Source organism: Salmo salar, chromosome 24, assembly GCF_965601325.2.
Source record: "Salmo salar chromosome 24, fSalSal1, whole genome shotgun sequence".
NCBI lineage: Eukaryota > Metazoa > Chordata > Actinopteri > Salmoniformes > Salmonidae > Salmo > Salmo salar.
In genome coordinates this window covers 18,025,892-18,267,978 of record NC_138314.1, presented here as the reverse complement: position 1 = coordinate 18,267,978, position 242,087 = coordinate 18,025,892, and the positions used below count along the sequence as shown (strand labels likewise).

The following is a 242,087-nucleotide window of genomic DNA, read 5'->3' as shown; positions in this document are numbered from 1 at the left end:
CTGAATTAGTCTTTAATCTCTGTTAGTGAGTGTCTATAAATGCCCATGCTTTATTCTAAGGACATAACACCTAGATGCCAGACACTTTTGCATTGGTTTATATTATCATGCTGTAGATACATGCTCCGTATCGTTCTCAGTGGCATAACGCAGTTTCGCTTAGCGCCCCGCAAGGTCCAAGCAAGGTTGCCATGGGGAAGAGAGAAAAACGAGCAATTTCATAGCTAATCTCATGCTATTTTACACATTTTGCCATTAGGCTGAGAGAAAATGCTGCTGTTGCTCAGGGATTCTTGAAAGACGGGACAATTGCAAACATTTATCTTGATATGAACACAATTTGAAATATATTTAATCAATAAGGCCCGAGGGGGTGTGGTACAGGCCAATATACCAAGGCTAAGGGTTGTTCTTACACATAAAGCAACAAGAGTGCCTGGACACAGCCCTTAGCCGTGGTATATTAGCCATATACAGTTGAAGTCGGAAGTTCACATACACTTAGGTTGGAGTCATAAAAACTCGTTTTTCAACCACTCCACAAATTTCTTGGGTCAGAAGTTTACATACACTAAATTGACAGTGCCTTTAAACAGCTTGGAAAATTCCAGAAAATGATGTCATGGCTTTAGAAGCTTCTGATAGCTAATTGACATCATTTGAGTCAAGGTGTACCTGTGGATGTATTTCAAGGCCTATCTTCAAACTCAGTGCCTCTTTGCTTGACATCATGGGAAAATCAAAAGAAATCAGCCAAGACCTCAGAAAAATAATTGTAGACCTCAACATGTCTGGTTCATCCTTGGGAGCAATTTCCAAACGCCTGAAGGTACCACGTTCATCTGTACAAACAATAGTAAGCAAGTATAAACACCATGGGACCACGCAGCCGTCATACCGCTCAGGAACGAGACGCGTTCTGTCTCCTAGAGATGAACATACTTTGATGCGAAAAGTGCAAACCAATCCCAGAACAACAGCAAAGGACCTTGTGAAGATGCTGGAGGAAACAGGTACAAAAGTATCTATATCCACAGTAAAACGAGTCCTATATCGACATAACCTGAAAGGCCGCTTATCAAGGAAGAAGCCACTGCTCCAAAACCGCCATAAAAATCCAGACTACGGTTTGCAACTGCACATGGGGACAAAGATTGTGCTTTTTGGAGAAATGTTCTCTGGTCTGATGAAACAAAAATAGAACTGTTTGGCCATAATGACCATGGTTATATTTGGAGGAAAAAGGGTGAGGCTTGCAAGCCGAAGAACACCATCCCAACCCTGAAGCACGGGGGTGGCAGCATCATGTTGTGGGGGTGCTTTGCTGCAGGAGGGACTGGTGCACCTCACAAAATAGATGGCATCATGAGGGAGGAAAATTATGTGGATATATTGAAGCAACATCTCAAGACATCAGTCAGGAAGTTAAAGCTTGGTCGCAAATGGGTCTTCCAAATGGACAATGACCCCAAGCATACTTCCAAAGTTGTGGCAAAATGGCTTAAGGACAACAAAATCAAGGTATTGGAGTGGCCATCACAGAGCCCTGACCTCAATCCTATAGAACATTTGTGGGCAGAACTGAAAAATGTGTGCGAGCAAGGATGCCTACAAACCTGACTCAGTTACACAAGCTCTATCAGGAGGAATGGGCCAAAATTCACCCAACTTATTGTGGGAAGCTTGTGGAAGGCTACCCGAAAAGTTTGACCCAAGTTAAACAATTTAAAGGCAATGCTACCAAATACTAATTGAGTGTATGTACATTTCTGACCCACTGGGAATGTGATGAAAGAAATAAAAGCTGAAATAAATCACTCTCTACTATTATTCTGACATTTCACATTCTTAAAATAAATTGGTGATCCTAACTGACCTAAGACAGAATTTTAACTAGGATTAACTATCAGGAATTGTGAAAAACTGAGTTTAAATGTATTCGGCTAAGGTGTATGTAAACTTCCAACTTCAACTGTGTATATATATATATATATATATATATATAATATCCCTTTGAGCAAGGTAAAGTTATGAACTACACTTTGGATGGTGTTTCAATACACCCAGTACAAATATACAGACGTCCTTCTTACCTCAGTTGCCGGAGAGGAAAGACACCGCTCTGAGATTTCACCATGAGGCCAGTGGTGACTTTAAAACAGTTACAGAGCTTAATGGCTGTGATAGGAGAAAACTGAGGATAGATCAACAACATTGTATTTTCTCAAAAAATACAAACCTAAATGACAGCGTGAAAAGAAGGAAGCATGTACATAATAAAACTATTCAAATGCATCCTGTTTGCAATAAGGCACTAAAGTAGAACTGCAAAAAATGTGGCAAAGAAATTAACTTTATGTCCGGAATACAAAGTGTTATGTTTGGGGCAAATCCAACACTTCACTGAGTACCACTCTTCATATTTTCAAGCATAGTGGTGGCTGCATCATGTTATGGGTATGCTTGTCATCGGCAAGGGTTAGGGAGTTTTCTTGGTGGATTAAAATAAACTTAATAGAGCTAAGCATAGGCAAAATCCTAGAGGAAAACCTGGTTCAGTCTTCTTTCCAACAGACACTGGGAGACAAATTCACCTTTTAGCAGGACAATAACCTAAAATACAAGGCCAAATATACACTGGAGTTACTTACCAAGTCAAAATTGACTGTTCCTGAGTGGCTATATTAAATGTTTTACTTAAATCGTCTTGAAATCTATGGCAAGACTTGAAAATAGCTGTCTTGCAATGATCAACAACCAACTTGACAGAGCTTGAAGAATTAAAAAAAGTGATGGAGTGCTGCATCAGATGACCTGGCCTCCACAATCTCCTGACCTCAACCCAAATTAGATGGTTTGGGATGAGTTGAACCGCAGAGTGAAGGAAAGGCAGCCAACAAGTGCTCAGCATATGTGGGAACTCCTTCAAAACTGTTGGAAAAGCATTCCAGGTGAAGCTGGTTAAGAGAATGCCAAGAGTGTGCAAAGCTGTCATCAAGGCAAAGGGTGACTACTTTGAAGAATCTCAAATATAAAATATACTTTTTGGTTACTACATGATTCCATATGTTATTTCATAGTTTTGATGTCTTCACTATTATTCTACAATGTAGAAAATAGTCAAAATAAAGAAAATTTCCTTTAATGAGTTGGTGTCCAAACTTTTGACTGTTTGTAAAATATTTAATAAATTAGCAACATTTCTAAAAACAGGTTTTCACTTTTTCATTATAGGTTATTGTGTGTAAAAAAATAATATATTTAATCCATTTTGAATTCATGCTGTAACACAACAAAATGTGGAATAAGTCAAAGGGTATGAATACTTTTTGAAGGCACTGTAGCTGACCATGCTCATTCCTGATTCATTTAGGATTTTAGACAAATCTGATGTAGTAAACCAAATCTCCGGACAAATATTTTAGGAATCAAAGTTTTGAGAGAAATATTATTTGAAGTCACAGAAGGCTATTGCAAGAAACTACATACGATAGTTTTTCAGTTGATATACATTTTTGCCAGTTTTATTTAAAAATGTAAATACTCTTATGGAGAGTTTTAATTTCGGATCCTTTGCTCCGGACAAGGGCATTTGCAGGCATAGAGCCGACATGAAAATAAATATTGAAAGTATTTTGAAAATCACCCCCAAAAATATTTTCCCTTAGAAAAATTCCCTTGAAATGTACATTTTAAACTCAAATAATGCAAGAAAATATATTTTTTCAACTATAAAAATACAGTTTCTGTGCCGGACAAGGATTGTCCCGACTTTCAAGAATCCTTGAGCTTATTTCCTGCTACTCTACACATTTTGCCATGAGGCTGAGAGAATATTTGGCAGTGTGAAAGCGAATTTCCTGTAATAAAAAAAAAATGGCATGGCTTATGATGCGTTCATATGGTATATGTGGGGCATGTGGTACGCCAGTGATCCTTCTTCCTCCCGTCCCTCCTAATCTTGGTCTTTGTCCAGCCTTAAGCTATGTGGTTGCCGTTTGCATCCCAACTCAGCAGCCTGTGGGCAGACCCCGGTGTTTGGGCAAGGTCCAGGCAGACAGAGCCAGAGAGCAGGGGTGGTGGGCTCTCTGTAACCTCTCTCCCGTGCCCAGTGGAGGTGGGACCTGGAAGGTTTTTGTCCAAACAGCCACTAACCACAGAGCTGTGGGCTGGTTCCAAGCTAAACACCTGGTCCTGCAGCCTGCAGCCTAGTAATCTATATCTGTGGTCAGAGTGACTACACTTCTCAGGTCTCTCAATGGGCAGCACTGTAGGGCTCACCAGCTGCACACAATCATGATGCCGAAGAGGAAGAGAGGCCATCTAAGAGCACGATTCATAACAGCACACAGTTACACCACAACACAGGGCAGACATCTTGGCATCCTGTCCTCCTGAGGCACACTGTATGTTGTGTGGTAGTTTGACTCATATCACTACTGCATTTATGAGATTATTACAGCATTGATGATGACTGCCCCCCCTTACACACATTAACACGTAGGTGGGCAAGCTTCCCTAATGTAGTGGCTTTGCTTGTGGCTGTAACAGGGTTGTCGCAGACTCAGACACCCTTGCACAGATGGGCATTGAGACAGACTGGCGCAGGACTCTCCTCGCAGTGCAGTGGAAGCTTTGATCTACTCTCTAAGGTTCATCTGCTTAGAATCACACCAAACGGAAACTGCTTCAGAAAGCTTGACGGGGGGGATTGTAGTGTCTGCATTTTTTGTTTCAGGGCATCCTTGGCATTTTATGAGGCAGCAGACCGGCGCAGAGTGGAGCCAAGAAGGACCTGGAGGAGTTTAGGGTTAATGTAAATCCCTCCAGTCTCGCGCAGCTGAAAATGATCTTGGCCTCTGAAGGGGGAGGTAGGGGTCATTTGCATTTGATCTTTTCCCATTCTTGTCTTGTTATTTTTTTCTTCTCTCCACCCTGCAATCAAATATAAAGAGTTCCTTTACCTATTGTCTCTATAAGGTCATGTATTCCTTTGACTAATTTGCCGTGCACATACATGAAAAGTAGACCATTCGGACTTTTCTATTCTATAGAGTGGCAACACAGACTTTTTACTGCCTCCCCCCTCCCTGTGTAGGCTCATAAAAGTGTCTCCAGCTCCTCTCCACAGTGCTGTCTGCTTTATGACAGCCATACTAGTGAAACCAGCAGGTGCTATCTGGCCTGCCCCCCTCACCCCTCTAACCATTGCCCCACACTGTCAAGACTGGTCACACTGCTCACTGCTGTGGGATTATACAATACAGAGCTCGAGCTGGGTGACTTAAGTCAGATAATTCCAGGCAGAACTGCTTGTACATGTGCTGTATGTCGACGTCATGGACATGCTTGAGCCCCTCTGTGACCCAGACCGCTATCTCACCTCAGTACCTGAGATTACTCAATATCAGTCTATTTGCTCACTCTGAATAGCTAACCACAATACTTATAGTCAGAGCTCGATCAAATAAATTAAAAGGAAAATAATATTGGAGGTCTAGGATAAGTTTGTGGAGTGTGCACTTTGGTCAATGTTTCACTCAGATACACATTTTCCAGACTCCTGGTTTTCCCAAAGTGACAGCTATAATACATGTTTAGCCTCTGTAGGCAGGAAATATATCTCAAGCTCTTTAAAAATGAACTCGTTTCCTTTTGGATTATGCATGAAAAAAACATGAGATGTTTCAATGAATTAAATTACAAACATATGAAGACAGCACGTACACATCTGACCTGTACGATCAGATCTACATTTAATGTGTGGGGATATACATTTTAAAACGCCTATCTTTAGACTATATCAGAATTGAGGGCCTCCCTTCCCCTATACGCCAGCTCTATGTAGTCAACGAAAAGGGGGGATGAAATATGACCTGGAGAAATAATGTTACGATTTTAATTAAAACTAATACAAAACAGACCTTGTTTTCCCTGTGGATTTATCTCCCCCGTCAGTCGGTCGAGGCAGCCTGAGCACAGATGCTGGGCGTTAGAAATGTCACGAGGAATAAAGCAGAGAGAGGACTTAATAAAAAGATCTGTCTTCAGAGATGAAAAATAGCAGGGGTTGGGGATACAGCCTCTGAGATCCAATGGCACCTCTTCAGAGGACTGATTGGAGACATGAGTTCTGCAGTGGGTCTCTACTCCACTACTCTGAGTGAACACAGGACTGGGGTGGGCTGCCACCTAGTGTTAATTCATGATAAGAACAACTGTGGATTTTTAAAACGTTTTTTATTGAACCAAGTCAGTTAAGAACTAAGAACTAATTCTTATTTACAATGACGGCCTACTCCTGCAAACCTGGACGACGCTGGGCCAATTGTGCGCCGTCCTATGGTACTCCCAATAACAGCCAGATGTGACATAGCCTGGATTCGAACCAGGGAGTGGTGACGCCTCTTGCACTGAGATCCAGTGCCTTAGACCGCTGCGCCACTCGGGAGCCCTATGTTCCAGAGAAACCGATTGATGTAATAGTATGCTAATAAGCATGTCACCAAATGTGATATTTGATAGTTTCCTAAACATTTAAAATAAATTTAGCCTTTAAAATGTGCCTTTAAATGATCTACATAGAAATCTAAAACAAATATAAACATCATCAGTCTGCGTTGAGGCACAGACAGACTCCCTGCAACACCCAGTGGGAGATGTGCTTGGTGGTAAAGAGATCTGCCTCAAACACCAGCCCCACACCCATAGCATTCCTCCTCATGGACGTGGTGTACACTGGAGTCCTCAGAGTATTCTACGAAACAAACACACAGACATTTGGACACAGTTAGAAAGTGGCAAAACAGACATTTTAAAACAATGAAACAATTGCTAGAGAGGCCACTAGCGAAGTCACTAAGCACATGTTCTGAAGGGTCAGTCTGTTATATCTGGTGTAATTCTCCTGTCTTATCTGGCGTCCTGTGTGAATTAAAGTATGCTCCTTCTAATTCTCTCTCTCTCTCCCTCTGCCTCCCGGAGGACCTGAGCCCTAGGACCATGCCTCAGGACTACCTGGCCTGATGACACCTTGCTGTCCCCAGTCCACCTGGTCGTGCAGCTGCTCCAGTTTCAACTGTTCTGCCTGCGGCAATGAAACCCTGACCTATTCACCGGATGTGCTGTTTTTGACTCTCTCTCGACCGCACCTGCTGTCTCAAACTCTGAATGATCGGCTATGAAAATCCAACTGACATTTACTCCTGAGGTGCTGACCTGTTGCACCCTCTACAACCACTGTGATTATTATTTGACACTGCTGGTCATCTTTGAACGTTTGAACATCTTGGCCACTGTTATAATCTCCACCCGGGAACAGCCAGAAGAGGACTGGCCACCCCTCAGAGCCTGGTTCCTCTCTAGGTTTCTTCCTAGGTTCCTGCCTTTCTAGGGAGTTTTTCCTAGCCACCGGGCTTCTACACCTGCATTGCTTGTTGTTTGGGGTTTTAGTCTGGGTTTCTGTATAGCACTTTGTGACATCGGCTGATGTAAAAAGGGCTTTAGAAATACAGTTGATTGAAGGGATAAGGTGGTGAGTGGTGCTGCAAACCTGTAGTTTGAGGCGATGTGCTTCTATGGGGATGACCTTCAGGATGGGCAACTGGACCACCAGTACTTTGGGTTTACTCCTGATCAGACATCCCCTCTCTATGTCCCAGTCTGCTCCCTCCAGATACAAGCCTGACACAAAGCAGCCTGGGAGAACACAACCACAACCCTCAGTATCAAAACATCACTCACTGTCTGTCTGTCTGTCTGTCTGTCTGTCTGTCTGTCTGTCTGTCTGTCTGTCTGTCTGTCTGTCTGTCTGTCTGTCTGTCTGTCTGTCTGTCTGTCTGTCTGTCTGTCTGTCTGTCTGTCTGTCTGTCTGTCTGTCTGTCTGTCTGTCTGTCTGTCTGTCTGTCTGTCTGTCTGTCTGTCTGTCTGTGTTAGTATGTCCGTCTGTGTGTGTGTTAATATGTCTGTCCGTGTCTGTCTGTCTGTCAGAGGACTCTCACCCTGTCCAGGCCTCTCGTTGACCTCCTCCTCAGTGGTGTACTGAGTGACCTGTGTGTAGAGTGTGGAGCGGTCCAGCGGCCAGCCGTTCCTCCTGCAGGTGGCCTGAACCAGAGCAGTCAGGTAGGACTCTGGGATCTGCAGCCCAGACAACCACATCACATTGGGCTCCCCTTCATCCACCTGGAAGAAAGAACCATCCAAATAAAACATAACTACACAACCACTACATACATGTACATACTGTATTTACATTTATATGTACTATACATCATGGATACTTTGATACCAAGAAAATGTGACCTTGAATAACATATCTGCATGAGCAACAGCTAATGGGGATCCTTATAAACTAAACCAATCTTCAGGGAGATGTCTACGATATGTCTCAGCGAATAACTGTATTAGAGCGCAGGATGTTCACCCAGGAGTTGTACTGGTCGTAACGCCTCTTGAAGTGGATCATCCAGTTGCCCAGGGACTTGAGGGTATCAGGTGCCAGCTTCCTCCAGATAGCAGGGATCATGCCATTGAAGAGGGCGCGTGCCACCTCATCCAGCTCACTACTCATGCCCACCTCACCAGCCAGAGCCTACAGGCACAGACACATTTGTTAGTTCACATCCCCATACCAAACTATAGGTACTATAGGTGTCTCACCTGGTTCCTTTAGTAAATATGCAATAGACAACAGCAAACGTTCTAAAGATAATTATACTGTTTTATGTAGATACAAAGGAAGGCCCCATGACAGTCTGTCCCTGTAGTTCTTCCTCTTTCTATACCCCTCACTGTTCCTGCCTGTCTCCTCCCCCTCTCTCACCCTCTGCAACTCAGCCAGAGAGCGTCCAATCCTGACAATGAGCTTGTTGAAGCGCTCCAGCTCCTGCAGCAGCACCACGGAGGTGGGGGAGATCTCCAGGCCAAACTTCTTACGGATCACGTCCAGGTCAAACACCTGAGGCAGCTTGTTCTGGATGTCCCGGGCCACGTTGCTGATGTACTCATCCCTGCTGATGCCTCCACCAGACTCACCTGAGGACCCCGACAGAAAGGTGAGGAGGCCAGATTATGCTCAGTCTGTGTGTATGTGTGTGTGTGAGGTTTCGGTTACCAGTCTGTGGCTGCAGATCTATCAGGTGGGTCCACATGTCGCGGGCTGCCTGTGTGTAGTATCCAATCTCAGCATTGGGGTGCAAACCAAACACCTCTGGAGTGTTGGCCAGGGGCAAGGTCTCAATCTCCCCTGTGATACATAGCAAGTCAATCAGAGAAGATGGATGACAACTACAAGTTAATAACAACAATGGCGGTGCAGCAGAAATCGTATGTAAAAAGCTACATTTGAAGTCTGTATATCAGACCAGTGATGAACTACTACACTGACCAACATAATTTTCCTTGGGCCCGTCAGGAGGGATCTTGTAGTCCACCTCCTTGTTGTGGAAGAAGTGAAAGGGCTGGAAGGTGTCAAAGATGAAGTCTCCCAGGTACTCATCCATGTAGACCGTCAGGATCCTGCGGTCAAAGCTGTCTATACACCTGCCTCCATACATTACCTGAGAGAGGGAGCGTAAACAGGCACACACGCACGCACACACACACGGAAGCCATTAGTGCTAGGCTATTATACTAATAGGATTCTGTATTATCATTGTTAAGTCAATGTGATGTATGAAGAGGTGAGCCTGACCTCTCCTATGAGGTACTTGAGACTTCCCCAGGGGATCTTGGCGTCTCCCTGAGTGTGGGCTTTGGTCAGGTAGGTGTCCAGGATCTCCATGCACACCTGGTCAACACAGGAACATCCACATCAGCACACACAAAGAGCGGAGTTACAGACATGACATTTAAACTGATCAGCAAAAGGAAATGACTCTGAAGTAAATGTAATCAATAGTGTAAGTCCTGTGGATGCTGTTAGAAACAGTCATTTTCCCACTCACCTGGAAGTCAGACTCGTTAAAGTCGTAGGACACGTTCCAGCCGATCTTGCCGTACTTGCGTCTCTCCTGCACCACAGCGTGGAAGAAGGACAGCACGTAGACCAGGCTGCGGTAGGCCGGGTGGGGGCAGCCCATCAGAGTCTCGTGGGCGATCTTAAAGAAGGTTGCCCTCATGTTCAGCTTCAGCCCATTGGGAGGCTCCGTCACCACCTGGACGAACAGAGAAACAGAGATCAGGTCCTAAAGTCAATTCGCCTCAATCCTCAATGGCTCAGTTCTGCTGTGATTAGGTGAACGAATCGGGCTGGGGAGACTGTATGGTGTTGGAAGAGTGAATCAGAGATAGACGGACAGACACTTTATCATAAAACTAAGTCACATTGTATACAGTTAGCTGCAGTAGGCAACAGTCTATGTTAGCTGCAGTAGGTAGCAGGTCTGTTTGACTAAGTTAGAGCTCTTCCTCACCTTGAGAGACTTCTGTAGAATGCCGATGGGAAAGTCTTTGATGGGGTCAGTGGTGAGCCACAGTCTGAAGTCAGGGTGGGCCTTGGTGATCCTCTCCAGGGACTTCTCTAGGTCCTTCAGCCACTTCACCAGCAGGTGGCAGTTCTGCAGCATCAGCCACTGGCCCCGAGATACCGCCGTTTCCAGCAGCTGCAGCGCCACCTACAGCACACAACAACAATACTGTATCATACTAACAACATTCCAATTAGCTTTGTGGTTGAATGTGCACCAAAAGTACATGTGGTATGCAATCTGGTTTCTGCTCAGGTTACAGATGTGTCACTGCAACCCTAAATGTCCTAAATGATGTCTCAATTGCCCTTGATTCTAAGCAATGTTGTGCTGCTATTTTTATTGACTTGGCCAATTCTTGCGGGCCAGCTAAGGAGTATTGGTGTCTCTGAGGGGTCTTTGGCCTGGTTTGCTAACTACCTCTCTCAAAGAGTGCAGTGTATAAAGTCAGAACATCTGCTGTCTCAGCCACTGCCTGTCACCAAGGGAGTACCCCAAGACTCGATCCTAGGCCCCACGCTCTTCTCAATTAACATCAACAACATAGCTCAGGCAGTATGAAGCTCTCTCATCCATTTATATTTTTATTTATTTTACTTTAACCTTTATTTAACTAGGCAAATCAGTTAAGAACAAATTCTTATTTACAATGGCGGCCTACCCCTGCCAAACCCGGACAACGCTGGGCCAATTGTGCACCGCCCTATGGGACTCCCAATCACGGCCAGATGTGATACAGCCTGGATTTGAACCAGGGACTGTAGTGACACCTCTTGCACTGAGATGCAGTGCCTTAGACCACTGCGCCACTCAGGAGCCCCAGTGTGCATATGCAGATGATACAGTCTTATACTCAGCTGCCCCCCCCCCCGGAGTTTGTGTTAAACGCTCTTCAACAAAGCTTTCTTAGTGTCCAATAAGCTTTCTCTGCCCTTAACCTTGTTCTGAACACCTCCAAAACAAAGGTCATGTGGTTTGGTAAGAAGAATGCACCTCTCCCAAACAGTGTGATTACTACCTATCAGGGTTTAGAGCTTGAGGTAGTCACCTCATACAAGTACTTGGGAGTATGGCTAGATGGTACACTGTCCTTCTCTCAGCACATATTAAAAGCTGCAGGCTAAAGTTAAATCTAGACTTGGTTTCCTCTATCGTAATTGCTCCTCTTTCACCCCAGCTGTCAAACTAACCCTGATTCAGATGACAATTCTACCTTCATGCTAGCTTACGGAGATGTAATTTATAGATCGGCAGGTAAGGGTGCTCTCGAGGGGCTAGATGTTCTTTACCATTCAGCCATCAGACTTACCACCAATGCTCCTTATAGGACACATCAATGCACTCTATACTCCTCTGTAAACTGGTCATCTCTGTGTACCGGTCGGAAGACCCACTGGTTGAGATACCTACTGCAGCCTTCATCCTCCACATACAACACCCATCCCCAAAGGACACACATCCCTGGGTCTCTCCTTTTTCAGTTCGCTACAGCTAGCGACTGGAACGAGCTGCAAAAAACACTCAAACTGGACAGTTTTATCTCTATCTCTTCATTCAAAAACTCAATCATGGACACTTTTACTGACAGTTGTGGCTGCTTTGCGTGATGTATTGTTGTCTCTACCTTCTGACTTTGTGCTGTTGTCTGTGCTCAATAATGTTTGTACCATGTTTTGTGCTGCTACCATGTTGTGCTGGTGCCATGTTGTGTTGCTACCATGTTGTTACCGTGTGGTGTTGCTACCATGCTGTGTTGTCATGTGTTGCTGCCATGCTATGTTGTTGTCTTAGGTCTCTTTATGTAGTGTTGTCGTGTCTCTCTTGTCGTGATGTGTGTTTTGTCTTATATATTATTTTTTCATCCCAGCCCCCGCAGGAGGACTTTTGGCTTTTGGTAGGCCGTCATTGTAAATAAGAATTTTTCTTAACTGACTTGCCTAGTTAAATAAAGGTTCAATAAAAAAAAATGTAACATTGGAAGCTCTATTGCTGTGATTAATGAGAGTTGTCTGGTACCTTCTCTTGACCTTGTCCCATGGCCAGAAACTTGAGCCTGCTGCCCCCAAAGCCAGACCTCTCAGCAAGCTTCATGAGGTCACTGGCTGGGTCAGAGCCGGGGCTCAGGATGAACACGATGGGGGAGTTGGGTGAACTCTGCTCATAGATGGCCTCGAAACTGATCACAGGGGGCTGCACATACCTGAGAGGGAGGGGGGCGAGGTAGACAGTAGAAAGTGAATAGGGAGAAACACTAAAGTCTCATCTCCGCAAGTCAAGATATTTTGGATCAAAGCAATAGGAGTTCAAGTTTGTTTACAAGTAGGAGAACGGGCTATTACTTCTCTCCCATGGTGATGGTGACATAGTCAGTGACAGCCCGGTAGACTCTGTCCAGGCGGAAGCAGCGCAGCAACAGCAGCTTCTGGAAGGCAGTCAGGTTGTCTTTATACTTCATGGGGAAGAGAGCCTGCTCCGGCCCATCCAGGTCATACCACTGAGATGACAACAGAAAGGAGGGTTAACAATGAACCATTCTACAGAGGACATAGGAACATATTCAGTGCATCACAAGGTCACAAGATTGGATGGTGTTACTCACAGTCTTCCACTCTGGCAGGTTCTTCTCCACGTCATCTGGTAGGGAGCCAAACTCAGCAGGGAAGAGCTCAGCCAGTCGTATGATGTCCTCCCAGCCCTGGCCTGGAAGCCAGGGACACGGCTTCTTCCTCGTGCTCATCTCCAGGGACAGGTTGCCTGGATTGAGGAGCACAGAGAGAACAGTACGTGAGCACAGTACGTGAGTTATGCGTCTCCAAGTTGGTGTGCTGTGTTTATGTGAGTGTATGGTAGATTACATCATATGTCTCTCACCCTTGAGGAAGAAGTCCAGCTCCTCCTGGGGAGCCCTCCCCTCTGGCTGCCCAATCTTTATTGTCAAATTGAAGGAGAACAGCAGCTTGTGTCTCTCAAACAGACCTGAGTCACACACACACACACACACACACACACACACACACACACACACACACACACACACACACACACACACACACACACACACACACACACACACACACACACACACACACACACACACACACACACACACACACACACACACACACACACGTTTCATATCAATCCCAGCTATCACATAACTGTTCCCACAAAAGTCCAGGTTTGACCATTCCTGAACACCCTGTCACCTCACCTGTGCATCCATAGTTGTAGACATTGTATGTCAAGGTGTCCATGATGTTCTTCAGCCTCTTGGGCAGGATGGAGTCAGGCAGGGACTTGCGCAGGGAGAAGTCAAAAACCTCCAGATAGGAGGCCAGAGAGTACTGGTACATGCTGTTCACCAGGGCCATCTCCGCCAGCACAAAGAACAGGATGGCACCGCGCTTGGCAGCGGGACGGTAGCCATCTCGCAGCTTATCAATGTCTGTTGATGTCTTCTCTGCCAGCTTCAGCTTCTCAAACACCTGGGGAGTTACATCAGAAAACACAGACAAAGCATTAAGAGAGCCCAGGCCTCATGCTCTCTGATGTCTTCCCCTTGAGAGTGAGTGTATCCTGTCTCCAGACAAACCTCGCTAGCCTTGGACTTGGTCTCCTCCAGAGTGTGGACCAGCTCCACGTTATCCAGCATGTTGCCTGTGGAAGTGGCCAGTTCCCTCAGCAGAGAGTCCTCCAGGTCTTTCAGCAGCTTCTTGTTCTCACTGGTCTCCTGGATAAGTCTCTCCCGCTGCTCCTCCAGCTCCTTACGCTCAAAGCCCACGATCACACTCAGCAGCTGGTCCTCCAGACCCTTCAGCGTCACTGAGAGAGACACACACACGCACGCACACAGGCACACGCACACAATCTGTTACCCCACACACTCACACCACATACAGTGTAGACACAGGCGTGCTGACATACAGAGACGTCTCACCAGTGTAGTTGATGACCATGGCCTTCCCGAACACAGAGGGAGAGTACTTAGGGTTGGACAGTTTGGTGTTGAGGTAGAGTTTGAAGTTGGGGTCGTAGTCCACCTCCTTGTCCCCCAGCGTTATAACCTGCCGGCCCTCGGCTCCTTTCACGTTCTTCTCCAGGACGTTGTCGATCACAGGGTCGATGTACTCATCCACGTCTTGGAACAGGAAGGGAAAGCCATACTTGATGGCCATCTCCAGCTGCTTCAAGAAGTCTGGGTCGTTGAACGAAGAGATCTATGGAAGAGGTCAATCACATACAGTATAAGAATAACATCCAGTAAATGACTTCCAGTAATTTGCAAATGTAAAAGAATAATAGTTAGATCCTGTGAAGTCAGCTGATAAAGTTAGCCGTACCTTGAGGTTGAACTTCTCCTCCTTCTTTTTGATCCAGTTGAGGGCTTGCTGTTGGGGGTCGATACACATGGGGAAGCGGCTGGCCCTGGTGGTCAGAATCCCGTTCTGGACTGACAGCTCATCTGGAGGAAGGCCCTCTGACCCCCATCTACAACACAGACACCTTTACTCTCTCTCTTCCTCTCACACAGGGACGGAAACACACGCATAAAAAAAAAACGCACTCACAAATGCATGTACGCACACACACACTTACACACACCAACACACACGTACAGTCTCTGACCTGCTGATCTCCACCTCGTCGGTCAGTAGACTCTCCACTCTGAAGGGCTGGCTGAGAGGGATGCCTCTCTCCAACACATCCTTCTCCCACACGTCAAACACCATCTCATTCCTGAAGTCCCAGCTGAATGCCCCCTCGTAGCTCAGGAACGCAGCACAGATCAGGCAGTCGCCTAGGAGACGCACACGACGCTGCTTCAACTCCTCCAGGTCATCTGTCCATCTGGGAAGAGGAAGAAGGAGAGGAAGACGAGAAGAGGAGGAAGAGACAGATACAGAGACGGTAGGGCACAGACGTCATTTCAACGTCTAGTTTTGGTTTACATTTGGTTGAGTTGTCAACTAATGTGAATTCAACAAAACATTTCACCATGTCATTGGATTTAGGTTAAAAGTTGGGTGAAATGACATGGAAACAACGTTGATTCAAATATGGTCCACAGCCTTCAACTGGCTGTAAGTTATGCTGAGTCTGTGTGTATATGCACTCCACCGTGCTGTCCTCACCGCTCATTCTCCGAGCCCAGGCCTGAAATGAGTTTGTCAGCAGCGATCAGCCTCCTCTCCATGACCTCAGCCTCCTCCTGCAGCAGCTGCTTCTCCCCCATGGCAGCACTGTACTTGTCCCCCAGCGCCCCCAGCTCCCTCTGGATGGTCCCCAGCTCGTTCTGAATACGCTCCAGCTCACGCTTGCTCTGGAAGAAGTTCTTCTCTAGGCGCGCCACCTGCATCAGACAGCCAGGGGGGTTGAAACGCCACTAACACAACACTGCTCATTCTTAAAGGCTGGTGCCATTTAACTGGCATGGGCCATATGCTGGATAGTGTTATGACTATAACATAAACAAAAGAGATCCATGACTATGGCACTTCCCCTGTGCCGATCAAAGTAATTTACACTGTTTATACTATCTTTATCACATTGCCTGGATCACGTTACCTTCTCTCTCTTGGGCTTGATCTCCCTGGCGACATCACAGTAGCCCATGACAGCCTCCACAAACTTGAGCATCCCAGAGCCAGCCTTACTGATGGCCTGCATCTCCTCAAAGCTGGTGTTCAGGTTCTTCAAGAAGCCTGGCCAGGAGAAACACAGGGCAATAGAGTGAACATATACAGGTAACTGCCAAAATAAAGAAAACACTTGAGTAAATGAGGCATACAAAGTATATTGAAATCAGGTGTTTCCACACAGGTGTGGTTCCTGAGTTAACTAAGCAATTAACATCCCATCACGCTTAGGGTCATCTATACATATGCCCAGTTGCCCATGAGTTTGGCTACCATGGCTAGAAAGAGCCAGAGAGGTCTCAAAGGAGCATAGAGGATTTAAAGTGTGTGTGTGTCTCAGTACCACTCACCCGATCTAAACCCAATTGAACACTTATGGGAGATTCTGGAGCCGCGCCTGAGACAGTATTTTCCTCCACCACAAACACCAAATTATTTCTTGTGGAACAATGGTGCACGCATCCTTCCAACAGAGTTCCAGACACTTGTAGAATTTACGCCAAGGAGCATTGAAGCTGTTCTGGCGGCTCATGGTGGCACAACACTCTATTAAGACACTTTATGATGGTGTTTCCTTTATTTTGGCAGTTACATATATCCATGTATTTGCTATTTGAGGGCTCATACTGCATATTCAAGTTGCATTACGGATAAAGTTAGACATATTGTTGTCCTGTTTTGGCGTGAAAACCACAGAACAGAAGTGGCCTACCTACCTCTGACAGTCTTGACCTGGCTGGGGTTGATGGCATCACAGTCCATCTCCATCAATGCGCGCAGGAAGTTGCCCTCTGACATCATGCTCTTGGCTGACTTCCAGCTGATCTCCTTCTGGCCTCGCATCACCAGGATGCACTCACACACCACCTGCACCTGTTTGGGCGGCTTGGCAAATGATCTGTAAGGGTTGACGCGCCAGACGAGCGGACAGAAGCACAACCAAAGAGACAGGCACAGGAAAAAAATTATCAATGGACATGAATGGAGCTCCAGGGCAACAACTTTTGTTAAAGCTGGAATCCGCATAAGGTGGAACAGCGCCACTGTATGACGTAGCGCCTTGGTTATTATTTTCTTTTGTTGATGAAAAAGAGGAGAGGAACATCTGGCATCATGGTAATTTAGAAAAAAATCACACACGTAATGATGTCTGAGGGAAGAAAAACTGTTTTCGTTGTCTGAAATAACTTCTTTGTTGTTGTAATATCACAAATGGACGTGGCAGTTCCACCAAGTATGAATTGCTGCTTTAAAGGAGTCAAGCGGGAAAACAATCTAAACCAGAAAATATTTGTTTCGTTTCTATCCATTGGCAAATCCTACACCTCTCCAAGGGGGAAATATACAGTGTCTCGACACAGCACTGCAAGATCTGTAAAACAGGATTTACAGTGTCTTCAGAAAGTATTAACACGCCTTGACTTTTAACACATTTTGTGGTGTTACAGCCTGAATTAAAAAAATATTTCATTGAGATTTTGTGTCACTGGCCTACACACAAAACCCCATAATGTCAAAGTGGAGTTATGTTTTTAGAAATGTTTACAAATTAATAAAAAATGAAAAGCAGAAATGTCTCGAGTCAATAAGCATTCAACCCCTTTGTTATGGCAAGCCTAAATAAGTTCAGGAGTTCAAATGTGTTTAACATGATTTCTGAATGACTACCTCATCTCTGTACCTCACACATACAATTATCTGTAAGGTCCCTCAGTCAAGCAGTGAATTTCAAACACAGATTCAACCACAAAGACCAGGGAGATTTTCCAGTGCCTCGCAAAGAAGGGCACCTATTGGTAGATGGGTAAATATAAAAAAAGCAGACATTGAATATCCCTTTGAGCACGGTGATGTTTGTAATTACACTTTGGATGGTGTATCAATACACCCAGTCACTACAAAGATACATGCATCCTTCCTAACTCAGTTGCCGGAGAGGAACGAAAACCACTCAGAGATTTCACCATGAGGCAATGGTGACTATAAAACAGTTACAGAGTTTAATGGCTGTGATAGGAGAAAAAAGAGGATGGATCAACAATATTGTAGTTACTCCACAATACTAACCTAAATGACAGTGTGAAAAGAAGGAAGCCTGTACAGAATAAAAGTATTCCAAAACATGCATCCTGTTTGCAATAAGACACTAAAGTAAAACTTCAAAAAATGTGGCAACAAAAATGAACTTTTTGTGCTAAATACAAAGCATTATGTTAGGCGCAAATCCAACACAACACTGAGTACCACTCTTCATATTTTCAAGCATGATGGTGGCTGCATCATGTTATGGGTATGCTTGTCATCGGCAAGGACTAGGACGTTTTTTTAGGATAAAAATAAACAGATTAGAGCTAGCTAAGCAAAATCCGAAAGGAAAACTGGTTCAGTCTACTTTCCAACAGACACTGGGAGACAAATTCACCTTCAGCAGGACAATAACCTAAAACACTAGGAAAAATATACACTGGAGTTGCTTACCAAAACAACATTGAATGCTCCTGAGTGGTCTAGTTACAGTTTTGACCTAAATTTGCTCAAAAATCTATGTTAAGACTAGAAAATAGCTGTCTAGTAAGGATCAACCAACTTGACAGAGCTTGACGAATGTTTTAAATAATAATGTGACAATATTATTGGGTTGTGCCGTGGCGGAGATCTTTGTGGGCTATACTCGGCCTTGACTTAGGACGGTAAGTTGGTGGTTGGAGACATCCCTCTAGTGGTGTGGGGGCTGTGCTTTGGCAAAGTGGGTGGGGTTATATCCTGCCTGTTTGGCCCTGTCCAGGGGTATCATCGGATGGGGCCACAGTGTCTTCTGATCCCTCCTGTCTCAGCCTCCAGTATTTATGCTGCAGTAGTTTATGTGTCGGGGGGCTAGGGCCAGTCTGTTACATCTGGAGTATTTCTCTTGTCTTATCCGGTGTCCTGTGTGAATTTAAATATGCTCTCTCTAATTCTCTCTTTCTTTCTTTCTCTCGGAGGACCTGAGCCCTAGGACCATGCCTCAGGACTACCTGGCATGATGACTCCTTGCTGTTCCCAGTCCACCTGGCCGTGCTGCTGCTCCAGTTTCAACTGTTCTGCCTGCGGCTATGGAACCCTGACCTGTTCACCGGACGTGCTTGTTGCACCCTCGACAACTACTATGATTATTATTATTTGACCATGCTGGTCATTTATGAACATTTTAACATCTTGACCATGTTCTGTTATAATATCCACCCGGCACAGCCAGAAGAGGACTGGCCACCCCTCATAGCCTGGTTCCTCTCTAGGTTTCTTCCTAGGTTTTTGGCCTTTCTAGGGAGTTTTTCCTAGGGAGTTTTTCCTAGCCACCGTGCTTCTTTCACATGCATTGCTTGCTATTTGGGGTTTTAGGCTGGGTTTCTGTACAGCACTTTGAGATATCAGCTGATGTACGAAGGGCTATATAAATACATTTGATTTGATTTGATTTATTGTACAATCCAGGTGTGCAAAGCTCTTTGAGACTTACCCAGAAAGACTCACAGCTGTAATTCCTGCCAAAGGTGATTCTAACATCAAGATACAGTTGAAGTCTGAAGTTTACATACACCTTAGCCAAATACATTCAAACTCAGTTTTTTCACAATTACTGACATTTAATCCTAGTAAATATTCCCTGTTTTAGGTCAGTTAGGATCACCACTTTATTTAAAAAATGTGAAATGTCAGAATAATAGTAGAGAGAAAGATTTATTTCAGCTTTTATTTCTTTCATCACATTCCCAGTGGGTCAGAAATTTACAAACACTCAATTAGTATTTGGTAGCATTGCCTTTAAATTGTTTAACTTGGGTTAAACGCTTCGGGTAGCCTTCCACAAGCTTCCCACAATAAGTTGGGTGAATTTTGGCCCATTCCTCCTGACAGAGCTGGTGTAATTGAGTCAGGTTTGTAGGCTCCCTTGCTCGCACATGTTTTTTTCAGTTCTGCCCACAAATTTTCTACAGGATTGAGGTCAGGGCATTGTGATGGCCACTCCAATTGTCCAATACCTTGATTTTGTTGTCCTTAAGCCATTTTGCCACAACTTTGGAAGTATGCTTGGGGTCATTGTCCATTTGGAAGACCCATTTGCGACCAAGCTTTAACTTCCTGACTGATGTCTTGAGATGTTGCTTCAATATATCCACATAATTTTCCTTCCTCATGATGCCATCTATTTTGTGAAGTGCACCAGTCCCTCCTGCAGCAAAGCACCCCCACAACATGATGCTGCCACCCCCATGCTTCCCGGTTGGGATGGTGTTCTTCAGCTTGCAAGCTTCCCTCTTTTTCCTCCAAACATAATGATGGTCATTATGGCCAAACAGTTCTATTTTTGTGGACATTTCTCCAAAAAGCACAATCTTTGTCCCCATGTGCAGTTGCAAACCGTAGTCTGGATTTTTTATGCCGGTTTTGGAGCAGTGGCTTCTTCCTTGCTGAGCGGCATTTCAGGTTATGTCGATATAGGACTTGTTTTACTGTGGATATAGATACTTTTGTACCTGTTTCCTCCAGCATCTTCACAAGGTCCTTTGCTGTTGTTCTGGGATTGATTTGCACTTTTCGCATCAAAGTACGTTCATCTCTAGGAGACAGAACGCGTCTCGTTCCTGAGCGGTATGACGGCTGCGTGGTCCCATGGTGTTTATACTTGCTTACTATTGTTTGTACAGATGAATGTGGTACCTTCAGGCGTTTGGAAATTGCTCCCAAGGATGAACCAGACTTGTGGAGGTCTACAATTTTCTTTCCGAGGTCTTGGCTGATTTCCCCATGATGTCAAGCAAAGAGGCACTGAGTTTGAAGGTAGGCCTTGAAATACATCCACAGGTACACCTCCAATTGACTTATATGATGTCAATTAGCCTATCAGAAGCTTCTAAAGCCATGACATCATTTTCTGGAATGTTCAAAGCTGTTTAAAGGCACAGTCAACTTAGTGTATGTAAACTTCTGACCCACTGGAATTGTGATACCGTGAATTATAAGTGAAATAATCTGTCTGTAAACAATTGTTGGAAAAATTACTTGTGTCATACACAAAGTAGATGTCCTAACTGACTTGCCAAAACTATAGTTTGTGAACAAGAAATTTATGGAGTATTTGAAAAAAAGAGTTTTAATGACTCCAACCTAAGTGTATGTAAACTGACTTCAACTGTATATTAGTGTCATTAAGATATATTAGTGTTTTATTTTTCCTATTTCATTTTTTTTACAAATCTTATCATATTGACAGTGAGTATTTTGTGTAGATCGTTGACAAAAAATGATAATTAAATCCATTTTAATCCCACCTTGTAATAACAAAATGTGGAAAATGTCAAGGCACTGTATTTTCTTTGGAGTGTTGAAATTGAGTTTTCTATGAATTAGGATAAGGATCACGTAAAAAAGCATAGGTCACACTAGGTTCATACTTACATCCTCCTTCAACAGATGGATTAAAAACTCGAAACCTATTCCCAGTGAATGTTTTTGAAGTGTGGGAATGACGTATTTGATTTGTGTTTTTTGTTATATGTTTTTATTGATTTGTGTCTAACCAAAGCTGCCTTCTCTATCTATGAGGTTAGTGGTTTGGACCAGGTGTGTTCAGTTCAGTCCTGCTCCTGGAGGTCTGCTCTGTGTAAGCTTTAAAGCCACTGAGTAACTTGTTCCATTAATCAACATAAGACATTTCCCAAAATCACCATCTGTAATTTTCCTATGACAACATTTTCCTATTTTCCAGGGAGCCAAGGGCCGGGGAAGGGGCCAGATGACAACGTGACACTCCATCAGAACCAGACTGCTGACTCCTGGCCCAGACTGTCTGATCTGTCTGATGAGTGTAACCACTACATTATGGGTGCCTCCCAAATTACACTCTATTCCCTATATAGTGCAGAGTCAAAAGTAGTGCACTATATAGTGAATAGGGTGCCATTTGTGACACACCTCTGTTTAACTTGTGGGACACAGAACCAACCAGGTGGGTGCAGTGGAGCACAGAGGGGGGAAGGCAGGGAGGGGCACCTGATCTCAGTGACGTCAGACTTGTCCAGGCTCTGCAGGGCGATGCGGGCTGCCTCCAGAGCAGGCAGGGCCTCAGCCAATGAGCTCTCAGCATCCCTCTTCTCCACAGCGATCACCTTGTTCTGCTCCTCAATCTCCTTGGCTTTGTCCTCCGCCAGCTTCTTCTTCTCCTCAGCTACACAAGAAGGAGAGTTATGTTTTCTTGTGCTGCCCTGTGGGCTATGATTAACACGGTATGGGTACAGCGAACGTGTCTTAAGGCTCTTCCCAAATGGCACCAGATTCCCTATATAGTGCATTACGGTATGAGCCCTGGTCATAAGTAATGCACTAAATAGGGAATAGGGTATATGGAAAGGGTTACATTTGGAACTCAGCCTAATGCTGTGTTGACTGCACTGACCCACGGTGGTGTTGGTGGCGATCTCCTGCAGTAGGATCTCACAGGCAGAGGATTTCTCTGCTAGAACCACCTTCTGCTCTGCCAGCTTGATGTTGAGCTCAGCCAGCTGCACACTGGCCTCCTTCAGCTTATCCAGACCACCCTCCAGACGCTTACACTGAGCTGGGACACCACGCGAGGGACAGAGGGAGACAACTTTACTATCTCTCACACGCAGGCACACACACAAAAAAAACACAAATACCAGTGCAATACAGCACAGCAGTAGCAGGGAAACCAAGGCTCTTTCATTAGGCTTGATATTTCTCCCACTCTGTGCTCCCTGTTACCCAGGATGTATTGGTCCTTGTCCTCCAGGAGGTTGGCGTAGGTGCTGATGAAGTCCAGGTAGTTCTTGGGGGTGACGTAGTTGCTGCGTCTGAGCTTCTGCAGGAACATCTTGCTGTAGTCACCCACCGAGCCGTGCACCATACACACGTGAGCAATTACGGCTGCCGAGTGCCTCTCAGGGATCATCGGACTCTCACCTGTGGCATGACATTGATGGGTTCAGTTGCACCACTATAAAGCTTGTATAAACACCCTAATCAGAGTCAGTGATAAATGTATCGATTGTACAATTTTAGTACATTGTAGTGGTGGTGGAAGTGTGAATCTGTGATTCCATACCCAGGAAAGACTGAGCCACAGCATGCAGAGCCTGAGGAGGCCAGGGCAGGAACCAGTCAATACCAGTGTTGTTCACCAGCCCTGTGACATAAATGAGACAAGGAGCAATAACATAAACTCTTCAGACAGTAGACAAAGCCAAGTGAATGGTAGTGAAGGGTTGTGTACCTGGGAAGTTCCTGCAGCGTGTCCTCAGGGTGTCTCCCACAGGGGACATTCCCAGGACAATGTGCAGGTTGTTGGCACTCTTGTTGACAAAGTACTGCCACACGCTCTCCTTGGATGGGCCAGAGCCCATCTTCATGGCCTCATCACGGAGCTGGTTCAGCACCATCTCTTTCTCATCATCTGGGAACAGAGCAGGGACCATGCCTGCACACACAGAGGGTTAGTCTGACTGCAGAATCTGGTCCAAAGTAGTGCATTATCTAGGGAATAGGGTGGCATTTGGGATGGTGTATGCTCAAGTTTTTACCCGAGGTGAGCATATTGTTGATGAGTTCCAGGAAGCCCTCCTCAGCCACGTGGGCATCAGTGAAGAGGAAAACCGTCTTCTTGTCCTCAATGCCCAGCTTCAGATACAGGATCTTCAGGTCCTCACGGAGGTTGGTCTCTGAGTAGCCTCTGCTCAGTGTAATCTCAAACACCTGGAGAGGCAAACAACAGTCCATATAAGAAGGTATCTTTCTGGTGTCTCAAATTAAAGGCCTCCTCCCATATGAGCAGTAGCAGATGATGGATGTGTCTCAACTGGCACTCTATTCCCTATATAGTGCACTACTTTTGTCCAGAGCAAAAGTAGTACACTATATAGGGAATAGGGTGCCAGTTGGGACGCAGAGATGTGTCTGGCTGACCTCGCAGCCTGCGGTGAATGCGGCCAGCTTGGTAAGGGACTGCTTCCCGGAGCCGCCAACCCCCACCAGCAGGGCGTGGCCGCGGTCCATCCTGATGATGCGGTGCACTCTTGTCAGGTGCTCCAGGGCGTCGTCAAACAGAACCAGTTTCATCTTGGTCTTGTTCTCATTGTACTCCTCCAGGATCTCCTACAGAGCATTGACAGGTTAGCAACGAGACAAAGGCTTGAGACTGGGCAAACAGTAAAGTTGTGATATTTTGAACATATTGAAAAAAGGGTGCCGTTCAATTTTGCCTAGTACAGGTGACAAGGGGCAATTATAAATGTAAAAATCAAACACACGTTTGAAAGTCATCATCCCAACTTCTGAGTACCTGGAACAAGGCTTTGGAAGCGTCATAGTCCTGTATGTCCTCATAGACGCGTGGCTCAGACTCGTTGAGGGCAGTTCTGTAGTCACCAAACAGGATGGGGTCCCTCATGGCAGACTCCAAGTCTGACTTAAAGTGCTCATCTATCAGGTTCTTTATATGGCCCTGGACCTGAGAGACAACAAGACAGGGGACAGATGAGAATGGAAAACAAGTACAATATAGTAAGAGGAAGTTACTGTAAAGTCATTAATACATTTTTCATGATTAAGCAGAACAGAACCATGCAGATGAACGTACCAGGGCTTTGTCTATTTCATTGATGAGCCTGTCATGGAACACCCTCAGGCACTCGTTCCTCCACACACGCACAAACTGGGTGACCGTCAGAAACCTACAGAAGAGAAACGCTCAGAGACTAAACATGACAACACTTAACATGAGCTTCTAGGTGTTAGCAACATCTTCTTAACACATGTTATTTAGATTCAACCGAGGGTAATGTTTAAGACCTCTCAGCGTTGGTGAGGACCAGGCCGTTGTAGACTCTGGACAGGTCCCTGAGGTTGAAGATGTAGTGGAACTTGGATGGCGTGGGCGGCAGGTCTTTGATGATGTTCTTGTACAGCTCCAGAGTGCAGATAGTCAGCTTGTCACACATCTTCTGGATGCACTCCTCAAACGGCTACGGTTTAAATGGTTAGAGTTCAATCAAGTCATTTCATACAATAATTCATGTGTGGTAATGCTGTTTTTGGTGGTAACAGCTGCATCTTAAAACGTGTGACAGTGCGTCTCACCATGGTGTGTCCCTTGAGGATGGAGGAGTAGATAAGATGGAGGGAGTCCTCGTCTGGGAAGGGGATGTTGAAGACACTAAAGAGGGAGATGAAGCGGGTGTCCACCTCGTTCCTCCCACCTCCTGCCTTGCCCATGGCTGCGATGAAGCCTAGGTCCTTCAGAACTTTGTAGTTCAGCTCCTTCCCTCTGTCATACATGCCTCCTCGGTCCAACAGCAGCTTCAGCAGGGCAATGGGCTGCTGGGTCCCATAATCATCCACCTGATAGGACACAGGTGTCACGCCCTGACCATAGACAGCCCTTGGTTCTCTATGGTGTTGTAGGTTAGGGCGTGACTAGGGGGTGTTCTAGTCTTTTCATTTCTTTGTTGGTGCTCTTGGTATGGTTCCCAATTAGAGGCAGCAGATGTTCGTTGTCTCTAATTGGGGATCATACTTAAGTTCTCCATTGTTCCCACCTGGGTTGTGGGATATTGTTTTGTTGAGTGCTGATGCGCGCTCTGTTACTTCACGGTCGTTGTTTGTTTATTGTTTTGTTTAAGTTTCACAAATAAAAGATGTGGAACTCGAATCACGCTGCGCCTTGGTCCGTCTATCCCAACAACCGTGACAACAGGTACAATGACATACCAACATACAATCAACGAGACAAACAAACACGCTAACCTACATTAACACAGACACACATGTAAAGGATGAAGGTTGAGGGATGGAAGAGAGGGTGATGGGGAGCTAGAGAAGTGCAGGCAGGTACCTACCCTGGGCATGTTGAGGTCATCCATAAAGACCAGCAGTCTTTTACCCATTGGAGGGCCGTATATCTCCTTTGTCCTCTTCTCCACGCTGGCCTCAAGGTTCCTCTGGAGGTCCATGGAGGTGGTCCGTGATGAGAAGTTAATGGTCAGCATCATCTGGAGACACAAAGAAGCAACATTAAACATAGTTAATACACATGGTGTGTGTCCTAAATGGGCCCTGGTCAAAAGTAGTGCACTATATAGGGAATAGGTTGTCATTTCAGTGTCATGGGCTCTGTCTGTGTCTCTGTGACATCCTGTTGTAAACTCACAGTAGTGTCCATGTTGAGGTTCTTCAGGAAATTCTGAGTAGTGGCTGTCTTGGAGGTGCCAGACTCTCCCACCAGAACTACAGGCCTCTTGATCTTCACCATCTGCTCCAGTAGCCAACTGGCTCGCGTGGTGTCCACAGTAGGGACTGTAAGAGAGAGAGAGATGGAGATAGAGATTGAGAGAAATAGATGGAGAGAGAGGAAGGAGAAAGAGGGGAGGTTGGAAAATGAAAGTGAGGTTGGAAAAAAGGGTACATGTGGTATCTGTAGGAATCTAGTGGATGATTTATTTATTTGTTTTTTGCTGAGCACACATGCATTGATGCTTTACCCAGGATATCGATGAACTTCACATCAGGGCTGTGAACATATTTGGTGACCAGGGAGCTCCAGGTAACCCACTTCTTCTTGGTCCCATCAAAATGGAAATCGTACAGAGTTGGCAGGTAACCTGTGGACGGACATCCCAACCATTCATTTTATGAATAACTTGTAGTTTTGGGTATCTAATAGCTGAATACAGATTGAAGTATGACTATTTGACCCTTGGCTTGGACAGTGCCTCTCTCACCTGGAATCTCTCCAGGTCCAGCAAGAGCCTTCTCATCATGACCAGTGGTCAAGCTGGACAGTTTCTTTACAAAGTCATCAAATTTGGCCCGTCTGTTGTCCAGTAGGCATGCCCCCAGAGAGCAATACAGCGCCTCCAGGAAGAAACACTCCAGAACATCAGCATCATAGACCTCTGTCTCCAGCAGGGCATCTAGCATCATGGACAACTGCATCACCTGGACACGACAGACAGACAGACAGACAGACAGACAGACAGACAGACAGACAGACAGACAGACAGACAGACAGACAGACAGACAGACAGACAGACAGACAGACAGACAGACAGACAGACAGACAGACAGACAGACAGACAGACAGACAGACACATCATGAAAATGGACTATGGAACTAGAAATGTAGAGTAAGAAGTTTGCTGGATCCAATCTTAGGTAGGTGATACAGAAACTGATTTTGTTGCAGGAAATTCTGATTCTGTTCATGAGATTACATTTGGGTAAATATAATTAGGAACATGTTATAACACTCATGTTATAACACACGAGAAGGCCAAGCTGTACCAACCATGTTGAGATCAGTCTGAGGGACGATGGTCTTCAGTTTCTCCACCTGTTTGCCGTCAACAATACCCTCCACTATCATGTCGATAGTGCTGGGCACGTACTTTACAAACAGCTTCTCCAGGTGTGGTTGTTCCTGTCCAGGAAAAGACAAGCAAATGCAAGATGAGACATTTCAACATCAATTTTTATAAAGCTGAAAGGATAAAACCTTTATGCATTTTACTGTGTCATGTTCCTTACCTTTGGAGGTCTGTTGCTGACCCATTTCTGCCAGTAGGGAGTATAGCGAAGATTTTTGGGGTCCACAAACACCATCCCACAGCGAGAAACTGTAGCAGGAGAGGCATACTGCAGATCTCCAACCTACAACACATGATGGACAAATGTATTTACGATTCGCATTGAGAAATTCTTCAAGTGACAGTTCACCCAAATTACAAAATGACACATTGACTTCCTTACCCTGTAAGCAGTCTATGGACAAGGTATGACAAAAATTCATGCTTTTATTTAGTTTCCACATGCTAACATTTTAGAATTCGTGGCACAAATCCCCTTCAAGTCATGGGACCGATATCATTTTTTTTCGCGCATCACGTCCAAATTTTTCACAAGTATCTAAAATTGATTGTGAAGCTCAACAAAGTCACTTATAGATGATTTGAACATGATGTGCGAAAAATGCTAACATGGGTCCCATGACTTGAATGGGATTTGAGCCACAAACGTGTGTAATTTTGTAATTTGGGTACACTATTCCTTTAACAACTGTGCAAGTAAGGTGTGGTCTGAAGAGACTATAGTGATATTAGTGACAAACCTCAAATAGCATAGCACAGTGGTTCTGCAGGCGTATTCTCTCTCCATTGGCCAGGGTGAGCAGCTTGTTATCATCCATTACTGAGTTCATGTTCTCCACCCACAGAGCATCCACATCCCCATCAAACAGGATGTACCTGTAGGGAAGGGTTCATGTGGCAACAAGAGAAATACAGTCAGGTCCCAAATTATTGCCACCCTTGATAAAGATGAGCAAAAAATACTGAAAAAATTAATAATACAAATACTGTGCTTTATTGAACGCAAAAAAAAAGGTAATCATATTATTTTATACTAATACAATTGCTCAGAAAAATGTATTTTGTTTAACAAGTAATATTTTTTTTCTCAAAAAGATGGGGGTCAAAATTATTGGCACCCCTGTTTTCAATACCTTTCCATACCTCACCTTGCAAGGATAACGGCACTGAACCTTTTTCTAACATGTTTTATGAGATTGGAGAACACATTGGAAGGGATCTCAGACCATTCCTCCATAAATAATATTTTCAGACCCTTGATATCCATTGTCTGCGCTTTTGGACTACCCACTTCAATTCAAACCACAGGTTTTCAAAGGGGTTGAAGTCCAGAGACTGAGATGGCCATTGCAAAATGCTGATTTTGTGGTCAATTAATAATTGATTTGTAGATTTTGATGTGTGCTTGGGGTTATTGTCTTGCTGGACGATCCACTTGCGGACAAGTTTCAGCCTACTGGCAGAGGCAACCAGGTTTTTATCTAGGTACTGGGTAAAGTTCATACTGCCATAAACATTAACAAGGGCCCCAGGACCAGTGGTTGCAAAATAGCCCCATAAAATTAAAGATAAACCACTATATTTTACAGTAGGTAATAGTATTCGGTTCTTTTCTGCTTGCGCATCCTTATTTCCTTACTGGTGTGCGTGGCCAAAGAGCTCTATTTTCATGTCCTCCAACAAATGTAAACGCCTGGAGTTTGCTAAATGGCATTGGCACTTGGATTGGAACTGGTGCTATGGTCAGATGACATGAAAATAGAGCAATTGTATTAGTGTAAAATAATATATATTCTGTAGAATAATAGTGAAGACATCAAAACTATGAAATAACTATTTGGAATCATGTAGTAACCCAAAAAACGAATCATAAGACATTATAGATTTTAGATTCTTCAAAGTAGCCACCCTTTGCCTTGATGATAGCTTTGAACACTCTTGGCATTCTCTCAACCAGCTTCATGAGGTAGTCACCTGGAATGCTTATCCAATCATCTTGAAGGAGTTCCCACATATGCTGAGCACTTGTGTCACGACTTCCGCCGAAGTCGGTCCCTCTCCTTGTTCAGGCGGCGTTCGGCGTCACCGGTCTTCTTTCTAGCCATCGCCGCTCCACCTTTCATTTTCCATTTGTTTTGTCTTGTTTTCCCGCACACCTGGTTCACATTCCCTCATCAGACTAAATGTATATTACCCTCTGTTTCCCCCATGTCTGTGTGTGGAATTGTTCTTTGTGTAGGGTGTTACGCCACAGGCTGGCTTGCGCTAGGTTTGTTTCAAACCTAGGTTTGTTTGTTTTGTTTAATCCGGTTCATGCTACCGTGGTTGTGTTTTGTGCTGCCTCGCCTGTGCCTTTGGGCCAGGGTGTATATTAAAGTTCTCCTGTTATCACCCATCTCTGCTCTCCTGCGCCTGACTTCCTGACAACCAGTCACTCACCCCATTACAACTTGTTGGCTGCTTTTCCTTCACTCTGAGGTCCAACTCATCCCAAACCATCTCAATTGGGTTGAGGTTGGTTGATTGGGGAGGCCAGGTCATCTGATGCAGAATTCCATCACTCTCCTTCTTGGTCAAATAGCCCTTACACAGCCTGGAGGTGTGTTTTGGGTCATTGTCCTGTTGAAAAACGAATGATAGTCCCACTAAGCGCAAACCAGATGGCATGGCGTATCGCTGCAGAATGCTGTGGTAGCCATGTTGGTTAAGTGTGCCTCGAATTCTAAATAAATAACAGTGTCACCAGCAAAGCACCCCCACACCATCACACCTACTCCTCCATGCTTCAGTGGGAACTACACATGCAGAGATCATCCGTTCACCTACTCTGCGTCTCACAAAGACACAGGGTTGTAACCAAAAACTCAAATTTGGACACATCAGACCAAAGGACAGATTTCCACCGGTCTAATGTCCATTGCTCGTGGTTTCTTGGTCGAAGCAAGTCTCTTCTTCTTATTGGTGTCCTTTAGTAGTCGTTTCTTTGCAGCAATTCGACCATGAAGGCCTGATTCACGCAGTCTCCTCTGAACAGTTCATAAGTTCATTAGAGTGAAGATATGACTGTTACTTGAACTCTGTGAAGCATCTATTTGGGCTGCAATTTCTGAGGCTGGTAACTCTAATGATAATGCATTCCAGGTGACTACCTCATGAAGCTGGTTGAGAGAATGCCAACCGTGCGCAAAGCTGTCATCAAGGCAAAGGGTGGCTACTTTGAAGAATCTGAGTAGGTGGGACCAAACTTTTGACTGGTACTGTATATACACAGTGCCTTCTGCTTTATTACCACCTAACGGTGGATCGTCGTCGAAGGAACCGGACTGTAGATCATTGCTGGAGGTTCCAGGCTGCGGGCCGCTGCTGGAGGTTCCGGGCTGCGGGCCGCCGCTGGAGGCTCCGGGTTGCGGGCCACCGCTGGAGACTCCGGGCTGCCGCTGGAGACTCCGGGCTGCGGGCCGCCGCTGAAGACTCCGGGCTGCGGACCGCCGCTGGAGACTCCGGGCTGCGGACCGCCGCTGGAGACTCCGGGCTGCGGACCGCCGCTGGAGACTCCGGGCTGCGGACCGCCGCTGGAGACTCCGGGCTGCGGACCGCCGTTGGAGACTCCGGGCTGCGGACCGCCGCTGGAGGCTCGGGACTGGGGAGCGTCATAATAGGTTCCGGACTAGTGACCGTTGCTGCTGGCTCCATGCCATGGATCATCTCTACAGGTTCCGCGCCAAGGATCATCACTGGAGGCTTCTTACCATGGATTATCTGTACAGGTACCGGGCCATGGATTATTCCTACAGGCTTCGTGCCATGGTTTATCCCTACAGGCTCCGGACCATTTATAAGCCCTCCAGGCTTTTTGCTAAGGATTACTTATTCAGGTTCCGGGCCATGGATTACCTCTTCAGGCTTTGTGCCATGGAATATCCCTACAGTCTCCGGACCATGGATCATCACTAGAGGCTTAGTGCCATGGATTATCTCTACAGGCGTTGGACCATCGATTATCACTGGAGGCTTTGTATGAGGAGCAGGAACCGGTCTCACCGGACTGGGGAGACACACTGAGGACCGAGTGCTCAAAGCAGGCACCGGCCGTACTGGGTTATGGATGCGCACTGGAGGGAGAGCGCAAGGAGCAGGCACAGGATGTACTGTGCTATGGATTTGCACTGGAGAGAGAGTGCGAGAGGCAAGCACATGCTCCAAAATGTTTTGGGGGCTGCCTCTTGTTCTTCCCAGGTAGGCTCCGATATCGCTCGATTACCTGGCCCCAAGTCTAGTCTCTCCTCTCAATCCACTCCTGATGTGACTAGGTGTCCATTTCTGCCCGGGCACGGCGCTTGATCCAATCATGGTGGATAGTTCCGTAATGCGGGTCATATAAAGGGGACCAAGGCGCAGCGTGTAGAGTGCTCATATTTACTTTTAATGAATATACTTAAACAAAACAACAAACCGACGGACAACAGTTCCGTCAGGTGACATACACTAAACAGAAAACAACTACCCACAAAACACAGGAAGAAAAACCCCTACTTAAATAGGATCTCTAATCAGGGGCAACGAGGATCAGGTGCCTCCAATTAGAGATCAACCCAAACAATCCCAACATAGAAATAGAAAAACTAGAACTTAAACATAGAAATAGAAAACATAGAACAACCCAAAAACACCCACTGTCACACCCTGACCTACTCTACTATAGAAAATGACATCTTACTAGGGTCAGGACGTGACACCCTGCTGCTGAAAAACATCCCCACAGCATGATGCTGCCACCACCGTGCTTCACTGTAGGGATGGAGCCAGGTTTCCTCCATATGTGATGCTAGGCATTCAGACCAAAGAGTTCAATCTTGGTTTTATCAGACCAGAGAATCTTGTTTCTCATGGTCTGAGAGTTTTTAGGTGTCTTTTGGCAAACTCTAAGCAGGCTGTCATGTGCCTTTTACTAAGGAGTGGCTTCCGTCTGGCCACTACCATAAAGGCCTGATTGGTGGAGTGCTGCAGAGATGGTTGTCCTTCTGGAAGGTTCTCCCATCTCCACAGAGGAACTCTAGAGCTCTGTCAGAGTGACCAGTGGGTTCTCGGTCACCTCCCTGACCAAGGCCCTTTCCCCCCGATTTCTCAGTTTGGCTGGGCGGCCAGCTCTAGGAAGAGTCTTGGTGGTTCCAAACTTCTTCCATTTAAGAATGATGGAGGCCCCTGGGTTCTTGGTGACCTTCAATGCTGCAGACATTTTTTGGTACCCTTCCCCAGATCTGTGCCTCGACATAAACCTGTCTTGGAGCTCAACGGATAATTCCTTCATCCTCATGGCTTGGTTTTTGCTCTGACATGCACTGTCAACTGTGGGAACGTATATAGAAAGGTGTGTGCATTTCCAAATCATATCCAATCAATTGAATTTACCACAGGTGGAGTCCAATCAAGTTGTAGAAACATCTCAAAGATGATCAATGGAAACAGGATGCACCTGAGCTCAATTTCGAGTCTCATAGCAAAGGGTCTCAATAATATGTAAATAAGGTATTTCTGTTTTTAATTATTAATGCATTTGCAAAATGCATAAAAACCTGATTTTGCTTCGTCCATATGGGGTATTGTCACGTCCTGACCAGTATAAGGGTTATTTGTTATTGTAGTTTGGTCAGGATGTGGCAGAGGGTATTTGGTTTATGTGGTTCGGGGTGTGTGTATTATGTAGAGGGTAGTTGATTTATGTATTCCGGGGTTTTTTGGTCACTGCTCTATGTTAGTCTATTTCTATGTTCTTTCTAGTTAGTCTGTGTCTATGTTTAGTTAATTGGGGTGTGGACTCTCAATTGAAGGCAGGTGTTGTCTAGTTGCCTTTGATTGAGAGTCCTATATATTAGGGTGTGTTTGTAATTTGTGGGAGGTTGTTTCTTGTTTAGCTGTCATTTGCCTGACAAGACTGTCTTTTTCGTTGTTCATCATTGTTGTTATTTTTGTATACGTGTTTGTTTGGTTTTCCTTCTTTCACCTATTAAAAGATGATGAGTATACAACCCGCTGCGTTTTGGTCCTTCCCAGACGACAACCGTGACAGAACCTCCCACCAAATCCGGACCAAGCAGCGGAGGAAGGAGCAACAGGTGAACTTTGAGGAGCAAAGGGAATTTAAGTTGGACCAACGGGAGAAATGGACATGGGAGCAGATTCTGGCCGGAGAGGGCCCATGGAGGAAGTCGGGTAAGGACCGGGAACGCTACCGAGGAACACGACTGGCGTTTAAGCCCGAGAGGCAGCCCCAAGATTTTTTTTGGGGGGGGGCATATGGGTAGTTTGGCTGGGCGAGGTTTGAGCCCCAGGCCAAATCCCCGTACCTTTTCTGGGCAACCAGTGAATGGACAGGTCCCGTGCTTCGGGGTAATGGGTACTGTGGCGAGGCCAAGTATTTTTAGGCCGGTACACGCTATACCAGCGCCCCGCATTTGCCAGGGGGTAGTGGGCATCCAGCCAGTAAGAGCGATGCCAGTTCTGCGCTCGAGACCGCCAGTACGCCTCTACGGTCCAGTGCGTCAACCACGTCCGACTCGGCCTGTTCCCGCTCCCCGCACTAGCCCTGAGGTGCGTGTTCCCAGGCTGATACCTCCAGTACCAGCACCACGCATCAGGCTTCCAGTGCGTCAACCCAGTCCGACTCGGCCTGTTCCCGCTCCCCACACTAGCCCTGAGGTGCGTGTTCCCAGGCTGGTACCACCTCTACCAGCCCCACGCACCAGGCTTCCAGTGCGTCGGCCCAGCCTCAAGAGCCCGGCAACAGTGTGCAGTCCAGAGTATCCGGCAACAGTGTGCAGTCCAGAGTATCCGGCAACAGTGTGCAGTCCAGAGTATCCGGCAACAGTGTGCAGTCCAGAGTATCCGGCAACAGTGTGCAGTCCAGAGTATCCGGCAACAGTGTGCAGTCCAGAGTATCCGGCAACAGTGTGCAGTCCAGAGTATCCGGCAACAGTGTGCAGTCTAGAGTATCCGACAACAGTGTCTAGTCCGGAACCGAGGGAGACTGCCTGCGACCTGGAACCAGAGGGGTCTGCCTGCGACCCGGAACCGAGGGAGCCTGCCTGGGACCCGGAACCAAGGGAGTCTGCCTGCGACCCGGAACCGGGGGGAGTCTGCCTGCGACCCGGAACCGGGTGAGTCTGCCTGCGACCCGGAACCGGGTGAGTCTGCCAGCCACCCTCCCTTCCCTCCCTTTAGTTTAGGGGGATTTTTTGTTGTTGTTTTGTTTTTGTTGTTGTTTATTTATGAGGTGCGTCCGGGGTCTGCACCTTTGGGGGGGGGGGGGGGGGGGTACTGTCACGTCCTGACCAGTATAAGGGTTATTTGTTATTGTAGTTTGGTCAGGACATGGCAGAGGGTATTTGGTTTATGTGGTTCGGGGTGTGTGTATTATGTAGAGGGTAGTTGATTTATGTATTCCGGGGTTTTTTGGTCACTGCTCTATGTTAGTCTATTTCTATGTTCTTTCTAGTTAGTCTGTGTCTATGTTTAGTTAATTGGGGTGTGGACTCTCAATTGAAGGCAGGTGTTGTCTAGTTGCCTTTGATTGAGAGTCCTATATATTAGGGTGTGTTTGTAATTTGTGGGAGGTTGTTTCTTGTTTAGCTGTCATTTGCCTGACAAGACTGTCTTTTTCGTCGTTCATCATTGTTGTTATTTTTGTATACGTGTTTGTTTGGTTTTCCTTCTTTCACCTATTAAAAGAAGATGAGTATACAACCTGCTGCGTTTTGGTCCTTCCCAGACGACAACCGTGACAGGTATTGTGTGTAGATTGCTGAGAAATTGTTATTTATTTAATCAATTTTAGAATAAGGTTGTCTGTCACAACAAAATCTGGAAAACGTCAAGGGGTCTGAATTCTTTCCGAAGGCACTGTATATATATATATATATATATATATTTAATTCTATTTCACCTTTATTTAACCAGGTAGACCACTTGAGAACAAGTTCTGATTTACAACTGCGACCTGGCCAAGATAAAGCAAAGCAGTACGACAAAAACAAAAACACAGAGTTACATATAAACAAATGCACAGTCAATAACACAATAGAAAAATCTATGTACAGTGTGTGCAAATGTAGAAGAGTAGGGAGGTAAGGCAATAAATAGGCCATGGAGGAGAAATAATTATAATTTAGCATTAACACTGGAGTAATAGATGTGCAGATGATGATGTGCAAGTAGAGATACTGGGGTGCAAAAGAGCAAGAGGATAAGTAACAATATGGGGATGAGGTAGTCGGCTGTGCTATTTACAGATTCACTGTACCTGTACACAGCCATCGGTAAGCTGCTCTGACAGCTTATGCTTAAAGTTAGAGAGGGAGATATAAGACTCCAGCTTCAGTGATTTTTTTCAATTCATTCCAGTCATTGGCAGCAGAGAACTAGAAGGAAAGGCGGCCAAAGAAAGTGTTGGCTTTGGGGGTGACCAGTGAAATATACCTGCTGGAGCGCGTGCTACGGGTGGGTGTTGCTATGGTGACCAGTGAGCTGAGATAAGGCGGGGCTTTACCTAGCATAGACTTATAGATGACCTGGAGCCAATGGGTTTGGCGATGAATATGTAGCGAGGGCCAGCCAACGAGAGCATACAGGTCGCAGTGGTTGGTACTGGGTAGTATATGGGGCTTTGGTGACAAAACGGATGGCACTGTGATAGACTACATCCAATTTGCTGAGTAGAGTGTTGGAGGCTTTTGTAAATGACATCGCCGAAGTCAAGGATCGGTAGGATAGTCAGTTTTACGAGGGTATGTTTGGCAGCATGAGTGAAGGTGGCTTTGTTGCGAAATAGGAAGCCGATTCTAGATTTAATTTTGGATTGGAGATGCTTAATGTGAGTCTGGAAGGAGAGTTTACAGTCTAACCAGACACCTAGGTATTTGTAGTTGTCCACAGTAGAACCGTCAGTCAGAACCATCCAGAGTAGGGATGCTAGTTGGGCGGGCGGGTGCGGACAGCGATCGGTTGAAGAGCATGCACTTAGTTTTACTTGCATTTAAGAGCAGTTGGAGGCCACTGAAGGAGTGTTGTATGTTGTACCTCGTCTGGAGGTTAGTTAACACAGTGTCCAAAGAAGGGCCAGAAGTATAGAGAATGGTGTCGTCTGCGTAGAGGTGGATCAGAGAGTCACCAGCAGCAAGAGCGACATCATTGATATATACAGAGAAAAGAGTCGGCCCGAGAATTAAACCCTGTGGCACTCCCATAGAAACTGCCAGAGGTCCGGACAACAGGCCCTCCGATTTGACACACTGAACTCTATCTGAGAAGTAGTTGGTGAACCAGGCGAGGCAGTCATTTGAGAAGCCAAGGCTATTGAGTCTGCCGATAAGAATGCGGTGATTGACAGAGTCGAAAGCCTTGACCAGGTAGATGAAGACAGCGGTCTTTTATCGATGGCGGTTATGATATCGTTTAGGACCTTGAGCGTGGTTGATGTCCACCCTTGACCAACTCGGAAACCAGATTGCATAGTGGAGAAGGTACGGTGGGATTCTAAATGGTCTGTGATCTGTTTGTTAACTTGGCTTTCGAAGATTTTAGAAAGGCAGGGCAGGATGGATATAGGTCTATAACAGTTTTGGTCTAGAGTGTCTCCCCCTTTGAAGAGGGGGAGACATTGTTGTAAAGCATTGGATACCACGAAATACCTAGAAACTTCAGGTTGAATGGCAGTGACATGGTCTTTACCTCCTCTCCTTTTTGTCAGTGGGCTTGTTGATGTCTCTGAAGATGTTGGACAGTATCCCATCAGTCCAGTCACGGGTGACAGGGTCCAGAATCCCGTACACCTCAATGACACTCATGGCTTTAGGGTTCAGGCAGTAAAGCTTGGTCACCAAGCCTAACCTGTAGGCATGAAAACAACCACAATTATGAGGGCTACTATTCCTAAAAACACTCTCCGTTGAACACTTTGAGAAGCAAGGCTGTTGTGATACCAGCTGTCACAATGGTCTGAGAGGCACTGACCTGGTCTGGGCCTGGCACAGAGTGCTGATGACCACTGACTTGCCTCCACCTGTGGGGCCCACCACCATAGTGGTGTGTCTGGTCATCATGGTCTCATACATCTGCACCACCTTGTCCACCTGAACACCACAGACACTCAGCATTAGAAACAGGGACTTATCAACATCTTCACTTTCATGTGTCGAAATAAAAATGTGTCATTCAATGCGGATGGACATTTTCACAAAGTTGCCTATGCCCTGAGATTTAAAGTTGAGGGTAGCCAGGGCACCTGGTTAGACAGGATGAGGTATTTGTTCTCCATCAGGGTCTGCTCCACAGCATCATTGAAGCTGGGGTAGCACACACGGGGGCAGTCAAGCCCCGGGAACAGGTCTGAGATCAGCCCCAGGAACAGAGGCACATCCTCAAACACAAACTTAGGCAGGTTCATGTCCCGCAGGGCACGCATCAACACCACATCCTGAGAGAGAAAAAGGGAGAGAGGGTGAGGAGTAGGTGAGGAAGGAGAACAGGAGAGAGAATGAAAAAAGACAGAGGGATAGAGAAAGAGAGTGATTGTCAAAGATGTCTTCAAGGGCAATGAAATAACCCCCCCCAAAACTTTCAGAAAATCATAAATGCTCTCTTTGTTTCCTTACTGTACGTAAAACATATAGGAATAGTATCACAGTGGACTTTGCATAATTTCACAGGTCTTTTACCTCATTGAGGTCTGGTGAGCCTCTCTTCAGTTCTCCAGCCATCACTAACACAGATTTCAGAGCCCGCAGGCCAAAGTCATAGTGGAACTGCTTAGACAGCTGCTCCCTGGCCAGCTTGTACAGCACCGTCATCTTCTTGGCCAGAATCTACATTCAAAGGAAGATGACTAACTGAGTGAGTGTGCGTCTAACAATGTCAGACAACACTTATCTATAATATTGCGTGTGTGTGTGTGTGTGTGTGTGTGTTGATGAGAGGATGTGCTGCTCACCTTAGCCAAGAGGAATCCCTCTGAGAAGAGCATGATCTCACAGATCATCTGCAGGTCAGGGACGATGACCACCACAGGTCTGAACAGGGCTTTGACTGACTCAGGCAGCTCTGTGCGTCCAGCGTACCCAGGGTTCATAGTAATGAAGATGCCCATGCGGTCATCCATGCTGATCTCCTGACCCTCAAACTGACACCCACAACACAGAGGGTACTGAGTTAAAATCGTCCTGCGTCAATGTCACCAACAGTCTTGAGGGAAAACATCCTAAAACTGTAATTACCTTGCTATAATGTTCTGTAGCAATCTTTTGTGATTACCTACTCAAATTGCAAGGTTTTAGTATCACCCTCTCCCAATCCAGAACTGTCCAGGCAGTCTCCAGACATCTAAGAGATGACTGTGTGTCATAATAACTTACATGGAACCTCTTGAGGTGCAGGATGAGAGCGTTGCGTATGGTCTGGATCTGGGAGGAGATGACAGACAACACAGAGGCATCGATGCGGTTGAACTCATCAAAGCAGCCCCAGGCACCACACTGGGCCAGGCCAGACAAGATCTTCCCCACAGCCTGGACACAGAGGGGGAAGACAGAGGAGAGGAGAAGCATGATAAATTAATACATGAGGTAAATAAATAAACTATTCATGTGGACTACAATAGAGGAAATAAAGCTTTCATTTTGGCATGAGGGGCGTCACCATGTAGTCCATGCCCTCTCCACAGTTGGTGACCACACACAGGAGGCCCAGAGCCTTGGCCAGGTCCTTGGTGGACTCTGTCTTCCCCGTTCCAGCCGGCCCCGCGGGGGCTCCACCCAGGTACATGGACAGGGCCTGAGGCAGGCACAAACACAGTGGTAGTTACAGTTAGACAAAATCATTCACCTCCATCATTCAACAGTGTATAAATACAGACTGACAAAGCTTTCTGAGGTTCAGGTATTGTACTTGTGTGAGGGTGAGGTAGATGCGGTCAGTCAGCGGGGTGATGACCAGACGACCATTCAGTCCCATGTACTCATAACCGTAGGAGAAAGCAGCGCTGCACTGGCGCACAAACAGATCATCGGGCTCCCGGTCCCAGTAGAACCTCAGCTGGCTCTCCCACTCAAACTCACGGGCGTCCATTATACTGCATGAGAGAGAAATTAGGAGAAACATCATCTAGTTTTCATCTGAAGTCATATGTCACTACATGCAGTACAGTACCGTAAATTCCGGACTATAAGTCGCAACTTTTTTCCAACGCTTTGAACCTCGCGGCTTAAACAATGATGCGGCTAATATATGGATTTTTCCCGCTTTCAAATTTGTGGGTCCTGACAGCGTGGAGCATTGTCAAGAAATCCACTATCATCAACGGGTTTCGAAAGACTGGACTGCTGTGTGTTGAAGAGGGCTCAGCGGGGGATTTGCCTCCGGATGAAAGTGACGAGAGCGACAATGAAAACGACCCAATATCGGATGAAGCAATTCTGAGGCTATTCAACTCCGACACCGAAGGAGATTACTTCAGTGGTTTCAGTGCACAGGAGGAGGAAGATAGTGACCAATGACTTTCTTGGTAGGCTACTGTCTACTGCTAATTTTTTATTTTTTGTTACAAGCCGTGTTTCGTTAAAGCCTATTTATTTTTGTTACAAGCCGTGTTTCGTTAAAGCCTGTGTAAAGTTAATTTGTTTCAATGTACCGGTAGGCACCTGTGGCTTATAGACATGTGCGGCTTATTTATATTCAAAATAAAAAAAATATATAAATTCAGTGGGTGCGGCTTATATTCAGGTGCGCTCAATAGTCCGGAAATTACGGTAAGTGTAATAACAAAGCACTATGTTGTTCCCTACCTGTCCCGGACAAAGTTGTCCACAATGTCCCTGGCATGGACGTCGATGATGAGGACAGTGTTGATCTTGCTTCGGTCGTTCTTCTTCATGGGCTGAGTGATGCGTGTCACCAGCTCGTCTATTTGCTGGTGCATCTTCTTGGCGTAGTTCTTCAGCGCTTGCTTGTCTCCCTTCTTCACCTTCTGGAAGACGTCCTCCACCTCCCAGGTCCACCACACCTGGTTCCCAGCCAGCACCACCATCCCCTGGTACAGCAACATCCAGTCAATCCTGAGGGAAACACACACTATGGACTGGTGCTGCTGAATATTTCACTGGCATCTTACACACAGACAAAGTTTTACTTTGAAGACAGGAGTAGGTCCGTGTGTTTCTGAAACACACTAACCTGCCCCTGTCTTCACAGTAGCGGAAGATGGCTTCCTTGGTGATGAGTCTGTTGGTCCTCCTCATCTCCAGCAGTACTCCAGTCATCCAGTCCTCCACCCGGCCCTCGGCTGGCACCGGCCGCTTCAGGTCCATCACCTCTCCCTCCGCAGACACCAGGGCCCCAGCCACCGTCTCGCCGTTACCCCCCACGTCAAACCGCAGAGACGCTATGTTGTCATACATCTGGGTGGGAGGAAAAAGGGAGAGTAAAGGCAACATTAACTCCACACACTTTAGGAACCAACTTTTACCAGAGGAAAAGAGCAGGTCTACAAGCACCCGTGCTTAAAATCGTGAGCAAGAAAAGCCACAAAGATGACTGCACCTTGATCACCTGAAGAGAACCATCTCTGGCCTGTAGTGACATACTACAGTACCTTTATTATGTGCTCCTGGACGCAGACAGGGTCGCTGCTACCCAGGATGCTGAGCAGCTCGTCGTCGGAGATGAAGAAGAAGCGAGGGAAGGCGTTACGTTTGGAGTCCAGGTAGTCGTTGAGACTCTTCTGGCAGCGCTCCAAACCATCACTCAGACTCTGCAGGTCAGTCAGCCGGTTGGGCACCAGACAGCACTTCTTAATTCCCGGGTCCTTCACTGTATCTGTCATAATCTAGAGTAGACCATGCAAGCACACAAAACTAGGTAAGACAATCCCGTCTAAAAGCATTACGTGTTGTTTAATTATGTTCTAAAAGAAGTGGGAGTCAAGTCAATCACCTTTTTGAACATTTTGTCAATGTTGTCAAATTTCTTGGCTTCCTCAGGTAACTGAGAGCGGATATCCCCTCCAATGAAGATGCTCTCTAGGTACATCCACTTCCGCTGCACCAACATCCAAACCTTAGGAGATGCCATATAATTTCAGCACAGATCCTGTATGGGTGGTTACCATTATACTCAACGGTGGTTTCAAAGGACAATGAGCTTGTGATGAGTTGTACGCAACATTAGTTTAACTCTTCCATGAACTAGGACCCAAAGGTCACTGGTTGTGTCCCAAAGGGCACCCTATTCTCTACATAGTGCACTATGGGCCCTGGTAAAAAGTAGTGCACAATATAGGGAATAGGGTGCTATTTGGGACATACATTGACTGACCTCTATGACTTCGCTGATGAGGGACAGGCTCTTCTCCCACTGTTGTACGGTGGCCAGGAAGGGCCCTACGAAGCGGCTGCCTGCCATACTCTGAAGGTTCATGGCGTTGTCATCCAGGTTCTGCAGAATCTCGTCCACCACCCCCAGGATAGAGCCACGTTCCTGGGTGCCTTTGAAGTAGCGCTGCACACTAAACTTCATATTCTCCCAGGTCTCCACCACCTCCTTCACTCCCTGTACACACACACACACACACACACACACACACACACACACACACACACACACACACACACACACACCCCCCCCCCCCCCCCCCCCTATACCCATTATCTAAATGTAAATGACATATAAACTCAATGTTTAGTTATTGATACAGACCATACAATGTTGAACACACCGCAAAGAGAATTGTACAATTTCAGCTTTGTGCGATGAAATAAAAGTCCTAAAGGGGTTGCTTGCCTTCTCAATGCTGAGCTCTTTGACAGCTGAGGTGACAATCTCACCGATGACATTGCCATACTTGTTCAGCTCCATGGCGAACATGTTCTCTAGAGTGAAGGTGTCTGGATTCATCTCAAAGCTGGTGTTAGTCCTCTGCATCAGCTCCCTCCAGTGTCTGAGGGGGATCAAGGACAAACAAACATTCACATACTCTATGTATAAATAAATACATTAAAACCACATTCACTTCATTTGTTTCTAGTTTTTTCAGGAGGTATTTTGTTGGCCTTCATTTATGTTCTCTCTGACACCTGGAGTTGCATGGCAAATGGTCCAGGAACACAAGGAAAGCACAAAGGACAATGCTCAAAGACTAGATAGCCCTTCCCCCTCTGAGGGGCCAAAATGTATCTCTCTGTTACAGTATCCAGAGGACTGACTATTGAATGAGTGACAGAATAATACTACATTATCCATGTTTGGTATCAATCTGAAACGTGTTCGCTGAGGATAACTCTGATGCTATCTATATGGATGATGATCTCTGTGGTTACTTGTATCTATCTGTACAGGGTGAACTCTAAATTACTCTACTATGTAAACGTTTTGTCTTCTCAGGAATTCTGTCTTATTTACATTGGTCTCATCCCCCACACGCCTTTAAATGCTGTGACACACTGTGGAGATTGGCCATGGGAGTGTTTACGTTACTGTAAACTGTTATCGTTTGATTGGTCAATGGTGGTTGGTTTTAGGTTGAAATGTACACTTTCAGATGTTATAAATGGAATTAAATGCCTTTGTTCTCGCTCTTCTCCTGTATCCAGTCCATGGAGGAAGGTTGTATGATCAATTCTAATTTCCTAGGCTTGTAGGCCTCTGGCCTAATAGGCATCTCTTTGTTCATGCTTTGTCTTATAAGTTAACCTTAGGCTCTACAGTATATGCCTAGAAGTATGCTTTGTAATGCTTGTTAATGTTTTATAACTTAAGCTTTATGCCTTGTATGTGAATCCATTCATTGTACAATGTTAATTAAATATCTGCCTTTGATATAGACAATTCTCAGACCAATTCTTGCGAGTCAATGTCAACTCATTGCCTAATGCTTGCATGTATATTTTAATTATCTTTATGGAATCAGATAAACATTTAAATTGGCTAATTGCCTAGTCTTATTATGAGTCTGATGTGATGTATATATAATATACTGTATATACACATATCAAATATTACGTCCCACTACAGTCATTGTCACGGCTGTCGTAGGAAGAAGAGGACCAAGGTGCAGCGTGTGTGTCATTCCACATTTTCTTTATACTGTGAAACTATGCAATACATAAATAAACTGAAAGACAAAAACAACAAACCGTGACGCAGAGGTGAAACATACACAACTCAAAATTAATCTCCCACAAAACCCAGGTGGAAAAACCCCTACTTAAGTATGATCTCCAATTAGAGACAACGAGGACCAGCTGCCTCTAATTGGAGATCATCCCAAACAAAACCAACATAGAAATACAAAACTAGAACATGAACATAGAAATACAAAACATAGAAAAACACCCTGACCTACTCTACCATAGAAAATAACATCTTACTATGGTCAGGACGTGACAGTCATGTGATTGTTATAGGGCCTGTGTGTTGATATCAGGTTCTGTCCCCTAAACATCCTACTCTCTAAGTCCACATCCATAGGTGATTAGGCGTACCTGTCTCTGAGGGCCTCGTTCTTCAGGTCCAAAAGGAGAGGCAGGGACTCTTTGAACTCCTTCATGCGTCCCTCTAGGAAGAAGGACACAGGCAGGGCACGCACATCTTTAGGCAGCTTCCTCAGACTCTTAATGAAGCTCTCAACGCCCTCCTGCAGCAGCTGGATGTTCAGGTTCACCCACAGAGTCTGGGACCACTCCGTCTTAGCTGCCTGAAAGACACAGATAAGGCCACACACATAAAGGCAATGCACACAGAACTCTAGAAAACATTGGGTCCATACTTGCAAACATAAGCACGCATTTAAAGTTAAACAGGTTCTTACGCACAAAATGCATATCAGCCAATTAAAATAGTTGATTTATTAGCATATGACCGAACGTTAAATTGTAGCTTGTCCCATCAGACAACATGGTACAAGTTAGCCCTATGCTAACTTCCCCAGGTGGAAGTGATTACATCCTAGCACAACTTCCGCTTCAGCCTATCAAATATCTTAGATTTTCTATCCACCAACCAATGGCATTTATTAAAATAGGTCAACCCTGGCCACTTGAAGGATATGTTAAACCGACAAATTCAAGGTTTACTTGTTCCATTGGTCGGTAACAAAATGTTGTGTGCCAATATTGCACTGATGCATTCTTGACTAAGCTACTAGCTACTACTAACGTTAGACAACATTTTCCTGTTTTCGCATATATGACAATTTCACTCACACCCATGTGTTTTTATGGGGTTAGGTTGTAACTAACAGTGTAAAAACTGACGGACAACTATAAAAAGCTCAAACCAAGTTTATTCACCCAAAGGGTCAGACAGCTGAACAGACAAAGACATGTTCCCACCAGCACAAATATATATACTCCAATTTAGGTGAACTCCTCCTTCCCTCTAAACATGACATCTTTATTGCTAGGCAGGAAGTTAAGTGATGTGGTTAATAAACTGTTCCTTCTCCCTTACTGTGACCTGACCTGACCTCAACCCCCATTCCTCACTAATCCACAGCTCTCCACCCTTATCAGTGACCACAACGATGTGATTGCCTTTCCCTCACACAGTAACATTCCAATCCCCTGGCTCATATCCAACCTTAATCGACTCCACCATATACGTTCCTCCTACAGATAACCATTAACTTCTGGTGTAACAACCATACTGTGGCCCTTCTCCTTGCCATAGGATGGATACCTGATGTTTAACAATATTTTAAGTTTAGAAGTCAGAACCCATCAATGGAAAAAAAGATAAATGAGGTCCTTACAAGAAAGCTTACTATACATCGTAAAAAAACAAAGAGCCTTATAGATTTGTCAAATCGCAGTTCTCATCACTTCTATGTGAAACCCACTACTAAAGTGGTTTACTCGAAATTGATAGTGCTTTTTAGAGCCCACCTCGCATGAAGCTTTTTTGTTGAGGAAAAATCTGTTTAATGTTGGTCCTTGATGCTCGATTCAAAAGGCATGTGATAAAGGGGGTTATTATAATAGTGCATAAACTATAAAACATTGTAGGCCTGCATGTAAGTGTAGCATACATGAGAACATACTAATGACAGCGTGTCAAGTGTGACCAGTGTCTTACTACATTAAGAGTTGATTTAAGATGCAATACTGCCACCTGTAGGATGATAACAAGAGTGCAAACTATTTCTACTGTAGTTCCACTTTGGATCATCCTTCTCTAGTGAAATAACACTTAAGACAAAGCAGATGATTATAAAAATGCATGTAAAATGTTGGCCTACTTTTAGGCGTACACGTCCATGTAAGATATCCTATGCAATCAGATTTTTAGGCAACAGCAGTGTGTTTGTGTGCAAGGCTGAAATTGAATGAATGTCCCTTTTCAACACACTAACCCACAGGTGTCAAACTCATTCCATGGAGTGCCGAGTGTCTGCGAGTTTTCGCTCCACCCTTGTACTTGATTGATGAATTAAGGTCACTAATTAGTAAGGAACAACTGAAAGGATAAACCAAAAACCTGCAGACACTCGGCCCACAGTGGAATGAGTTTGACACCCTTGCACGCACTAACCCAATAGGCTACATATAAATCTATATTTCAAAGGGGCAGGGGGGGACTAACGTGAGATTCGAACTCTTGTCAAAATACGCGACAATTACATGGACTAGGAACTTTACACAGACAGCAATTTGACCAGTCAGTCAAAGACACGTGATAGCCTAGTTGCTTTGATCAGAACGTGCTGTTGGACTGAGGTATGTTAAAGATGCTTCCATGAACAAGTGTTGGAACATGTCCAACTACATCTAGGATTTTAATTGGCTGCAGAAGATATGCCACGATGTAACCATGCCACCTGGTGAGGTTAGAAAAGAACTAACATGTGGCATGTTGCCTGATGGGACCAGCTACTATAGAGTACCACAGTATGAGTCATAATACCCATAAAACCTAGAGGTCAAACAGGGAAATGGTTCCAATCGTTTTTCCACCATACATTTTTCCCATAGGGGATTTTAGAAACACTTAGGGCTGTGTTTTGTGTAGGCTTACCCTGGTGTGACGTTTTGATAATCGTGTAAATCACAAGGTGACTTTTATCAATATATTCGTCTTTATTTCCACTGTGGGCTCTATATGACTTTCTGTCACATGCAAGTAAATCAACCATTTTAACTGGCTGATACACATTTTGTGCATGAGAACCTGTTTAACTTGAAATGCTTGCTTATGTTTGTAAGTTTGGCCCCATTAAGTTTTCTACTACACAAACACACACTGTACTCAACCCACAAACTCTTACCTTCTGAGACTTGTAGATCTCGTAGATCTGTCGCAGGCCCTTCATCTCCTTCTGTACGTTTTGCAGCTCTGTGTACATGGTGATTGGCAGGTCAAAGAGCTTCTCTGCATTGGCCAACTCTTGACGTCCCGCCTCAATTTTGGCTAGTTCTGTCTCATAGGTCCCCATCACTGTCACTCCTACACAGAAAATGGGAAAAGACAGGTCCAGTAGAAAGACATATTAAATCACCCAGTAAGCAGTGATGAGGCAGTTAGGACAGTCTGATGGGAAGGGGGTCAACACTTACCTTTCTCCAGGTTGTCTCCCACAGCTCCAGGTCCATGCATGTTGAAGCTCTCTGCAAAGATGGTCAGCTCCTGCTTATACGTCTCAATCTGCTCCTTAGTAATCTGTGAGACAGGGGAGAGGGGATGTACATTTTGGGATGGGGATCATAATGATATAGGTAAGACTGTGACGGTAAAGTTAGTGTTTGTCGAGGCGTCGTGGCGTCTGTCTCACCTCAGTGAAGGTCTTCTTGACCCGTCCTAGGCTGTGGTCCACCAGTCTGGATTCTTCAAACAGATCACTCCACAGGCGGCCGATACTAGCCGACAACTGCAGCTCCTCCTCCGTGGCCTGCAACACACACAGGGATCCACACTCAAACAGGGGACAGCAACACAATAAACTCAAAAGGGAAAACTATACGGACTTACACTCAACAGACAAATAACGAAGAGACAATATACAGATACTCGAGTAATGTATGTTCCTCACCTCTACTTTGTACATGCCCAGTGTCCTGTATCTCTCCTGGATGTCAGTGAACCTCATCTCCACAGCCAGAGACATGTCCCTGATGTCTGAGATGGTGCCCAGGACAAACTTCAGGTCCTCCAGGGTGTTTGGGCTCCTCTTCAGGTTCTCAGACAGTTGCTATTCAACAATACAATCATACACAAACATGAGGGGTTGCTTAGCAAGGAATAGAGTTGAAGAGTATAGCAGCAATTCATAGTATGATGCATTTCTTTTTTATTTAACCTTTATTTTATCAGGGCGTCATACTGAGACCAAGGTCTCTTTTACCGATGAGCCCTTAATTACAGAAAATATACACATCAAAATGTAAATACAGTGCTGTGAAAAAGTATTTGCCCCCTTTCAGATGTTCTCTATTTTTTCACATTTTTATACTGAATGTTATCAGATCTTCAACCAAAACCTAATATTAGATAAATGGAACCTGAGTTGACATTTTTTTTATTTTTATGGATACTTACTTTATTTATTTAAAAGTTATGTAACTCCCAATTGCCCTGTGTGAAAAAGTAATTGCCCCCTTACACTCAATAACTGGTTGTGCCACCTTTAGTTGCAATGACTGCAACCAAATGCTTCCTGCAGATATTGATCAGTCTCACATTGCTGTGGAGGAATTTTGGCCCACTCTTGCATGCAGAACTGCCTTAACTCAGCAACATTTGTTGGTTTTCAAGCAGGAACTGCTCGTTTCAAGTCCTGCCACAACATCTCAATTGGGATTAGGTCTGGACTTTGACCAGGCCATTCCAAAACGTATTTTTGTTGTTGTTGCTTATTAGACATTTTCATGTGGACTTGATTGTGTGTTTTGGATCATTGTCTTGCTGCATGACCCAGCTGTGCTTCAGCTTCAGCTCACAGACAGATGGCCTGACATTTTCCTGTAGAATTCTCTGATACAGAGCACAATTCATGGTTCCTTCTATTAAGACAAGTTCTCCAGGTCCAGAGGCAGCAAAGCATCCTCAAACCATCACACTACCACCACCACGCTTGACCGTTGGTATAAGGTTCTTACTGTTGAATGCAGTGTTTGGTTTTCGCCAGGAATAATGGGACCCATGTCGTCCAAAAAGTTATACTTTTGACTCATCTGTCCATAGAACATTCTTCCAAGAGTCTTGATGATCATCCAGATGCTTCCAGGCCATCCGTCAGTGAGCTGAAGCGCAGCTGGGTCATGCAGCAAGACAATGATCCAAAACACACAATCAAGTCTACATGAAAATGGTTAAAAAGCAACACATTTGAAGTTTTGGAATGGCCTAGTCAGAGTTCAGACCTAATCCCAATTGGGATGTTGTGGCAGGACTTGAAATGAGCAGTTCATGCATGAAAACCAACAAATGTCGCTGAGTTAAAGCAGTTCTGCATGCAAGAGTGGGCCAAAATTCCTCCACAGCACAATGTGAGACTGGTCAACAACTACAGGCAGGAAGCATCTGGTTGCAGTCATTGCAGCTAAAGGTGGCACAACCAAGGGGGAAATTACCTTTTCACACAGGGGAATTGGGTGTTGCATAACTTTGTTAATTAAATAAATAAAATAAGTATCACGAAAATGTGGTATTTGTAAACTCAGGTTCCCTTTATCTAATTTTAGGTTTTAGTTAAAGATCCGATTAACATTCAGTATAAAAAAAAAATCAAAAAATAGAGAAAGGGGGCAAATACTTTTTCACGGCACCATAGAAAATGCAAGCAGAAAGAAAATCAAAGTCATAAAAAACACATTCATCAGTAATAAGGTCCTCAATCAGCTTTCTGAATGGCCCTAGAGGCACCAAACCATCCAATCTAAGAACATTTTGAAGATTTCTTGCACCTTTTTTGTGGAACAAACTAAAAGCTGATTTACCTAACTCGGTAGAGACCAACATTTTTTTCAGTTAGCCATCCCTGAGATAACTCACAAGTCAAAAGTTTAGTAATGATGTTAAGTACAGTGGGAGTTTTTGTAAAAGGGCTTTATAAATGAAAACATAGCAATGTTTCAACCTACGTGACATCAAAGAGAGATCCAACCAACTTTCTGGTAGTGATGAGTAATACAACTGTCTGCTGTAAAAAAGCGCAGTGCGCAATGATAAACTGCATCTAACAGCTATAATGAAGTGGCAGCTGTGTTCATATACAGTAGATGATGTCGCCATAGTCTAGGACCGATAGGAACGTTGACTGAATAATAAGTATGCAGTACCAGTAGCTCATCCCGCAGGTTGAACAGGTCCTCTCGGGCTGACTCGTTGAGCAGTCTGCCCAAAGAGTTGACCCAGGCCTGGGCGTTCTCCTGCACAGTGCGGGCCAGAGGCTCCAGGTTCAGCCTCATGATGTGCTCATCCTTCACCAGCGGCTGCAGTGCCACCTCCACGCTGACCCGGGCATAGAACTGCAGCTTCTCGTCATACATGACATAGGAGGGCCTCTTTGCGGCAAACTTCTCCATGACAATGGCCTTGTCCAGCTTCCAGAGGGGCCGGTAGCGCTTCCAGCGATTGAGGTAGCGTCCCACGGCGCTGAGGAGGCGTTGGATATTCTGGGAGATGGCCATGGCCCTTTCATTGACCTGGGGGTGCTGACACACCTCGCTGTAGAAACTGAACACCACCGACTCATCCTCTCCATCAACACGCTGAGGAGGACACTCTATACAGGTGCCATGCATCCAGCGCACAAACCGCTAGTGGGGGAAGAGAGTCACACCAGTCATACACTACACAGGGAAGTCTTCTTATACGTTGGTAAACAGGTATGGGGGAAGGGTGTTTTGTCCTACCTTGGTGCTCTCTACAGTGTCTCTGACACACTGCATGATGAGCTTGTACACCTCGCTGTTTTTGGGGTGCAGCACAATCTCAGGGGCAGATAAGATGGTTTCAATTTGGAAAAGTGGGGTGTTGCCCATCATGGCCATGTTAAAAGTCTGGATGTTCCTACAAGAGAGAACAGAGATAATGCACTGTTATGTTCACACCTTTCATCTCAAATCATGAAACATTACCAATTTTTCCATAGCTTACAATACCACAATATGTATTTGCCTGTACTTAAAGCCACCTGGAAAGAGGTATGCTAAATGTCCCACCTGAGCACCATCTTGGTGAGGGAGTCGAAGACCTTGCGTTCCCAGTAGGTGTAGTACTGGCCCATACGCTTGGCTTTGCCACTGTTGGTCTGCATGATCAGACTCTCCATCTTGGTGAGCAGGGGGCCAATGGCTGTGTACTTCCTACTCAACAGATTCAAATCCTTCGCCCTCTCTCGCTCGATCAGCTCACAGAACTCTTTCACACCTAAAACCACAGTTACAGTGAGGGAGGGCTAAAATACGAAAATGCCAGTTTATCAGACTCTCGTTCCCACTTGATGTGATATTTTAGCTTACCCAATATCATTCTAAATAGTATTGACATTCTGTTTACCTGGAAGGTCATCTGATTTGTCTGGGGCTGGAAATTTGAATAAGTTGGCTGTCTCAATGGACTGCAGCTTGGCATCAATGTCCCTCTCATTCTTCTGAATTTGATTGACGAGCGACTCAAACTTAGACGCAGCCTGGGTGCCTCGGTTGATGAACTCAGAGATGCCTTAAACCAGATAGGACAGATACCTCTGAGTATTGTGACATGTACTCACATTGGGGAACGAAAAACAATGAAAACTTCAAATGCACTTTTATTTCATTATATCAGAGCAGAGAGTATGTACCCAGGGCGTTCCAGTTGAGCCTCTTGTATGCTGAGCGCATCACCCTCCTCAGCTCCTGGATCTGCTCAGCCAGTAGGAAGAACTCTGCATCGTTCAGACAGTCCATCAGAGAGTGGTAGCGGTTCACCAGGTTCTTCAACCCATCCACATATCTAGTAGAACAGTGTTAAAGCAGGTTAGGACAACTGTGATGAGTACACCAACGGGTTTAGCTGTTTCCATCTGTTGCCACTCAGTGTTGGTTGTGTGGAAATATCACCTGAGGAATTTGTCCTCCTGCAGAGCCACATTACGGGCCAGCTCAGGCACAGAGTAGCCCAATTGTTCCAAGTACTTGGTCTCTGAAATGATCTCCTTCAGCTCCGGGGCAAAATTCATCATGTAACGCACCCCCCTCTCCATGTCACGCTCAGTTGCTGGGCCAGTCTGAGAAAGAAAGAAAGTATGCAGAGATGAGAAAACATAAGGGACATATGACCCAAGAGACAACGTTAAGGGACTTTTTACAGGATGTTTACAGGATAGACTTGCTCATAAAAGCCTTGCTGGTGAGGAAAGGTGTATTTCATCCTAGGCCCAGCTGCCCAGTGGTGTGTTACTATGTACCATGTCTAGAGGGGGCTGTTCTCCGGTGACGACCCCTGAGCTGTTGACCATGACCAGCAGGGTCCTCTTCATCAGCAGGGGCAGGCTTTGTTCTGTCTCGTCACGCCAGCGCTCATACTTCTTCTGCTCATACTCCTTCATACGGATCCCCACTTCCAGGTACTTGGCCTTGGCCTAAGGAGGAGAAGAAGATGGGGCTATAAAAAACCTGTTTCAGACAAAGGTTTTTATCCCAAATGGCACCCTATTCCCTATGTAGTGCATTACTTTTGACCAGGGAATAGTTTTCCATTTGGGAGACATACATGTGATGTACAACATAGAGCAATTACTCTGATTAGTTAGTTAGTTGCTCAGTGCTCTCACCGCTTTGCCCGGCTCACTCTCCAGCATATCTGTGACCTCCAGGAAGCGGATGATGGTGTGTTTGATGTGGTGGAAGAGAGAACGCTCCCAGTAGATGGCTCCAGCCACCGGGGGTTGGTTCTTATTCAGAGGAGGGTTGTCCTTGCACTTCACAAATATCCCGTTGATTATGTCCACCTATCCCACAACACACGACAGTGACCAAGCTTTCCTAAAGCTCACACCATTACCATGACTCCATCCAGATGCCACATTGTGTATACAAATTATATGATTTGAGTGCGAGTACCTTTTGAACTCTACAAATAATATGAAAAATATACGATTATATATTATGAGCCTGGAGCTTATGTCAAGACCAATCCAATCAACACATTTGTGTTCTTTTCTGTTCTTTTGATGTCCGTTTCCTAAGGTACCTCTTTGCAGTATTGGGCCAGGATATCGTTGAACTTCATCATCATCTGGTTGTTGATGGCCTCTCTGGAGCGGATGTGTTTGAACTTCAGAAGCATGTCGAAGGCTGCCGACGCAGAGCGCAGCGTCTTGAAGGACTGGTCAATGAAGTTGATGGCCTCTCCTTCGATAGCCTGGGTAGACAGACAAGGTGAGAGGAGTCACCTGGCTTGGTGATGAATGAATGAATGAATGAATGAATGAATGAATGAATGTGGATTCCAAAATGTCTACCAGGATGTCCTGCTGCTCCCACCTGAACCTTGTCCTTGAAGTCCTGCATGACCATCTTCCAACTGCCCATCTTGCGGATGTTGAAGGGGTCGAAGCTGAGCTCCTCGATGGGCACCACCAGGCTGTCTACCCAGCGCAGCACATCGTCAATACGCTTAGGATCCCCCGTCACTGCCTTCAGCTCTGGACCAAAGATGTTATAGAACTCCTCCAAGATCTGCAAAAGTATGTTCCTATTGTGTTTAGCCAGAAGTGAATGCCTTACAATTGGTTTTCATAAATTGTTGAGCATTCGTAGAACGCATTGGAAAACAGGGTGTGGGTTAGTCATTGAATCAAAAAAGGATATGCATGTGATCGGTCTGTTTAAGGTTAGATTGAGAGGATGTTGAGGTGTTTGTCACTCAGGCAGGTTGAACTGACCTGCAGGATGTTGTACAGGTCCTGGCAGATGGAGGTCATATAGTCGGTCTTCTCAAACAGCTTTTTGCGGTCAAACTCCCAGCGTGGGTCTCTACCTGATGTTTCAATCCTGGCCCGCACCTCAAAGTAACAAGCCTTCCACTGGTCCAGCACCTGCTTTCCATCCTGAGCTTTGGCCTTCGCTACCTCCCTCTTGTCTCTGTCCATTACAAAGAATATAAGAATCAAGCCAAGACAGCGACATACAGTACATGTCATTGTAAAGAGAGGATGAGAAAACATTACTTTTGTATAAACACTTTTAGGGTTATGGATTACAGTTAGGATTCCAAAACTAAGTGTGGAGTTACAGTTGAAGTCATGAAAAGAGGTAAGAGGGCAGGGTCAACTCACTTGAAGAGCATGCGGACATTGACGACGCGAGCCACACGCTCAGACAGCTCCCAGGCAATGCGCTCCATGAGGGGCACCATGCGTTCGTCCTTGTTGTAGTGGCTGGAGATTATCCACACCATGCGCAGGCCGTTCATCATCAGAGGGATGGTATCCAGGATCACACCAAAGTCTGCCCCCGTGGCCAGGTTCTGGAATACACAAGAAAAATGATAAGTTGGGGCATGGAGAAGAGCTTACAATTTGAAACATAGAATGTTTCTGCCATAATGTGAGGTTTGGGGAGAACAGGGTCTCTTCCTCAGGACTATGAGCCCACCTTGAAGTGTCTCTCCAGTGTGCTGAGGAAGCGTACATTCTCCACAGACTCCACGTGGAGCTTACTGAGCTCGGTCACGGTCAGGTCCAGGTTCTGGACAGTGACCGGGTCAGCTTTGGTCATCACCTCCAGGATCTTCTTCACCACAGGCAGTTTGAGCTGCTCACTCAGAGCACTCAGAATGGCTGTTCGCTCCCGCCAGAAATCTATCTCTGCCATGGGACCTGGCACCTGGGAATAGGAATGAGTGTAAAACAACGAGAAATAGTAGTAACCAGACATTTTTACTTAAAAAAACAACAACAATTATACTCATTTATTTTCATTTTGAATCATAAAAGGTCTGCATACATCAAATGTATGGGCCCAGTAGCCTATTCCCTGTCTCTCACCTGTGGTTTCTTCTTCTGCTGCTCCTCAATGACAATGGTGATCTGAGTCTGCCAGTTCATCACACACTGCTCCAGGTTTTCCACCACCTCTGGAGTGGCCAGCAGCGTTTCCACCTCTGGCTCCAGGTCCAACTCAGGGATGTGCAGCTTAATCTCACCTGAAATGGAGAGGCCACGGCATTATCATTTACCACGTAAACCTTCAGATACAGTTTAAAACACCAGAGAAAACGGCGCACTTGTTACATGACGCATGCATTCACACACACCATGCTTACAGAGAGCATGGTAGCTGCTGAACTAATTCCTGACCCTGTTGATGGTTGGGTCCTGTCTGGGAGGAGGAACTATTTGATGGTATGATATATAAACAGACACACACACACCTTCCAACTGCTGGAGAGTCCTGTCGATGTGACCCAGGAACTTGTGAGTGCTGTTAAGTAACTCATCACGAATCATAAGTACCCCACGAGACTCCACAGGCCTCTCATCCTTGTCCCCCTTCCCATCACCAGTTTCCTCCTTATCCTGGGAGGCAGCTGCCCCCTGCTGGTAGCCTCCATCAGTCAGCTTCAGCTGGTTGACAGACAGCATTGGAATGTACACCTGGAATCACCAAGAAACAGTAGGGTAACGATTGCTTGAGACTTAAAGGGCTCATCTGAAACAACTAAGAACAGAACGCAGTGAGCTTTAATGGGCCACTTGCAAAGAAGAGTGCATATTCTACATGAGTCATAAACATGAATATCCTATCTAACTTGTTCATCAAGTTTGAAGATTTTGTCTCAAGTAGAGTATGAATCCCTTGTCTATTACACACATGGTTGAGCATGTCCTTCAGCATCAGTAGGGAGTGTCCATTCAGCATGCCAATCTCCAACAGTTTGGGCATCAGATTGTTGGCCTCGTTCACGTCAATGGGCTCAATGATGGTTTCTAAAAACAGAAGAAAAAATATACAAATGAAACATTAAAAAGGGTTGTCTTGAATGCTTTCTCTGTGACAAATTAGGGACACACGAATAATAACACCATGAGTAGACCGGTCTTCTTTTGGTTCCCTTCTCTCACCCACCTTTAGTGTTCCTGAGAAAGTAGAGGATGTTGGATTTCATGAACCTCTCTGGGACATGATTTACTGCTACATGAAGCTCCATGTGGTACACGACTCGAATCTCAATCCTCTGTGACAAGAACACAAAATCAGACAGATTTCAATCAACTAATATGACCTTCACTTCATGTCCAATACACAGATCATATTATTGACCAGATTCCAGATTCTTGTTATAGCCTGGACATCAAAAACAATGGACTACTATTAAGTGCTATTTATTTTATAACACCTTGAATCATGTTTGAAAGGGAGGCTGTAGTCCCACACAGAGGGTAAATCTTACAGTGAGGGGAGGCTCATCTTCTGAGTCAGAGGTGCCCTCAGTTTCGTGGGCCTGGGAGTCATCTGCAGGGTGTGTAGACTCTGTCTTTGGGGCTTCTGACATACGTGAGGACTCTGAATCTCTCCCCTTTTTATTTTCTGTGGCCATACAGAAACAAGTGTCAACATATGCAATGACAGTAAAAGTTTGTATCCAATAATAGGAGGACATAGGATAGGTCTACTGTATGTATTATGTGTACCACTACACCACAACCAGTCACATTGTATCTAAGCAGATACTACACTAGTAGTACTGACTATCTCCAGGGGACTTGTCTCTCTCAGAAGCAGGTGTGTCACAGGAGGGTTTGGATGACTCTGCCAGACTGCCTTCATCCTCATTCTCAGGTAGTTCCGAGGGTTCTTCATTCAGAAAACAGAGGTAGAAAGTATTTTAATGTTACACATAATAGTAATTACCAGCTGAACAACTGAAAACATTGTTTGCTGTCACAGTCACTCTTGGTCATGTAGCTAGGTTTAAATCAGAAACCTCTGTTGTTGGTTAGCAAACGTAGCTAACGTAGCTAGCTAGGCTACCTGGGTCTGCTTTGCTAGCAGAAGTATCACAGGCCTTTTCTCATTTGGGCAAAAGTCCATCTTCTCAGAGATTCTGGGTTGGAGCCCAGGCTCTGCCGCAGTTGGCTGCGACCGGGAGGCCCATGGGGCGGCGCACAATTGGCCCAGTGTCGTCCGGGTTAGGGAGGGTTTGGCCTCTGCAGGGATATCCTTGTCTCATCGCGCACTAGCGACTCCTGTGGCGGGCCGGGCGCAGTGCACGCTGACCAGGTCACTCCGAAACATTGGTGCGGCTGGCTTCTGGGTTGGATGTGCGTTGTGTCAAGAAGCAGTGCGGCTTGGTTGGGTTGTGTTTCGGAGGACGCATGGCTCTCGACCATCGCCTCTCCCGAGTCCGTACGGGAGTTGCAGCGATGAGACAAGAAAGTAACTACTACCAATTGGATACCACGAAATTGGGGAGAAAAAGGGGGTAAATAATATAATTAAAAAATATATATATATTTTTTTAAAGTCCATCTTCTAACCTCTCTCCTCAGTGACCCGGAAACCGATAAGTGGCAGTGGAGATGTCAATTAGTTAGTAGGCGAACAGAAGAGTGTATCCTACCAAAGACTTGAAATCTGCCACACCGTATTTGCCATGTCTTTAACCAAAGCCTAAAGGAGAGTGTGCGTCCACAGGCGTGGAAGGAAGCTAAAGTAATTGCACTACCTAAATATAGTTAAGCACCCTTTGCTGGATCTAACAGCTGCCCAATCAGTTTGCTGCCTGTTCTTAGTAAACTGACAGAGAGAATTGTGTTTGAACAAATACAATGCTCTTTTTTAAGAACAAGTTAACTACTGACTTTCAGCATGCATATAGGGAAGGGCACTCGATTTGTACTGCACTAACTCAAATGATTGGCTAAAATAAATGGATAATAAGATGGTAGTTGGAGCTGTATTGTTAGATTTCAGTGCAGCCTCTGATGTTATTGATCATAATTTGTTTTTGAAAAAACGAACTTGTTATGGCTTTACATCACCTGCTATCACATGGTTGGAGAGTTACTTATCCAATATAACTCAGAGAGTAATATTCAATGGAAGCTTCTCTAACATCAGATATGTACCGTTTGGTATCCCTCAGGGCAGTTGCCTTGGGCCGTTACGCTTCTGTATTTTTACAAATGATTTGCCACTTGTCTTACAAGAAGCTAAAATGACTATGTATGCTGATGATTGCACACTACACATCAGCACCTACAGCCGGTGAGCGCACTGAGACTCTTAGCAAGGTGTTACAGTCAGTGTCAGAAGGGTAATTAACAATAAACTGGACTTAAATACATCTAAAACCAAAAGCATTGTATTTGGTTCAAAGCATTCTCTTAGACCTAAACTTCAACTGGATTTGTGCATAAAAACAGAAGCTGAACTCCTAGGAGTAACACTGGATGGTCAGTTACCATGGTCAAGTCATATTGACAAAGTTGTTGTGAAGATGGGGAGAGGTATGTCTGTTATAAAAAGCTATTCTGCGTTTATGACACAAAGATCAACTGTACTAGTTGTTCAGGCTTTGATCTTGTCCCATCTTGATTACTGTCTGGTAATATGGTCAGGTGAAGCAAAGAAAAACCTAGCAAAGCTGCAGCTGGCTCAAAACAAAGCAGCCCGCCTTGCCCTTAACTGCACACACAGAACTAACATCAACAACACACATGATAGTTTTCACTGTTGAGGAGAAATATACTACTTCTCTTCTAGTCTTTTTAAGAAGCTTGCATGTATTAAAAATGCCGAACCACTTGTATAATCTATTTGCATACACTTCAAACAGACATACAGTGGAAAAAAAAGTATGTGAACCATTTGGAATTACCTGGAGTTCTGCATAAATTTTACATAAAATTTGATCTGATCTTCATCTAAGTCACAACAATAGACAAACTCAGTGTGCTTAAACTAATAACACACACATTATTGCATTTTTCTTGTCTATATTGAATACATCATTTAAATGGAAAAAGTATGTGAACCTCTAGGCTAATGACTTCTCCAAAAGCTAATTGGAGTCAGGAGTCAACTAACTTGGAGTCGAATCAATGAGACGAGATTGGAGATTTTGGTTAGAGCTGCCCTGACCCATAAAAAAACTCACAAAATTTTTGTTTGTTATTCACAGAAGCATTACCTGATGTGAACCATGCCTCGAATAAAAGAGAACTCAGATTAAGAATTGTTGCCTTGCATAAAGCTGGAAAGGGTTACAAAAGTATCTCTAAAAATACATTTGAAAATTTCAGCACTGTTGCTACTCTCCCTGTCCTGCAAAGATGACTGCAAGAGCACAGCGCAGAATGCTCAATGAGGTTAAGAAGAATCCTAGAGTGTCAGCTATAGACTTACAGAAATCTCTGGAAGATGCTAACATCTCTGTCGACGAGTCTACAATACGTAAAACACTAAACAAGAATGGTGTTCATGGGAGGACACCACAGAAGAAGACACTGCTGTCCAAAAAAAACCTTGCTGCACGTCTGAAGTTCGCAAAAGAGCACCTGGATGTTCCACAGCGCTTCTGGCAAAATATTCTGTGGACAGATTAAACTAAAATTCAGTTGTTTGCAAGGAACACACAACACTATGTGTGGAGAAAAAAAGGCACAGCACACCAACATCAAAACCTCATCCCAACTGTAAAGTATGGCGGAGGGAGCATCATGATTTGGGGCTGATTTGCTGCCTCAGGGCCTGGACAGCTTGCTATCATCAACGGAAAAATTAATTCCCAAGTTTATCAAGACATTTTGCAGGAGAATTTAAGGCTATCTGTCCGCCAATTGAAGCTCAACAGAAGTTAGGTGATGCAACAGGACGACAACCCAACAGATCAGCACTCCAATTCTGAGATGCTTTGTGAATACAGCCACAGAACTAACCTACTCATAATGGTGTAGAGGTTGAGGCCATCTTTTGTTTACATGCACGAATGCACGCATACATCAGTTGCATAAAAGTTTCATACAGTACCCTACAAAGTGTCATACAAAAGTATTTGCTGGGTGAGCACTGCACACACACTGTAAAAAAAACAAGTAGTTGTTTCTATTTTATTATTATTATTAAGTCACTTCCACAGCCTTTTTTTACTTTACGCAACTTTTCAGGCTTAGTGTTGCCTGAACCCCAAAACATTGTTGGCCCAAACTTAAGCAAAAATTCAGTCAACTTAAAATGAAGTGTTTGATCAACTTGTCTCATATGTTCATTCAACTATAAATTAGTATTTGGGCATCTTAACTAAAAAATGCTGTTCAACTGGTTACACACACACACACACACACACACACACACACACAAACAGTGCTTTTAAAACTTCTTAGGGCTAGGCCCCTATTTTCTCCACTCCCTGTCTGAATGACGTGCCCAAAGTAAACTGCCTGTAGCTCAGGCCCTGAAGCCAGGATATGCATATAACTGGTACCATTTGAAAGAAAACACTTTGAAGTTTGGAGAAATGTTAAAATAATGTAGGAGAATATCACACAATAGATATGGAAGGAGAAAACCAAAGAAAAACCAACCAACTTTTTTTTTTTTGCTCCCTGGATGCAATTCCTATGGCTTCAACAGGATGTCAGCAGTCTATGTTCAAGGTTTCAGGCTTGTAACTTCAAAAACGAATAAGAAATATCAGTTTTAGCAGAAGGACATAGTCTAGGGAAATTTGTGTTTGCGGCGCAATGAAGACATAACACACCTGCTAAAATCGGTTTCATATTGAACACACTTATTTCCGTAAGAAATATGATAGTTCGATTACATTTTAGGGTATCTGAGGAGTAAATAGAAACATATTTTGACTTGTTGAAACAAAGTTTAGGGGTAGATTTTCGGATTCCTTTCTCTGCATGTTGAAAGAGTGGATTACTCAAATCGATGGTGCCAGCTAAACGGACCTTTTGGGATATAAAGAAGGAATTTATCTAACAAAACGACATTACATGTTATAGCTGGGACCCTTTGGATGACAAATCAGAGGAAGATTTTCAGTTAATATTTAAGTTAATATTTAATCGTTATTTGTGAATGTATGAAACCTGTGCCGGTGGAAAAATATTTTGATGTGGGGCGCCGTCCTCAAACAATCGCATGGAAAGTTTTCGCTGTAAAAGCTACTGTAAATCGGACAGTGCAGTTAGATTAACAATAATTTAAGCTTTCAGCTGATATAAGACACTTATATGCACATAAATGTTTAAAATCCATAATATTTATGATTATTTATTTGAATTGCGCGCACTACAGTTTTACCAGAAGTAGTCCCGCTAGCGGGATTCCTATCCATACAATGTTTTCAACTTACATACACTACATGGCCAAAAGTATGTGGACACCTGCTCGTCAAACATCTCATTACAAAATCATGGGCATTAATATGGGGTTGTTCCCCCATTCGCTGCTATAACAGCCTCCACCCTTCTGGGAAGGCTTTCCACTAGATGTTGGAACATTGCTGTGGGACTTGCTTCCATTCAGCCACAAGAGCATTAATGAGGTCTGGCACTGACGTTAGACGATTAGGCCTGGCTCACAGTCTGCATTCCAATTCATCCCAAAGGTGTTCGATGAGGTTGAGGCCAGGGCTCTGTGCAGGCCAGTCAAGTTCTTCCACAGCAATCTCGACAAACCATTTCTGTATGGACCTCGCTATGTGCACAGGGGAATTGTCATGCATAAACAGGAAAGGGTCTTTCCCAAACTGGTGCCACAAAGTTGGAAGCACAGAATCGTCTAGAATGTCATTGTATGATGTAGCATTAAGATTTCAGTTCACTGGGACTAAGGGGCCTAGCCCAAACCATGAAAAACAGCCCCAGACGATTATTCCTCCTCCACCAAACTTTACAGTTGGCACTATGCATTCAGGCAGGTAGCATCCACCAAACCCAGATTCGTCCGTTGGACTGTCAGATGGTGAAGCGTAATTCATCACTCCTGAGAACGCGTTTCAACTGTTCCTGAGTCCAATGGCGGTGAGCTTTACACCACTCCAGCAGACGCTTGGCATTGTGCATGGTGATCTTAGGCTTGTGTGCAGCTACTCGGCCATGGAAACCCATTTCATGAAGCGCTGACTAACAGTTCTTGTGCTGACGTTGCTTCCGGATGCAATTTGGAACTCGGTAGTGTCATGACTCTCCTGGGTGAGGATCAAAGGTGCCAGATCAGCTTGGCAAATGGCTGACAGATAGCTAGACCCCCCTCTCTCCCACAGGAGAGGAGAGAGTTTGGCCGGTTTTGACACCTTAACACCCGGTCATAAATTGTATGCTGCAAAAGGGTCTTTCCTGCAGTATTGGAGAGAAATGTGCTTTGTGTAGAGAGAGACTTTTGCCGCCAAAATGTTTTTGTCCAGAAAGTGAAAATGAGAGCAATATTTATAAGATAGGAATGTTAAGAATGGTCCGTGGGGATCTTAAGAATAATCCTGTCATATTGCTTTTCATTTTGTGATGCCATTAAAAACGGTATAATTTAAATACTGTAACTTAGGAAGGAAATACATTCTATCTGTCAAGTTTACATCTAAATGTTGTATAAAATATATGATTAAGTATGAGAGTATTTTTGAAAAGATAGAAATGTGATTTTAGTCTTCTAATGAGATAATGATTTTTCATGTCTGTTGCACATTAACTAAGCCACGCCCCTAATGAGGTCAGAAGAGCGTGTCAGTGTGATGAAACTGCCTTTCCGACCAGAGTGCTTAAAAGAAAGGACTCTCTAAGACTAAGAATTAACATATCAGACCAGACAGCGTGGAGCAGTGGCTACACGGCTGAAAATGGTGAGACCAAAAGACGTGAGACCGTGGTCCACACGTTGAAATGGTTAGAAATGCTGAAGCTCTCAACCTCAACACTTGATGAGAAGATAACCTCACCTAGGAGACCCAGCAGATAGACGGTGTTTGCCGGATGTTACGAATGGTTAAAGACTAGACCAGAAAGCGTGGAGCGATGGCTATACGTTGAAATGGTTAGAAACTCTGAAACTCTCAACACGAGTGAAGAAGATAAAGACTAGACCAGAACATTTGACAGTCTGCAGCTGTGCATGTAAAGGGATCTAGAACTTGACTATCTACCTGAGAAAGTAAGGAGAGACTCCCATCTCAGACAACCGTTAGTAAATCTGAAGTATCTGTTCTAACACTTCACTACCAGAGAAGCTCTACAAATAAGCACTTTCTGACCTCTGGTGGACAACAAGAGCCTTACATCGAGCCACTCCCCATAGACGGATCGATTGGTTTCAACAGAGATACGACAGAGAAAGACATCTACGAGTAAATATATACATAGCATTTCTTATCCGAATGAGCGGTGGTTCATGTGCAAAGTATTACTATTCCTTTGAGCGTAGGTTCCAAATGTATCCAAGTGTTATCTCCCTTTGTCTCTCCTCTCTTTACCTACCCCTCCCTCTCCATATGTGTAACAAGCCGTCATATCTTGTCAGTCCACTAGGGACTTTTATCTCATGTAAGTGTGTATGTGTATTCTGTGTTATTTAGTTAGTTAGTAAATAAATTATATCAATTTGTGTAGTACTAAATATTCAGAAAGGCTGGGGTTCTTGCGGATCCAAGGATTATGCGACGTTCAGAATGAGACTGATATGAGGTAATGATTAATAAGTGACTGTTATCGATAAATAATTTATATATATATATATATTACCATCTCCCGAATTAAACTCGAAGATATATATATATATATATATTCCACTGGCTGTTACGTAGGTGGGACGAAATCGTCCCACTGGCCCTAGAGAAGTTAACGAGTTACCATCTCCCGAATTAAACTCGAAGATATATATATATATCTTCGAGTTTAATTCGGGAGATGGTAACTCGTTAACTTCTCTAGGGCCAGTGGGACGATTTCGTCCCACCTACGTAACAGCCAGTGGAATCCCGTGGCGCGTTATTCAAATACCTTAGAAATGCTATTACTTCAATTTCTCAAACATATGATTATGTTACACCATTTTAAAGACAAGAATCTCGTTAATCTAACCACACTGTCCGATTTCAAAAAGGCTTTACAACGAAAACAAAACATTAGATTATGTCAGCAGAGTACCCAGCCAGAAATAATCAGACACCCATTTTTCAAGCTAGCATATAATGTCACATAAACCCAAACCACAGCTAAATGCAGCACTAACCTTTGATGATCTTCATCAGATGACAATCTTAGGACATTATGTTATACAATACATGCATGTTTTGTTCAATCAAGTTCATATTTATATCAAAAACCAGCTTTTTACATTAGCATGTGACGTTCAGAACTAGCATACCCCCCGCAAACTTCCGGTGAATTTACTAAATTACTCACGATAAACGTTCACAAAAAACATAACAATTATTTTAAGAATTATAGATACAGAACTCCTCTATGCACTCGCTATGTCCGATTTTAAAATAGCTTTTCGGTGAAAGCACATTTTGCAATATTCTAAGTAGATAGCCCGGCATCACAGGGCTAGCTATTTAGACACCCTCCAAGTTTAGCCCTCACCAAAAGCAGATTTACTATAAGAAAAATGTTATTACCTTTGCTGTTCTTCGTCAGAATGCACTCCCAGGACTTCTACTTCAATAACAAATGTTGGTTTGGTTCAAAATAATCCATAGTTATATCCAAATAGCGGCGTTTTGTTCGTGCGTTCAAGACACTATCCGAAAGGGTAAAGAAGGGTGACGCGCCCGACGCGTTTTGTGACAAAAAAAATCTAAATATTCCATTACCGTACTTCGAAGCATGTCAACCTCTGTTTTAAAATCAATTTTTATGCCATTTTTCTCGTAAAAAAGCGATAATATTCCGACCGGGAATCTGTGTTTTAGTACAAAGAGAGAGAAAATAAAAACATGGGGTCGCCTCGTGCACGCGCCTCAGTCTCATTGTCCTCTGATAAACCACTTACCAAAGGCGCTAATGTTTTTCAGCCAGGGGCTGGAATTACATCATTCAGCTTTTTCCCGGGTTCTGAGAGCCTATGGGAGCCGTAGGAAGTGTCACGTTACAGCAAAGATCCTCAGTTTTCAATAAAGAGAGTCAAGAAGAACAAGAACTTGTCAGACAGGCCACTTCCTGTAAGGAATCTTCTCAGGTTTTTGCCTGCCATATGAGTTCTGTTATACTCACAGACACCATTCAAACAGTTTTAGAAACTTTAGGGTGTTTTCTATCTAAAGCCAATAATTATATGCATATTCTAGTTTCTGGGCAGTAGTAATAACCAGATTAAATCGGGTACGTTTTTTATCCGGCCGTGTAAATACTGCCCCCTAGCCCTAACAGGTTATACAACTTTTTCCGTGGTGCCCCAAATTCACAATTAGTTAATTGTTACATGATTAATTTAATCGGGTAACAATTAAACATAGTTGATTCGATAAATAACAGTAATCAAATGAATGATAGTCACGACAGTAGTGAATGTTGCAACCGAGGACATACGATTTTTACGTGCTACAAGCTTCAGCATTCGCCAGTCTTCCCAGCTGAGTTGTTGTTGCTCCTAGATGTTTCCACTTCATAATAACAGCACTTATAGTTGACCGGGGCAGCTCTGGCAGGGCAGAAATTTGACGAACTGACTTGTTGGAAAGGTGGCATCCTATGACAGTGCCATGTTGAAAGTCACTGAGCTGTCATTCTACTGCCAATGTTTGTCTATGGAGATTTCATGGCTTTTTGCTCGATTTTATACACATTGTGTCTAAAATAGTCTAACGCACTAATTTGAAGCGGTGTCCATACTTTTGTGTATATATAGTGTATTTGACACACATCGACATAAACTACCGCACCACCAGAGGACCAGAGACGACCAGGAAACATATCAAACTCCCTCCCAGGAACCAGTCCCAACACCCAGTGTGGCCCAGGAACCTGTCCCAACACCCACTGTGGCCAAGGAACCTGTCCCAACAGCCACTGTCGCTAAGCAAGAGACCAGGCCTTACTGGAAGTGTGGGATGAATAAGACTAACCAGGTGAGAACCAGAGAGGCACTGATTCAGCCCCCAGCTGTAAGACTGGCTCAGGACCCACCCAGGAACTGCTCCCACCTTTGGTTCAGGAAACTGACCATCCAGGTGGACATCATCCCTGTGCTGGTCCAGGAACCTCTGGAGCAGGAAACTCTGGACCAGGAACCTCTGGCCCATGAACCTCTGGCCTGGGTGGAAGCCTTCTTGGAGTTGCCTACTGAAGGCCTGCCTTCCTGAATTATATTTTTTATTAGGATCCCCATTAGCTGATGCTATGATGTCAAAAGGTCGCTGGTTTGAATCCTTGATCCGACAAGGTGGAAAAATATCATACTAAATGGTGTGTCTCGGATTTATGTACAGAATAATACAAAATGCTCTGAGACCAGGTTGCAGCTCCAGCTGTGAGTTTATCATTGGAAATTCTCTTGCAGAGAGGGGTGCCCTATAACAATCATGGCATTCCTCTCAAATTCCATTCCCAACTCGATGTTCAATTACTTTATATCAATCTATTTGCAACGATTGATTTGGTCTAGTAAATGTAATTTGCCTGATGATGCGCGACTGGAGGAGTTTCGTACAGCGCATTTTTGTCCACATTCCATCTACTCGCCACCTCACCTATATTACCTTTGAACTTTTCAAAAGGAAGCGTGAGAGGATGCAGGAGTTGAACAAATCCAATTGAGAAAAGGCCACAATGTGATGATGAGTGAGTCATGATGCTGCTTTCAAGACAACAGGTTGGAAAGTCGAAGATGTCTGAGTTTTCAAACTTGGAATTTCAAGTTGGATGACCGTTCAAAAAATAAAACCTAGTCTGAGCTTGTTTTTTTCAGAGTTCCCAGTTGTCTTGAACCATATAGATAGCTAAATAGATAGATAGATAGATAGATCGATAGATAGATAGATGACTTATCTTTGTATCTGTGCCATTATAGCGTCTATGACAGCACCATTGAGGCAATCTCTATTTGAAGTAGTCAATTTTCTTCTTCAGGACTGGCTGATCCCTCCTGATGATCCGGTAGGACATAACTCCAACAGGGTCCCCAGGAGGGATAAGCCAATGAAGTTGGAAGTCCCACCCAGTTTACTACATTAAAATGGTGGAAGACCTCAATGGTGCTGCCCATACTAATACAGCCTTTTGGCCACTAGAAACCTCTATCATTCTCTATGTCTTGAACGCACGGAAGTCAGAGATTTCCGAGTTCCCAGTTGTTTTGAACCCAGCAAAGGATGATGTCAGAGTTTCTGATTGGATATTTTATTTCAGAATGTATTAAAATTAGTTATACTTGAAATCCCAGCTGTTGTCTTGAACCCACTGAAGTCGCACTTAATGCGATTTCCGAGTTCTTCAGAGTTCCAAGTTGTCTTGAACGCGACATTGGCAACAAACGTGTGGATACTCCTCACTCACGTACCAATCGGAATTTCAACTTCAATCTCTTCCTCGTTGACTCCTTTGAAAAACAGCAGCGTCGATGCCGACTCTTCCTCGGTGACTTCATTCAGAAATCGGATTATTTTCTGCCCTTCTTCTCCATCTCCGCGGCTCAGCAATTCCTCGAAACAACCTGGCTCCGGCAAATAAAAACAGCAACATACCCGGTTTCGGATCCACTCCACCCGCGGGTCGTCGAGGGACATTTTATCCCTCAATTAAGTTACAACAAAGTACTAATGTTAGCTTTTAGATAGCTAACTTCAAAATGTGTCGTTTGTTGATGTAGCTAGCTACTTGCAACCAACTGACAGCCTCATGTCACTATGGCAACTGGTCAACTTTCTGTTTCTGTGAGCCATGCGCCCCCTTTGTCGCCCTCCAGTCGCAACATCTGATAGTCTCGCGCGTCGCTTGGGCACAGGTGTCTGGCGCAAAAGTAACGCCAATGACATTAACATTTTCAGTCAAATTCAACTTTATTCAGTCAGCTTTATTCACCTGTTACATTGACAACATGTTCACCATTATCTGATATAAAATAATTCAGCAAAGGCAAAACAGAGGAATGTATGCATACCACTAACATAAGTATGGAGTTAATGATGCGAAGAAATCAAATGTTTACATTATTCTTTAAAATAAATAAGATTAAAATAGACTACATTAGAATAGGTAAAGACATTTACAGCAAGCCCTTCAACAAACCACACACATTGTGTAATCAAGGATTAGAAGTTAGAGCCATTGCTAATCAGACTTCACATCTAAGAGTTAGTGGTCATCATAGTTATAGAAAAGTATTTTATAACCCCTATTTTTTACATTACCTAGACATATTCTCAATTGCATACTCCTGGAGTCCACTCTCCTCGCCTCCTCAAAACCCATTGGATGAGAATGCCAGAGGTCCTTCCCCTCTGAACTTCTCCAATGGGTTTTGAGGATGCGAGGAGTATGCAATTGAGATTCTCCCCTAGTCTCAACTTCACAGCAGCATTTCCCATAGGATCCTGCTTTAGGGGCATCTTTAAGCATCACTAAGATACAGCACATTACTGTTTGATAACACAGTAGGTGAGTTTACAATGAAATGGTGCAAGCTCCCCATAATGTTAGAGTTCCATGTTACATGGTAATCACAATTCAAACAATTAGCTCCTCTTCAGAGGATTTAATACCATCATTAGGACATAAAACCAATATTGATCAAAAAAAGCAAAAATTATCTAAATAAAAAATTATAACTCTTTCTTATTTTTCCATCTTGAAGGTACAATTACCCAACAGCATGAACTACATTCTCTTGCTATGGTGCTACAGGATGGGAATATAGCAAAAAGCTTTGGAGAGAATTGATCTCTGCACTGGTCCAGTGCCTGCTTTTCCTGCCTTATTCATAATCAGGGATTGTTGGTGTCATTAAATGGCTCTTGACCAGCAGAACTATCTCTGTGAAAGGATGTCTTGAGCTATACTTTTCATTTCCATCCATGGAATGGGCCGTTTAAGGAGTAGTCTTCCACAAAGCGATGGAGGCATAAGAAATATGTGTTAGAACTATTTTGTCAGCATTCAGCACAACACGGTATGCATACTTTCAAGAGTGATGCACCACTTTTTTAAGCCTGTCGTAGTCATTCAAATGTTAATTTCTCATTCAAACTTTATCACTCTATAAAATAAAATGTACATCTCTCCCACATTCATCCAAAAATACTTTTCATTTACAAACATGACTGAAGGAGGCTTTTCCTTGCACAGTTTTGGTAACCCAGAATATCATTCAATTGAAAATAGAGCATGATACGCTGAGATTTGGTTGTACTTATGTAAGGCAGTCAGTCAGTGCAACAAATAGTAGAAAAAACAACTATGAAATTGGACTGTATGTCGATGAGGCTCAATAGAAGCCCGGGTACCAATCTGTTTGTGCCATCATGCCACTCCTTGTCATGTAGGTGTGCCATGATGGCACAAACCGACTAGTACCCAGGCTAGCTCAATAGCACTGGATCCTGCTGGCACATTGTGGCAGTTTGCCTCTGGGAGGGCAGAAGCATTGTGTGTCCCATTCACAGCAAGCCATCATGCTCAAAGCTGGAGGGCAGGAGGGAGAAGGCAAAGGGAACAAACTTGATTCCAGTCCCAGTGTAGAACTTATTTTGGAACTCCACCCTATGGAGACAGAACAGAGATCACTAAATATAGAGTAAGCATTAATAAAAGCATTATAAAGGCATGATGTGTTGAATTTTTACACATATTTCCTGTCCTTCACTCAATTCTGCAAGTATAGTGAGTAACTAACCAGTGCAGCCTGAGAGCATGGAGGAAGGCAGACAGTCCCTCCATAACCAGGAGGATAGACACAGTGAGCACAGCGAATATCCCAAACACTGGCACCAGAAACATGACGCCCAGGCTGGTGTCCATCCGCAGGCCCAACCGCATCACCATGGACCACAGCACCTCCGACAGCTCTGGGGGTGCAGGGACAAACAAACACCGTCAAATCTCTGATTGATTCATTTTATTTAATCATTTAAAAGAAGAAGGTTGCTCCAGTCAGAGAACATTACATACATAAATAATTATCCTCTCTCAATATAAAATGCACTTTAAATGTTTATCCTTCAAAGATTAATACAAATAATACAAATTTGATGTGGTCTGGTGATGCTCACGGGCATGTGCAAGACTCAGAGCCCAGAGGCGCAGGTAGGAGGCTGTGTTGGAGATGCAGCCCAGGCAGTACTCTATGGTGTGAATAGACTGGTGCAGGAACATGTCCCCAAAGTCAAACTGTAAAACACAACACACAGACAGGAGGACCTGTTACTTTCGGGACCCGTAGTGTACTGATGCCTGAATGAGAGGCTAGTGGGAGGTGGTGATTGTGTTGTCATCAGCTAACCTCCTCTTTCTGCTGCTCTCTGCTGGTGGAGAGGTCACTGGGGACACTGCCCTCCTCCATGTCATTTGCCCTCATCAGGGAGAGCTCCTCCTCGCTGTGCCGCCGCACACGCTCATAACCCTGTTGACACACACACCACACACACTCTGCATGTTAAAACCGGAGCACACTCCTATAAACAGACTACACACACACCACCATAGACTATGTTACAACCAGAACACAGACTCATATATGGACACACTACACACACATGCTTATGACTCGTAGCTCAGCTAGAGTTACAAACTCAAAGCCTCACCCTGTACATTCCAATGCGGTTGGCTCCTCCGTTGTGCAGCCAGTAGAGGTAGACTGGTTTCCCCAGCAGTAAGACAGGCACTGATAGTAGAGCAATGACCACCAGGAACACCTGCAGCCCAACCTACAGTAGGAGAGGGAAAGAACAGACAGGTCTGTTACAGTCTCACTGAAGTAGCTTCAGAGCGGGTTTGTCTTGTATACATGTCTTCACTGAGCGAGTGGTCCTTCACAAGTAAGGGTTTTAGTGAGAAGTCCCAGTTCTATATGCATATTCAGTGGGTGTGTCCCAAATAGCACACTATTCCCTATAGTGCATATAGGGAATAGGATGCCATTTGGGACACAGACACTGTTTGAACACACGTGTACCTGTCCTGGGAAGAGGGATGGCACCCCGTCCCCCTGCATGAGGAACATGTTGATGAAGTGGATGAGGATGCTGGGGGCCATCTGGGAGTCGCGTGCAGAGAAGGCCAGCCACTTGTAGATGATCATGAAGACCAGGTAGCCAAACAGGCACAGCAGGAACAGCATCTCCGGGAGGAATACCAAGTACAGGTTGAACTTTTTCCTAAAATGCCTACACAGATAGACACAGACAACAGAGCTTTAAAGTGCTTTCATAGACACACAAGGGCTGCAAAGTGTGGGTAGAGTGTGTGCTGTAACTCACAGGTGGTTGAAGACACCTAGGATGACCCCGAAGCTCATGTGACTGATACCAACGATCACAGACATCTTCATCTTGTAGGAGTTCAGAAAGGTCAGACGATTTGACGCCAAGTTCCAAATCTACACAGTGGAAGAAACAAGGAAAATAACCCCATCAGGTTGAGGTATGGACAGACTACATCACAGTCAGACTGATGGGATTGTTATTAAAACATTGAAATGACAATGAGTAATGGTCCATGGCTTACTTTATTGGACCTGGTTGGTGAGAGGCAAATGTGCACGGTTATGAAGAGACAGGGAATAACTTGTGTGTGTAGCGAACATAGAGAAAAGACAAAGCAGTTTGTGACCATGGATCATAAAGCCATGTACTTACCGGGTCAATGCCCAAAGGGTAGGGTCCATTGAAAACCCCAGGGACATTGGGATCAAGGGTCAGAAAGGCATTGGTGCGGAGTGTGGAATCCCTTTTAAAGAAAATACAAAAGTGAACAATTAAAAGAGCAAGCTATCAGGTGATGTAATCTTTAATGTCGCATACATCTTTGCAATTGTTATAATTAATGTATAATTTAAAAACCAGTATGGCCAATCAATGATAGGACATCAAAAATCAAAACATATTGGCACTGAGTTGTGATCATGTGGCCTTTCACCCTGACCTAACCATCTCTGTAATCTCAGGAACAGATATTACAGTACAGAACATATTACAGTCAGTACTTACCAAGTCCAATTTCCAGAATTAAACATGGCATTGACTCTCCAGCCCGAGCCAAAGATGTTAAGAGACTTGGAGAAGCAGTCGTTGTAGATGAGTCCGGTATAGACCGAGAACAAGCCCATCATAAGGATGATGTAACGGCCCTCGAAGAATGTGTTCCAGATCTGAGCATACAAATACACCATTGTCAGCGTAGGGGGAAACATCCAGCTAAGCACAACATTTACCGTTTGCTTATTACTCATAGCTCATTTAGACCAGAAACAATTTCCCCACACAACCGGACAGCATCCCAAACGGCACCCCATTCCCTATGTAGTGCACTACTTTTGGCCAAATCCCTATGGCCCCTGGTCAAAACTAGTGCACTACGTAGGGAATAGGGTGCCATTTGGGACGTACACACTGGCAGCCTCTCCTCTGCCCCTCTCACCTCGTTCCTGGTGCGTTTCAGTTTGCGATTGTCCTCATACAGCACCATCCAGAGAGCAAACAGAGCCATGATCACACCATGGCCCAGGTCTCCAAACATCACGGCAAACAGGAAGGGGAAGGTGATGATTGTGTAAGGAGCTGTTAGACACAACAGACAATACATGATACATCATAATTCCTCCATATACACATTCAACTATCAATAAAGTGTAAACCTTTATTGTCCATTCTTGTTAGGAGTGGACATGTGTCTTTGGCTACAGGCATGTGGCTCATACAAATAGCAAACAAACAGAAAACATAAAAAGCAGCAGGCCTAATGATAGAATGTGATATAATCCTAAATGTAGTAATCAGCAGTCATTGGCTGGCGAGGGCGTACTGTACCTGGGTTAACCTCTCTATAGTTTCCCACTCCATAGGCCTCCACTATGTTCTGGAAGCCTGATGTGAACTTGTTGGTCCTTATTAGGGTTGGTGGAGTGTCGTTGCTGGGAATACGGTTGACAAAAGAAGGCACCGTGGCTCCACTTTTCCTCTGTCAAGGTAAGCCAATAATGTCAAGACAGTGGCTTTTCAGACTGGGATTATTGCAATGTTAGCCTATTAAGGTTGCATGGAGGATGTTTGAGTGATGGCAACCCAATTATTTGAGACATCATTTGTTTTCTCCAAATGGAGACAGAATCCTAACATCTCAAACAGTTAGTTAGTTCAAATATTTTAGACCATTCAAGACCGTTCAAATACACATTGACCATTTAAGCCTCGCATTTAGAAGCCTCATTTAAGCCTTTTAAGCGCTAAAACCCCTGGCAGAACCTTGGCATGGACTGCTGTCATTGAACTGAATGTGACCTTATATTATGCAAGTCATTAACCAGTGTAATGTAATAATGGACAGAAGCCCTGGTAGCCTTCAATTGGGGCCCAACAGGACCCATGACTAGACTAGTTTAATAAATAAAAACAGAGCCATATATTTAGAGTTGGGCAATTGAGGTTTCTGCATTATGATGCATTTACATGACACTACAACATTCTATGGCAGCCATGTTAGCGCCTCATTAACATTACAGTACATGGAGAAAAATGTCTAGAATGAGCATTATGATGCATTTACATGACAGTTCAAAATTCTATGGCAGCCATGTTATCGTGTATAAACATTACATGGGAATATTAAAACAATGCTATGTAACTGAAAGTCTAGAATTATAACAATATTCACAATTCAAAAAGTTGGCCCAACTCTCTAAATACCTGGCTCTGTCTAAAATGATCAGAGGTGGTCAAGACGAGAACAATTAGCCTTTTTCTACCACAACCAAAACCCCATTATTAAAGCAGGTCATGCTGACTGGGTGTGTGACTGTTGGTTTAGCCAAATACTGAACAAAGTGTAGTTAGAAGGAGGGGTCACAAACAATGACATTACAATCCAAAACAATAAAAGAGTTAAGCCCAACGATGACATTACACAGGGAGCCATTGTAACAGGGAGCTGACTCACTGAGCCTTCCTCTAATGCCCTCCGCAGGATGGGCAGATCGTTGACAGGGCACCACACCTCGGCTATCAGGCACTTGTTGGTGACGTCAAAGCTACACAGGTTGAGGATGTGGTAGATGGCCTTCATCTTCTTAACCTGGATGACCCAGGTGTAGACGGACTCAGAGGCCTTGTTCAAGACTTGTCTCAGGTAGTCCTCTGTCCTGTGGAGTACCTGGTGGAAGCCGGGTGGGTGGGTGGGGGGGGTGGTATTAGTGTGACATTTTAACTAATGGGAGGGATTTCACATTCACTCAGAATATCAAAAGGGTGTGTAGAGTTGACATAGACTCGTTGAGCACAGCCTCCATTGAGTGCAAGGGCCCATAGCTTGTTTGGGTATTGAAGAAAAGGTATTTTTGGCACGAGATACAGTTGGGTAAATTATGAATGAATGTCTAAGAATGTTGTGTGAGGGCTAGAGAATATGCAATGAACATGCCAGGGAGGGAATTTGAGTCGGTGTGCTTTAAGTTCTGGTACGTGCGTGTTTTCGCACGAGGGGGGAAGGGAGGAGGGAGAGTCAGCCTTCAGCTGAGACCTTATGGAGATCACGTGCTGGGACCAGAGGTTAATTTAGTTGTTTTTTTCTTCAGAGGTAGAACTTCTGATCAGTCTTCCAGACTGCAAGGCACAAGCAGAGTCAAGTGACCCCAGAGTGGTCACGCTCTGGCGCCTGAGTGAGAGCACTCTCCCTATCGCTCCTAAAACTCTACCCCTCACACTCCATTCTGCTTCTTTCCAAGAAGTTATAATCTTCGCCGTAGCCGGAAGCACGAGGCCCATTCTTTAAGGGATACTGTTTTAATGTCACCATTGGCCTGTATCTTTGTAGTGACTGTATATCTTTGTAGATGGGTAAAAAAAAATTAAAAGCAGACATTGAATATTGCTTTGAGCATGGTGAGATTTTGTGTCACTGGCCTACACACAATACCCCATAACGTCAAAGTGGAATTATGTTTTTAGAAAGGTTTACAAATTTATAAAAAATGAAAAGTAGAGTCAGTAAGTATTCAACCGCTTTGTTATGGCAAGCCTAAATAAGTTCAAGAGTAGAAATTTGCTTAACAACTCACATAATAAGTTGCATGGACTCACTCTGTGTTTAATAATAGTGTTTAACATGCTTTCTGTATGACTACCTCATCTCTGTACTCCACACATACAATTACCTGTAAGGTCCCTCAGTCAAGCAGTGAATTTCAAACACAGATTCAACCACAAAGACCGAGGAGAATTTCCAATGCCTCGCAAAGAAGGGCACCTATTGGTAGATAGTAAATATTTTTTTAAAAGCAGAAATTGAATATCCCTTTGTGACGTTATTAATTACATTTTGGATGGTGTATCAATACACCCAGTCACTACAAAGATACAGGGGTCCTTCCTAAATGAGCTGCTGGAGAGAAAGGAAACCGCTCAGGGATTTCACCATGAGGCCAATGGTGACATTAAAACAGTTACAGAGTTTAATGGCTGTGATAGCAGAAAACTGAGGCTGGATCAGGCAAGGATCAACAATCAATTTGACAGAGCTCTAAGAATTTTGAATAACGGGAAGAATAATGGGCAAATATCATACAATCCAGGTGTGAAAAGCTCTCAGAGACTTACGCAGGAAGACTTACAGCTGTAATCGATGCCAAAGGTGATTCTAACATGTATTAACTCAAGGGTGTGAATACTTACAGTACCAGTCAAGTTTAGACACATGTACTCATTCAAGGGTTTTTCTTTATTTGTATTATTTTCTACATTGTAGAATAATAGTGAAGAAATCAAACTATGAAATAACACATATGGAATCATGTAGTAACCAAAAAAGTGTTAAACAAATCAAAATATATTTTATATTTGAGATTCTTCAAATAGCCACCCTTTGCCTTGACAGCTTTGCATACTCCTGGCACTCTCTCAACCAGCTTCATTAGGAATGCTTTTCCAACAGTCTTGAAGTAGTTCCCACATATGCTGAGCACTTGTTTGCTGATTTTCATTTCTCTTTGCTTATTTGCGGCTGTTCTTGCCATAATATGGACTTTGCCTTTCACTAAATAGGGCTATCTTCTAAATACCACCCCTACACAGTCACAATACAACTGATTGGCTCAAACACATTAAGAAGGAAATAATTTCCACAAATTAACAAGGCAAACCTGTTAATTAAAATGCATTCCAAGTGACTACCTCATGAAGCTGGTTGAGAGAATGCCAAGAATGTGCAAAGCTGTCAACAAGGCAAAGGGTGGCTACTTTGAAGCGTCTCAACTATAAAATATATACTGCTAAAAAAAATAAAGGGAACACTTAAACAACACATCCTAGATCTGAATGAAAGAAATAATCTTCTTAAATACTTTTTTCTTTACATAGTTGAATGTGCTGACAACAAAATCACACAAAAATAATCAATGGAAATCCAATTTATCAACCCATGGAGGTCTGGATTTGGAGTCACACTCAAAATTAAAGTGGAAAACAACACTACAGGCTGATCCAACTTTGATGTAATGTCCTTAAAACAAGTCAAAATGAGGCTCAGTAGTGTGTGTGGCCTCCACGTGCCTGTATGACCTCCCTACAATGCCTGGGTATGCTCCTGATGAGGTGACGGATGGTCTCCTGAGGGATCTCTTCCCAGACCTGGACTAAAGCATCCGCCAACTCCTGGACAGTCTGTGGTGCAATGTGGCGTTGGTGGATGGAGCGAGACATGATGTCCCAGATGTGCTCAATTGGATTCAGGTCTGGGGAACGGGCGGGCCAGTCCATAGCATCAATGCCTTCCTCTTGCAGGAACTGCTGACACACTCCAGCCACATGAGGTCTAGCATTGTCTTGCATTAGGAGGAACCCAGGGCCAACCGCACCAGCATATGGTCTCACAAGGGGTCTGAGGATCTCATCTCGGTACCTAATGGCAGTCAGGCTACCTCTGGCGAGCACATGGAGGGCTGTGCGGCCCCCCAAAGAAATGCCACCCTACACCATGACTGACCCACCGCCAAACCGGTCATGCTGGAGGATGTTGCAGGCAGCAGAACGTTCTCCACGGCGTCTCCAGACTCTGTCACGTCTGTCACGTGCTCAATGTGAACCTGCTTTCATCTGTGAAGAGCACAGGGCGCCAGTGGCGAATTTGCCAATCTTGGTGTTCTCTGGCAAATGCCAAACGTCCTGCACGGTGTTGGGCTGTAAGCACAACCCCCACCTGTGGACGTCGGGCCCTCATACCACCCTCATGGAGTCTGTTTCTGACCGTTTGAGCAGACACATGCACATTTGTGGCCTGCTGGAGGTCATTTTGCAGGGCTCTGGCAGTGCTTCTCCTGCTCCTCCTTGCACAAAGGCGGAGGTAGCGGTCCTGCTGCTGGGTTGTTGCCCTCCTACGGCCTCCTCCACGTCTCCTGATGTACTGGCCTGTCTCCTGGTAGCGCCTCCATGCTCTGGACACTAGGCTGACAGACACAGCAAACCTTCTTGCCACAGCTCGCATTGATGTGCCATCCTGGATGAGCTGCACTACCTGAGCCACTTGTGTGGGTTGTAGACTCCGTCTCATGCTACCACTAGAGTGAAAGCACCGCCAGCATTCAAAAGTGACCAAAAAATCTAAACGTCTGTGGTTACCACCTGCAGAACGACTCCTTTATTGGGGGTGTCTTGCTAATTGCCTATAATTTCCACCTGTTGTCTATTCCATTTGCACAACAGCATGTGAAATTTATTGTCAATCAGTGTTGCTTCCTAAGTGGACAGTTTGATTTCACAGAAGTGTGATTGACTTGGAGTTACATTGTGTTGTTTAAGTGTTCCCTTTATTTTTTTGAGCAGTGTATTTTGATTCGTTTAGGTTACTACATGATTCCGTGTGTTATTTCATAGTTTTGATGTCTTATTCTACAATGTAGAAAATAGTAAAAATAAAGAAAAACCATGGAATGAGTAGGTGTGTCCAAACTTTTGACTGGTACTGTATGTAGATGAGATATTTCTGTATTTAATTTTCAATAAATGTGCCAAAATTCTAAAAACATGTTTTTACTTTGTCATTATTGGGTAGTGTGTATAGATGGGTGAGGGTAACACATCTATTTAATCCATTTTGAATTCAGGCTGTAATAAAATGTGTAAGAAGTCAAGAGGTATACAGTCAAAGTCGGAAGTTTACATACATCTTAGCCAAATACATTTAAACTCAGTTTTTCACAATTCCTGACATTTAATCCTAGTAAAAATTCCCTGTCTTAGGTCAGTTAACGTCGGTCCCGGAGCTAACATCAATTATTCCAGAGCTAGCCAGCTGAAGAGTTCCATCAGCCACTCCTGGGCTACAATCACCTATCCGGACCCGTTTTACTGCCGATGCGGAGCCCCATCGGGCCTTCACGACTGGACTACCGACGTTATCTGCCCGAAGGAGTTATCCAACTGGCCCCTCCGTCGTGACGTAACCTAAACGCCCATCTGCGGCCCGCTAAGACTATCTGAATAGGTCTATCGGAACATTTTCTTGGACCACTATAACTATAACTATTTTGCCAATTGGACTGGTCCCCCCTACCACACGGAACCCCACTAATCTACAGACGGAAACGCACGAGGTGGCTAAAAACAGACCTCCCTCCATCTTCTGCCAGCTTGCTACCTATGGCCCGGCTAGCTGTCTGAATCTCACTGGACCCTTATGATCACTCGGCTAAGCATGCCTCTCCTTGATGTCAATATGCCTTGTCCATTGCTGTTCTGGTTAGTGTTTATTGGCTTATTTCACTGTAGAGCCTCTAGCCCTGCTCATTATACCTTATCCAACCTTTCAGTTCCACATACCCCCACACATGCTATGACATCTTCTGGTTTCAATGATGTTTCTAGAGACAATATCTCTCTCATCATCACTCAATGCCTAGGTTTACCTCCACTGTATTCACATCAAACCATACCTTTGTCTGTACATTATACCTTGAAGCTATTTTATCGCCCCCAGAAACCTGCTCCTTTTACTCTCTATTCCGGACGTCATAGACGACCAATTCTCATAGCTTTTAGCCGTACCCTTATCCTACTCTTCCTCTGTTCCTCTGGTGATGTAGAGGTGAATCCAGGCCCTGCAGTGCCTGGCTCCACTCCTATTCCCCAGGTGCTCTCTTTTGATGACTTCTGTAACCGTAATAGCCATGGTTTGTTTCATGCATGTTAACATTAGAAGCCTCCTCACTAAGTTTGTTTTATTCACTGCTTTAGCACACTCTGCCAACCCGGATGTCCTAGCCGTGTCTAAATCCTGGCTTAGGAAGTCCACCAAAAACTCTGAAATCTTCATCCCTAACTACAACATTTTCAGACAAGATAGAACGGCCAAAGGGGGCGGTGTTGCAATCTACTGCAGAGATGGCCTGCAGAGTTCTGTCCTACTATCCAGGTCTGTCCCCAAACAATTTTAACTTCTACTTTTAAAAATCCATCTCTCTAAAAACAAGTCTCTCACGGTTGCCGCCTGCTATAGACCACCCTCTGCCCCCAGCTGTGCTATGGACACCATATGTGAACTGATTGCCCCCCATCTATCTTCAGAGCTCATGCTGCTAGGTGACCTAAACTGGGACATGCTTAACACCCCAGCCATCCTACAATCTAAGCTTGATGCCCTCAATTTCACACAAATTATCAATGAACCTACCAGGTACCACCCAAAAGCCGTAAACATGGGCACCCTCATAGATATCATCCTAACCAACTTGCCCTCTAAATACACCTCTGCTGTTTTCAACCAAGATCTCAGCGATCACTGCCTCATTGCCTGCATCCGTAGTGGGTCAGCGGTCAAACGACCTCCACTCATCACTGTCAAACGCTCCCTGAAACATTTCAGCGAGCAAGCCTTTCTAATCGACCTCGCCCTGGTATCCTGGAAGGATATTGACCTCATCCCGTCAGTAGAGGATGCCTGGTTATTTTCTTTAAATGCCTTCCTCACCATCTTAAATAAGCATGCCCCATTCAAGAAATTTAGAACCAGGAACAGATATAGCCCTTGTTTCTCTCCAGACCTGACTGCCCTTAACCAACACAAAAACATCCTGTGGCGTTCTGCATTAGCATCGAACAGCCCCCATGATATGCAACTTTTCAGGGAAGTTAGAAACCAATATACACAGGCAGTAAGAAAAGCCAAGGCTAGCTTTTTCAAGCAGAAATTTGTTTCCTGCAACACAAACTCAAAAAAGTTCTGGGACACTGTAAAGTCCATGGAGAATAAGAACACCTCCTCCCAGCTGCCCACTTCACTGAGGATAGGAAACTCTGTCACCTCCGATAAATCCACCATAATTGAGAATTTCAATAAGCATTTTTCTACAGCTGGCCATGCTTTCCACCTGGCTACCCCTACCGCGGTCAACAGCACTGCACCCCCCACAGCTACTCGCCAAAGCCTTCCCCATTTCTCCTTCTCCCAAATCCAGTCAGCTGATGTTCTGAAAGAGCTGCAAAATCTGGACCCCTACAAATCATTTGGGCTAGACAATCTGGACCCTTTCTTTCTAAAATGATCTGCTGAAATTGTTGCAACCCCTATTACTAGCCTGTTCAACCTCTCTTTCGTGTCGTCTGAGATTCCCAAAGATTGGAAAGCAGCTGCTGTCATCCCCCTCTTCAAAGGAGGGGACACTCTTGACCCAAACTGCTACAGACCTAAATCTATCCTACCCTGCATTTCTAAGGTCTTCGAAAGCCAAGTTAACAAACAGATTCCCGACCATTTCGAATCCCACCGCACCTTCTCCGCTATGCAATCTGGTTTCAGAGCTGGTCATGGGTGCACCTCAGCCACGCTCAAGGTCCTAAACGATATCGTAACCGCCATCGATAAGAAACAATACTGTGCTGCCGTATTCATTGACCTGGCCAAGGCTTTCGACTCTGTCAATCACCACATCCTCATCGGCAGACTCAATAGCCTTGGTTTCTCAAATGATTGCCTCGCCTGGTTCACCAATTACTTCTCTGATAGAGTTCAATGTGTCAAATCGGAGGGCCTGTTGTCCGGGCCTCTGGTCGTCTCTATGGGGGTGCCACAGGGTTCAATTCTTGGGCCAACTCTTTTCTCTGTATACATCAATGATGTCGCTCTTGCTGCTGGTGAGTCTCTGATCCACCTCTACGCAGACGACACCATTCTGTATACTTCTGGCCCTTCTTTGGATACTGTGTTAACAACCCTCCAGACGAGCTCCAATGCCATACAACTCTCCTTCTGTGGCCTCCAACTGCTCTTAAATACAAGCAAAACTAAATGCATGCTCTTCAACCGATCGCTGCCTGCACCTGCCCGCCTGTCCAGCATCACTACTCTGGACGGTTCTGACTTAGAATATGTGGACAACTACAAATACCTAGGTGTCTGGTTAGACTGTAAGCTCTCCTTCCAGACTCACATCAAACATCTCCAATCCAAAGTTAAATCTAGAATTGGCTTCCTATTTCGCAACAAAGCATCCTTCACTCATGCTGCCAAACATACCCTCGTAAAACTGACCATCCTACCGATCCTCGACTTCGGCGATGCCATTTACAAAATATCCTCCAATACCCTACTCAATAAACTGGATGCAGTCTATCACAGTGCCATCCGTTTTGTCACCAATGCCTCATATACTACCCACCACTGCGACCTGTACGCTCTCGTTGGCTGGCCCTCGCTTCATACTCGTCGCCAACCCCACTGGCTCCAGGTCATCTACAAGACCCTGCTAGGTAAAGTCCCCCCTCATCTCCGCTCACTGGTCACCATAGCAGTACCCACCTGTAGCACGCGCTCCAGCAGGTATATCTCTCTGGTCACCCCCAAAGCCAATTCCTCCTTTGGCCGTCTCGCCTTCCAGTTCTCTGCTGCCAATGACTGGAACAAACTACAAAAATCTCTGAAACTGGAAACACTTATCTCCCTCACTAGCTTTAAGCCCCAGCTGTCAGAGCAGCTCACAGATCACTGCACCTGTACATAGCCCATCTATAATTTAGCCCAAACAACTACCCCTTCCCCTACTGTATTTATTTATTTTGCTCCTTTGCACCCCATTATTTCTATTTCTACTTAGCACTTTCTTCCACTACAAATCTACCATTCCAGTGTTTTACTTGCTATATTGTATTTACTTTGCCACCATGGCCTTTTTTGCCTTTACCTCCCTTATCTCACCTCATTTGCTCACATTGTATATAGACTTATTTTTCTAGCCTTCCCTGTAGCTCAGTTGGTAGAGCATGGTGTTTGCAACGCCAGGGTTGTGGGTTCGATTCCCACGGGGGGCCAGCACAGGAAAAAAAATGTATGAAATGTATGCATTCACTACTGTAAGTCGCTCTGGATAAGAGCGCCTGCTAAATGACTAAAATGTAAAAATGTACTGTATTATTGACTGTATGTTTGTTAGACTCCATGTGTAACTCTGTGTTGTTGTATGTCGAACTGCTTTGCTTTATCTTGGCCAGGTCGCAATTGTAAATGAGAACTTGTTCTCAACTTGCCTACCTGGTTAAATAAAAAAAATTAAAAAAAGTTAGGCTCACCACTTTATTTTAAGAATGTGAAATGTCAGAATAATAGTAGAGAGAATGATTTATTTTAGCGTTTATTTCTTTCATCACATTCCCAGTGGGTCAGAAGTTTACATACACTCAATTAGTATTTGGTAGCATTGCCTTTACATTGTTTAACTTGGGTTAAACGTTTTGGGTAGCCTTCCACAAGCTTCCCACAATAAGTTGGGTGAATTTTGGCCCATTCCTCCTGACAGAGCTGGTGTAACTGAGTCAGGTTTGTAGGCCTCCTTGCTCGCACACGCCTTTTCAGTTCTGCCCACACATTTTCTACAGGATTGTGGTCAGGGCTTTGTGAATACCTTGACTTTGTCTTTAAGCCATTTTGCCACAACTTTGGAAGTATGCTTGGGGTCATTGTCCATTTGGAAGACCCATTTGCAACCAAGCTTCAACTTCCTGACTGATGTCTTGAGATGTTGCTTCAATGTATCTACATAATTTTCACTCCTCATGATGCCATCTATTTTGTGAAGTGCACCAGTCCCTCCTGCAGCAAAGCACCCCCACAACATGATGCTGCCACCCCCGTGCTTCACAGTTGGGATGATGTTCTTCGGCTTGCAAGCCTCCCCCTTTTTCCTCCAAACATAACGATGGTCATTATGACCAAACAGTTATATTTTTGTTTCATCAGACCAGAGGACATTTCTCCAAAAAGTATGATCTTTGTCCCCATGTGCAGTTGCAAACCGTAGTCTGGCATTTTTATGGCGGTTTTAGAGCAGTGGCTTCTTCCTTGCTGAGCGGCATTTCAGGTTATGTCGATATAGGACTCGTTGTACAGTGGATATAGATACTTTTGTACCTGTTTCCTCCAGCCTCTTCACAAGGTCCTTTGCTGTTGTTCTAGGATTGATTTGCACTTTTCGCATCAAAATACGTTCATCTCTTGGAGACAGAACGCGTCTCCTTCCTGAGCGGTATGACGGCTGCGTGGTCCCATGGTGTTTATACTTGCGTACTATTGTTTGTACAGATGAACGTGGTACCTTCAGGCGTTTGGAAATTGCTCCCAAGGATGAACCAGACTTGTTGAGGTCTACAATTTCTTTTCTGAAGTCTTGGTTGATTTCTTTTGATTTTCCCATGTCAGGCAAAGAGGCACTGAGTTTGAAGGTAGGCCTTGAAATACATCCACAGGTATACCTCCAATTGATTCAAATGATGTCAATTAGCCTATCAGAAGCTTCTAAAGCCCTGACATCATTTTCTGTAATTTTCCATACTGTTTAAAGGCACAGTCAACTTCGTGTATGTAAACCTCTGACCCACTGGAATTGTGATACAGTGAATTATAAGTGAAATAATCTGTCTGTAAACAATTGTTGGAACAATTACTTGTGTCATGCACAATGTAGATGTCCTAACCGACTTGCCAAAACTATAGTTTGTTAACAAGAAATTTGTGGAGTGGTTGAAAAAACAAGTTTTAATGACTCCAACCTAAGTGTATGTAAACTTCCAACTTCAACTGTAGGTTAGGACATTTTGTGAAATAGCACAGTTACAAATAGAAATCAAACTGGATGGACATCAGAAATAGAGGAAGGGTTAAAAACAGGACTAAAAAAAGAGGACTAAAATACTTTCTGAAGGGACTGTATTTCAACAGCTAAATTCAGCAGCAAGAACACCTTAATCTGTCGATAGCTTATATTTTAACAAGCCAGTGACGTTAGGGAGAGATCTCTGGAGTTAACCTTTTCTGGTTACAGAATACATGGGTGTAATAATAAAAAGAAAACATCTGTATTTTTAACTGTACAAACTTGATAGTCAAAAAGTTATTTTCATTACTTAAAGTCCTAGTCTTTAAGTAATGAAAAAAAATGAAAAACCATAACCCACTATGTTGTTGCTCACAAGGATTTTAGAGAGCTTACAGTGTGCAGGTCCTGGATGCGAGTCCTGAGTCCCTCCACAACATCATTCCTCTCCTCATTGCTGTTGGGGTATGGATACACGTGACAGTGGTAGCTGAGGGGCAAAAAGATAAACTCCATGATGTTATCACATAGGTTAAAGCCACAGTCTTCAGAGCTTGTTGGGGGCAACATAACAGGCCTAATGGTTTGACAGGGAATCACCTCAGGCTGAAAGTGTAACAGGTCAGTTGGAGAGGTGTTTTAATTACCAGTCACAGATCTTCTTGACTTTCTGACCGATCTGCTCACCCCAGTAGGAGATGAGGAAAACCACACTCTTAGTTGGCTCACCCTGCAATAACCAGAGAACAGGAAGCGGTTTAGAATATAGACACGGTAAGGCTGAGGTGAGATGTTCTACCTCTCACAGGCCCAACAGGGATGCTGTTAAATTTAGCTACGTGGTAAGCAGTACCTTATTATTTTATCTCACACTCAACCATTTAGAAAAGGGCTAAGAATCTCTCTCAGGCAGAACAACATTGACCCACCGTGTCAGGGTCCTCCAAGTACTCGTCAATCTCAGAGTAGCTAAGGATGGTGTAGCCCTTACACACTCTCCACAGCATGCGCTCAAAGGCCTCTATTTTCCTTCTCTGAATCAGCCCTGATATAAACCTGCAGGAGTGAGGGTGAGATAAACAGGGTATTACAGTAAACAGGCACAAATACCCAAGTGTGTACAAATATATATGACTGCTGATAGCCCTTTACCCCAGTTTGGCCCCTAGTCGCTGCATGCTGCTGTAGTCCATCATGGAATCCTTTTCTAGGAAGGGGAACTCCTCATACTGGACCTGCGGGGGCTCACACTGTGAAACATAACCCCAGTGTGAGGACACACACAAAACACATACACCCCCATAACACATTGTTAGAAAAAGGGCAAGAATTTGCCCATGCATGAATGAATAAAAGACAAGCAGCAAGATTTTGGCTAGCCCCAGATGTATCCCCAAAACATCCTCTAGAAAGAAAAAAAAGAGAAAAGAAAGCCTCAATGTTATGCGCTAAGACAAATCATGTGACACTAAGATTTGCTCAGTCTCCTCATGAAGCAAATCAAAGCCAATGCAAGTGCTCTTAAGTCAAACTGAGTGGCAAAGCGTTATACAGTGGTGGGATCCTGCTTTGTGGGGAAGCTGTTGGACCTACCTCTGCGCTGCGGTGCACAAAGTTGCGTGTGATGCGCAGCATGTGTGTATACTCTGTCAGCTCCAGGAGGTTCTTCTGTAGCTTCTCCTTATTCCTGGTCACCTCGCTCAGCTCCACCTCCAACCTCTGCAACTGCTCCTGGAGACAGCCATACATACAGAGAGTCAATAGCAATGGCAATACGGGATGTGTCCCAAATGGCTCCATATGTTCCCTATACAGTGCACTACTTTTGACCAGGGTCCTGGTCAAAAGTAGTGCACTATATAGGGAACATATGGTGCCATTTGGGACGAAGACAATACTTCATTCTTATGATAAAAGGATTTATAACGTTCTAGAGAACGAGACAGGTAGGGTGCACTAACCATTATAACTAGGACATGCTTGGGCAGGGGTGCAACCGGGTTCACTTCTCCCTCTGGAAGTGGGAGGTCTGCCCTCTTGATTTCTCTTAGAAGGTACCCTGTCAAAGATGCAATGAAGTCTTAGTACACAACACACAGAGTCACTGCGTTCCAAACAATCCATTTGTTTCAAATAATACATGTATATCAATAAGCTTAATCTGTTGTAATTTACACTGTGTTTTTCATCAAGCCCACACTAGGCCCAGGGCTAAGAGTCTCTTTAGCCCTGGGCTAAGAGATTTTAGCCCGGGGCTAAGCGAGTGTTCACACTTGCACATTCTAAAGTGGACTAGCACCAACCTTAGCCCAGGGCTAGCTGGCCCTGCTCCGCAGCAGGGTTAGCACCGACTTTTCAGGGGTTAGCCCCAGAAACACGGTGTCAAAATATCCAGTATTTTACGGGGTCAAGAACAACACGTAGAATATTCACTGTCAAATTTTATTTTTAATGGAGCACATTTTCTCCTCTCCTCAGTTCCTGACCGCATATGCTGCCCTAGAAATAGAATGAATGGTACGGGCGTACTCATTCAAGTCAATGATGGCATAATGGTTGGACTGGCGGCCATTGAGAGTATACCCATAGGAGCAAAGCAGGGAGCAGGAAGGCAGGAAGTAAAAGCGGGAAGTAAAAGCAGGAGGAGTACACATCAATATGGGTCATCACTAGTTAACACAGCCACAAAGTCTTAATTATGTCTAAACCCCGCTGGAGATTATGAATATGAGGTTAAAAAGGTAGACTCAGCAATATGACGCAGATGCAGAAAGTAAACAGCATAGTGGGTCAATTTCTTGAACAACATAGCTTTGAAGCGCAAGCCTCAGCTTCTCAGCTGTTTTGGTTCCCTGGCTACCACGCTGTAACAGTGTGAAGCTGCGCAGATACTGTGTGTGACAGAGAGCGAAGTCTTACATGTCAATATCTACAGTACTGCTCGTAGCTTCATTTTGCTGAATCTAACATCATTTGAATGGACATTCTACATTACCATGGAATGTAGAACGTTTGCTACAACACCTTGATTGTTTCAGCAAGGAGCAAAAACGTTTAATAACGTTGTTAAGAGTCCATATTACCGCAGAAACGGACTCAACTGCATGAATGCCCAGCCATCCAATCTTCAGTTTTTTTTTTTTTATGGTTATGGCGGTTATTTTATTTTCATGACGGTCTTCATAACTGTTGGTTTCACGGTTATACGGTAATTGTGCCAGCCCTAGCAAAAACATTGTCAGAGTTGACAGAAAATAATAATGTTCCACACATTTTGTCGGAGTTTAGAGTGATGAAAAGTAGTCAGCCAACCGCTCTCTCACATCTCATCATTGAGCAGCCGAAACACACACTCAGAGTGCAGGGAGCGGGAACAGAGAGACAAGCAGCTTATTGATACTATTAAACTGAGGAAGTTGCTGTATTATCAGGCTCGGATAGGGGAGGGCCTGAACGTCGCAGGCATGGGTAGAGCTCAGGCTTAAATTCAATGCCCGTTCAGGACTAGATAGGACTCTAGAATGTAACATTGGACGGGTGCAGGGGTGGAAAGAGTACTGAAATGTCCTTATAAATTAGAAGTACTGCTACTTTAATGACATTTTACTTAAGTAGAAGTAAAACTACTGTTGGAAAAAAAGTAAAAGTAAAATGTAGGTCATTTAAAACGTGATCAGAGTCAAAGTAATTAAGTTACTTTTAAAATAAAAACATTGACCTTGATAATTAGCTAATTTCTCTAAAGTTACCTGAACGTTGTTACACATGATCTTTTCCATGCAATGACATTCACTCACTCATTCACGCTTTCCCTCAGTCACTAACTTTTCTCCATCTTCCACTCACACACCCCATTGATTCATTCGGTTTAGTATTTCCCAAATTCCATTTTCTCGGTTATATTTTTCATGGTTTATGATTCTTTTCATTTTTTTTTTTTTTCACTATCAAAATTACAATTATTTATAGAATGCAACAAAATTGGATGTTCTGAGTCGATGTTAAACCTCTCTGGGACATGTGGGACGCTAGCAGCCAGTGAAATAGCAGGGTGGTAAATTCAAAACAACAAAAATCTCATAATTTAAATTTCTCAAACATACAACTATTATATCCCATTTTAAAGATAATCTTCTCGTTAATCCAACCACATTGTCCAATTTCAAAAAGGCTCTACGGCGAAAGCATAACATTAGATTATGTTAGGACAGCGCCTAAACAAGAAAAACCCCACAGCCATTTTCCAAGCAAGGAGAGGCGTCACAAAAAACAGAAATACAGCTAAAATGAATCACTAACCTTTGATGATCTTCATCAGATGACACTCCCAGGACTCAATGTTACACAATACATGTATGTTTTGTTCGATAAAGTTTATATTTATATCCATAAACCCCATTTTACATTGGCGCGTGATGTTCAGAAATGTTTTGCATCACAAAACTTCCGGTGAATGAGCACATCAATTTACAAAAATACTCATCATAAACGTTGATAAAATTTACAACAGTTATTGAAAGAATTATAGATATACTTCTCCTTAATGCAACCGCTGTGTCAGATTTCAAAATAGCTTTACGGCGAAAGCACATTGTTCAATACTCTGAGTACAGAGCTCAGCCATCAAAGCAAGCTATACAGTTACCCGCCAAGTTCTGGAGTCAACTAAACTCAGAAATAGTATTATAAATCTTCACTTACCTTTGCTGATCTTCGTTGGGAATGCACTCCCAGGACTCCCACAAGAAATATTAGTTTTGTTCGATAAACTCCATATTTATGTCCAAATACCTCCGTTTTGTTCGCACATTCAGATCACTAATCCAAAGGCATAATGCGTGAGCGCAAAACCCGAGATGAAAAGTCAAATAGTTCCATTACCGTTCGTAGAAACATGTCAAACGATGTTTACAATCAATCCTTAGGGTCTTTTTAACATAAATCTTCGATAATATTCCAACCGGACAATAGTGTATTCATTACAGAGGAAAAAGAAGGAGCGGCGCACCTGCGTGAGCGCACAGTAAACAACTCACTGGTCCCAGGCTTGAGACAGCTCTTATTCTCTGCCCAGTAACAGTAGAAGCATGAAACAAGGTTCTAAAGACTGTTGACATCTAGTGGAAGCCTTAGGAAGTGCAAAATGACCCCACAGACACTGTAGTTTGGAAAGGCAATCAGTTGAAAAAACTACAAACCACTTCCTGGTTGGATTTATTCTCAGGTTTTTGCCTGCCATATGAGTTCTGTTATATTCACAGACATCATTCACACTGTTTTAGAAACTTCAGAGTGTTTTATATCTAAATCTGATAATAATATGCATATCCTACCTTCTGGGCCCGAGTAGCAGGCAGTTTAATTTGGGCACGTCATTCATCTGAATTTCCGAATACTGCCCCGTCACTAAAAAGTTAATGCATAAATCACACCCGAAGAAATGTGGAATAATTTTATGTTGTTGTTGATTGATTGTAATTCCCCTTTAATTGCAAATCTAGAAAGAGAGGAATGTGTTTGGTTAGAGATGTTTCTGCACTACACATGATTGCAGAGTTTGCTATACAAGTGCCCACCTGATTGATACAAATAATCATGATATCATTCTGCCCGGTAAGCCTACTTTGTAGTTAACATTGAATTGAGAAGGTTTTGGGGAAAGCTTTTCCGTTTACCAAAACGATTTTCATTAGCATCGCTAACTGATTACAAAGTTATATTTAATGTGCAAGCATTCCCATGCATGCCGTTGCGTCTTTAGAAACTTGCAGGGAATTAGAATATCTGAACAATGATGAGCAATTTCTTTCCTGACTCCGAGGGGCTGCCACAACCTTTCCGTGTCATCCCTCTACTGTAGCCTACAAAAACTACAAAATCTAGCCTACAAAAATGTACAATGTAACAGATGCTTAAACAAAAGTAGCGAAGTACAATACTTCATTCAAAACCAACTTAAAAGCTGCGCTGCATAACTACTGTATGTGTGTATAAGTGTTTTTGGAGACCCCTCTGGCAAGAATGCAGTATTCTTTTCTAGATTTGAATGCAATTTCCCAGAACCGCCCGCTCTCTGTAGGATCAGATAGGGCTAAAGTAGTGGAATAGTAATGAGGTTTCAATAGATGTAAGGTTATAGTTGGTAGGGCAATTTTTTCACAAAGTGTAACGAATTCATACTACAGAATAGTAAGCTGATACACAGCCAATACAGTAGGTGGTGGCACGCAACTATAACATTTGTTTGCGGACCGCCATAATACCAAAGAAGAAAAAGAACACTGGTCTCATGAGTAGTCGGCTGTGAATTACGTAGTATCATCTTCTCTGAACAGTCTAGGGTGCATGGAATTTGAGACAGAAAGTGGATGCAATAAATGCTACGGACAAGACTGAAATTGAGAACAGGTAAACACATTATACACTGGGTAAAATGATTTGTTTTCAAATTGAAAAAAAAAAGTATTCATATTTGTCAGAAAGGTAGCAATGTTAGGTACATTAACTTGTAATAACGTTGTAGCTACCGTGAGTTTCTCTGCCTGGTAAAATATTATTAGATCGCTATATAAGCTAGCTAATTTAGTAGATACATTAGCTATCACACTGGGAAAAAGTAGTGTAAAACAATGCATTTTGACTATCAGAGTTCTGCATTCACAGAACATTACATTGGCATGCATTGGTAGTCCTTTGTCCTTCTGACAATCCTACTGGGTATGGCCCCTTGGATTCTCGAGAGCTGTATGGTAGCCCTTAGTTAGCTAGCAATTTTCCTTAAATAGAAAAAGTGCATGAAATTACCGGGCATCCTGGTATTCCTGTTCAAATACAACTCTCCTTCCGTGGCCTCCAACTGCTCTTAAACGCAGGTAAACCTAAATGCATGCTATTCAATCGATCACTGCCCGCACCTGCATCACTACTCTGGACGGCTCTGACTTAGAAAACGTGGACAACTACAAATACCTGGGTGTCTGGTTAGACTGTAAACTCTACTTCCAGACTCACATTAAGCATCTCCAATCCAAAATTAAATCTAGAATCAGCTTCCTATATCGCAACAATGCATCCTTCACTCATGTTGCCAAACATACCCTCGTAAAACTGACCATCCTACTGATCCTCGACTTCGGTGATGTCATCTATAAAATAGCCTCCAACACTCTACTCAACAAACTGGATGCAGTGTATCACAGTGCCATCCGTTTTGTCACCAAAGCCCCATACACTACCCACCATTGCAACCTGTACGCTCTCCTTGGTTGGCCCTTGCTTCATACTCGTCGCCAAACCCACTGGCTACAAGTTATCTACAAGTCTCTACAAGTCGGCCCTCCAAGGCCGACTGATGGCTGCACCCCTGTCCAGTCATGTGAAATCAATAGATTATGGCCTAATGAATTTATTTAAATTGACTGATTTCCTTATATGATGAACTGTAACTCAGTAAAATCTTTGAAATTGTTGCATGTTGCGCTTATATTTTGCCCACGAATCCAAACCTGCTGTGAATCATGTGACATTCTAAGGTATGCTATATTTTATATATAACAGCTAAAATTGACTTATTGCATTCGTTATCATTCATTAGCCTGAAAACCAATGGTAGGCCTATTCTAGCAATACATTTAATTATCATCCCAAGGTTTTGTTTTTAAAAAATGTATTTAATCACTGCATACAATAAATGAAATATCAGCCTTCTGGCTACACAAACAAAGACTGCATAATACAATTTAATAAACAAGTCAAGACCCAGCCATTATTCTTTTCCATTATTACTTTTATTCAAGACAGAAAAACAAAACATTTTCTTAAATTCAAATTAAATGTTATGTCACATGCTTCGTAAACAGGTGTACAACAGGTATATAAATGTTCTCACCCATCTACACACAATACCCCATAATGTCAAAGTGAAAACATGTTTTTAGAAATTGCTGCAAATTTACTGAAAATGAAATGCAGAAATATCACATTTACATAAGTATTTACACCACTGAATCACATTTGGCAGCGATTTCAGTTGAGAGTCTTTATGGGTAAATCTAAGAGCTTTGCATACCTGGAATGTACAATATTTGCCCATTATTCTTTTCAAAATACTTCAAGCTCTGCCAAATTGGTTGTTGATTACTCCGAAACAACCATTTTCATGTCTTGCCATAGATTTTCAAGCGGATTTAAGTCAAAACTGTAACTTGGCGACTAAGGAACATTCCCTGTCTTCTTGGTAAGCAACTCCAGTGTAGATTTGGCCTTGTGTTTTAAGTTATTGTCCTGCTGAAAGGTGAATTAATCTCACAGTGTTTGGTGAAAAGCAGACTGAATCAGTTTTTCCCTCCAGGATATTGCCTGTTTTTAACTATTCCATTTCCTTCTTATTCTGAAAAACTCCCCAGTCCTTAAATATTACACGCATACCCAAACATGATGCAGCCACCACTATGATTGAAAATGTGGAGAGTGGTACTCAGTAATGTGTTGTATTGGATTTGCCCCAAACATAACACTGTGTATTCAGGACAAAAAGTGAATTGCTTTGCCACATTTTCAGCAGTATTAATTTAGTGCCTTGTTGCAAACAGGATCCATGTTTTGGAATATTTGTATTCTGTACAGGCTTCCTTCTTTTCACTCTGTCAATTAGGTTAATATTGTGGAGTAACTACAATGTTGTTGATCCATCCTCAGTTCTCCTATCATAGCCATTAAACTCTGTAACTGTTTTAAAGTCACCATTTGCATCATGGTGAAATCCCTGAGCGGTTTCCTTACTCTCCGGCAACTGAGTTAGGAAGGACGGCTGTATCTTTGTAGTGATTTAGGCTTGCCATAACAAAGGGGTTGAATACTTACTGACAAGACGTTTCAGCTTTTTCATTTTGTAATAATATGTACAGTGCCTTGCGAAAGTATTCGGCCCCCTTGAACTTTTCGACCTTTTGCCACATTTCAGGCTTCAAACATAAAGATATAAAACTGTATTTTTTTGTGAAGAATCAACAACAAGTGGGACACAATTATGAAGTGGAACGAAATTTAATGGATATTTCAAACTTTTTTAACAAATAAAAAACGGAAATATTGGCCGTGCAAAATTATTCAGCCCCTTTACTTTCAGTGCAGCAAACTCTCTCCAGAAGTTCAGTGAGGATCTCTGAATGATCCAATGTTGACCTAAATGACTAATGATGATAAATAGAATCCACCTGTGTGTAATCAAGTCTCCGTATAAATGCACCTGCTCTGTGATAGTCTCAGAGGTCCGTTTAAAGCGCAGAGAGCATCATGAAGAACAAGGAACACACCAGGCAGGTCCGAGATACTGTTGTGGAGAAGTTTAAAGCCGGATTTGGATACAAAAAGATTTCCCAAGCTTTAAACATCCCAAGGAGCACTGTGCAAGCGATAATATTGAAATGGAAGGAGTATCAGACCACTGCAAATCTACAAAGACCCGGCCGTCCCTCTAAACTTTCAGCTCATACAAGGAGAAGACTGATCAGAGATGCAGCCAAGAGGCCCATGATCACTGGATGAACTGCAGAGATCTACAGCTGAGGTGGGAGACTCTGTCCATAGGACAACAATCAGTTGTATACTGCACAAATCTGGCCTTTATGGAAGAGTGGCAAGAAGAAAGCCATTTCTTAAAGATATCCATAAAAAGTGTCGTTTAAAGTTTGCCACTAGCCACCTGGGAGACACACCAAACATGTGGAAGAAGGTGCTCTGGTCAGATGAAACCAAAATCGAACTTTTTGGCAACAATGCAAAACGTTATGTTTGGCGTAAAAGCAACACAGCTCATCACCCTGAACACACCATCCCCACTGTCAAACATGGTGGTGGCAGCATCATGGTTTGGGCCTGCTTTTCTTCAGCAGGGGCAGGGAAGATGGTTAAAATTGATGGGAAGATGGATGGAGCCAAATACAGGACCATTCTGGAAGAAAACCTGATGGAGTCTGCAAAAGACCTGAGACTGGGACGGAGATTTGTCTTCCAACAAGACAATGATCCAAAACATAAAGCAAAATCTACAATGGAATGGCTCACAAATAAACATATCCAGGTGTTAGAATGGCCAAGTCAAAGTCCAGACCTGAATCCAATCGAGAATCTGTGGAAAGAACTGAAAACTGCTGTTCACAAACGCTCTCCATCCAACCTCACTGAGCTCGAGCTGTTTTGCAAGGAGGAATGGGCAAAAATGTCAGTCTCTCGATGTGCAAAACTGATAGAGACATACCCCAAGCGACTTACAGCTGTAATCGCAGCAAAAGGTGGCGCTACAAAGTATTAACTTAAGGGGGCTGAATAATTTTGCACGGCCAATTTTACCGTTTTTTATTTGTTAAAAAAGTTTGAAATATCCAATAAATTTCGTTCCACTTCATAATTGTGTCCCACTTGGTGTTGATTCTTCACAAAAAATTACAGTTTTATATCTTTATGTTTGAAGCCTGAAATCTGGCAAAAGGTCGAAAAGTTCAAGGGGGCCGAATACTTTCGCAAGGCACTGTAAATATTTCTAAAAATATAATTCCACTTTGACATTATGGGATATTGCGTCTAGCCCAGTGACAAAATCTCAATTTAATCCATTTTAAATTCAGGCTGTAATACAACAGAAAAAGTCAAGGGGTGTGAATACTTTCTGAAGGAGCTGTCTATACAGAGAGTACCAATACTGAGTCGATATGCAGGGATACGAGGTAATTGAGGTAGCTATGTACATATAGAGGTAAAGTGACTAGGCAAAAGGATAGATAAGACAGTAGCAGCAGCGTGTGGTGAGTGTGAATGTGTGTGTATATATTGGGGTGTCAGTATGTGTGAGTGTGTGGGTAGAGTCATGTGTGCATAGAGCCAGTGCGGGAGAGTTAGTGTAAAAAAGTGAGTGTGTGTGTTGGGGTGTCAGTGTATGTGTGAGTGTGTGGGTAGAAGCCAGCTTGTGTGCATAGAGTCAGTCCAAAAAAGGGTCAATGCAGGTAGTCTGGGGAGCCATTTGATTAGCTATTTAGCAGTCTTGTTTAGCAGTCTTATGGCTTGGGGGTAGAAGCTGTTCAGGGTCCTGTTGGTTCCACACTTGCACTGGTATCGCTTGCCGTGCGGAAGCAGAGAAAATAGTTTATGGCTTGGGTGGCTGGAGTCTTTACAATTTGTTGGGCCTTCCTCTTACGCCACCTGGTATATAGAGCTCATGGTTGGCAGGGAGCTCGACCCCAGTGATGTACTAGGCCGTACTCACCACCCTATGTAGCGCCTTGCGGTCGGATGCCTTGCAGTTGCCATACCAAGCGGTGATGCAGCCAGTCAAGATGCTCTCAATGGTGCAGCTGTAACTTTGAGGATGAGGGCCCATTACAAATCTTGTCTGCCTCCTGAGGGGGGAAAGACGCTGTCGTGCCCTGTTCACAACTGTGTGGGTGTGTGGACAATGTTAATTCCTTAGTGATGTGAACACAGAGGAACTTGAAGCTCTCGACCTGCTCCACTACAGCCCAATCAATGTGGACGGGGGTGTGCTCGCCCTCCAGTTCCTGTAGTCCACGATCAGCTCCTCTGTCTGGCTGATAAGGTCTTGGACTTCCTCCCTATATTCTGCTTTATTGTCAATCAGTCCTACCACCGTTGTGTCGTCAGCAAACTTGGTGTTGGAGTCGTGCGTGGCTACGCAGTCGTGGGTGAACAGGGAGTACAGAAGGGCACAAAGCACACACCCCTGAGGGGCCCCCGTGTTGATGGTCAGTGTGGCAGATGTGTTGTTGCCTACCCTGACCGCCGGGGGGCGGCCCATCAGGATGTCCAAAAACCAGTAGCAGAGGGAGGTGTTCAATCCCAGGGTCCTGAGCTTGGAGGGGACTATGTTGTTGAATGCTGAGCTATAGTCAATGAACAGCATTCTTACATAGGTATTCCTCTTGTCCAGATGGGATAGGGCAGTGTGCAGTGCGATTACATCATCCGTGGATCTATTGGGGCGGTATGCCAATTAGAGTGGGTCTAGGGTGTCGGGTAAGGTGGAGGTGATATGATCCTTGACTAGCCTCTCAAAGAACTTCATGATGACAGAAGTGAGTGCCACGAGCGATAGTCATTTAGTTCAGTGACCTGCATCCATCTGCATTTACCTCATTGGACACAACATCCTGATTGATATTATTAATTAATTATTTTCTATAATGAATATGAATAAAAATGATTTCACTAAAAATTTGACTTTTGTTTTGATTCTATTACAAAGTATTTCATTGCCCTTTTAAGAGGACATTTCCCCTTTATAAGCTCTGTTGTGCCGAAACCATTCTTAAAACTCAGGTTGTAAAACTGCATTTGTAAAACGATGCCACACTCGCAATTGAAGGAGTAGATAAATAAACGTGGTAGCAACGTAAAACTGGGATCCCCAACTTTTATTTCAAACTACATTTGCCAAAACTGCTTTCAGGGAAGTGTTGTGTATTGACTGCTAATCAGAATCAGACATGTTTCCCCTCTCATGGCTCTCGCAACTTGAATGTCCCTTGAGGAATATTTATCTCGCAAGCTGACTAGGTAAATAGGTAAAAACTATTCTACTGTGGGGTTGACTGATTTTGTTTTAATAACAAAATTAGGCCTACATGGCAAAAATAGTAGCACTGGAAAGTTATATCCTGAGTGATAAAGTACAGGCTTTGAATTACTTTGCCAGCAGTTACTGTAGGCTACACACCGCTGTCTGAGTTGAGCGATGCTGTGCTGCGCATTAGGTTACAGTTCCTGAGGAAATCAGTCAATTGAAATAAATGAATTAGCTCCTAATCTATGGATTTCACATGACTGGGAATACAGATATGCATCTGTTGGTCACAGATACAAAGTTGGAAGCACAGAATTGTCTAGAATGTCATTGTATGCTGTAGCGTTAAGATTTTCTTCACTGGAACTAAGGGGCCAAGCCCGAACCATGAAAAACAGCTCCAGACCATTCTTCCTTTACAGTTGGCACTATGCATTCGAGCAGGTATCGTTCTCCAAACCCAGATTCGTCCATCGGACTGCCAGATGGTAAAGCATGATTCATCGAACCAGAGTATGCGTTTCCACTGCTCCTGAGTCCAGTGGTGGTGAGCTTTACACCACTCCAACTTGTGCTGACATTTCTTCCAGAAGCAGTTTGGAACTCGGCAGTGAGTGTTGCAACCGAGGAAAGATAGTTTTTACACGCTTCAGCACTCTGCGGTCCGGTTCCGTGAGCTTGTGTGGCCCACCACTTTGCGGCTGTGCCGTTGTTTCTCCTAGACGTTTCCACTTCACAATAACAGCACTTACAGTTGACCGGGGCAGCTCTAGCAGGGCAGAAATTTGACGAACTGACTTGTTGGAAAGGTGGCATCCTATGACGGTGTCCCGTTGCCAGACACTGGAGATTTTCAGTACGGGATATTCTACTGCCAATGTTTGTTTATGGAGATTGCATGGCTGTGTGGTCGATTTTATACACCTGTTATCAATGGTTCTGGCTGAAAACAGCAGAATTCACTAATTTGAAGGGGTGTCCACATACATAGCGAATATTTCGCAAAACAGACATGCTTCGGTTAGTATTAGGCTATGCCATCTCCAACCCCCACTGGAGATGTTGAATGCACATCTACACTGATCTACACTCAAAAACGACCTCTCAAGAATCAATGACGGAAATCCATTGCAGTAGAGAACTTTAACCCGATTTGAACACTTTCCATGACTACACTGTACTTTATTCTTCACTTGGATCCCAATTTGCACCAAATTGAATATTTTTAAGCAGTTGATGTTATTCTTTAACACAGACCCCAAAGCAAATCAGGGGGAGGAAAATAGCTTTATTCAAACAGGACAAATCTTGGAGGGAGGTAGATGGTGGATGTTCATTCTCCTGGTTCTCAGTGATGCTCCCTCAGTGATCCTCTCCTGTGGTTCTCTCCAGTGAACAAAGGAGCAGGATGTAGTTTATAACCCAGCCCTAGCCTGTGGTTGACTAGCTAGAATTCCTTGCAATAAAACTCTATCCTATTTCAGGTTGGACCAATGAGAACGTGCCGCACCATAAGATCAAGACTGACATTCCTAACAGATGTTGAACTGAAAACCAACCATTTCCATTGATCGTTATTACTCTACTGACTTCTCGTCCTCTGTCTCTGCATCTTCAAAATATTCTTATAGTAAAGATTTTTTTCCCTAGGTCTGGGTGATAGCAGTTCAGTACTTTATCTGAATGTTTTCCCAACAGAGAGAAACAAAATGGTGCAGTTTGAGGTCATGTGGCGGAGGGTGATGCAGGCGCTGGAGATGTGGGTGTGAGCAGGTGTGTCTGGGCAGGGTGATATCATTGATGTTTGTATGTTTTGCATCATTTCAAATATATATTTTAAAAGTATGTTCTCCTTACACTGCGCTTTTGTTATTTTGGAGGTTAGAGACTACGTTGTTTATCTCCCTAATAAACGTTTATTTGACATGATCTGTGTAATCTGACTGACTTGTTTTGTACTGTATTTACATCAGGGTAGTCCATCTTTCTACATTTACATTTAAGTCATTTAGCAGACGCTCTTATCCAGAGCGACTTACAAATTGGTGCATTCACCTTATGATATCCAGTGGAACAACCACTTTACAATAGTGCATCTAAATCTTTTAAGGGGGGGGTTAGAAGGATTACTTTATCCTATCCTAGGTATTCCTTAAAGAGGTGGGGTTTCAGGTGTCTCCGGAAGGTGGTGATTGACTCCGCTGTCCTGGCGTCGTGAGGGAGCTTGTTCCACCATTTCTAGATAGGTGCCCTACTGTAAGTTTTCTAATTTGAAGTGAAAACCATCCAGGGTATAGATAAAGGAAACCAGTTTAGTAAATCATTCTAAAACCATTTCAAAATCACAATAATGATGCCTGTATGCTAGATAAAGAATACACAAATATTGTTTCAGCCACAAGTTTGTTGCCCACACAAACTTTCCTTATTTACATATGATTCATGTTTGGTTGTAGGCCACCCTCTTTCAACAACCTCCAGAGTACTCAGAAATGTTTTCACACATTCCCAGGAACTACTAAGTCTGACATGAGGGAAAGCTCCTTCTCCATTCAAAAGGTGTGCTAACTGCATCCTGTGTTGAGTGATGATATCTCCTTGAAGTTGTAGCAACTCAGCCGTTGTTGGTGGATTGCACATCATGGAGTCTTGGTTCATTTGATATCAGGGTCATTCTTCTTGGTAGCCCCAATTGAGAGCCCAGTCGTCTTAATACTGTTCTCTGAAGTTCTGGGATGTAGGTTTAGTAGACCTCTGAAGTTGTCAATGCTTAGACACTTCACCTTTGAGACGTGTTATTGTAGTCTCCTGTCGCTGAAAGATAAAATGCTCACCAAATATTATTCTGTCTATAGAATTTCATTACTATAACTGCAGAACTGTTGTTGACACTTACATATTGTTGCCATCCGCATTCCATGAGGCTGGACGATAGTTACAAGTTCTACCAGAGGAGGGAAAGTAAACCATGTACATGAGTATGTGGTTCTAGAATGACTCCAGCTCAGATGTAGACCTAGATCAGGGATGGGCAACTCCAGTCCCCGGGGGCTAATTGGTGCCACACTTTCCCCCAGCCCTTTATAAAAACTAAAATATGCTATCACACCTGATTAAAATAATTACATCCTAAACTGAAGACCATTAGTTGATTATTGAAGTCAGGTGTGTCAGCTGGGGCAAAGGTGTCAACAATCAAGCCCTCAAGGACTGGAGTTACCCATCCCTGACCTAGAGATAAAAAATAAAAATAAAAATAACATGCTCCCTCAATCCCAATCTGGAATCCAATTTTACCATTTGACAACTGGGACAGAATTGCCTTTGATGACCATCAATCTTATATTTCCAGGATAAATACATCCAGTTTAGGATTAATGATAATTGGAGGAAGCTACTAGGCAGACATAATTCATGTTTCCAGTCATTTTATATAAATGTCACAGTCCTATACATGTGTAGCTTTCAGGCTAGGACTGTCTACATCTCAGCCAGACAGCTCAAATGAGGAATAACATGGTCATATCTCTGTGCACTAAGCGAATCTATTGGGATAGTATGCCATCATTACTGAAAGAAAATCCTTGGAAGTTAATATTCCTAAACATCTTAGCCACATAGATGCCTACTTCATTTTTAGTACAAATATAATTGTTCTTGGCCAGCTAGGGGGAATACAAAGTTGGAACAGACATGGCCAAAAAGACTTTGCCTGCTTCCCGATCTGATTCAACACTTGACAATGGTGGGGCTGGAAACACACTACACTTGGTAGGTGTTGATGTCAATTGCTGCCTGTTATAACTGAAAAGGCTGCAATATTTTTGCTGAAATATATTTTCTAACTAAGGCTTTGTCGTCAAATGATGATCATGGCTACTCCGTGCCACCATTGTGAAGTGAAGTAGCTGGCTAGCCAATCAGATGCAGTTAAGATCACAGACATTAGAAATATAACACAAGGTAAAGGATACATACAGTTGAAGTCGGAAGTTTACATAAACTTAGTTTAGAGTCATTAAAACTCGTTTTTCCAACCACTCCACAAATTTCTAGTTAACTATAGTTTTGGCAAGTCGGTTTGGACATCTACTTTGTGCATGACAAGTAATTTTCCAACAATTGTTTAGAGATTATTTCACTTAATCACAATTCCAGTGGGTCAGAAGTTTACATACACTAAATTGACTGTGCCTTTAAACAGCTTGGAAAATTCCAGAAAATGACGTCATGGCTTTAGAAGCTTCTGATAGGCTAATTGACATCATTTGAGTCAATTGGAGGTGTACCTGTGGATGTATTTCAAGGCCTACCTTCAAACTCAGTGCCTCTTTGCTTGACATCATGGGAAAATGAAAAGAAATCAGCCAAGACCTCAGAAAATAAATTGTAGACCTCAACAAGTCTGGTTCATCCTTGGGAGCAATTTACAAACGCCTGAAGGTACCACGTTTATCTGTACAAACAATAGTAAGCAAGTATAAACACCATGGGACCACACAGCCGTCATACTGCTCAGGAAGGAGACGCGTTCTGTCTCCTAGAGATGAACGTACTTTGATGCGAAAAGTGCAAATTAATCCCAGAACAGCAAAGGACCTTGTGAAGATGCTGGAGGAAACAGGTACAAAAGTATCTATATCCACAGTAAAACGAGTCCTATATCGACATAACCTGAAATGCCGCTCAGCAAGGAAGAAGCCACTGCTCCAAAACCGGCATGAAAAATCCAGACTACGGTTTGCAACTGCACATGGGACAAATGACCATCGTTATGTTTGGAGGAAAAAGGGGGAGGCTTGCAAGCCGAAGAAGACCATCCAAACCGTGAAGCACGGGGGTGGCAGCATGTTGTGGGGGTGCTTTGCTGCAGGAGGGACTGGTGCACATCACAAATAGATGGCATCATGAGGCAGGAAAATTATGTGGATATATTGAAGCAACAGCAAGACATCAGTCAGGAAGTTGAAGCTTGGTCACAAATGGGTCTTCCAAATGAACAATGACCCCAAGCATACTTCCAAAGTTGTGGCAAAATGGCTTAAGGACAACAATGTCAAGGTATTGGTGTGGCCATCACAAAGCCCTGACCTAAATCCTATAGAAAATTTGTGGGCAGAACTGAAAAAGCCTGTGCGAGCAAGGAGGCCAACAAACCTGACTCAGTTACACCAGCTCTGTCAGGAGGAATGGGCCAAAATTCACCCAACTTATTGTGGGAAGCTTGTGGAAGGCTACCCGAAACGTTTGACGCAAGTTAAACAATTTAAAGGCAATGCTATCAAATACTAATTGAGTGTATGTAAACCTCTGACCCACTGGGAATGTGATGAAAGAAATAAAAGCTGAAATAAATCACTCTACTATTATTCTGACAGTAAGACATTCTTAAAATGAAGTGGTGCTCCTAACTGACCTAAGACAGGGAATTTTTACTAGGATTAAATGTCAGGAATTGTGAAAAACTGACTTTAAATGTAGTTGGCTAAGGTGTATGTAAACTCCCGACTTCAACTGTATAGCTAGCTACAACTAAATAGTGAAGCAATATTCTAAATTAAAATGAAACAAACCAATGCCTGTTGCAGTCAGCTAGCTAACAAGCTAGCTACACTAGCATGGCCTGAAAACAACAAACCAAACAAGTAATCCATAGTAGCTATAACACTCACTTCTATATTTACAACTAAAATGCATATGCGACACATCACTTTATATCTAGCTAGCAAGATAGCTACATTAGCTAACGTATGTCTTACCTTTTCAGCAGATCAGTTTTGAATCCCTTCGCTAGCAAGCTCTCTCCACTTTGAACGCAAATAGGAGGTTCACTCTCGACTCTCGTCTTGGCCCGGGCGCAATCATTTTTCCCTTTTCACCCGTTGGCTCTTAAGTTCCCCGTTTCTTTTAGAGGTTGACCGATTAATCGGAATGGCCGATTAATTAGGGACGATTTCAAGTTTTCATAACAATCGGTAATCGGCATTTTTGGACACTGATTATGGCCGATTACATTGCACTCCATGAGGAGACTGCGTGGCAGGCTGACTACCTGTTATGCGAGTGCAGCAAGGAGCCAAGGTGCTAACTAGCATTAAACTTATAAAAAACAATCTTAACATAATCACTAGTTAACTACACATGGTTGATGATATTAGTTTATCTAGCTTGTCCTGCGTTGCATATAATCAAAGTGGTGCCTGTTAATTTATCATTGAATCACAGCCTACTTCGCCAAACGAGTGATTTAACAAGCGCATTCGCGAAAAAAGCACTGTTGTTGCACCAATGTGTACCTAACCATAAACATCAACGCCTTAAAATCAAGACACAACTATATATTTTTAAACCTGCATATTTATTTAATATTGCCTGCTAACATGAATTTCTTTTAACTAGGGAAATTGTGTCACTTCTGTTGCGTTCTGTGCAACAGAGTCAGGGTAGATGCAGCAGTTTGGGTCGCCTGGCTCGATGCGAACTGTGTGAAGAGCATTTCTTCCTAACAAAGACAGCCAATTTCACCAAACGGGGTATGATTTAACAAAAGCGCATTTGCAAAAAAAGCACAATCTTTGCACAAATGTACCTAACCATAAACATCAATGTCTTTCTTAAAATCAATACACAGAAGAATATTTTTTTTAAACTGCATATTTAGTTAAAAGAAATTCATGTTAGCAGGCAATATTACCTAGGGAAATTGTGTCACTTCTCTTGCGTTCATTGCACGCAGGGTCAGGGTATATGCAACAGTTTGGGCCCCCTGGCTTGTTGGGAACTAATTTGCCAGAATTTTACATAATTATGACATAACATTGAAAGTTGTGCAATGTAACAGCAATATTTAGATTTATGGATGCCACCTGTTAGATAAAATACGGAACGGTTCTGTATTTCAATGAAAGAATAAACGTTTTGTTTTCGAAATGACAGTTTCCGGATTTGACCATATTAATGACCTAAGGCTCGTATTTCTGTGTGTTATTATATTATAATTAAGTCTATGATTTGATAGCGCAGTCTGACTGAGCGGTGGTAGGCAGCAGCAGGCTCGTAAGCATTCATTCAAACAGCACTTTCCTGCGTTTGCCAGCAGCTCTTCGCAATGCTTCAAGCATTGCGCTGTTTATGACTTCAAGCCTATCAACTCCCGAGATTAGGCTGGCAATACTAAAGTGCCTATTAGAACATACAAATTCAAAGGTATATGAAACACAAATGGTAGAGAGAGAAATAGTCCTATAATAACAACAACCTAAAACTTCTTACGTGGGAATATTGAAGACTCATGTTAAAAGGAACCACCAGCTTTTTCATATGTTCTGAGCAAGGAACTTAAACGTTAGCTTTCTTACATGGCACATAATGCCCTTTTACTTTCTTCTCCAACACTTTGTTTTTGCATTATTTAAACCAAATTGAACATGTTTCATTATTTATTTGAGACTAAATTGATTTTAGTGATGTATTATATTAAGTTCAAATAAGTGTTCATTCAGTATTGTTGTAATTGTCATTATTACAAATCGGCATCGGCTTTTTTGGGTCCTCCAATAAATCGGTATCGGCGTTGAACAATCATAAAATCGGTCGACCTCTCGTTTCTTTATGTTAGATGGGGTCCGAACTGCTGGGGACAAGTTGTGGGCTACCCGTATCTGCCATATGGGCATCAAAGTTCCATTCATATCTCAGTCTGATCTGGCACTGCCTCCGGAAACTCGTAATTCATTATATGAAGGCATAAATCTGGCGGGAAAATCCGACCCGACAGGGAAATTGAATACAGCAGTTTTCAGGTAGGCTGGAGGCGCAATATTGTTACTATTGAAATCACATTGGATGATCACTAGCAACCTAAGAGCTTTTGAACATAAAAAAAAAACAAACAAAAAAACAGAGACAAAGTAACATATTGCAGCTTTAAAATACAAGTACTTGGAAAAGCCACTCAATTACAGTAATGAGAATAGTGTTACTTTCCACCTCTGGTCAAGTGTTGCATGTTAGTCCAGGGTTTTGGGATACAAATGTGAATCCTTAGTCCAGGGCTAAAGCTTAACCCAAGGTTAACAAATGCTTGTGTGAACACGGGATAAGCTATCCCAGGGCCAGTCTTAAGGCCCTTTCAGGCAATTTTTGTGAACTCAGAGCGGTTCGCTTAATTTTTTGGGCAGTGTGAACTCAGACCCCTCAAAAGAGCCCCTGAAGCGAACTGAACGGAGACCATCTCGAGAGGTGGTCTGAGTTCGGTTTGCTTGAATTCGGCGGTCCGGTTTCCTTTTTTTTTTAGGACAATGTGAATGCAAAGCTCCCCAGGTTTGCTGGTAATTATTCCCGCACCACACACTAGACTACTGTAACACCGTTTCGCCTGGCATAAACCCTCACATTGGTGCCACAAATGAGAGAAGATGTGCAGGTTCGCAGAAAAAAATTTGTGCCATCTTTGTATATTGATTAGCGATTGTCAATGACGCACAGAAATTCCAAAATTACAGCAGTATTTATTCTGCAGTTATTCTATTGCTATTTATTGTGTTACCAATAAAATGTACATGTTAATAGTATCTTCTGATGACAATATCTCATATTTTAACTAAATGCAATCTATTAGCTTCCAAAATGTAAGTTGGTATACAGTGCAATCGGAAAGTATTCAGAACCCTTTACTTTTTCCACATCTTGTTATGTTACAACCTTATTCTAAAATTGATTACATCGTCGTCGTCCCCATCAATCCATACACAACAATGACAAAGCAAAAACGGGTTATACATTTATGCAAAAAAAAAAAAAAAGTTTACCCCTTTTTTTTCTCCCCAATTTCGTGGTATCCAATTGGTAGTAGTTACTGTCTTGTCTCATCGCTGCAACTCCCGCATGGACTCTGGAGAGGCGAAGGTCGAGAGCCACGCGTCCTCCAAAACACAACCCAACCAAGCCGCACTGCTTCTTCACACAATGCACATCCAACCCGGAAGCCAGCCGCACCAATGTGTCGGAGGAAACACCATACACCTGGCAACCTGGTCAGCGTGCACTGTGCCCGGCCCGACACAGGAGTCGCTAGTGCATGATGAGACAAGGATATCCCTGCCGGCCAAACCCTCCCTAACCCAGACAACGCTGGGCTAATTGTGCACCTCCTGGTTGCGGCCGGCTGCAACAGAGCCTGGGCTCGAACCCAGAATCTCTGGTGGCACAGACCACTGAGCCACCCGGGAGGCCCCCATTTATGCAAATTTAAAGAAAACTGAAAATACTACAAAACTGAAATATCACATTTACATAAGTATTCAGACTGCTTACTCAGTACTTTGTTGAAGCATCTTAGGCAGCGATTACAGCCTCGAGTCTTCTTGAGTATGACGCTACAAGCTTGGCGCACCTGTATTTGGGGAGTTTCTCCCATTCTTCTCTGAAGATGCTCTCAAGCCCTGTCAGGTTGGAAGAGGAGCATCGCTGCACATCTATTTACAGGTCTCTCCAGAGATGTTCGATCGGGTTCAAGTCCAGGCTCTGGCTGGGACACTCAGAGACTTGTCCCGAAGCCACTCCTGCATTGTCTTGGCTGTGTGCTTAGGGTCGTTGTCCTGTTGGAAGGTGAACCTTCGCCCCAGTCTAAGGTCCTGAGCGCTATGGAGCAGGTTTTCATCAAGGATCTCTCTGTACTTTGCTCCGTTTATCTTTCCCTCGATCCTAACTAGTCCCCCAGTCCCTGCCGCTGAAAAACATCCCTACAACAGGATGCTAACACCACCATGCTTCACCTTAGGGATGGTGCCAGGTTTCCTCCAGACGTGACGCTTGGCATTCAGGCCAAAGAGTTCAATCTTGGTTTCATCAGACCAAAGAATCTTGTTTCTCATGGTCTGAAAGTCTTTAGGTGCCTTTTGGCAAACTCCAAGCGGGCTGTCATGTGCCTTTTACTTCTGGCCACTATCATAAAGGCCTGATTGGTAGAGTGCTGTAGAGATGGTTTTCCTTCTGGAAGATTCTCCCATCTCCAGAGGAACTCTAGAGCTCTGTCAGAGTGACCATTGGGTTCTTGGTCACCCCCCTGCCCAAGGCCCTTCTCCCTCGATTGCGCAGTTTGGCCGGGCGGCCAGCTCTAGGAAGAGTCTTGATGGTTCCAAACTTCCATTTAAGAATGATAGAGGCCACTGTGTTTTGGGGACCTTCAATGCTGCAGACATGTTTTGGTACCCTTCCCCAGATCTGTGCCTCAACACAATCCTGTCTCGGAGCAATACGGACAATTCCTTCGACCTCGTGGCTTGGTTTTTTCTCTGACATGGACTTTTTTTTTATATAAACATGTGTGCCGTTCCAAATCATGTCCAATCAATATAATTTTCCACAGGTGGACTGTGGATCAAGTTGTAGAAACATCTCAAAGATGATAAATGGAAACAGGATGCTTCTGAGCTCAATTTCGAGTCTCATAGCAAAGGGTCTGAATATTTATGTAAATAAGGTATTTCCATTTTTAATACATTTGCTAAAATACAAATAAAACTGTTTTTCGCTTTTTCATTATGGGGTATTGTGTGTAGACTGATGAGGAATTTATTTTATCCATTTTAGAATAAGGCTGTAATGTAACAAAATGTGGAAAAAGTCATGGGGTCTGAAACTTTCAGAATGCAGTGTTATCTAGCATGCACTTTGTAAAAACCCAGAGTGCATGTTAGAAAAAGGGTCTTGGTTCCTTTCTAAACATAGCAATGTGAAAGCAAAGAGGACTCTGTCCACAAAATAGGTGAAGTGAACTGGCAAAATAGTTGAGTCCTCATTCAAATGCAAGGGCAGTGTGAATACAAAGTGAACAGTTATTTTGCTTCTCTTTTTCTTTACCCCAGAGTTCACTTTGAAGAGAACTGAGCTTGGTTCTTTTAAAGAGGACTATATGTGAAAACACCCTTTGTCCGGGGCTAAGGACAGCCCGGGGCTAAGGACAGCGCAGTGTTGAAAGTCCTCAAGAGTCAAATGTACTCTGCCTCACACTTATCCTTTCCTCTCAGGAGCTCACATTTCTGAGAAACTCACCCCAACGCTCCTTGTACTTTGCTTTTTGGGGGACCTAAATTTAATCTCCAAGCATTGGCCTCAAATTAAGCCTGAGTTTGGCTGCCTTGGACAAGACTCATTGGCCAGAGCAGTGTATCTCATAACTTTACCGTGGACATGGAGACTGGGATTTACACAGTAACTAGGTGTGAATGAATCACGCCCATCATCACTTTTATTAAAGATTAAACCGACCAGTTTTATCCTTACCTAAAATTCTCTCCATCTCCTCACATCTTTTTAGCTCAGTGACAAACTTCCGCTGGAATAGATTCACGCTGGGGTTGAGCTGAAACAGTAGGAGCAGAGCCACATTGTTACTTTCACCACAAACACACACCTGTCTGAGCAGATTGACTGGATTTTTCAAATTATCACCGACATTCCACATTATACTCTACAGCAGTGGTCACCAACCGGTCGATCGCGATCCACTGATCGTTCTCCAAGGCATTTCTACTCGACCACAAGACATTTGTTAAAAAGACAACGATAACACCATTTGCGTTCCTATTTTTTTGTATTCGTTTCACGCTGTTAGCGGTAGGTACACTTGATTCAGCAGCCCTAGCACCAGGAAGTCAAAGTTCCCATTTTGAACCATTTCATGTGTCTGAAGGTAGAACTCTGCGTACCTGGCAGGCAGAGAGCAAATCAAGTGCACCTATAGTCATACCGCTGTCCAATCAGATAGCTCAGATCACCGTGTCTGCAAAGTTTCCTCGAACCATAGACTGTAAAAAGAAGCCTGGAACGTACAGCAATGTTGATACTGTGAGATTTCAAAGCTTAAAACCATGACTAGAGACTCAACGAATACAGCAAAGAGCTACTGTTTGTAAGTTCATATTTCAATTGTTATTCAGCACTGTCAACACTTTGTTCAACACCTTTATAAGCCACCAGCATTGCAGCTGCAATGAATGAGTATAGCAAAGTGTTCTGATAAGCTTGTGTTATTATTAGCGACTTGTGTATTTTTAAATACCAAGGCATATTTCACTTTCTCTGGTCATAGGAGTAACATCAGCTGGAAGACTGTGTCCCCTTTTCTCAGCTGAGGGAAGGAGGGCGGTGGGACAGTGAGTCGGGTTGGAGAGCCTCACACTGTCCCCTCCCTCCGCTCAGACTGACCATCAGATGCAAGCCATCAGTCCAGTAAAAAAAAGAAAATAACATTATTATGCTTACTTAGCTGTGCCTCACAAATAATACAACAAATTATCTATTACCTGTGTGATCATATACCGCAAATTGTTTCAATAATTTAAAAATGATCTTCAGAGAACAACATCGCCAGTACAATTCTAGCATAGCCAATATGCAGTGATAATGTATTGGGCCTATAGCCTAATGCAAAAACCTCATTACTACAGAACTGTTAATTGGTTATTGTTTAAAAAAAAAAATCAGAGCAGTAGATCTCTGCTTGAATTTTGACTCAGAAAGTGGTCTTGACTCAGGAAAGGTTGGTACCACTGCTCTACAGGGCAAGTTGCAACACTGAGATATCACCATGAAATCAAACTGGTCCAGACTCCTCACAAGAACCTGTTAACATCGGTAAAGCAAGCACAATCTACTGTACTCAGTATGGTTAGACTTTACTTGTTATATAAGCCATCTTGTGTCAGATCTTATGTTAGGGAAACCCATGGGCAACATTCTACATTCCTGCTCATGTCTGACAGTGACAGCTCACAATACAACAGCACCAAAGAGAGAATAACTTTTCAATTTGTTTTAATACAGCTGTTCTAGTTAGATGACAGTTTATTTGGGGATTAATACTTACGTCTCTGAATTCCACGATACCCATTTCTCCCAGTTCGCTGATGCAGTCGTATGCTGATCCAGACTGCAGAAACAGCTGGGTCAAACACATCTCTTCACTTCGGAACAACGAGCCCATCTTGACAGCCTGCTCTTCTCCTCACACAATACAACCGGCTTGCTAGTTTCAGCTACAGCCAATCTTAGTCACGAACCCAAACCACTTCCCTGGGTAGGCTTAGCGGACGAACAATCTCACCGGTGAGCTCCGGCGTCTTAGAAGTAGCTAGCTAGCAGGCAAGCAAGCTAGCAGCTAGCTGGCTGGCTAGCAAACAACCGGTGCATTCACTTCAACACCGTGTCAATCATTGGCCCATCAGTGACACGTCTCCAGTCCAGTGAGTCTCAAGAAGTTCCTGTCGAAGTCATCTTGCTGTAACCATATTAACGTGGCTATCGATTTAGCGAACCAGAAGGTCCACTCTGTCACTAGCTAGCGTTAGATGGTTCCGTAAACTCTCTTCTCAGTCAAGTTGTGGTAACGTTAGCTAGCTTCTGACAGTAGAAACGTTCCGGTAGATAACTATTACTATAAGCACATTTTAAACTTGAAACTTCAATAAATAAAAACTTGCTTTAAATACTCATGCGCCCATTCATATGGAGCTTGTATGCAAGCTATGCCACGTTCAGAACAACTCGGAAATCTCCGACTTCAGTGCGTTCAAGACGACTGGTAACTCGGGGGGAGGGAAGGAGCTCCGACTTGACCCAACCATCATCCAACTCCGCAAGTCTTCTTCTTCTTCTTTGGAGTTTAACGGCGGTTGGCATCCAATATATTGCATTACCGCCTTCAACTGGACTATAATATAAACCCATTATACTTTGTAAAAGGAAAAACTCAAAACAAAACTCAAAAACAATATTATAAAAAAAACACCCTACCAACTAACTCTACAGTCATTGAAAACCCACTACCCCATTCCACTACTTTGACCCTATCTGCTCCTGCACCATGCCAGTGGCCTGGGAGGACTGGACACCACCACTCAACACTAACCATTGGCGAAAATCTGATATCAACTTTGGAGGGGACAATTACATGACATTTTCTCATGAGCAATACCTGAGGGGGACATCAAAAGTAGTGCTGTAACACATAGCCTACATTGTAATATGGTAAATGTATATTGAGGAACCAAAGAAATAAGGTGTTTGCCGTACTCCTAACTACCGGTACCCAAAACTACACAACTAATCACAACAGCAATACCATTGCCTTTAACAAATCTTAGTTCAGTCACCAGTTTAAGTTGAGAGTGGGGGTATCCATGGCATTTTCCAATTATGTTCCTATTTTACAAGTAAAAAAAATTGAGAACCTTTCATAATGTTGCCAAACAAAGACTCAACAAACTTACCTGAGACTCCCTGTCTCTGCCAGTCTGTCCCCAACTCTGCTGTCTGTGTGCCATCTGTTGCCTGCTCTGCCTAATGACATCATTGTGAAACATTTCCATTAGAATTTCATTTCTTTCTTATGAACATTTTATCAACTAGTCTTTGAGATATTAGGCTACTAGGGTTCTTACTATGCGTTTTGGTGTATTGAAAAATACTCTGATGTCCGTCTTTTATTTTTCTGCCATTTTTCTACCTGGCTGGCAGGCTACACACACACACAGTGTGTAGGTTATTTACAGTAGGAAATGGGCTTCTATCATCTTCAATCATTCTATTTGGGCTTCGATCTAAAAGGTAGCTAGCAAATGTGAAACGGATTAAAATGACATGAGTTGACAGCTGTATGAGTTCACCATTTACACAACATATGCTGCAACCTTTTGTAATTTTAATAGTTTGTTTCATATTGGCTGGCTTCCAACAATAGCTGAATTTGCAAAGCTAGCGAGCACCAATTCAGTTTCAGTGGTGTTTGCTATAATCTTTGCTACCCGGGTTAAATAAAGGTGAAATAAAATAAATAAATATAAGTTCACTTGCGACAATTTAGCTTTTGCAACGAGACCATTAAATATATTTAAGACAATGGTAGAAGTTTGGATTTCAGTTTATCGCTAACCTTATCACAGGGACTTTGAAGCACTAACTTACATCATCTGCATGCTGATTCCATCTTTGACGACGCCACATAAATGGAATAGGCACTAGCTAGCTTAATAGTTAATATTTGCGCGCTAGCTCTGCATATTCAGCTAGTGTGTGTGCGCGATTGACTGGATTAACCTCACGTCAGTTACGTGCATTGAGTGCCTTTCAGACAGTAGATACGACCTCTCTGTTACCTAGCAAGCTAAGGAACTGGCAGTTGCAATCTTTTGAAACTTAAAAAAGCGCTATTAAGTGTCTATAATCAGCACAATTGCTTTCATTGCATATTATTAATATTATTTAAATTACATAGTTATGTTTCAGTGATATATTGGGGGGGACAAATCATATTTTTCCCAGGATGGGGGGGTCGTGTCCCCCCCGTCCCCCCCGGGATTTCCGCCCCTGCCTGTAACTCTTCTGAAGTCAAATCTCGTACGCCCAAATACATCTCTGCAGCTGGCACCACAACATATATTTTCTGTGATTTACGTTCCATTTCTGCAGTACAGTTGATAACCATTGCTATGAACGGTAAGAAGCCAACCTTACTGGAGCATACAGTACCAGTCAAAAGTTTGGACACACCTACTCATTCAAGGGTTTTTCTTTATTTATATTATTTTCTACATTGTAGAATAATAGTGAAGACATCAAAACAATGAAATAACACATGGAATCATGTAGTAACCAAAAAAGTGTTAAACAAATCAAAATATATTTTTATATTTGAGATTCTTCAAAGTAGTCACCCTTTGTCTTAGCTCCCGAGTGGCGCAGCGGTCTAAGGCACTGCATCTCAGTGCTAGAGGCGTCACTACAGACCCTGGTTTGATCCTGGGCTGTATCACAACCGGCTGTGATCGGGAGTCCCATAGGGCGGTGCACAATTGGCCCAGCGTCGTCCGGGTAAGGGGAAGGTTTGGTCGGGGGTAGACAGTCATTGTAAAATAAGAATTTGTTCTTAACCGACTTGCCTAGATAAATAAAGGTTAAATACTCTTGACATTCTCTCAACCAGCTTCATGAGGTCGTGACCTGGAATGCATTTCAATTAACAGGTGTGCCTTGTTAAAAGTTAATTTGTGGAAATTCTTTCCTTCTTAATGTGTTTGAGCCAATCAGTTGTGTTGTGACAAGGTAGGGGTGGTATACAGCAGATAGCCCTATTTGGTAAAAGACCAAGTCCATATTATGGCAAGAACAGCTCAAATAAGCAAAGAGAAACGGCAGTCCACCATTACTTTAAGACATGAAGGTCAGTCAATCCGGAAAATCTCAAGCGCTTTGATGAAACTGTCTCTCATGAGGACCGCCACAGGAAAGGAAGACGCGGAGTTCATTAGAGTTACCAGCCTCAGAAATTGCAGCCCAAATAAATGCTTCACAGAGTATACAAGTAACAGACACATCTCAACATCAACTGTTCAGAGGAGACTGTGTCAATCAGGCCTTCATGGTCGAATTGCTGCAAAGAAAACACTACTAACGGACACCAACGGAATCCTCAGTGTGCACATCACTGACAACCTGAAATGGTCCATCCACACAGTGTGGTGAACGCAGCGCCTCTTCAACCTCAGTCTTGGCCCCTAAGAACCTCACAAACTTCTACAGATGCACCATTGAGAGTATCCTGTCGGGCTGTAATACTGCCTGGTATGGCAACTGCACCGTTCGCAACTGCAGGGCTCTCCAGAGAGGGGTGCGGTCAGCCCAATGCATCACCGGGGTCACACTGCCTGCCCTCCAGGACATCTACAGCACCCGATGTCACAGGAAGGCCAGTAAGATCATCAAGGACCTCAGCCACCTGAGCCATGGCCTGTTCACCCCGCTACCATGTAGAAGGTGGAGACATTACAGGTGCATCAAATCTGGGCCAGAGACTGAAAAACAGCTTTTATCTCCAGGCTTTCAGACTTAAATAGTCACCACTTCCTGGCCTCCGCCCAGTACTCTGCATTGAACTTTAGTCAGTAACTAGCCGGCTACCACCCAGTACTCAACCTAGCACCCTTAGAGACTGCTGCCCTATGTACATAGTCTTAATTTATTTATTTTGGGGATTTGCGTGTATTGTTAGGTTACTGTTCTTTTGGAGCTAGGAACATAAGCATTTCACTTCACCCGCGATAACATCTGCAAAATATGTGTACGGGACAAAAACAATTTGAGTGGCCCCTGTGTTGAGGATCAGCGTTGCGGATGTGTTGTTACCTACCCTTACCACCTGGGGGTGGCCCATCGAAGTCCAGGATAGAGTTGCAGAGGGAGGTGTTTAGTCCCAGGGTTGAACGTTGAGCTGTAGTCAATGAATAGCATTCTCACATAGGTGTTCCTTTTGTCCAGGTGGGAAAGGGCAGTGTGGTGTGCAATAGAGATTGCATCATCTGTGGATCTGTTGGGGCGGTATGCAAATTGGAGTGGGTCTAGGGTTTCTAGGATAATGGTGTTAATGTGAGCCATGATCAGCCTTTCAAAGCACTTCATGGCTACAGACGTCAGTGCTACGGGTCGGTAGTCATTTAGGCAGGTTACCTTAATGTTCTTGGGCACGGGGACTATAGTGGTCTGCTTAAAACATGTTGGTATTACAGATTTGGTCAGGGAGAGGTTGAAAATGTCAATGAAGACACTAGTCAGTTGGTCAGCGCATGCTTGCAGTACAAGTCCTGGTAATCCATCTGGCCCTGCGGCCTTGTGAATGCTGACCTGTTTAAAGGTCTTCCGGAACAGCTGGTGCTCTCATGCATGTTTCAGTGTTATTTGCCTCGAAGCGAGCATAGAAGTAGTTTAGCTCATCTGGTAGGCTCGTGTCACTGGGCAGCTCTCGGCTGTGCTTCGCTTTGTAGTGTGTAATGGTTTGCAAGCCCTGCCACATCCGACGAGCGTCAGAGCCGGTGAAGTACGATTCGATCTTAGTCCTGTATTGACGCTTTGCCTGTTTGATGGTTTGTCGGAGGGAATAGCGGGATTTCTTATAAGCTTCAAGGGTTAGAGTCCCGCTCCTTGAAAGCGGCAGCTCTAGCCTTTAGCTCAGTGCGAATGTTGCCTGTAATCCATGGCTTCTGGTTGGTGTATGTACGTACTCTCCCTATGGGGACGACGTCATCGATGCACTTATTGATGAAGGCAATGACTGATGTGGTGTACTCCTCAATGCCATCGAAGGAATCCCGGAACATATTCCAGTCTGTACTAACAGTCCTGTAGCTTAGCATCTTCTTCATCTGACCACTTTTTTATTGATCTAGTCACTGGTGCTTCCTGCTTTAATTTTTGCTTGTAAGCAGGAATCAGCAGGATAGAATTATGGTCAGATTTGCCAAATGGAGGGTGAGGGAGAGCTTTGTATGCGTCTCTGTGTGTGGAGTAAAGGTGGTCTAGAGTTTTTTTCCCTCTGGTTGCACATTTACCATGCTGATAGAAATTTGGTAAAACGGATTTAAGTTTCCCTGCAGTAAAGCCCCCGGCTACTAGGAGCGCAGCCTCTGGGTGAGCGTTTCCTTGTTTTCTTATGGCGGAATACAGCTCATTCAATGCTGTCAACAGCTACGAAAAATACAGATGAAAACTCTCTAGGTAGATAGAGTGGTCTACAGCTTATCATGAGATACTCTACCTCAGGCAAGCAATAGCTCGAGACTTCCTTACAAATCTTGCACCAGCTGTTATTTACAAAAATACATAGTCAGCCGCCCCTTGTCTTACAAGACGCTGCTGTTCTATCCTGCCGGTACAGAGTATAACCAACCAGCTGCATGTTGATAATATCGTCGTTCAGCCACGACTCCGTGAAGCATAAGATATTACAGTTTTGAATGTCCCGTTGGTAGTTTAATCTTCCGCGAAGGTCATCGATTTTATCCTCCGAAGATTGCACGTTTGCTAGCAGAATAGAAGGAAGTGGGGGTTTATTCGATCGCTTACAAATTCTCAGAAGGCAGGCCGCCCTCTGGACCCTTTTTTTCCACCTCCTCTTCACGCAAATCCTAGGGATCTGGGCCTGTTCCCGAGAAAGCAGTATATCGTTCGCGTTGGGCTCGTCAGACTCGTTAAAGGAAAAAAAGGATTCTGCCAGTCCATGGTGAGTAATCGCAGTCCTGATGTCCAGAAGTTATTTTCGGTCATAAGAGAAAATGTACTACTTTAAAATAAAGTAGCCAACTATGTGGGGATTGCTATGAGTAGGGAGCAATCAGCCGATGAAGAAGGAAATGGACTACTACAAAATGGAGATGGCTTCAATGGCACTGTCCATGGCACTGTCCATGCCATCGCAGATGCTAGAAAGCTCAGATACAAAAATGAGTCCTCTATCTATCTCTATGCCTGTTGTTCACACTCGTATCTGCTCTCTCATTGGTTAGAATGGTCCCACCTGATCTCACCTCTTCCATTGTTAGAGCGTTCACTCGAATATCTCATAAATATAATAGACAATCTTTGTCCCAGGCCAGATTCACATTTCAAGTTAATCAAAAATTTGATTTTCCAAAAGGTAAAAAAATATCTTTAAAAATATCAAAATACAATCAACTTGATAATTGACATTGTTATAAACCATGAAAACCTGCTGAAACTGTTCAAGCTTACCACCTGAAAATGACTTCATTACATCAATAACAATGTTCAGACATTATTTTTCAAACAGCAGGATCAAGCAGATTCAAGCCTCAAGAGTTAGTGCATGTTAATTTGTCTGATTATTACTTCACTCTTTCTAAGATACCTGGGTTTAGAGAAAAGCACTTCTCCTTGCCTGTCGGATCTGTTTCCATCGAGTCCCAAGAATGGAGGCAGCGATGAAGACAAACACCAGGATAAGGCCCTTGGCCAGAGACAAAATACAACTCACCTGGAGGTAGAAGGGTGGAGGGAAAGCTTTAATCCTACTGCCATCATCTATTTATAACATTTCACTTGTCACATCTTGGGACAGCAGAGTCTCACCTGTGTAATACCTGGTGAGGGGGAAAGCCAGCTGGGGCCAGCACACATCATTCCTGTCGCAGTCATATTCTGTAAAGTTAATCTGAAACCTGAAGGACACCAGGGCAGAACCATATCAGAGTTTTATTCACAGCACTTTATTTATTTATTTATTTTATTTATTTCACCTTTATTTAACCAGGTAGGCAAGTTGAGAACAAGTTCTCATTTACAATTGCGACCTGGCCAAGATAAAGCAAAGCAGTTCGACAACATACAAAAACACAGAGTTACACATGGAGTAAAACAACATACAATCAATGATGCAGTAGAAAAAGAAAAAAAAGAAAAAAAAAACGTAATCATAAAAACATTATACGGAAGCTGTTGATTCAATTCTGCGGGCTTTAAAATTTCAGGGGTCACCTGGTTTTGGGTGGTCCTGTGTTGATGGGGATATCAGTGAAGGGTGATGGAGGAGGTGACAGGGAAAGACTGAGTCCCAGTCGGGGCAACACTCACATCAGAGACAGTAGTCCTAACAAGGAGAACTTTATTCAATCACACTTTTTTTCTGTCTCAACATAGGGACAGCACAGACAGAAAGGTAACATAGGTGTGATGGCACTGGACAGTGTTATAGGCTTTTGCCACTTATCTGACTTCTGGAAGTCAGATACCGCCACCACCACCACCTCTGTCACAATGACCCTAACGTGGATGTGCCGGTGGGAGGAATCCCAGAACATGTTCCAGTACCACCCCCCACAGGCTGGCTGCAGTTCAGTTTCACAACTGTGAGTTATTCAGTGTGTTGGTCACAGAAGTGGAATGGAGAAGCAACAAAGCCAAAATTAGGAATTAATAGGGTGAATATGTAAGCTAATATTAGGATTTAATAGTTAAAGTTAAAAGTTAAAAGGGTTTGATCAACCAGTCAGCCAGGGTAAGGAAAATAGATTAAAAGGGAAACGAGTAGCTCTCGTCGTCGATAAACTATATATTGATAACCAGTTGTTCAGAGACACAAAGACTACTCCATGGCTATTTTAAAAATTACAAAGTTCTTATAGATGAGGAAAATAATGAAACACACAATTCTAGCTTGGTTATGGATTGTACTAATACAACAAAAAATATAGCTTTTCTATATATCTTCAAATATAACTAATTGGGACACAAAAGCACTAATTCAACATGGTGAAGATAAAAACTCAGTAAACAGAAGGCACAGTATGCGTGGATGGTGTGGTGTGTGTTTTGTTGGTGTTTGGGAAAGTGTGGCGTTGAGTGAGAAAGGAAATGGTTGCATATCCCAGAACCAATGTATTGCTGTGAGCAGTGGTTGTGAGAGAACTTTCAATGTTGTTCAGATGATGGATATACTTTTTTTATAATGAATTATACATCTATTTATTTATTTATTTATTGTCCTATGATGGTGGAACAGTGTTTTAAAATAAATTGTACATTTAATTTATTTATTGTCCTATCATGGGGAACTACATTTTTTTTAATGAATTATACATATCATTTATTTATTTATGATCCTATATTGACGGAACGGTCCACAACTCTATACCCTAGACACCCACCTGAATGACCCAGATACTAAGAAGTCCCTAACTGTTTTATGGGCCTGCTGTAAGCGGTCTGTACGCAGCCAAAATGCGGTCAGAGACCTAGAGCAGCACTGCCCCCTCAAGATTCTGAGCCTGCTTGGCAGGGTTGGTCCTGCAAGCCAAAGCCCCCTAAAGGGAGTGCATACTGTACAAGGAAATTCTCAAAGCTGCTAATGAGAACCTTGACGACCTTGTACCTAGCCGGTGGGGATTCAAGTGGGGTGTCCCCACCCAGGCAGTGGCAGTGCTGGCAAAACTAGCTGCAGTAACCCATGGGGAGGGGGTCACACTTGAACATTCAGAGAGGGGGTATATTATTGTGGCCCTGGTGGCACAAAATCAAAAGTCTGACTGCATGGAGATGCGTGGGAATATGGTCAATACGGGGGGACCGTGTTGTGGGTGTTTCAGGGGAAAGGGGTACATCTGACCTCCATCATCTAGGATGTGACAATGGTTAATAAAAATCTCCCCATTTCTGCCCAATTTTTTGCACAGTTTTGCAGGCCTTCTCATACAGCTGCAACTGTATATGCATTCGTAAATCAAGACCTTTTTGAGTTGGGCTCTGGGATGGTGCAACTGTTGAGAATGTGAGCCTATGGTTGTGTGGGGGAAAGGGGTTGAGTGTGTATGAGTGTGTGGGTGTATGTGTGTATCCCACAACTGTTGAGAGTAAAAGATGTTAGGGACAATATAGGATGATTCACAATAATTGTTTGCTAATATAGTAATTGCTTGCAATAATGTAATTTTGGTAATGGCAAGATTGGTGAAATTGCCTACATTACTGCAAATATTAATAGATAATTATGGAAAATAAGATAAACAGGATTTTTTAAATATATATTTTTTGATGGCTATATATAATACAAATCGAGGTGAGGGCGATGGAAATGCATTTGGAGGTTGATCTACTTCTGTTCTGTGAGTGGCACTCTTTTTGAAGGATGGATCCTCGTCTCTTCAGGGCTATGGGATCCGAGGGGTCGGGGGTGGTCTGCCGGCATTGGGATGACAACCCAACTCGGGATGAGGAGGGGTTTTAGCGGGTGGAATAGTGGGGACCAATTGGAGGTTTACTTAGTAGCAATGCAAATATCATGATACAGCTATATAGACACTCAATCATCATGTAACATTTTAACGGTGCGTTTACAAACATATTTTAATAAATAGAATTGAAACTTGTGTCTCTTTATGGTAAGTGGTAAAATAAGTATTGCCAATTATAATTGTAATGGCTTAGGAGATAATAAGAAAAGACGATCAGTATTTACCTGGCTAAAAGAGAAGGAATATAATATCTATTGTTTACAGGAAACTCATTCAAAAATTTTAGAGGAAGTTTTGTGGAAAAAGGACTGGGGGGACGAAATATATTTCTCCCATGGGCAAAGAAATTCAAAAGGGGTGATGGTATTAATTAACAGTAATTGTCACGAATCCCACCGAAGGTGGCTCCCCTGCCTGCTCGGGCGGCGCTCGGCGGTCGTCGTCACCGACCTACTAGCCGCCGCTGATCCTTTTTTCCTTTTCGTTTGGTTTGTCTTATTGTTTGCACCTGTTCCTCATTTGTCTTTTGATTTTGGTTATTTAAGCCTGGTTGTGCGGGATTATCTTAGCGTCAGGTTGTGTTTTTTTCATTGGATGTGCTGGCGATTTACGACTGTGATATTGTAGGCTGGCTGTGCACCTGTTTTGGGCACTTGGCATTTTTTCCACGCCTTTTGTGTTGGCGTTGTTCGTGTTGTGTTTTTGATTAAAATAAACACACAGTTCCGTACCTCTGCTCTCTGCGCCTGACTCCTACCACCACTCCTAGCAATCGTCTGACAGTAATTTTGATCCAAATGTACAAATTGTCCAAACAGATCCTCAAGGTAGATGGATTATTTTAAATATGTTATTGGACAATAAACAGATATGGCTTATTAACCTATACGGTCCAAATAATGATGATCCAAGCTTCTTTGAAAAAAAAAATATATATAAGAATTTATCAACTCTACAAGCAACACTAGACTCTATTGTTGTGGTGGGAGATTTTAATATGGTCTTAAATACCTCTATGGACACTAAAGGAAATCACACTACAAACTATCAGGCACTTAAGGAAATCATGAATGTCATGGATATATTGGAATTAGTGTATATATGGAGGCTTAAATACCCCGACCTAGTGAGATATACATGGCGGAGGCTTAATCAAGATAGTCGTTTTGATTACTTTCTTATGTCATTCTCTCTGGCACCAAAAGATAAAGTGTTGATAGGGGACAGAATGCAGTCGGATGATCACATAATTGGCATATATATTGCTCTTACAGAATTTCCACGTGGGCGAGGATATTGGAAATGTAATCAAAGCCTACTAGATGATAAATTGTTTATAACTAGGACAGAAGAATTTATAACTGACTTTTTCAGACATAACATAGGTACAGCAGATCCCCTTATTGTATGGGACACTTTTAAATGTGCCTTTAGAGGCCATGCAATTCAGTCCCCCTCTATAAAACAAAAGCAATTCAGATCAAAAGAGTCCATATTAACAAAGGAAATTGAATGACTAACAGTACAGTTGGATCGCAATAAAAACTGTACCATAGAGGCACAGAATAAGTCAGAGGAAAAACAAAAAGAAATGGAGGAACTTATTCAAGAAAGATCCAGTGTAATATATTATAAAAATAGAGCGACCTGGATGGAATATGGGGAAAAATGCACCAAATTCTTTTTCAATCTTCAATATACAAATGCTACCAAAAATTGAAACTTGTTACAAATGATGGAGTCACGCATGATTCACCGAATGATATTTTGAAAGAGGAAGTAAAGTACTTTAAGAATATGTTTTCATTTCAGTCTCCTCCATCTCCACTAATTGTTTCTGTTTTTTTCCTAAAAATAATGTAAAATTAACATCTGTACAGAAAGACTCATGTTAAAGCCAAATTACAGAGGAGGAACTTCTTGATGCAATTAAAGCCTTCAAGGCTGGGAAAACTCCAGGCTGTATGGCATACCAGTGGAAGTATACCAAACCTTTTTTGATATACTCAGAAGACCATTATTGGCATGTTTTAACCCCTCCTATATAAATGGTAGATTATCGGACACGCAACAAGAAGGTCTGATATTACTACTGAAACAGGACCCAAGTGGTATATATAAAGATCCAGTTCATTTAAAAAATTGGAGGCCTCTTACACTTCAGTGTTGTGATGCAAAAATCCTAGATAAATGCTTGGGGCATAGAATTAAAAAAGTATTGTCAGATATTATTCATCCTAATCAGACAGATTTTTTACATGGACGATACATTGGAGATAATATAAGACTGGAAACAATAGAATACATGAAATATCGAGGACACCAGGCCTGGTTTTCATAGCTGATTTTGAAAAGTATTTTGATAAAGTACAACTGGAGTTTAGATATAAATGCCTAGACCATTTCAATTTTGGGGAATCTCTTATAAAATGAGTTAAAGTTATGTATAGTAATCCTAGGTGTAAAATAGTAAATAATGGCTACATCTCAGAAGGTTTTAAACTGTCTAGAGGAGTAAAACAAGGTTGTCCACTATTGGCATATCTATTTATTATTCCCATCAAAATGTTAGCTGTTAAAATTAGATCAAACAATAATATTAAGGGATTAGAAATCCGTGGCTTAAAAACAAAGGTGTCATTGTACGCTGATGATTCATGTTTTCTTTTAAAACCACAATTAGAATCCCTCCACGGCCTCCTAGAGGATCCAGATACTTTTGCTAACCTCTCTGGATTAAAACCAAATTATGATAAGTATTATGTATTGGATCACAAAAAAATGCTAATTTTACATTACCGTGTAGTTTACCAATAAAATGGTCTGACGGGGATGTGGACATACTCGGTATACAAATCCCAAAAGAAAGAAATGATCTCACTCCAATAAATGTTTATAGAAAGTTAGCAAAAATAGATTAGATCTTGCTACCATGGAAAGGAAAACACCTGTCTATTTGTGGAAAAATCACCCTGATTAACTCTTTAGTCATATCAGTTAACCTATTTGCTTATGGTTTTGCCTACACCTAGTGACCTGCTTTTTAAATTATATGAACAAAAAATATTCCATTTTATTTGGAATGGCAAGCCAGACAAAATGAAAAGGGCCTATATAACGAATATGAATTCGGAGGGCAGAAATTATTAAATATCAAAGCATTAGACCTCTCACTATAGGCATCAGTCATACAAAAGTTATACTTAAATCCAAACTGGTTCTCTAGTAAATTGGTAGGAATGTCTCATCCCATGTTCAAGAATGGCCTTTTTCCCTTTATTCAGATTACAACGGCTCACTTTCGGGTTGTTTGAAAAGGAAATAATCTCCAAAATATTGTTATTTTTTAAACAAGCCTCCTTAGAAAGTTGGTTGCAATTCCAGTTTAATCCACCTGAAAAGACAGAACAAATAATACAACAAATATTGTGGTTAAACTCAAATATACTAATTGATTTAAAAAAATGTATTTTTCGATGAAATGTTTAAAAAAGGTATAATTTTAGTGAATGATATCATAAATAGGACTGGTGGAGTTACGTCACACATGCAGCTAACACAGACATATGGAAATGTCTGCTCTGCCCAAAATTGCAACCAACTAATTGCAGCATTACCACAAAAAATGGAAGAGGCAAGTAGAAGGGTAAAAAGTAAGGAACTTGTCTGTCGGCCCTGGATTAAAAAACATAAATGGTTGAAGAAAAGTGTGACAAAGGAAAACATACCAATTTCATCTAAGGACCAAAAAATTGACAGCTGTGCCATATAAATTGCAAAATAGTTGGGAAGAGATTTTCGATGTACCCACTCCATGGCACATGGTTTATGAATTGACACGCAAAACAATGCCGGATCAAAACTTCAAATTTTTCCATTTAAATTACTATACAAAATTCTTGCAACCAATAGAACGTTATATATATGTGGGGGATACAATCATCCCAGCTCTGCAGATTTTGCTGTGAGGAGGCAGAGTCATTAGATCATTTATTTTGATACTGTCCATATGTAGCTCGTTTTTGGAAACAGGTCCAGGAATGACTGAAGAATTGCAACATTTGCCTAGAACTAATGCTGCAGATAGCAATACTGGGTGATTTGAAAAGCCATAGTCAATCAATCAATCAATAATATAATAATTCTTTTAGCAAAAATGTTTCTTTAAATTTACAATCTGTAGAAGCTATGAGAATAGAAAGGTTCAGTACTTTTGTGAAGCATCACAGCACAGTTGAAAAATATATGGCAAATAGAAATCCAAAATGGATGGTGTTAAGAGACAGATGGGAGGGTTGAATGGAGCTGAAGGGTGGGACTAATAACAAGATAACCAGTGTAAAACATACGGGGTCTGTAAAATGTATATACAGTTGAAGTCGGAAGTTTACATACACCTTAGCCAAACACATTTAAAAATTCCTGACATTTAATCCTAGTAAAGATTCCCTGTTTTAGGTCAGTTATGATCACCACTTTATTTTAAGAATGTGTATTGTCAGAATAATAGTAGAGAGAATGATTTATTTCAGCTTTTATTTCTTTCATCACATTCCCAGTGGATCAGAAGTTTACATACACTCAATTAGTATTTGGTAGCATTGCCTATAAATTGTTTAACTTGGGTCAAACGTTTCAGGTAGCCTTCCACAAGCTTCCCACAATAGGTTGGGTGAATTTTGGCCCATTCCTCCTGACAGAGCTGGTGTAACTGAGTCAGGTTTGTAGGCCTCCTTGCTCGCACACACTTTTTCAGTTCTGCCCACAAATCTTCTATAGGATTGAGGTCAGGGCTATGTGATGGCCACTCCAATACCTTGACTTTGTTGTCCTTAAGCCGTTTTGCCACAATTTTGGAAGTATGCTTGGGGTCATTGTCCATTTGGAAGACCCATTTGCGACCAAGCTTTAACTTCCTGACTGATGTCTTGAGATGTTGCTTCAATATATCCACATAATTTTCCTCCCTCATGATGCCATCTATTTTGTGATGTGCACCAGTCCCTCCTGCAGCAAAGCACCCCCACAACATGATGCTGCCACCCGCGTGCTTCATGGTTGGGATGGTGTTCTTCGGTTTGCAAGCCTCCACCTTTTTCCTCCAAACATAACAATGGTCATTATGGCCAAACAGTTCTATTTTTGTTTCATCAGACCAGAGGACATTTCTCCAAAAAGTACGATCTTTGTCCCCATGTGCAGTTGCAAACCGTAGTCCGGCTTTTTGTATGGCGGTTTTGGAGCAGTGGCTTCTTCCTTGCTGAGCGGAATTTCAGGTTATGTCGATATAGGACTTGTTTTACTGTGGATATAGATACTTTTGTACCTGTTTCCTCCAGCATCTTCACGAGGTCCTTTGCTGTTGTTCTGGGATTGATTTGCACTTTTCGCACCAAAGTACGTTCATCTCTAGGAGAAAGAACGCATCTCCTTCCTGAGCGGTATGAGGGCTGCGTGGTCCCATGTTGTTTATACTTGCGTACTATTGTTTGTACAGATGAACGTGGTACCTTCGGGCGTTTGGAAATTGCTCCCTAGGATGAACCAGACTTGTGGAGGTCTATAATTTTTTTCTGAGATCTTGGCTGATTTCTTTTGATTTTCCCATGCTGTCAAGCAAAGTGGCACTGAGTTTGAAGGTAGGCCTTGAAATACATCCACAGGTACACCTCCAATTGACTCAAATGATGTAAATTAGCCTATCAGAAGCTTCTAAAGCCATGACATCATTTTCTGGAATTTTCCAAGCTGTTTAAAGGCACAGTCAACTTAGTGTATGTAAACTTCTGACCCACTGGAATTGTGATAAAGTGAATTATAAGTTAAATATTCTGTCTGTAAACAATTGTTGGAAAAATTACTTGTGTCATGCACAAAGTAGATGTCCTAACCGACTTGCCAAAACTATAGTTTGTTAACAAGAAATTTGTTGAGTGGTTGAAAAACGAGTGTTAATGACTTCAACCTAAGTGTACGTAAACTTCCGACTTCAACTGTAGGTTAAGAAATACTGCACAGTTACAAATAGAAATCAAACTGGATGGACATCAGAAATAGAGGAAGGTAAAAAAAAATAAAAAAATTCAGACGTAAATAACTTTTCTGCCGCAGCCACTATAATGTTGAGTTTCTTGTGCCTATAGTTTAGAACTGTGACAATGAACACCTTTTTTTTAACAAACTGGGTATCTTTTGACTGGAAGCAAACATTTACTACAGGCTGTGGTGCGTCCACTACCATATCTTCACTAGCATCACTTGTTTTCTCAATTATTTTAATCGTCTCCGCGTAGGAGATTCGGTTGACTGCTCTACCTTTTGCCACCTCAATCTCCTTCACCCTTACAGGGCACTCCATGAACTCGGGATCATGATCACCACCACAATTGCAACACCGTCGTTCTTCTACACACGTTCTTCAATACCCTGTTCGTTTGCACACACTTGAAACATGGCCAAATCCTTTACAATTCTAATGATGCGGACATGGGCAGCCTCCCAGGGAGGCATCTTGCCGGGGGCTGCACGAGGAGCACACACAAAAAAAAAAAACCGGAAAGGTGACATTTGTGCGATCTATCACTCATTTGCACGTCAATGATATCCTGTCATCGTGTGGGACTGTGGGTCAATTAACCTTGTCGTAGTGGGCGCCCTGGTTCTAGTCAGTGAGCTAGGCAGGCTACTGCCTGGGAAGGTCTCCCACTCAGAGGTACGAGGGGCGTTGACCTCAGGTCCCCCCACTGGAAGCCTGAGGTAGGGGGAGAGGGAGAATCTATCAAATAGCGCACCTCTACCTTAGTACAGTACTAATGCAATTATTTGTGCAATTTAGTTTGTGTGTTTCTTGATTTACATTTTAGTCATTTAGCAGACTTACAGTAGTGAATACATACATTTCATGCATTTTTTGTTGTTGTTGTACTGGCCCCCATGGGAAACAAACCCACAACCCTGGTGTTGCACACACCATGCTCTACCAACTGAGCCACAGGGAAGGCTTGATTGAAGTGCATTAGTCTAATAATCAGGTTCTCTTCTTTATAAGTGTGTTGTGTATTTGTGTGATATAGAATTTGTGCAATTTAGTTTTTTTGTGTTTTTTGTTAGCAATAGGGTAATAGTGTAATACTTATCTTTTTATTTGTATTTATATACTACAATTTGTTTCTCTGTCACTTTGATATTCATGAGTCTTTTGTATATTTTTTTTTATGTATATAGTTTTAAATGTTATATTTATTTATTTATTTGTGCTGTTCCAAATGTCTGAATAAAAATGAATGCAGAATGGTGCTTTTTGGGGGGTGGGTTCGCCCAGGGAGCCATACAAGCTAGAACCGCCACTGCAATGGTTTGGGGACGACAGTTCTTACAGAGTATTTTACATAACCAAGCTTCACATGAGTAGGAATTTGCTATTTATCAGAAAACAACTGAACCGACAGACTTTCTTCTTTTTCTCCATTCACCCAGCGGGTTAGACGCCGGGCACCAACCACGCCAGGAATCTTCTTCAGGTATTCAACGACTCCTTTGAGAGTGCTCTACTCCGAAGTTCAAAACTTCTGTTGTACGGATTCTTCTGAGGCTCACTGCAATCTTCCTATGTTCTTCAGAAATACGATTAATCAAAATAAAACCAATCTGACAGATTTTTCCCAGCGCATGCTTCACCATTTGACACATCAAACGGGTTTCCCACATATGCATCCCAACAAGAAGCGATTCTTTATGATTCATACACGTATCATCCACTCCAATTTTAGACAATTTCCTTTTTGTTATAGTTTTCGCTACTGCTGTTGTCCATTCAGAACATTCGTCTTCACTAACTTTGCTTCGAACTCAGCCCCGGCTTCCGCCATCTTTTTCTTAAACCGGAAAGAACCGTAGTCCTCCCCGAAATCGAACTGCGAGCCTTCCAAAGATTTGTATAACTAAACCTAAAAAAATATATATACCTTCCCTACAACCTGTAGAGAACGCAACAGTTCCACCTCACCAGGGAGTCACCATTTTGGCAGTGTTGTAGAGAAATGGCAATGACAGATTAACCAATCACAATTTAGAGGATTACTTGCGTTCATGCTCCAGAAATGGGCGAGCTTCTACTGAGATAGCCAACAGCGACCTTCTCGGCTGTTGTGTACTACGGAAACAGACAAAAAAGATTGTATCTGTTATAGCTAACTTCTAGAAGCAAATTTGCAACATGCACGATTATATGGACTCTCTGCATACAACCTAATAAATTAACAACAAAACATGAACACAAAAGCGTAATGTAATGTTACAAAGATGATTTGCTAACCGAACGCATACTCCTATACACTAGATGGCGGTAATTCATAATGCACTGTTCTGTAACGACTCAACTCCAACAGTAGAGTTAGTTTGACAAGAAAAACACGAGGAAGCATGTTCTCTTTCTTTCCAGGGATAATTTTAAGACAAACTTTCGGAATTAACATACAATGGTGCCTGTTCAATCGGTCGAAGATCAGATGAAAGCTGTACTAGACTGTGTGGTTACTGAGGATAAAATACCCACAGATGTCAGCACTACGTTAAAGCTTTTCATTAACAAACTTGATGAGTGCTCAAGGTAAATCTGGCTGACAAGTGCCTAATGTGTTTTATTCATTACACCGATTCTGTTGCAAAACGTTTCTTAAACAGAATGAAACAGGAGGGACCTACCTGCATTTGTCCAATAGAAACTCTCGTTATGCTTCTGTTTGGTGCTAAAACGTTAAACTGTTTCCATAATGAATACACCCCTGATGTTTGTATGACAATGCATGTGTAGCCTCCCTGTGTGGGAATGCATGTATTACTACCTCTGCCAATAAATCTGGGCTTTCATGGCATAGGTGGTAATGCATTCACACCACAATAACCACAGGGTTGTTGATTCAAGCCCTCCAGCGATTGTTCTATCTCCATCACTACATTGGTGGCAGCAGTGGGATAGTCCCTGCGGTGTCTCGGAGTTACTGGTTCCAGCTCCACTCCGACTGTTCCCATATCCAACCAATTACTACACATTCATCGTTCACCGTCGGTGTCACTCATCTTCATGGCATGTTGTCTGTCTCTGAACAGGAGCAACATAAAGCGATGCAAAGAGCGTAGTCTGGAGGAGGCAGGCCAGCTGCTGAGGAAGATCCCAGTGAAGCAGCTTCAGTGTTTAGAGGAGAGGCTCCTCTTGCCACTCATCAGGCTACTCGTCGCCATGCAGATGCAGATGTTTAACATCGCCAGTCGCAAATTAGACCAGGTCCAGAACAAGCTCTGTCCTTTAGAAGTGATGTTTTCAATGCTGAATAACTAAAGTGCTATTCTGAATATGTATTTGATCATGCCATTACAGATGTTGCAACATCTGGCAGAAGTCAATCGCTTGCTGGTTTTTCGAGAAATCCAACACTGTTTGTGCACTATTGTGGGAAAGGATCAGGTATGTGTATTGTTCTAAAAATAATCCACTGTTAGAAGTATTCTTTAGCAATGCGATAATGTTTCAGCATCTTTCCTTTTCAGGCATTATCCATTGGGGACCTCCAGAGAGGTTAGTTGTGGAGTAGAATAATCTTGAATTGTTCTTTGTTTTAGTGTGAGTGGCATTGTCAATATTAACTATTATCTTTTTGGCCTCATTTTAGGTGCCAAGTTATCTCCTGTGTGTGGTTTGTGTTTGCAGCTTGCATGTTCCTGGAGGACAGCTCTATTGGTCGTGAGCTGTGGAGAGAGGCCTGCCCTTCCTTGATAGATAAAGTGGCTGAGTTATTCCCTGTAATACTGGAGCAGGAGGGTTTGAGAAATGGCCCACTGTGTTACCAAGCTGTCAAGGTAAATACTGAATATGGGCTTTATCAACCTTTAACTTCCTGGCTCTTGTCAACAAAATTGTACTTGTCTTTTTTCATTTTTCATTCATTCATTCGAAGCACTGTTCAGACGACGTCTTGTCACTGAACTGACCTGTGAGTTGGCTGTGTTAGTAGGTGTCTTACTGATCTGGGACCTGTCCCTTCAGGTGTGTTTGCAGGTGTTTCAGCTGTTGCCAGGTGAGGTGGCCCCTCTGGTTTGGGAGAAGGAACAGGGGAGTTTGGCAGTGCAGAGCATCCTACAGTCTCTAATGGACATCATCCTGGGACAGGTCTGTGTTTGACATCGATTCAGGTTAAATCCCAAACTATTTTAAATGAATATGATTCAGGTTTGCCAGTCTGTTCTCCCTGATGTCTCTCCATGGTCCAGCTCTTACTCTTACTACATGGTCCTTTGTAGCTCATTTGGTAGAGCATGGCGCGTGTAACACCAGGGTAGTGGGTTCCGTTACCGGGATCACCCATATGTAAAATGTATGCATGCATGACTAAGTCACTTTAGATAAAAGCCTGTGCTGAATAGCATTTTTTAATTGTTATTATATTACTTGTTTCGTCTGTGTGCGGGCAGTGCTCCAACAGGGACACCCGTCTCCTGGCTGGCACCACAGTGGCCATGCTGATTAACACCGTACTGGAGGGACGGGAGGGAGGAGCAGCTGCCTGGAGTCTGCTACAAGTCACTCACTCAGGTACACAATCAGGACTTTCATATTGTTGACATTGTATGTTGACTTTTATTGTTTACATTCTATGTTGTTTACATTCCAAATCATCACAACACAGGATTTGAACCATAAACCTATTCATATAAGGACTGTGGATGATGAAGTGTTTTTTATTTTTAATGCCACTGGTTGATGTGTGTTGCTCAGAGCCCTGGCAGCTGTGTGTGGGTGGTCTCCAGGTACAGTGCAGCCCCCGCTCGCAGGACGGAGTGGACAGACTGGCCGTGAGCAGGGGTCTGCTGACCTGCTGTAGAAGGAGCATCCTAGTCAGTCAGGTGGACACCACAGGGGTATGTCACAGACTGCTCATGCTAACTGATATATCTTCTTCATTCGTTCTTATGGGAATTCTCCTCGGCCAATTTAGAAAATGTGGTTTCTGATTCAAGGTTTTCTCTCTATTGCTTCAGACTTGTCTCCTCCTGGGTGGTTTGTTTCCTTTGGTTTCTGCTTTGTGTGAGGAGAAGCTTGACTGCCACTACTATGTCTTTGAAGGTACTGTAAAACCAAACCAGTGTGTATGCGTGTTTCTGTAAGTGCAAACGTAATGAAAGTAAGAAATACCTGAGTATCAAATCGACGTTTATTAAAGCCTATGTCTGATGGCAGTGTTAACACTGTGGCTGAAGAGTGTTAAGGAGTGTCTATCTGAGATCTGGGAGGTGACCAGCGCTCCCCTGCTGCCAGATGATTCTAGCCTGAGACGACAACTCATCCAGGTCATCTGGGACAATGCTGAGAGTCCAGTGAGTTTCCAATCATCTCATTATTAATACAGAACATGAATAGACAAGAACGGCTCAAGGGCATAGTACAGTAGTAACAATAACATCCCATTTCCCCTAACACATGCCCAGGTCGAGGGTGTGTCTGAGGTTGTGCGCAGTGCGTTCTGCCTGCTGCTGGAGATCTATGAGATGGACTGCCAGCGTTTTGGAGACACACAGAAGAACCTGCACATTTCCTTACTCCACCGCATAACCAAACTGCCCTGGGAGGCCAAAGCCAAATACTTCCCCCTCTGTTCACTGCTCCCTTATGTTGGCACTGACATGGTGAGTGTATGCAATGTCATCTTAACCTTAAAAGTGCGTGTTCAGTTGTGGAAATTGTGATTATAATTCATTTTCCGTTAACCCCTCAGGTGCTGGAGCAGTACTCTGAGCTTCCCAACCATCTCCTGAAGTGCATGTCCACCAATCATCTGTCCCCATGTGCCTCAGAGCTTTACAAGTGTCTGATCCAGAAGCAGAGGTGCGAGCTGTGTGAGGAACTGGCCCAGGATGCTCCTCCCTTGGAGCTGGATCTGGCCAATCAGTGGGCCAGGCGTTGGCGGACCACTCTGCTGGAGGCCTTGACCTCTGACGTGACCCTTCTTCAGAACAACAGCTCCAGCCACTTGCTGCCCTGGACCCTGCGTGTCTTCCCCGCTGCTGTGGAGCCCCTGCTGGCCCCTCTAGACCCTGCCTCTCCAGGGCACCTCCATGCCTGGGCCTGTGTGATGAGTGCCCGCCGTGCCACTTATGGAGGCTCCCCCTGGGCCCTGGAGAGTGGCTCTGCCCTGGAGACCCTCCGTCTTGCCCTGGGATGTGTGGACGATAGAGTCCGCCTGGCCGCCCTCAACCTGCTATGCTGCAGCCCAAAGACCAAAGAGGCCCCGACGCCGGAGGAGCTCTCTACCATGAGGACCTTCATCCCCCAGAACCTCAACAGTGAGTCGTCACCGTTCCGCCAGCACCTTCAGGCAGGGGTGAAGAGGTTTCTGGTCCGGATCCGAGACAGCTGCCTGGCCCACCTCAGAGGACAGAAGGGAAAAAGGGACGGTGGTGTCAGCCTCACAAAGGAGACAGAGATGGCACTTGATCAGGGAGTAGGTGAGCGCTGCGAAAGTTTGAAGCACTAAATAATTGTTTTAAAATGTATTTCCTTGTCCCATCTAGCTGTGCGGTGCAATTTATTAACATCCTATTCATCCTGATCATTGTAGGGTTTGTGGACTGGCTGTCCCAGCTGCCGTTGTCCTATCTGGCACCAGGACACAGCTACCAGAGGAAGAAGACTGTTCTGCTGCTGCTGTCTGCTGTACTAGAGACCTGCACAGACACCTGGAGCCCAGACAAGAAGAAGGGCCAACCCCCAGGTCAGTAAAGGGGGCATGAGATGGTTGACTTCATTCTGGGGCTTTAAAGCCTGTATGAAGCTAAATTCCAAGAGGTTTTTGTTCCCTTTCTGTAGTTAACATGGCCTCTTTGATCAACTGGGCAAGGCTGAGAGGATGGTGGGATTTCTTCTCTAGATCAAAACAGCTGGTCCTTATTGGCTGTTTAGAGGATTCCACCAATGAGGTAGACTTTATACTTGTGTTACAAATTCATTTTTTAATTTTTAATACATTTGTGAGTGACAGAAGGATAAGTGAAATAATGTATTTTCTCTGCTCTATTTTCTTCCTATGTAGATTCGGGAGCTCTCTGCAGGATTACTGGTGAGATTTTTCCCACCTAGTTTTCTGGAGGACATTACTCCTGTGCTGTTCGGCCGTGCAGAACTGCTCCTCTGCAGTCCCCGTGTGCCGGAGGCTCAGATGGGAGCTCTGATCATGAAGGTCCTCCTCCAGAAGTAAGTAGACCTTTCATTTCTACACCACCTGTAGCCAGAGTTCCGGTCCTCGACCTCAGTGTTGCATGACCCCCTCTCCGAAGGTCTGGAGGTCAGTCTCATGTGCCCTGGCTGGACAGCCGTATCAACTACGTCAGTTCTGGGGACTCGAAGGCCTCTACTCTGGTCAGGTATCTACTCAAGGAACTCGAGCAGCATTACCTGATCGCTAAGGATGATATGATGCTTGCTGCAAGAACCAAACCCATACACGGTGAGACCTGTTGCATCATTGCTATTTCACAAAATTACATTTTGCAGCTGTCTAACAGCTTATATATAAACATGTTGAATTCCAAAGCATTTCACATTGCAACCTTATTTGAGTGATGTATTTGTTTCAGGTATTTTGACTGCCCTAGAGAGGTGTATACTAGAGGTACCTAACACCCTGTGTGATGTGGTCGATCACAGAGTGACCATAGAGATCCTGGTTCTCCTGGAGAGGATCACTCTGCTCCTCCTGGGTGTGCTGTATGGAGACCAGGATGCCTGCGGGGATGAGAAAGGTATCGCCAGTAGGGTGTAAAGAGACATCACAAAACAGATCGGAGAAGGGTAAACTTGATATGGAATGGTTGTCTCACCCCCGCCCTTGTCTCTTCCAGATATACCCCCATCTTTCTGTGACATGGGGAATGCCATCACCTCTCTGATAGGCCAGGTGGCAGGAGAGGACCAGGGGGAGGGGGATGAGTGTGTGCTGCTGTCTGAGGAACACAGTCTGGTCCTCACCTGCTGTTGGGTCTCCCTCAAGGTACTCTTCATCTTACCGATCAACACTCGCACTGACCACCCGGCTGCACATTCTAACCCATGTTCAGCACCACTAAGAAACACATTCTGGCCTTCAATCACTATTGTTGTTTTCCTTTTCAGGAAATAGGAATCTTTCTAGGTTCTCTGGTGGAGAGAATCCTTGCTCAGGCCAAACAGACAGAACCCTTTCTAACTTTAGAAGACCTGAAGAGGGCCTCTAAAGTGTTCAAGAACATTCTTCTCAAATGCCGCCACTGGGTAAAAAGGACATAACATCCATCTATGGTTCACAACTCAAAGCCTCCCTGGTTTTCTTGTCTCATCTTCAGTCCTGACATACACGTTTCTATCCCCCAGGGGGCAGTAGAGGGCTGCTGTGTGGGCTTTACCAGGTTCTGTGCCTGTCTCCTGAGCAGCAGTGACCCAGAGCTCAGGGATATCCCAGCACACATGCTGAAGCAGGTAACCTCTGACCCAGACCCTTTTGAGGGGGCTCATCCACACCGCAGACAGGGTTCTCATGGCGTAAAGGGGTTTCTGTAGAGTATGTTTTAGGTCTAGGCCAGTGATGTACCTTATCATTCTCTGCTAATTCATATCTAATTTTACCTGCAACAATGAAGCTATGTTTCATGCATATTTAGCTAGTATGGTTAAACTGTGTGTGCTAACTGATATGGGGTTTTCTCTCCAGGGCCTAGAGGTGCTGCAGTCTCGCTGTACGTCAGTGACCCGGCGGGCGGCAGGGCTTCCCATGCTCATCCTGTGTGTGGTGTCAGCAGAGGAGGCCAGTAAGGCCCGGCCCCTCCTGGCCCACAGCATACACACCCTGCTGGACACAGCCAGGTCCCCTCTGCCCCAGGACTGGGACCAGACACTGGACCTGCCACAGGTAATACACATCATGAATTCACCAAAAGTTAGCCAGATATGCACACTAGTACACTACTTCCCATGAATTATACGCATGTACATTACCTACCACAAACACAGATGAGATGCACAGCCATCGAGATACACACATACCAATAGGATACTCAAGTCCAGGTCAGTTAGCATGCGGTCTAATGTTGGCTTTTCCCCTCCTCTCCCCCAGGTGTGTGCGGTCCACACCCTGCAGGCCCTGGTACGAGGCTCTGGGCTGGGAGTTGCTGTGCTGCAGTTTGCCCCGGCTGTGGCCATCCTGTCCCTGACCCTCCTCAGCTCCCCCTGCTGGGCCATGAGGAATGCTGCACTGCAGCTCTACAGTAAAAATACAATCTCTCCCTCTCACTACTGTAATGCGCACACTGAGGACAGAGCTCAGATTTCAGTGTCATTTGTATTCTCTGAAACTGACCAGCTCAAACATTAGATCATATAGACCGGGAGAGAATCCATTAGGTTCACTTGCGCTGTCTGCTCCAATTTCTTTCATGTAGCGATCAGACATGCATGATAAATTATTCATTTGTTATTGTGCTCCCTCTGACTGAACCCTTTCTCATGAACAGGCTCTCTGTGCTCAAGGTTGCTGGGTCAGCGCTCTGGAGGTGAGGAGGGCTCCACCCAGCATGGCATGTCTCCCCCCGCCTTCTTCACCCACTACCCTGCCCTGCAGCCCTTCCTCCTGGGGGAGTTGAGGGGGGCGGCAGAGGACTTGCAGGGTCCCTCTGGGGAGGCCCGGCTCCGCCTGCACCCCTCCCTCTACCCTGTCCTCACCCTCCTGGCCAAACTCCAGCGAGGGGTCCAAGACCAAACTGGGTGATTACCGTTTTCATGTCATTTATTTAATTTTGTCAAGCTAAAGAATCCCTTTATAGCTGCATCTACTCAATGAAGCAGGTGATGATGTCCATGGGCCTGTTTAAGGATAACACACCTGTATTCTCCAGGTAGGCACACAATCATTTACAGTGTTCTATGCATCTCCTTGCAGTATGAAAACTGGTCCATGTAACCTTTGTTCCCAGCAGGACTCTGTCAGACTTCCTGATTCCCCTGCTCCAGCTGGCTGCCAGTCCCATCTACAGTGTGAGGGTCATGACCTCCAAAGCCTTGGTCGCCATGACGCCCCCCTGCCAATACGTGAGCACCCTTCTCCGGTTGACAGGAGAGCTGCCGGAGCCCCAGGACCCCAGCTGTCACAATCGTCTGCATGGACAGCTACTGCAGATCAGAGCCATCCTGGACAGGGGTCTATGCACACAACGGTGAGGGTTTACAGAATGGAAAACAAACAGGGAAGGATTCTATGGAGGCCATAGAGATTCTATAATTCATGTTCTATTTATTCTGTGATTAAGGCACTGTCAGGTTTTGTAATTTGTGTTGTTATTTCCCCAGTCCTCCCCCAGACGCACTGTGTGATGTGGTGGACCGTGTAGAGTCCAGACTGTGGTTGGTGACAGGGGCTCAGCACTGCCCCCTGGTGCGTGGGGCCTACCTGGGTGTGGCAGGCCTGCTGAGGGGGTTCTGTTCTCAGGGGTTCCTCCACCAGATGAGGGATGTGCTCCTGTCAGAGCTCCACTCACCACACCAAAGGCTCCAGGTGCCCAACAGTCCCTGTCTCTCTCACACATGCACACACACACACACACTGTTTTTATCCAGAGATACTGTCATGATTTGTTATCCTTTTCATCATCTGGGTATGTGCCAACTGATATATCAGTGAGGTTGTGTTAGCCGTCCCACAATACTGAAAGTTTATGACATTCCATTTTACAGGTTGGGTCCGCCTCCTTCCATCAGAACGCTATCCACTTCCTGTGTGCAGAGCCCCGGTGGGCTTGCCAGGTGTGGGGGAGTTTCTCCACAGAGAGCTCTGACCTGAGGCTGTCATTGGTCAGTTGGGCGGCTGAGAGGCGGCGATGGAGTGGGACCAGCATGCAACAGGTGCTGCAGACGGCACTGCAGGTGAGACATAAACACCCTGTCTAGACTAGAGAATGCTGGGAAAGTCACCTTGTCCAAAAACTTACCAACAGTTTTCAATGAGTAGTTTTCAATATACAACATGAGGAATTCAAGGCACTAAAGATATGTTTGACTTTAACACAATGCTGCAAAGGGCTGAAATCAAGCTGAGAATTGTTTTTTTTCCTCGTGAAAATGAGGGTAAGGTAGATCTGAACTAGACCAATACAGTCAAGGATATCCATCCTTTTTCTCTGCTGTGTTATGCCGTACGAGTGGGAGTCACGGAAAATGTATGGCGTAAAAAGTACACTATTTTCTTTAAGAGTGAAGTAAGCGTAAAAGTTGACTCTACTATTTATATTTTTGACAAGTACAGATATCCCAAAAAATGACTTAAGTAGTACTTGAAAGTATTTTTGCTTTAGTACTTTCAAGTACCACTGGGTAGAGCATGGCACTTGTAAGTTGTAACGCCAGGGTAGTGGGTTTGATTCCCGGGACCACCCATACATAAAATGTATGCACCCATGACTAATTCGCATTGGATAGAAGCATCTGCATCTGTAAATTCTAAAGAAAACATTATTTTGCCTTTTTAATAAAACTCCATAGGCCCAATCAATATGCCTGTGTCAGTGCCCCTGTTTTATACCTCCTTCAGTTTCTGGACAGCAAAGTCTTCCCACCTATTAGCTGCCCTTTAATGACTCCACGTTCCTGATTTGACAATGGTGACCTGACCATGCTGTTTTATGGGAATGGTGTTTAACATTGCTCTCTGTACTCAGGCCAACCTGAAGGAGGCACTGTTGGATCAGGGTGTGGAGTACAGCAGGACATATCTGACAACCCTAGTTGCAGTGATGACTCCTGGGGCTGACCATACTCTGTCCCAGGAGCCTTCCCCTTCTCCCCCCCTGGAGGGTCCAGTCCTGCTGGAGTGTGTGGAGCTGCTGCTGGGGGCCCTGGAGGGCCACAGAGGGGGGCCAGAGTTCCTATCCCAGGCCCTGTGTGCTGCCAGCCTGCTGCTCTCCCAAAGGTCAGCATACAGAATTCTGCACACTGCACTCCTCTCTGTTTTGACATGATTTATAATTTACTTGACAACAACAAGTCATTAGGGTGTCAGATTCACAAAAAACATACTGAACATTCACACATTTCTTCTCCCTCTGTCTCAGTCTTCAGACATCTCTGTTCCCTCGGTGGTGCAGTCTGTTGGAGGTCCACCGGGTGCCAGAGGCCCCTGAGGCTCTCAGGAGATCCTGTGCCGGGGCCCTGTGTCTGGCTGGGGCCCCCTTACTGAGCATGGCCCTGAGGGACCACACTCCTCTCCCTGTCTTCAGCACCAGGTAGAGATCTAGAGCAGGGTCGTAGGTTAAAAAGTCAATTACAGTATGCATACTGACTTTGTCACAATCTGCTGCATAATGTCCTCTTCGTCTTTCTTCCTATGCAGGTTGATCAACACAGGGCTTTACCTGCTGCAGGACGAGAGCCAGCAGGTCAGGATAAAAGCGGCCGGTTTTGCCTCCACACTCTGCCAAGCCAGGAGAGGAGGAGGGGAGAGGAGCATGTACCTGATGCAGGTCAACCAGGCTCTGCCCTTCCTGCTGGAGCTGCTGCTGGAGGAATGCTGGGATAGTCCTGGTGCCCTGGAGGTGTTGCTGTGTCACTTGCCCCAGTCTGACCTGAGCTCAGTCCTGAGGGAGGCCAGGGACACTGGGTGAGTCACCACACACACAGGCAGTCAACAAATTCATGACATGTAGGTCCCGTGTGGCTCAGTTGGTAGGGCATGGTGTTTCAAACGCCAGGGTTGTGAGTTCAATTCCCACGGGGGACCAGTACGGGGAAGAAGAAAAAAAATGTATGAAAACGTATGAAATGTATGCCTTCACTACTGTAAGTCGCTCTGGATAAGAGCGTCTGCTAAATGACTAAAATGTAAATGTAAAATGTAGGCCGAGCATGTCTTTTGTTTATGTTGTTCATCATTCACCTCTGTTCCACAGGTGTGCCAGTCTCTATGAGCAGGATGAGGCCAACGTGTTTGCAGAACCGTCTGTGATGTCAGCATGTCTGCTTCCATACCTGCTTCAGCTCGCTGAAAAGTACCCAGCATCCTCAGTGGTGGGAGAACGCCTGGGTGTATGGGCCAGGGAGAATGTTACAGACCTGCTGGAGAACCTCAGGGTCTGTAAAGACCTCCAGCCAGGTAACGCACAGGCCAAGGACCACATACTTGCTGATTGTGTCGGAAAGCACATAATAACACAATTATTGTGGCTAGTCATTAATATAATAGTTTCTTTAAAATGTTTACATGCTTTGCAAGAAGAACAATTTCCCTAATAATCCTGTTTACATGGACACATCTGAAATCAGGCTACCTGATGGGGCTTGGATAAATGCTGAAAATCGGCAATCAAAATAAACGTTCTACCACAGCGACCACGTTATTCGGGCATATGAAGTTTGTATGTGAACTATTTCTAAGATACTCGCACATAAGAGGGAGGCTTGCGCTTCCGCTGCTGGCACATGCGCAGATCAAATACACAGCTGAAACGCTGATTTTAAACTGTTTACATGTCCCAATAACTTGAAAGATGGCTCAGAAAACCAGGTTTTAAGCAGCGTATACTTACTTAAATTTTGACCTCACTCCGATTTTAAGATAAACAGTCAAGTATTTACTTGACTATTGCCATACTCTGCCTACTGCCATAATCAGTTTAACATCAAATTATTAGTGTGCATGTGTAACAGTGTAGGTTCCGTCCCTCTCTTCGCCCCAACCTGGGCTCGAACCAGGGACCCTCTGCACACATCAACAACTGACACCCACGAAGCATCGTTACCCATCGCGCCACAAAAGCCGCGGCCCTTGCAACGCAAGGGGAAACCCTATTTCAAGTCTCAGAGCGAGTGACGTCACCCGATTTGAAACGCTATTAGCGCGCACCACCGCTAACTAACTAGCCATTTCACATCGGTTACACATGTAACGTACTGAAAATGTCATGGCAGACAGTATTACGTGAGCTTAAAGGGAGACTTTGGGCTTTTGACAATGAGGCCTTTTATCTACTTCCCCAGAGTCAGATGAACTTGTGGATACCATTTTTATGTCCCCGTATGAAGGAAGTTAGAGGTAATTTCGCAAGCCAAAGCTAACTAGCATTAGCGCAGACTGGAAGTCTATGGGTATTTACTAGCTTGAGACACAAATTAGACATAAAAATGTTATCCAGAAGTTCATCTGACTCTGGGGAAGTAGATAAAGGACGTCTTTGCCAAAATCCCGAAGTATCCCTTTAACTGTTCTTCCATTCTAGGTGACACCCTGGACCCGGCCTGGTTGGCTCTTCTCATGGATTCTAGTTTCCATGGCACCCTCTGTGGTTTGTGGGCCAGGGCAGCATTCCTCCTGCGGCTGCTAGAAATGTCTGATGACCTCCGGCCCCTCTGTGATCCTGAGAGTTTACGTAAGAACATCCAGGAAGTTCACTGTGTGCTCCGCCAGAATGGTGTCCAGATGCCCGCTGCCTTTACTGCAGCTCTGACTGGAGACCTGCCTTGATGATTTAGTAGTCTGGTCCACACTGTGACAACAGATTGCCTTAGTTCTCCTCTTTGACGATCAAAGTCCAGAATGAATGAATCCATGGATGCTGCATGTATGCCTACTGCAGCTAAAAACAACGTGGGCATTGAATGTACTCTCTCTGTAGCTTCTGCACTACAGTACAGTAGCATTTGGCAGGCAGGTTCTCCGATTAGTTATGTAAAAGAACTGACTACAGCCAGATGAATGCAATGATCAGATTACTTGCTGCTGCTGATGAGGCCTGCTAAGTATTGACCAGCTATAGAGAGCATCTCCTTACACCTACAATGCCTGAACTGAGAGTGTCTATACTGATCCAAAGAGCCTCTTAGAACATCTCTGTTGATGCTATTGTGTATTTTATTACTATGTTAATGCATTTGCATGTCTGTAATCATGATGCAGCCATGACGCAAGTATTTTTGTATGATTTTAAAGGATGAATGTTTAATTTTATAGATTAAATAATCTATTAAAGTGGGGTTGTCCTCTCTTTTTTCTGTAGGCTTTCACGTTTAGGATGTCTTTATCTGTCGCCCAACATTAAATCCCTCTGTTGTGCTTGAACAAGGCCCCTCTGTGTGAATTCTCAGACCAGTTCCAACTGTCTCAGACCGGTTCCAACTGCCTCCAACCACTCCTGGTATATCTGTCATACCACCAGCAGCCACAGCAAGGCGCCCTCCATTCTGGTCTATAGTAGGCTACGTTGCCTTTTCTTCTCTCCTGTTCATCTTTCCGCATTAGCCACGTCTTATTGGGCTTCATCTGCAGCAGTGGGACACAGACGGTGATGTAATGCCAGCGGCCGTCAGGAGTAGAGGCAGACAGACAGGAGGGTTGGTGAACAGAATGGGCATACAAGGCTTTATGCTCCATTAGTGGCCAGTCTCCTGCCTGGATAAGTGTCCATTGTCAGACCGCCTGCCTCCTCAGATGAAGATGATTGACTGCACTGTTGAGCTGCTGGTTGCCGTGCAACACCCCACACTAGAACAGTCTTACACCATTATCAGCGCAGTCCACTCCTTTTGTTCTATTGGTGACAGGCAAATATTTGATAGGCTACAGTTCACGCTCTTTCGAAGTGTTTGTGTGTACATTGGGGCTGAATGACCTTTCTAATATGTCCTTGTAGACTGTTTCTGAACTGGTCATTTTCCCCCCCCCGTGTTAATTACAATGTTAATATACAGGTCTAAGAGCAACTGGGTGGCATGTTAGCCAGTTTCTTTACCAGTTCCCTATTCACTTACTATATGTAACCACTTAATGACTCATACGTGGGAATTATGCAGTGTTCCTAAGACACGTCTTAGAAATGAGAGACACCGCGAGATAATCCTACAGGATTTAAATGTGTCTGAGAGCAAACCACAGCAGGGTTGGAGTAGGAACAGTGCTATAACGCGTTAAAACGGGTCTATCGGCTTACCCGCTGTGACACCCGGCACTGAGGTTCAAGTGCTTTTAAAACAAACAGGAAAAGAAGATCTGTGAACTCTGTGCTAGTTCCAGACAGAGACGGACAGATAACATGTTCTGATTTCTGTCCTTGAGTCTTCCTGAACTAGAACATACATATCATGAAATGAATAATAAAAACATGACTCGCTTAATCTTATAAACAACGATTTCCTATTTTCTTGCTTATTTCAGTGTTTTTCCCTCATCTAACAATGACCTACTTAACTGTCCAAATGTTTTTCCATTGGAAATTTTCCATACATAATTAGGAAAAGGAAAGTTGAGCCATTTCTGGAAGGGGTGTGTGTGCGTACGTGCTTCCTGCACTCTGGCGAGGGTTTAATAGGAACCTGGAGGCTGTCCATCTGGCCGTATTAGAGCTTTTGTTACCATTTCCCTGAGACCGAAGGTTTACCTGGATACAGCCTGGGAGGTTTCATTAAGTCTGTGTCCAGGTAATGAAATGATTAGACACGGCAGACAGGAACAAGGCTTTTATGAGCTGAGCGTTCCATTAGTGTCACAAGGAATCTTCTCTAACTGACATGCTGCCAGTCAGTGCAGTTCTGGTTAAGAAAATAATAAGAGGGAACATTCACACTTTACTCAGCATCAACACAACTCCATTTAGGTCAACTCAATGTAAAGTTAATAAATATAGGAAGTCTGTCCGTGTGAGATTGGTTTTAGGACTGACAATGAAGTAATATACTGCATTAGAGAGTGTGTGTGTTTAGATGAACCAGAGAGAGAACTGGGTGTGAGAGAGTATTTGTATTGGCATGGGGAAGAAAGACAGAGTGACTATAGAATGGGATAGAGAGTACGAGAGAGAGGGAGAGGGTTTGTATTGGTAATTGTTTGAAAGCAGGGTGACGTTTGTTTGAAAAGCGGCTGCTGAGTGAATGAGTCATGCTCTGCCAGTGGCCTGTGGCTCTCTCCTTCTGCTGGGGTCAGCCAACAATAACAGGGGCCTCTCTCCTTTGAACACCCAGCTGCCTGCACAGGGAGAGGGGGCAGCATTTAACATCGGCCCCCTCCAGTCCCCATAGCCTTCTGATGTCCTGTCCTGTCAGAGAGAGGGGGTGGGTGGTGGAGGAAGGTTGTGTGGAGGGAGCAAAGGGCATAGCTGGGATAAAAAAATCAAATCAAATTGTATTTGTCACATTCGCCGAATACAACAGGTGTAGACCTTACAGTGAAATGCTTACTTACAAGCCCTTAACCAACAATGTTTTAAGAGGTTAAGAAAAATAAGTGTTAAGTAAAAAATAGATAAATGTAAAATAAAATGAACAAATAATTAAAGAGCAGCAGTAAAATAGCAATAGCGAGGCTATATACAGGGGGTAACCGTACAGAGTCAATGTGCGGGGGCACCGGTTAGTCAAGGTAATTGAGGTAATATGTACATGTAGGTAGAGTTATTAAAGTGACTATGCATAGATAATAACTAATTACAGAGAGTAGCAGCAGTGTGGGGAGGGGGGGGGGGGGGGCAAGGCAAATAGTCTGGGTAGCCATTTGATTAGATGTTCAGGAGTCTTATGACTTGGGGGTAATAATTGAGGTAATATGTAAAGTGTTGCAAGTCAAGTCTATTTCCAGCACTCATACTTTATAGTGTGAGTCTTTTGGGGTAATCTTTGGACAGCTCAGGAAGGCAGAGAGGCTTTTTGAGAGATACATTGGGACGGTGTCTGGACTCTGGACAGTCTATATTCAGAGTGTTGTTTTGTACGCTGGCGAAGTAGGGCAGTGGGGAAATAATTTATGAGTTCTGTAATGTGTTCCATTGGGCCTAGTGGGCCAGCAGGCTAAATGGGGAACAAACAAGGGAGAAGTGTTTCAATGCTGTTACTCTAAGGAGCTTCTCATTGTTTCATTTTCTGCAATTCATTTTGCCATGTCTCCTGCAGCCGATAATGTAGTTGGTGGGGCAGTGGGTTGGCTTTGCTCTGTGCTGCCAAAGGAGGAGATCACCTAAATCTTACATCAAAAGAAGATTAGAAAAAAGGATGATGCAACTGATCAGTGATCAGTATAACAAGGCCGTCTAAAAACCTTTTCACTTAACACAGTTCATTCAAATCAACAGATCCTAAAGGAACCATATATTATTTACTTATAAAAACTACATTTTAGCTGCTCAAACATCAAGAGAAACAGTGAGTTATTCAAATCGTATAACTCCATGACGATACGATATTAAAATATGTACTATTCAGTGCCAAGTAACCAATCTGAGCATGTCAATTTGGTCCCAATGGATGGAGCGAGTTTCTGGGTGGAGCACTTTTGGCTCTACGTCTAGGACATTGAAAAAGGCAGCGCGCCGCAGCTGCAGCCACCCGGTACTGCAGTGCAAAGGGGCGTTCCTTCTCCGAGAGAACGAGAGAGAGGTTGTTTACGAAGTAAACAGATCTTGCTTTGCGGAGAAGAAGGGCTAGTCTGCAGAGAGGAGAGCAGTTTGACTGAATTATTCAGCATAGGCTCTCCCACAATAGAACAGATTGTTTTATTTAAATAACCCATCTATTTCCTTTTGTGCACTGATAATTTTTCGTTTTTATTCATCCTGTCAACTCTACAGAATGTTTTTCTCGCTGCACTTTGTTTTGCTAAGCATGGCTTTAGCGGACAGAACACCCAATGCTGAAGGTAACACAATACTCTTATTATGACGACTGAAAAGCAATGCCTTTGTTCACACCAGTCTATTTTTTATTACATAAAATTATGTTTATTTGTTTTTGTTATATACTCAATATACCCCCTTTATCAGTTAAGAATTTGAATTGTATAGTTTCATTATGGCTTAGGGCCTGAGAAATTGAGTCCAAGAAAATGCAAGTTCTAAAATGTATTTGTTTACAACAAGGAGATTCAAGAATACATTTTGTGTTGATTATTAATATGAATGTACGATTACAGAACTTTCGTGGCAATTCGTTGTTGAATGTATTACTTCTAGATTCTGCACTTACAGTATGTTGATGTTTTATTTGCTATTGATTTCTCCTCTTTATTTTCAACTGAACATGTTCATTTTTCCATAAATCAATGTGTCCCCAGACTGCATCAAATCCAACGGTGTAGAGTACAGGGGGGAGCAACAGAGCTCCTACACAGGACTAACCTGTCTGAACTGGACCAACACAACCCGGGACTATGATGTTATGGCGTATAGAGATTCACAAATGGGTAAATTACATTGTCATTTCATGACACAACCAAACATGTAATATACCAACAAATTGATAATTCATTGATTTGACAAGTTCTCATCTGCCACAATTGTTGTGGTGTTCACTAGAAGTGCCCTGGTTTAAATGGCACATTTGTTACATTTACATTTTACATTTTAGTCATTTAGCAGACGCTCTTATCCAGAGCGACTTACAGTAGTGAATGCATTTTTTTTTTTCATACTGTGATGGTAAAAATGTTAATATACATCCATCTCATTGTACCAAGCCGAGCTGCATCAAGTTGGCCCACTCTTTTTAGTACTATCCCTTTAGGCTCACATGTTATGGCCCTATGGCATCCCCCCTATCCCCTATGGCTCAGCAGTGAGATCAGGACATACCAAGAGTGCCCAGCTCCTTCTTCTTCTTGGGTCCTGTGCGTACCCTCTGGATGATGCCCATGACTGGCTGGACCGCATTACCCCCTCCCTGGGCAAGCCCAGACTTGGCCGGCTCAAAGATCTCTTTGTTTGGTTATAGATGTTCCTGACATGAGTGTATAACTCCAGGCTCTAGTCTCTCTGTGTGGGTTATATTAATAAGGTCAGGGTTGACGTATTTCAATATTGTTGGCAAAATACAGAGCCAGAGCATGCATTTCAGTAGTACAGTATATTTCATGCCCTTTGTGTTCATTATGCAAGCTTTTAATGAATTATACCGTGAGGGTTTTTCCACCTGTGAGGAACAGTGAGGATGTTGATGTCCTTTTCTTCATGCTCTGTAGGTATTGGGGAACATAACTACTGCCGTAACCCAGACTCCTCTGAGAAGCCCTGGTGCTACGTGACTGGCCCAGATGCTGAGGCACAGAGACAATCATGTGCCATTGACACCTGCAAAGGTATTTAGCTGCCCAGTCATACAAAGAAATAATCAGTCTAATAGAAATACCTCCACTGACAGTACACAAGTCAATGCACTACATTGGGGAAATGTATGTAAAATGCTGTTTTAACATATACCTGACGGAGGGAATATATATTATGCACACACATTGAAATGTAGGTCAGGGATGGGTAAAAACACATTATTGGATGGGGGGGAGGCTGCTTCCTCTGCTTCCTCTGCCCTTCCCTAAATGTATTCTGAAAACAGTTCTTGGAAAGGAAAGTCACTGTAGTTGAGAAATCTCTAACTTTAAAGAGGTGAAATGTAAATGTTTTTCTGAGAACTTGTCTAACCCTGTGAATGTTATTATTAAGGTCAAAGTGCGAGGCTTTAGAAGTGTTATGGTGGGAATGTCCCCCTAAGAGTTGGCCTTGAGAATCAAGCAAACTAATGGGAGGTGTGTGTTTCTTTCTTGGGAACCTAGAATGTATTTCTTCTCAAGTTCTAGGAGGCAAGTTCTTAACTGACTTGCCTAGTTAAATAAAGAATATAAAAATAAGGAAACTAGAGATCTTTAGCTGAAGATTTTTAGACGAGATATTTGTAGATCTTTTTTTATGGTTATGCATTTATACACAAACTGCTGCATTTTATTTTATTTTTATAAGCCTGCTGATTAGGCATATCTGGAGAAGTCTCTTCTCCCATGTGAAAAGCTGTGAGAGAAGAGTCAATCCACTATGAGGCTGTTTCCTGGGGGTTTGATCTTTGACCTCTCATTGTCTGGGAAGACAGTGCATGTCAAACAATAACAAGGGCCCTGTTATTGCTACATTTTAAAGAGCCTTAACTTGTTAGGCAGGCGGCCTCCTAAGGTTAGGTATATGCCTGAACCTCTTACTCAACCCATTGGTGGAAATTAGACCTTTCCCATGGAGACAGCAGGGAATTGGCTAATGCTGGCTATGACCTCATGTTCTTTAACTCCAGCAGAGTTGGTAAACACCTTTTTTGGAGAGCAGATGTTGACATCCGCAGCTGCAGTTTCCTTTCCCCTGAGACTGCGATCACATCACGTGTAGTGCGCTTCTGCCCCATTTTGCTGTGAAATGGCTGTCATTTTTAATTATGCATTTTCTTTATAGAACTGCTTCCAAAGTAAACAAATTACACTAATCCAGTAGCTCTCCTGCCCATCTGAAGATAGCCTCTGTGTCAACTTGATTGATGTCAAACAAGGCAGTGATTAGAAACCATGCCATTTACTACATGGAACCAAGTGGAAATTAGTTTCCTCCTCTATTCACTCATTTATTTTATCTCAATGTAGATTCTACAATAAAGCATGTAAAGAGCCTCTTCTGACCGGCCTGGGAAATGTGAATCATTAAACAAGAAATAGAGTTAAAACTATTTCTATCATGTGTCCTCAAGTACAGAAACCCAAATACAACATCGGAAAAAACAAAAAGCAAACTAACATGGCGGTTGGTCAGTGTTTGGGGACTGGATGTTGATCATATTGTCTCCACAGACGGAGCCCCTACAGAGGCAGAAGCATCAGAGGCAGGCCCCCTCACCACAGCACAGACAGAGATCTTTGAGCCGGCCAAGTCTGGGCTTGCCCAGGGAGGGGGTAATGCGGTCCAGCCAGTCATGGGCATCATCCAGAGGGTACGCACAGGACCCAAGAAGAAGAAGGACCTGGGCACTCTTGGTATGTCCTGATCTCACTGCTGAGCCATAGGGGATAGGGGGGATGCCATAGGGCCATAACATGTGAGCCTAAAGGGATAGTACTAAAAAGAGTGGGCCAACTTGATGCAGCTCGGCTTGGTACAATGAGATGGATATAAATGGTCATATAAATGAGTTATAAAGGATTCAAAATATTCTCATAGGGATAACATCATTATTTGCCTCACTGCAAGTGAAGTGCACTGATATGCACATTTTCAAATACATACTGTATATAAACTTTTGTGAATTCAGTTTGGTAACCATAGAGCCTGTGTGTCATGTCTCTTTCAGGCTATGTGGTTGGTATCCTCATGATGGCTATTATCATCCTCCTCGGAGTGGGCATCACCTTCGGATACTTCTACAAGAGGTCAGTATCAGCCACTATGCTACACTAGGTGCTACAACTGGAGAGAGAACATTACAACCCTAGCTATGTTTTACTACTTTGTTAGGTTGTATCATGTGGTATGTGTGAGTGACATAAGAACTAGAACACATGTCGTGCACCACAAGACTAAATGGTGCCTCTCCGGAGAGTAGGAACACAATGTTTCATCGATTTGCAACAGATGCTTCTTTCTACTGCGAGAGAGACGGTGGTGTAGTGGTGATTCAAAACTCGAATGTAGCGTTGCACAGGCTTGGCACAGCTCTTTGGCGGAATGTCAGTGGGGTGAGGGAGGGCATGTGTGGGCAGTGGGCACAGAATGTTACCAGGATGTAGAGCGGTGTCACTCGGATGTGATGAGACCCACTGCCATAAAGACAACAACAACGTGAAAACAAGAAATGGAATAGAAAAACAGGGGAAGAGAATGCCTGCAGTCTGGCTATTTTAGGCACCCACATTTGATTCTGAAAGAGTGGAGAGCGTGAAGGAGTCCTGGGGGTGGGGGGGGTTGGAAAGTTAGAGAATCCACTGCAGTGGTGCAGCAGGCAGAAAGAGGGGCCCAGTGCTGTACAGGGTGGGATTCTGACTGATACCCTCTAGCACTGAACTAGATGCTCTTGAAGCTCAGAGTTTGGCTGTCCAATCTGATTATGTGGGACTGTCATCGTTATCTATTCTAAGTAGCTCATTATTAATGAGGGGAAGCAGCGGCAGCAGCTGATTGAGTCCGGGGGGGCTAGACCTGCACTCAGAGACAAGTGACATCAGTAATGTGATGCGTGTTTACTATACATGTAGGAGGCTAAGCAAGCATCATCACATATTGATGGTGAATCCATGCCACCAATGAAATGTGTGTACTTTTGAGAGTAGCTTGAATGAAATTGATTAGATCAATTTCCAATCATACGTACATACAGAGTTTTAGCCTTTTTCTTTCTCACGCAGTAATATCCGGTTTAGGGAAAAGGTACAGCCTCTGAATCCCAGGCTTGTCGAGTCAACGAGACAAGATTTGGAAGGATAGCCACACAATAAGTAAATAGCGAGGGTTAGGAGGATTTGCTGATTCCTAAAATTACATAACTCAGACCCAATGTGTAGAATCAGTGCTGTAGTGGGGCGTAGTGTCGCATAGAAGCAGGGGGCAGGAAGAGGCTCCCGTCCAACAGTATGGCATGTTCCCTGTGCCGGCTGGGGCTCAGCAGATAGCAGACCTCACAACACTCTCAGATTGTGTCCTGAATGGCACCCAATTCCCTACATGGTGCACTACTTTTTTTACCAGAGCCCTATATAGGGAATAGGGTGCCATTTGAGACAACTCCAGTCACCTGCCTGGACTGGCTTTGCTCATACTGCCTGGACTGGCTTAGCTCATACTGCAGCATGCCTGCCACCAGCTACCCCCGGTCTCCATCAAAACATTCCCTTCCCTGTACCAGACCAGATACTGCCTTGAACCGCCCCTGTCATTTCTGCAACCAGAAGATTAATGGACACTGTTAAAAATACCCTCATCCAATGATATGAAACTCAGCATGGGACACTGTTAAAAATACCCTCATCCAGTGGTATGAGACTGAGCATGGGACACTACCTCTCGTTCTTGTCATGAATAGAAATCAGGACCCAAGCTGGCTCTCCAAGTGTTTTGAAAGACTATCCAGGTCAAAATAAGTTGCTGAGGCACGCTATGATGAGCCTCTCTGATTTAATAGCTGTGTTTTCCTCAGGTTAAAGACATTAGTTCTGCAAACTGCAATGTGAAATAGCAATTGTCAACCCCATGTGTGTATATAATCTGCCCCAACACTATGATCAGTACCACACAGTGGCAGAACTAGAGTTTTATACATGGGGTGGCCACGGCTACTTCAGGGGGTCCATAGACCATGACAGAAAATGAGTGTGTAACCCTAACATGGCATCTAAGGCGCATGAATGAATCCTATGATTACTGATTAGAGGTAGAAGTGATAATTCACTTAACCCAGAGTTCTTCAATGTGGCAGATAGTGTGGTCCAAAAGGGTTACTTCACTATATAGGGTTACTTCAGTACTTCACTAGAATTCTTTAACATACTATGAATAGTCAGTGTCTCTACCTCGGAACTGCAGCTCAATTTCTTTCTCTCTCTCACACACACACACACACACACACACACACACACACACACACACACACACACACACACACACACACACACACACACACACACACACACACACACACACACACACACACACACACACACACAGTACTCACATACTGGAGAGACTTGAGTCACTCCGTTTTCATGAATATATATAATCTGGGTCTACAAGTGTTGAACATACAAAATATTTTCAGAAAATAAAGCTCAAGCACCAAGGAGATAAGATAGCATTTGTGTGTTGCATAAATTGCATAGTTTATTTACAAAAAAAATTATTTACAAAAAAACACTGCAATTTGACATACCAGGTATCAAGCAGAAATGGACTTAAAAAATAATTTTGGTGCCCATCAATATTACAAATTTAGAGTATCATATTTATGCTCATATATATTATGTTAACTAATAGCAAAGAAAAGTTTGGGAATTGGCCTAATCAAGGCAATCAATTATAATTTTTGTGAGACATCTAAGCTTTCAGCTGACTGAAAGTGCAAAAAGCTCTCGTGGATGGCCTCGTTGTAACAGTACCGCACAACTAAAGACGTGTTATTTTTTCTTTAAATCTTTGGTTTCATCTGCAATTACACGAAAATCTTCACTTTCTTTTACTTCTCTTATTATTTCACTTTGTACCATCTCAGCTAAGTCCCCAAGAACTTCGTTCTGGATTTGGTGACTTGTGTACTTAGCATTGCCACATGCATTCATCCTTTTCTCTATGAGAGGGTCATGCTTTGCTATTTCTTCTAAGATTGTCAAAAAATACCCTTGTTGTGAGAGTCATCAGACTCTCGATGACCTCTGTGCTATATTTTGAGTGGCAATTAATAGGAGCACATCTGCAATTGTTTTAATGTAAGTACAGTTTTCCTCCACTTTCTTTTCCCGGTCCTCATTTATGGCATCTAACATTGATGAGTTGCTGTCTATAGCCCTTTTATGCTGATTCCAAGCATACATAGCATTGATATGATGCTCTGCCATTGAATGGAGCTTAAACCCAGAATCTTTAAACAGAGCCTTTTTTCAGTTACAAAAACCTGACTTTGATGTGAAGGCAGATTCAGGTGTATTGGGAAAAGAAAAATGCCTACAGGTGAAACAATAAGTTGAATCTTGACTTACAAAATATTTAAGCCATGAATTGTTCTTATACCAGGAGCTGTTGAAAGCCCTGTTCCTAGTGCCATGCTGAGTTCTGGGAAATGTTTTCAAACACAGCTGTACAGGATCCTCTTCTCTGGATCTTGAAATGTCTGAAATACACATTAAATAATGTGTCATATCTCTATGGAAATGTATAATTAAGGGATCCACAAGATTAGATAGTAACAGCTGCTAACTAAAATGTGTAGTTTAAAGTATAGGCCTGGTCTACCATTGGGTCCTGTTGGAACAGCATATCTGGTGCTTGATGCAGTAGGGAGGGGCTTGATGACATCTCCTGGCAGCTCTGGCTCACTGTCTTGCTCTCTGTCAGAGCCAGAGGTCTCTGTGATACATCCATTACATTCAAATAACACAAGAACCATTAGTGTATGATCAAAATAGAAATGCCACAGCCATCAAACAAGAACACACATGAACCAACATTTTAAAGTGAGGCTTAATCTGACAAAATCATCTGTTAAAAGCTGAAGCTAAACTTAAATTCTGAACTGGGCATGTGACTGACTGTCTGGTAGATGCTCTGACCTGGTGGTGGTAGACTGGGTCCTTGTGAAGTCTGAACACACTGACTCTGACTAGCCTCAGGTAGGGAGCTGCTCTGGGGTCCGGTGGTGATGCAAGGGCTGGGGTCTGTTCAAATCAAATGTATTTATAAAGCCCTTCTTACATCAGCTGATATATCAAAGTGCTGTACAGAAACCCAGCCTAAAACCCCAAACAGCAAGCAATGCAGGTGTAGAAGCACAGTGGCTAGGAAAAACTCCCTAGGAAGAAACCTAGAGAGGAACCAGGCAATGAGGGGTGGCCAGTCCTCTTCTGGCTGATCTGCCTGTTTCTGCTTCTTTTTAAAAAGAAATCTGATATCTCTCCCTTTCTTTTCATGTTTAATTGACCCTATGCAAAAATAAGACAGTCTGTGGTTACATCTAAGCATCCAATTACCCACATTTTAGTCCAATCTCAATTACAAATCCTCATTATCATAACTGTACCTTAAAATCAACTACCAGCCTAAGTCACTAGTTAGATCATGGCTAGCCCTACTCTGCAGTAAGTAACTTAGCTAGCTATAATTTCTTAGCCTGTTTGCTATTGTAAAGGTGTATCTGCAAATTGTGGTAATCTTTTGAGTAACGTTAACAGATTGATAATAACAATTGTTCGTTTTGAGTTCAAGTACGAAAATCTGAGTTAATGGATTTCAAATTGCTGAATGTTAACTTGCTGAACACTGGCAGCTGTAACCTGCTAGTTACCCCACATTAGCTAAACATTTGTATACTGTAACTTACGACGCTGCACAGATGTAAACATAATGTTAGGCTAAATTGGGAACCGATCTCTCTTATATGATTAACTGTCTGTTCATGGAGCCAACGGTCTAACGTTAACTTACACAGCGACTCAACTTTCGTAAAAGTTGTTCAGGAAACCTAAACCCGGTGCTAAACCTTAAAACTTACTTCAAATATGATGCTTTCGCTAATCGCGAAAAGAGCTTGTGGAGCTGTGGAAATTCTCTCTTCTTCTGTTTGTTCATCTTCTTCTGTATCTTGCAACCAACGTTAACATTCTCTCGTCCTCGATTTGAAAACGTCAAAATAATTGCTTCTTTCAACAAGAGGTGAAATGAGATGTCAATCAGCATCAAACTGCCTGTAGGGAATAACATTTTGGTGTGGCACCCGGGGTGGCCAATCAGATGTCAGTGGTGTCCAGTGCCACCCCGGACACCCCTCTGGCTCCGCCCCTGGTACCACAGTCCACCTAACCTGTTCTGTCTATGTGTTGTTTGCTGCAGAGGTCGGGACCTGAAGAAGCAGCATGAGCAGCGTGTGTATGAGCGAGAGATGCAGAGGATCACCCTGCCCCTGTCGGCCTTCTCCAACCCAACCTGTGAGCTGCTGGATGAAAACACCATCGTCATCACGGCCGAGAAGCAGACCCCCACCCAGGATGGCATGGTAGGGGAGGGGGGAGACCCCCTGATGGGCCAGCAGGCTGGTACACCAGGAGCCTGAGCACTGACCACCCCACTGGACTGGGAATGGACCATGGCAGGACCAAACACTCCCCTAGCCTGACCTCCCTCTGCCCCCAAATCACCCCCCTTTTAAAGGCCTACGAGGAGAAGGGATGAGCTCCAAAGACTGAACTCTGTGTCCTTATTGCCCTGCTTCTAACACACACACACACACACACACACACACACACACACACACACGTGTCACAAACAGGGGAAAAATACAACACAACAGGTGGAGGAGGACTAATGTCACTCCACGTGGAGACCATCAGGTGGATCTGGTGATGGTTGTGTACAAATGTGAATGTCAGGGATGCTCATTGAGAAATAGTGCATTTGATATCCAAGAAAACATGATCATGGGCTGACCCCCTGCTATAGCAATGGGATGTGTATCAATCAACGTTAATGAGAGAGGATGATTTTATGAGATTTGGGTGAAGAGAGTAAGAGTCACTGCTTGGAAAGGGGGAATTCATAGCCTTTTCTTATTTTCTGCTTTCTTTTTCATATTGAAGTGCGGCAGTTGGGTGTTAAGGGCTTACCAGAGAAAACTATGCTACTCACGTCCCCTGACCCTTTGGCTGTGCTAGGTCAGGTATGGGAGGGCATCTAGTATACAGTAGATGTATAGCATAGCCCTGTTAGACATCTGTGTTTTTCTGTCTGAAAGACAGTGTTGGGACAGATGTGTGGAGTAATGAATTAGCTTCAGAGAAAATTCATATTAGGTCTAAATCAGATCTGCAAAAGAAAAGGCAACATCTCCCGCTCGCTGAAGCAGTAGCGTTGCCTTAGCATGATGCATCTGAATGTTTTGCATGGTTCCCCTGGTGATCTTTCTGTTTAACTCATCTTAAGTCTGTGTGACAGAAGCCAATATACAGTAACGACAAACATCAGCCATTTGTTGGCTTTACATGAGACAGACTGTATCGTTCCTCAGGTTAAGGAGTGACAGGAAAAGGGAAACCTCTTTTGAAATCGAAGAGACAGTTTGTTCTCAGGACAAAATGCAGCAGCACCGGCGTGAAACAGAATACCGCTCAGTCTGTTGCCTGGCTAGAACCAGACAGATCATGTTGAATGACGCCTGGACAGAACAGAAGATTTGATGCCTGTGACATTAGATTGAATTTAGACCATTGAATTATGTGTCCCAAATGTTTGGGCAAGCAGTGGAGCAAAGTAAGAGTGTAAAGAGGATACATAAGTCCAAACCTTTTGAGGTAACCTAGCTTATTAGATATGCACAGTATTGGTTAACTGCTTAATAAGTAGTCTGTCACATTTTGAAATAGGATGCTGAAAGTAATGCCACAGAGTTGGTTAGAAAATGTAACGTATCATCGGATGAATTGATTTCAGCACATTGTCTTTTGTTGGGATGAAAGGTAATATCTTCCTGCTTTACATGGTTGCTCTATTGTTCTGCTAATGCAACCTTGCATCACTCCAAATGGTGTTTTGTGATTAGACTATTCATCTTTCAAATGGTTGAAAATCATTCTGCTTCACTGGTTACTTCTCAATCATTGTGGTTCCTTCATTTTAGTGCATTGTTTTGTAAACATCATTTTCTTCACTTTTGCAATGCATCAAAGTACTGTTGCTCCTCATTGGAGGTTAGTACTTGTATTTGTATGTTTGGCAGATTTTTACTGCTGCGACTGAAATAAAACAGATTTTGAAAAAGATGAACTGCATCCTCATTCCTCACCCTTAAAGGGGCAATCTGGAGTTGATACAATAACAAAGGTGATGCCCCCCACCTCTGTTTTAGTAAAAAGTAGAGGGATGGGCCTGGAGAAATGTAACCACTCTCACATTCATACATATATTCATACAGAGCTATCATGCAAGGACTGACCAAGATATAAAAATGATGGGCCAATAGAAACCAAGATTGGCCAATAGATTATAGCCAGATGATCTCTCCTTAAACCATAAATATGCTCTAAAATCCCACACACAGCTGATCTCAGTTGCAACCATCATCCACCACCAATTTACCACTTCATAACACCGATATCGGCGTTATCTTGTCCTGATTGCTACCAACATTTTTCAAGTCAATTTCGCCCTCTGGTGGGTATTATCAGAACAATTTGATCTTGCTATTTTATCAGACTAAGTACTGTTTATCTATTTGACAATAATTCTGTACACTGAAATAAAGTATTTAATTTCCTCGTTTACCACAACAAATCTTTATGAATGGAAAAGTAGGATTAATTTTTCATTTCAAATGTATGTAATCCATTAATGGTCATTTCTTATCAAGAAGGGAAAAGCAGGAAATATTCCTGAACTGTAGGCTACACATTTGACATTTGAAACTAAATTGTGATTTTGTTGTATTTGGAATCAAATTATATTGCATTCTAATATTGTGCGGATAGTGGAGATTATTTAATTAGGTTATATGTAGAACAATGTGATAACACTCAATAGTGAGCTTCATAATTTCGCTTAGGGCTACTGTACGAAATAGTATTTAGGTCAGTAGGCCTATTGTAGCATATTGTAGCCTACTTCATTGAAGAAACAATGTCTGAAATGTGGTAAGGAGAGTAATTTCTTATTATATGGAAGTCGTTATCCAAAGAAACAGATGCAAAGAGCTTTGTTTTAAAATTATATTTAAATTGTCTATCACACCCGTTGCTGCAATCCATATCACTTTCATTTACAATGTCATTTATTAAAAGTTGGTCTTCAATAACTTTATTTTCACAGTCATAATCATCGTAATTGACAGGCTACATTTTCCAGTATTATTTCAGTTATAACATGTCACAATCTTCCATTTATCTTTTTCATTTTCAATTTCGGTGTTCCTGATACACTACATGACCAAAACAAGTATGTGGACACCTGCTTGTCAAACAGCTCAATCCAAAATTATGGGCATTAATATGGAGTTGGTCCCCCCTTTGCTACTATAACAGCCTCCAGTCAAGTTCTTCCACACCGATCTCGACAAACCAATTCTGTGTGGACCTTGATTTATGCATGGGAAACAGGAAAGGGCCTTCCCTAAACTGTTGCTACAAAGTTGGAAGCACAGAATTGTCTAGAATGTCATTGTATGCTGTAGCGTTAAGATTTCCCTTCACTGGAACTAAGGGGCCTAGCCCGAACTATGAAAAACCACCCCAGACCATTATTCCTCCAGCACCAAACTTTACAGCTGACACTATACATTGGGGCAGGTAGCGTTCTCCTGGCATACGCAAACCCAGATTCATCCGTTGGACAGCTAGATGGTGAAGCGTGGTTCATCACTCCAGATAACGCATTTCCACTGCTCCAGAGTCCAATGGAAGCGAGCTTTCCACTCCAGCCGACGCTTGGCATTGTGCATGGTGATCTTAGGATGTTTCTTCATTGGGGCGAGAATACTGAAGGCAGACTGACCATTTCCGCTGTCAGAGAGGAAGAGGAAGAGTGAGGCCCAACTCGGCAGAAAATCTGTTTCCGTCCAGCTGATGGCGTTTTTCCATTGCTTCGCCCACCAAGCAAGGAGACCAATGAGTGTCGAATTTGGTCAGCAAAACAATAAAGGGCTTATTTGCTATGTGAGGTTTATTTGATCAAATTTCGTAATTTCAAGTTTCGTAATGCTTAAGTTGTGTACTGACATAAGTAGGACACGTGGCATCCCGGCAACTTTGAGAAAAAACACTTTATATCAGAGTTGTCTGATGCATATTCATGCAATGAGGCTTGTAGATAGCAGATAGAACAATGAGACAGAACAATGAGACAGATATTTCATCGGATGTATATATATGAAGCATCCGTTTGGTGTTTCCACCCACTACCAAATATGGTGGTGAGAGGAAGCGCAGTGGCCGGCAGCTGGAGGAGATGAATTTTGGCTGACATTCTGCAAATTTTCTCATCGATGAAACATTTGATTTTAATACAGTTTTTTGATTCCAAAAGTAGAATCTGTTAAGAACAGAGTGGACAAAATATTGTTGTTAAGGAGTGCAATAGCAAATTAAGCTATAGCACACATCAGAGGAGGCTCTTGAGTGGCGCAGTGGTCTAAGGCACTACATCTCAGTGCTAGAGGCATCATTACAGACACCCTGGTTTGAATCCAGGCTGTATCACAACTGGCCGTGATTGGGAGTCCCATGAGGCGGCGCACAATTGGCACAGGTTTGGCCGGTGTAGGCCGTCATTGTAAATAAGAATTTGTTCTTAACTGACTTGCCTGGTTAAATAAAAAAACAACAAGCTGTTGTCTGTTTTGGGTTAGTTATACAAATCTTTGGCATCTCTCTCCATTGAATACAGGCAGTTGACGTCAACAACCTTCATCGAATATTTAAAAAAGGATTACAATAATGAGATGTATCCACTAATGCAAAGAAAAGATAGGCGGGACCTAACGCAGTAGGTTAGGTGAATTAACGCAGCAGGTTAGGTGAATTAACGCAGCAGGTTAGGTGAATTAACGCAGCAGGTTAGGTGAATTAACGCAGCAGGTTAGGTGAATTAACGCAGCAGGTTAGGAGAATTAGGTTAAAGGTAGTAAAGGGTTAGCGACAACGTTACAGTTGTCAACAACTGTTGTCCCCGACGCGACCACTAGATGGAGCGGTAGGCCTACTCTATATCGCCACAACGGTAGAAATAGAAACAAACCATCTGTGGAGACAAATCATTAGTATCATAACACCGGTTTTACACAATGGGTAACTGCATACATGAAGTGTCTGAAAGTGGGCGTTGCAAAATAACTGGGGTTATTGAAACATAACTGCTGAGCTAATTGGGTAGATTGGTTGCCACGCAAGAGCGCTTTGTTTGGCTGCTTCCTTGTAGCGTTTTAGCTAAACTGATTAGGATAACTAATGTATCAGGTTAGGAGAATGAACGTGGCAGGTTAGGAGAATTAATGTTGCAGGTTAGGAGAATGAACGTGGCAGGTTAGGAGAATGAACGTGGCAGGTTAGGATAATTAACGTGGCAGGTTAGGATAACTAACATATCAGGTTAGGAGAACTAAACTAGCAGGTTAGGAGAATGAGGTTAAGGTTAGGGAAAGGGTTAGGCTTAGCTAAAACGCTACATGAAAGCAGCAAGCAGCCACGCAAAATGGTCTTGAGTGGCAACCAATCTGCCCAATTAGCTGTTAGGTTTCCATACACCCACTTATGTTGATCCTCCCACTTATTTTGCAACCGCCACTTTCAGACACACTCCACATAAGCAATTACCCATGACTCGCTTGACACCATTACAGCATCAGATCAGCAGAGTATACTACGAAGCAGAGGCGATTTCAGCATGTAAATCCTGGTGGGGCAAAAAATACAAAACACATTCATTGCACTATAACGTGACAAACGGTGCCCACAAACTGTTTGGGCCTACAAAAAGCTGTCCCAACAGCAGTCTCAACAGCAGTCCCAACATCTTACCACTGCTATACCTGGCTATCAGCGGAACCTTGTCTGGCAGCGAAACAGTTCATTCAGCCTCATTTACTGTCTTAAAAAAAATATAGCTGATATGGCTGACTTGCTTAAACAAATGTGGTTTCTAATGACAATTGAGATGTACAAACTATGCAATAAAGGGACGACAAGCGGATAAGAGGCAATCCGTAACTTTTGATTAAGACATTAATGAGCGAGCTAGGACGGACATAGTCACTATAACTATTTGTTTAGCACTTTTGAAATGTACAACGACAGAATTCAGAACATGGGCCGTTCTTACAGTGTTCTCCCTGTACACCAAGTCAGAACCGTTGGATAAATAAAGTGGGCATATAAGCAGACAATGAAAGCTCTTACATTATTCGATGATTACATTTCTCTAAAACAGGTTAGAGGCTACATGTGCACCACCAAGTCAGAACAGTAGGCAAAATTAAGAGGGGTAAATGGACCTAATTATTAGGGTGAGGCACATGGGCTACTAACATCTTACTACACAATATACACTTAGTATTACTTTGTTAGTTACAGTATACATATCTCCCTGGCATATTACATCATTTATGCAGCAGCAATAGCATACAATACATTTTTGGACTCACCTTGTTGTGCTGTGCCCACTTGAACAGGAAGGTGGCGCGGCGATCCTTCGTGGGTAAATTTTGTCATCAAAGTCTGGCATTCTCTGGATTGATGGTGCTTTCAAAACAACTGGGAACTCAGAAAAAAACAAGGTTGAATCATGATGATGTCATTGATCTTCAGGTCGTAGCTTTAGAAAGAGGCCGGATTTACAATTCCGATTTGGATGACTGTTCAAAACTTATTTTCCCAGTCGGAGCTCGTTTATTCCCGACGGCCCAGGTGTCTTGGAGTTAACAGTTGTTTTGAGCGTGGCACAAATCATGCTTCATTGACAGCATGGCCAATGTTGAATGTTTATCATTATAAATTTGGAAAAGAGACCCTTAATCCCAGATTTGAGACCACACAGCCACTCCACTGAATAGCAGGCTAGTGATTGCTTTGCAATGCTTGCAGTTAGCCACTGTTACTGATTCCTTCCAAACCACTCATTGTTGAATTTGTGATTTCCAACTTGTTGTGTAATGTTTATGTCCAATGGCCTATGAGCACTGATACATTTTATCTATAATCTCTCTTCATTATTTCTCTTCATATGACAAGGATTAAAAAGGATTTGCCAGTAGATTGTCGAAATGATTCATGATGATGGCTGCTAGCTAAGATTTTGAAAGTATGATGTTGACATGATCAGTCCAATCAAAGCTACTGTACATATAACGTGATTTGATGTAATTTTATCTGTGGCCTTCTTGGATGGGCACTTCTAATGTAACTCTATGGCAGCACCCAAGGGGCTAGAATTTTCTAGCTCTACCCTTAGACTTGGCGGTGACTTAGTGTCCCCATGAGTGACAGAACACTGAGCCAATCATGGTGAAACGCTCCGTAGCACTGAGCTAGGCTGAAACCCCTGCATTTTGGAGCTGCCTTACTCAAGAAAACAAAAAAAGAGACCATGTTTGTATGCGGCTTTATTAACTCAATTATATATATATTGTAACGAGTGTCGTATGGAGTAGACAAAGGCGCAGCGGGTTGAGTGCTCATATTTACTTTTATTGAGACACTTAATAACAAAACAAGAAAACAAACGAACGACAAACAGTCTTGCAGGCTAAACATAGCAGTGCAAAACAACTTCCCACAAAAAACAGGTGAAAAAAGGGCTACCTAAGTATGACTCCCAATCAGCAACAACAATGTACAGGTGTTCCTGATTGAGAGCCATACCAGGCCAACAAAGAAATACACAACATAGAAAAACCATAGAAATACAAAACATAGAACAATACCCCAAAACCCCGGAACACATAAAACAAACACCCCTCTTACATAAGTACATATCCCATATCCCAAATGTTGATATTTTTGGGGGGTTGCAAAAAATGTGATGTTCACCTGCCCTGAATGACGGGTCGCCACTGCTATGAAGCAAACTAGATCTACTCAAGGTTTTCTAAAGCTAGCCAGCTTCAGTTAGCTTCCCATTCCAGCTCAGGCTTCATCCGTACTACGACAGTAGCTATTGCTCGTCTGCCTGCCGCTCTGACAGGCTGTCTCCGCAAGTCTCACACGACACTCGCCCAAAAGTTGCCACTCCAAGCTGGGCAATGTCTCGTTGAGCTCAACACTCCTACCACAGATCCTCTGCAGATAAACGAATTGCTCCTACTGTGTTCTTCTTCAATGTTTTATGGCAGACTACACCTATTTGTGTATTGCCGCCACCTACTGTACAGGTTATTCTTTGATATTACTGCGGTCTGCAAACAAATGCTATAGGTGCATTCCGCCACCTACTGTTGTGGCTGTATATCAGCCCAAATAATTAACAAAAACGAAACTAAATAAACTTAACTTAATGTACTCCTTTACTGAGATTCAACTGCCAACGCACATCCCTACAGGCTCTGGGGCCTGAGAAGAGCATCTTCAGACTGTATTCTTCGCAATGTTTCGGCAGTGAAGTCCTGGAAACCTCAAAACCTTTCAGCCGCACATACCATTATGTCCAGTTTCTTGGATTGTTGGTTTGTGCAGTACAATTAATCACATGCGCAATAAACACCATAAAATCCACCTTCACGATCAGCACATCAGTTCCCCTCAACTGTTGAACAACACTTTAAATCTCCACAGTCTGCGGAGCATCCACCGCCCTATCTTCAGCTCTCCTCGCTCCTTCAACTATTTCACGTGCCTCTGTGTAGGGGACCTTCTGTATAGCCCTGACCCTTGCCACCTCATACTCCGTTACCCTAACTGGGCACTCCAGAGAATTGGGAATGTGGTAGGCATCACAATTACAACATTGTACACCCTCAGATTCTTCAACAACATTCCTTCGGCACACACTTAATACATGTTCATCCCTTTTGCAATTCCGGCAAAACAACGGTTTGGACTGCTACTGTATTGATGAACTAATTGCACCAAATTGGTTTAGGCCATGCCCCTTCCCACTACACCTTTTCCCATGCCTGGTATCACCCCCCTTCAGCCTTTTTCTTACTCCTCACCTTGCCATAACCACCTTCTCCCCTCCTGAACACAGCAAATCTGTTGGTGTTGCCACAAGTGGTATATTCGCTTTTCTTTTCTGCGTGAAATAATCAGTAAGTGCCTTATTTGAGTGTTTATACTGTATGCAAGTGCTATTGATAAATATGTATTACACTGCCAATTGCTTTAGTCTGTTGTATATCCTTTTGATAGTCTTCATGCTCTGTGTGCGATGTGCTCACTTAGCTCTAGTTAATGTTTAGCAGTTCTCTGTTGACTACAGTTAAGCCCATTTCACTCCTGTTTATTCACCCAGCACTACTTGTTCATGCACTTAAGTTGATTTTTGCCCCTGATGTATCTTCTCTCCCTCCTAGACCACCACATCCTTCCGAACCCTACTTAACGACCTTTCAAGTCAAAATAATCCAAGGGTGGCTGGTGTGACGGTCATGGCATCCCTACAGGACTCCAATTACCCTAAGCCATGCCCCTTCCCTCCACCTGTTCCCTCTCCCTTAATCACCTTTCCCCCCTTTCATTTCCCTATTTAAGCAGCATGCTCCTTTCGACACACTAGAATAGTTTGCTTGGTGATGCCACAGGGTGGTCCTAGCCTTAGCTTCCATTGTGTGATATGATTAAGTGTCTTATATTGTAGGAGAGATTTAAGTTAACCATGTACATTATGCTGCCTGGTCTTGTTGTACATTTATCCATGGTATGCAAATGAACCTTATGTCTGAAGAGGTTACAGAAGACGGCAATGCAGTGTTGTAGTAATCGAGACTACATGCAGTGTATTCAGACCCTTTGACTTCTACATTTTACATCGCAGCCTTATTCTAAAATGGATTAAATGTTTTTTTTCCCCTCAATCTACACACAATACCTCATCAAGCAAAAACGGGTTTAGAAAGTTTTGCTAAAAAGATTTAACTGAAATATCACATTTACATAAGTATTCAGACCCTTTACTCAATACTTTCCTTAAGTATTTTTTTATCTATTATAGACATGTTATTGGCAAACCAATAGGCCTTCAGTGTGACAGGTTCGTGATTCTGAACCGTTATACCAGCGCACTCATGTAGGAGTGCACTTTTTGTAAAACACAAAGGGCCAGTGATGTAGTGGAGGGTATGCGCAAGTATAACCCGTATACCCACTTTTTTGTCGGTGGGCATTGTGTATATTCTACTCCTTAATCCCTACTGATGCGTATCAAAGTAGTGTAGTGGAGGTATACGATTTATCAATTATGTAGTACAATAGAGCGATCATGCACAAAGTTGCCTATGCAAGCACGTGAAACATATTGACATGCACGCCGAACATAGCCTAGTGGGTAGTGATGGGACGTCATAAAGGGGGGCAGAGCAAGCTTCAATCAGGAAGCTCACAGTAAGATCAGTGACATAGCTTATTTTTCTGTTTGATAAAGGTTATAAAACTGTCAGAAATAATGCACTCCCAAATTGTGATGTAAATGTGCATGCTATGTACCGCCAAATGCTATTTGGAGAATAGCAAAAACAAACAAAAATGTCTGCCAGACATTATCACCTCAATATTAGGTTTAACGTCTGTGGAATGGCTTGAACAATGTACTACTCAACCGAATCATGCATAGGCTACATTGACTCATTTAGCCCACTTGTGGACAGTGCACACAGTACAACATGAAATAAATGCATAATACACGCTATCAAGGCCGACTTCAAATACCGACATCAATGTGAAAGTAACTGGAGCATAAAACAGCTGACTGCGAATGAAAACTATGCCAGATACTGTAAATCCTACACATGCATAGAAATAAAAGGCATACATCAAAGGATTACTTAGGCCTACAATCGACAAGGATGAATAAAGACAAACAATCTCAACCAAGGAATGAAGAAAAATCTACAAATTAAGGCCGCGCTCGTGATTCAGCACTGCTATTCAGCATTAGCATTAGACATTTTCTGGGCACAGTTGAGAAGCCTACAATGCTTATTTGAAAATAATAAGTGGCACACAGATCCTTAGAAATTGTAGGATCAATTGTAAATTGTCACACATATGAAAAAGGCTGCAGACCCCCTGCTATAGGCTATATGAAGTCACCCTTGTGGAACGCGCATACAGTGTACTATGACAGTGTCATTGTCTCGTGTGCTTACCACCAAAATTGCTGCTCTGCATTCAGAGATGTTCCTTGTTATGTGTGCGCCCAGCTCATTGTTGTATTTGCCTGTCTGCATTATTCGCCAGGGAAGGGAAACGTTCTGCGAATATTGAAGCATTTCATCAACAAGGTGTTTCTGAGAATATTGAAACGTATCAACGAACGAGACGGATTGGAGAATATTGAAACCTTGTGTATCAACAAGACTGCTCCGATAATATTAATAGTGCTACAGTAACCAACGTAGAGGCGGCCAGCGACAGTTTATCCTCTGGCCAGCTTGTCTCTGTCTGATAGTATTGTGTTGCCTAAGCAGTATCTGGGTGCCCATTATATCGACACTATAGCTAAATAACTTAGCAATATTTAATGACGTTTTGCCAGGAAGATTAATCTATTAGAATATATAATTGTAATTCAGGAAGATGGACAAGCAAGACTGATAGAGTGAGAGGTGGACATGCATTATAGCAGAGACAGGTAGGCTACAGGTAGGGATGCAGGCAGAGGATGAGGATGTAGGCCTACAGCAAGAAGTACATTTTTTTAAACCCAACTAGGTAATCATTAATTATTTTCATTATCTCAATTATCATTCTGTCACGTATGTTACAGCCTACAATTGTTATTGTATTTGAAGCCAAAAACAAGACATGTATTTTGTGGAAATGCTCTAAATAGCAAGTTGTTAAGTTGTTTGTTTTCACACCATTAGGCCTACATGCAACCATAATTGCACTAGCCTATTGGACAAATACATGAAAATATCAATTAGGTTTACAGCTATCACAACCTATATTTTAATAACAATAAAACAGCTTTTGGTTTCGAATGGTGACCAAAAAGGAGAGCTCCCCACCTCCCAATTAAATTAACTGCTGGCTATCAGATTACAAGGTTTACAAGCCAAAGTTCAAATGCTGACATCAAATTCAAAGCAATCCGCGCACTGCCTAAACAGCTGACCGGAAAAGCAAATGGCACTCTGCTTTCTAAAATTGACAGAAAAGGCGCACCGTCTGGCAGCTGCTCTCCAAGCAATGCTCCTAAAGCCAGCCATTACGGTAAACAACCATTGTTTTTTCATCGGGATTGGAATGATATGCCTACTTTTTGTGGAACTTTGTTTTTTATTGCAGTGGACAGTTCAGGGCCTGGCTCCCCAGTGGGTGCGCCTCTGTAATCCCAGGCCCATGTCTGCGCCCCTGATGCAAACAGCACATGACAATTGCGCATTACAAATAGCCTACTAACCAACACTTCGGACTAAAGTTTTTCAATACCTGGGTTGCATACCTATTGTTGCCTTAGTTAACATTTGCTGGTAGATATGTTAACGTCTTTCCTATGAAGTGATGTGATTTTGATCATGTGATTTCTCTGCAAGGGCTTTATAGTTTAGATTTTCTCTTGTCAGACTAAGAAATAAATGGACAGGATTAAGCCGTCCTAGTTCATATGTTCCACTCTTTCTGAATTCACCCTATAGATATTTTCCTAATATTTGAAACTTGTTTTATTGAGTTTTTACCAGAAAATGCTGTAACAGACTGTTATATTCTGAAATTATCGCTGCCGGCTGTGCTACATAAAACTGTGGGCCGTTTTCACAGACAGGCCTTAGATTAAGCCAGGAGTAGGCCTTAATGTGTACTAGACAGGGCTTAGATTAAGCCAGGAGTAGGCCTTAATGTGTACTAGACAGGGCTTAGATTAAGCCAGGAGTAGGCCTTAATGTGTACTAGACAGGGCTTAGATTAAGCCAGGAGTAGGCCTTAATGTGAACTAGACAGGGTTTAGATTAAGCCAGGAGTAGGCCTTAATGTGTACTAGTTAAACTAGAACATTTAAGTAGCTTTCATGAACGTGGCTTAAATTTGGCTTAGAGTCCTGGAGTAAGTTAAGTAAACCTAAATGAGAACATAATCAGGTTTAACCCAGGGTTTAAGTATGAGCACACGCTGTTGGTCTACTGGGGCTCATAAAAACCCAGAATGGAAAAGAAAACACCATTACTGGTGTGACTCTTGAGACAAAACAATGGCAGAGGCAAAAGTAATTAGTTCAAAAAAACTTTAGTGAGTATGAAAAAACGCTGCTAAAACAAATTTTGTCAAACCTTCTAGTTATTGAAAGTAAAAACCATGCTACTGCTACTGAGCAAAAGAAAAAGAGTGGTTGGGCTGCAATTTGCAGTGAATTCAATGCAAATAAAAATGTAACCACAAGAAGAGTACAACTTCAGGTGAGATCTTCATTATTATCAGTATTTCACATTTCTCATACTCATATTTTTGTGACATCACTTATATTGAATGATATCCGCCTTTATACACTCTGTGGAAGAACCTTAAACTGGCTTTAAAAAGAGAGAATGCAAAGATCAGAAGAGAGTGATTTTACTGGTGGTGGACCACCAAAAAAAGACAAGACTGATGAATTGAGTGACTTGCTGTCTGGAGTAATAGAGCACCAGCAATCTCTGGATGGTATACCAGACAATGAGCATTTGGACAGTTCAGATGAAGAACTGAGCACAAATGGTACATATACCAAAGAAAGTAAATTGGTTACTTCCTTTGGTAAATATATGCCACTGTGTCAATCTTTATTTTTCTTTCATTCTAAGGACCATATGAGTTTATTTGTGCTTCTAACGGTGTTCTTTTTCCAGAGGAAAGGAATGTGAACAGGTTGGAAGAGCCAGTGCACAGTGAGTGTATACCCTCCACATCTGCTATAGCGTCCCTGAGAGAAGATGCTGCCACCACCTTTCAGCAGAGAACAAAGAAGATGACCATACATGAAAAGTTAGACAGAGAATTTTATGAGCATAAAATGAAATATCTGAAGGAAGAACATGAAATAAAAAGGACAATTCTACAGGTTGAATTGGATATGAAGTTGGAAGAGAGAGGTATGATCCAAAAAAAAGAGAGTAATGAGACAATTGTGATTACCAGCCATGGTGAACAATTTGATATGTTAAAAATAAATGTTTTGTCATTTGGATATTCATGAGTGAGAGTATTTTAATCACCACAAACTACATTTTATACCAGCCTTGGTTTAGTCACTCATTTAATTTTGCTGCACACTATTTGCATTTTCTACAGAACAAATATTATCAAAGCAAAAATAAGCTATAATGAATATATTTCATATTTAAATGCATCTCATCTAGTTGTGCTGCAATGTGAAAGCAACTCTGTGTGCAAGTCCATTGCCTGCCTTAGCTATGGGCACATCTGCTATGCTGCTTCATGTAGTTGTGCAGCATAGTTGTAGCAATGATCACCTTGCAGCATCATCTTGGCTTGAAGCGAAATGTATTGCGTAAACACTGGAATCGATTTATCCATACTCCAAACATATGCTCGACCATCCCTCTCGTGCGGATATGAGCTTGGTTGTATCTTTGCTGCTTAGCTGTTGTGGGATTTATGTCTGGAGTGAATTCAAAGTTACTCTGACCATATCCAGTGTCACCACTATGTTGTCCTCTGAAACTGAGCACACAATGAAGAGTTGAGAAAAATCCTTCAATTGTGAGTTGCACCTTTCCAACGGGCAACAATGTTTGAAAACTAAATGATGGGTGCATACACCCTGAACATTGATGGAAAACCAATTCTTACGGTTCCTGTACTCCTCAGCATCAGGAGTTGGACACTTTATGGGAACGTGACATCCATCTATACAGCCAATCACTCCTGGGAAGTGCCTATATTCATAGAATTGCACTTTATAGTTGGCTTGGCCAGCAGCATCAGGAAACTAGATGTAAAGACTCTGTTCACAAATGGCCCTGCAGACTTTGAACTATTCTACACACAGTTGCTTCACTGGCACCACACAAATCACCAGTTTCACAATGAAAGATTCCAGATGCCAAAAACCTCAAAGTGATCAGAACTTGGAGAGAATTGGGTAAAGACCTTCCTCTTTGAGACAGAGAGGAACGTCTATGCTCAAGCAAAGATCTCTCCAATGCATTTTCTTTGTACATATGAAATGGGTCTCGAAAAGCTATTTCATCAAATTCATTTAATGGATTACTCCTATCCACAAGTACTCGTCTGGGTGGCCTCTGTAGTGCATGTTGGTCTTCATTTAGATATTCTAAGTAGTCCATACTCCCTCACAAACAGTACTAAGCAGAAGTTAAACCTGCCTCTTTGAAGGATTCATTTAAGTTTCAATTTAGTCCTAGAGTAGCTCTAATCCTCCCTCTTGCAATCGGCTTTGTTTAATCCAGAACAGGCTAAATGAGTTAAAACAGCTCGAACAGGCATTTTAGTCTGGGACTGGACTTAAACCTTGTCTGTGAAACCGGCCCTGTGTGTGGTAACCTAACCAAGACTACGCCACCTTCTGTTTAATGAGGGGAAGGACCTCAACTTTAAGGCTTACACGGAACCCAAACCGGCTGCGCGCGTGCACCATAGTGCATACATTTATTTTGTCCCCCCACACCAAACGCGATCACGACACACAGGTTAAAATATCAAAACAAACTCTGAACCAATTACATTCATTTGAGGACATGTCGGGGATTTAGCTAGCTAGTTGGTTCCTCTCTAGGTTCCTTCCTAGGTTCTGGCCTTTCTAGGGAGTTTTTCCTAGCCACCGTGCTTCTACACCTGCATTGCTTGCTGTTTGGGGTTTTAGGCTGGGTTTCTGTACAGCACTTTGAGATATCAGCTGATTTAAGAAGGGCTATATAAATACATTTGAAAACAGAAAAATGGAAAGGTGGTACTGAAAAAGTTAGAGACAAAAAAAAAGTGCTTGAGGCCGACGCTGCTACATGTGTGAAATTAACCGACTTATTTTCTAAAAGTTCTGGTTTTGCTGGTCCGAGTGCTGTGTCTGTGAGAAATGACAGATCAGATGCTGTGGTGCAGCCGAGGTAGGAAAAAAACTGAGAAAGACACACTCACTGACACAGATTATGTAGCCTAATAGCCTAGCATTTTGGCCGTATATTGTATGAAATATATTTCATACCTACTATAGTAGGCTAATTTGGAAGGGAGATTCAGTGGAACATTTAGACACTAGGCTACTTGCAATATAGCCTAACAAGCCATTAGATTGGCTTTGAGCTGTAGAAACAAGTGACTCTGGTGTCAGATTACATTACATAGCCACCACCACTGATGGCTGGTAGGTCCTGCCTTTCTCCCGCTTATTTCATTCACTGAAAGGCCCGTCACTACTTGGCAGGAAGATTCACATACACTACACTGTCAAACGAAGCACAACACTGGAAATCTATCCGCATCCACATAAACTAGTCCTGGCATTGTTCTTTGACAAACACAGAAGGTTGCATATGAATTCTATAGAAGAAAACAGAGAGGGTGAGAGAGAGACTGCCAGTTCCTAAATGTAGCCATTGGCTGTGTTATACAGCCAAATCATTAAGGAACTGGCTGTCTCTCTCTCTCCTTCTCTCACTCTGTTTTCTTCTATTGAATTAGATGTAGCCTAACATGTAAACACTTAGCTAAGTGGGCAGGAGGGAACACTTGACATGCAGTAATTTGAAATATGCATTTAGGCTGTTATAAGGTATTTTAAAATTGGTTGTTTGGATCCTGGATGCTGTTAACAGTTCCATCTAAAAGTGATCACTGCGCCTCCATAGGAATATCATGTTGCTTTCCAAATCATCTCTTATATTTATCTCAACTTGCACTTTATTTTCCCTTGCTTCCAGTCTAGCATTTAGTTTGGTACAGCTGGGGTTAATAAACTCAGCAAAAAAAGAAATGTCCTCTCACTGTCAACTGCGTTTGTTTTCAGCAAACTTAATATGTGTCAATATTTGTATGAACATAACAAGATTCAACAACTGAGACATAAACTGAACAAGTTCCACAGACATGTGACTAACACTAAATGGAATAATGTGTCCCTGATCAAAGAGAGGGTCAAAAACCAAAGTATCAGTCAGTATCTGGTGTGGCCACCAGCTGCATTAAGTACTGCAGTGCATCTCCTCCTCATGGACTGCACCGGTTTTACCAGTTCTTGCTGTGAGATGTTACCGCACTCTACCATTAAGGCACCTGCAAGTTCCCGGACATTTCTGGGGGGAATGGCCCTAGCCCTCACCCTCCAATCCAACAGGTCCCAGATGTGCTCAATGGGATTGAGATCCGGGCTCTTCGCTGGCTATGGCAGAACCCTGACATTCCTGTCTTGCAGGAAATCACGCACAGAACGTGCAGTATAGCTGATGGCATTGTCATGCTGGAGGGTCATGTCAGGATGAGCCTGCAGGAAGGGTACCACATGAGGGAGGAGGATGTCTTCCCTGTAACGCACAGTGTTGAGATTGCCTGCAATGACAGCAAGCTCAGTCCGATGATGCTGTGACACACCGCCCCAGACCATGACGGACCCTTCCACCTCCAAATCGATCCCACTCCAGAGTACAGGCCTCGGTGTAACGCTCATTTCTTCAACGATAAACGCAAATCCGACCATCACCCCATGTGAGACGAAACCGCGACTTGTCAGTGAAGAGCACTTGTTGCCAGTCTTGTCTGGTCCAGCGACGGTGAGCTTGTGCCCATATGCGACGTTGTTGCCGGTGATGTCTGGTGAGGACCTGCCTTACAACAGGCTTACAAGCCCTCAGTCCAGCCTCTCTCAGCCTATTGCGGACAGTCTGAGCACAGATGGAGGGATAGTGCGTTCCTGGTGTAACTCGGCCAGTTGTTTTTGCCATCCTGTACCTGTCCCGCAGGTGTGATGTTCAGATGTACCAATCCTGTGCAGCTGTTGTTACAAGTGGTCTGCCACTGCGAGGATGATCAGCTGTCCATCCTGTCTCCCTGTAGCGCTGTCTTAGGCGACTCCCAGTACGGACATTGCAATTCAATGCCCTGGCCACATCTGCAGTCCTTATGCCTCCTTGCAGCATGCCTAAGGCACGTTCACGCAGATGAGCAGGGACCCTGGGCATCTTTCTTTTGGTGTTTTTCAGGGTCAGTAGAAAAGCCTCTTACGTTTTTATAATGTGACCTTTAATTGCCTACCGTCTGTAAGCTGTTAGTATCTTAACGACCGTTCCACAGGTGCATGTTCATTTTTATTTTATTTATTTCACCTTTATTTAACCAGGTAGGCTAGTTGAGAACAAGTTCTCATTTGCAACTGCGACCTGGCCAAGATAAAGCATAGCAATTCGACACATACAACAACACAGAGTTACACATGGAATAAACAAAACAGTCAATAATACAGTAGAACAAAAGAAAACAAAAAGTCTATATACAGTGAGTGCAAATGAGGTAAGTTAAGGCAATAAATAGGCCATGGTGGCGAAGTAATTACAATATAGCAATTAAACACTGGAATGGTAGATGTGCAGAAGATGAATGTGCAAGTAGAGATACTGGGGTGCAAAGGAGCAAGATAAAAGATAAAATAAATAAATAGAGTATGAGGATGAGGTAGGTAGATAGATGGGCAGTTTACAGATGGGCTATGTACAGGTGCAGTGACCTGTGAGCTGCTCTGACAGCTGGTGCTTAAAGCTAGTGAGGGAGATATGAGTCTCCAGCTTCAGAGATTTTTGCAGTTCGTTCCAGTCATTGGCAGCAGAGAACTGGAAGGAAAGACGACCAAAGGAGGAATTAATTGTTTATGGTTCATTGAACAAGCATGGGAAACAGTGTTTAAAAACCCGTTACAGTGAAGATCTGTGAAGTTATTTGGATTTTTACAAATTATCTTTGAAAGACAGGGTCCTGAAAAAGGGATGTTTTTTTGTTGTTGCTGAGTTTATATGTAAGAAAGCCTGTCCATTTAAGAATTCAGTGATGACGTCACATCTATCACAAGCTGGCAGAGTGTTCAATTCATTACCAAGTGCAGTTCGTGACCTACTGCTGTGAACACAAATCTCAGTTTTAGGACATAATTTCCTTTCTGACCAATTTATAAAAAAAAACTGAAATATCACATTTACATAAGTATTCAGACCCTTTACTCAGTACTTTGTTGAAGCACCTTTGGCAGCGATAACAGCCTTGAGTCTTCTTGGGTGTGATGCTACAAGATTGGCATACCTGTATGCCATTCTCCCATTCATCTCTGCAGATCCTCTCAAGCTCTGTCAGCTTGGATGGGGAGCATCGCTGCACAGCTATTTTCAGGTCTCTCCAGAGATGTTCGATCGGGTTTAAGTCCGGGCTCTGGCTGGGCCACTCAAGGACATTCAGACACTTGTCCCAAAGCCACTCCTGCGTTGTCTTGGCTGTGTTCTTAGGGTCGTTGTCCTGTTGAAAGGTGAACCTTCGTTTCATCAGACCACATAATCTTGTATCTCATAGTCTGAGTCTTTCAGGTCCCTTTTGGCAAACTCCAAACGGGCTGTCATGTGCCTTTTACTGAGGAGTGGCTTCCATCTGGCCACTTTACTATAAAGGCATGATTGGTGGAGTGCTGCAGAAATGGTTGTCGATCTGGAAGGTTCTCCCATCTTCACAGAGGAACTCTGGAGAGTTTGGCCGGGCGGCCAGCTCTATGAAGAGTCTTGGTGGTTCCAAACTTCATCCATTTAAGAATGATGGAAGCCACTGTGTTCTTGGGGACCTTCAATGCTGCAGACATTTCTTGGTACACTTCTCCAAATCTGTGCCCCGACACAATCCTGACTCGGCGCTCTACGGACAATTCCTTCAACCTCGTGGCTTGGTTTTTGCTCCGACATGCACGGTCAACTGTGGGACCTTATATAGACAGGTGTGTGCCTTTCCAAATCATGGCCAATCAATTGAATTTACCACAGGTGGACTCCAGTAAAGTTGTAGAAACATCTCAAGGATGATCAATGGAAACAGGACGCAGCTGAGCTCAATTTCAAGTCTCATAGCAAAGGGTCTGAATACTTATGTAAATATGTTTTTTATTTTTAATACATTTGCAAAAATGTCAAAAAACGTATTTTCGCGTTGTCGTTATGGGGTATTTTGTGTAGATTGCTGAGGAAAAAAATATAATTATTTTAGAATAAGGCTGTAACTTAAATAGGGGTCTGAATACTTTCCAAATGCACTGTATATACAAAAGTACAAAGTGAGGAACATACAGAAATGGTTTTCCGAGATCGGTGTGGGGGAACTTGACTGGCGTGCACAAAGCCCTGCCCTCAACCCCATCGAACACCTTAGGGATGACTTGGAACACCGACTGCAAGCCAGGCTTAATCGCCCAAAATCAGTGCCCGACCTCACTAATGCTCTTGTGGCCGAATGGAAGCAAGTGCCCTGCAGCAATGTTCCAACATCTAGTGGAAAGCTTTCCCAGAAGAGTGGAGGCTGTTATAGCAGCAAAGGGGGGACCACTCCATACAGTGAGGGAAAAAAGTATTCGATCCCCTGCTGATTTTGTACGTTTGCCCACTGACGAAGAAATGATCAGTCTATAATTTTAATGGTAGGTTTATTTGAACAGTGAGAGACAGAATAACAACAACAAAAAATCCAGAAAAACACATGTCAAAAATGTTATAAATTTATTTGCATTTTAATGAGGGAAATAAGTATTTGACCCCTCTGCAAAACATTACTTAGTACTTGGTGGTAAAACCCTTGTTGGCAATCACAGAGGTCAGATGTTTCTTGTAGTTGGCCACCAGGTTTGCACACATCTCAGGAGGGATTTTGTCCCACTCCTCTTTGCAGATCTTCTCCAAGTCATTAAGGTTTCGAGGCTGACGTTTGGCAACTCGAACCTTCAGCTCCCTCCACAGATTTTCTATGAGATTAAGGTCTGGAGACTGGCTAGGCCACTCCAGGACCTTAATGTGCTTCTTATTGAGCCACTCCTTTGTTGCCTTGGCCGTGTGTTTTGGGTCATTGTCATGCTGGAATACCCATCCACGACCCATTTTCAATGCCCTGGCTGAGGGAAGGAGGTTCTCACCCAAGATTTGACGGTACATGGCCCCGTCCATCGTCCCTTTGATGCGGTGAAGTTGTCCTGTCCCCTTAGCAGAAAAACACCTCCAAAGCATAATGTTTCCACCTCCATGTTTGATGGTGGAGATGGTGTTCTTGGGGTCATTGGCAGCATTCCTCCTCCTCCAAACACAGCGAGTTGAGTTGATGCCAAAGAGCTCCATTTTGGTCTCATCTGACCACAACACTTTCACCCAGTTGTCCTCCGAATCATTCAGATGTTCATTGGCAAACTTCAGATGGGCATGTATATGTGCTTTCTTGAGCGGGCGCTGCAGGATTTCAATCCTTCACGGCGTAGTGTGTTACCAATTGTTTTCTTGGTGACTATGGTCCCAGCTGCCTTGAGATCATTGACAAGATCCTCCCATGTAGTTCTGGGCTGATTCCTCACCGTTGTCATGATCATTGCAACTCCACGAGGTTAGATCTTGCATGGAGCCCCAGGCCGAGGGAGATTGACAGTTCTTTTGTGTTTCTTCCATTTGCGAATAATCGCACCAACTGTTGTCACCTTCTCACCAAGCTGCTTGGCGATGGTCTTGTAGCCCATTCCAGCCATGTGTAGGTCTACAATCTTGTCCCTGACATCCTTGGAGAGCTCTTTGGTCTTGGCCATGGTGGAGAGTTTGGAATCTGATTGATTGATTGCTTCTGTGGACAGGCGTCTTGTATACAGGTAACAAACTGAGATTAGGAGCACTCCCTTTAAGAGTGTGCTCCTAATCTCAGTTTGTTACCTGTATAAAAGACACCTGGGAGCCAGAAATCTTTCTGATTGAGAGGGGGTCAAATACTTATTTCCCTCATTAAAATGCAAATCAACTTATAACATTTTTGACATGCGTTTTTCTGGATTTTGTTTTTGTTATTCGGTCTCTCACTGTTCAAATAAACCTACCATTAAAATGATAGACTGATCATTTCTTTGTCAGTGGGCAAACGTACAAAATCAGCAGGGGATCAAATACTTTTTTCCCTCATTGTATTAATGCCCATGATTTTGGAGTGAGATGTTCGATGAGCAGATGTCCAGATATTTTTAGTCATGTAGTGTGTATGTATTTGTTTTAACATTAGGCTATAGCCTACAAATAGCTATACCACGTAGTCATAGGCCTATTAGTCTATAGGCCTACTGCAAATTATTACATTTTTTCCCTGAACTGGCCGAATGGCGGCGCTAACCTTCAGAAGTTGGTTCAACTTCTTTAACATCATTGTGAGATCCTGGTGCTGTACTTTCAGCACCATGAAGTGCGCTCCAATCTCTTAAAGTGAGATCTCATCAAGATCTGTTGCCTCTCCCTTATAGTCATACTCATCACTTATTATTGTTAATAACACCTCATTTCTAATGAGATATGAGGATGGTTAGCTGAAGCTTTTTTTTATGTGTGTCAAAACTCAACAGAGCGTGCCACTAGGCAGAATATACAGTATGCCTTGATTGAAACAAAAATACAAAAAAGGCCAATAGTTTGTTAACACCATCTGCTCTAATTCGCTCATGAAAAAGTAATTCAAGAAGATCAAATGCATATTCCCATGAAATAGAACATTTTATTTATACGATACATTTGGGCATAGGCAGAGGTTGCGTTATATGCATATTCTACACTGAACAAAAATATAAATGCAACAATTTCAAAGATTTTACTGAGTTACAGTTCATATAAGCGAATCATTGCGACATGGGGCCGTGCGTTATCATGCGGGAACATGAGGTGATGGCGGCGGATGAATGTCACGATAATGTAACAGTATCTCTGTGCATTCAAATTGTCATAGATAAAATGCAATTTTGATCATTGTCCGTAGCTTATTTTATTTTACCTTTATTTAACCAGGTAGGCCAGTTGAGAACAAGTTCTCATTTAAAACTGCGACCTGGCCAAGATAAAGCAGTGCGACACAAACACAGTTACACATGGGATAAACAAACATACAATCAATAACACAATAGAAAAATCTATATACAGTGCGCGCAAATGTAGTAAGATTATGGAGGTATGGCAATAAATAGGCCATAGTGGCGAAATAATTACAATTTAGCAATTAAACACTGGAGTGATAGACGTGCAGAAGATGAATGTGCAAGTAGAGATACTGGGATGCAAAGGAGCAAAAATAATAATAATATGAGGATGAGGTAGTTGGGTGGGCTATTTACAGATGGGTTGTGTACAGGTGCAATGATCGATAAGCTGCTCTGACAGCTGATGCTTAAAGTTAGTGAGGGAGATAGAAGACTCCAGCTTCTGTGATTTTTGCAATTCGTTCCAGTCATTGGCAGCAAAGAACTGGAAGGAAAGGCGGCCAAAGGGGGAGTTGGCTTTGGGGATGACCAGCGAAATATACCTGGTGGAGCGTGTGCTATGGGTGGGTGTTGCTATGGTGACCAGTGATAAGTCTTTGCTAGGTAAAGCCCCGCCTTATAGATGACCTGGAGCAAGTGGGTTTGGCGACGAATATGAAGGGAGAGTCAGCCAACGAGAGCATACAGGTCAGAGTGGTTGGTAATATATGGGGCTTTGGTGACAAAACGGATGGCACTGTGATAGACTACATCCAATTTGCTGAATAGAGTGTTGGAGGCTATTTTGTAAATGACATCGCCGAAGTCAAGGATCGGTAGGATGGTCAGTTTTACGAGGGAATGTTTGGCAGCATGAGTGAAGGATGCTTTGTTGCGAAATAGGAAGCCGATTCTAGATTTAATTTTGGATTGGAGATATTTAATGTGAATCTGGAAGGAGAGTTTACGGTCTAACCAGACACCTAGGTATTTGTAGTTGTCCACATATTCTAAGTCAGAACGGTCCAGAGTAGTGACGCTAGACGGGCAGCAGTTTAAGAGCATGCATTTAGTTTTACTTGCATTTAAGAGCAGTTGGAGGCCACGGAAGGAGTGTTGTATGGCATTGAAGCTCGTCTGGAGGTTAGTTAACAGTGTCCAAAGAAGGGCTAGAGGTATACAGAATGGTGTCGTCTACGTAGAGGTGGATCAGAGAATCACCAGCAGCAAGAGCGACATCATTGATATATACAGAGAAAAGAGTCGCCCCGAGAATTGAACCTTGTGGCACCCCCATAGAGACTGCCAGAGGTCCAGACAACAGGCCCTCCGATTTGACACACTGAACTCTGAGAAGTAGTTGGTGAACCAGGAGAGGCAGTCATTTGAGAAACCAAGGCTGTTGAGTCTGCCGATAAGAATGTGGTGATTGACAGAGTCGAAAGCCTTGGCCAGGTCGATGAAGACGGCTGCACGGTATAGTCTTTTGTCGATGGCGGTTATATCGTTTAGGACCTTGAGCTTGGCTGAGGTGCACCCATGACCAGCTCGGAAACCAGATTGCATAGCGGAGAAGGTACGGTGGGATTCGAAATGGTCGGTGATCTGTTTGTTAACTTGGCTTTTGAAGACTTATGCCTGCCCATAACAAACCCCCCCACCAACACCGGGCACTCTTCACAACGTTGACATCAGCAAACCACTCGCCCACATGACGCCACTGCCTGGAACAGTTGAAACCAGGAATCATCCGTGAAGAGCACATTTCTCCATTGTGCCAGTGACTATCGAAGGGGAGTACTTTCACACTGTCGGTTACAACGCCAAACTGCAGTCTGGTCAAGACTCTGGTGAGGATGACGACAGTTTGTGCAGAAATTCTTTGGTTGTGCAAAACTGGGTGAAACCAGCTGTACGGGTGGCTGGTCTCAGACCATCCTACAAATGAAGAAGCCGGAGGTCCTGGGCTGGTGTGGTTACATGTGATCTGTGGTTGTGAGGCCGGTTGGACGTACTGCCAAATTCTCTTAAAACATTAAATTCTCTGGCAACAGTGGACATTTCTGCAGTCAGCATGCCAATTGCACGCTCCCTCAACTTGAGACATCTGTGGTATTGTGTTGTGTGACAAAACTGCACATTTTAGAGTGGCCTTTTGCCCCCAGCACAAGGTGCACCTGTGTAATGATCATGCTGTTTAATCAGCTTCTTGATATGCAACAGCTGTCAGGTGGATGGATTATCTTGGCAAAGGACATATTTTCACTAACAGGGATGTAAACAAATTTGTGCAAAAACATTAATAAGCTTTTTGTGCATAGGAAACATTTCTGGGATATTTTATTTCAGCTCATGAAACATGGGATCAACACTTTACATGTTGCTTTTATATTTGTTCAGTATATAATGATAGGCTTATTCAACTAAAACAAAATTGCACTACACCACCTTGTACCACAGAAAATGTAAAACTTGTAAAAACTGTAGGTACAGATCTTTTGTTTTGTCTCATGGGTATCATAACCACGTCTTTAAAAACAATTCAATAATGAGGCGAAGACAGAAATTCAGTTCAAACATTTATATAGAACTTGATCTCAACACATACATCCCTTATGATGCTCTGCGGCACAATCCCAATTCACCACAATTCTCTCAATTTAAAATGTAATTTAGCTGAAACCTGCTATTCCTGTTAAGAGAATGAGTCATGCTCACTGGGAATGAAATTAGACTATGAGACGCAAAGTAACACTACCACCCTCTAGTGGTCATCTACCTCCATTTACAAGGGAGGGTAGGATTTCGGTGTGTGCCACTGAAGTAAATAATGTTTGTAAAGTTAGCACTATAGGCAAAAAAAAAAAAAGAGAAAAAAAAAAGGCTTTCAAAATGGTATTGTTTCATTCGTTAAATTCATTCAACACTATGGTGATATAAATGATAGTGGTTACAATTTGTACAAGTCAGTACCATAGAAAGATTATGCTAGCAAACAACCCTCTCAAAGTTTTTATTAAATCTTCATATTGTACAAAATGTCTAAACAAAATATATAAACCCTTGATTCTCAGATTCATATATACATTTCTTACAGCAAACTTCACAAAAACAAATAAATCCAGTTTTTTTATTTATACAAGTCACTTTTTAGTTGTACAATGCCTTTGAGAGCAGAGCTCCATTTACTACACATGTTCAGTGTTTAATCAGCAGCTGAGATTCTGAAGCACATACAAAGCTGTGTTGAGTAGTCATTATAGCCAAGTGCAGTCCAAATTCTGTTTTTAAATAATTGTACAACAGCTGCTGAAATGAACACAGTAAATGTGATTTTTTTTAATCAATATTATTTCCTGATAGTTGCTGGTTGAAAATACAATCTTCACAGAACCTTCTAATCAGCAGGTTTGCATGGGTGAGAGTTTCAGCTTTCCATGGTGACGTCATGCAGTAAATTGGTTAAATGAGTTCCAAACCTCTGCCAATAACAGATAGTTTTCCTCTCCCCACACAGACCACTCCCAGCAAAATTCTTGCTTGAGAAATAGTTTTGCTAAAAAGCTAGCCAATTTTAATGGAATTATATTACAGTGAGGTACTTAATTGTTACCTAGAAATGATTTTATATTTATATAAAAACGGCTGCATTGGGCCTTTAACAACAAGCACCAGGTACTGGTCTGGTTCGGAATGTGTGCTAGCTTAGCTACATGTGAAAACAACAGTATTCATTTTATTCTATAAACTCCAAAATCAGTCAATAGCTCTAAATCCCCAAATCACAATTCAATTTAAATCTGTCCATGACTGCACATGAACAGAAACAAATTCATATGTAGTTAATAAAGTGGAATGAAAACATTTAGTTAATGGTAAGAAAATCTATACACTACCATTACCACCCTCTACAGTAACTTGAAGTCAGTAGATGCCCCATAAACCCTCCACTGACAAAGGCATCAGCATGCTTTAGCTTGGCTGGTGGCTAGCCGAAGTCAGCTAGGCGAACCGAGTAAGTGTACTCGCATACTCCCTTAAAAGACCTTCGCTTGAAAAACAAGAAAAAAGCGCCAATAGTACCGTTTGTCCATTTTGAGACGCCGTAGCCAGTATATACACTTCATCAAAATTGTTAGAATGAATCTAAGATAACTCAAGAAATCTGTCATTCATTTTGATGTTTTTGCTTAGGAGATCTTAGTTGCACAATTTTACATCTAACTAAGATGTTTGGAGCAGTATTTCTTAATGACAATTTGCATGAAAACGTGTCGTCTCTCATTGAATGACAACAAAGACTTTATTGAAGAATCCCTACATTTGACCAATCACATCCGAACACCTGAAAAAAAACCTCACCGAAGTGCAAAACAAAAACGTCACAAAATGTCAATATATATGCACAAACTCTTCCGAAATGTTTCGGCTGGAAAGCATGCGGACGCCTTAAGACTAAAGGATGAGTGCACATGATTACACTTAACGGTTGTAGAGTGGCTCTGATCCCATCAGTGAAGCTTGAAAGTTCTCTCTAAGATCAAGGACCTCAGAGAGTCACACCTCAATGTGAGCACTGTTCGACAACGATTTTTCTGGTCGGTGAGCTCATCACATTAAATTTGACACAGCTCCACATATTTCTCTCTGACTGATGTGACTTGGCCTCCTCAGAGGGAGTGTTCGTTTTGTCCTTAGACGTGTCCTCCTGCTGGTTAACAAATTTCACTCCAAACGCCCTGCCTTGCGTTAACTCCGAGCCAGTCATCAATCAAGCCAGTCTGTCACACATCTCTGTTGCTGGCTGCCTGCTGAAGGAGTCTTTTCATGGGCTGGGTCTCATCTCTACATTCCACACTCAGCAAACTTCAACTTCAGACCAACCAACAAAAAAAACAACCCAGTGAAAAACAACAGCTTTCACGTGGGGATTGATATTAAATGCTGTGGATAGATTACTCTCAATATGATTCCTCCTTTTATAGAGACAGTGAACCACATAACATGTTTTGGTAGTATGGTAAAAATAGATGTGTACCCTGCATGTCCTGGTGTTTGCATTTGGGGGTTTGGTCCAGTTAGCTCAGGGTATCCAGTTCCCAGATGGCACGAGTTAGGTCTGTCTTCCCCACTCCTCATCCAGTGCAGCAGTCTAGACGGTGGTCCTGGAAGGTGGGCTAGGTGCTGTTGTCAGCCAGGCTGGGATCCTCAGCGGGGACTGGCGTTGGGGGTGTGGACTGGGACGGAGAGGAGCCGTCTTTGGGGGGGTGGAGTTGACACAGTCTCTGGTGCAGCTCTTCCAGTTCGGCTGGCAGAGGGATGCCCATCTCCTGGTTGAGGTACAGGGCTTCGAAACAGTCCTCCAGCTTCTGGGAGGCAGGCCTGGGGAGGGAGTGGGGGGAGACACAGGGGGGGTTGGAGGTTACAACCAGGAATGTAGCTAGGCAGGCAGGTCAGGATGAGGGCGTGTCCCTGGGAAGGCAGCCTGAGCCTTTGAGCCTTCAATTACAGAATGTTTTGTAAACATGCCTACTATGGCTGTTGTCACTAGCATAGAAATATAATCTAGATAATACAGATTCAACTGTAATACATTACTCAGCGTCAAAAGCCATGAGATACTGTATAAAACTCACCGGTTTTCAGGGATGAGGTCACAACAAGCCACAGCCAATGCAAAGAAAGCTTGTGGGCAGTCATCAGGGAGGAACTTCTCCATGAACTTGTCTACATTGAGGCCAAAGTCATAGGTCCTTGGAAGGCACTCTGGGTCGGCATTCACCTGCCCAATAATCTACAACAGAGAGAGTTAAGAATGGATCCACACTCCAGATTACAGTATCTGACTAACACTGTGGACAAACGATACTGAAGCTATATTAGCCTAACTTCGAAGCACAAAATGTATCCTTCAATTCAACATAAAGCTTCATAGCATAATTCTGTCAAAATATAAAGCAAGACTTTAAAAATGGCATTATTACCTCACAAAGCACAATTCCAAAGGAGAAAATGTCCACCTTTTCATCATAGCGTTTACCTGAGGATGACAAAATGGAAAGTTAATTAACAGACCAGCATAGAGTGAAAAGACGTGTTGAAGTGACTGATCCGTGTGATCCACAGCTCCAAGCTGGGTCCTCCTGCTCTGCTCACCGTTCAGCATCTCTGGAGCCATCCAGTAGGGGTTCCCCACCACTGTGTAGCGCTTCTTACGGTCAATACGCCTGAACACTCTCTTCTTATTGGCCAGTTTCTCAGGGGGAGGGTGCTTGACCTTCTCCTCCACCATGAGCCGGGATAGGCCGAAGTCTGCCACCACCACTGTGTTGTCCTGAGGGAGGACAGGGGTTAGGAGGACAGGGGTTAGAAGTCAGAGGTCAAGAGCATATGAAGTGGCAATGTAATAGTGGTAGGTGTTTTGTTCATACCTCAATCAATATGGGTCAACAACAAAATATAAGATTCTTCAATGGATTTTGCTTATTGTGTGTAGTCATTGACAAATCCCCCCCCCCCCCCCCAAAAAAAAATCAATGCAATATGACCAGAAATGTGTATCAAATTTAAACAATGAGTTGTCTTCCAGTATATAACGACACTGAACTGAGACAATTATTTCCATTGAGGTGGCATCTGTATAACAGACAAGACTCATTACACCTCATTGAGTGTTGCCATACAGTGAAAGATCTGTGAAGATCTATATAAGCCTGTACTTTACTACTTACACAACATGTTGTTGTAAATTGTGTTCGGCTGCTACAATAGAACCTAGCTCTACCGGACCCTGGCCTGTATCGACAAGACTGCCCTGGCTCAGTAACAGACTCCTGTCACAACAACAAAACATGCTCTAGAACACCCTGCCCCCAGGCTCATCTGAAACAATAACCTACAGTACGCCCAAGGTACATCTAGCTTTAACTGTTTAGGAGCTAAACACTTTGGTATAAGAGAGAAACAATGACTTCATGATTCATTTGAGCTAATGAGGCTGGATTAGTATCTTTACGGTGTTTCTGTAAATTAAAACCAGGAAATTTGAAAGGGATCTGTGCTCCTCGATATTCTCCTCTATCTATACATCTCCGAGTTTGTAACAGTATAGCTTCCGTCCCTCTCCTCGCCCCAACCTGGGATCGAACCAGGGACCCTCTGCACACATCGACAACAGCAACCCTCGAAACATCGTTACCCATCGCTCCACAAAAGCCGCGGCCCTCGCAGGGCAACAACTACTTCAGGTCTCAGAGCGAGTGACATCACCCGATTGAAACGCTATTAGCGCGCACCACCGCTAACTAACTAGCCATTTCACATCGGTTACATTTGCATACAATGTACAATTCAGGACTGGTCACCTACCAGTTTCACCAGGCAGTTGTGAGAGTTAAGATCTCTATGGATGATGCTCATTGAATGCAAGTAGGCCTGAAAAAGAAAGAATGAGTCAAACAAACCAATCATCCACAAGGGGAAGCAAACACGCCATATTAGAGACAGAAACCTCAATTTGACAATTCCTTAAGTGGGAAACTATAAATATGTTTTTGTTGCCCCACATAGTTGTGTTTCTGTGGTGGAACTGTGGAAAAGGGAATTAGGATTACTGTCAGCATTGAGCTGGTCTCCAGGGAAACATGCATTAAAATAACATCAAATTGATCAGAAATACAGTGTAGACATTGTTAAGATTGTAAATGACTATTGTTGCTGGAAACGGCTGATTTTTAATGGAATATCTACATAGGTGTACAGAGGTCCATTATCAGCAACCATCACTCCTGTGTTCTAATGGCACGTTGTGTAAACTAATCCTGGTTTATAATTTTAAAAGGCTAATTGATCAAAAACAATCATTTCTAATTGACCCCAAACTTTTGAAGGTAACGTATAGTATTTTGCAACAAAACATGATTATTTGTCTCTGAAACGAAACCGTCAAGGGCTAGATTTCAAACAAATACAGTGCCTTCAGAAAGTAGTCACACCCCTTGACCTTTTTCACATTTTGTTGTGCTGCAGCCTGAATTTAAAATGTTGCGTCACTGGCCTACACACACAAACACCCTATGTCATATGGAATTATGTTAAGACATTCTTTTATAAAAAAGAAATAAAAAGCTAAAAGTATTCAACCCATTTGTTATGGCAAGCCAAAATAAGTTCAGGAGTAAACATTTGCTTAAGTCACATGGACTCACTATGTGCAACAATAGTGTTTAAAAAGATTTTCTAATGACTACCTGATCTCTGTACCCCACACAATTATCTGTAAGGTCCCTCAGTCGAGCAGTGAATTTCAAACAAGATTCAACCACAAAGACCAGGGAGGTTTTCCAATGCCTCACAAAGAAGGGCGCCTATTGGTAGATGGGTAACAATAAAAAGCAAACATTACATATCCCTTTGAGCACGGTGACGTTTTTAATTACACGTTGGGTGGTGTATAAATACACCCAGTCACAACAAATATACAGGCGTCCTTCCTAACTCAGTTGCCGGAGAGGAAGGAAAACGCTCAAGGATTTCACCATGAGGCCAATGGTGACTTAAAAAAAACAGTTACAGTGTTTAAGGACTGTGATCAGAGAAAACGGAGGCTGAATCAACAGCATTGTAGTTACTCCACAATACCATCCTAAATGACAGAGTGAAAAGAAGAAAGCCTGGAGAACAGGGACCATCAACTAGATTCAGCCACAGGACAATTTTTCTTCTTGAGTGGATGGTCAAGGGCGTGTGAATACTTATGTAAATTAGATATTTCTTACAATAAATTTGCCAACATTTCTAAAACATGCTTTCACTGTCATTATGGGGTGTTGTGGGTAGATGGGGGAGGATTTTTTTTTTTAAATTTAGGCTCTAAAAACAAAATGTGGAATAGGTCAAGGGGTATGAATACTTTCTGAAGGCACTGTACATGTCTGTTATTTAACAGCCTCATTCCATGATTAGATGGGGGGGGGGGGGGGGGTGGACGACTACACTTTCATAACTTCTTTAAAAACAATAAAACCTAGTTTACAAACATTTCTGTAAATGGATATATAGCATTTAGGAATGAAACGCTTCAAGTACTCTACCTTTAAATGCATTGTGTTAAACTACCACCATACATATTGGAGGCTAATCCAGCTGAACAAAAAGCAGCCAGTGTCTATATGGACAGTGTTTTACCGCCAATGGTAAATATCCCTGGAAGGCGCCAACTCACCATTCCAGAGGCAATACCTTTAGCGAAGCTGACCCTCTGCTCCCATGGAAACTGGTCCTATAACAACCCAGAGAAGAAAGAACTAAATGAATAGGTCTGTTGGTTGACATGCCAGCCAGCCCACCACTGAGCCAACAGCCTTTATCTGAGGTCAAGCGAGTCCCAGTCCCACACAGCACAGGCCCTTAAAGGATACGTTTAATTTTTTTACAACCACATCTACATTTCTTATGTAAATGGAATTTTAGGGTCCAAACACCTTTTTTTTTTGCAATATCACTTGTTTTTGAGAAACTTACCCCAAACAGAGACTCACTTCCTCACCCTCGTTGTGCAGTATGGGGGCCCTGAAATAAATCCTATTAGAAACGGCAAAACTCTCAGTATAGTGATGCAGGTCTTGAGATGTTGTATGGAGTATAATGTTGCGGATACACAATTTAATGTGCATAACATCCAAAAGACCCGCATCAATATACTGAGAGCTTTGCCGTTTCCAAAAAGGACGTATTTGAGTGTTTTTGGAGCCCATGTTAATTTTGTTACGGCCCCTATACTGCACAACAAGAATGAGGAAGTGATTCGCTGTTTGGGGTAAGTAAATTAAAACCATTTTAAAAAGTGAAATCACCAAAAAGGTGTCTTGACCCTTCTAGAACATTCCCTTTACATAAAACATTTAGATTTGGTTGTAAAAGATTATTTCTCCTTTAAGGAAAACACTAACAGCAGACCCAAGGCCAACATTAATGCTATTTTGGAGCAGTGGGAGAGGATAGAGAGAGTGAAGTGAATTTAACTAGTTGAAACACACCATGTCTCTAATGAAATCCTTCAGTGTGCCTCCCTCGATAAACTCTGTTATTAAATTCAGCCTCTTGTCCTTATATAGCACACCGATGAACTTCAACACGTGGGGATGTTCCAGACTCCTCATCACTTTGACCTGGAGAGAGAGAGAAAGAGGTATGTTTTCAAGATATGCAACTTTCAAAATACAGAAATCCTCCCCATGACACATTTTGCATGATGCAAAATGCATCATACAGTGAGGATTTCTGTATTTTGAAAGTTACATATCTTGAAAACTTGATTGCTGACAAGCAAAACATTTTGGGACCATGTCAACAATGTACTAATGAAACAAATACCAAAGTTTTCCTTTAAAGCCTCCACCATGCAGTCTTTGCAATTTTATTTTCAAATCATCACTGTATGTCTATTAAATCACTGTGTGTGTTTATTTAATGAATACAACTCCAAAATATTTTTTCTTCATTTATTTCCCTGAGCCTCCTTTGGCCCTTGAAATGCTCAGTCTGATCATGTGGGCAACAGGAAAGAAATGTGAAGATATTTACATACACATCCCTGATTGGCTGATAGGATAGTCTAGAACCCACCCCCTTACCCATATGTACATATGTATTATAACCAGATACAATTGTGACATGTGGGTCAAAAGTTCCATCCCACTAGAACATCATGAAATTGCTATTTTTTTCTTCTTCCAAACGGCTCTTACACAAGGGTATTATCATAATTTTCACAATTACATTGTGTTTATCACCACAGAAATCAGTTTCCACATTGGAGATATTTTCTCTTTGCAAAAAAAAATAAATCACAAGCTTATTTTTTCCCTCTGAAGACTGGAGCAAATGCATACAAAAATAATAAGGTTGGCTTAAAGGAATCCATCTATGAAGCAAATACAGTGACAATTGGCAAGCTCTCATTTGTGGGTATAATAAATTACAGCCCAATGTATAACCAGATAGTCTACTGACCTCCTTTAGAAAGGTCTTCTGGGTCTCCTCATCACAGCGAATCAGCTCCTTCATCACCATCACCTCACCAGTGGCTTTGTGGGTCACCTGTCAAAATGGAGAAAAACAAAACACTGACATTGTGTAGATGTGGAGGCATGGAGTGGATGTGAGAGACTTATTTGTTTATTTTGATCCCTATTAGCTTTTGCAGAAGCAGCAGTTACTCCTAGGGTCCACAAAAAAATCGAAACATGACAATAAAACACACTGACAGACAAGGACATTCACAAATTTAAAATACAATGATATACAAACAATGCAACAACAAAAATACAACACAAAATGTGTGTTAGTATGTGTAGAATAAGGCTGTAATGTAACAAAATGTGGAAAAAGTAAAGGGGTCTGAATACTTTCTGAATGCACTGTATCTGCTGTTAGAAAAGCTTCCGATGGAGAACACTCTCTGGGTTCTATTAGATTACATAACTCTCCAGCCATGGGATGGCACGTAAAGCCATAGCAAGTGAGTTTCTTCATTAACAATTTATGATCATTAACATCAAAGGCTGCACTGAAATCTAACAGAGCTCCAACTACCAATTTCTTTTAACTAGGGCTGACCCCATGTAGTCGACTGGTCGATAGATTGGTTGATAGGCTGTCGATTGAGATTTTTTTTTTAGTCGAGCAGTCACAAAAACTAAATCATGGCACACCCATCTCAGTGGATGAATCCATTGCGGAGGCCACGGGAATGGAATGGTCCATCACTAAGACCGGCATCGGCAACATAAGGCATGCGTGCCGCGAGGGTATTTATTTGCCTTGGCACACCAAGTAAATTTAGAAAATAAGTGAAATTGCATTGGTTTTCCATAATTGGCTACTCCTTTGAACCTGACACCGTTTGTGAGAGTATTCCTTCAGCCTAGAGTATGTGTGAAGATAATGTGTCTTGGGTAGGCCTATAATTTAAAATGTTGAGTCAAGAAGGGGAGTGTGGCGCGTCTCTCTCCAGATTGAACTATTCCGCCAATTCATGTACATTCAATGTTTCATAACTTATTTGCGTCTATCAATTCACCATTACATATAACACCAGTAGTACATTTACCGTCAATTCCCATCATTTCTAATCTACGATGTTTGGTTACGGTAATTTCTGTTAATGCATTCAATATATTATTATTACAGTCGTTTACCGTTCTCATTGTCGGAGTGGACACCTTGTTTGCAGAGCTCACCATCTATGCTACACTTGCGAGACAGAAGTTTTGGTTTATTGGGTCGAAAGAACAGACAACTCTCAATTGACCAATTTTTTTTAGGTCGGGACAGCTTTACTTTTAACCAATCAGCTGTTATCAGAGTCAGTGCAGTACACGTTGAGTGCCCTTCTCTATAAGCATGCTGAAATTCAGTAGTTAAACTTGTTCTCTGAAAAATAGCATTGTATTTGGTCAAACAAGTCTCTCCATCAGTTTACTAAGAACAGGCAGCCAACTGATTGGGTGGCTGTTGGAGGCAGCAAAGGGTGCTTTACTATTTTTAGGCAGTGGAATTACTTTAGCTTCCTTCTACGCCTGTGGACACATGCACTCCTTTAGGCTTTGGTTAAAGTTATAGCAAATAGGTATGGAAATACAGATTGAGATGTGTGTGGAAAAGATGTTGATTTTTGGGTGAAAAGCTGACCTTGATAGCCTGGCCAAAGAAGCCCTTGCCCAGCACCTCTCCATGGATGAGGTCACAGGGGCGGAAGATGCGATGAGAGCAGCTGCTGGAGGAGCGCAGGGATTCAGAGCGCCCGATGTCCCGGGTCAATATAGGGTGTTCCTTAGGGGAGGCTGGCCCAGGGGACTTACAGATGCTGTTGCTACGCCTTCCATTAACGTAGAGGAACAAAGGTCAGTAAGACATTGACCAGGTTCTACTGCAACAAATTATAAATAACTTTGTATCTCAATTTTTACCCCAATGCTTAGACTCTCTCTCTCCCAAGGTTGGCTGGTTAAGCTGTACCTTAGAGACCTCCTCTTTAGGGTGGCATCATCCACCAGATCTGTCCTCTCCAGGACACTGTCAGAGGGCGAAGACAGGCGCATGCGGGAGGTGGCGGGGACCCCCAAGCGGTTGTGCGAGGACCCCAGTCTGAGCCTTTCCAACCGCTGCCTGACTGGATCATACTCTATGAGCAGATGCAGCGTCTGACTGGTCCGATGAATGAGGTCCTCCACCTGAAACACAAATCAATCAAAATACATAATCTGCTAGGCCAAAGTCCTCTCTGACATAGTAACATGAGCAAGCAACACTAATGAGAGAGGTATTGGTATAAGGCCTATACAGAACACGGGATGGAATTAGAACTAGGCAGGGTTCCAATGAGAAAAGGATCCTGATTCCTGACAATGCGAAGAGCTATCAAATTGACGTATACTACATGACTTGAATGAAGCCAATTCATTTTAATTGGAATGCACCTTGTTGCAAACAGGAAAGGTGGGAACTAAAATGTAATTAGTGAATGCACCATTGGAATGAACATGGTTGAGTGAGGTGTGTGGTGAGATTGTGTGTTGGAGTCCTTTCAGATGCCATCCTCTCCCAGCTAAAGAATGTTTAAATGAAGGCAGAATGAATGGAATGCAAAGATCACATGTTCCGAAATCAATTTTAGAGTAACAGTAACAAATACTTACGTAATAGTCACATTTTATAAAACACCACTGGGTTACAACTGAATAGTCTGAATAGTTTCAATGCTTTATTATTCAGTGTACTGTCAAAAGCTGGATCATGCAACTCACCTCTTCCTCCATCAGTGTCCCCACTGGAAGACCGTTGATCTCCAGGATCCTGTCACCAACATGGATGGCATTCCGAACTTCCGGGCTGATATGCATTCCTCTGACCCTGAGAGAAATACAGCACATAGACATGTCAGTCTGGAGCACCAGTATCAGAATGAACTATGACTCCATATAGGTCTGTCAAAGGAGAGCTGGTTCTGTTGACCAATCAGCAGTGAGCACCTGGACAATACAGAGGTGGGTGTGTCCATCTGTCCGCAACATTTAGTACATCTATCAGCTAATGAGTCTCGTTTGCCTGACATGGATCAAGACTATAATAAAACACCAAAGTAAAGAGATGTGGGATTTAACTATTAAATCCAGATGACATAATCTTATTGGTAATGTACACACATCTGTACCAAGGACTAATGCCCTGTTATTTCAGCAACCCTATAATCAGTTACAGAACACATGACTCACCCTGTCCCACTCAGACCTGCATAGTCAAGGATGTACAGATTCACTAGTTGTGAGTGACAGTTAAGTCCACTCACTCTTTGACTTGAACGCTAGCGGAGCCGCTGGCAACGTCTCTTAGGACAGAGACAGAGAAGCCCCTCTTGCTGTTGGTGGCAGAGGGCATGGAGATGAGGGTGACCGTGTGGGGCAGAGAGTCCAGGGCCGAGTCGGCCGAACGCTTCTCCAACACGGGCGCCAGGACTACCTGCTTATAGCACTTCCCACTACACCGAGAGGAGAGAAGAAACAAGGAATAAGGGCTATTGTTGTGGATAATTATGTTTTTTAAGTTCTTACCAGTTCTTAAACTATTCAAAAGTGTTCATCAGTGTTTAAACATCAAAGTATTCTACTTTCTTTCCAACTTCCTTTACCTACATCTGTGAGTACTTTTCTGCAAAATAATTTCCCATTGGGGAACAATAACGTTTTATTGGAGAAAAATATGAAGAGAAGGAGAGAGCAGGAAGGAGGGGTATGGAGAGAGTCAGACAGTAGAGGGGACTCAGGTGTGACAGACGCACCAGATTCCTAAAAGATCAATCAGAAAGAGTGATGTTGACCGTTTGCAATAACAATCATCACATTCCCTAGTTGCCTCTATCAACATCTGACTTAACAGCATACTTACAAACAGAATTCAGAATCTAAACAAATAAAACCAACAACTCTGTGAGCAGTAGATAGTAAAACAACCCTCACCAGTACAGCTTGGATCGCTCCACCAAGGCGTAGGTGTCTCTGTCCTCGATGACCACCTTGCAGCTCAGACATACAAAGCATTCTGGGTGATACTTGTGTTCTCCAGCCACCTGGAAGAACAGATACAGCTGAGTTTGTCTCCTGGCTTTGATCTTCCCCATGGTGTTCCGGGTCCAAGCAGAGAATTCGTCAGGGTGAACCTGCTGAGCTGTGTTGTACACCGTGTGGTGTTCTGTATTGTCCTGTGTTGTGTGCTAGATGGTGTTGTGTGTGCTGTCCTCTCTTTGTGGCAGTAACACAGTCAGAAACAGCTGCTCCACTCTCAGCCTGTCTGGAATCTGCTATGATGTCATCTACCTCCCAGCTCCCAAGCCCTGCCTTTTCCAATCACAGCACACCTCTTGCTCACACCCTCACTAACTTTCCTCACACCCTCGCTTACTCATTCCCCCAATCTGTTGGTCCTGCACTCATGCTAAATTAAACAACTTATCCACCATGGCTGTGAATTGCCAGGGACCACACCTTATCACGATACTTGAGTAAAGATATGATATGTATTGTGCTTCTATACGTGTCACAACTGATCATGATTCCATATGTATTGCGATTCGATACAGCGATTGAATTGCGATTCAATGTTCCAAACATATTGTTCACTATACTGTATATCTCTGCTGCAGAGGGACAATCGAGAGTCATAATAAAAACGAGTTTTGATCATGAAAATAAATAAAGTGCTGAAAACATGTTAGCTCAGCATTTAAGAAGATTGAGGCCAAGCTATAGGAGGATAAATACTGAAGTTTTAGCGCAGGTACAGCTGACTAGCTAACGTCAACTATCTAGCAAAAACTACCTTTTGAGGGGAGAATCAATATATCGTCAAAAATAAAAAATACCAAAAATGTATTGCAGAACTCTACTGTATTGATTTTTAACCCGATCCCCAGTATCCACCCCCTAAAGCAAGGGACACGTACAAACAGGGCCTGTGCCATAGCAGAGGTTCCTGCGGTTATACAGTGCATTCGGAAAGTATTCAGACCCCTTGACTTTTTCTACGTTACGGCCTTATTTCTAAAACTGATTAAATAAATAAAACATCGTCAATCTACACACAACACCCCATAATGACAAAGCACAAACAGGTTTTTAGAAATCTTTGCAAATAACAGAAATACCTTATTTACATAAGTATTCAGACCCTTTGCTATGAGACTCGAAGTTGAGTTCAGGTGCGTCCCGTTTCCATTCATCATCCTTGAGCTGTTTCTACAACTTGATTGGTGTCCACCTGTGGTAAATTTAATTGATTGGACATGATTTGGAAAGGCACACATCTGTCTATATAAGGTCCCACAGTTGACAGTGCATGTCAGAGCAAAAACCAAACTATGAGGTCGAAGGAATTGTCCATAGTGCTCTGAGACAGGAATGTGTCGAGGCACAGATCTGGGAAGGGTATCAAAAAATGTCTGCAGCATTGAAGGTCCACAAGAACACAGTGATCTCCATCATTCTTAAATGGAAGAAGTTTGAAACCACCAAGACTCTTCCTAGAGCTGGCTGCCGGCCAAACTGAGCAATCGGGGGAGAAGGGCCTTGGTCAGGGAGGTGACCATGAACCCGATGGTCACTCTGACAGAGCTCCAGAGTTCCTCTGTGGAGATGGGAGAACCTTCCAGAAGGACAACCATCTCTGCAGCACTCCACCAAGCAGGCCTTTATGGAATAGTTTACAGACGGAAGCCACTCCTCAGTAAAAGGCACATGAAAGCCCGCTTGGAGTTTGCCAAAAGGCACCTAAAGGACTCAGACCATGAGAAAGAAGATTATCTGGTCTGATTAAACCAAGATGGAACTATTTCACCTGAATGGTGGTGGCAGCCTCATGCTGTGGGGATGTTTTTCGAAGGCAGGGACTGGGAGACTTGTCAGGATCGAGGGAAGGATGAACGGTGCAAAATACAGATAGATCCTTGATGAAAACCTGCTCCGGAGTGCTCAGGACCTCAGACTGTGGCGAAGGTTCACCTTCCAACAGGAAAATGACTCAAAACACAGCCAAGACAATGCAGGAGTTGCTTCGGGACAAGTCTCAATGTCCATGACTGGCCAGCCAGAGCGCGGACTTGAAGCCCATCGAACATCTCTGGAGACCTGAAAATAGCTGTGCAGCGACGCTCCCCATCCTACCTGAGAGCTTGAGAGGATCTGCAGAAGAATGGGAGAAACTCCCCAAATACAGGTGTGCCAAGCTTGTAGGGTCATACCCAAGAAGACTTGAGTCTGTAAACGCTGCCAAAGGTTCTTCAACAAAGTACTGAGTAAAGGATCTGAACATTTATGTAAATGTCAGTTTTTTTATTTTTAATACATTTACAAACATTTCTAAAAACCTGTTTTTGCTTTGCCATTATGGGGTATTTTGTGTAGATTGAGGGGGAAAATAATTGAATCCATATTAGAATAATCCTCCTATGTAACATAACAAAAAAAATTGAAAAAGTCAAGGGGCCTGAATACTTTCTGAATGCACTGTAGCGTTTGGCCAGTAACTGAAAGATCGCTCGTTCGAATACCCAAGTCGACAAGGTGAAAAACCTGTTGATGTGCCATTACGCAAGGCACTTATCCCTAATTTGCTCCAGGGGCACTGTGCTACTATGGCTGACCTTGTAAAACAACACATTTCAATGCACTTTTCTGGTGTATGTGACAAAACCTCAACCTCTCCCTCAATTCTTTATTTTTAAGGCTGGGCGGGCAGCTGGAAAACCTAAAGATGGGGTGTGGAGAGTGTGGGGAGATAATCTACAGTATTTAAACTAGTCAGTGTTAACAGACTGCAGTTTCATGGAAGTATTAAGACTGTTGTGCCAAGACGCAAGCTCTTCCCCAGATGAATTCAAACAGGGATAACTTATAAGGAAAGTGAAGATATTCATGAAAACCTGTAGTCTTTGAAGTAGGATAACCTTTTCCATTACCCCCCTGCTCTTCATTGTAGGCTGCTATGAGTAAGACTGTTGGGAAAGGATATTGTTGCTGTTGCAGGGAGCAGTGAGATTAGGCTGGGTGATGTAAGCCATGTGTGCATCTGTGGCTGTGCCTCCCACCCTCCAGGCTGGAGCATTACCACACTGACCCCAGTCAGAAACAGCCTGAAGGAGCCCCAGCTAGACACATATGGCTGTGTCATAGTTCATAGGTGGCTGTGTGTGTGCAGGCTCTCTGAGAGCGGAGGCTAGGCTAGTGTGCATATGTGTGTGTATGACCAACATGACTCCAGAGGAAATGGCTCTTACACAACACACTGGAGTTAATTTTCCCATTTCACCAAAATAAAAGGGAACAAAAGAAGGATCTTCAAAAGTGATCTAATTTGAGAGGATTTAGAACGTGTCAGAACTGTAAAACGTGTCCAGCCACAGAGAAAAGTAAGCAAAACGAACTGATATTAAAAAATAAAAATGGCATGCCACGATCTCCTAATTAGGAGAACAAAATGCAGTTTTGTGCCGTAGCCTGCCCATCAAACACACAACGGTCATAAGTAGCTGCCTGCTCCACACTGCTCTCCTCTCCTGAGACCCAACATCCATACGATTTTACGCCGTGTTGGTTCGGCTGCTATCTAAGAGAAGCCTGCCAATTCAACTCTGCCAGAAATACTTGGCATCTCGCTTTCAGAGCCAATGTGGCCAAGAACAAATAGAAAGGCCATTGTGTGTTTTGCTTACTGGCAAACCTCTTGCTCTAAAAAAAAGAATAATTTTGGGATCCCCCCCCTTTAATCCAGCTGAAGAGAAAGCATCCTTTTGTGACCAGCAATTGTTTGTGCCAGCAGCAGTTTTATTTAGACCTGATTTAAATTGGGCCAATAACAATGTTAAAATGAAGTTCCACAGCTCTCCAACCCCATGCATGAGGCATGGGCATTCCATAGCACTGATGAAACAACAAGAAAGCTAACTGATATCCAGCCTTCAGTGACTCTTCCATAGCATAACCATGAGCTCATGGTCTAATCCTGGAAGATAAACACGTGTCGAGCTTAACCATTCTAACCTTCCAATAACAGATAGTTGATCTTTCAAAAATCATCCTCAATAAACTGTGGTGGTCTGATCGTGCAGTGTGCGTAGTATTTATTGCCTTTCCACCGCACTGGACCGAAATCAGGTGATGGACTGGCTCCAAAATCACTCCATGTTTTCACCCCAAAAGATGTGCTGGGGGAAGTGAACTGTGGAGACTGTACAGAGAACAGAGCAGGGCCATAATTGGGGACCTAACTAATACACACATTGTGATGGGGAACCTAACTTCCACAGATACAGAGAGAAGGTTCAGGTCCAGCCGGCTATCTTTCAAAGCAACCAGGATGCAAAGTATGGCTGCTCTGTGTGGGTGATTACTTGTTGAGCCATAGCCCAGCCCCCATGACCTCTTCTGTACATAAGTATTGACCTCAATCACCAAGGAGATGTTTGTTACAACACAGATGAGGGGCAGGGGACAGGGGTACATAGAGGAAAAACAGATCCTATTAGTCCACAACCCCCTGAACTGACATCAAAAGAACAGTGATTCACTGTGAACTGGTGTTATTTGAGTATGGCCCTACACATCTAACCTCTGAATACAATGGTAACCCTGACAGTGAATTATTATTCAAATACTATATAATGTACAGCTTTGTCATTGCCTGGACACAACCCTTAGCCGTGGTATATTGGCCATATGCAACAAACCTGAGGTGCCTTATTGCTATTATAAACTGGTTACCAACGTAATTAGAGCAGTAAAAATAAATGTTTTGTCATACCTGTGATATACGGTCTGATATACCACGGCTGTCAGCCAATCAGCATTCAGGGCTCTAACCATCCAGTTTATAACTAAGCAATAAGGCACGGGGGGGTGTGGTATATGGCCAGTATACCACGGCTACGGGCTGTTCTTAAGCACAACGCATCGCGGAGTGCCTGGATACAGCCCTTAGCCGTGGTATACTGGCCATATACCACAAACCCCCGAGGTGCCTTATTGCTATTATAAACTGGTTACCAACGTAATAAAATGTTTTGTCATACCCGGGGTATATGGTCTGATATACCACGGCTGCCAGCCAATCAGCACTCAGGGCTGGAACCACACAGTTAATAACGGTTCTTCGCCAACACTGTCCTCTTCATATTCCATGAGATCTAAGTGAACCAAGCTAGAAGCCTACTGCATCATAATACCTGATACTCTTGATCCTGGGCCAATCAGGGTTCATCTTGATTTCACACAGATAGCCGGATCAGACTGAGATTATGTGTGTTTGGAAACAACAAACCGTAGTCTCAGCATTTACTGACAAGTGAGGTGAGGAGGATGGAGCGGGGCAACTTACCATGGCAGGTCCAATCATGAGCAGAGAACAGCCGTGACACAGCTCCCCAAACTTCTCCCAGTAGTGTTTACGGCAGTACAGCTTGCCATTCTTCTCATAGTACCAGTTGGTCAGGTGGTCACAGCATTCCGAGCACCTGTGGATGGGAAAACACACTTCATGACCTGCAGGAAATGAAGGGAGTAGAGTGGACAGACAAATCCTTTCAGCGGAGACCATATCAAGCGTAAAGCAATCTGTTTCAAGGCGATTCAAAGGAGACTCACTACAAAGCCTGGGTGCATCATTTCAAAGACAAGTTGACAAGCTCACAGGCTTGTGTTAGATTCCTGAAATATTCTAATTGAGCAGAGAGTCCACTCTCAAACAATGGAGGAGTCTGTGAGCGTTCACGTGTTGACTGAGCTGAGAGATTTGACATACACATATAGAAACAAATAAACAAGACAAAGCTAGAGCAGAAATACCTAGCAAAAGACCCTGAAAGAAAACAGCATTTGACAAAGACAAAATACGCTTAGTGTGCGATCGAAGTCAGATAACATTGGAAATAGTTTAACCAACGCCCAAACAGTTAGACTTGTCTGTACACTTTCCCTCCACCAAACCTCAACCAACAAAGTGAGTGTGGAGGTGAAAGTATCCTTTAATGAGAGGAACTGGCACAGACACAGTGCAGCAGAAGCCATTCATCGTGTGAGAAATTACACTGGTGAACATAATACATTCCACTCCCATGTTGCACTGGAGTACAGCGGTTGCTTCAGGCCTTTCTTTAGAATGACGGTATGTACTCGTCTCTGATCGTCAGGTACGAAGAAGAAGTCGGCTACCTTGTTCCTGAGACATGCCACGTCTCATTGGTGTGCTCCAGCACAAGGTGGGCAACACTGAGAACAGGGTGACTAGTGACTACACACACAGTGTCTACCTGAGGGATGTGGTTTCAGAGAAGAATGAAGCGATAAGCAGTAGACGGTGGGAAACAATGGTCATTAACCTGGTACTAAACACCAGCAACCAACACCAAACACTGCCCTCAGCCCTCCCCCTCCACAGCCACATTCCAGCATCTTAATGTGTTCCAGATGTTTCTGGAGAGGCTGCAGCACCTTTCTGATGGAAACCCTGACAACCATCTACAGCCTGGTGAAGGGGTATCAACTTAAATTGTGGTTAATACAATGATTTGACCAATTATCCTGCCACGCCACTACTCAAGAGCAGATTGATCCACATCCTTGACTGGAGTGAAATCGGGCAGAAAAGTATGGCTCGGACTTAGTCACGAAATGTTCAGAGAGTTAGGAATGCTGAAGTTGCAGAGAGAGCACCTTCAGGCTATGAGCGCACCTTCCGAAAGTTTCACAGGTTATGCAAAATGGTGGCACCAGGTTAAGCTGTGTCAGGCACACAATCAATTCTACACCTCTGTCAAAGAGATGAAGCCACTAAACTGGCAGCCCACTTAGACAGCTCCCTGTGAAGAAGAGCTTGCCAGTTCTGCATACTGACTGATATACATCTGGAGAACAGTCGGTACACTGGCAACAGACAAACACTGAGGTAACAGTCTTAACAAATATGCCAACCACCTGCCTGTCTGGGGATTTGCCCACTGCTGGCCTGGGTCTGCGGATTACATTTACATTTTAGTCATTTAGCAGACGCTCTTATCCAGAGCGACTTACAGTAGTGAATGCATACATTTCACAATTTTTTTTTACTAAAAAATTGTACTGGTCCCCCGTGGGAATCGAACCCACAACCCTGGATCACAGTGATCTCTGAACCCTGCAGTAGAGCTAATCCCAATTGTTCAGCCTTTGGAGAGACAATCCACTCCCGGAGATTAGGAAAGTCAATTCCTTTTTACAATGGTTCATTCTTTAACACAATGTTTATTACTGGGTAAACCTTACGGAGGTGGTTAATAGCTTCTGGTACATCGTGTGAGGAAATACAGCCTACACACAGAAATGAAAGCAAGAATAGGTAAGCAGGAAAAGAGTGAAAAAGAGGTTTCCGGGCATTCCTGTGCACAGATGGATGATGTGGAAAAGCAGAGGTGGTCTGAAAGGCTGTCCAGATAAAGATCACATTAGTGAGGGGGAGCGCTGTATGGAATAGGGAACGCTGCCCTTGGAATGGCCGAACTTGGCCTAATGCCCAATTAGGGCCTTTTGTCTGACAGAATGTTGACGAGACCATACAGCCTGGTTAGAAAACGAGACTAAACAAATGACAAAAAAGGAGCTGTATTTTAAAAACACTAGTCTTTTTCCTCCTCTGTACTCTCCTCTGTGAGCAACAGTTTAGTCTGCTAGCCAATCTGTGGTCAGTAGTAGTGTCCTACTGTATGTGACTGTAAATCTGAATATTGCCTCTGTACTCATGGCTGTCTGTTTGCTAGGCGTGCACTGTATGCGAGTATTTGTGAGCAGCCCCTCTGCAATCATTGTGAGTGTTTTTATAACAGTCACGGAAACAAACAAACAGGAGGCAACGCCGAACTACACTGACAAACACGAGACAAGTGTGAAGAATGTCTCGCCTCAGACAGACGAGTCTCACAGGGGCTGCAGGTATGCTGCAGGGAAACCAACATTCACTGTAACACTGAACAAAGTAACCTTGGCTGGTCCCTGTTGAGTCACCGTGTCCTCCATCCCCGTCATTCCAAAACAACCCAATACCTCACGAGAAACATTGGTTTGTCAATCCCAGTGTAGAGGATGACGGACAATTGAAGATTACACAGTCGTGTCCCTGAAGAAATAATCTTTGTTTTGGTCTTTAGACTATCTGACCTTACAAACACCTCAATCAGCAGAGTAAACAACACTGGTGCCATTTCTTATCCAAGAAGGAAATAAATAAAAAAATAGAAAAATCTGTCTCAGGTGAGAGGAAGGACTGGTCCTCCAACAATGCTATGAACAAAACACCAATGGGCAAACATTACTTAATCCATTTCCTCAATTCCACTATACCAGTGGAAGGCCAACGTTAATGCCTTTTGTTGGAGTGTACTAGAATCCATACTTAAGTTTTCTATGATGAAAACTGACACCAAGCACTAGGCCTATGGGGAAGCAATGTCGTAGTAATGCAAACAAGAAACACTAGTTCAAGATGCCATAACACGGAACTTAACCTGAAACCTCTCAAACTTTATCAAATGTATTAATGGACTGCATGTACAACTTTCAATGTTAGCCAACTAAGATCCGATATCAAGCATATCAAGATCACAATAGCACACATTGCACTCATGGTTGGTATTGGTCAATGCAGGTCTGGCTGTTATTAAGGGACTCATGAGTAACCACACTAAAGCAAACCAGCCAGAGCAGTGGCCACCAGATCATTGGCTAAGTGAAAGCACATTTGCATTTCAGAAGGCAACCAATGTGAACAGAGAATAACAGTTCAAGTCAAACACATCAACGTTACATTATTGGACCCCACAGACAATTAACAAGGGGAAAGTACTATCATTATGACTTGAGCCAGAAGGCTTCACCTCTTTTAGAGGACTAACATTGAGTCATAAAGGACAGTCCTTTGGGACAACCCAAAATCCAGTTTTCCCTGGGAAAAACAAAGGACTCTGTGCAGTGTCGGGAGCAGCGGGCCCACGACTCTGAATCGCTGTCTAGGAATGCGGCAGCGGGGCACACACACTGTCTAGTCTAGTCTTAACCTATACATTCATCTGAAACAGGGATAACGTCAGCCTTTCACAATGCTGCTCAACTTGGGGGAGGTGCAGGGCTCTGTGTGCACAATAGAACAGAGCGGGGGGGGGGGGGGGGGTAACATGGAAAAGGAAACTACTGTAGTTGCTTTAAAGTTTGACAATGTCCCACACGGAGTGTGAAAGGAATTCTGTACTCCATGGACAAAATGTGTGTACAACATTTTTCAAAAACAGGACTGTCTCAAATGACCAGAAAACAGGCAGATTTGGGGCTAGGGGGTCTGACTGCTGAGGGCTGAACTCCAGCACACTTGGCTGAGCATCAGTACGGTAGTCTGGCTCGATGGAGGTTTTTCCCAAAGCAGATGCTCCATCTAAAGAGTTCATTTCACACAAAATTACTGAGGTGGTCTTGGGCAGAAACAGAGGAGGAGGAGGGGAGAGGGAGAGAGACAAAGGGGCAATTCCACGATAACAGAATGACGCAGAGACAGATTTTTCTATTTAAAAAGTTTGGACATCACAGTACAGCAGAGCACAGTAGAGTACAGCACAGCAGAGTACATAACAGTAAAATATACTGTACTCTAGCATGCTCTATGGTACTAAACTCTACAGTATTGTACTGACCAATACTCTACAGTACTATACTTTTCTTTACTGTCCAAACTTGTGAAACAGACATCTATGATTGGTTAAAATTTGGACTGACCAAATTGCAACTTCCATGGACGTCCGGTGTCAGTCTGTGCTCAGCGGGTGAGAGGGCTAGTTACAGTAAATGGAAAGAGAGGGGGCTCAAGGGTAGGTGTCAGTGATATTAACTAGAAAGAAGAAAGACAGGGAGAGATTGTCCAGACTGTTTTTATACTCTTGCTGTTCTTACACTCCTTCTGTTACCGATTTAGTAACAGAATGACTAATTTTAAATCAAACCAAATTTTAAAATCAGTAAAAACAATAACTAATTAGTAGGTCTACCTTGTTACTTCTGTGAACTTCCATTACCCTCCCTTTACATGAGGGAGAGAAATGTGAAATATGACTTTCTGCTAGATGTTTTCTCAGACCCCTTTTCCATATGTTAGACCAGAAATCAAAGTCTTTACATAATCCAGATTTTTAGGATGGAAAATGGTTGAAAAATGTATATGCCTTAATAAAAAAAATTAAAAAAAAGAATACTCTTAGCTTTCATTATCCACCAAATTGGATGTTCTCCTATGAACTTTGCATGTTAAGTGCTCATGGGGCTTTTTGCATGGAAATGCCCAGACACAGACTGACAGCGAGAGAGCGAGAATTGCACAGCTGTATCAAGGACTTGGCTTTTGAACTGACAAGGTTCCATGGTTCTAGAAAAGAGCCATTATAGAAATAGAGAAAGAGACCCAAATCCTGGGTTATACAAGGACACTGTTGCTGAAAAGCTTTGTTTGAAATTTGAGTGCTTGGGCTAAGGAACGCTCACAGATTTCAAGCCCCTACTACCCAAGGGAGACGTACTCGGAAATGATATGACGTGAATTTGGCGTCCTCTTAGGCTTTATCCCTTTTTTTAAAAAGTTATATAAAAAAAAAAAAAAAAATTACTAAATTAATGTATTATATTCAGGGGGAATTCAGAGCTCTAGAAAAACAGCTCTACTTTATTCAGTTCTATTCTTTCATTCGTGTTACGTCACGTTGTGTGCTGGATGGGCACAGTGTGAGTGAGTGTGAGAAATACACTCCCTCTCCTCATTATATGAACAGAGCTGCTGTGACTCTGCCCTCAATCCCAACTTCCCATTCCACAAAAACGCTGTGGGTCGCATCGTCATCTAGACCATGACTCTTGGACTGCTTATCTAACTGAAGCACCATCATCATATCTATACATTCGCTTCTGGGAATAGAAAACCTGAGTGATCGTATTTCACAAAGAGAGCTTTGGGAGCTAAAAAATTGTTTTTGTTTGAGCGTCTGTACATAGGTCCTATCATATTGACCTCTGTTCAGTCCAAGTCTAGAGGGTTATCACTGGGGGCCCGTGATCGGAGAATGCCAGACAGTCTCAATCCTGACAATGACTAAGCCACAGGACAAAGAGAATCTGCCAGGGCCAAAGTCCTCAAGGCCGGAGAGAGAGGTGGTGGGATCCTCTGTGTCCCTGTGACCCACGCAAATTCATGTGCGAGTAATGCCTCATGTCTATTATTTTCCACCTTTAAAAAGGCAAAAGGATAACAAATATCTACCACCTCAAAGTTGTTAACTTGTTGTACTAACTTCTAAATACAATGGTTTGAAGAAGAAAAAAAAAATGAATGGTGGCATCAGCAAATGGGATTTGACTGACTAGATTTTCAATAAGTACTGTAATGGAGTTCTGCGTTACTGTAGAATAGTTTGAACACTGAACAGAGACATTCCTGCCCAAAATGATAATAAAACATTCCACAGGACAGGTAGAATTCTGTAGGACTACCCACAAGTCCATTTCTAAACATGTGCATACAGAAGCCCTGAAATTGTCAAAAGCTGTATGTTGACCAGCAAAACAGTCCATTGTCTCTATTGACTTCAATGCTGCTTATTTAATGTCAAAACAGTTCTAATGCTTATTGCAGACAGCACGTGAGTCCTACAATAAGTTCTCAATTAAATAAATTACAGTGAATATAACTGAAATCCACATTTAAAAGTATGACTTACTGAAAACAGGTATTGTGCCAAGTTCCTTGCAGAACCTTGACATTGAATGCATCTTGAATCGCTCCCCCGCAACCCGCACAGTGGCGTCCATGTGTACCTGTAGGGTTCAAGGATTTCATTAAAGGAAAAGCATACTATCCATCCATAAAAGTAAAATCACAGTAGCAACAAATTTCTGAATATGTTTTGTTGACTGAACAAAGGTGTGACTCACACATGTGAGTCATGATGTTGATGTGAGCCATTTCCCCTCAGGAGGCTGAAAATAATTGTCATGGGCCCTCAGATCCTCAAAAGTTCTACAGCTGCATCATTGAGAGCATCTTGACTGGCTGCGTCACTGCTTGGTATGGCAACTGCTTGACATTTGACCGCAAGGCGCTACAGAGGGTAGTGAGTACGGCACAGTACATCACTGGGGCAGAGCTCCCTGCCATCCAGGACCTCTATACCAGGTGGTTTCAGAGGAAGGCCCTTAAAAATTGTCAAAGACTCTAGCCAACCAAGTCATAGACTGTTTTGCTACTACACAGCAAGTGGTACTGATGCACCAAGTCTGGAACCAAAAGGACCCTTGAACCCCCAAGCAATAAAACTTAAATAGTTAGCCAAATAGCTATACGGACTATCATCACATACGCTGCTGCTACTGTTTATTATCTATCCTGTTGCCTAGTCACTTTACCCCTACCTACGCTACATGGCCAAAAGTATGTGGACACCTGCTCGTTGAACATCTCATTCCAAAATCATGGACATTAATATGGAGTTGGTCTCCCATTTGCTGCTATAACAGCTTCCACTCTTCTGGGAAGGCTTTTCACTAGATGTTGGAACATGGCTGCGGAGACTTGTTTCAATTCAGCCAAAAAGGCCATTAGTGAGGTCGGGCACCGATGTCAGGCACCGATGTCAGGCGATTAGGCCTGGCTTGCAGTCGGCATTCTAATTCATCTCAAAGGTGTTCGATGGGGTTGAGGTCAGGGCTTTGTGCAGGCCAGTCAAGTTCTTACACACTGATCTCAACAATCCATTTCTGTATGGACCTCGCTTTGTGTGTACTGGGGCATTGTCATGCTGAAACAGGAAAGGGCCTTCCTCAAACTGTTGCCACAAAGTTGGAAGCAAAGAATCGTCTAGAAAGCCGTTGTTCCAGTGAAGGGAAATCGCTACAGCATACAAAGGGGCCTAGCCCGGACCATGAAAAACAACCCCAGACCATTACTCCTCCTCCACCAAACTTTACAGTTGGCACTATGCATTGGGGCAAGTAGCGTTCTCCTGGCATCCCCCAAATACAGATTAGTCTGTCGGACTGCCAGGTGGTGAAGCGTGACTCACCACTCCAAAGAACGTGTTTCTACTGCGTCAGAGTAGAAGCTCCAGACGAACAGTTCTTGTGCTGCCGTTACTTCCAGAGGAAGTTTGGAACTCGGTAGTGAGTGTTGCAACCAAGGACAGATGATTTTTATGGGTTACGCGCTTCAGCACCCGGCGGTCCTGTTCTGTGAGTGCGTGTGTGGCCTACCACTTTGCGGCTGAGCCATTGCTGCTCCTAGACGTTTCCACGTCACAATAATAGCACTTACAGTTGGCCATGGCAGCTCTAGCAGGGCAGAAATTGGAGAAACTGACTAGTTGGAAAGATGGCATTCTATGACGACGCCACGTTGAAAGTTACTGAGCTCTTCATTTACAGGCATTCTACTGCCAGTGTTTGTCTATTGAGATTGCATGGGTGTGTGCTCAATTTCATACACCTGTCAGCAAAGGGTGTGGCTGAAATAGCCGAATTCACTAATTTGAAGGTTGGTCCACATACTTTTGACCATGTAGTGTTTATGCACAGTTGAAGTCGGAAGTTTACATACACTTAGGTTGGAGTCATTAAAACTCGTTTCCCAACCACTCCACAAATTTCTTGTTCACAAACTATAGTTTTGGCAAGTCGGTTAGGACATTACTTTGTGCATGACAACTAATTTTTCCAACAATTGTTTACAGACAGATTATTTCACTGGATCACAATTCCAGTGGGTCAGAAGTTTACATGCACTAAGTTGACTGTGCCTTTAAACAGCTTGGAAAATTCCAGAAAATGGTGTACCTGTGGATGTATTTCAAGGCCTACATTCAAACTCAGCTCAAACTGTCTCTGCCTGGCCGGCTCCCCTCTCTCCACTGGGATTCTCTGCCTCTGACCCTATTACGGGTCACTGGCTTACTAGTGCTCTACCATGCCATCCCTAGGAGGGGTGCGTCACTTGAGTGGGTTGAGTCACAGACGGTTTTGCGCCCCTTTGAGCTTGTGCTGTGGAGGAGATATTTTTGGGCTATACTCAGCCTTGTCTCAGGGCAGTAAATTGGTGGTCTGTTGATATCCCTCTAGTGGGGGCTGTGCTTTGGCAAAGTGGGTGGAGTTATATCCTGCCCGGTTGGCCCTGTCCGGGGGTATCGTCGGACGGGGCAAGTGTCCCCCGAACCACCCATCTCAGTCTCCAGTATCTATGCTGCAAAACTCTATGTGCCGGGGGGCAAGGGTTAGTCTGTTACATCTGGTGTAATTCTCCTGTCTTTGGTGTCCTGTATGAATTTAAGTATGCTCCCTAGGATCATGCCTCAGGAATACCTGGCCTGATGACTCCTGGCTATCCCCAGTCCACTTGGTTGTGCAGCTGCTCCAGTTTCAACTGTTCTGGCTGCGGCTAGGGAACCCTGACCTGTTCACCGAACGTGTTACCTTGTCTCGAACCTGCTGTTTTCGACTCTCTACCGCTCCTGCTGTCTCGAACTCTGAATGCTCGGCTATAAAAAGCCAACTGATATTTACTCCTGAGGTACTGACCTGTTGCAACCTCTACAACAGTGATTATTTGACCCTGCTGGTCATCTATGAATGTTTGAACATCGTGATAACAATCTGGCCTTAATGGCCATGTACTCTAATAATCTCCACCCGGCACAGCCAGAAGAGGACTGGCCACACCCCAGAGCCTGATTCCTCTCTAGGTTTCTTCCTAGGTTCCTGCCTTTCTAGGGAATTTTTCCTAGCCACCGTGCTTCTACATCTGCATTGCTTGCTGTTTGGGGTTTTAGGCTGGGTTTCTGTATAGCACTTTGTGACATCTGCGGATGTAAAGAGGGCTTTATAAATACATTTGATTGATACTTGTACCCCTGCTTGCCCTGATTGTTAGAGTTGTCAGTTGGATTTGGCAGAGATCACGAAAATGGAACTTTGGCAGAGGTTCAGAAAATTATACTTTTATCAAAAACTACAGATTTCAGTAAACAAAGAAAGGAGTGCCTTTACACTCAAACATTGGTACACGGAAAGAGTTTAAAAATCGTCTGACAGCGACTCGATGTAGTTGAGGGTACAGTTTGCCCAGACTTGTCGCAACTCCATTGATGTGATGTACATCGTGGAGTTGAGAAACTCTGCTACTGTTTTTGTAGAACATAGGGTGACACAGGCTGTTTACATTATAATGTTAAGGCTATAAGTGATTCTCAAGTAACAAGGAAAACTTTCAGACAAGCCTGCGCATCATTCTTAAACAAGAACATTTGTTGAGCTTTTCCCAAAGTTTTGTTCTCACAAAAGCCTGCACCCACGACGCTTCCATTCCAATAGAGAGCAATAGTAATGCCGTCTTTTTGTAGGCACAAACTCCGCCATGGCTCGCTGGCCAAAGCTTATGGTGAAATTAATCGTTTTTGTGGGGATAAATGCTGAAAATAAGGTTTGTGGTAAATACAGGCTTAGAACTTATACGTTTTGTTCTAGGAGATAATCATCAGCTGAAGTAAAATTTTCATAATTTTGAAGCATTTATGTAAACAAAACAAGCACATAAAGGCTTCATAATTCATAAAGGTAATGTTAACTTACTGAAGAGATCTAAGCCCGTGTTAACCTCAGACCCCATTAATTTCCCCCATAGGAATGGCTGAACGAACCAGGGGTAACTCGTTTCCGGGATGTAATCACTATGCCGATTCTGTTGCAAAGCTTTATCTGTTGCAAAACATTTTGCAACAGAAACCGTTTAACTCATTTAAAAAAAAGATATCTAATTTAGCAATGCTCTTATTCAGAGCGACACAGTGGCGCTTGCAACGCCAGGGTTGTGAGTGCATACGTCGTGATACTTTTTCATACTGGTCCCCCATGGGAATCAAACCCACAACCCTGGCGTTGGAAGTGCCATGCTCTACCAACCGAGCCACACGGGACCTACTCCAAATGTAAAACGCAAACAAGAGTTTCTATTGGACAAATTCAGGTAGGTGCCTTCCTGTTTCCTCTGTTTGCGTCTTAAATGTTTCTGTAATGAATACACCCCTAGCAAGCTCTATGCAATGAATATGGTGGGAAAACTGGGGGATTTAGAATTGAGTGGGCGCGTTCGAGCAGCTCACTTTTGTTAAGTCGGTGACCTTTCAAAGTGTGTTGCATTATGGGGATAAATTGTCTGACTTGCGCCTAAATGTTGACTGCATGAATTTTACAACAACCATGTGATCAATGGTCATGAAGTCGACTGCAATTTTCTGCAGTTGCCCCTCACCATAGAGCAAATTGCAGCCATTACCTGCATTGTGGGAGGCAATAACTGTCAACCAATCATTAGTGTTTTTGTTTGACCCACGCGAACAGGACATGACTGAAACAGGAAGCAACTTTGCCGCAATGTATACAGTGTACAAACGATTGATATGCGAGTCCCTCTCTCCCTAATTGATAGTACAATGTACACACATATTTATAGTGTGTGATATGGGGTTTGCAGACATGTTTATTTCAACATTACAAAGAAAAGCTTATCAACAATGGCAACACTGCCATGTTGCACTGAGCCATGTTGCACTGAGCCTTGTTGTTGGAAAACCAATCAGTGTCCGACTTTCGGCTGTCACAGATGTACCACCCTCAACTTCACTCCTTGACTTTCATCTGAAGTAGGTTGCTTCCAATTAGGTATATAAAACCTGGATTGCTGATGCTATGTATTGGCCATTGAGATACTTTGAAGCCACCGTTTGGCAATATTGGCACTCCCCAGTAGGAGCAGTACACCATAGGAATATACAGTATTTCAATTAAATGCTTCAAGGACAAATTACATGAATTTTAGTTTTTTTTGTTGTAGTGGGGACAGTAACATTGGTAATCTCCAAAAAATATACTTTATGGAAAATGTTTACATATTTTGTATTTTTAGCTCACATAATATCATTTAAAAGTATGCATTAAGGTGTCTAATAGAATAAATGTGGCAAAAACAAATGTAGATATTAACAAATGCATTTCTATAGCTTCCAAAATATATTGTTTTACAATGGTGGGGGACTGCCAGGGTGGAGGCAAGGTGGCTTCAACACAGCGCCCCCATCAGTAATTCTAGTGTATATGTAAATTATTGGTTGCTTCAGCTTTACCACTCAAACAAGCCCAAAGAATCCAAGAAGTTAAATTCAAGTTTGAGTAAAATCTTATTTCTTCATATTTCAACAGTTTACAGCAGGTATAAAACGTGCAGCAAAATTCTAGCCCCCTCAACAATGCAGTAGCCTACATTAATCAATAACAGTAAATTCCCAAAATAACAAGTAATAGGGGTAGTATGCATAGTAATAATTGACTATATTTACAAATATAAAGGGGATAGTGAATTGGACTCGCAGCAGAATACATAGTATAATTCAACATAATCAGCTGAACTTTGATGGCAGAATCATTGCCGTAGTTAGAAAGTAACTATGTATGTCATGATGATCAGATACATTGTAGCAAGTTCTCATTTGACGTAAACACTATCAGGTCGAAAATTGACCAAGTCCAGAAAATAGTGCGTCCCCCTACTCGATGTAACTTGGGCTTCCCTTCACATTGTTATCCACATGTAGGCTAAGCTAATTAACAATTTAATAGGAAATAAGTTTAGACGGCTCACCTTCCAGTTCCTCCATATAACTAATTGCTGTGTGTCGTCGATTTTTTTTCTTCTCAAAAAGTTCTCATCGTGATCCAGCATGAGTTACAATGGGGTGTTTTCATTCTACGCATCCAAAAATCTTAAAATCCAGTTCTAGGGAAATTGTCCGCTAAATCACGTCACATTTTCCAAGGAAGGTTAATATCCCAGCTCAGCTTTGCAGTAGCCTAACTGTGTTAGCGGGATAACTTACGTCATGCAGTTGAAATTCCTGTACGGAGACCGGAAGGAATCAAACAGCAACACCTGGAACAGGAGAAAAATAATTGGAGAGCCCACAGGCCAATATCCACAACTACACTGAAACGGGAGCACCATCTACTGTCAAAAAGTAGGGATCTCACTTTATTTCTCCACACAGGATAGCTACTATTCTACGCTTTGGTGGAGTGGATACGTATACACTACCTGTCAAAAGTTTTAGAACACCAAGTCATTCAAGGGGTTCTCTTTATTTTTACTATTTTCTACATTGTATAAATGATAGTGAAGACATCAAAACTATGAAATAACACATATGGAATTATGTAGTAACCAAAAAAAGTGTTAATATATGTTATATTTGAGATTCTATAGCCACCCTTTGCTTTGATGACAGCTTTGCACACTCTTGGCATTCTCTCAACCAAAGCAAGTCTCTACATGATTCCATATGTGTTATTTCATACAATGTCAAAAATAGTAAACCCCTTGAATGAGTGGGTGTTCTAAAACTTTTGACCGGTAGTATACCTGCGCTCTGCTTTTCATAAGTTAAGTTAGGCCCTAATCTATGGATTTCATGACTGGGCAAGGGCGCAGCCATAGGTGGGCCTAGTCACACACTTGGGAACCAGGCCCAGCCGATCAGAATTCATTTTTTCCCCCCACAAAAGGGCTTTATTACAGACAGAAATATGCCTCAGCTCCCCCTCAGATGATCCCGGAGGTGAAGAAGCTGGATGTGGAGGTCCTGGGGCTGGCGTGGTTACACGTGTTCTGCAGTTGTGAGGCCGGTTGGATGTACTGCCAAATTCTCTAAAGCGACGTTGAGAAACGAACTTTCAATTCTTTGGCAACAGCTCTGGTGGACATTCCTGCAGTCAGCATGCCAATTGCACGCTCCCTCAAAACTTGAGACATCTGTGGTATTGTGTGACAAAACTGCACATTTTAAAGTGGCCTTTTATTATCCCCGGCATAAGGTGCAACTGTGTAATGATCATGCTGTTTAATCAGCTTCTTGATATGCCACACCTGTCCGGTGGATGGATTATCTTGGCAAAGGAGAAATGCTCACTAACAGGGATGTAAACATTTGAGAAAAATAAGCTTTTTGTGCATTAAGAACATTTCTGGGATATTTTATTTCAGTTCATGAAACATGGGACCAACACTTTACATGTTGCGTTTATATTTTTGTTCAGTATATCTGGATTTCGCCTATCAGATAGGATTAAAGGCATAGAAATAGAATGAATAGAACAGGAGTCCCCATTCAAGTAAATTATTTGTCTGTTCTGTTCATCTTTTTTTTAAATGCATTTATTCCTCTAGATAGACATAACTTTTGAAAAACTGGGCCAAAACACAATTGACACTAGTCACCCAAAATGGTTTCAACCATCACACTGAATAGCTTGTAACTCCAAACCATGCCGCTAGAAGAAGCCATTGTGAGTCTTTGTGGCACTTTTTGGTAGATCGCTATATGACAATAAAAATTCAATAAAATCAATCTACCCCTATCCAAGTGATGTTTGTTTCAATTTACTAAGGTCTTATCAACATTTTTATAATGAAACGAGTTAATTTATTATTCAAATCAAAGTTTTGGTCACGTACAGTACACAGATGCTATTTCAGGTGCAGCGAATTGCTTGTTTCTCTAATTGTGTTGTATTACTGAATGAAACTAAGGAGATGCACTCAAACCAGCCTTTGTGATTTAACTTACGTTAAGTACATTACTTTAGCTTTGAGCAAAACTTGAATATAATCTAACCTATTCTAGAAGCCTATAGTTTGTATAATTTTAATTTATTGTTCACTTGTTTTTCAACAATGTCAGGTACAGGCAGGGATGAATGGGGTAAGAAATAATTTGAACATCACAGGTATAAATTCCCACTGGACCATGATAAAATGCAATGTGAATTGTGATGTGCTACTGAATCAAACTGAGGAGATGCACTCAGACCAGCCTTTGTGATTGAACTTACGTTAACTACATTACTTCAGTTGGCTGCTTTGAGCAAAACCTGTATGTAATATAACCTATTCTGGGAGCCTAGTGTGTGTATGAACTATGTGGAATATTTTTGGACCATTGGCTTCCCTGAAAACAGGTAGTGACAGGAGGAGCAATACGAGTCTGTCAGAGATTGTCATGCTGATGGTGATGTTGGCTTTGGTGGTCCACACAATGAAGAACCAGGTGTCCCTTCCAGTGATGTGGAACTGCCCTTTGACCAGTAAGAATCGTCTTCACGGAGGCTGTAAGACCCTTTCTCCTTGAAATAGAAATTCTTCGACTTGACTGCCTCTTCAAATGGTAAGGTCCCTTGCACCATAGGGACATTTGACCTCCACCATGGCTGTGGTGCCCACCAGACCTTCCGGTGAGGCACCCAGGATCCCAGATCCCTTTTTAGAAACGAAGGAGTAACACACTTGGCCCTAACCACTGCTCCATAATTGCTGGTCGTCAACCTCCCTCTTCTCATGGTGTGCCAGTTGGGGTTGATGCGCCGTCCAACTGTTGCCTGCCGTATAGCCTTCTGTGCTCCACCAACAGCGCCATCCCAGCCAGGATGCCTGCATACTCCAGGTGCCCTTGTTTTTTTAACAATGTCCGGTACAGACAGGGATGACAGGGAGGGTAGCAGTTTTTCTGGTTCAGGGATAATTTGAAGTGCTCGTAAAATGCACTATGTGAAAAATGAATGGTGGAAAGACGATTGGAACCATTTCCGTGTTTGACCACTAGGTTTTCAAATCAGATCACATTTTATTTACATTTACGTCATTTAGCAGACGCTCTTATCCAGAGCGACTTACAAATTGGTGCATTCACCTTATGATATCCAGTGGAACAACCACTTTACAATAGTACATCTATATTTATTAGAAGGATTACTATATCCTATCCCAGGTATTCCTTAAAGAGGTGGGGTTTCAGGTGTCTACGGAAGGTGGTGATTGACTCCGCTGTCCTGGCGTCGTTATTTGTCACATACACATGGTTAGCAGATGTTAATGCGAGTGTAGCGAAATGCTTGTGCTTCTAGTTCCGACCATGCAGTAATATATATCTAACAAGTAATCTAAAAATGTCACAACAACTACCTTATACACAAGTGTAAAGGAATGAATACGAATATGTACATAAAAATATGGATGAGCGATGGCCGAATGGCATAGGCAAGATGCAGTACATGGTAGAGTACAGTACATACATATGAGATGAGTAATGTAGGGTATGTAAACATTATATGAAGTGGCATTGTTTAAAGTGGCTAGTGATACATTTCTTACATCCAATTTTTAATTATTAAAGTGGCTAGAGATTTGAGTCAGTATGTTGGCAGCAGCCACTCAATGTTAGTGATGGCTGTTTAACAGTCTGATGGCCTTGAGATAGAAGCTGTTTTTCAGTCTCTCGGTCCCAGCTTTGATGCACCTGTACTGACCTCGCCTTCTGGATGATAGCGGGGTGAACAGGCAGTGGCTCGGGTGGTTGTTGTCCTTGATGATCTTTTTGGCCTTTCTGTGACATCGGGTAGTGTAGGTGTCCTGGAGGGCAGGTAGTTTTCCCCCGGGGATGCGTTGTGCAGACCTCACTACCCTCCGGAGAGCCTTATGGTTGTGGGCGGAGCAGTTGCCGTACCAGCCGGTGATACAGCCCGACAGGATGCTCTCGATTGTGCATCTGTAACGGTTTTATAGGTATTATGACGCGTCCGCTATGGCGGACTTTAATATTGCTCAGCAGCGACTCAAACTTTGCAGGTGTTTCTGATTAATAAACAATGCCATGCTGGTGGGTGGTAACAATCAAATAAAACCCAGCCTTCAATTAAACATAGGCGGGAAATTATTTATACGTAATTTCATAAGACACGTCATTGGCACAATTTTGCATGAAGCGGGCAGTTCGGTTTTGCCACTTCAAGCCTAAATATATCATACTTTGACTAAAACGCTGACTTATTGACTTACATCATTGTGCAACATCATGGGTAAACTCTGGCCATCTTTCAATTCGACAAGCTGTCCCAGTTTATATGAGGTCCCACTCTTTCCGAATTCACCCTATATTGAAATCTAAAACCACAAGATCGCTTTGTTTCTGGGTATTACTGATAATTGCTTTCCTTAGTGAGGCTTGTACCTCCAAATAAAATTATTAAGAATCGTATCTAAATCCTTTACAAGTCAAGCGATAATGAAAGATAATCGACTGAAAAGGTTTGATTTGAGTGTTTACACAGGCAGCCCAATTCAGATATTTTTTTCCCCCTAATTGGTCTTTTGACCAAACACATGCAATATTCTCACGTCTGCGCTTTTTCAGAGCTGATCTGATTTGTTAAAAGACCAATTAGTGAAAAATTGGGTCTGCCTGTGTGGACCCAGCCTTTAAAACAGTGACGTCAGACATCGCACCAATGATTTAAATATACACTTGATTTGTAAGGGGCACTGTTTTGAAGCTCCCGCGCCTCCATCTTGGCACTCCCTCACTGTCGTAAAACACATTTGGAGCTATAGAAATGCATTTATTAATGTCTCAATTCGTTTCTGCCACGTTTATTATATTAAAGACTCCTTAATGCATATTTTTATATAATGTGAGCGAAACATACAAATAAAACCTGAAAAATATATATAAAAAACCTTTTCCCTAAAGTATAATTATTAGACTACTAATGTTACGGTCGTCCCCACTACAACAAAATAAAAACTTAATGTAATTTTGTAAATACATGTGACACTTAATTGAAATACTGTGGAATTTCATTCATTCTTATGGCGGACAGGGTAGAGCCAATATGGCCGACCGGTGGCTTCAGAGCCTGTCAATGGCCAATACATAGCATCAGCAATCCAGGGATTATATACATTATTGCATCACACTCGACTCAGACCAAATCTTAACCACACTGCTAACCTTATGCCTAACCCTGAAGACCATTTTTGTGTTCATTAATTTTGACTGCCAATTCGTAGTTTGTTGCTGTGGTAATGTGGGAGAAAGGTAGACTTGCTGAGGGAAAGAAAAATATAAATACATTAGCTAGCGAAAGAGAAGACTGGCAGCTGACCCTGAGTGGAGATAACAGGTGGCCATAATCCCCAAGTAGGAACCACGCAACGGCCAGGCAAACTGAATATATGCCAAGCGTAAGCATGCAATGCAACATTATTTTCATATCCTTATGAGGAGAGTCCAGCCACTACTATGTTAGAGCTAAAAGCAGATATGGGCATTATCCAGCCACTACTATGTTAGAACTAAAAGCAGATATGGGCGTTATCCATTGGGTTGAAAGAAAATGGTGGCAGAACGCATAGGGGTTTTTACGTCATTTACATAAAGGATGGACCTATGTTTTGTATGTGCATAAAAGCAGAGCCGGGGCCTAAGGAAGGCAGTTGTTGTCCGCGGACCAGCTCGGCTTTATTACTCTGTATTAAAGTCTATATTGAATTTACAAGTTCTTGTAAGAAGTGTTATTCTTAAGACAATTTTCCACGACAGTAACTAGTGGAAACCCACAACAAGGGCATCGCTAGGAAACTACGGCACGTAGGGGCGGGTACCCGATTTTTTTTTTATGACGGTACATAAGCAGGTAGAATGAATTTTTAGGTCAATGTTTCGGTGGGTTCATTGAGGTATAATAAGAACGGGTAGGTTACCGGGGGTTTAGTGCATATTATCATGCATGTGAATTGATGGTAAATCGGGGCATTACTTGCGATATGTCAGTCAGTCTTCGAATGAGGTGTCACCTGATGCCTACAGTAAGATAGCGCACGTTGTAGGCTAAAGCTAGTATACCAATATAATTGTGTTTCATAAGGGAATTGAGTTGTCCATATTGTCTGTAGCCTATTTGCTTTAGACATTTTAGTCGTGCGCCTATTATATATTTCCTGCTATAGGCTTTGTTCATAATATTCAGTATTATCCTACTGATTTATTCTGTTATAAAGGTTCTCGTCAAATTTAGCCTATTGATTAAGCTGACAATTCGACTGTTATCTGTTAGTAAGTGGCATAATTGCCCATAACTTAATTGAAATTGTTGGTGAGAGTTAATACTATTACACTTTACAATGGGAGTGGGGTCCGAAAAGACATCGTCCACCACCAAGGGGGTCTACAATGAGGAGACTGATAATGCTTTGAAAGCACCCTTAAACGTAGATGCTGTGTTATCAAAGAAAGTGGGGCACGCGACAGCAGAAAGAGCCACCTGGGGCCGCCGCCTTGAGTTCGTCCTCGCGTCAGTGGGGTACGCGGTGGGACTTGGGAACGTGTGGCGCTTTCCATACCTCTGCTACAGGAGCGGTGGAGGTAAGCATGTATATGTGGAAGTATAAATCCAATAAGATTTTTCGGTTTGTTTATTTTAGAAACCAGTCAATTACTGAGCATAGTCACATGAAGTTTGCAATCCTGTTTGTTGCAATTTTTTTATTGCAACATACACATTATAAGTGCAGTGACATGTGTTGTTTTACGGTGTCAGCCATAGTAGTATAGAACCCCTGGAGCAAATTAGGGTTAAGTGCCTTGCTCAAGGGCACATCAACAGACTTTTCACTTAGTAGGCTCGGGTATTCAAACTGGCGACCTTTCGGTTACTGGACCAACATTCTAACTGCTAGTCTACCTGCCAACAGGTATGAGCCATCTGTGATGTAGCCTACATAAACGTTACTTGTGTATGTGCCTTCTGGTTGGACAATAGCCTTAGTAATTAAAAAAGGAGAAGCCTTTTCACTATGCAATAACAAGGTTGCTTTCAGAATAAAGATAATGTGTTCATTTATGTTGGATGTTTGTTTCTTGAAGATGTATGACATTTTGCTTACTTGCGGATTTTAATCTTACTTGCATGCCTTTTTATAGAATATAGGATTGAGCCAAATGATGCCATATGGATTCTGTTTTTAATAAAATGTTGAAACTTGGATCTCAGGGAATCTGTCTGCCCCATCCTCTGAAATACACCGCAAAGGAAGACTTTCAGGTTGAGATTAACGTCAAGATGTTATGAATATAAACTGGACTTCTTGAAGGAGCCAGGAGCCACACGACTAATTTTGCTGGGACTGTCTTGGAGTGGTCTAAGTGGGGAGGGGAAAACTGCAAACGAGCTGTTATTGGCAGAGGTTTGGAAATCTTATTTGTATTGTTCTATTAACGAATTATCACCAGGCAGGCAAAAACTATCCCAAACTCTATCTTTTCAAACAGCTCTTACACTAAAATTATGATAATTTTCACAGTATTATTCAAACCACATAGGTGGATAGATATATATATATATATCTCACAGGAAATCATGTTTTTGACTGCACTGGTCCTTTATTGTTGTATCATCATCATGACTTTGCATTGCCTTGGCTTACACCTGGCACAGCTGAGATCTAGGCATGTGTGACTCGGCAAAACATCAAACCTTCCCAAACAACAGACACTGATGATTATGTGTTCTGTTGTATTTCCTCGTTAGACTTGCCTAGTTAAATAAAGGTTCAATAAATACAAATAGTTTACTTCTTCTCCTGCTTTGCCACGGACCTCACTGTATAACAGAAATGTACTACCTTGACAGATACCATTTGCTCAGGCACTTAGAAGGCACTGAATTAATCTAACATTCATTGACATCCCTGGTTTATGTAGCAGACATAAATTGGATTTATAATCTTTTGGGGGAATTGGCTCTTGGTCTAATGGTCAAGATCTATGTTTCTCCTGTGAGGAACCAGGGTTCAGATCCTGTCTGTGACAACTACAATACGGGGTCTGTATCTCATTCCCTCACCCGAGAGCTGAAAACAAGTATAAGGACATTTCTAGTTGTAGTTTAGGGAATTAAGACTGTCTTGGTTTTATTACAGTAAGACGCACCATGTGTTGCCTATTCATCCTCCTTGGTGTTAAGCTATCTGTCATGGTAATTACCATATATGACCGTTTCCTGGGCTAGCAGTCCAGACCTCTATCCAGTTACTGACATGCTGTATTGGTGGTAGTAGTAGATAATAGTTGATGGTGAGTCGAGTTTCAATTGAATTGAACCAACATTGAGAGTTCATTGTTTCTTGTATTTGAGTGCTAGCTAAGCAACTTCTCTAAACCAATGATCACTACTGGGTAGGGCTGGGAATTGCCAGGGACCTCGCGATACGATATTATCACAGTACTTAGGTTCAGGTATGATTTATGTATTGCGATTTTTCACGATTCTATATGTATTGAGATTTGATGTTCCAAACATATTTCTCACTATGTCTGCTGCAGAAAAGACAAGAGAGCATGAGATCTGTCATGGAAATAAGTGCTGAAAACATGTTGGCTTACTATTTAAAAAGAAAATGGAGAACAAGCTATAGGATAAAAAATACCAGAGTTTTGGCACAGGTATAGCAGACTAGCACCAGTTAACGCTACCTACAGCCTACAGTAGCAAAAACAAAAATCAATAATTGGAGTCAAATATCAATATAATATCATCCCAAAATTATATTGCGATATGTAACTATATCGATTCCCCACACCAGTGCCATGGATCTGGGGGAGGGGGGGGGGGGCTTGGGCCTCAGGCCTTGAAAAATACAAAATTCAACTGATTGAAAGTATAAGGGGATATCAGTGAGAAATGCCGTGGTCAAGGCTACGACGGCGCCAGTGCAATGAGTGGAGCTTACTCAGGTGTTCAAAAGCGCATATCACGGGCCTCCCGAGTGGCGCAGTAGTCTTAGGCACTGCATCGAAGTGCTAGCTGTGCCATTGGAGATCCTGGTTCAAGTCCAGGCTCTGTCGCAGCTGGCTGCGACCGGGGGACCCATGGGGCGGCGCACAATTGGCCCAGCGTCATCCGGGTTAGGGGAGGGTTAGGCCGGCAGGGATGTTCCTGTCCCTTCGTGCACTAGCGACTCCTGTGGCGGACCAGGCTTGGCTGGATTGTGTTTCGGATGATGCATGGCTCTCGACCTTCGCCTCTCCCGAGTCCGTTAAGGAGTTGCAGTGATGGGACAGGACTGTAACTACCAATTGGATACCATGAAATTGGGGAGAAAAGGCACACATCAGACCGAGAGCCTAATGCTTCTTAACTAGTTATTTACCATCCCTATAATTTTCAGCAACATCAGGGAAACTGGGCATAAGATTTGTGCTTCATGTACAGCAGTTCTGCACCATCTTTAATTGAGCCTCTCATTCTCCTTAATTGCCGGCTTCAACACGTTACGGAAAGAGATTAACTGTATACGAAGCTCTGGGGACAGGTCGTCTGGATACTGGACAACCAATAAATTGTCAGATGCAAACTGATTATCATCTTTAGCGGACATCTGTCCTTGAGGGCTTGAACAAAAAAAGTGGTTTGCGATTTCGTTCATACTAGTGAACTGCTATTTGAGTTGTGTGGTTGCAATATCAACAGTCCCTTATCTATGGTATACAGTGCATTCGGAAAGTGTTCAGACCCCTTGACTTTTTCCACATTGTTACTTTACAGCCTTATTCTAAAATGGATTCAATTGTTTTTTCCCCTCATCAGTCTACACACAATACCCCTTAATGACAAAGCAAAAACTGGTTTTTAAACATTTTTGCAATTAAAACATTTTTGTATTAAAAATAGAAAAATGTAAAGATCATATTTACATAAGTATTCAGACCCTTTACTCAGTACTTTGTTGAAGCACCTTTGGCAGGGATTTACACCCTCGAGTCTTCTTGGGTATGACGCTACAAGCTTGGCACACCTGTATTTCTCCCCTTCTTCAAATCAAATCTTATTTATATAGCCCTTCGTACATCAGCTGATATCTCAAAGTGCTGTACAGAAACCCAGCCTGAAACCCCAAACAGCAAGCAATGCATGTGAAAGAAGCACGGTGGCTAGGAAAAACTCCCTAGGAAAAACTCCCTAGAAAGGCCAAAAACCTAGGAAGAAACCTAGAGAGGAACCAGGCTATGAGGGGTGGCCAGTCCTCTTCTGGCTGAGCAGGGTGGATATTATAACAGAACATGGTCAAGATGTTAAAATGTTCATAAATGACCAGCATGGTCAAATAATAATAATCATAGTAGTTGTCAAGGGTGCAACAAGCACGTCCGGTGAACAGGTCAGGGTTCCATAGCTGCAGGCAGAACAGTTGAAACTGGAGCAGCAGCACGGCCAGGTGGACTGGGGACAGCAATGAGTCATCATACCAGGTAGTCCTGAGGCATGGTCCTAGGGCTCAGGTCCTCTGAGAGAAAGAGAGAATTAGAGGGAGCATATTTAAATTCACACAGGACACCGGATAAGACAAGAGAAATACTCCAGATGTAACAGACTGACCCTAGCCCCCCGACACATAAACTACTGCAGCATAAATACTGGAGGCTGAGACAGGAGGGATCAGAAGACACTGTGGCCCCATTCTCTGCAGATCCTCTCAAGCTCTGTCAGTTTGGATGGGGAGCGTCGCTACACAGCTATTTTCAGGTCTCTCCAGATATGTTAGATTTAGAGACTTGCCCTGAAGCCACTCCTGCATTGTCTTGGCTGTGTGCTTAGGGTTGTTGTCCTGTTGGAAGGGGAACTTTCGCCCCAGTCCGAGGTCCTGAGCGCTCTGGAGAAGGTTGTCAAAATCTCTCTGTACTTTGCTCCGTTCATCTTTCTCTTGATCCTGACTAGTCTCACAGTCCCTGCCGCTAAAAACATCCCCACAGCATGATGCTGCCACCACCATGCTTCACCGTAAGGATGGTGCCCAGTTTCCTACAGACGTGACGTTTGGCATTCAGGCCAAAGAGTTCAACCTTAGTTTCATCAGACCAGAGAATCTTGTTTCTCATGGACTGAGAGTCCTTTATGTGCCTTTTGGCAAACTCCAAGCGGGCTGTCATGTGCCTTTTACTGAGGGGTGACTTACATCAGGTGGTGGAGTGCTGCAGAGATGGTTGTCCATCTGGGTTCTCCCATCTCCACAGAAGAACTCTGGAGCTCTGTCAGAGTGACCATCACGTTCTTGGTCACCTCCCTGACCAAGGCCCTTCTCCCCCGATTGCTCAGTTTGGCTGGGTGGCTAGCTCTAGGAAGACAAACGCACACTAGCCTAGCCTCCCCTCTGAGAGAGCCTGCACACACACAGCCACGTGTGTCTAGCTGGGGCTCCTATCATGCTGTTTCTGACTGGGGTCAGTGTGGTAATGCTCCAGCCTGGAGGGTGGGAGGCACAGCCACAGATGCACACATGGCTTACATCACCCAGCCTAATCTCACTGCTCCCTGCAACAGCAACAATATCCTTTCCCAACAGTCTTACTCATAGCGGCCTACAATGAAGAGCAGGGGGGTAATGGAAAAGGTTATCCTACTTCAAAGACTACAGGTTTTCATGAATATCTTCACTTTCCTTATAAGTTATCCCTGTTTGAATTCATCCGGGGAAGAGCTTGCGTCTTGGCACAACAGTCTTAATACTCCCATGAAAAAAAACAGGTTTTTAGAAATGTTTGTAAATGTATTAAAAAAAAAAAAAACGGACATTTACTTAAATGTTCAGATCCTTTACTCAGTACTTTGTTGAAGAACCTTTGGCAGCGTTTACAGACTCAAGTCTTCTTGGGTATGACCCTACAAGCTTGGCACACCTGTATTTGGGGAGTTTCTCCCATTCTTCTGCAGATCCTCTCAAGCTCTCAGGTAGGATGGGGAGCGTCGCTGCACAGCTATTTTCAGGTCTCTCCGGAGATGTTCAATGGGCTTCAAGTCCGCGCTCTGGCTGGCCACTCATGGACATTGAGACTTGTCCCGAAGCAACTCCTGCATTGTCTTGGCTGTGTTTTGGGTCATTTTCCTGTTGGAAGGTGAACCTTCGCCACAGTCTGAGGTCCTGAGCACTCTGGAGCAGGTTTTCATCAAGGATCTATCTGTATTTTGCACCGTTCATCCTTCCCTCGATCCTGTCCTGTTTCCCAGTCCCTGCCTTCGAAAAACATCCCCACAGCATGAGGCTGCCACCACCATTCAGGTGAAATAGTTCCATCTTGGTTTAATCAGACCAGATAATCTTCTTTCTCATGGTCTGAGTCCTTTAGGTGCCTTTTGGCAAACTCCAAGCGGGCTTTCATGTGCCTTTTACTGAGGAGTGGCTTCCGTCTGTAAACTATACCATAAAGGCCTGCTTGGTGGAGTGCTGCAGAGATGGTTGTCCTTCTGGAAGGTTCTCCCATCTCCACAGAGGAGCTCTGGAGCTCTGTCAGAGTGACCATCGGGTTCATGGTCACCTCCCTGACCAAGGCCCTTCTCCCCCGATTGCTCAGTTTGGCCAGCAGCCAGGTCTAGGAAGAGTCTTGGTGGTTCCAAACTTCTTCCATTTAAGAATGATGGAGATCACTGTGTTCTTGGGGACCTTCAATGCTGCAGACATTTTTTTGATACCCTTCCCAGATCTGTGCCTCGACACATTCCTGTCTCGGAGCACTATGGACAATTCCTTCGACCTCATGAGCTTGGATTTTGCTCTGACATGCACTGTCAACTGTGGGGCCTTATATAGACAGGTGTGTGCCTTTCCAAATCATGTCCAATCAATTGAATGTACCACAGGTGGATTACAAGTTGTAGAAACATCTCAAGGATGATCAATGGAAACAGGATGTACCTGAGCTCAATTTCAAGTCTCATAGCAAAGGGTCTGAATACTTAAATAAGGTATTTTAGATTTTTAGTTTGTATAAATTTGCAAAAATGTCTAAACCTGTTGTCACTTTGTCATTATGCGGTACTGTGTGTAGATTGTTGAGGGGGGGGGGGGAATAATTGAATTCATTTTAGAATAAGGCTGTAAGGTGACAAAATGTTGAAAAAGATGAGGGGTCTTAATACTTTCCAAAGCTGCTGTATCTTGGCACGCATCATTCAAGACTAACTTTAAGTTGTGTGCAGCGCAATGGACCTACAGGCCATAGTGAAAATATTTGCACACAAAAAAGGAGGACTTCAGGAGACCGGGGAGTCTCTCTTGTTGGATTTGATTTGATTTAATTTACCTTGAATATTGCAGCCCATTTGTGTAGGCTATTAGCCAGTCAAAATCCGCGGAGTTTAACAATGAATAATGGCTGAATTTATCCTCAAGCCGACTACTTTTTTTTCTCTCATTGTTTGGCTATGTGTTTCATGTGTCATTTAAAAGAAAAAGTGTATAAATAGCAGCCAAATACAATATACAGCTATAGATTGTACACTGCAGAATGAAACAATCCCCACTAAGCTAGTGATTTGAGGGTGGACTGACTGTATTATTTGGCATTAATAGACTGGTTTCACACGCAACACCTTTCTATCCAAGCTGGGAGGTAGCGTGAGGACGGCTCATGTCATGCAGGTTCAAGTAGCCTATACAGGACAGTTGTATATTAAAATAACAAATATATTGGTAGCTGATTAGTATGTTGCATCAAACACTTATTTTACAATCAGCAATGTTTGAATTTCCAACATACGTTATTGCCACCAGCCAGCAATTTGTGACACTGTGTATAGCTTTGTGAAATGTTACGCTTAACAAACTCCGACCTTGCGGGGGTCCAAATAAAACAAGACATCTATTGTTTATTTTGAACACTTCTTGTGTTACTAATCTATTTGGCTCCATATCTCCCTTCGTTTAGGTGCCTTTCTCATTCCTTACTTTCTCATGCTGTTTCTGTGTGGCATCCCCCTTCTCTTCATGGAGTTTGCTATTGGGCAGTACACCCGCCTGGGACCGGTGCATGCTCTAGCCACAATCTGCCCCTTGTTCAAAGGTGAGTGATATCCACAGGCCTATGGTTCCCAAGGCCTCACATGTTTAGCCTTTATCCACCATTTTCTGTTGGTTTTAGTCAACCTGGAAGTGTCCAGCAAAGAGACAATGATATTTTAATGAGCGCATATGTACAGTACGCCTACTTGGCACAGGTAAAGGGATTAACATGTGGAGGTTCAGGTTGCTCCTTTGTTCAAAAGGGGAAGGGTTTAATAAACTGTTATCAGGTTCCGGTGTTACTCGACAATGTCATATGACTCAAAATTGGCTTTAAACAATAGTCTACATCTTTGTTGACAGGTTATCAATTATTTAGACATCACACATGAATAGCATATTGGGTTTATACTAGGTGTTCACAGAATAAAATAATAATAGATGATAGATTTATGAAATTAACTGCCACTCATAAGTATTTACACTATACCACCCATGCAATAATTTTGCATCATTACTTTCACCCTTAAGTGTTCTTCACTAATTAACATTTTTTCAAAAACAAGGTGCACCCTTTTGTTTAGCTTTAATTTAAGCTCTCCTTCCCACGTTAGAGAGTCCTGCCCATGTGCTACAAGTTATAAAAGGAATGGCCTTTGTACAAACAGTCCTTTATAAATAAGATGTTTCTTAAAAGCTGTGCTTGTTCACAGCTTCTTTTCTTTTTTTCTTCTTCATCTGTCACATGTTTAGTTTCATACCTACTGTTCATGGGTAACACGTCATGTGTCATACATAAGCTTTCCAGTACACATAGTGTCTGATTGGATTATTTTTAAATGAACTATTTCCAAATATCATTATTAGTATGGACAAAGCCTAAATCATTCTTGTAACTTGTTATGGAGGTTTATCACACATCATATGTTATACGTTTTATTTTGTGTTAACGTTGATCTGAAAGGCTCATTGATGCCACTAGAAATGAAACGTGACCCATAATGTACGTAGTAATATGTAACAGACCCATCCTTATAGACCAACTAAGGAGAAATGTGATGAATTGTATCAAGTAATTCTTTAACGTTTCAGTTTATTTTGGTTAGATGGGTTTGCACCTGTTATATCCTGAAGTGAATAAAATCATATTCCTTCTTAACCTCATGTTCAATGTTTTATGTTTCAGGCTCCTCTGAAAAGAACAGGTGCAAATGTGAAGTAATACAGAGTAAAATCCACATTTGTGAGAGATTTTTTTATCCGTGACAATTAACTGTTGGCCAGTCTTCTTTCCATCTAGTTAAATAGTACACTGACATGATGTTTGCCCCATTTTGGCTTCACTTCACAGTGAAAGGAGTGATCCTACAATGTGGGCCTAATTAGTTCAAAAGGAAACCTGTAGTGTGTGTGTACTTATGCCCAGTTTGGTTTGGTATTATAAGGTGATGTGCTGATAAACAGGAATCCAAGTGCACAGGTTAAAAAAACATAGAATTAACCTTCCCACTGGGCACCACCTGCTTGAATCAACGTTGTTTCAACTTAAGTTGTCAACGTATAGTGATGTGGAAAATACATTGGATTTGAAAAATGTAATCAACTGTTTTGAGGGTGACATTTTAACCACAGGATTATGTCATCATGGTAATCAAGTTTCTACATAGACAAACCTATAAAATATGTTGAATCTGTACCTTAAAACAATGTACTGGAGAATTGATTTGTCTACAGCTACCCTCTGGTCTCCTATCAAGGATTTTAACCAAGCCCTGCTTAGCTATGATATTTTTCACTGACCATTACCAATGTGCTATTTTGACAATGATTGTTGTGAAATCTCCACATAAAAACTAAATAGATTCACAGTCATTCCAAGGAGTAGGTCTAACAGAGCAAATTAATCATCAATGATGCCATTTAGGCCTATATTAACCTTTGCAAAGTCATCAACAGCTATTGTTTAAATTCAACACAGAATTCAACAAACAAAAGGCCTAGCGAAATGTAATGATATTTAGGGCTCGATTTAATCTAAATATCAGGTATCACTGAAGCGTTACAAATTTCCCAATTTGAAATCTCTGATGGAGCCTACTTACAGTGCCGTCAGAAAGTATTCATACCCCTTGACATAGTCACGATTTTATTTTTTTCTTACAGCCAAATTCTTCATGCTCTGTCAAATTGGTTATTGATCATAGCTAGACAACCATTTTCAGGACTTGCTGTAGATTTAAGTCAGAACTGTAACTCGGCCACTCAGGAACATTCACTGTCTTCTTGGTAAGCAACTCCAGTGTAGATTTGGCCTTGTATTTTGGGTTACCAGTGTCTGGTCGGAATGCAGACGGAACAAGATTTTCCTCTAGGATTTTGCCTGTGCTTCATTTGGTTTCTTTTTTTATCCTGAAAAAGTATTACAAGCATGCCCATAATGTGATGCAGCCACCGCTATGCTTGAAAATATGGAGAGTGGTCCTCAGTAATGTGTTGTATTGGATTTGCCCCCAAACATAACTTTGTATTCAGGACAAAAAGTAAATTGCTTTGCCACATTTTTTACAGTATTACATTATTGCCTTGTTGCAAACAGGATGCTTGTTTTGGAATATTTTTATTCTGTACAGTAGTACCTACAATGTTGTTGATCCATCCTCAGTTTTCTCCCTCATAGTGAAATCCCTGAGCGGTTTCCTTCCTCTCCGGCAATTGAGTTAGGAAGGATGCCTGTGAGTTAGGAAGGATGCCTGTATCTTTTGTAGTGAATAGGTGTATTGATACGCCATCCAAAGTATAATGAATAACTTCACCATCCTCAAAGGGATATTCAATGTCTGCTTTTTTTTTTTTACCCATCTACCAATAGGTGCAAGGCATTGGATAACCTCCTTGGTCTTTGTGGTTGAATCAGTTTTTGAAATTCATGCTTGACTGAGGGACCTTACAATTATCTGTATGTGTGAGGTACAGAGATGAGGTAGTCGTTAAAAAATTATGTTAAACACTATTGCACACAGAGTGAGTCCATACAACTTATTACGTGACTTTTTAAGCACATTTTTACTCCTGAACCTTAGGCTTGCCAAAATAAAGGGATTGAAAACTTATTGACTCAGGACATTTCAGCTTTTAATTTTTAATTCATTTATATACATTTTGAAAAACATTATTCCGCTTTGACATTATGAGGTATTGTATGTAGGCCAGTGACCCCAAAAATCTAAATGTAATCAATTTTAAATTCGGGCTGTAACACATCAAAATGTGGAAAAAGAAAAGGGGTGTGAATACTTTCTGAAGGCACTGAATGCAGCGTTTACTGTGAATGTGGTCTCCGCTAACGAGGGGACATAGCCTTTAAATTCCGATCATGCTGTAATGCTGAACTTCAGTTAATGTTGCGTTGGTGTCAGCACAACCAAATATCAACATTTGAAGGAGATCCCACTGGGCACAGACGTCAACGTGGAAAACACGGTTGATTCAACCAGTGTGTGCCCAGGGATGTACTCCTTGGATAGTTCCATCTGTGCCACTGACAGTCTGCCATGAATCCAATTTATAAATGATTAATTTGCAGAAAAAATTGAATTAATGTCTCCATCTCAAGCAAACATCTATGTTAAAGAATGTAAAGTGCATTTAAAGTTTGATTTGATTTAGTCCTATTCTTCAATTTAGATTTTTGGTTGAGATGGAGATGTGAATCCAACATATCAGTTATTAATTTGTAGACTAACTGAAATTAAAGCCAGACTAAGTCAGTGGCACTATCCAAGCAGAAAATAAATCTCCTTCAAATGTTAATATTTGGTTGCGTTGACGACCAAACCCAATTCAATAAATAGCCCATATCAAGTTAACAAATGATATGTTAGATTCACGTCTCCAATTCAACCAAAAATACAAGTTTGCCGTGACTCCGTTAATATTTGGTTGCGTTGTCAACCAAACACAATTCAATTGTACATTTGTAATACAGTAAGTACCCTAAAGTTAATCTTAACGTAACGCTCAACCTTTTAAAATTAGTAACACATCCATGGCAACATTTTGAGTTTACTGTAACTGTATACATTTCTTCTTATGTAATCATATAAAGCATGCATGTTCAACATAGCATGCATATGTCTGGGGAGATATATTATATATATATATACTTTTAATGCAGACCAGTGATAACACAATCTGTTATATAAATAAACAAAATATCTTACGTCGTATTCCCATTTTAACCTTGTGCTTTTAAATGGTTGAAAGCGCATTGATAGACAGTTGGGTGACAACTAAACCAAAAATCTGACAATGTTTTTCCATTGGAATTTGGTTGTGCTTTTTAGATTGTTGAAAGCATAGTGATAACACATTTTAATTTCAACAAACTTTTGGCTGTCTTTTTGAGTGGGTGAATAAACACTACCGCTGAAAAGTTTGGGGTCACTTAGAAATGTCCTTTGTTTTTGAAAGAAAAGCACCAAAAAAATTGTCCATTAAAATAACATCAAATTGATCAGAAATACAGTGTAGACATTGTGAATGCTGGAAACGGCTGATTAAAAATATATATGTTTTATGGAACATCTACAGTACATAGCCGTACAGACGCCCATTATCAGCAACCATCACTCCTGAGTTCCAATGGCACATTGTGTAAGCTAATCCAGGTTTATCATTTTAAAATGCTAATTGATCATTAGAAAACCCTTTTGCAAATTAACGCTGTTCCATGCGAGAAATTGCCAAGAAAGTGAAGATCTCTACTCCCTTCACAAAACAGCGCAAACTGTCTAACCAGAATAGAAAGAGGAGTGGGAGGCCCCGGTGCACAACTGAGCAAGAGGACAAGTACATCCGTGTCTAGTTTGAGAAACGGACACCTCACAAGTCCTCAACTGGCATTTTCATTAAATAGTATACGCAAAACACCAGTCTCAACGTCAACAGTGAAGAGGCGACACCGGGATGCTGGCCTTCTAGGCAGAGTTGCAAAGAAAAAGCCACGTCTCAGACTGGACAATAAAAATAAAAGATTAAGATGGGCGAAAGAGCACAGACACTGGACAGAGGAACTCTGCCTAGAAGGCCAGCATCTTCACTGTTGACGTTGAGACTGGTGTTTTGTGGGTACTATTTAATAAAGCTGCTAAGTTGACATTTTAATGGACAAAAAAATGGCTTTTCTTTCAAAAACAAGGACATTTCTAAGTGACCCCAAACTTTTTAACGGAGTGTAGGTTGCAATCTCATTGATCAACGTCTCAACCAAATGTTCCCCAATTATCCACTTTGAAATTACATATTGTGCCCAGTGGATTGTCCTTAAATCCAGGTAAAGGAGTTGGGATGTAAGTTAATGTTTGATATATCAACAGTACATTTTATGGCACTGGCATCAGTATCATCAATTATTAGAACAATGTCAATAGAAGTAACAACAATACAGTGGTTTTCTTCTTTAAACATGTTGCACAAAAGGCCACTCAAAAGCAGTTTCCTGTTTAGGGTGACAATGTACAAACAAATAAGACCAACCACAAATTGTTTCAGATTTAATAAACACAAAGTTTATTAATAGTGAATAATAATTTAGCACAACAATTTCAGGTTATACTGTAGTTCCACTTCACTTTGAACTATTTGTCATGATAGACATTTTGTCATGATAGAAATTTCATGGTGCCTTTTCTGACCATTTAGAATTGTTCATGCAAGTTTGTGGCAAATTACATTTTTCTGTTACCTTGACACATCCACGCTATGTTATCCAACTTAATCGCTGAATGTGTATTAACATTATTTTATTATATTATTATTTTATGAGCTGACAAACTGTTATTAATGGTAATTACAGGTGCCATGTTTTCCATATTTCTTACACTTTCTTCATGGCAGATAATTGAAGTGAAGTGTTTGTATGTGTTCATAGTAGTTATAGCTTGGCAGAAGCCAACCTACTATCTTTCACATCTAGTTGATTGAATAGGGGGATGGGACTTCCGCCATGATTTGAGGGGGCCGAGTCCAGTTGTAATTAAATGAGAAGCAAGTGGTTTCACCCATGATTTGGGAGGTTGGTAATTTAGGTTTTGTTATGTTTAATTAACACGCTATAATTAGATTTGTGTGGGTGTTATCTGTGATTTAATGTCTTTATATTATCTTTATATTATCTTTATATTATCTAATGTTAGGTAGAACTTGACCCGGGAGTCGTGATTTATGACTCCAGATGTCAAATCTGGGATTAGGGACTGATTTTTATAGAAGGATGTTTGTACTCACAAAAAGATAGTTTAACATATGTAACATTTAAAATATTATTACATTTGTAAGATAATTGAAGATCTCTTGCCCATATGAATATAATTCTATCCACTGACGCTGCAGACAAGTTTTCAAGAAGTTACATTGGTGATGGAAAATGTCTGATGTTCAAAGATCTACATCATCACACGAGATACAGTAGATCACCCGCGTAAGCCTTTGCGAGGGTTAAATCTGCATAAACATTGTTGATTCGCTGTTACCTTAAGACAAGACAGGCCCTCTCCCCCTTTTGTAAATAAGGGGTGGTGTGTCTTGACTTGTAGCTGTAGCCTGGTTGTGAGTCTGGGTGGTAGACGTAAAGAGGGTGACAGGTTAAAGTGGATATTGTCTGATCGTACCAATTTGATAACCTTCAAGTCTGGTTTCACACTTGATTGATGTACTATGAACATATTACATTTAAAATATTATTCAATCAGATTTTTAAGATGACAATGGATCTCACACACACAATTATATCCACTGATGTTGCATACATCCATTTTCTAGAATTATGGTTTACATTTTTACATCCCATACACTAATACTAGTATTAGGGGGTAGATCAGCTTTAATATTGCAGATTGTGGCTTCTATCAATTCAATTGTCTGTATAATTCACAAGCCCCCGTATGTGTGTTATATATACATATAAATATAAATTACGCACTTAGGTTGGAGTCATTAACTAGTTGTTCAACCACTCCACAAATCTCTTGTTACAAACTATAGTTTTAGTCGGTTAGGACATCTACTTTGTGCATGACATGTAATTTTTCCAACAATTGTTTGCAGACAGATTATTTCACTTATAACCCACTGTATCACAATTCCAGTGGGTCAGATGTTAACATACACTAAATTGACTGTGCCTTTAAACAGCTTGGAAAATTCAGGAAAATGATGTCATGGCTTTAGAAATTTCTGATAGGCTAATTGACATAATTTGAGTCAATTGGAGGTGTACCTGTGGATGTATTTCAAGGCCTACGTTCAAACTCAGTGCCTCTTTGCTTGACATCATGGGAAAATCAGAAGAAATCAGCCAAGACCTCAGGAAAAAAAACTGTAGACCTCCACATGTCTGGTTCATCCTTGGGAGCAATTTCCAAACGCCTGAAGGTACCACGTTCATCTGTACAAACAATAGGACGCAAGTATAAACACCATGGGACCACGCAGCCATCATACTGCTCAGGAAGGAGACGCATTCTGTCTCCTAGAGGTGAACGTACTTTGGTGCAAATCAATCCCAGAACAACAGCAAAGGACATTGTGAAGATGCTGGGGGAAACGGGTACAAAAGTATCTATATCCACAGTAAAACGAGTCCTATATCGACATAATCTGAAAGGCCCCTCAGAAAGGAAGAAGCCACTGCTCCAAAAGCGCCATTAAAAAAAGACAGATTACAATTTGCAACTGCACATGGAGACAAAGATCGTACTTTTTGGAGAAATGTCCTCTGGTCTGATGAAACAAAAATAGAACTGTTTGGCCATAATGACCATCGTTATGTTTGGAGGAAAAAAGGGGATGTTTGCAAGCTGAAGAACAACATCCCAACCGTGAAGCATGGGGGTGGCAGCATCATGTGGGACTGGTGCCCTTCACAAAATAGATGGCATCATGAGGAAAGAAAATGATGTGGATATATTGAAGCAACATCTCAAGACATCAGTCAGGAAGTTAAAGCTTGGTCGCAAATGGGTCTTCCAAATGGACAATGACCCCAAGCATACTTCCAAAGTTGTGGCAAAATGGCTTAAGGACAACAAAATCAAGGTATTGGAGTGGCCATCACAAAGCCCTGACCTCAATCCCATAGAAAATGTGTGGGCAGAACTGAAAAGCGTGTGTGAGCAAGGAGGCCTACAAACCTGACTCAGTTACACAAGCTCTGTCAGGAGGAATTATTTATATATATATATATATAATAGCTAACATTTTGATAATAAATAGATTTGCTGACAGTGGACAACCTTTATTTAACTCCACTAGACAGTTGTTAATACTTTCTGAGAAGCAGCCATTATTTACTATTTTACACCTAGGGTTACTATACATAACTTTTAACCCATTGTATAAGAGATTGTCCAGGCGTTTATATATAAATTCCAGTCGTCCTTTATCAAAGGCTTTTTCAAGGTCGGCTATGAATACCAGACCTGGTTTCTCTGTGTTCTATTGTTTCTAGTACTTGTCTTATATTATCTCCAATGTATCGTCCATGTTAAAAGCTGTCTGATTAGGATAAATAATATCCGACAATACCTTTTTTTAATTCTATGCGATATGCATTTTGCTAGAATTTTGGCATCACAACACTTAAGTGTAAGGGGTCTCCAGTTTTTTTTAGGTGGACTGGATCTTTATATTTATAACCTGGGTCATGTTTCAGTAATAGTACAATCAGACCTTCTTGCTGAGTATCTGATAGTCTACCATTTTTATTGGAGTAGTAATAACATCTTAATAATGGTAGTTTGAGTACATCGAAAAAAGCCCTGGAGTTTTCCCGGACTATAAGACTTTAATTGCATCTAGAAGTTCCTCCTCTGTAATTAGGCCTTCACATGAGTCTGTACCTTAGTTAAGTCCAATATTTTATTTATTTAATTTTATTTATTTATTGAACCTTTATTTAACCAGGTAGGCAAGTTGAGAACAAGTTCTCATTTACAATTGCGACCTGGCCAAGATAAAGCAAAGCAGTTCGACAACATACAACAACGCAGAGTTACACATGGAGTAAAACAAACATACAGTCAATAATACAGTAGAAAAATAAGTCTATATACATTGTGAGCAAATGAGGTGAGATAAGGGAGGTAAAGGCAAAAAAGGCCATGGTGGCAATCTAAATACAATATAGCAAGTAAAACACTGGAATGGTAGATTTGTAGTAGAAGAAAGTGCAAAGTAGAAATAAATAATGGGGTGCAAAGGAGCAAAATAAATAAATACAGTAGGGGAAGAGGTAGTTGTTTGGGCTAAATTATAGATGGGCTATGTACAGGTGCAGTGATCTGTGAGCTGCTCTGACAGCTGGTGCTTAAAGCTAGTGAGGGAGATAAGTGTTTCCAGTTTCAGAGATTTTTGTAGTTCGTTCCAGTCATTGGCAGCAGAGGCGAGACGGCCAAAGGAGGAATTGGCTATAATACGTTCTAACACCGTGTCCAAACCGGCCGCTCACCATTGTGCCCAAATTTATTTTTGTCCCCCCCACACCAAACACGATCACGACACGCAGGTTGAAATATCGAAACAAACTCTGAACCAATTGTTATTTTGGGGAAGGGTCGAAAAGCATTAAACATTTATGGCAATTTAGTTAGCTAGCTTAATTTGTCCTGTTTAGCTAGCTTGCTGTTTCTAGATAATTTGTTCTGGGATATAAACGTTGACTTGTTGTTTTACCTGAAATGCACAAGGTCCTCTACTCCGACAATTAATCCACACATAAAACGGTCAACCGAATCGTTTCAAGTCATCTCTCATCGTTCCAGGCTTTTTTTTTCTTTGGACTTTATATGGCGATTGGCATCTAACTTTCATAGTTACCACGACGACTGACCGAACTCAGTTCATCTTTCAATCACCCACGTGGGTATAACCAATGAGGAGATGGCACGTGGGTATCTGCTTCTATAAACCAATGAGGAGATGGGAGAGAAGGACTTGCACCGCGTTCAGCGTCACAAATAGTACTGACTTATACTTAAGCACTTGGCAACGCAGACGCTCGTTGGCGCGTGCGAGCCGTGTTGGTGCAATAATTGAATAACATGTAACACTCGACGGGAGCGTTGTGGTCAGCATGTTAAGGTAAGCTTTAGTGTAGCTTAACTTCTTCCAGCATGAAGTACAGTACCGGTCAAAAGTTTGGACACACCTACTCATTCAAAGGTTTTTCTTTATTTTTACTATTTTCTTCATTGTAGAATAATAGTGAAGACATCAAAACTATGAAATAACACACATGGAATCATGTAGTAACCAAAAAAGTGTTAAGAATCTCAAATATAAAATATATTTTGATTTGCTTCATTTTTGAGGCTGGTAACTCTGATTTGCTTCCTTTGCCTTGATGACAGCTTTGCACACTCTTGGAATTCTCAGCTTCACAAGGAAGGATTTTCCAAAAGTCTTGAAGGCGTTCCCACATATGCTGAGCACTTGTTGGCTGCTTTTCCTTCACTCTGCGGTCCAACTCATCCCAAACCATCTCAATTGGGTTGAGGTCGAGTGATCGTGGAGGCCAGGTCATCTGATGCATCACTCCATCACTCTCCTTCTTGGTCAAATAGCCCTTACACAGCCAGGAGTTGTGTTGGGTCATTGTCCTGTTGAAAAACAAATGATAGTCCCACTAAGTGCAAACCAGATGGTATGGCGTATCACTGCAGAATGCTGTGATAGCTGTCACACCCTGAGCTGTTTCACCTGTCTTCTGTTTGTCTCCCCCCCCCCCTCCAGGTGTCGCGCATTTTCCTCATTATCCCTTGTGCATTTATACCTGTGTTTTCAGTTTGTCTGTTGCCAGTTCGTCTTGTCTCGTCAAGTGTACCAGCTGTTCTTCCCCGTACTCCTGTTTCTTGTTAGTTCCTGTTTTCTAGTTCTCCCAGTTTGACTATTCTGCCCGCCCTGACCCTGAGCCTGCCTGAGATGTGTCTGTTACTTAAACTGAATAATTAATTTGGGCTGCAATTTTTGAGGCTGGTAACTCTAATGGACTTATCCTCTGGGTCTTCCTTTCCTGTGACCGTCCTCATGAGAGCCAGTTTCATCATAGCGCTTGATGGTTTTTGCGACTGCACTTGAAAAACTTTCAAAGTTCTTGAAATTATCCATATTAACCTCTCTAGGGTAGGGGGCAGTATTTGCACAGCCGGATAAAAAACGTACCCGATTTAATCTGGTTATTACTACTGCCCAGAAACTAGAATATGCATATAATTGTTTGATTTGGATAGAAAACACCCTAAAGTTTCTAAAACTGTTTGAATGGTGTCTGTGAGTATAACAGAACTCATATGGCAGGCAAAAACCTGAGAAGATTCCTTACAGGAAGTGCCCTCTGACCATTTCTTGGCCTTCTACACTCTCTTTATTGAAAACTGAGGATCTCTGCTATAACGTGACATTTCCTACGGCTCCCATAGGCTCTCAGAAGGCGGCAGAATGTTGAATGATGACTTTGCAGCCCATTGCTGAAAAACAGTAGCGCATTTGGATAGTGGTCGATCAGAGAACAATGAGACTGGGACGCGCGTGCACGAGAAGAGTCCATTTTAGATTTTCTGTCTTTGAACGAAAACAGGGTTTCCCGGTCGGAATATTATCGCTTTTTTACGAGAAATCGCATAAAAATTGATTTTAAACAGCGGTTGACATGCTTCGAAGTACGGTAATGGAATATTTTTTGAAATTTTGTCACGAAACGCGTCGGGCACGTCACCCTTCGTCACCCTTCGGATAGTGTCTTGAACGCACGAACAAAACAGAGGATATTTGAACATAACTATGGATTATTTTGAACCAAACCAACATTTGTTATTGAAGTAGAAGTCCTGGGAGTGCATTCTGACGAAGAACAGCAAAGGTAATCCAATTTTTCTTATAGTAAATCTGACTTGGTGGGTGGTCTAAATAGCTAGCCCGTGATGGCTGGGCTATCTACTCAGAATATTGCAAAATGTGCTTTCACCGAAAAGCTATTTTAAAATTGGACATAGCGATTGCATAAACGGGTTCTGTATCTATAATTCTTAAAATAATTTGTTTTTTGTGAACGTTTATCGTGAGTAATTTAGTAAATTCACCGGAAGTTTGCGGTGGGTATGCTAGTTCTGAACGTCACATGCTAATGTAAAAAGCTGGTTTTTGATATAAATATGAACTTGATTGAACAAAACATGCATGTATTGTATAACATAATGTCCTAGGAGTGTCATCTGATGAAGATCATCAAAGGTTAGTGCTGCATTTAGCTGTGGTTTGGGTTTATGTGACATTATATGCTAGCTTGAAAAATGGGTGTCTGATTATTTCTGGCTGGGTACTCTGCTGACATAATCTAATGTTTTGCTTTCGTTGTAAAGCCTTTTTGAAATCGGACAGTGTGGTTAGATTAACGAGAGTCTTGTCTTTAAAATGGTGTAAAATAGTCATATGTTTGAGAAATTGAAGTAATAGCATTTCTAAGGTATTTGAATATCGCGCCACGGGATTCCACTGGCTGTTGAGTAGGTGGGACGATTTCGTCCCACATACCCTAGAGAGGTTTTTAACTGACCTTCATGTCTTAAAGTAAAGATGGATTGTTGTTTCTCTTTGCTCATTTGAGCTGTTCTTGCCATAATATGGACTTAGCCCTATTTGGTAAAATTCTATCTTCTGTATTCCTCCCCTGCCTTGTCACAACACAACTGATTGGCCAAATGCATTATGGAGGAAAGAAATTCCACAAATTAACTTAACAAGGCACACCTGTTCATTGAAATGCATTCCAGTTGACTACCTCATGAAGCTAGTTGAGAGAATGCCACGAGTGTGCAAAGCTGTCATCAAGATTCTACTTTGAAGAATCTCAAATATAAAATATATTTTGATTTGTTTAACACATTTCTTTGGTTACTACTTGATTCCATATGTGTTATTTCATAGTTTTGATGTCCTCACTATTATTTTACAATGTGGAAAATAGTAAAAATAAAGAGGAAAAACCATGAATGAGTAGGTGTGTCCAAACTTTTGACTGGTACTTTATTTGGTAGCTTGGTAAAATATATGTTCGGAGTACTTTTCTCCCAACACTGACTATATACAGTATATAACATGACTATCTTACAGACCTTCTCAAAGGCTCTCAACTTAGCATACATGCCTAATTATCTGCTGATGGTTGATGGTCCCCCAAATTGTATTCCAACTGGTTGGGTATATTTAAGCCCTAGAGCATTCACACTTAGCCCGTTGGGCAATCAACAAGCAGTTGTCTGAATTTCACAGAGCCTTTGAAGTTAACAGAAAAGGAACACTGACGCAATGTTATTTATGTAACTTATTTTTAAAACTGATATGATATCCACATCGTATCCCCAAAAAATGTATATATCAATATAGATTTTCCATCCCCATCACTAGCAAATTCAAATCTTCGCACAAATGGTTGTTGCTAATGTGGTAAAAAAAGTAACGTGTTCATGATGTCTTGTGGTGAAAACTACTGCCATTTAAAGGGGTGGTACACAAACATTTTCATTTACTTAATTTTATTAACAAAGTGATTCATCCATTGATCCCGAGAGACAATGACCAAAAATATGGCTTAGTTTTCTTTATTTACTTACCTTCAGCCAGCATTGGCATCGCTGCTAGTGAAACAATGGGAGTGGTAGGGCCAATGGCAGGATGCTTCAAAAAGCATGCTCAAATCCTCAGTCACTTCAGACCAAATGTTATAGCAACCCAAATACCATATCACATATAGAATATTGGAGGATATTATAGGAAGTCCGGTAAAATAAAAACAATTCTGAGAATACACACCAATACACCACTATGTGTACATTCAGAGAATTGTTTCTCTGTATTACCATTCTACCGTATTCATAGCACTAACATACTTTTATGAGCTGGTTTGACTGGAACTAAACGTATATGTAAAGTCATTTTTCGTTGTTGTACACGGTCATATGACATTGTATAGAAAAGTACAATCTTAGAAGAGTCACTGATAAAGGTCCCCCTCTACTTCTGGTGGTATGGAATATTCATGTATTATGTCTCCAGAAAGTTAGATTTTCTCAAATTACTATAAGCAGAATTAGTTGTTTTTGGTTGGTGTCAAAATGACCCCAAAGGGCTTGATTTGATACAGAAACACTAAACAATGATTTATATTTGTCAAAACTTGTTTTTGATTTGTCGTTATGGGGTATTGTAATTGACTTAACTAAAGTTAGATTGAAAAGTTATTCACTACATCCAAACTACTTTGTGATAAATGATCACATCTAAGTCTGAAATGTCATAGACTACAAATAGCAAGAGCAGATCACTCTGGAGTCCAGTGTAAATTAAGCAACTCTGATGCCGAAAGATAAAGGACTTTCTTTCCTACTTCACACATTTTATTTTAGCAACAAAAAAAGTAGTGTGTAGTTTCAGTAGTTATCTACACCGCTACGTGGGGAAAAAAGTCATTAACTACTGAAAACACTAACAAAATTTGAATTTAGTTCAACTACCACCAAGCTACTGCAAACTGTAGTTAAATTACTAGTATTAGTGTATGGGATGTAAAATAATCCTTAATTCAAGAAACAGATGTATGCAGCATCGGTGGATATAGTTGTGTGAGAGATCCTTTGTGATCTCAAATCTGATCTAATAATATTTTAAATGTAATATGTTAAATGTGTGTACACAGACCCTTATATGCATTTTACCTTTTGAGGTTACGTCATTAATCAATTCTATGTGAACCCAGACTTTGAGGTTATCAAATTGGTACCATCCAACAATATCCACTTTAACATGTCACCCCCTTTCTCCCCATTTACATCTACCACCCAGACTCACAACCAGGCTACAAGTCCAGACACACCAGCCCTTAATTACAAAGGGATCTAGAGTGGGCCTGTCTTGTCTTAAGGTAACAGCGAATCAACAATGTTTATGCAGATTTAACCCTTGCAAAGGTTTCTCGGGGTGAGCTACTGTATCCCGTGAGTGAAAAGACCATTCAAAAAAGTACCCCAACCCCCCCTTATACCAATTTCTCTCCAACTTTTCACCCTACCTCTGTTGGGATAAGTGGTCTATTCACTTGACGTTTAACAGGGAGCCATGTAGGATTAAGACCTGTCAATTACTCACTGGCAGGACTGAGTTCCTAACATAAGCTTCACTGACAGCAATGTGAAAGATGTGACGGTCTTTGAATAACTGACATTTTCCATCACCAATGTAACTTATTGAAAACTGTTGTCTGCAGCATCCGTGAATATAATTATATTCGTATGTGCAAGAGATCTTCAATGATCTTACATATTTATTATAATATTTTACATGTTACATATGTTAATATGTGTAACATAATCTTCTTGTGCAAATACCCTCCTATAAAAATCTGTCCCTAATCCCAGATTTGACATCTGTGGTCATAAATCACGACTCCCGGGTCAGGTTCTACCTGACATTATGTCATATGATGTGAAAAGACATCAATCACAGACAACACCCACACAAACCTAATTCACTCTAACTTATAGTCTTAATTAACAGAACTAAACCTAATTACCAACCCCTTCCAAATCCGTCCCCCACAATCCGGATGTTTACAATGGTTGAAACCCCTTGGGTTTCATTTACCTAATTTGATTACCTCTGGACATGCCCGCCTCATAAATAATGGCGGAAGTCCTGCCTCCTCATCAATCAACAAGGTTTGAAAGATAGTTTGTCAGAAGCCACCCTACAATAACTACTGTTCATCATGGTAAAATTGTTTGAATTACAGAGATTCCTTAGGTTCTGATTCTGTGAAAGCACTCATTTGGCATTTTGCTGGACTGTGGTAGTAGGAACACACGTTACCCTGAGAACCGCATGTGCCGCCTGCTTGTTTAATCAATTATGTCTATTGTATTGAATAAAACATCTGTCACAAAACCAAATGATTTCAGATGCTGTGTTGATGGCTGAGACCTTGTACAATTTACATCGTAGTGCCTGAATTCGTTTCTCAAATTCTTTGGCCCATGCTTTCTGGAAGAGTTGTTTTGATCAAAATCTACTACGAAACAGTTGGGGCTACGTTTTTGAGTTTACACATGTTAAAATTACTAAAGGAGTGAAATGGTGTAGATTCTGAACATATAAAAGTAGCATTCTAATCTTAATTTGGAATCAAATATGGGTGATTCAACATGTGTTCTTGATATTCACAGATTCACAACATATCGTTTTTATCAGAAAAAAACCTGACACAAATTTACTTTTGAAACCTCAAATAAGCTTATAGGATCAGAATCAGTGGCTCCAAACAAATCCCTTCAAAGTCCTCAGTGTTTTGAGAGAAAAGAGCACAGGATGTTCTATTTCTAGTGTCAACTGCAGGGTACTACTTTCCATCTAAGTTAAAGATTTCAAGCTTTCTGCCTGGATCTCGTTCTGCAGTCCAGTAGGGACACTGTTAGATAATACAACTTTCACTATTTAGAGAGTTGAATATGTTTCAAATCATACTGAAGAATTCTGATTGGTTAAATCCAAATGCCTTTGAACACCAAATGGCCTCTGACTCTGGAAGATTGCACTATTTTTGACCATGGAATGTGTGGATCTACAGAACACTAGCGGTCACCAAATGCTCCCTCAATGTACAAGGCCAAGCCATCAACAGCCATTGATTATCTTGGGTTTGAATCAATAAGGTATTCTGTCACCTGTTCTAACTGAAGACTTTTCTCCATAGTTTTTATCTCCTCAAAGACAGAGATAGTCGACCCGGTCAAAACTTTTGGGTCCGTCCCTTGATTTATCGCTCATTTCAGCCTGGTAATGGCTCTGTGCTAAGCGAAGGCCAAAAGCAGGTAGTTCTTTCTGTATATATCTTTTTAATTTATATTACTATGCCACACATAGTAACTGTGATATTTCTGTCATCAGTTCTCCCAATCAATTCCCCACAAACTTCTCCTCTGCTCAACCAACACAAATTTCACTCTGGACTAATGCCTACAGTATACTTACTCAGTAGTATATGAATGTATCATTGTAGAATCCTCTACCCTGTTCCTCTCCTGACCCACCATTGTACCTTTATCTGTGGGTTGTATTTGTAATGTAATATACAATTTGTCACTTTCGTGGTTGAGCTTGGATACAGAATGCAGCATATTCCTGTTGACCCCTAATGTGATTCTTTTCCACATTCTATTCCACATGGCCTTGTGGATTTTATCATACACAAAACTCATATTCTCACGTTCTATACAACTACTTTTCACAGCAGCTCAAACTGAGCTGACAGTTCTTCCTTTGCTAAATGCTTTCCTATGTCTAAAAACCCTCTGGTTTGGGCACACGTTGTATTTGATTTGTTAGACAAAGATTTGCTTTGTTTTATTTATAATTTGAGTGGCCTCACGTGTACTGTATGTTTTGGCTGATTGTCTCCTTGGTATCCTGGTGTCCCTGAGATGTCTTGTAATTCCTCAGAGTTTGTCTAAGAAGGCCTAACCAAAATTAGAATAATAGTAATACATAGATGAATCTGAAGGTATAAATTCTTTGAGAATACATTTGAGTTCTTTCCCAGAATAACAAGACAGAAACCAGTTCTTTATACATTCAAGATACTGTTGTGTGTGTGGGATATATAGTGTATGTGGACACCCCTTCAAATTAGTGGATTCGGCAATTTCAGCCACACCCGTTGCTGATAGATCTATACAATTGAGCACACATCCATGCAATCTCCATAGACTAAAACATTGGCAGTAGAATGGCTTTACTAAAGAGCTCATTGACTTTCAACGTGCACTGTCATATGATGCCACCTTTCCAACAAGTCAGTTCGTCAAATTTCTGCGCTACTGCAGCTGCCCTGGTCCACTGTTAGTGCTGTTATTGTGAAGTGGAAACGTCTAGAAGCAACAACGGCTCAGCCGCAAAGTTGTAGGCCACATAAGCTCACAGAATGGGACCTCCGAGTGCTGAGGCGTGTAAAAACCGTCTGTCCTCTGTTGCAACACTCACTACAGAATTTCAAACTGTCTCTTGAAGCAACGTCAGCACAATAACTTTTGTTAGGAGCTTCATGAAATGGGTTTCCATGGCCGAGCAGCTGAACAAAAGCCTAAGATCACTATGTGCAATACCAAGCGTTGGCTGGAGTGGTGTAAAGCTCGCCGCCATTGTACTCTGGCGCAGTAGAAACGCATTCTCTGGAGTGATGAATCACACTTCACCATCTGGCAGTCCGACGGAGGAATCTGGGTTTGGCGGATGCCGGGAGAACGCTACCTGCCCCAATGCATAGTGCTAACTGTGAAGTTTGGTGGAGTAGGAATAATGGTCTGGGACTGTTTTTAGTTCCATTGAAGGGAAATCTTAACATTACAGCATACAATGACATTCTAGACAATTCTGTGCTTCCAACTTTGTGGCAACAGTTTGGGGAATGCTATTTCCTATTTCAGCATGACAATGAGGTCCATACAGAAATGTGTTGTTGAGATCGATGTGGAAGAACTTGACTGGCCTGCATAGATCCCTGACCTCAACCCCATCGACCACCTTTGGGATGAATTGGAACACCGACTGTGAGCCAGGCCTAATCGCCCAACATCAGTGCCCCGACCTCACTAATGCTCTTGTGGCTGAATGGAAGCAAGTCCCCGCAGATATTCCACATCTAGTGGAAAGCCTTCCCAGAAGAGTGGAGGCTGTTATAGTACCAACTCCATATTAGTGCCCATCATTTTAGAATGGGATGTTCGATGAGCACTTTTGGTCATGTAGTGTATAATAACTCTAATCAAGATATTTACAATCATAATGAGAGGGATCATGAAAAGGTAGGAAATAGAATGAAAGACAAGAGACCTCAATATATCTGAATATTTAAAGATGTGATAATCTGTTGTCCTTGGCTCTGGTTAGGCCGTATGGAGCTTAACAAAGGAAAGATGGCAGTGTGTCCTCATCTGTCCTGAGTTGAGGGGTTCCTTGGTGGTGGTTTCTTGCTCCTTTCCTCTGAGTTTGGATGGTTCCTCGTGGACTGCTCCTTTGGGTTTTGTCCCTGCTTGTTCTACCTGATGGCTCTTCCTTTGAGTTAGAGGCTGTGCTCTAAATGGTCTTCTTTCTTTGAAGAAGGTTAGCTTAAATGAAAACTCCATCTGAGACTGTTTAGCGCATGGGCTCTTCCGTCCCAATTTCTATACTGTATTACAGGTACTATTCCCTAAAATGTACTTTTCCTAACTTATCAGTTTACCACTTCTTGCCATTAAAGGCGAAGTTCCTTCCTTGTGGTCAGCCTACTGAAGATGGAAGTTCTTCTCCCTCATCGAGGAAGGTCCAGCAGGATAAGAGGCTAAAAGGGGGAGACAGCAGGGTCCTTTTTGTAGTCCTGTGAGGTCACATGGTATCTACCTAGGTGTGAAGGGCCACTTTTATGACCCTTTGTCTTAGAGAGAGAGTGCGCTTGGAGGAAGGAACTCTGTAGTCCATAACAGTTCAACATTCTAGACAGACAGTAAAACTATGTTTAGGGCTCCCAAGTGGTGCAGTGGTCTAAGGCACTGCATCTCAGGGCTAGAGGCGTCACTACAGACACCCTGGTTCGTATCCAGGCTGTATCACAACCAGCCGTGATTGGGAGTTCCATAGGGCAGCGCACAATTGGCCCAGCGTCGTCCGGATTTGACCGGTGTAGGCCGTCATTGTAAATAAGAATTTGTTCTTAACTGATTTGCCTAATTAAATAAAATGTTCATTGTTCAACATATGACATTAAAATGACATGTCGCTACAATGGCATGTAAATGCACATAAAAAATGCACTGTTAATTCAATCTGGTGGAACCTGTTCTTCTTCAACACAATCAGATGCCCAACAACAAAATGGGTCATGTCAGGTGAAATCACCATGACTTAGCAGCTTTGCAGGTGCAGTAACAGAATCTACACAGGGAGACCTGGGTCATGAAAAGGTTAACATTAACACAAAGGGTTAACATTTTGAATAATAGGTGTACAAGTAGCGTTGCATCAGAAGAGCCTTTGTGTTTCTCAAATCGTAAACCCAGCCAATTGGTTTTCCTTGCTGGCAATATCATCCCAAAATATATTGCAATGTTGCTGTAGTGAAAGATGGAGATCGGCTACTGGACTAAAGAATGCGTTGGCTTCTGAGGTTCCCTAGCTTTAGATTAGTAAACTGAGAATGTATTTTACTTGCTTTTACTTAGTTATTTCTTGAAAAAATAATGATAACAG

General features: G+C 42.8%; 6 protein-coding genes across 13 annotated transcripts in view; 3 read left to right on the top strand and 3 right to left on the bottom strand.

Moving 5' to 3' along the window:
- Positions 1 to 6,225: 6,225 nt before the first annotated feature.
- Positions 6,226 to 67,377, bottom strand: dnah10 (dynein axonemal heavy chain 10). Its single transcript, XM_082968542.1, has 79 exons — positions 66,993 to 67,377; positions 56,235 to 56,339; positions 55,936 to 56,072; positions 55,611 to 55,719; positions 55,356 to 55,471; positions 54,916 to 55,138; positions 54,530 to 54,687; positions 54,138 to 54,368; positions 53,819 to 54,009; positions 53,426 to 53,624; positions 53,025 to 53,219; positions 52,732 to 52,902; positions 52,313 to 52,489; positions 51,947 to 52,120; positions 51,600 to 51,766; positions 51,341 to 51,492; positions 51,055 to 51,219; positions 50,718 to 50,925; positions 50,409 to 50,565; positions 49,833 to 50,312; positions 47,585 to 47,743; positions 47,327 to 47,443; positions 47,112 to 47,214; positions 46,823 to 47,001; positions 44,043 to 44,254; positions 42,339 to 42,499; positions 41,878 to 42,107; positions 41,497 to 41,619; positions 41,156 to 41,389; positions 40,738 to 40,961; positions 40,350 to 40,619; positions 39,454 to 39,637; positions 39,205 to 39,339; positions 38,922 to 39,074; positions 38,501 to 38,689; positions 38,229 to 38,375; positions 37,796 to 37,987; positions 37,525 to 37,643; positions 37,243 to 37,401; positions 28,260 to 28,395; positions 27,680 to 27,802; positions 27,441 to 27,572; positions 26,875 to 27,091; positions 26,635 to 26,754; positions 26,304 to 26,449; positions 25,993 to 26,145; positions 25,235 to 25,495; positions 24,947 to 25,119; positions 24,735 to 24,828; positions 24,438 to 24,605; positions 24,062 to 24,250; positions 23,680 to 23,851; positions 23,373 to 23,576; positions 23,205 to 23,285; positions 22,865 to 23,062; positions 22,536 to 22,697; positions 22,133 to 22,307; positions 16,819 to 17,000; positions 16,032 to 16,168; positions 15,599 to 15,816; positions 15,093 to 15,314; positions 14,807 to 14,954; positions 14,404 to 14,683; positions 14,059 to 14,288; positions 13,678 to 13,951; positions 13,338 to 13,442; positions 13,066 to 13,220; positions 12,806 to 12,960; positions 12,483 to 12,666; positions 10,413 to 10,613; positions 9,945 to 10,154; positions 9,692 to 9,787; positions 9,386 to 9,557; positions 9,113 to 9,244; positions 8,822 to 9,033; positions 8,423 to 8,590; positions 8,001 to 8,181; positions 7,553 to 7,698; positions 6,226 to 6,757 (listed from the first exon to the last, which is right to left on the bottom strand). Exons 1-79 carry the CDS (start codon positions 67,216 to 67,218, stop codon positions 6,611 to 6,613), a joined length of 13,890 nt encoding a protein of 4,629 aa, XP_082824668.1. The 5' UTR covers positions 67,219 to 67,377; the 3' UTR covers positions 6,226 to 6,610.
- Positions 67,378 to 67,472: 95 nt separating this feature from the next.
- LOC106584979 (V-type proton ATPase 116 kDa subunit a 2) lies at positions 67,473 to 109,950 on the bottom strand. 4 transcript variants are annotated; one of them, XM_014170681.3, is made up of 20 exons: positions 109,157 to 109,950; positions 107,572 to 107,650; positions 85,673 to 85,770; positions 85,305 to 85,442; positions 84,864 to 84,961; positions 84,641 to 84,767; positions 84,359 to 84,441; positions 84,108 to 84,201; positions 73,580 to 73,792; positions 72,454 to 72,604; positions 72,065 to 72,204; positions 71,635 to 71,795; positions 71,284 to 71,374; positions 70,906 to 71,024; positions 70,602 to 70,812; positions 70,231 to 70,353; positions 69,930 to 70,049; positions 69,672 to 69,817; positions 69,324 to 69,495; positions 67,473 to 69,190 (listed from the first exon to the last, which is right to left on the bottom strand). In XM_014170681.3, exons 1-20 carry the CDS (start codon positions 109,271 to 109,273, stop codon positions 69,173 to 69,175), a joined length of 2,499 nt encoding a protein of 832 aa, XP_014026156.1. In that variant the 5' UTR covers positions 109,274 to 109,950; the 3' UTR covers positions 67,473 to 69,172. The 4 variants fall into 4 exon arrangements, with proteins under 4 accessions (XP_014026156.1, XP_014026157.1, XP_014026155.1 ...); XM_014170682.3 differs by having other exon boundaries at positions 69,700 to 69,817; positions 73,637 to 73,792; XM_014170680.3 differs by having other exon boundaries at positions 69,700 to 69,817; positions 109,157 to 109,949.
- Positions 109,951 to 127,237: 17,287 nt separating this feature from the next.
- Positions 127,238 to 139,894, top strand: si:ch211-225b11.4 (tRNA (32-2'-O)-methyltransferase regulator THADA). Of its 2 annotated transcripts, none has more exons than XM_014170685.3 (31): positions 127,238 to 127,470; positions 127,971 to 128,145; positions 128,239 to 128,325; positions 128,409 to 128,436; positions 128,569 to 128,717; positions 128,905 to 129,027; positions 129,330 to 129,450; positions 129,634 to 129,776; positions 129,897 to 129,981; positions 130,096 to 130,232; positions 130,344 to 130,541; positions 130,631 to 131,360; positions 131,474 to 131,626; positions 131,722 to 131,831; positions 131,945 to 132,105; positions 132,189 to 132,358; positions 132,489 to 132,653; positions 132,753 to 132,901; positions 133,024 to 133,161; positions 133,261 to 133,365; positions 133,598 to 133,795; positions 134,000 to 134,150; positions 134,397 to 134,646; positions 134,859 to 135,095; positions 135,229 to 135,433; positions 135,613 to 135,801; positions 136,593 to 136,843; positions 136,986 to 137,156; positions 137,264 to 137,530; positions 137,820 to 138,022; positions 139,146 to 139,894. In XM_014170685.3, the coding sequence occupies exons 1-31, from the start codon at positions 127,340 to 127,342 to the stop codon at positions 139,388 to 139,390; spliced, it is 5,625 nt and encodes a 1,874-aa protein (XP_014026160.1). In that variant the 5' UTR covers positions 127,238 to 127,339; the 3' UTR covers positions 139,391 to 139,894. The 2 variants fall into 2 exon arrangements, with proteins under 2 accessions (XP_014026160.1, XP_014026159.1); XM_014170684.3 differs by having other exon boundaries at positions 134,856 to 135,095.
- A 3,410-nt stretch (positions 139,895 to 143,304) lies between these two features.
- Positions 143,305 to 154,157, top strand: p3ip1 (Phosphoinositide-3-kinase-interacting protein 1 precursor). Of its 3 annotated transcripts, none has more exon segments than NM_001252353.1 (6): positions 143,305 to 143,545; positions 143,960 to 144,088; positions 144,863 to 144,979; positions 146,501 to 146,683; positions 146,998 to 147,076; positions 152,235 to 154,157. In NM_001252353.1, coding segments are annotated over 6 exon segments (795 nt in total). In that variant the 5' UTR covers positions 143,305 to 143,478; the 3' UTR covers positions 152,455 to 154,157.
- A 23,371-nt stretch (positions 154,158 to 177,528) lies between these two features.
- LOC106584981 (LIM domain kinase 2) lies at positions 177,529 to 208,019 on the bottom strand. 2 transcript variants are annotated; one of them, XM_014170687.3, is made up of 16 exons: positions 207,747 to 208,019; positions 201,787 to 201,883; positions 195,387 to 195,550; positions 189,980 to 190,089; positions 189,313 to 189,501; positions 188,771 to 188,876; positions 187,983 to 188,197; positions 187,656 to 187,842; positions 185,976 to 186,062; positions 185,000 to 185,131; positions 184,186 to 184,242; positions 182,331 to 182,396; positions 181,119 to 181,296; positions 180,947 to 181,002; positions 180,599 to 180,756; positions 177,529 to 180,344 (listed from the first exon to the last, which is right to left on the bottom strand). In XM_014170687.3, exons 1-16 carry the CDS (start codon positions 207,825 to 207,827, stop codon positions 180,140 to 180,142), a joined length of 2,088 nt encoding a protein of 695 aa, XP_014026162.1. In that variant the 5' UTR covers positions 207,828 to 208,019; the 3' UTR covers positions 177,529 to 180,139. The 2 variants fall into 2 exon arrangements, with proteins under 2 accessions (XP_014026162.1, XP_014026163.1); XM_014170688.3 differs by having other exon boundaries at positions 195,387 to 195,522; positions 207,747 to 208,018.
- Positions 208,020 to 212,916: 4,897 nt separating this feature from the next.
- Positions 212,917 to 242,087, top strand: part of LOC106584982 (sodium- and chloride-dependent GABA transporter ine) — a 64,753-nt gene continuing 35,582 nt past the window's right edge. Inside the window, exons 1-2 of the mRNA XM_014170689.3 lie at positions 212,917 to 214,353; positions 221,689 to 221,823. Coding sequence (XP_014026164.1) covers positions 214,113 to 214,353; positions 221,689 to 221,823 — 376 coding nt within the window. The 5' untranslated portion in view covers positions 212,917 to 214,112. The remainder of the gene's footprint in view (positions 214,354 to 221,688; positions 221,824 to 242,087) is intronic.

Coding starts and splice junctions, on each gene's coding strand:
- si:ch211-225b11.4 (XM_014170684.3), top strand. CDS start 127,340: ATGGTGCCTGTTCAATCGGTCGAAGATCAGATGAAAGCTGTACTAGAC. Junction 132,902..133,023: donor GCTGTTGGGTCTCCCTCAAG/GTACTCTTCATC, acceptor TTTCCTTTTCAG/GAAATAGGAATCTTTCTAGG. Junction 134,647..134,855: donor GGGGTCCAAGACCAAACTGG/GTGATTACCGTT, acceptor CTTTGTTCCCAG/CAGGACTCTGTCAGACTTCC.
- LOC106584979 (XM_014170680.3), bottom strand. CDS start 109,273: ATGGGCTCGTTGTTCCGAAGTGAAGAGATGTGTTTGACCCAGCTGTTT. Junction 72,205..72,453: donor CTATAGAGAGGTTAACCCAG/GTACAGTACGCC, acceptor TGTGTCTAACAG/CTCCTTACACAATCATCACC. Junction 71,375..71,634: donor AATTCTGGAAATTGGACTTG/GTAAGTACTGAC, acceptor TTTCTTTAAAAG/GGATTCCACACTCCGCACCA.
- dnah10 (XM_082968542.1), bottom strand. CDS start 67,218: ATGTCCCTCGACGACCCGCGGGTGGAGTGGATCCGAAACCGGGTATGT. Junction 13,443..13,677: donor CTACAACTATGGATGCACAG/GTGAGGTGACAG, acceptor TGTGTGACTCAG/GTCTGTTTGAGAGACACAAG. Junction 9,558..9,691: donor TCAAGTACCTCATAGGAGAG/GTCAGGCTCACC, acceptor TCCCTCTCTCAG/GTAATGTATGGAGGCAGGTG.
- LOC106584981 (XM_014170687.3), bottom strand. CDS start 207,827: ATGCTGGATCACGATGAGAACTTTTTGAGAAGAAAAAAAATCGACGAC. Junction 190,090..195,386: donor TCATGATTGGACCTGCCATG/GTAAGTTGCCCC, acceptor CTGTTCTTCCAG/GTGGCTGGAGAACACAAGTA. Junction 188,877..189,312: donor GCTAGCGTTCAAGTCAAAGA/GTGAGTGGACTT, acceptor TATTTCTCTCAG/GGTCAGAGGAATGCATATCA.
- p3ip1 (XM_082968373.1), top strand. CDS start 143,479: ATGTTTTTCTCGCTGCACTTTGTTTTGCTAAGCATGGCTTTAGCGGAC. Junction 144,980..146,506: donor TGCCATTGACACCTGCAAAG/GTATTTAGCTGC, acceptor CCACAGACGGAG/CCCCTACAGAGGCAGAAGCA. Junction 147,077..152,234: donor TTCGGATACTTCTACAAGAG/GTCAGTATCAGC, acceptor TGTTTGCTGCAG/AGGTCGGGACCTGAAGAAGC.